Source organism: Dipodomys merriami, unplaced genomic scaffold (assembly GCF_024711535.1).
Source record: "Dipodomys merriami isolate MVZ:Mamm:240054 unplaced genomic scaffold, mDipMer1.0.p SCAF_267, whole genome shotgun sequence".
Lineage (NCBI taxonomy): Eukaryota > Metazoa > Chordata > Mammalia > Rodentia > Heteromyidae > Dipodomys > Dipodomys merriami.
This window is the reverse complement of record NW_027204126.1, coordinates 299,004-587,361: the sequence shown is the minus strand read 5'-3', so window position 1 is coordinate 587,361 and position 288,358 is coordinate 299,004. Positions and strand designations below refer to the sequence as shown.

Here is a 288,358-nt window from a genome sequence, read left to right as displayed (position 1 = left end):
GGCGGGGGGAGCAGTTGTGGATATTAGAGGTCAGGGATGGTAGGGGGAAAACAAAGGAGAAGGCAACAATGCTCAATAGGAAATGTACTCATTACCTTGTACATGTAACTGTAACTCTCAGTACAACATTTTTACAATTAAAAACGTGCAAAAAAAAAGAAACAATGTAATGATCAGAGAAGCATTTGGGGGGTAAGGGAAGGATGTCTAAATAGCTGTACAAAATTCTACACTGCTTTGCTTTTAATGCTCAGTATGAAACTGAATAAACATAACTGCTTCCATTAAAAAAATCAAGTCACTGTCTTGGAACTGGGCCAGTATTTCTGCCATTGCTAGGATTTGATTGCATCGCCCAGTAACTCTTTTGCAACAAGGGTGAAGGTGAAGCTCACTGAACTTGAGGAAAAGAAATTCAGGCTAGAGTTCCCAGGAACTAAATGAAGACCCTGCAATGGAAAAAATACTTCCATACATGTGTAATATATGATATATACTTACATATGTATGTTTATTACATATTATTATTTTTATTATTGATTTTGTATTTATTATTTGATTCATTTATTGTTTATTGTATTTAGTGTTATTATACACATATTTTTACATGTTGTACATGTATTATAAAAATATACAAAATAAATTAGGACATTGACTCATTTTTCATTAATACTACATTAAGTGTTGAAACATAATACATAATTAAATGAAGGTATTTGTCACAGTCTTAACATGTTTAGAATCTGTTCCCAGTATGAGCCTTGTCTTATTTATCTATGGCCATCTTCCTATACGGATTTCTTTACATGACTTATACTCAGAAGCCTTTTCTTGAGAATAGGCAAATTGAGGGATAAAATTGCAAGGGTGGGGTTAAAATATGGCTTAGTGATAAAGAGCTCACTCAGCATGCATGAATGCCAAGGTTTGAATTCTCAGAGCCACATACTCAGAAAAAGCCAGAAACTGTGGAGTGGCTCAAGTGGTATAGCGCTAGGCTTGAGAAAAAGAATCTCAGAGACAGTACCCAGGCCCTAATTTCAAGCCCCAGGACTGTCAAAAACAGTAGGCCAGATGCCAATGGCTCACTCCTGGAAACCTAGCTACTCAGGAGGCTGAGATTTGAACACCACAGTTCAAAGACAGCCTATGCAAGGAAAGCCTGTTAGACTCTTATCTCCAATGAACCACCAAAATACCTCACATGGCATTGTGGCTCAAGTGGTAGAGTGTTCACCTTGAACTGAAGTGCTCAGGGACAGTGCCCAGGCTTGATACAAGACACACAACTGGAAAAAAAGTGAGGATTAATTAAAGTACTTTTCCTACTTTCTAATTATGAGAACATTCTGTGGAAAATGAACACAGATGTACACTAGAATTGGAGTCAGAGCTCAAGGTTCAAGTGTCCACATCCATATACCCAGCCTCTCTGACTCTAGCATTATAACTTTGCATACTACAGGGTTCTGAAAGGTCCAATATTGAAGGGATTAATATGATCCCCAAGCCCTTTGTGATAAGCAGTTGACTTGTATTGTCAATTTCATTACAGTTCTGAAGCTAGCAGAGCACCAGTAGCTCACGCCCATCACCCTAGCATAGGAGGCTGAGGTCTCAGTATCACAGGCTGAAGCTAGCCAGAGCAGGAAAGTCTATGACACTCTGACTTCCTCTTCTGAAAGGTTAGATGTTCAAGAGCTTCCTCTGTTTCGCTTGGTGATGAGAAGTTACTCACACTCTAAATATTCTTAGAATTCTTGAGCTATAGAAGCAAGAAAGAAACATCATTGACCCATCCTGGGTTCAAATGAAGTTCTCAGGATCCAAGCCTTAGCCCTGTTGGCAGGAAGAACTCCAATGAAATGCTATATTTGAAGGACAGAAAACAGTTTTAAAAGCTGGACTAGGTGAAGAGTCCTAGGACTGCAGGATTAGGAGGCAGAATATACACACTCAACAGGGAAGTGAGCTGCAAAACGACTTCATTCATTCCAGGCACAGCCAGAAATGGGGGGAAACCTGAAATATTTGTAGACTTACACCAGGGTCAGGCTTTTCTCATCCTCTTCAAACAACAACTAATTAACCTTCCTCTCTCAGGTGAACCGAGCTTCAAGCTATCATTAAGTTCATAATAGTGAGCCAGTTTAGTGGGGGAGAGGGCAGGAACAGAGTAAAAAAAACATGCTCTCTGGTCTTAGGGAGTGAGTTTTTGACTCTCCAACTGTCAGATTTGAAGGCCCTTCTTCTACATCTTCCAGTCCATTCTCCTTCCTTCATTCTCCACATCATTAATTCAAATCCCTAGTCCAAGGAGAGGCAGGGCCCTTTCTCTACTGTCTCCAAGCACCTGAGTTAGAACCTGGCAGTGCCCGCTTGGCTCTGGGGCCTTCAGCTGCCTGAGAAGTGGGACAGAGACAGTCTTCTTGCTCTGTGGTTGTTTGAAGGTGATGCTGGTGTCCTGGCACACTGTAGAAGGCCTCACGACAGAATTGTTGCCTTCTTTCCTTCTAACGACCAAGACCAGCTTCATTTATCATCTATCTATCTATCTATCTATCTATCTATCTATCTATCTATCTATCTATCTATCTATCTATCTATCTATCTATCTATCTATCTATCTATCTATCTATCTATCTATCTATCTATCTATCTATCTATCATCAATCTCCATATCTACCTACCTACCTACCTAGCCAGCTAGGTATCTTTTTGCCAGTTCTTGGGTTGAACTCAAGGCCTGGGTACTGTCTATACCACTCTACTACTTGAGCCACAGCATCAATTCTGGCTTTTTCTGTGTATGTGCTGTTGAGAAATCAAACCCAGGGCTTCTTGCATGCTAGGCACTCTCTCACTAATCCACATTCCCAGTCCCCTCATCTTTTCTTAATGGTAGTTTTTACCTAAGCATGCTTCCATTTCACGTTTAATTTTACATTTAATTTTCTGAATGCCGGTTACTACTATGAAACCTGGTCTTCTATTTCCCTGCCTCATTTGTGGCCATTCATGCATTGGCCTCATAATAAAATGTAAATAAAGGCTGCTAAAAGCTTAAGTATGCATCATATAAAGACACAGGCCAGGAACCCTAGAAGAGAAAAGCGATAGGCCTGAAGTGAAGAGAATGATGTAGTATGCAAAATGAACATATCTGAAAAATAAATCAGTAAATAAAAGCAGAAGCATTACATGTGCTCTGTTTGCATTCAGGGAGGTAATTTACACACATAAGTAGGTAGGGCACTGATTCATAAACTTGGCCTCCTCTTTTTGAATTTTCTTTTTGGCCATCCCAGGGCTTAAACTCAGGGCCTGATGCGTTCCTGAGCTCTTTTGCTCAAGGCTGTGGCTCTACCTCCACCACAGCTCCAGGCATCTGGTTGTTAATTGGACATAAGCACCTCCCAGTCTTTCCTGCCTGGTCTGGACTGTATCTCCCACTCAGCTTGTTCTCTTAAAGCTCGAGCTCTACCCTTTGGGCCACTGCTCCACTTCTGGTTTTCTGGTGGTTTATTGGAGATAAGAGTCTCACAGACTTTCCTGGTCGGGCTGCCTTTGGATGGCGATCTCCTGAGCGGGTTTCCAGTGGCTTTTCTCAGGGATTCACCGAGGAGCCTCTCCATACAAACCCTTAATCTAAATCTCAGGAGGTACTAGAGAAAACAGAAACATGCAGTTGTTTCTAGTATGCTCCAGATACTTAAGGTTGGAGACACAAAACACTCATAATTATTAGATCATTTTATAGGCAAAAGGAGCAATGCAGACAGTATGAAGATCACTCCAGCTTTGGTCCTCTCATCAATTCAGCTCAATGCTAATTGATGGAAATGGCATGTCCTGTGGACATATGCTCCCAAATCCTGTGACACTCATTTCTCACTTTTGGCTTCAAATCTGTGACCAGAGAAGATGAGGAGAGAAAATCCTTCTCAGAGAAAGCAGCTATAAAGAATATTGGGGTAGTTTACTCATAAATTCAAACTATTGGAATGATACTGTTAAGAAGTCAGATTGTCCAGATTAAAAAAATGAAGAAGAAAAGTAAGGCAGTGTCTGTGTAATCCCAGCTTCTTAGGAGGCTGAGATGTAGAGAATATTAGTTTGAATCCAGCCATCATAGGAAAGGAAATGACACTTTTATTTCTAAGAGATCCCAGAAAAATCCAGAAGTGAGCTGTGACTCAAGATTAATGCACTACCCTTGAGCAAAAGGAGCTCAGGGACAATGTCTAGGCTCAATGTTCAACCCCTGGACCTACCTGCCCCCAATAGAGCCTATACCTCCATGTCTTTGTGTATGTCTGGATGTATTCCTATAGGCAAAGCTCCAGAGTAGATATGATGAATGGCACCAAGTTAGGAAATTTGTTTTCAATACAATGATTTCATAACACAGAGACTACTTTTATGACAATGTATGTTCCAGGGCTCCCTTCACTGTTCCCAGTGTAGCCTGAGGGTTTCTCTGCATCCCAGGCCTGCTGGAAGAAGTCTCTCTCATTGTCTGGACAGGCAGACAAAAGGCCTCAGTCCTGTACAGCTTTGTAACAACTCCACATCTGGGCCAATTAGTGAGGATGAGTGTGTGTGTGCTCTGAAGGCCAGGAGAAAAAGGCCTCTTTGTACTCCAAGCTATCTCTCTTCCCAGTGCTCTGTTTTGACAAGAAGCCTTCATTTGTGCCACCTCCCATGGCAGGCCAAGTTCCCTGCACTTATCCTGCCTTTGTGAGACTATATTCCAGTGCTCAGATACAGTGCTCAATATAATTCAGAAGTCCTTCTTGCAGACAACTAGGGCACTGAACTTAATGAAATGTTTCATTGCCAGCGATAATGGGCCTATGATACCTCTCCTTGGTTTTCCTGAAGCTTGAGAAATCCAAGAACATGTTGGATATCACAAAGCTTCCTGTCATCTAGGGCTGGTGAAGATCATCTGGTTCTGAAACCTTTGACCTGTATTAATTGGGCCTTGGATGGCTAGGTTTGGAGGTTGAACACAGGGCCTTGGTGCTGACCATAAGTTCAGTGGAGAAGTCCAGTGCTTTACCATTTTGTGTCACAACTTCACTTCTGGTCTATGTGTGTGTGTGTGTGTGTGTGTGTGTGTGTGTGTGTGTGTGTGTGTGTGTGTGTGTGTGTGCATCTGTGTGTCTGTGTGTGTATGTCCATGTGTGTGCGCGCATACAGTCGTGGAGCTTGAACTCAGCACTGTACCTAATTTCTGTTGTACAAGGATAGCCTTCTCTCACTTGAGCCACAGAACCACTTCATGCTTTTTCTAGTGATGTTGTCCTGAGTAATCAAGCCCAGGGTTTCATATATGCAAAGCATTCTACCCCTAAGGCACATTCCCAGCTCTGTACTTCAGATTTGTTAGATTGTTTCTGGTTTTGGGGTTTTTTTATGTTGTTGGTTGTAGGAGTTGAAGTCTGGGACTGGGTGCTGTCCCTGAGCTTTTCAGCTCAAGTCTTGTGCTCTATCTCTTGAGCCACAGCACCACTTCAGGTTTTCTGGTGGTCCATTGGAGCTAAGTGTCTCAAAGACATTCCTGCCCAGGCTAGCTTTGAACCATGATCCTTAGTTCTCATCCTCCTGAGAACCTAGGATGATAGTCATGAGCTGCAAGCATCAAGCTTCCACTTATTGTTTCTTAGTGGTGAATTGGAGATAATAGTCTCATGGGACTTTTTGTGTCTGGGATAATTTAGAACTCAGATCCTCAGATCACAGCTTGCTGAGAAGGCAGGATGACAAACCTCATCTATCGACCCCTAGGCCATGGTAGTCTGCTGCAAGGGGATCCTTGGCTCCATGTGGTGGAGTGCTAGCCTTGAGCCTAAGAGGTAAGGGTCAAAATCTAGGTCCTGAGATCAAGGTTCATGACTGAAAAGACAAACAAACAAAACAATGGTCTGCAGGAGACAACTCACTAGTCTTCAGTTATACTTAATTTTGTTCCTTCCATGGAGATATATCTGAGCCTCAATATTCTTATCTGCTTAAGCATCTCAGTTGTGGAGCTCTTACAAGGACCAGATGAAAGAATGCACCTTGTGAAGGACATAGCACATGACACAGTTTGAAGGACTCAATACACAGCATCATGTGAAAGACACAGCACCCAGAACCCAATTCAGGACTCAGCACACTGCAACCTGTGAAAGACTCAGCACATAGCACCCTGTGCAGTACTCAGCATAGAGCACCTTATGAAGGACTCAGCACATAGCTGTATTCCACAAGCTGTCATTAGAATCAACGTGTTTTCTTCAGTATCACCATTCTTTGAGGAACATTTCACAAACCACACAAGTTCACATCTAATGGTTTAGTGGAGTGTTTTTTTTCGGGGGAGGTTACCTATGGGGCTTGAACTGAAATGTAGGGATACTGTTCTAATAACATTTGTTCAAGGCTACAGCTCTACCACTTGGAAGAGTCTCACAGACTTCCTGCTAGGGCTGGATTTTAAAGCCGGTGAGCAGCTAGAATGACTGAGGTAAGCCATCAGCGTCTGGTTCGGTGGAGCTGGGTTGCAGTGATTTACATCTGGATAAGTCAGGTTAGGTGGCAGCTGTCAGCACCAGACTCCTAGCTTGCTCTGTGATGAAGTATTTGAAGTCTTGACCTTCTATAGTTGCAGTTAGAACAGTCTACCTTTTTTGGCAGCAGTTCTGGGCCTTTAGTAAGGGCTTAGCCACTCTCCCCAAGCGTTTGTGCTCCAGGCTAGCACACAATTGATTGAAAGAAAGCAGAAATTCTGGTTTTTCTTTTTATATGGTACTGAGGAATGGAAGCCAGGGCTTCCTGCTTACTAGGCGAGCACTCAACCACCGAGTCCCAGGAGTGCATGAGGTATAAATAGAGATTGCTGTATATAAATATTATATATACAAAAAGAAAGATGTGGGCTGGGAAGGTGGCTCAGTGATAGAGCGCTTCCCTTGCAAGCATGAGGACCTGAGTTCAATTCCTCAGCACCACATAAGCAGGAAAAAAAAGCCAGAAGTGCTGCTGTGGCTCAAGTGGTAGAGTGCTAGCCTTGAGCTGAAGAGCTGAGGGACAGAGCCCAGGCCCAGACTTCAGGCCCACGACTGGACCCCAAAAAAAAATAGAGAGAGAGATTTATGCATATTATTAAATTATAGCTAATAGTACTACCAATGTTAGGTATTAAATGATGTCTCCATTTAATTATATATCCCAGTTGAACAATTAATAAAACATTAATTATTACTCAATTTACTGTTATTGTTTATCATATATGTACACACATCCATACATATAATTACATATTTTATAGAATGAGACCTCTATTTATAATTAATTTATGCATCATGTGTTACTACCAATTATTAGGTATTTAACTATGTCTCCATTTACTTTTCATTCTGTTAATGCTTAATAATATATTAATTAAACTTAATCCATGTCCTATAATTATTTTGTCTAATATTATCCCAGAATGATTCGCTACTAATTCAATCCATTTTTCATTTATTGTAGTGACCATTTTTCCACCTATGACATTTTTACCTTTATGACATTCTATTACATAGTATATAGATTTGCATACGAATTATACATCCTACCTGACACAGAGCAATTTCATAGAAAAGGAAAATATGTGTCACGCTTGACTTCTTACTCCAAGATTGCATTTTTGGCAGGGCTTGGATCTAAACTCAGGGCCTAGAAGGCTCAGCTCATGAATGAGTGACTGTCAGCACAGCAGCCTGTAGCCAATTCAGCGGATGAGAATGAGCCCCGTATGTTGACCCCATATTGTGCTTAGTGAAGTTATGCATTTTATTTGTTGTTTTATTCATTTATTTACCATTTATTTTATTGACTGGTATTACACATGGAATATTTATTACATTTATTACATGGGATATAGATTTGCCTATGTATGAAACTTCATACCTGACACCCAGTCGCTCACAGAAAAGGAAAACATGTGTCACCAGTGCTTCTTACTCCATGATTCAATTTTTGTGAGTGCTGGCATCTGAACTCAAAGCCTACAAAGCCCAATTCATGAATGGGCGAGTGTCAGCATGGCCAACCTGGGCCATATGGAGCTGACAAGCAGTTACCAGCACCTGAGATCCAGCCCCAGGGGTTGACAAAATAAGACAGATTGACATGCGGATGGTAGTACACAAATAAATATAGATCTTTATAGAGTACCAGAGATGTTTATATATTCTTCAGTTATATAGACTACATTTTTAACAATTCTTGGGTATTTATTATGCTCCCATGTCATTAGTATTATTGTGTTCATTCTTAATGAATTATTAATTTAATCAACCACTGTCACAGAACTATTGCATCCATGTAATTAATAGTATTCTTTTAATGTGTCAAAATATTCATTAAAATCCATCAGCCTCCTAAAATCACTACTTTTATAGTAGTATCATTCAGGAACAACTAATTTAATATTGACATTCATAATCTTCTATCAGTATTCCTATGAATAGGAATGAGACTCTTAGGATCTCCCACCATTGTTAGGGGTCAGGACCGGGCCTCGACCACAGGGCCTACGTTGCCGTGTTGACCTATAGCTTGCCTGGTAGCCCACCAGCCTTCAGCAATGTCAGGTTACAAAACTTTTCATCAATGTCATTCAGACCTAAGATGGTCACCTTGCAAAAAAAAAAAAAACAAAAAACAAAAAAACAAATGTAAAACAGATAGCCATTTGCAAGTTGCCAGATTTTTATCTGTGTCATTTTATTTATCTTTTTCCTGTAAATCTTTGGGGCCCAGGAACCCAGGTTCAGCTGTGGGTCCAGTGGTTGCACCCCAGCCTAGAGCGATCAAAGCTGAGGCAGAGTTGCCCCAACCTGAGTTCAAGCTCTGTGCTTGACAAAATAAAAATAAATAAATAAATAAATTCATTAAAAATATTTATAAAATAATGAGGCTTCTTAGCTTGGAATTCACACCATTTTTTCTGCCAGGCCTGGGATTTGAATTCAGACTTTGGGAAAATCTGCAGCATTGTCGGGGAAGGGGAAGCTCACCATGCTGGAAGACAAGAAAGTCAGGCCTGTTCCCAGGGCCTGAATTCAAGTCTTAGCACTCAAAAAATAATATTCATATACATTTTAAATACATGATTTATATTTGCATACACATGTTTAGTTATATTGCAGTTAGTGTAGTTATTCATTTTATTTTATTTTTATGTATTTCTTATGTATTTTAGTGAGTATGATTACACATATAACATTTTTTACATCCTATTACATAGGACATAAATTTGCTTATGTATTATACATCATTCCTGAGACCCAGGAATTTTGACACCCATAAGGGAAACAAGTGGGACAATTGGCTTCTTCCACTAGGATTAAGTTTTTGGCAGTTCTGTGATTTGAACTCACAACCTAGCAGGCCAACTTCATGAATGGGTCAATGTTAGCACACCAGTCTGATGCAAATGAAGTTTTCAGGCAAATGTCAGGACCTGAGATGAAGCCCTAGGAGTGGCCAATATATAAAAAGATAGATATGTAGATTGCAGTGTGTGTATTTACATATGAATATGCATCTATAAATAAATGTATACAGAGAGAAACAGACATTTATGTAGAATCTAGTGGATAACTGTATATAAAGTGATGTCTACATCTTATTTTTATATATTCTATTACTACCAATTATATATTCTATTACTACCAATTATTTGGTCTAATATTATGCCTCCATTAATTAATCACGGTACAAGTTATTAATTGAATTAATCAATGATATATATTTATGCATACAATATTATACTAGAAAGACTAGATAAATAGTAATTCAATTTGTACATGTCAAATATTATATTAATGTTCCTATAGATAGGAACGAGATTCCTAGGATCTTCAGCTGTGTGTAGGTGGCAGTCCGAGGATAGAACTCACGGCATAGGTATCTGGGTGGGGCTTAGGCTTTACCAACAATCTGTGAGCCTTTGGCCATGCAAGGTCACATACAATTTTTAAGCTGAGTCATTGAGACCCATGGTGGTCACAGTGCAAAGGAAACAAAGGTAAAATGGTTGTGTAATACCTGCTGGTTTTTTCCTCATCTATATTTGTTGGTTTGATGTATTTTTGCCAGTGCTGGGAATTTAACTGGGGTCCTAGGATGACTAGATCATCTGTGGGTGTAAATGCTGCAAACCAGCGTAGGGTAATCATGGGTTAAGACACAATATGGTGCTTCCTTGAGAAAAAGGAACTCAGGGACAGTGCCTGGGGTCACAGTTCAAGCCTCAGGACCTGCCACAAAAATAGAGCCAGTAACTCTATGTGTCTGTGTATGTATGCATGTATTTCTATCAGTGACCATCTAGAGTTGCTGTGAAGAAAGGTTTGAATGGAATGATTTCACAGCACAGGGAGTGCTTTCAAGACAGTGCATGTTCGGGGGCTCCCTTCACTGTTCCCAGAGTAGCCTGAGGGCTTCTGTGTACCCCAGGCTGCTGGAGGAAGTCTGCCTCATTGTTGGAACAGGTAGACAAAAGGCCTCACTCTTGAACAGCTGTGTAACAAACAATTCATCCGGAACAATTACTGAGGATGAGCAATGAATGAGGATGAGGGCAGACTCTGAAGGCCAGGAGGAAAAGGCCTATTTGTACCCCAAGCTATCTCTCTCCCTAGTGCTTTGTTTTGACAGGAATCCTTCATTTGTGCTGCCTCTTGGGGCAGTCCAAGTTCCCTGCACTCTTCCTGTCTTTGTTAGACTATGTTCCAGTGTTGAAACAAACTGCTACAATTAATTTAAGGGTCCTTCTGGCAGAAAACAAGAGAGCTGAACCTAATGAAAAGATTCCTAATTGGCAAAGGTGCCTCCCTAGTTTTCCGGATGCTAACTCTAAGCATTTGTGCAAAATCACAGTGCTTCCTGTCATCTAGTGCTGGTGAAACTAATCAGGTTTTGAAACCTTTGCCCTCTCTTAGTTGCGCTCTGGGTGTTTATATTTTGGGGTTGAACACAGGGCCAGAGTGCTGACCATGAGCTCAGAGCAGAAGCTCTTTTCTTTACCATTTAGTGTCACAGCTTCACTTACGGTATCTTTGTGTGTGTGTGTGTGTGTGTGTGTGTGTGTGTGTGTGTGTGTGTGTGTGTGTGTGTGTGTGTGTGTGTGTGTGTGTGTGTAAACACCAGTCCTGGAGCTTGAACTCAGTACCTCAGCTCTGTACCTGAGTTTCTCCTGTATAAGGATAGTGCATTACAACTTGGGCCACAGAACCACTTCAGGCTTTTTTTTTCTAGGGATGTAGTACTGAGGATTCAAACCCAGGGTTTCATACATGCAAAGCACTCTACCTCTAAGAAACATTCCCAGCACTCCACTTCAGGTTTCTTTCTTTCTCTCCTTGTAGTTGGAGGAGTTGAAGTCTGGGACTGGGTCCTCAAGTCTAGCACTCTACCACTTGAGCTACAGTGCCCCTTCAGGCTTTCTGGTGGTTCACTGGAGATAAGTATCTCAAGGAATCTCCTGCCCAGGCTGGCTTTGGACTGTGATTCTCAGCTCTCAGGATCCTGAGTAGCTAGGATGACAGGCATGAGTCACCAATGCCCAGCTTCCACTTCAAGTTTCTAAGTGGTGAATAGGAGATAATATTATCATGGGACCTTTTGTTTCTGGGATTGTTTGGAACCCAGAACCTCAGCTTCCTGAGAAGGCAGGATGACAGACTTCAGCTAAAGACACACTTTGCTGCAAAGGTGTCCTTAGCTCACAGGTAGAGCACTAGCCATGAGCCCAAGAGGAAAGTCAGTACCTAGGCTCTAAGTTGAATGTTCATGATGGAGAAAACTAAACCAAACAATTGTCTGCAGGAGACAAGTCAGTAGAGTTCAGTATATACATAAATTTGGCCCTGCCTTGGGGACATATCTGAGCTTCAACTTTCTCATCAGCACAATCATCTTACTTGTGGAGCTCTAACAAGGACCAGATGAAAGAATACACCCCATGAAGGGCTCATAGCATAGCACCCTGTGAAGGACTCGGCATACAGCAACCCGTGAAGGACTCAGCACCCAGCATCCCAGGAAGGGCTCATCACATAGCTGTATCCCACAAGCTGTCATTAGAATTCGGGTGCTTTCATCAGTATCACCATTCTTTCAGAAACACGTCACAAACCACACAAGTTCACATCTAACAATACAGATGGGTGGTTAATGGGGGGGAGGGTCGTCCGCTTCGGGGATCTCACTCATAGGTTGGGGGTACTGTCCTAAGACCTTTTCCTCAAGGCTAGAGCTCTACCACTTTGAGCCACAGCTCAGAGTCTCACAGACTTCCTGCCAGGGCTGAGTTTTCAACCCACCAGTGTCAGATCTCATCCCCCAAGCAGCTAGGGGTGAGCCAGCAACGTCTGGCTAAATAGAGTTGGTTTGCAGCAGTTGACCTTTGGCTGTCAGGTTAGATGGCAGCCATGAGCTTCAGACCCTCAGCTTGCTCTGTTATGAGGAATTTGAAGTCCTAGCCTTCTATAGTTTCAGTCAGCACGTTCTAACTTGACTTTTTGGTGCTGGAGTGACAGCACCACTTCTGGCTTTTCTGTGCATGTGATAGTGTGGAAACAAACCCAGGGCTTCATACATACTAGGTGAGCACTCTACCACTGAACCCCAGGAGTGACAAGTGGAAACTTAGATATGTAGATTGTTTTATATATACATATATATGCATAAAACAAGAGGGAGATGTCTGTATATTATTAAATTATATATACTATATTACTATTAATTATCGATAAATTATTTCTTCCTTTATTTATCATGGTTAAATACATAATGAAATATTTATTGAAAATTAGTCAATGTACTATGATTATTGTGTATAATTTTAATATAATCATACACTAAATACTAATGAAATTGTTACTTTTACAATATTCCATTTATATGGATGACTATTGGAATGTGTTTCTTAGGATCTCCTGCCATTTGTAGGTAGCAGTCCCCGGATCCGAACCCCGGACCTAGGTTGCTTGTTTAGGCTGTGGCTTTCCTGATAGCCCACCAAACTTCAACAGTGCAAGGTCATGTACACTTTTCGGGTCCTGTCATTTAGACCCAGGTTGGTCACAATGCAAAGGAAAAAAACAATGTAAAACCGCCAGTATAAAACTTCCCAGTTTTATACTTCTCCTTTTTTCCCCATCTTCTTTTTTTTTTTTTTTGGTCTGTTGTGGGGCCAGAAGTCTGGGTCTGGGTGCTGTCCCTCAAATCTTCAGCTCAAGGCTATCGTTCTACCACTTGAGCCATAGCACCACTTCCGGCTTTTTTCTGCTTATATGGTGCTGAGGAATCCAACCCAAGGCCTTATGCATGCAAGGCAAGCACTCTACTATTGAGCCACCTTCCCAGCCCCTCACTTTTTTTTTTTGCCAGTCCCGAGATTTAAACTTGGGTCCTGGGATCTCAAGATGGGCTGTGGGTCCAGAGGTTGCACCCCAGCCTAGGATGATCAAAACTGAGGCAGAGTTGCTACTAGCTGAGTTCAAGCCCCGGGCCTGGCCAAAAAAAATAAGGCACTGGTTTGGAATTTACACCATTTTTTTGCAGGCCTGGGATTTGAACTCAGCGTCTGGGTATCTCTGTGGCACTCTGGGGGACAGGAAGCTCACCGTCATTGAAAACAAGAAATTCAGACCAATTTCCAGGACCAAATTCAAGCCACAGCACTGGAAAAAATAATATTCATGTATGAAATCTTTTTACATACATGGGTTTACCCCATATGACATTTATTATCCTTATCTATTTATTCTTTATTTTACTATTATCACATATATAATATTTATTTCATTAATTACATCTTTATCACATGGATATATTTGCACATGGATTTTACATCATACTGAGACCCAGGACTTTTACAGAAAAGGAAAAAAAATATGTCAAAATTCGCTTATTACTCCACCTATAAATTTTTGGCCATGCTGGGATATGAACTCACAACCCACAATGCCCAATTCATGAAAGTGTCAATTGTAGACAAAGCCTTTGGCAAATTGAGCTGCCAGTCAGTTCTGAGGACGTGTGATCAAGCCATCATAGTGGCCTAGATTTAGATATAGATATAGATAGATAGATAGATAGATAGATAGATAGATAGATAGATAGATAGATAGATAGATAGATAGATAGATAGATGTGTAGTTTGCTCTCTCTCTCTCTCTCTATATATATATATATGAGAGAGAGACAATATGAGGATATTGAATAATATATATTGTGAATTATTAGTTATTAAATTAAGCCTCCATTTAATGAAGTATCATGGTTTAATACTTATTAAAGCATTAATGTAAAAGTAGTCAGTATTCTTTAATTAAGAGAATCATACCATGGTGCTAGAATGAAAGACATAATCCAATACTTTTTGTGTGGCATTCTTTAGGAGAATCATGAACAACTGTGAAATTTAATTGTTACTTTTATGACAGTCCATTAAGCATTCCCATGAATAGGAATGATTTTTTCAAGATCTCCCTCCATTTGTAGGTATCAGTCCTGGCATTTGAACTCCAGGCCTCGGTAGTTTACTTCGAAATGCAAACCATTAGTATGACACTGTGAAGATTTCAGATTGTCATGATAAAACAAAGAACATCAAGAATAAAAGAAAGCCAGGTCTCAGAGGCTCATGCTTGTAATCCTAGCTCTTCAGGAGGCTGAGAGGTAGAGAATGGCAGCTTGAATTCAGTCGGGACAGGAAAGTTCAGGACACTCTTATTTCTAAGGGATCACAGGAATATAAACACCCATGAGTGGGACTGAAACTCAAGGGCAGAGCACCACCCTTGAACAAAAGGAGCTCTGGGAGAGTGACTAGGCTCATAGTACAAGCCCCGGACCTGCTAAAAAAGAAAAAGTAGTAAATCCATGTCTCCCCATGTATGTATGCATGTATTTCTATTGGTAAAGATCCAGAGTAGCTATGTTGAAAGGCACTCAGCTAGGAAATTTGCTTTGAATAGAATGATTTCATAGCACAGAGAGTGCTTTCAAAACAGTGCATGTTCCGGGGCTCCCGTCACTGTTCCCAGTGTAGCCTGAGGGTTTCTGTGCACTCCAGGCTGCTGGAGGAAGTCTGCCTCCAGGTCTGGACAGACAGACAAAAAGGCCCCCCTCCTGTACAGCTGTGTAACAAACAACTCCATCTGAGCCAATTAGTGAGGATGAGTGTAGGCAAAATTTGAAGGCCAGGAGAAAAAGGCTTCTTTGTACTCTAAGCTATCTCTCTCCCCAGGAAGCTTTCATTTGTGCCACCTCCTGTGGCAGGCCAAGTTCCCTGCACTTATCCTGTCTTTGTTAGATTATGTTCCAGTATTGAAATAACCTGCTCCAATTAATTCATGGGTCCTTCTGGCAGACAATAAGGGAGCTGAACCTAATGAAAAAATTCCTAATTGGCAATGGTGCCTCCCTAGGATTCCAGAAGCTTGCTAAATCTAAGCACTTCTGCAAAATCCCAAAGTTTCCTATCATCTAAGGATGGTGAAGTGCATCAGATTTTGAAACCTTTGACCTATCCTAGTTGAGCCCTGGATGGCTAGCTTTTGGGGTTGAACACAGGACCTGGGTGCTGACCATGAGCTCAGAACAGAAGCTCAGTGCTTTACCACCATTTGGTGTCACAGCTTCACTTCTGGTATCTGTGTGTGTGTGTGTGTGTGTGTGTATGTGTGTGTGTGTGTGTGTGTGTGTGTGTGTGTGTGCATACACTTGTCCTGGAACTTGACCTCAGGACCTGAGCATGGTTCCTGAGTTTCTCCTGTACAAGGGTAGCACTCTACCACTTGAGCCACAGGGCCACTTCAGGCTTTTTTCTAGTGATGTGGTACTGAGGATTCAATTCCAGGGATTCATACATGCAAAGCACTCTAACCACTCCTCTTTTGGTTTGTTTGTTTCTTTTCTTTTCTTGTAAGTTGGAAGAGTTGAAGTCTAGGCCTGGGTGCTGTCTATTCTAGAGCTTTTCAGCTAAAACCAAGCACTCTACCACTTGAGCTACAGCACCCCTTCAGGTTTTTGGTGGGTCACTTGAGAGAATTGTCCATCTCAAGGAATTTCCTGCCCAGGCTGGCTTTGGACCATGATCCTCAGCTCTCAGGCCCCTGAGTAGTTAGGATGACAGGCGTTAGTCACTGGTGCCCAGCTTCCATTTCAAGTTTCTAAGTGATGAATAGGAGATAATAGTCTCATGGGAACTTTTGTGTCTGGGATAGTTTAGAACCCAGATCCTCACATCTCAGTTTCTTGAGTAGGCAGGGTGACAGACCTCAGCTACAGACACCTAGATCATAACTCTCTGTTGCAAAGAGCCATGGGGAATGCACTGAAAATTTAGGGGTACTGTTCTAAGGTCTTTTGCTCAAGGCTAGAGCTCTACTACTGTGAACCACAGCTCAGAGTTTCACAGATCAGCCCCCGAGTATCTTGGATGACAGTGGTGAGTGAACCAGCAACTTCTGGTTCCGTGGAGCTGGGTTGCAGTGATTTATCTCTGGCTAAGTCAGGTAAGATGGCAGCTGCAAGCACCAGACTCCATGCTTGTTCTGTGATGAGGTATTTGCAGTACTATCCTTATATTGTTGCAGTCAGAACATTCTATTTTATTTTATTTTTTTTTGGTGCCAGTCCTGGGTCTTGAGAAAGGGTCTAGACACAGTCTCGAAGCTTTTATGCTCAAAGCGAGTGCTCCACTGCTTAAGCGACAGCACGACTTCTAGATTTTTCTGTGCACAAGGGAGTGAAGAATCGAACTCAGGGCTTTGTACATAGTAGGCGAGCAATCTACAAATGAGCCCGATGACTGACAAGTGTATGAACACATAAATATGTAGATTGATAGATAAATAGATGCATATATATATATATATATATATAGCAAGAGAGATATATACTAGGAAATTGCATATAAAATATTATTACAAATTATTGGCATTTAAATTATTCCTTCTTTTTTTAAGTAACATGATTGAATAAATAATAAAGTATTAATTGAAAATTAGCCAATGTAGTTTTATATAATCATACACTAACTACTATTTTAATTGGTACTTTTTTTCTTTTATTTTACATTGTGAAAATACTGTACAGAGGGGTTACAATTACATGGGCAAGATAATGAGTAAATTTCTTATCAAGCCTCTTCCTTTTTGTTTCCCCTTCCTATCTTTTCCCATTCTCTCCCCGCCCCTCACCCCCCCACGCAATCATCGTTCCAAGCACCCCCCCTGCCACAGTTGTAAAGATCATATTTTGACATAATGACTTGTACATTTCATTGTTGCAATGGGTCCACCTGTATCCCTATTTAAACAATTTGTTTTTTCCCTTCCCCTCCACAAATTATACCGACATCAAATACAGTGAAAGCAGGGATTATAAAGTGGGGAGGGACATAGAAAGCAACAAAAAAATAATCTTATAAATGTGTTAGAAACAATCACATGAAAGAAAAAACACATTTGAATACATATGTTAGGGTTCATTTCCGGGAAATCAATTTATTTGACCTTTTCTGCTTGACTCAGACATATACTAGATATTGCAAATGAGGGAAACCATGGGACCTATGTTTCTTTGGACATGGATTACTTCACTTAATATAATTTTTCCAAGTTTTTCCATTTCCTAACAAATGGGGAAATGTCATTCTTTCTGATGGAGGCATAGAATTCCATTGTGTATATATACCACATTTTCTTGATCCATTCATCTACTGAGTGGCATCTGAGCTGGTACCATATCTTAGCTATGGTAAAAAATTCTGCAATAAACATAGTAGTGCTGGTAGCTTTAGTGTGGACTTGTTTGTGAACATTTGGGTAAATGCCCAAAAGTGAAATTGCTGGGTCATAGGGGAGCTCTATGTGGAATCTTTCGAGGAACCTGCATACTCCTTTCCAAAGTCATTGAAGAAGTTTACACTCCCACCAACAATGCAGTAAGGTTCCCTTCTGTCCACATCCGCTCCAGCACCTGCTGTTATTATAGTTCTTGATTATAGCCTTTCTAACTGGGGTGAGGTGGTATCTCATGTTCTTTTGATTTGCATTTCTTTAATGGCTAGGAGGTTGAACATTTCTTCAGGTGTCTATTGGCCATCCTTCTTTCCTCTTCAGAGAAGTTTCTCTTAAAGTCTTTAGCCCACTTATTTATTGGGCAGTTGTTTCTTTAAAGATTTGTTTTTGGAGGATTTAATTTTTTGAGTTCTAGGTATACTTTAGATATGAGACGCTTGTCCACTGTATGACTAGTGAAGATTTTCTCCCAATCCGTGGGCTTTGATTGATCTTAATAGCTATGTCCTTTGCCATGCAGAAGCTCTGCAATTTCATGCCATCCCATTTGTCCAACCATTCTTTGATTTGTTGCTTTTCCGGCTCTTTATTATGAAAATTTCAGCCTGTGCCAAGGAGACCTAGGGTTTCTCCTATTACACCCTATAATGTTTTCAGAGTGTCTGCTTTGACTCTGAGGTTTTTTATCTTTTTGGAATTGATTCTGGTGCACGGTGATATATAGGGATCTAGCTTATTTTTCTAAAAGTAGTTAACCAATTTTGCCACCACCATTTACTGCAGAGGCTGTCTTTTTTTCATTCTATTTTTTTAGCTCCCTCATCGAAGATTAGATGGCTATAGGTCTGTAAGTTCATTTCTGCGTTTTCAATTCTATTGCATTGGTCCTGAGGTCTGTTCTTGTGCCAGTATCAAGCTGTTTAGATTACTATGGCTTTGTAGTAGAGTTTGAAATTTGGTATTTATATTCCTCCAGCACTGTTCTTTCTGTTGAGGATCATTTTTGCTATTTGGGATCGTTTGTTGTTCCATATAAATTTTTGGAGTGCGTCTTCTATTTCCTTGAAGACTGAGGTTGGAATATTGATAGGTATCTCATTGATAGACAGCCTTGGGAAGTATTGCCATTTTCATGAGGTTGCTCTTTCCAATCCATGAGCATGGGAGTTTTTGCCACTTTCTAAATTCTGTTTTGATTTCCTTTTTCAACTTTTTAAAGTTTTCATCATAGAGCTCCTTCACTTTTTTGGTTAATTCCTAGATATTTTATTTTTTTGTGGGGCTATTACGAATGGAGTTGATTTCCTAATTTCAGCCACACTTTTCTCATTGTTGGCATACAGAAAAGTCAATGATTTTTGAGGGTTAATTTTATATCTTGTTACTTTGCCAAAGTTTTGAATCAGCTTGAGTAATTTGGGAGTGGAGTCTGTGGGATTCTTTAAATACAAGATCATGTCATGTGCAAAGCGGGAGAGTTTTACTTCTTCTTTCCCTATTTGGATCCCATTTATGTTTACATCTTGTCTTATTCCTGTAGCTAGGTATTCTAATACTAGATTCAAAAGAAGTGGAGAGAGTGGACCTCTTTGTCTCGTTCCTGAGTTAAGAGGAAATGGCATTAATTTTTCACCATTAAGAATAATGCTGGCTGTAGGTTTGTCATATATTGCCTTTATTGTATTGAGGAATGTTCCATGGTTTCCTAATTTTTCCAACACCTTCATCATAAAGCGGTGTTAGATCTTGGCAATTGCTTTTTGTGCATCTATTGAGATAACCATGTGGTTTTTATCCTTGCTCCTGTTGATGTGATGAATTATATTAATTGATTTGCATATATTGAACCAGCTGTGCATCTCTGAAATGAATCTTGTTTGATCGTGGTATATGATTTTTTGGATGAATTGTTGAAGTTGATTGATCAAAATTTTGCAGAAATATGACATTTATTACCCTTATTTATTTAGCATTATTACATATATAACATTTCTTTTATTACATCATATCACATAGGATATATGTAGATATGGATTATACATCATACTGAGACCATGGACTTTCACAGAAAAGGAAAACAATGTGCTAATATTGGCTTCTTATTCCATGAATAAATTTTTGGCCATGCTGGGATTTCAGCTCACAGCCTAGAATGCCCAGTCCATAAATGGGGTCACAGTCTTAGCAGACCAGCCTCTGGCAAACTGAGCTGCCAGGAAGTTCTGAGGACCTGTGATCAAGCCACAGGAGTGCTTGATATTTAGATAGTTAGACAGATAAATAGATAGATAGATAGATAGATAGATAGATAGATAGATAGATAGATAGATAGATAGATAGATAGATAGATAGATATAGAGACATATGTAGATTGATATACATATATATATATATACAAAGAGAGGGACTGTGAGGTAATTAAATTATATATATTATTACCAATTATTACTTATTAAATTATGCCTCCATTTAATGAAATATTACTGTTGAATACTTATAAAAGTATTAATTAAAAATCATTCAATACCCTTAATCATACCATGGTGCTAGAATGGAAGACATAAATCCAATATTTTTTGAGTGGCATTCTAAAATAGAATCATGAATCAATGGCACATTTATCATTTTTATAACATTCCGTTAGCATCCACATGAACAGAAATGAGTTTTTCAGGATCTCCCTCCATTTGTGGGTGGTAGTCCTAGCATTTGAACTCCAGACCTCGGTAGTTTACTTCGAATGCAAACCATTGGAATGACACGGTGAAAATTTCAGACTGTTAAAATTGAAAAAAATAACAAGAAGAAAATAAAGTAAGGTGCCATTGGTTCCTGCCTATAACCCTAGCTCCTCAGGAGGCTGTGATGTAGAAAATGCCAATTTAAATTCAGATGGGATGGGAAAGTCTAGGACACTCTTCTTTCCAAGAGATTACCAGAAAAATAAACATGAATGGGGCTGTGACTCAATGGCAGAGCGCTACCCTTGAGCAAAAGGAGCTCAAGAGCAGGGCCTAGGATCATAGTGCAATAGAGTACCTGCCCTCCCCCAAAAAGGAGGCAATAACTACATGGATCTCTGTATGGATGATGGGCATTCAGCAGGTTGCCCGGTCCCCAGCCACCCCAACCTGGTCAAACTGGGACAAGCCCTCATAGAGTACTAAGTGTGAGCCAGCAGCTTGAACAAAGCACCCTCTGCCATTTAATAACTGAAGACCTGAAGGCTTTGCCTGGGCTAGTGTGTGCAACGGGTGCATAATGTTCTGTCTGAGGCATCCCATTGGGACACTTTTCAGCCAGCCACTGCTTCCAGAGAGTCCACAGTCCCTAGGTTGGAGGAGTTGTCCAAGGTTCTCTCTCATCGTCTCTATCCCTGTGTAGGATGTGAGCCTAGACCTCTGGGGCCTGGTGGCTATCACTCATCTATCATTCTTCATTGCCAAGTCAAAAGCTAGTCCCAAATCTTGGCATAGACATGAAATAATCAGCTATTTCTACGCCAAAAGGGGTAATTCAATAAATCCCACTCTCATAATTCCCATTAGAAGTGGGCTGCAAATGTGGCTTAGTGATAGAGTGCTTACATAGCACAAACGAAGCCCTGAGTTTCATTCTTTAGTACCACAGAAACAGAAAAAGCCAAAAGTGGCACTGTGGCTTAAGTGAGAGAGTGCTAGCCTTGAGCAAAAGAAGCTCAGGAACATACCCAGACCCTGAATTCAAGCCCTAAGACTGGCAAAAAGAAAAAAAAAGTGAGTCTGGTGAGACATATTCTTCTGGGACACAGAGGAGGGCCAAGGTTATAGGTAAGAGGTAAGGTAGAAGGCAGGTGCTGCTGGCTCACCCCTGTAATCTTAGTTACTCAGGAGGCTGAAATCTGAGGATCCCAATTACTAACAAAAAGTCTATATGAGACATTTTTCTTCAATTAAACACCCAAAAAGTGAGAAGTAGAGCAGTGATTCTAGTAGAAGAGTGCTAGCCTTGAGCACAAAAGCTCAGGGTTAGGACAACATCCAGACCATAAATTCAAACATTAGGACTGGCACACACACACACACACACACACACACACACACACACACACACACACACACACACGGGCATGCTCACGCGGGTGCACACATGCACATGCACATGCACACACAACACACAAAGATAGAGCATTTGCCAGTCACCCTGCACAAAGTTTTGTCTATAGCAACTCAATAATAAAAAAAAGAGAGAAGGGAAGGAAAAATTTGCTCCAGGAGGTGATATAACCAGTGCCAAAATTCCACAGGAGTTCTAATGTATGGAACCGGACAGAGAGCCTCAGGCAGAAGGTCCATCATGGGCAAAGGTCCTTATGTGTCATATGGAGCAAGTGGTGTAGGTGGAATGAAGGTTCTGTGGCTTCAGACATTCTGGCAGAACATTCAAGGCTGGATCAAGGTTTGTTGAGACACAGGTAGGGCAAATGGTGGGTTCCCAGAATGGGGCCCAGGGGGAAGATTAGTTTGGCTTTTCACCATGGACTCCAGCCATTTCCTGTGGCTGGAAGCCTATTTTTCACACCTCCTGACCCTCAGGCCTCCTTTGCATGGAGGATTCAAGGCAAACACAGGGAAGAATGCTTGCTTAAGAAAAGCTTCTAGCACAATGCCAGAAGTGGCTCAACCCCTGTAAATCCTAGCTACTCAGAAGACTGAGATCAGAGATCATGAGTCAAGCCAGCTCAGGTGAGAAAAGTTAGTGAGACTGTTCTTGCAGATTAACTACAAAAGCCAGAAATGGAGCTGCGGCTCAAGTGGTAGAGTGCCAGACTTGAGGGAAAAAGTTAAGAGACCAGAGTCCAGACCCTGAGTTCAAGCCCCAGCATTGGCACCTAAAAAAATAAAGAAAAGCTTTCAGGAGCTACTGAAAGGTCAGATCAGCCAGGTGCCAGTGACTCACACCTCTCCTCCTAGCTCCTCAGGAAGCTGAGATATGAGGATTACGGTTCAAAACCAACCCCAGGCAGGAATTCCAGGAGACGCTGATCTAAAAGGAACCTCCTGAATACTGGAATTGGCCCTGTGACACAAGTGGCAAGCTGAAGAGCTAGGGGACAGCATCCAAGCCCAGAGTTCAAGCCCCATGAACAACACCTGGCCTTCTTGGACCTCACTCTGTGACTCTAGGCAGAGTATTTTCCAGTGGGCCCCTGAGGATCTCCCAATGTCTTGGTCTTCTACAAGTCTTGAGTGCAGCCTCTTTTGAGGCCTGTTCCTATAGAGCAGGCCACGGTATCAGAGAAGAATCCAGCCCTGGGGTATGGAGGTCATTGGTCGGGTCATCAGAATGGCATCTGTCATGGGTGCAGTGTGCATCTGACCAGGCAATCGACGTCTCAGATCATAGTTCTGGGCCAGGAGGGGCAATGGCTGCAAAATGGCACAGCAGGTAACACCCACTCATACAAGTATCACAACAGTGTTAATCATCAGGCACACCTTGAGCAGGTGTTGAGTTGGGCTCATGATAGACTTGTAGGCTCAGGAATCTAAAGCCTGCTGGCTGCTGCTTGTAGCAGTTGCTATCTCTGGAGTCCCAGGGCTCAGAGCCCTGTTTTCCTCACCAGTGCGTGGGGGTATATGAAGGTCTGCAATTGTGGGCCGACTACAAAGGAGCATCCATAGTGTCCTTCCCTGGGTCCTGTGGCCCCATACACGGATGAAGGGGCAGGTTCCATGGTACTAACTGCCATGGCCCAGAACCCTCAGCCCATGAAGGACTTAGGGAGAAACTACTTGAACCGCCTTGAGAGTTTACTATGTCTATGCCACAGGACTGCCCCCAGTTCTAGCTCAGCTCATCATTACTACCTTCCTCTGTGTGTGTTTGTGTGTGTGTGTGTGTGTGTGTGTGTGTGTGTGTGTGTGTGTATGTGTGTGTGTGTAAAGAACACTGCTGGTGGAATATCAATACTAAATTTCAAACTCTACTATAAAGCCATAGTAATCAAAACAGCTTGGTACTGGCATAAGAACAGACCTCAGGACCAATGGAATAGAATTGAAAACCCAGAAATGAACCTACAGACCTATAGCCAACTAATCTTCGATAAGGGAGCGAAAATAATAGAATGGAAGACAGACAGCCTCTTCAGTATATGGTGCTGGCAAAATTGGTTAACTACTTGTAGAAAACTAAAACTAGATATTTATATATCACCCTGCACCAGAATCAACTCCAAATGGATCAAAGATCTCGGAGTCAAAGCAGACACTCTGAAAACATTACAGGATGGAATAGGAGAAACCCTAGGCCTCCTTGGCTCAGGCTGAAATTTTCTTAATAGAGACCCAGAAACACAACAAATCAAAGAAAGGTTGGAGAAATGGGATTGCATGAAGTTGCAGAGCTTCTGCATGGCAAAGGACATAGCTAGCAAGATCAATAGAAAGCCCACAGATTGGGAGAAAATCTTCACTAGCCATACAACGGACAAGGGTCTCATATCTAAAATATAGTTGGCATCCACATTCTTTGGCAAGACCAGCCCCAGGGCTCAGCCCCATAGCTCACCTGCCAGTGGGGTGCTTGGGGCGGTTTCTGCCATGGGGCTCTCTAGCAGGAGCACCTTGGGAGGCACCCGAATTAGGGCCCCATCCCATTGGTTTGCACATCAGTACCTGCACCTTGAGCAGGACTCGCCCTTTAGGTCTCCCTCCATCCCCTGGATTCAGGGAAGAACAGATGCAGGGGCCTGACTGGGCCCACCCACTTCCTTCTGCTCCCACCTGCATCACAGGGACAGACTCGCGACAAGGCCCTGCCCTTCCAGGCTTGCTGGCATCTGTTTCCTGAGCCTGGTCCCACCCCATTTTTCCTGCTGCTGCTTGGATCCCAGTGCCTTGTTCCCAGTAGGCCTTTTGCAGCCCCGGTACCCCAGGCAAGACCCTCAGGCTGAGGCCCCAGCAACTCTTCCTCTGCCCCGCATCAGCCCATGGGATCAGGACAGCTCCAGAAGTCATTTCCTGGAAAGCAGAGAGAGAATGGCCCTGGCCTGGAAGGGATGAGGTTGGAGCAAGCTCCAAAACTGGGAACTGACTCTTAATGGCCCATGGAGCCTTTGCCATTCTGAGAGGGCCAGGCTGCCAAGGAGGGGTGGGATAAGTGGAAGGGGCATGAAACTTAGGACAGGGGCAGGCCAGGAATGGAGGAGGTAGGGCTGATGGGGGAAATGGAGGAGCAAGGATGGAGCAGATGCAGATGGGGTCTCGGTGTTGTGCCTGCTGGGCCCCTAGGCCCCTATGGTTAGGAGAAGCAGGAGAGGGACTGGCGGGGCAGGAGAGGCAGGAACAGTCAGTGGGAAAGGGCCAGCCAAGCGGGGAAGAGGAAGGCAGGATTTCTGGGCTTCCTCAATGAGAACCAACCCGGACTGCCAGGGAGGGGCAGCAAATGGGGAGCAGGCCAACCCAGCAGTGTGGGTGGACTTAGTAGGCGGAGCCCTCAGAGACCAGTAGGGGAGAAGGGGTGGGCCTCCATCTGGGAAATCTTGAAGTTGGCCTTCAGGGAAGGGAGAAAGTAGGAAGGGGGAGAATTCGGGGCTGCTGCCATATGCCTGCAGGGGGGAGGGGGGCTAGGCCTCCCTTGGGCTTTGCTACAACACATCCGACCATACCAGTGGGGCCACGGGGCACCAGCACCTCCTCCCAGACTAATATCCTGGGATGAGGGAATGTAGGAGATAGGAAAGGCTGCCCTCAACCTGTGGGTCCCCTCTGGTTCCTGAGGCCTCTCTAATTCAGACCCACTGTGGCTGACATGGCCCAGTTGCCAACAGAGAGCCTTGGCTCTGTGTGTGGCTGTGGCATTGAGAGGTCATTTCCCAGGGAAATGGGTGAGCATGGGGGAGGGAACTCAAGACACATCCGGGAGCAGTGAAGGAGAGAGCTTCCCACAGGAATGCAGGCCAGCTTCTGGATTTCCCACACAGATCAGACTTGGTTGCATAGGGCTGGACAGCCAAGAGGGATCCAAGAAGGAGCTGGGGATGGGAGTGGGGTGAGGGGGTGGGGAATCAGCTGGTGACCTCTCCACGTGGGGTGAGAAAAGGCATCTCCAGAGGAAAGGGGTTGGGGGAGGCAGTGAGCACCTGCAGAGCCCACAGCAGAAATAGTCCAGGAAGGAAGAGGGGGAAACATGAGCCAGGTGCTTGGGCCTACTCCTGTCCCACCAGGGAGCCCATCTCTCCCAGTGAGTTGTCTCCCTCGAGTGGGGGGAGGGGTGGTATTGCGCCTTTGGCTCCCTAGGTGGGACAGGGGGCAGGGGCATGTCCCACAAACCTTATCCAGACATGGAGAGGTCCTTCCTGCAAGGGGAAGGTGGAGAGGGAAAGCACAGTGCAGAATCAAGTCCAGGAAGGAGCAATGGAGGATGCACGGTGTACAGGGAGCAGCCTCTGGCTCAGCAGTGGGTGGAGCAGTGAAGGGCTGGCAGGGGGGAGGGGGAGAGTGGGTGGTCGGTTCAGATGCGGCATCTGGTACTCTGTGTATGTGGGGGGGGGTTCTCCTAAAATCTATTCCCAACAGATGGAGAGACCCGCACTCAGGAAGTGAAGAAGCCTGAGAGATCTTGGTGGTCATGAGTGGCCAGGGATAGAACAAGGTAGGAGGGACGAGGAGGGAAGATGGCCCCCTTTGGGGTGGTGCAGGACCTACTCAGCAACTTGGGCTTCTGGGAGCATTCTGGTGCAGATCTGATCTGTTTGTGTGTGGGGGGGAACTTTGGCACGTGTGGTGGGCAGGGCTTCTAAAAGCTATTTCTGTTGGGAGGGTGGGTAGGAGGGGTTTCTAAGAGCAGGAAGATTTAAGAAGCAAAAATAAAGACATTAGACCATGAAAATTATGTAAAATTGGAAAGGGTGTGGAGGATTTGACAGGAGAGTGCTGGGGTGAAGAGGGGCTGCATATGGTCGAAATTAAGGAGATGTGGCTCCACCTGCTCAGCTAATCGGCAGCTCTGGCCCCATACAGCCCAGGGATGGGGGTCTCATCCAGAGGGACACTTCCAGTACACAGATCGGGGGAGAAAGAGGGGGAAGGAGGTTGAGTCAGATACCTTCTAAGAAGTCACCCAGACTTCCATTTTCCATTGGTCTCTGTAGGTTCCAAGGTAGAAGGTGGCTCTGAGGCTTTGTGTAGAATCACGGTCAGTATGTGAAGATCCACGTTCAGACCCCCTTGCAGAGACCAGGGACTCGGGAAGGAGCTGGACTCGGAGCCGCAGGTCTCGAGCAGAAGAGTGCCTGCCAAGTGGGAGAAAGACACGCCGGATTATACAGGCCTGTGGAACCAGAGTCTGGGCTCTGGTGTACACACACACACACACACACACACACACACACACACACACACACACACACACACACACACACACACACACACCGGCCTTGCCTAGAATACCTATCTATAGATAATGGTGAGAGAAAGATATCCTACACAGGGAATATACATATAAGGTGTCTTCAACCTAAGCCAACACGGCTTAGGGCCAGTGCAGACAGCATATCCAATTAGATGTAGGTGGGAGTTCATCAGTAGCATTTTTTTAAATTGCAAAAAATTTGGACACGGAACAAATATACACATTTTTCCACCATCATATTCCACATCCTTCTTCTTCCTTCCTAGGAAACACACCCAATCAACAAAAAGGCTTAGATATGGCTCTTGACCATGAAAGTGGAAGCAGAATATTTTGGATGTCTGAGCTGTTAATAGTGTTTTCAATAATAATGTCACATGCAACAAGCCCTATGAGTCCTGCAGGTCAACACTGTACTTCCTTAGTGATGTGATAGGAATGTAAACCTTACTGGACTTAGTATTGTTTTCCACTTCCTTTTCTACCACTTGGCCCAAATTATAATACAAAGTAATGGAAAGAAAAAGTAATGCCAACTTAAGAAAGTCATATAGGGTTCTGAGAATTTGGCTTCATGGTACAGTGATTGCTTAGCATGCATGAAACCCTAGGCTCAATTCCTCAGTACCACATGAACAGAAAAAGAAACACTGGAAGTGGTGCTGTGCCTCAAGTGGTAGAGTGCTAGCCTTGAGCAAAAAAAAAAAAAAACAAAAAAACAAAAAACAAAAAAAAACACCGAAAAGCTCAGGAACATTTCCTTGGCCCTGAGTTCAAGCCCCAGGACTGGCAAAAATGTCACTTAGCTAGTAAATGCCAAATAGAGAATCCATACTTGGAATATATAATTGCTCCTTCCAACTATTACCTAACAGTAGTCCTTAATTCATGTTTTTTTTTTAACCTATATTAGGATACTGTGTTTAAAAAAAAAAACCCTTTTGTTAACAGGTCACAGCAATTAGTGCCAGGAATGTGCTTAGATATCAGGTGAAGATTAATCCTGGAAATTCAAAGATTCCATGCTTTTGAGTTGTCACTTCTAATCACAATGAGAAGGGTAGTCTAATTGAGATTTGGAAATCTTTTTTGGTCAGTTATGGCACCAAAAAGGCAGAGGCTAATTAATAGTTTTAACAGAAGTGAAGGAATAACCCCAGCTCGAAGAAATAAATGATAATAATAACTAAATTATACCAGAAACTGTTCTAGGGAACTATTTTGGGTTATTGAAGAACTAGTTATCAACTAGGCTCATTCCACATTGCCTTTAGCATTCTAAATCACTTTGGCTAGTTCTTAATCTCTGTGTGATAAGTTGTATCTCCTTTTATGTTGTTCTTTCATTCTTGATATCCTTTGCTTTCTAAAAATCTGTCTTTCTCTATTTCTCTATGAACAATTCCTAATATTAAATAACACCTACACAGATGGCAGAGGATGCTAATGTAAGAGTCCCATAGTTCATGAGTCATTAGTATAACAACATAGAAAAATGAGGACATAGTTATTCCTACCTCAATTTTTCTGAAAAGCTGCAAGGTCATCATTTGATTCAAATTTCCATTCTTTGCATACATAGTGTCATTAAATGCAATAAATTCAAACATGAGCCAGGTGCTGGTGGCTCACGCCAGTAATCCTAGCTAAGCTACTCTGGAGGTTGAGACCAGAGGATTGTGGTTCAAAGCCAGACTGGTCAAGAAAGTCCATGAAACTTTTCTCTTCAATTAACCACCAGAAACCCGGAAGTGGTTCTGTAGCTACAGTGGTAGAGTGCTCAACTTGAGCTGAAGAGCTGAGGGACAGTGCCCAGGAGCAGAATTCAAGCCCCACGACAAACAAAACAAGTGCAAATATGACTTTCAGTTTCCCCAAAAGGAACTACGAAGTCAATATTAATCTTCCTATGCATAAAAAATAATTCCAAAATGATTCAGTGCACCTACTTTAGTTGAGTTATTTAAGTTATGGCTTCTTTGATGGATATATTCTCTTATTTTAAAAATTACCAAATATTAGCTTTATAAAAAACTTCTAATACTTCTTGTTTCAAAAGAGAAGTCCATACAGTTGATGTCACTTGGTTTTCTCAGTTCAAAGCCAACCCAGGCAGGGGAGTCTGTCACATTGTTATCTCTAATTAAACACCAAAAAAGCCAGATGTGGGGTTTTAGCTCAAGCAGTAGTGTACTAGATTTGAGGGCAGGTAGACAAGAAAGACAACTGTTCAGGGACAGGGTCCAGCCTCTGAGTTCCAGCCCCACATCCAGAAAAAACTAAACAAATGAAGAAGCAAACAAAAAACCCACATATTTCTTTGGGACCATCCTTACAGTACTGGTTTGAGAAGAGGCTCCTTTTGCTTATCATATTCACTGGAACCTGCTTTTTGGAATCCTCATTGCTATGGTGAACTCAGGACCAGATTAAAGGAATGGATAACTGACTTTTGCAACAAGAGAATCATCTCAGGAGTTAAATACCCATGCATAAGACATTTTAAAACCTCATGTCTTTGTTTCTTTGAAGTAGAATACTTTAAAACAAAGTTATTTTCTTTTTCTATGCTGGCCTTCAAATGGCAGATTGTTTCCTTTTGTAATACTCTCAATTTTAGAAGTTTACAGAAAAGTTTTATATGAGTAAAGAAGACACTGGAACAAGTCAGGGACAGATTTTCCTTCAAGCCTTGGATTATTTTCTTGTACAGTAAAAAGGACAGCACAAATTAACTTGAACTTGGTCATTTCCCTATGTTCAATTCCTCTCTTAGAATCAGTATCCACTTCCCATAACAGTTCCTTCCACTTACTTCCAGGAACAATCTATGGTGCTACTCCCGATAAAATGAATGTTTTCTGGCTTCATTGAAATAGCACAAGTACATCTTTGGACATAAGGTAACACGTGTTTCAGAGACAACTTAGTAACGAGAAAATATGGAATTATCATGGTTTATAAAACATTATCCATGTACATATGGACATATAAGATGATGTTAAGTAAAATGAACCTCAAGATAGGAACACAACTTGTTTTTTTTTTTGTTATTGTTTTTAATGTACTAAATGTACTATGTGATTTTTTGTTTCTCTTCTATTTTCTTCCTCCATGGTGTAACCCCTGTTTTCACTGTATTTGATGTCGTTAACCTGCACCTTACATATACATTTTTCTAATGTGGGGAGGGGAAGGGAAATAAAACGCTGAAACAAGGAAACAGTATGACCCATTGTAACAACAAGATGAACAAGACACTATGTTGAAAACGAACTTTAAAACTTGGGGATGGGAGGGGGGAGTTTGGATGGTGGAGAGAAAAAAAGATGACGGGGAAAAACAAAGAGGATGTAACAATGCTCATTAGATAATGCACTTATTAACTTACTTATGTAACTCTAACCCCTCTGTACATCATTTTCAAAATAAAAAAAACATGAAAGAAATTATCCTGGAGTACATTAAGTTGAAATTTCCTATGCTCTGTAAATTAAGACCAATTTTAAGTGGGAAGAAGATTCTCAGAAACATTTTTTAGTAAGTGTGTGTGTTGTTCATTAGTTCCCTAGTGTACGTAAGTTAACAGTAGGAGATACAATGAGAATAATAGGAGAAAAAGAAGTTCTGTGTTTAAATATAATGGTCCAATACACTATAGAAGACTCTGCAAAACACAACTTTGAAACAATAAAGCCAAAACCAGTATTTAGATCTATGGGAGTGATATAGAGAAAGCATTACTATTAATGAAACATGAAGGATAAGGCCACTCTCTTTCATCTACTAACTCTAAATCATGGTAGCTAATCATGCAAATTTGTAAAATGTAGAATGGAAGAATAATTCTGGTTCCAAGTAAGTCAGATATAAGAGCATGGACTTAATTGGAAAAAAAAGGCTATGTTGAGAAAACAGGAATTATATTAGCAATGAACTGGTGGCTAAGATCACATTTCTTTTCCATTTTTCTTTCTTTCTTTTTTTTTTTTTTGGATGGTTGTGGGCTTGAAGTCTGGGCCTCCACTCTTCAGTCCAAAGCTAGCGTTCTACCTCTTGAGACACAGTGCTACTTCCAGTTTTCTGCTGGTTAATTGGAGATAAGGGCCTCAGAAACTTTCCTACGCATGCTGGATTTGAACTGCAATCCTCAGATCTCAGCCTCGTGAGTAGCTAGCATTATACGCATGAGCCACCAGCATCCCTCTTAACATCACATTTCTAACAGTGTACACTCAGTATATGTAATGTGTATGTTTCTCTATCTTTATATGAACTCGAGTTAAAAATCTGGGCTACAGCTTTTGCACTCACAAAAATGTTTCTAGTTAAAAGTTGGTACTCCTGGAAAAATAGAAACTAAGAATGTAAAGGAGTCTGGGAAGTTCAGCTTGCATCCAGCCTGGGAGAACAGTCTTTGAGACACTATTTATAATTACCAGCCAAAAGCTGCACTGGAAGAATGGCTCATGTGATGGAATGCTAGTTATAAGCAAGATTGCTGAATAAGAGCTTGAGGTTATCATATATATATTATATATATAATATATATATATATATATATATATATATATATATATATATACCCACAAACATGCACATATACACAAAGGCACTTATATGTGCAAACACACATATAAAACAACTGTCAGAATGTGCAGAAATGTTAGAAAATAATAAAAAAATATGTCCCAAGACTAGAATCAAGTGATAATTTTTTAATTTTAGAAAGTCCTCAAGTGAAATTTCCCCCCAAAACGCTTGAGAATATTACATAGTTAGGGAACAGAGATAGTAAGAAAGTCAAGTAATCGTTATTGAAGGGGTTGGATCCATGGAGGAATGAATCAGAGACCCCTGCAGGTGCATCTGAAAACGTTCATATCCTGTGTCAAATGTTAGAAAATAGTACATAAACATTCTGAGCCATCAGTCTTTTGAAAAATATTATCGGAGAAGTTCAGAAATGCTAGTCTATATCAAGATTAAATAAACCAACAAAGTATGGTAGGACAATGAGATACAAGCCTGGAATTCTAGCACTCAGACTAAGACAGGAGATTAGAGAGTGGAATTACATAGTGGTACCTTCCCTGGACTAGGTAATATAATTTTGTCTCAATAAAACAAAACCAGAAAGGAATAAAAAAAACAAGAAAGGAATATACAGTTGCAAGTTTTGGCTAATTTTGTCATTATGTTTTAAGAAGTCAAGTTTCCTATTGAAATGCAACTCATATGTAAACCTCAGTTGTGTTTTAAATGCTGTCATCATTACAGAACATTCCTAGATGCTAAAGAGCTCAAGATTCCCAACCAAAAAATTGAAAAAGTAAGCATCATTCTGTTGGATTCCAAAGAAATGGTGAAGGATTACAAAAGCTTAAGCCTGGGGTCAGTATAATATGTGGAGGAGATGGGGACAAACAAGTCGTTTAAGGATTCAGGTGGACCTGTTGCAACAATGAGAAGTACAAAATGTCATGTCAAAACCAGCTTTAAAATGTCGGTGTGTGGGGGGGAGGGGGGTATGATTGGGTGGGGGGGAGGGGGGAGGCTGGGAAGGGAGGTGAAGGGTAAACAAAGGAGGAGGCTGCAATGCTTGGTAAGAAATATATGCATTATCCTGCCCATGTAATTGTAAACCCTCTGTACAGTATGTTCTCAAATAAAATTAAATTAAATTAAATTAAATTAAAAAAAAAAAAGCTTAAGCCTGGGGAAATAGCGAAGTTCATCTAATGTAGGACTTTGTAGACCTGTCCAAATTAGAATTTAGATTTAAAATAAATATTTTTGTTTGTATTTTTTGTAATTTCATATTCTATTTCATATTGTATTTCATATTCTATAGGATAGAAGATTTAATTCACAAATTCACAAATGATTCTGGCATTCTATTTGCCTAAAATATTCTGTCAAGTGAGGTATAATTAGAACTTAGTTAATAGATAATTGCAACAGTTCCTGTGTAACATGATAATGTGAATAATCTAGAAAAAGTTGCCAACAAATTTATGACATTAATTTATAAATTTAGAAAAAGAGGAATTTTTTGAGAGTTTGGTGCACCATGGTATGTATAGAGTAATTGTGTGACATCCTTTTTCTTCTACCTATATATAACACAGGAAGAAATTTCCTTAATTACATACCTCTGTATATGATGAGAAAAATGCTAGGTTTGGGGTTTGTTTTTATTTTGGTTTTGTTGTTTGCTTTATCCTTGGGTTTAAATTCTGGGCTTGGGTACTGTCCCTGAGCCTGTTTTTCCTCAAGGCTACTGCTCTTCAATTGAACAACAGTGCCACTTGTGTCTGGCTTTTCGTGAGCAGTTTATTGGAGATAAGAATCTAAGGAACCTTCCTGCCTGTGTGGGCTTTGAACCATAAGCTTCAGATCTTCATATTCAGGTATTCAGATCTCCTGAATATCTGTGATAGATAAAAATATAGCTATAAATAATATTTGCAAGTGTTTTGATCTCAAGAATACCACTGGGGGGAAAATGATGCAGCAAAGTTTAGTGTAATGTTCTTTCCCCAATAGGAAGAGCATCACATTAGCAGAAGTTTAGTATTTTTTCACAATAATGATAAGCTAGTCCTGATGTGAATTTAGGGAATTTCAAGGTCTACCTTACAAGTTGGAAACTGTTGGGCTAGGATGAATTTACAGCATAAAAACTTAGGATTGATGGTCATAGAAATAATAGCTTACTCTGATGAACGTATGTTTACACTTGAGGAATTTATTATAAATACTTCATAGTTTTATCTTCTACCAGAATGTGGCTATTTTTTTCTGTTGACTTTTAAATATGTACCCCCACACTGGAAACTGCATCAATTGCAGAATAAAATGTAAACAGGTACTCTTTTGAATGTCTCTGGTTCGGCATGTTCAGAATTTGAAAATGAGTAGTTAGTAGTTACAGAAATGTTGAAAAATACATATATTCTGTCCTCTTAACAATTAGTCAGTTTTAAAAGTTAGGAGTTTCCATAGAATTGAACTGTTTTCTGTTTTAGTATGACAATACTAAAATAATGTGTTTTTTCCAAAATAATGGCAAATATATTCTGAAAAATTTGTATAGTTTGATAACATTCAAGTTGATGACCATCTGATAAAGAAAGGGGTAATTAATACAAATTAGAAGACAAATAGCGTTCATTTTTTAAAAAGGTAATCCACATAGAATATTTACTATACCAATATAGTGAAATTATATTTTATGTAGCTTATTTTTTAATTTAATTTTATTGTCAAGGTGATATATAGAAGTGGTTGCAGTAATTGTAAGGTAGTAAATATATAGCATGTTGAACTTTTTACCTCCTCCCTCATTTTTCTCATACTTTTCCTTCACCCTAATACCCCTTACAAGTTGTAATGTAAATTTCCAACAAGTCTTGTGAGTATTGCTATTGCACTGGTTTGTCTTTTGCCCTTTGTCTCGCCATTTTGTTGTTCCTCTTCTCTTGCCAAATTAAGATATATGTATATACAATACACAGGATCCCAAAATCAAATATAGTAGGGGATAAACCATAGGGGTAAACACAAAGAAAAAGAAATTACATTGTACATCAAAAACAACAACCTCAAAGAAAAACCTGTTTCCATATCTAGGAGTTTATTTTGCTCAGCATTATCTTATATGGTCATATATACATAACTATTGAGACATTTGGCTCATCTGCTAGGACTATCCTAGACATTTCCTACTTATTACAAATGAGAGAAACCATGGAATTTCTTTGTGTCTTGCTTATTTTACTTAGTAGGATATTTCCAAGTCTTTCCATTTCCTTATGACTTAGAAGCATAGAATTCCACCGTGTGTGTTTGTGTGTGTGCGTGTGTGTGTGCGCGCGCGCGCACGCGCGTGTGTGTGTGTGTGTGTGTGTGTGTGTGTGTGTGTGTGTGTGTGTGTATACCACATTTTGTCAATTCGTTCATCAACTGAGTGGCATATTGGTTTAAAACATGATTGCATGTAAGTATCACTTAGGGTCATTCAAAAATGACAGATGCCACTTCCCCAGACATTCTAAAACCATGATTTCTAAGTCAGGATTTTATGGTGGCAGGTGTTGAGATATCTGAATTAGTCTATCTATATCTTGCACTGAATTAGGCAGGAAGATATCTAATATCATATAGGATAAAAATGGTAGTGATAAAATATTCCCTTGAGAAAGACATAGGAGGTTGCCAGAAGTATGAAGTAGTTGAGATAATTTTGAAGAATTTAGAAATGCAAGCTCAGGTATGTCTCTTTAAATAATAATTATGTAAGTGGAAGTGCAAAAGAAGGGGAAGAGAAGAAAAGAACTGACAGCAGATCATTGTCCCAAATTAGAGTATAAAAGACATAATCTATAACTTCCAAGTTAAAAAGAGACCAATATAATACGTCGCACTTAATTTAGGTACATGCAAAATGTTTACTTGGCTTTTTCCTACTCTAATGCTCCTAAATAAATGAAGACATAAGAAAAGGTATGTGATTGCCATTATTTCAACCTGAACACTAACTGTGATGAGCCCTCTTTTTCTCACTTTGCACTTGGAAAATAGTACCTAAGTTGATGATGTTGTGGCTGATTAGAGGTAGACTAAGGAGCTTCTAATTATACAATTATCCCAGAATAGTTTAAAGTAGTTTTTTCTCCCAAGATATCCAACTACATTTTCTGAAGTTGTGCTTTGAACACACCCTCACACATGAGCAGATTATTTGAAATTATACTTCAGCATTTCCTTGGCACATTCTACTTTGTGCCTTTGTCTTTTTCTGCACATTCCTTTTGAGTTCATGGTTGCTCTATTTCCATTTCATCTGTAAAAACTGCTAAGAACATTGTTCAACTACCACTTCTTGTTTGCACATGCCCAGTCTATGTATGAAGGTACTTTGTACATGCTAAGCAATAGGGTAGTACTCACTCTCTGAGGAGAATAGTTCCACATTATAACCTTATGCTCACATTAGAGGGCATAGAATTTAAAGCATTTTGAGACAAACAGTGATATTAGAATTGAAAGGCTCCTTAGGGACATTTTCTTGGAGCTCATTAGTTTACCCAGGAGAAATATAAATATCCACAAAACCTGGAGCTTATTAGTAAGTATCCGAATTAACACAAGATCTTAGATGCTGTGTTAATACAAGTCACCATTGTATTATTGTTACATCAGAATCCTTCCCTATTGCAAATATGGATGAGAAAATGAAAGAAAGGCATTAAAAAATGTCTTATCTTTTTAGGCATTTAATCCTAGTGGTGAGGGTAATGTCTGAACTCTCCCATTCAATAAACATTTAAAGTTTATAAGAGTACTTCCTACATATAAGAATTTGTGGCATGTTGATTGACAGGGTTATTTCAGCATGGAGATATCCCTAACAAGAACTACATTTAAATAGAATATATATCAGTTATGATGTGTCAATCAGGCATTTTCTATTCTAAAGAAGAATCAATTCAAGGACTGTTCAGTAACATCAGTAACATCAGTATTACTTGTGCTACATTTATAATGAATAGGCTGATAAAATATCCAAACATATCTAAAGATATTTCAATAAAATCCCAAACTGAATGGATACATGGGTCACTCATTGAAACTGTAGACAAATTAGTCTTATCTGTGCTGTAGATCAATCTATAATCACCTGGCTAAACAAACTCTTCAAAAATATTCACAGAATTCCTCTAAGTAAAGATCATGACAGTTATATCTGTATACTTCTTCTAAGGTCAGGATAAAAGAATTTGTTCTCAATATTTTAAATCAACAGGATCTGTTGAATTCATGGATCCAGCATTTTATGGTTTCACATTCATATCTCAAAATTTTATTAATATGACTTTCACCAAAACACTGTTCGTATTGAACTCCTCTATGTCCTTTTAGTTTTCAAATCCAAACAGCATTTTTCCTTCAGTATCTTCCTGACAATTTGTTCCCTCGTTTACCTCTCTAAACCTGTTTTTCGTCGTGGATATTTTAATGATGTCTAAAAAGACTTATCTATGCATCTGTTTAACATAAATTTTAGAACTATCAGAGAGTTTTTTCCTCTAAATCCATCATTTCCACCTGTAATCCTTATCACCAATAATATTACTAACATGGTTGCCAGCCAGAGATGTGGGAGCACTTTAGATTTCTTCTTACCCTTCTTACTTCCGTCTGTTAGATAAGATGAATGATCAAGATTTTTTGTTTCTGTCACTAATATAATTTCTATGTACTCCTTTTTATGCAACTGAAACTGGCCTGTTTCAAATACTCATCATTGGTCACTTTGTCCTAAAACAACTGCTTACATAGTATGCTTTTTCCCCATAGACTTTTCATATTGTTCTTCTCCATCACCAAATTACTGCTCCATGTAAGCACACAGAGTGAATATCTCAGACACAAATTCTAGTATCATTAATTACTCACTACATTGACTGTTGGCATTACATTTCTCATCTGTAAATGGATATAGTATACCAGAAATATTGAAGAATGAATTTGTTGAATTCTAGAGCAAGAGAAAAGAAAAGTGAAGAGTCCTTACCTTTTCCACCTTACCTTACAAATAAGAAAAGAGACAAATTAAATTTGTTGGTTTAAAATCGCAATTTTTTTCATGCAGAAATAAAAATAAGTCATCATCAGGCTACACTGTGGTCATCATCCTCACCAAAATTATTATTAGCATTATAAGTGCTAATTATTGAAAGCCTGGTATGTGTCTATGACGTTGCTATTATTTGTCTTTTGATTAATAATTTTAATGTTACCACTGTGCATGCATCCATATTAAAATTTTGAACAAATAGAGAAACTAAAAAAAACTAAACTATATCAGGTAGCTTGACTATGTGCTTTTAACAAATTATGGAATAGATTTTTGAAGCATTACAAATTCCTAACCAGTATGAATTAACTTCCTCTCTCTCTGTCACTACACACAAATATTTAAGAGTTTGAACAGAACTTTTTTCAAGTGATATACTCTAAATGTTACTACAATATCATGTGTATATCTAAAATTTCCTTTAAAGTAATAAACTCTACTTTCAAATCAAGTATTAGTTATTTTATTCTCAGGAACTTTTAGATAAAGACTGTATATCTTTGAAATGCAAAAGGTCAAAATAGTAGCATAAAAATTTTAGAGGGAGTCTGTCTTCAGAAATACATATACATATATATCTATATATACATTATGTGCAGAAAGATATAGATTTTTAGAGATTATTTGTCATCAGAAATATGTACATATATTTAAATTTCTGTGTAGAATGATGTACATTATAGTGAAAGATACATCTTAAAACATAATTAAAATTTAAAAAATACATCAAACCAAGTGCCAGTGACACGCTTATTATTCGAGCTATTCTGGGTGCTGAGATCGTAGAATTGTGTTCAAAACTAGCCCAGAGAGAAAAGTACTTGTTAGAGTCTTATCCCCAATTAATCACTAAAAACAGGAATTAGCTCTGTGCTTCCAGTTGTGGAGTGCTGTCCTTGAGCATAAAAACATTGGGGACAATGCCAAAGTCTTGCAAACAACAACAACAACAAAATGTATCACATTAATTTCACAAAACCAAATTTTAACTGCTGTGACCATTTCTTAGAAACATGAATACATTCCCCTGGAAAATGTTAAGTAAAAGTATAGAATATTTACGTCTATGTTAAAGACAAGACTATTTAGATTGTTTAAGATATTTAGGTGATGATTAGGAAGTAAGAATAATGATAGTTAGGTAATAGATTGGAATTGGACTTTAATTCTAGTTTACAGTAGTAATAAAATGATATTTGTAATGATTATATAAAATTATTCTTGCTTGGTATATGAATTATAATAAGTGATAAACATTTTAAAATTATTTCCAATGCAAAGGATTATCAATTCTTTTGTACTTTCAAAAAATTAAGAAATCTATTCCAAGGCTAGTTTGCTCTAAGACTATATTTGTTTTCTAAAATTAATTTAGGAATGAGTTAAGATTTAGATAACGATGCACGGCAGAAGAGAGTGAGAAGGGATAGAATGTTGGACCACATAGGAGCTGTATGTCATTGGTACTGTGTTTCAAAAAACAGAAAGACTTCAAAGAAGAGAAACAGGAATATAAGGTGTCCTGAATCAAGTTTCGTTTTAATCCACCTAATAGTTTTGACTGAGAATCAGAGAACATGGGAAAAATAGAAAATAAAGCATTGTGTAAACCTGTTACAATGTAAAGAAATTGTAATAGGAAGATGATAATTTCCAAAGAAATAAAAGAAAGGATAGGTAAACTCTAAAGGGAAAAAGAATGAAGAGAGAAAAGAAGGAAAATAAACCTTTATCAATAACAAACACAGGAGTTTGTGTAGGGAGCCGAGGCGAGACTCCGCCCACTCCCTTGCAGCTTTGAGGTAACCACCCCAGACGGTGCTTGGCGGGACGCCTGGGCTGTGCGCGTGCGCGAGCCAGGTAGAGTCCCCAGCCAATCCCATGACACCTGGTGATGGTAAAAGGCAGGCGACCAACAATAGAAAGACCCGTGTTCCAATTCCCTATATAAGTGGCCATGTTTCGGGTGCACGCTCTCTCGCGCTCAAGCTCTCCTACAACTAAAAGGCTCTCCAATAAAGCGTGATCTGAGAAGACTCCTGGTGTGGTGGTCGTTTTTTCTCGCTGGTCGAGTAGACGGTCGCTACAAGTTTGGAAGTGGAAAGCCAGTAGAAATATTGTAAATAACAATAAAATAACAATAAAAATTACTAACGTGGATAGAAGATGGATCATATTTTATCATATATGATTTTGAAGTAACAGGAAATGAAAATTAAAAAGTCATAATTTATAACACTATAGCCCAATGGTAAAACATTGCCATAGCATGTGTGAAGCAATGGTGTGATCGCCCAAACATTACAAAGTACACCCAAAGCACACACACACAAAAACCCACATTAACACACACACACACACACACACACACACACACAACATACACACATTTGGAATATTGATATTATCATATTAAACAGAGGTAATTATCACAAATAGTAAAAATATGTTAATATGAAATCATATTATTGCTCATACTATTTAAAAGTTTACTAGAAATAAAATACTCACAATATACTTAGATTCTTATAGATCAACTAAATTGAAAATTAAGAAATAGAAGACACGAGAACCTTTGCAAACAAGTTTTAAATAATAAACATTTTGAAACATGTATACTTTTATTTTGACAAAAGATTGATGTTACTGGTATTTTAACTCAAGATTTAGAATATGATAACCAGATGCTCTATATCTCGCTAGAGATGGCTATATTTCTAATCATTTCACTCTGGATACTTTTATAATAAAGGTCTCATCATTTCAAAGCCTCTCCCGAATCACAAACCCTGCTTATATTTCCCACCATAGCTAGAAAATGGAAGCCACAAATCACCATTCCCTGCTCAAACATTTTTTTAATTCAAGTACAAATATTTCCAAAAAGTGACCAGGTAATGAAGCCTTCTTAATAAAGTATGTGCTTCTTGGAAACACAGTAAGGACAAATATGTTTAGAACTATAAGAAATTAAAATTATTTAAATTCACCAACCATATAAAAATTAAGAAAATAATTTTTAAATATTCATGTTAAATATTTTAAAAGCAAAATATATGTGTCTAAATAATTTACATTGTAAAACTCATGCAAAATTAAATTAATCCTTCGACTCTGAAAAAAGAATTACTCTAAAGAAACAAAAGAAAATAATTAAGTTCAAAATTTGAAATTTAGAAAATGAAATGAATTGCATTTTTTAGTTGACTGAAGAAACTGTAAACCCTCTGTATATCAATTTTATAATAAAAAATGCATGAACAAAGAAAGCAAAAGTACCCATTGATCAATAGCACCAGCTAAAGTATCAGTATTTCTTTTTTTGAGTGTACAAGAAAATCGATGGAGGGGATAACAATGTTCCTTCCATTAAAAAATGTACTCATTACCTTACTTATGTTACTGTAACCACTTTGTACATTACCTTTACAATAAAATTAAATTGAAATTAAAAATAAACTAAATAATATACCAATTAAGAATTCTTAGAAGCCATTGGTTAAAAACTTTGTAAAAAACTGTCTTAGGAACCCAAGGAATATACTTTGATGATACTATTTAAATACTTAAACTTCAGCAGAGAAGCAAAAAGTTTATAAATGTTACAAGTAAAGTAATAAATCAGAATATATTACTATTAATAAAAATCATAAGATGAATTTATAGTGGTAGTCAAATATGTAACAAATGAGACGAATTGCCATTCGTTTGCACTTAATAAGTGAGAAAGAACTTTCTAGGTCTTTTAAAATATATATTAAGATAATGAAGAAACTATTCTGTCACATCATATGATAATCAGATAAAGATGATATTAAAACAAAGAACAGATTGTACTAAGTTGTGGGATGTTAATGTATTTACCTATTTTGGTTGTGGGTAACTGGGGATTTCAACTTGGAGTATTGTTCTTGCTAGGCTGGCATCATATCAGTGGTTAATTATAGGATAGGGGTTCCCTTTCCACAAGAACATGCACCTGATCTGTCCTTTTAGCCTTCCCATCATCAATAGCATCAGAGTTGCACACCAACTTGTCTAGCTGCCTACCTTGGCTGGCCTGGATTCTGCAGTCCTTCCAATCTTTGCCTCTAGATAGTGCAGGACCGTGGAAATGATCCAGTTCACCCAGCTATAGAATGAGAAGGAAGTCCACTAAACTTTAGGCTTGGGTTCTGTACTGAAGCTTCCTAAGTAGTTAAGAGTAAAGATGGGAGCCCCTGGTGCCAAGCAGTAGCAGTATTTTTAAAAAACTTGACATATATATGAGTTAGGCTTGTGATTACCTCAGGAAAAGAATAAAAGAGCAGTGAAGCATAAAGGATAGTCAGAACTTTAACTAGCTACTCAGAGGCTGAATCAGCTTAGCTAGCTACTCAGGGGGCTGAGATCTGAAGACCACTGTTCAAAGCCAGTCCAATCATGAAAATACATGTGATTATTTCCAAAAAATCAGAAGTGCAGCAGTGGCTCGAGTGGTAGACCACTATCCTTGGGCACAGAAGCTTAGGGATAGTGCCCAGGCACTAACAAGCTTCAGGAATGATGAATACATGCATGAGCTCCTGCAAATGTGCGTGTGCATACACACGTGTGCGTGAACACACAAACACACCAATGAGTATTTCAATACTACCTTCTTTAATTTTTTTTACCTTGTTGTACCCTATTGCCATGTATTGGTTCACAAATTAACAAAATCAGCTAAACAGCTATTTACATACAACTGATCATGTTTCTCTAAAGTCTATTCTCTTTTTGCAAGCCTGCTTTTATATGACCCAAAAGTAAATTGTTCAGGAGGGCAATTCATCTCCCTCAACTCTGTAGTATTAGATGATTTTTTAGGTTCTTCCTAGCTATATGATTTTGTGAAATTCTGCATCAAACAGTGTATTTCTTTCACAAGAAGGGAAGTCTTTGTCAAACAATTAATAATAGGATTTTCTCCTCCTGGCAAGCATGTATAGTTTTATTATCTTCATATATTTCATGATCTGTCTGTGTATGCCAAAGACTGCTGTGAAAATAAAAAGACCATTCTCAGCACTTAGCATTCGTATAACATTCATATGTATGAAGGTATTTAAATATTACTGAAATTGCTTTGGAATAAATAATGTTCACCTTGACTATTTTGAGAAAGAAGAATTGGTTTCTCAGCACTTAGGTAAGAACGTGAGTGAAAGAAACAAAAGGAAAGTTTGGAACAACTCAACACATACATTCAAATGAAACAAAACAACCCAAGAAAACACAAATTAATTCAGTACTTAAAAACCTGCAGGAAATCCTCCTGAGTAACCAGGATTCCAGGCATAAGCTGTCTATTTTTTAAATAGTTTAGTAAATCATGTAGTTACAGAAGTTATAAATTATCATTACAACCTGTGTAATAGATGTGTGTATGTATATATCAATGCATACAGACAGAAATATTTTATCGTATCTTTGTATCTACAGTAGATTTATGAAATATCAACCTTCGTTGTAAAATAAAATGGAAACAAAAGTTATTAAGGAGCAAAACAAAGGGAATTGTCACAAGTTTCTTGTTGAATGGAATATGAATTGCGAGAATCAGTTTGGGAAAACCATCTTAATTTAACATAATGGATAATGGGTATTAATTCCAATCTATATATTTGCCCATATTGTGCATCCTCACACATGAGTGTCAAAATCAAACCACAATTTTTGCTTTTGTATTTAACGCACCTGTTATAATTTAGGGGATTGATGAAGTACTCAAATAAAGATTAAAACAATAGTAAGTGAGGCTATGAGTTAGAGCTGAAAATGTTTTTAAATATTATAATAGCTAATTAAATTGAAATTTTCTTACTTTTACTCTATTGTCATGTCTCTCATTCCCACATTAGAAAAGTACATAGAAGGTTCTCAGTAAATTATGTGTATAATCATGAAAAAAAATGTATTGAAAGAATATGGGCCCAGTGTGGTTTTAGCTTATTGAGACCTGTAGGGGGTAGTGTGTTTTTGAGGCCTTGCAAAACGTTATGATGGAGATGAAAGGAGGGATGTACTTATTCTTGAAAAATTGTCTAGAGGATTGCTCCCAGAAAGATAGTGACGAATTCTTCCAAAAGATATAGCAAAATCACTTCCACAACCATGTTCACTGCTGCACTATTTACCGTAACCATGTTATGAAAACAGCCCAGATGTCTTATGGTAGAAGGATGGTTGGAGAAAGTGGGGCACATATACACAGTTGGATTGCACCCATCCATTATGAAGACTGTTACATAATTTGCAAAGAAATAGATAGATCTAAAAATATGTTAAGTAAACTAAGTCAGAGCCAGACACACAGAGGACCCATGTTCTGTCGTGTATTTGGAACATAGGACTTTATGCAAGTTTACACAACAGTATTAACCAAAGCATGCTCTTTGCAGACGAGTATTTAAAAGGTGTAATTTCTTATAAAATTGAACTTTTATTCCAACAAAATGAATACCAAGAAACTATCATTTGGAAGATATGAGCGGAAGTCAAAGGGAAGGAATAAAGAGAGTTATGGATGAAGAGAGGGAAGGTATAATATTCAATGCAGAAACTAGAAGAAATGAAAGTGGGGTGAGGTTTGGAAGGGTATTGGAAAGTTACGTAAAGATCCATTGTACTTATAAACTGATTTGTTGAATGGAAATTCCTTCATACAACTATTTAACAAAAATATAATTAAAAACAATGGAGACGGGGCTGGGAAGGTGGCTCAGTGGTAGAGAACTTGCCTTGCAGGCCTGAGGCCCTGGGTTCGATTCCTCAGCACCACATAAGCAAAAATAAAAAGCTGGAAGTGGCGCTGTGTTTCAAGTGGTAGAGAGCTAGCCTTGAGCTGAACAGCTGAGGGACATCACCCAGGCCCAGTGTTCAGGCCCCACGACCGGACCCCCCCCCAAAAAAAAACAATGGAGACATCTGAACCTTGAAGTGTGTTCTCTTAAATCATGAGTCAAAATAGTAGTTTCCTTCTCAGAAATTTTCTTTGCAGTTATTTTCCTCAAAATGACAGAAAAGTGACCAACAAAATGAATGTCAATACATCACATTGCATATCCTAAAGAGAAACAATATAAAAATCACAGTAAAAATGTTAGAATTCATCACATGATAAAATAACAGGTAGAAAGGATCAAATGCTGATTGTTTTTCCAAGTACGTTACCTATGGTATCTAATTTAATCCTCACAATAATCCCATAAAGTAGAACTACTTCTATTTCTAATTCTCAGATGATGATATTGAAGTCTTCATAGTTGGAATTACTAGTACAACATTTCACAAATGGTAAATCTTAGCCTGCGGCCCATTCCCACCGTATCAAATAACTTCATTCTATTTTGTGACTAAAATACCAGCACTTAGTTCACTAATTCTAGGAAAATTTCCCAGAATTATTGTTCACACTCTAATAATATTTCACTTTATCTTTGTTAGAAAATAGGAAACTAAGCGGGATGTCGGTGGCTATACCTGTAATTGTAGCTACTCAGGAGGCTGAGATCTGAGGAACGCGGTTCAAAGCCAGCGCAGTCAGGAAAGTCCGAGAGATTCTTATCTATAATAAACCGCTAATAAACCAGAAGTGGCACTGTAGCTCAAGCGGTACAGTGCTTGACTTGAGCGGAAGAGTGCAGGGACAGTACCCAAGCCCAGAGTTCAAGTGCCAAGACCAACTAAAAAAAAAAAAAAGGAAATAGGTAACTGCAATATGAAAACTCCAAGTTCATAATCAATTTATACCTCCCTGGTGAAAGGAACTGCTAAACTATAACATTTTTGATTTCTAGGTCAAAATTGTAGAAATTATATTCTCTCCCATGACAACACTGCATCGCAGTCATACTGAAAGAATAATCTCCCCAATTCCTGAAGGAAACAGATTGCAGGTCTTATAGACCAATCATTTCCACATTGTAGCTCACATAAGTTGTTTACCATTAGATGTATCTTGATTGCTTTTTATACCCAACATTTTGAGAGAAATGTATTGCTTTAAAATTTTATTAAAGCAAGACTGATATAAAAATCACCTTTGACCCCAGATAAATATTTACCTTTCATATACCCAAAAATGCAGTCTTACCTATCATTAATGTTAGGAACGAGAGGTTAAAAATCATGGAAACCAAGACCTAAGCATGAATTAAAGACTCTCCAACTTGTGAATACAATTGGTTTAAAAAGACATCAATACTACTGCATGTTTTTCAAAATTTCTTGTGATATTGAAGATTCAATGATAAAATATTAACACTTGAAAATAACTCATTTTCTTGGGAGTAGAGAAAACACAAGATTAATCCATCATTTTCAAATACCTTTATTTTTCTACAAATTCACTCTTATAATTATCAAGATTATAAAACTAACTGAAGTACAGAGCCACAAAGGAAATAATTTAACTGCATCATCTACATTCAAAAAACTGTTACTGGGGCTGGGAAGGTGGCTCAGTGGTAGAGTGCTTGCCTTGCATGCATGAGGCCCTGGGTTCAATTCCTCAGCACCACATAAGCAAACAGGAAAAAGGCGGAAGTGGCGCTGTGGCTCAAGCCGTAGAGCACTAGCCTTGAGCTGAAGAGCTGAGGGACAGTGCCCAGGCCCAGAGTTCAAGGCCCCACGACCGGACCCCAAAAAAAGAAAAAAAAACCTGTTACTAGAAAACAAAGTTATTCTAATAATTAGCTTACCAAATTCACTTATATCCTTTTATTCTATTTCATAATATTTCATAATATTCTATTGCATAAAAAGCCTATATACCCACTTACATCTTCAGATCTTAACATTTATTTCAGAAATGTCTATAGCTCTATAGTCAATGAACTGAAATAATACTAAAAATATTCAAAGGCTTTTCAGAAATTGCAGGATGCTCTCGGGGTTGTTATTTATATTGGAAAAGATATTCGAAAAGCCTTATTTGTTAAAGTTGTGATAGTTACTTTCACAAAGAGCCATTAGTGAGGATCCCATTGCATGTACAAAAGAACTTCAAATGCATCCACAATCTGGAGGTGACACATGCTTTTTGTTTGTTTGTTTTGAAAGGTATATCTAGCAAGCATATCCACAATACTGGTTTTCAGTCAATATGATGAGATATTCAAACCAAATAAATACAGGGTTGATTATCTTAGTGAGAATAGATATAATGTTACAAAGAAAGTTATTTTCAACAGAAATCCAGAAAGAGTTTATTCACCTTGTGTTTCACAGGAATAACCAGAGAGTAATACCTGTTTGGTCAAGTCAGTCAAACTCACTCCATGAGTATATCTTAAAAGTATAACCAATTTAAGAGGTCAAATACATATTTTGTACTGACAGTCATCTTACAGCAATAACTTACTACCTAATTATATCTGTATCTTCTTACCTAACATATAATAAGAGCTGAAAGTGGTCTCTTTTATCTAACTTAATGTTGTATATGCTTTGATTATGATGATGATATTATTTGACAAATAAAATGTACAGAAGGGTGGCTCCACAGAAATGACATGACAGAACACTGATAAATAAAAACATTGCAACACAGTTAGCTCTTTTGAGCCTCACCTTGTCCACATTGGCAAGCAACATTGCAACAGCACACGCACACATATACACATACACACGTGTGCACATGTACACACATATACTTGCATGCTAAATTCAGGGTTTAGTACAAAAAAGTACAAATAAAATTTTAGTGATTAGGACAAATGTTAATTTGCCTTATTACAAAATAATACACAATCCAGTCACCATGGGTGTCACATTTTACTTGCCTCGCCACATGTGACCACTTAATTTATTTTAATTAATTAATTAATTCATTTGTTTGGTGCTAATACTAGGCTTGAACTCATGGCCTGGCTCTGTCCCAGAATTTGTTGTTTTTTTGTTGTAGTTTTCTCAAGCCTAGAATTTTACTGCTTGTCCCACAGCTCCATTTCTAGCTTTTGCTGGTTACTTTCAAATCAGAATTTAATGGACTTTTTTTTGCTTGGTTTGGTTTCAAACCACAATCCTCAGATTTCATCTTTCTGATTAGCTAGGATAAACACATGAGCCACAAGTGTGGCTTCTAGTTTTTCCTCTATAGCTATCTAATACACATATTAGATAGTAATTTAAAACTTAGAGTATAGAAGCAAGTTGTACAGTGATGATATTGTCTTGTCAGAAATTTAAGCTAGTAAATTTCTTCTTAAAACCATAAACAAAAATACCATGGTATAATATAAGAGAACTCACTATTGAACATATGAGCTTTAAGAGCTTTCTAATAGATCCATTATTTGTTACCCAACATTAGAAAAAACTATATAATGCAGTAGTAAAATAGAAGTCCTTTGTAGGAATACTTAATTACCTTGTTTTAAAGATACTTGTTTTCATCCAAAAAAGTAGGCCTGTCTATTGTCTTCATGTGATTTTGATGATTGAAGGTGCTTAATGAGAAGTCAAAGTGTATTACTAATCCTTTGCTATCAATTAAATCTCACCTTTTCTTCTTGGAACTTATAATTATTAAAGAAATAGTTCAGAATCAGCAAGCAATAGTTCAGATTCACACTTCCAGTGCAAGTGGATCACCAGTACTTAATCCTTGATACCATTTTCCACAAAGTTTTGTCACAGATACAATCGGTCTGCCTTCTCTAGCTGCTTTCCTAGCCTGGACCTATTCCTTCACTCTACAGGAAAAGTGTGATTCAACTGATTTCAGTCAGATCTGTTACTAGAATTATCAAGGATTTAGATTTTTGTCTGTAATTTGGTCAAAGCTATGTCTCTTTATGTAGGCTAATAAAAATGTATTTACTAATTTCAAGAAAATTCATAAAATCCATTTCCACCTCTTTTAAAAAATAAAATTGTTTGCTCTATAAATTGATTAGAGGCATGGATTTTGTGGCTAGCTAGGTCATTGTACATCTGTCTCTCTCTTCCTCTCTCCCTTTCATGGCTCTCATAGATAATGTGACTGCTCCATAATTATCCTAATTTATTTTGCTTTTATATTTTTGGTTGCATCATTTCACTTTCTGCTCTGCCATTTCCCAAATCATTTACATAGAAGGCATTATTTCATATTTTCTCATTCCTATAATAAGCTGCACATGAAGACACCACTGGTCCCATTTTCAGTCTGTACCTTTGAATATGGAGGAAACCTTTCCTTTGCTCTCTATGAATTACCTACTCTCCAGTTAGAATAATTTCCAATAGTAAAATTGGAAAAAGAGAAAGAAAATCATGGTGAAATAACAGATGTAGAAAATTCACTGTATTTTTCTGACCAGTTCAACCAACGTGAACTATTCTGGAATACATGTGCACCCCATTCCCACTGGTACTCACTGTCTCTGGTTAGGCAATTCTGATGAAGACAAGGAACAAGATGAAAAAGTGAGGAATGATATCATTTGCAAAAAAATGGAGAAGTATTAAAACAAATTTTTGTTTGGGCTGCTGAAAATAATTGGCTTACTACAGTGCAGACACTGCTTTCCTAAAAGGCCACTCATGTGAATACTAGGGATGATGATGAGTATACCTCTCTTCATCGGGAAGCCTCCAGTGGGCACTTAGACATGGTCCATGAGTTGGTGGCTCAAGGCAGATATTCATGCAATTACTGTGAATGGCTAGACACCCCTGCACAGTGCTTATATGTTGAATAATACCAGAGTGGCTGCTTCCTTAGTTCACATTGAGGCAGATACCAATGCCCAAAGTAAAGTCCTCTTGACTCCCTTTCATCTTGCTGCTTGGAATAGAAATATCAAAGATATGCTGGATTGCCTTCTATTGAAGCATTATATCAAACCAGGTCTGAAGAACGACTTGGAAGAAACTGCATTTAATATTGCCAAAAGGATAAATATGTATCACTACCTCTTTTAAATTGTGGAAGGCTGTAAAAATTGTTCTCCTAACTCATAATGGTTTGGTTAAGATTCTTAAATTTCAAAAATGCAAATCCATCTTTGTGTCTGTACAAAATATTTTCACAAGACAAAGCAACAGCAATATCTTACTTTAAAAATTCATGGATTCCATAGTATTCTTCAAGTGAATTGCCTGACTTTGATGTCAAAATGTATTCAAGAGTTGTTTGTATACATCTATAATGATTTCTGCAGGGTTTGTCATTTTTAAATCAGAAATCACTTTAACTTATCTGTTGAAATGAGTAGTACAGAAACTAAAAATATTTCTGGTGTTTGTATGAAAAAAGTATATTTTAAAATACTCTGTATTTTGTTTGTATAATGTCCATAATCTATTTAATTCTCTCCTAGATATAATACTTTGAATTATACATTGTTTTATAATATATAGGTTCGTTAATAAATGTGTTATTTCAGATAGCATTCCATATAGAAAAAGTTTAAGATTCCTTTTTTTTCCTAGGTCCTTATAGTATTTTATTTCTTTGGGATAAAATGACAATGTTATCCAATTTCAAATGTTTTGTAAAGATTATGCTATGTAAAGGCCATTCTAAGGTGAGGATTTAACACACTGATGTCAAACTAACTTTCAGTTCAATGAATTACATATATTGTTACATTTGCCTTTTTAAATTTTTTATTGTGAAAATACTGTACAGAGGGGTTACAATTACATGGGCAAGATAATGAGTACATTTTTTATCAAGCATTGTAGCCTCCTCCTGTATTTACCCTTCCCATCCATTCCCATCCTTCCCCTGCTTCCCCACTCAATCCTCCCTGCTACCCCTCCACCAGCACAAAGTTGTAAAGTTCATTTTTCGACATAACGACTTGTATTTTTGTAATAAATTTTTTAATGACTGTTTTTCATTTCTTGCATCTCAAGAATGAAAAATATGGAATATTTCACAAATTTTCATATCATCCTTGTGCAAGTGCCATGATAATCTCTATATTGTAGTAATTTGGGTAAACGTCCTGCTGAAGCATGTAGTATCCTGTAAATTTAAGTAGTTATTGATGCAATCTTTATACAGGCATATATCCTTGGTTGACTGTTTGTAACTAGGAAACCTTATTGTTCCTAAAAATGTTATTGATCTTACTTCTCTAAAATTCTGTGTATATTGGGAAAAGCTAATATTGTTTGGTCGATTGCTCACATTTGCAATTTTTTTTTAATTGTATTTTATTTTATTTGAGAACATACTGTACAGAGGGGCTACAATTACATGGGCAGGATAATGCATACATTTCTTACCAAGCATTGCAGCCTCCTCCTTTGTTTACCCTTAACTTCCCTTCCCCGCCTCCCCCCTCCCCCCACCCAATTTTACCCCCTCCCCCCAACCAATTATACCCCCCTCCCCCCCCACACCGACATTGTAAAGCTGGTTTTGACATGACATTTTGTACTTCTCATTGTTGCAACAGGTCCACCTGAATCCTTAAATGACTTGTTTGTCCCCATCTCCTCCACATGTTATACTGACATCAAATATAGTGAAAGCGGGGGTTACACTGTGGGGGAGGGACATACAAAGCAACAAAGAAATAATCTTATAAATGCGTTAGAAACACATGCATGAAAGAAACGAAAACATTAAAATGCATATTTAAGGGTTCATTTTCCTAACATCACATTATCTGACCTTTTCCGCTTGACTCATACCTATACTAGATATTGCAAATAAGGGAAACCATGGGACCGATGCTTCCTTGGGCCTGGCTTACTTCACTTAATATAATTTTTTCCAAACCTTTCCATTTCCTAACAAATGGGGAAATGTCATTCTTTCTGATGGAGGCATAGAATTCCATTGTGTATATATACCACATTTTCTTGATCCATTCATCTACTGAGGGGCATCTGGGTTGGTTCCATATCTTAGCTATGGTAAATAATGCTGCAATAAACATAGTTGTGCTGGTAGCTTTAGTGTGGTCTTGTTTGTAAACATTTGGGTAAATGCCCAAAAGTGGGATTGCTGGATCATAGGGGAGATCTATGTGAAGTCTTTTGAGGAACCTCCATACTGCTTTCCAAAGTGGTTGAACAAGTTTACATTCCCACCAACAATGAAGTAAGGTTCCTTTCTGTCCACATCCCCTCCAGCATCTGTTGTTGTTAGAGTTCTTGGTTTTTAAATTTGATCATACTTTGAAGCCTTTATAGCTAGGTCAAAGGTGATTGTTTTTCAAGTACTTATTTATAAACTGAGTTAGCTTTGTGGAGCTAATGGATTCAAAGTAAGCCTTGCTTAAGAGCTACTTCTAAACTTCTGCAGCTTAAAAATTCCTAAATGATGTCTTACTGGTATAAATGTCTACCTGACCCTTTACTCTTCTTCCCTGTAGCAACAGACCAACCAGAATATCTTACCCTGACAGCATAGATTTTCTTATTGGAACAAAACTAATATTAGTTAAAAGGGATCATAGAGAGATAAACAGTTAAGACAGAATCATTTAGACTAGAAGGTATTTTATCAAAATATAATTGTTTTTTATACCTAACATTTCAATAGGAGCTAAAGCCAAGAAGGTGAAAAAAAAATTCACATGCATGATTACCAAATGTCCTGGCCAATCTACCATCCATCCAGGCAGGAATTTACACTACTGCCTTTCTTTCATCAAATATTTTCATAGTTACAAGAGAAGTCTATATGTTTCTCCTCGATATTAGGCCTTAAATTGGTAATGTTTTAATCACAGTGTTTCCTCTTGTCTCTAGGCTGTAAATCTCCAAATGGTAAAGTTTTAGGTCCAACTCTACCAAACACTGAGGTAGAAATAATGGAATAATATTTTAAAACACAGTTGCCTTTGATACCCTAACCACAACAGAACATTGCAAAACATGTGCCTTTTTTCTTATATTTTATAGTTATATATTTTATATTTATACGTGCTGATATTTTTTCACACAGTGAAACTTACTAGAATTAATTGATAATTTGACAAATAAATAGATATTTATTACAATAAATAGATTTGAATATAAATAATAAGGTTTAGAATGTACATTAGAATATAAAAAGTATCAATGCAATGTCTTTGGTATAAAGTTGTGATATGTTCTAAGTATTCTTGGTCTTTTGAATTCACATTGTAAAAAAAAAACAATTGTTTTCCTCTAATCTATAAGGGATTTTGCTCTGCTGCTCTGTTTATTGTTTTAACTCACTGGTTGCAAAATGTTTTTCTCTATATTTCTGAAGCATTTCTACTTATTGTACCCAAATTTTGCTGATATGATATCTAAAAGGTATTATTCTTCTGCAGGACCAATGGGTCCTAGGATCCCAGGTCTTAGTTATCCTCTTCATCTGATAACAAGGGGAAGATTTCTCACCGAGGCTCATGAAACTTGCCAACAGAAATTAATTGAAAATCCATCTCAATTCCTTATGACACCGGAATTAGTGGTAAGCAATTGTGTAATGCAATGCAACTTAAAATGAAAGATGAGATCACAAAATCTGAGAGAAAGTACAGTAATTCAAACTTTCAATTAACAAATGACCAGCCCATATGAGTGACCAAGATCACAAATGTCACAAAATTATTTTTAATACCCCTCTTCTAATGATTACTCCAAGATTTCAGTCCAGCATAAGTAGGCAAAAAAAATAGTTCCTAGAACGATAGATCCATAATTGGTCTACCAAGGCTAGGAAAACTTGACTTACAGGTCAAATATAATTCACAAAACCATTAATTGAGAAGATCGTTAATGCTTCAAAATACTGGTACTTCAGTAAAACTTGTTTCTGTAGAATAAAAATGTTATCAGTCTCAAACCAATGATAACCTACACTTAATCTCCTGAAAACATATTCCTTTTCAAATAATCTCTTAAAAATCACATTCACCAAAATAACATTTGACAAGTAGACAATATTGACATTACAAAATTTTTCAAGTTTAGGGTGCAAGTTACAATAGAGTTGTTTTATTTACCCAGCACTAACGCCAAACCGGTTCAACCATTCATTAAAGTTTAGAAATAGTACCACCCACCATTTGTGTTGTTCAGTAGGTGCCTTACAGAAATGTGTCAAATAGAAAAACCTCCCATAATTCAAACCCAAACACTAGCTAATAAAGTAAGTTTAATCACTTACTAAGGTACATTTTAAAAAGTCACAAATAGTTGCTTTATCATATGTTGTTTTATATTTTACCTATCAGTTTAACATAGTAAGAAATATGACTTAAAGTCATGAATATGGGTACTCATCAGAGATGTGACAAACATAAAATCTGTCTTCTATTTCTACCATATTCCTGTATAGTAGTAAATCGTAGTCTTCTTTTTCCAAAACTTATAGGTAGTAGAAAATATTATCCCATGTAAAATAAAATAATCACAAACCTTTTTCAAAGCCATTTATAAAATTTGGTAGTTAGGAATATATTCTAAGCCATTTTTAAACTTTCTTGTTGACTAAAGATTAATCTTACAAATGGATGAGAATAAAATCATGTCTAGGTGCTTCACGTCTCCAGTCTTGCAAATTGTTATTGCAGATTAATGAATTATGGAAATATAAGCTGACATCAGTTCAAGTGTACGAAGGATTGAAACTCCATGGATAGTATATAAACCTTTCAAAATATTAACAGTTTAACAGAATGACTATCAGGAAGTTGAAACCAGAGAGGAATAATAGTAAAGACAGAATGAATGAAAAATGGAACAAGGGGCAAGTACAGCTAGAATACTCAATGTACACATGTGATAAAGGAAGTGATAAATCTGAAATACATCTTGGAGAAGGGGTTGGTTGAGAATGATAGAAGGAGTCACTCTGATCCAGGAGCATTGGACAATTAGATGGACATATTTATTGTAATACACTTGCACAACCTTTTGAAATTTAATTAAAAAACACAACAAAAAACAAAAACACACAAAAATCATAACCAAACAGCAATCTCTAGAGAGGATGTATATGACCTCTCAAAATTTTAAATAGTTCATGAAGGGTAATCTTGGGAATAGCAAACAAAGCTGTTCAAAGAAGGCAGTTTGGGGTAGCAGAGAATTTTGAACAGATTTAAGTAGATTATCTAAGGTTGTGAATCACCTACATCTGCTGCAAATATTTTCTTCTGTGAGTTCTCTTTGTCTGCAATGGATACTCCAGTCCTCAGCCACACTTGATAGCTTGTGAAGATAGAATGGAAGAAACAAGATCAAGAATCCATTACTCCACTGTAGACAGAAGAGTCCTCTATGTTTTCTCTCATCTCTCTTCACTACTCTTTCTTCATACTTTTAAGTCAAGTGATTTTGAATTATATCTTTCATTCTTTGCTCTGGCAAAGTAATTAGCCAAACTAATTTCCTAAATATTATTTGCCATTTTTTTCTACCATGCTGTTTACTTGTCCAAGGGAGTCCATTAAGCTTCACCCTTGCATTTGGTTGCCACGAAAATCCAACATCTATGTTAATGAGGACAAACTCTAATGTAAAACTTTGTCTCCAAAAAACCGATCCAAGAAGCTGTGATCACAAATATTTAGCTATACTTTTTCTTTTACCTTGAAAGTCTTCTTGTGTCTAAAGTTCCACAAAAATAAGTACTCCACTACTTTTTGGTTCAATCATTTCTAACCTCAAAGATATATTTTGCTAACAAGATGCTTAGAGGAAACTGAAGTATACTCCACTTTTATGTTCTCTCTTAAGACTCTCCTTAGATACCATATCAGGATCAGTGAAGTTATTCTTTGCAAAATTATTTCAATAGATTATTTTTTCTTAGTCTTGCATTTGCTCAGCAAGATGTATGGAATAGAATAGAGTTAAATCATCCATACCTTGGGTAACAGTGTCTATTACAAAGGACAATGCTTCTATGTCCTAATTCTATGTCCTCCTCTTAGCTCTTCCCTGATTTCCAATTAAGCACAGCTTCTTGACTTCAAGTCCAGTGAAGCTGAAAGACTATAAGATCTCCTCCCCACCCCACCCCGCTACATCTTCATGGTTTCTCTTTTAAAACTCTTTTAAGTTGCCTCATTTGGACGTAGAATTTATTTTCCTGTCCTCATTCAAACTGTTCTACATTGTAGTGAGCCAAATAGGCTCTGTAAAATCACTTTAGGTAGCAAAAATATTAAGACAATCTATATCAAAATTTTTGGCCTCCCTCCACTGCTGAAGTCAGTATGCTTAGATAGGGCTTCTAAGAACATTGTTTTCTTACCCTTTCCATTTTCTCAATTCTTTTCTGATCCCAAACTTTTTGGCTTATGTAATAAGAGAAGTCTTCACTACCTCATGTTAATAAGGATATTATTTTTTGTGAGCTACTTAGAAATGTGTAATCATTGGCGTAACCAATCAGATTTTTTTCTGTGTTTCAGTGCTTCACATGCAAAGACATTGTGGAAAGGGTTACAAACAGAAAAGTGTGAACCCAATACCTTCTTTCATTTTGAAGGGCCCTTTCTCCCTAAATATTTTGACCCAAATTATCTTTTTCAAAGAATAATTTGGGTAATTAAAGGTCAATTCACAAAATTTGATGTCTTAGTTTTCTTAAGAACTTTGAATTTCACACAGTGAGAGTATATTTCCTGGGTAAGGACAATTCTCAAGGGAACCTACAGGATTTACAGTAAGGTTTCTGATACCTGTCATAATTTTTAAACTCTTTTGAAATTCCTTTATCAGAATCACGTTTTCCCTAATCCTAATTCAACCTTTTCCATCAAAAACAGTAACATGTTGTTGATATGATATAGTGTCCATGCAACTATTATTTTCCAGTGGCTTTATGTGTATATATGAACATATAAGCTGATGCTGAGCAAAATGAACTCCAAGGTATGGAAACAGAGATTTTTTTGCAGTTGTTTTTAATGTACTATGTGATTTCTATTTTCTTTGGGTTTTCCACCTATGGTTTGGCATCAGCTGTATTTGATTTTGTGCCCTGTGTATTGTGTATACATTTACCTTAATTAGGGAAGGGAAGAGGAACAACAAAATTGCAAGACAAAGGACAAAGGGCAAGCCAATGCAATAACAATACTCAAAAGACAATATGTTGGAAATGTATATTAAAACTTGTGAGGAGTATTGAGGTGAAAGAAAACTGTAAGAAAAATGAAAGAGGGGGTAAAAAGTTTGAAAAGTTATGTTTTCACTACCTTACAATTACTGTAACCCATTGTTCACCAATTTGACAATAAAATTAAATTAAAAAATAAGCTACATAAAAAATAATTTCACTGTATTGTTATAGTAAATATTATTTTATGTAGTAACTTTTTAAAAATCAATATTATTTGGCATCTAATTTGAATTGATTACTCCTTTTTTTATCAGAGAGTCATCAACTTGAATGTTATACAACTAGACAATATTTTCACAATAAACTTGACAATATTTTGAAAAAAGGGAAAATTTAGTACTTTCTCATACTAAAACTGAATGTTGTTTAATTCTATGGAAACCCATAACTTTTAAAAGTAAATGAGTTGTTAAGAGGACAGAATATATGTGTTCCTCAAAATACCTATGACTAATAACTACTCATTTTCAAATTCTGAACATTCCATACCTAAGCGATTCAAAACAGTACCTGTTTGCATGTTATGTAATTTTGCAATAGATGCAGTTTCCAATGGAGTGTTACAGATTGAGAAGTCAACAGAAAAATAGCCACATTCTGGTAGAGGATAAAATTATGAAGCATCTGTAATTAATTCTTCAAGAGTAAGCAAATTTTATCAGAGAAAGCTATAATTTCTATGAACCATCAATCCAAAGATTTATGCCATAAAGTCATCCTAGTCCAATAATTTCCAACTTGTAAAGTGCACCTTAATATTCCCTTAATTCACATCATGAATACCTTATCTCTATTGTGAAAAAAATACTACACCTCTGATAATGTGATTCTCTCCTTCTTCTGGAAAGAATACTACAATTAACTGGGTTGCATCACTTTTCCCCCAGTAAGATTCTTGAGATCAGAACACTTGCAAATGTTATTTATATTTATACTTTTTTAAACTATCACAGATATTTAGGATGCTAAGGTCAGAAGATTATGGTTCAAATATCCAATAAACTCAGAAAAATTCAGACACAAGTGGCACTGAGATTGAAGTGGTAGCACACGAGCCTTGAGCATAAACAGGCTCAGAGACAGTTCCCAGGCCCAGATTTCAAGCCCTAGGACAAACCAATAAAACAAAAACAAACCCCAAATGTAGCATTTTTCTCATTGTATACAGAGGCACGTAATTAAGGAAATTGTTTCCTGTGTTACATATAGGTAGAAGAAAGAAGATGTCACACAATTATTCTCTTCATACAATGTTATACAAAACCCTCAAAAATTGCAATTTTTCTATATTTATAAATTAATATCAATTTGTTGGCAACTCTGTCTAGATTATTTACATTATCATTTTATACATCAATTGTTGGAATTTTCTATTAACTAAGATCTAATTATAACTCTCTTGAAAGCATATTCTAGGCAAATAGAATGCCAGAATCATTTGTGAATTTGTTAATTAAACCCTCTACTCAAAAAGAATTTTGTAGTATCCTATAAAATATGAAATTAGAAGCAAAACTAAAATATTTATGTTAACTCTAAATTCTAATTTAGCATGATCTACAAAGTCCTGCTTTAGATGAACTTTGAAATTTCTCTAGGCTTAAGATTTTGTAATCCTTCCTCATTTCTTTGGAATCCAACAGAATGATGCTTACTTACTTTTTCAAATTTTGGGTGGGAATCATGAGCCATTTTGAATCTAGGAATGTTCTGGAATGAAGAGAGCATTTAAAACAAAACTGAAGATTATATACGAGTTGCATTTCAATAGGAAACTTGACTTCTCAAAATATAATAACAAAATTAGCCCAAACTTCCAACTGTGTATTCCTTTCTTGTTGTTTGGTTTGTTTTATTAGACAAAATTATACTACCTGGTCCAGGAAATGTATCACTATTTAATTCCACTCTCTAATCTCCTGCCTTAGTCTGAGTGCTAGAATTCCAGGTTTGTATCACATTGCCCTGCCATGTTTGTTGGTTTATTTAATCTAGACATAGACTAGCAATTCTGAACTTCTCCAATGATATTATCCACTAGACAGACTGCTCAGAGTGTTTATGTACTATTTTAGAAGATCTTCTAACATTTGACACAGGATATGATCATTTTCAGATGCACCTGCTGGGATCTCTGATTCATTCGATCCCTTTAATAGTAATTACTTGACTCTCTTACTATCTCTCGTCCCTACCTATGTAATAGTCTCAAACTTTTTTGAAGAAAGTTCATGAGGACTTTCTAATATTAAAATTCATCTCTTAATTCTTACTCAGGACATATTTTCTATTGCTATTTTTAAACTTTTCTACATATTCTAAGAGTTGTTTCATTTGTGTATTTGTGTGTACACATATAAGTGCCTCTGTGTGTATGTGTATGTTTGTATGTATGTATGCAAAAGCCTCAAGCTCTTATTCATCAATCTTGCTCATGCCTGGTATTCCATCACCTGAGACATTCTTCCGATTCAGGTTTTGGCTGGTAGTGTGGCAAAGACTGTTCTGCCCAGGCTGCATGCAAACTGAAATTCCCAGACTGCTTTACATTCTTAGGTTTTATATCTCCAGAAGTATCAACTTTTAAACTACGAACATTTTTGTGAGTGAAAAGTCTAAGCTGTAGCCCACATTTTTAACTCAAAAATTCATATAAAGATAGATGAACATGCACATTGCATATGCTGAGTGTACACTGTTAGAAATGTGATCTTAAGCTGCGTGGTGGAGAGATCTGGGGATTGGGGTTCAAAGCCAGCCCAGCTAGGAAAGTCCCAGAGACTTTTTTCTCCAATTAACTACAAGAAAACTGGAAGTGGCACTGTGGCTCAAGTGGTAGAGCAGTAGCCTTGAGCTGAATAGCAGTGGGACAGTGCCCAGGCCCAAAGATCAAGTGCCAAGACCAACAACAACAACAAAATGCAAGTAAAGGAAAGAAAAAGAAATGTGATCTTAGCCACTAGTTCATTGCCAGTATAATCCCTGCTCTCTCGAGATGGACTTGTTTTTCCAGTTAAGTCCATGCCCTTATATCTGACTTTCATTGGAACGAGAATTATTCTTCCATTCTATTTTTAAAAATTTGTGCGATTAGCAAACGTGATTGAGAAAGGGAAAGGCCTCATACTTCATATTCCACTTAGGAACACTCCCATAAATCTACATATTGGACTTGGCTTTATTGTTTCGATGTTGTCTTATTTGTAGTCTTCTATATTGTATTGAACCCTTATACTTAAACACAGAACTTCTCTTTCTCCTATTGTTGCAAATGTTTCTCTTACTGTTAATTCATGTGCACTAGGGAAATAACACACAGCAAATACACTCACAAAAAGAATGATCTGAGGACCTTCTTCCCATTTAAAATTTGGCTTAATTTGCAGAGCAATTATGAAGTTTGAACTAAATGTACTCATGGGTAACATATTTATAAGCAATATAAATTTTATATTTTCTCTTTTACTAAGTTTTCTCTGAAACACCTATTACCTCATGTCCAAAAGTGTCCTTGTGTTATTTCAATGAAGACAGAAAACATTCATTAGACCTCAAGAAGCACCAATGATTGTTACTGGACTTTGTGGAAACTGATCCCAGGAGAGGAATTGAACACAGAGAAATGATAAAGTTCAAATTAACTTGTGCTTTCCTTTTTACTGTACAAGAAAAGAATCCCAAGGGTTGAAGGAAACTCTGTCCCTTACTTTTTCCAGTGTGTTTTTTATTCATATAAACTTGTCTGTAAACTTCTAGTTGAGAGTATTACAAAAGATAATAATGTGCCATGTGAAGGCCAGCATAGAATAAAAGGAATTAACGTTGTTGTTTTTTTAGTTAGTTTGTATTTGTTTTTGCCAATTGTGGGGCCTAAAGTCTGGGCCTGGGCGCTCTCCCTCAGATCTTCATCTCAAGGATAGTGCTCTACCACTTGAACCACAGCACCATTTCTGACTTTTTCTGTTTATGTGGTACTGAGAAATCAGGGCCTCATGCATACAAGGCAAGCACTGTACCACTGAACCACATTCCCAGCCCCTAATAACATTGTTTTAAAGTTGTTCTACTGCAAAGAAACAAAGACATGGAGGTTTAAAAGTGTCTTATGTATGGATATTTCATCCCTGAGAAGATTCTCTTTTGGCAGGAGTCAGTTATCAATTCCTTTAGTCTGGTCCTGAGTTCTCCATAGCAATAAGGATTCCAAAAAAGCAGGATCTTGTGAATATGTTCAGCACAAGCAGCCTCTTCTCAGAGCAGTACTCCTTTAAGGACAGTCCCAAAGAAATATCTGGGGGTTGTTTTTGTTTGCTTGTTTGTTTAGTTTGTCCTGGTTCTGGGACATGAACCCAGGGGCTGGACCCTGTCCCTGAACAGTTGTCTTTCTTGCCCACCTATCCTCAAAGCTAGTACTCTACTGCTTGAGCCAAAACTCCACTTCCGGCTTTTTTTAGTGTTTATTTAGAGATAATAGTTTGACAGACTTTCCTGCCTGGATTAGCTTTGAAATAGGATAGTAAGAAAGCCAAGTGATATCGACAGTATGGACTTCTCTTTTGAAAAAAAAAAATATTAGATGAAGTTTATTATAAAGCTAATATTTGACAATTTTTAAAAGAAGAGAATATGCCCAGCAAAGAAGCCATAACTTAAATAACTCAGTGAAAGTAGGTGCACTGAATCATTTTGTAATTATTTTTTATGCTTGGAAAGATTACTATTGACCTTGTCATTCCTTTTGGGGAAACTGAAAGTCATATTTGCACTTTTTTGTGGGCGCTGTCCCTCACCTCTTCATCTCAAGTTGAGCACTCTACCACTTTAGCTACAGCACCAATTCCAGGTTTCCTGTGATTAATTGAAGATAAGTGTCTCATGGACTTTCCTGACAAGGCTTGCTTTGAACCACAATCCTCTGGTCTCATCCTTCTGAGTAGGTAGGATTACAGGCTTGAGCTACCAGCACCTGGCTCATATTTGCATTTATGTGTACTTAATGACACTATGTAGACAAAGAATGGAAATTTGAACCAAATGATGACATTGTAGCTTTTCAGAAAAATTGGGGTAGGAATAAATATGTCCTCATTTTTCCATGTTGTTATATTAATGACTCATGAGCTATGGGACTCTTACATTAGCATCCTCTGCCATCTATGTAGGTGTTATTTAGGACTAGGCAATATTCATAGAGTAATATAGAAAGACAGGTTTTTAGAAAGCAAAGGAGATCAGGTATGAAAGAACAGCATAGAAGGAGATACATTTATCACACAGAGATCAAAAACTAGCCTAAGAGATTTACAATGTTAAAGGCAATGAGGTATAAACCTAGTTGATAACTAGTTCTTCAATAACCAAAAATATTTCTCTAGAACAGTTTCTGGTATATGTTAGTTACTATCATTTATTCCTTCCATCTGGAGTTATTCCTTCTCTTCTATCACAACTGTTAATTAGTCTCTGCCTTTTTAGTGCCATGACTGACCAGAAAGATTTCCAAATCTCACTTAGACTAGCCTTCTCTGTGATTACCAGTGACCACTCAAAAGCCTGGAATCTTTTAATTTCCAGAATTCATCTTCCCTTGACATCTAAGTACATTCCTGGCATTAACTGCAGTGATCTAATGAACAAAACATTTTTTTTTCAACACAGTATCCTAATATAGGCAAAATGCATGAATTAGGGACTATTGTCAGGTATCAGTATGGAAGGAGCAATTATATATTCCAAGTATGTGTTCTTTATTTTGCATTTACTAACTGTTTTCTTTTGTTTTTGACAGTCCAGGGGGCTTAAACTCAGGACTAGGGAATTATTCCTGAGCTTGCTTTTTTTTCCCTCAAGGCTACCACTCTATCACTTGGGGCACAGCACCTCTTTCAGTGTTTTTCTGTGAGGAATTGAACCCAGGCATTCAAGCAGGCTAGGCAATCACCACACCATGAAGTCACATTTCCAGAGACCTAAATGACTTTCTTTTTTTTTTTTTTTTTTTTTTTTTTGTCGGTCGTGGGGCTTGAACTCTGGGCCTGGGCGCTGTCCCTCAGCTCTTCAGCTCAAGGCTAGCGCTCTACCACTTAAGCTACAGCGCCACTTCCGGTTTTCTGGTGGTTTATTGGAGATAGGAGTCTCACGGTCTTTCCTGCCCGGGCTGGCTTTGAACTGCGATCCTCAGATCTCAGCCTCCTGAGTAGCTAGGATTACAGGCGTGAGCCACCGGCGCCCGGCTCTAAATGACTTTCTTATGATGGCATTATATTTTCATTCCATAACTATGTATCATAATTTTGGCCAGGTGCTAGAAAATAACATACAAAAAATACTAAGTCCAGTAAGGCTGGATGGACAATGAATAACCGTTATAGTTTAGCCAGGACACAGAGGGGCTTACCTCATGGAGCTGGTTCAACAGGCTGAGCAAGACAGCTCCTAACCCACAGTCTACCTCCAGAATGAGAGGGCCACCTTGGGTTCCAACCACATGGGGACGCTGGGCCACTTCCTCCAGCACACATTCAACCAGTTCCTGTGAGAGAGAGAAAAAAAGTCAGAATTAAACTTAAGCCGGGTGCCCATGGCTCAGACCTCTAATCCTAACTACACAGGGGGCTGAGATATGAGGATCATGGTTCACAGCCAGCCCGGGCAGGAACGTCTGTGAGACTCTTATCTCCAAAGAAGCACCAAAAAACTGTAAGCAGCTCTGTGGCTTAAGTAGTAGAGTGCTAGCGTTGATCTGAGGAGCTCGGGGACAGTGCCCAGGACCAGAGTTCAAGCCCCACGACTGACAAGAATTGGACTTCTCACCACAAGAAGTGGACTGAATAGCACCCATTGTCCTAGGGAGTATGGCAGAGAAGTCAGGCAGAGCTTCCTGTGAACTGGAGGTCATGAGTATGTCACCTGGCTTCTCCTTGCCTCAGTATCCCCAGCTGCAAAACTGAACACAGTGAAGGATCCTCTTCCTCATGGGGACAAGGTAAGGATAAAAGAGAGACATGTTTTGTTTCATAATCCCTCACCTATTCCACGATTAATAACAAGCCCCATGTAAGCCTTTTCCAGCTATCTTCCTTTCATTTTCATAGAATTGCCAGGAACCTTATCTAATGGCCGCTCCCTCTGTGCCCTGTGCCAGAGATCCCTCTGTATAAATCCCTTGTTTCCTCACAACTGTTCCAAGAGGAGACTGAGGTCCAAGAGTTGAAGCCTAACCCAGGGCTTACCCTGTGGTCAAGAATTGACTGCTGTGCACTAAGAGTTTGAGATAATCCATCTAAACCGATGACTGAACATGGTGCTACATGTCTACTATCCCAACTACAGAGGACCAGGCCTGGTGGAGCATGCCTGTCACAGATAGGAGTACCATGATCCAGCCCAGCCTGACCATATATTTAGTCTCTATTTTGGAAATGCCCAAGACAGAAAGGTTTGGCTCACATGGTGGAATACCTGACTGGCAAGCCTAAGGCCTTGAGTTCAAACCCTAATATACCAAAAAGAATCAGAGGCCCAGTGCCAGAGGATCATGCCTGTAATCCCAGCTACTCAGGAGTCTGAGATCTGAAGATCATAGGTCAAGATTTAAAAGAGGGTTGGCCTCAACCATCAGACATCATGATGAGAAGACCCGGAGTCTGACTTATGCTGGTGCACTCCATACTCGCAGGGTGCATATCCTTACTAATTGCTGGCCACACACTCTGTCCCCCTGGGAAACCACCCCCTGTGAGACGCACCCCCAGGTCCTACCAAGCTGCCACTGCCACCAACCAGGCCCAAGGGAGTAGAGAGCTCCAGGGCACACAAATCCCTTGGTCTTGTAATTTAAAGGTGATCAGTCTCCTTCAAGCACCTTACCCTTCCAGGCCCCTGGACCTCAGCCATGAAGCCCATGCACCCCCCCCTCCCCTCGCGAAGATAGCAGGAAAAGTTACCAAAAGGTTCGACCATCTTTGTTGTAACCCACTTCTACACACACACAAATCCAGACTGGTGACAGAAGACTTATCCATGCAGCACCTGAAATTTGCCAATTGATCACTCACCTGAGCACTGTCAGGATGTACAAGTAGAAAGATGTCCAGAGCCCTGCAGGGAGTCTCTCTGCATGATAAGCTTGACTATCTCGCTGGAACATCTCTCGAGGTTATTTATAGAATCTGGTCTTTTCATCCTGCCCCAAACAAAGACCAGGTAGCTGCTATGGACCACCTTTTCACATTGCCCTAAGCAAACATCTTGCAGCTGCTACGGCCAATGAAAAAGCTTCCTTATTCTAAGCATATAAATACCCCTGTGTGAAAAATAAAATTTGGCAGCTTGATCAGAATCCTTGTCTTGCTGTCCTTCTTCGTGTCTCTTGTCCCTTCATTCCTTCTCGCTTAGGTTCATTGCCCTGGTTGAAGTCCTGCGGGTCGGGACAACTGGCGCCCAACGTGGGGCACGAGCCTCTGACTAAGGAAGGAACGCCATCCTCTGGGAAAACTTGGCTAAGTACAGTCTGAAATCATGAGATCGCCTCGACAGACCCCGCCGAGAGACAGATCCAGGAGGAGAGTGGGGACGGCACATGGTGAGTGACCCACTATGGGACAAGCAACATCGTCACATGATCTATTTCTGTCAGACCTCAAGGAGGCCCTCAAGACATGGGGAACGTGGGTTAAGAAAAAGGATTTAGAATTATTTTTCTCATTCATAGAGGACTTGTAGGAATCATAGATGCAAAAAGATGGCAAAGAGTAGGAGATTGTTTAAAAGATTATTATGAAACCTTTGGTCCGGAAAAGGTTCCTGCTACCGCCTTTTCCTATTGGAATTTGATTAATGAAGTTTTGAAATGTTCTCTATTTGATAGTGGAATTTTAAAACTTGTAAAAGCAGGAGAAGAGGTTCTCCAAAATGCCTCTCGGCCCCCCACGGCTTGCCCATCAGTTGTATTAGATATGACTGCTGGTCAATTTATTGAAAATCCCTCCCTTTTGTGACCTGGCCTTTCAAGGGCCCACTGCCCCTCCAGATCCAGATTTTTTTCTTCCCGCCCTTTACCTAACCTGGCACCTTTATCCGAGACTCTTCAACATAAGCGAGAACACCTTCAACTTTTAAAAGAACTGTGGTCCCTTGATTATGAACTCCGCATACTGGCCTTGGCCGATACGCCAAAAACGCCTGATAAAATTAAGGTTAGATCAGGCCATCAATCAGTTCTCGCCTTTCCAGTAACTTGGAGCCAGACAGATAAGACCTCAGAGGGTGGGGAGGATGAATCAGAAGAAGAGGAAAAGGAGGATGAGGAACAGGATACTGGGGATGAAGAGGAACAACCCACCCAGGGAAAAGGCCAACAAGAGTATAAGAGGCTTAGGCTTCGGTTTGTTGAAAAGCTTAAAAATGCATGTGCCCAATATGGCCTGACTGCCCCATATATGTTAGCCTTGTTAGAAAACCAAAGTGCGTGCTGGTTCACCCCCAATGATTGGAAGTTTCTGGCCCGCGCCACCCTTAGTGGGGGTGATTTTGTTTTATGGAATGTGGACTTTAAGGAACAATGTAGAGAGACCGCGCAAAAAAATTTGGCAAAAACATCTTCAAAAACCTGGACCTATACTAAACTTTTGGGTAATGTGCCCTTTGATACCAATGTTAAACAGGCGCGCTTTCCTGCCGGACTTTTGGCACAAATTCAAAATGCTGGCCTTTATGCTTGGAAGCGTCTCCCTCAAAAGGGATCGGCTACTACTTCCCTGGCAAAAGTTAGACACGGGCCAGATGAACCCTACAGTGACTTTGTCTCGCGGCTTAACTTGGCTGCAGAAAGGCTTCTTGGGCCTAGTGAAAGTGAAAGTGCCTTTGTTAAACATCTTGCCTTTGAAAATGCTAATCCGGCATGTCAAGATGTCCTCCGACCACATAAAAACAAGGGTGACCTCTCTGAGTTCGTCAGGCTTTGTGCTGGAGTAGGAACTGCCCACCCCATGGGACTCGCCATGGGTGCTGCCTTTACCAAGCCCTTTCAAGGTTCAGTCCCCAGCTCACATACTTGCTTTAATTGTAAACAACCTGGTCACTTTGCGCGTGAATGTCCCTTCAGCAAACAAAGCCAAGGGGAAATGTCCTCCCAAGCTACAGGTAGACCACTCCCTACCACTCTTTGTCTTGTAGATCAAGAACAAGTGGCCCCAAGGTGGCTGCCAGAATGCTTGATAAAACAGGTTAATGGCTTACCACAACCCAGGGGAAACCTTCCCCCGAGGATGATGCCTTTTCTCTTGCAGATGCAGCTAGAACTCCAGACATGGACCATCCTGTTTGAATTTATTAAATAACAGATTAATATCTTGGCTTCTAAGCCCATACAGGTTCATCACCATCGCCTTGATATGGCAGACTGCGGCATTGAGATCTAGGATTTACCCCAGGCTTTTAATTAGTGTTTTGCCATGAGCTCGTTCCAGTGGGAAACAGCCCCCCTTTCTTTTCTTATTTAGAAAATCCTTCTCCTTATTCATAACTCCTGACCATTCAACGGGCAAGACCTATTGCCATAAGGGATAGGTTCGCCCCTCCTCCTATAGGCCCCTGCGCTTGGGGGAGGATGCACCTATGGGAGGAAGAAAAAAATGCTCAAATCAAGGGTGCAGTTAAGACTGCAGGGGGATCGATCCACGAGATCCCAAAACCCAAGACCGCTGAGTGGCAAGCTCTGGTGCATGAAGGTTGGCATGCATATCCACAAGCCATCTCCTCAAAAAACATGCCAAGGCCTGTAAAACTCCCCACCCAGAGTGAGGATGCTTGCTCGGAGCAGAGAAAAACCCTGGGCCCTTAGAGGAACAGAGCCTCTGTCACCCCCTCAAAAAGAGCAGCCAACAATTGATGGTCAATTTTCTAAATAACAAAGGGGGAGATGTCGGGAGCCCTGCAGGGAGTCTCTCTGCATGATAAGCTTGACTATCTCGCTGGAACATCTCTCAAGGTTATTTACAGAATCTGGTCTTTTCATCCTGCCCCAAACAAAGACCAGGTAGCTGCTATGGACCACCTTTTCACATTGCCCTAAGCAAACATCTTGCAGCTGCTACGGCCAATGAAAAAGCTTCCTTATTCTAAGCATATAAATACCCCTGTGTGAAAAATAAAATTTGGCAGCTTGATCAGAATCCTTGTCTTGCTGTCCTTCTTCGTGTCTCTTGTCCCTTCATTCCTTCTCGCTTAGGTTCATTGCCCTGGTTGAAGTCCTGTGGGTCGGGACAGAAAGATGATCTCTCTCTCATTCTCTCTCTCTCTCTCTCTCTCTCTCCCCTCTCTCTCTCTCTCTCTCTCTCTCTCTCTCTCTCTCTCTCTCTCTCTCTCTCTCCCTCTTTGTCTCTGTTTCTCTAATGCACACACACACACACACACACACACACACACACGACTCAGAGCAGTGCCTCTGTTCATTCCTCATCTGGGACAATGTACAAGCTGGAGCATGGAGGTTCCCTTGAGACAACCAGGGGCTCCCACCCAAGGGGAGCACCACTCAAATGATGCAACACCACCCCGCCTCTCCGTTTCTCCAGGGTCAGATCCTTCCCCTTGGGAACAACCAGCCTTGACTCTACATTCACCAAAACCCTAGGCCAGGATGCTGCGTGAAGGAGTCCTGAGACAGGTGTCTCCTCAGAGCCTGGGGAAGAAAACTAGCAGAGGGTCATGTTGACCTCAGAAGGGTGTCTGACCAGGGGTGGGGCATTGTTGGTGAAATGGATGGAGTCCTGAGGCTACATACATCGATATACTCCTTCCTTCTGGCCTACATGCTTCTGGGCTAATTGGTGGATTCTTGGGGAGGACGAGGAGACCAAATGGACCAAGCATCAGAACATGCTGGCAGAGCTGGGAAAGGTGATGACCCTGTGAGAACTGTTGACAGCTGAGGGGTAGGGGAACAGGCCAGGTGTATGTATGTGTGTGGGGTTGGGGTTATTCCTCCCAGATATTCACCTTCTGCTTTGACCGCCAGCGCCCTTCACCTCCCTTCTGGGCTTTTCTGGGACCCTCTTCAGGTGAAAGGATGACCAAGCACAGAAGACAAGAGCTCACACAGCAAGGGGGGGGGTCTATCTTCTGTATCGAACAACCCCCATGCCCAGAAAAAAGGAAAAGACCTGAGAAGGCAGGTGTGGAGGTGCTGTTCCCCACCTTTGACTAAAGCCACAAGTTCCCACTAGGGAGAGAAAGGGTGCAGATGCATGGCTCTGTAGCTCCCACTGCTCCAGGCCAGGGACGATGTGGTGCTCCCTTTTCACCCATCACTGCATCTGCCCTTTTCCTGGGACATTGGTCACTAGGGATGGGAGTGGGATCCCCGGGTTAACACCCACCCCCTACCCTTGGGGCGCATTAGTGGCAGAACCCTGGCTGGACTGTGGGGTGTGAGGGAGGTGCAAGTCCGTGACCTATGGGGGTGTCACCAGGTACCGGTGTTGCAGGGTGCAGGCTCACTGGGCGACCACTCACCTGTGCTGCTGGGAGAAGTTGTTGGTGGATGCTCCTGGTGGGGTGAGCAGCAATGGAGGGGGCATTGCAGACACTCAGGTCCAGAGCAGAGGACTAGGGGCCGGGACCAGGTCAGGGCTGCAAGCCTGCCAGCAGCTTGCCACCAACCGAGGTTTGAAATACAGTGCCTTGGAGGAAGCAGGGGAGGGGGCTGGGAAGCAGGAGGGCACATCAATTTCCTACTCCAAAGTAGCTTCAAGACTCTTGTTCACTACTCAGCCATCTCTACCTTCTTCAACTGCTGGTAGTGGTGACAACCAACCTAGGGAATCCCAGGGGGTACGAGGCAGCATGGAATGTGGGCGTGGCCACCATTCTTGTATTCCATTGGTCAGAAAGAAACATGAAAGAATGGTGGTGTGGCCAGAATCATGTGATGCAGGCAGCATGGGCAGAGTCAAGATGACAGCAACTCCCCCAGCCACTTTCCCAGGGAACTATGTCCAATTCAGTTGGGGACAAGAGGGTAACCTGCTTTAACCAGATGGCTGCACAGATTCTTGTGTGTGCCTATTTGTTGCCAGTCCCAAACCTTGAAATCAGGATCTGAGCACAGTCCATGAGCTGCTTTTGCTCAAGGCTAGCCCTCTACCACAAGAGCTACACGGCTCTTCTTCTGGCTTTGTTGGCACTGAAGTTGGACAGGGGTCTCAAGGACTTTCCTACTTAGGATAACTTTGATCCTCCCATCACAGCCTTGTAAGTAACAAGGAGGATTGCTGAGAGCCACTGGGCCTGCCTAATCACTGGTCTTGTTTATGTTCTTGGACAGACTGATGAGTTCCCTATCCTCAGGTTGAAGTGGTGGGAGCTGGAGCCCACTATTCGAATCCAGGTCCTGCCACCTCTAAATGGTAGGAGATCCTAAGAAACTTGTTCCTATCCATATGATTACCAATGTAATGTGATGTAAGTCATGATTGAACAGTTCTTGAATAATTCTAGGATAAAATGATACACAATTATATTATAAGACACTGATTGATTTTAATTAAAACTTTATTAAGCATTTAAACGATCACATTCATAAAATGGAGGCATAATGAAATACCTAAGAAATGGACCTTATATACTATAAAGGTGCCATTTTTTCTGCCAAGACTGGGATTGGAACTCATGGTCTGGGTAACTCTCTTGCACTGTGTGGGAAGGGGAAGATTTCCTCCTTGAAGTCAAGAAAATCAAGTCTGTTCCTTAAGCCTGAAATTGATCCCCACCACTAGAAAATATCCTACTCATGTACAATTTACATATATGATTTATATTTATATACATATGTTGACTCCATATTGCATTCAGTGGAGTTATTCATTTTATTTTTTGTTTTAATCATGTATTGACCGTTTATTTTATTGACTATTATGACACATAGAACATTGATTACATTGATTACATAGGACATAGGTCTGCATATGTATTCCACTTCATACCTGACACCCAGAAGATTCACAGTAAAGGAAAACATGTCACCATCAGATTCTTACTCCATGATTCATTGTTTGGGAGTGCTGGCATCTGAACTCATGGCCTACAAGGCCAAATTCATGAATGGTTGAGTGTCCACATGCCATCCTGGGGCAAATTGAGCAGTTCCTACGACCTAAGATTGAGCCCCAGGGATTGACAAAATAAGAACAGATTGACATGCAGGTGGCAGTATACTAATAAATATATATCTTTATACCATTCCAGAGATGTCTGTCCATTATTCACTTATATAGACTACATTTGTACCAATTCTTGGATATTTATTATACCTCCATGTAATTATTGTTATTGCTTTCATCTTTAAACTATTAATGAACTCTGTGTCTTGAAATTATTGTGTTCCTGTAATAGTTTTCTTTTAATGCTTCATAATATTAAATAAAATCAATCAGCCTCCTGAAATTATGCTGTCTAATTTTATAGAAGCATCATTCACAATCAACTCATTCAACCGTGACATTGATAACATTCCATTGTTATTCCTATTGATGAGAATAAGTCTCTTAGTATCTCCTGCCATTGGTTGTGTCAGGACAGGGATTCGAAATCAGGGCCTACATTGCCACGTGGGCCTATGGTTTTCCCGGTATTCTGCCAGTCTTCAGCAATGCAAGGTGAAGTACCCTTTGCAACAGTGTCATTTAGACCCAGGAGGTCACCGTGCAAAGGAAGAAAACATAAAAAGCTGTCTCACAGCATTTTTCTGTGCATTTTTTCCCTGCAAGGCCTGGGGGTTTAGGATCCCAGGAGCAGCTATGGGTCCAGTGGCTCCATCCCAGCCTTGAGTGATCAAAGATGAGGCAGAGTTGCCACGACCTGAGTTCAAGTGCCGTGCTGAGCATAAAATAAAATAAAATAAAAAATAAATTAGCTCTCTGGCTTGCAATTTGCACTGTTTATTCTGCACAGTTTTCGATTTGAACTCAGGGTCTGGGTACACCTGCAGCACTGTGGATGAAGCGGAATCTTACCATACTTGAAGATAAGAAAGTCAGGCCTATTCATTAGGCATGAATTCAAGCCCCAGCCCTGGAAAACATACTATTTATATACATTGTAAAGATAGGATTTATACTTACCTATAGATGTTCAGTCCATACATGTTTGGTGTGGTTGTTCCTTGTATTTTTTTATTCATCTATTTACCATTGATTTTATTTACTACGATGACACCCACTCCATTTATTACATTGATGATATACTATCACATAGCATCTAGATTTGTAGACATGTTCTCCATCATGCTTAACACCCAGGACTCTCAGAGAAAAGAAAAATAATTTTCACACTCAGTTTCTTACTTCATGATCCACTTGGTAATGCTGGGATCTGTCTCAGGGCCTAGCAGGACCAATTGGTGAATAGGTCAAGGTGAACAAACCAGCCTGTGAGTAACTAAGGAGCTTGGCCATTCCCAGGATCTGACATTGATCCTCAGGGTGCCCCACTATAGTCATAAATTCATTATTTAAACATAGGATCTATATTTACATACATGTGTGGACAGCATTTTGCATTCAGTGTACTTCTTATTTTGTGACTAATTCATGGAGGTATTGTGTATTTTATTGAGTTTGGTGACAGGTATAACTGTGCTGACATGGATAACAACCTGTTCCTATGGTTATAGGGTTGCCTATGCATTCTCCATCCTTGTTTAGACCCCGCATTTCACAGGAGAGGAAAACATGTGCAACGATTGCTTTCTGACATAAGGATGAATTTTTGTCAGTGCTGGGATTTTAACACAAGTCTGGGTAGCTCTGTGGCACAGTGGGGGAAGGGGAAGCTCACCATCCTTAAAGACTAGAATGTCAGTCCCAGTCCAGAGCCTAATTTGAAGCCCCAGCACAGGACAAAATAATAAACCAATCTTTTTTAAACATAGGATCTCTCTTTACCTACAGGTGTCGTATGCATCTTGCATTCAGTGTAGATTTTTTTATTTTTTATTTATTCATGGATATATTGTGTATATTATTGAGTATGGTGACAGATATAACTGTGCTGACCTGGACAACCTATTTCTATGGCTATAGAGTTGCCTATATAGCATTCTCCATCCTCTCTGAGACCCAGGACTTTCACAGGAAAGGAAAACAGGTAGATCGATTGGATTCTCACATCAGGATGAAACTTTTGGCTGTGCTAAGATTTGAAGTCAAGGCCTAGCAGACCCAATTGGTGAAAGGGTCATCGTGAGCACACCAGCCTGTGAGCCACTAAGGCGCTAGGTCATTCCCTAGACCTGAGATCGAGCCCTGGTGGGGGACAATATAGTCATAAATTCATAATTAAACCAAGGATCTATATTTCCATACATGGGTGGGCAGCATCTTGCATTTGGTGTAGTCATTCTCTTTATTTTGTCTCTTATTCATTGATATATTGTGCATTTTTTTGAGTATAAGATGACAGATATAACTGTGGTGACCTGGATGACAACCTAGTCCCATGAGTATAGAGTTGCTTATACATTCTCCATTCTACTTGAGACCCAGAACTTGCACCTGTTTTCCTGTAAACAGGTGCAATGACTGGCTTCTCACATCAGGGTGAATTTTTGGCAGTGCTGGGATTCACACTCGGGGCCTAGGAGACCCAACTGCCCAATGAGTCTACGTGAGCACACCAGCCTGTGAACCACTAAGGCGCTGGTCTGTTCCCAGGAGCTGAGATCGAGCCCTAGGGAGGCCACAAGAGTCCTCAATTCATCATTGAAACATGGGATATATATTCACATCTGTGTTTGGACTGCATCGTGCCTTTAGTGTAGTTATTCTCTATTTTGTATGCTATTCATGGATATATTGTGTATTTTCTTGAGTATATGGTGACAGGTATAACTCGGCTGACGTGGATGACACCCTATTCCCATGGCCACAGGGTGGCCCATGCATTCTCCATCCTAGCTGAGACCCAGGACTTAAACAGGAAAGGAAAACAGGTGCAACGATTGGCTTCTGACATCAGTATGAATATTTTGGCAGGCTGGGATCTGAACTCGGGGCCTAGCAAGCCCAATTGGCAAATGGGTCCATATGAGCACAGCAGCCTGTGAACCACCAAGGAGCTAGGCCATTCCCAGGACCTGAGTTTGAGTCACTGGGGAGGGAGAAGGAGAGCACAATAGTCATCCATTCATAAGCTGAATTTAGTATGCAAATAAGTACATATTTGTATAGAGTAGGAGAGAAGGCGACCTGTGATGGAATCCAATCTACCGTGTGACTTCCGATTTTTGGATCTTTCCTGATGCCTTCATTTCATGACTGTGATGATTATTGTCATGCTTCATCAACTCTTCATTACAAATAATTGATATCTCATGAGTCTTGCCTATCATTTTCTACTCCCATCATGCACAAACTACTCATTCAAGGATGATAACAGTTGCATCCCATGGCTCTTTCTAGGTCCAGAAACGAGAATCCCAGGATATCCTGCCATTCCCTCCTCCTAGGGGGGCTGAATTCAAGCCTCAGTCCTGGAAATCATACTCCTTATATACCTTTTAAAGAAAGGATTTCTACTTCCATACAGATGTTCAGTCCATATCATGTATGGTGTAGTTATTTATTTTATTTCTTGTTTTATTCATTTATTTACCATTTGTTTTATTGACTCTGATGACACCTATAACATTTATTATATTGTTTACATCCTATCACATAGCATCTAGATTTGTAGATGTGTTCTCCATCATGCATGGTATTGCTAGGATCTGAACGCAGGACCTAGCAGGCCGAATTCATGAATGGGTGAGTGTGAGCATGGCATCCTCTAGCCAATGAAGCTGTCAGGTGGTTACTAGGCGCTAGTTTGTGCCCCAGGTTTGGCCAAAACAGCGATAAATCGATAGGCAGATGGTGGTATACAAATAAATAAACATTGGTAAACAGTGCCAGAGCCTTCTATGACTGAATGACACCTACTACTTTCCTACCAACTCTTAGGTATTTATTTTTCCACGATTAAAGGAATATTATTCTTTTCATGCTTAATAAACTATTAGGATCAATCAGCAACCTAGGATTATTGCATCCAATTTTAGACTCAATTTGTGCATGAACTACTCTTTCAATTGGCATTCATATGCAAAGGAACAAGTCCCTTGCATTCTTCTACCATTATTAGGTGTCAGGACTGGGTTTGAACCAAGAGCCTATGTTGACAGGTTGGCCTATGGTTTCCCTGATAGCCCGCCAGCTTTCAGCAATGGCAGGTCAGCTCCACTTTGCAACCAGGTAATTAAGACCCAGGATAGTCACCTTGCAAAGAAAAAAATCCTAAAACCCTCCAGCTCTCTGCAGCTCACCACTTTTTGTGCTTTCCAGCTTTTTTTTTTCTTCCTGGAATCCCTCTGGGCCTTGGATCCCCCAATCGAATATGGATCCAGATGCTGCACCCCAGCCTAGGGTGATCGAAGCTAAGGCAGACTTCCACGATATGAGTTCAAGCCCCATTGTTGGTCAAAAAAAAAAAACAAATAAAAATTAATTAATTAATTAATTAAATAAAAAAATAAAGCTCACTTGTTTGGAATTTCTGCCAGTTTTATTTCCTAGCCTGGGATTTGAACTCAGGGTCTTGGTAAATCTGTAGCAATGTGTGGGAAGGTGCAGTGTTGTCACTACTTGAATTCAAACCCTGTGCCAAGCCAAAAATAAAAAAATATAAGCCACTGACCGGGGCAGTGAGAGTAGTTGTGGAGATGGTAGATAAGGTATGGTAGGGGGAAAACAAAGGAAGAAGCAACAATGCTCAATAGGAAATGTACTCATTACCTTGCTCATGTAACTGTAACCCCTCTGTCCAACATTTATACAATAAAAATGTACAAAAAATGAAACAATATATTTCTCAGAGAAGCACTTTAGGGGTAAAGGAAGGATGTCTGAATAGCTGTACAAAATTCGCCACTGCATTTTTGTTTAATGCTCAGTATGAAACTGAATAAACATAACTGCTTCCATTAAAAAAAATTAAGTCTCAGTCTTGGAACTGGTGCCAGTATTTCTGCTATTGCTGGGATTTGATCTCACTGTCCAGGTAACTCTTTTGCACCATAGGTGAAGGCAAATCTCACTGTCCTTGAGGAAAAGAAATTCAGGCTAGAGTTCCCAGGGCCTGAATGAAGGCCCTGCAATGGAAACACTATTTCTATACATGTGTAATATATGATATATACTTGCATATGTATGTTTATTACATATTATGATACTATTGATTTTGTATTTTATTTTTATTTGATTCATTAATTTATTGTTTTATTATTATACACATAATATTTATTACATTTTGAACATACATTATAAAATTATACACAATAATTTAGGACATTAACTCATTTTTCATTAATATTTTATTAAGTGTTGAAACATGATACATAATTAAATGGAGGCATTTGTCACAGTCTTCACATGTTTAGAGTCTCACTCAAGTATGAGCTGTGTTTTACCTTTGCACACCTTACTATAGTGATCTCTTTAGATGATTTATAGTCAGAAGCCTTTTCTTGAGGATAGGCAAGTTGAGGGATAAAATTGTAAGGGTGGGGCAAGAAATGTGGCTTAGTGTTAAAGAGCTCACTCAGCTTGCATGAATGCCAGGGTTTTAATCCTCAGTGCCACATACTCAGAAAAAGCCAGAAGCTGTGGAGGGGCTCAAGTGGTAGAGCACTAGCCTTGAGGAAAAGAAGCCCCAAGACTGTCAAAAACAATAGGCCAGATGCCAGTGGCTCACACTTGGAACTCTAGCTTCTCTGGAGGCTGAGATCTGAAGACCACCGTTCAAAGTCAGCCTAGACAAGGAAAGCCTGTTAGACTGTTATCTCCAATGAACCACCAAAAAACCCACGTGGCACTGTGGATCAAGTGGTACAGTGTTCGCCTTGCTCAGGAAAAGTCCCTAGACTTGATTCAATTCACACAACTAGAAAAAAGTAAGGGTTAATCAAAGTACTTTTTCTATTTGCTAATTAGGAGAACATTCTCTGGAAAATGAACGCTGATATATAGCAGAATTGAAATCAGAGCTCAAGGTTCAAGTGTAGCAGATCCATAAACCCAGCCTCTCAGACTCTAGCATTATAACCTTGTGTCCTACAGGGTTCTGAAAGGTCAAATGAAAGGTCAAAGACATAATATGCTCCCCAAGCCCTTTGTGATGAGCAGTTGACTTGTATTGTCGATGTCATTACACTTCTGAACCCAGCAGAACAGCAGTGGCTCACACCCATCACCTAGCTCAGGAGGCTGAGATCTGAGGATCACAGGGTGAAGCCAGCTAGGGCAGAAAAGTCTAGGACAATCTAACTTCCACTTTGGAAAGTGAGAAGCGTGAGATATATATAACCAGATAGACCTGTATTTGCCATTTTGTATTAGACCAGTATTTACCATTTTGTACTTTCTTTAACTTGCCTTTCTGCTTCTGTACACATGCTTGCTAAACCTTGAAGAGTGCAGCTGCTATTCTAACCGCCCTTGAGCCCCTGACACTCCTGGATCTGGAGCTGAAATTAACGACCCTCTGGCAGGGAGTACCGCCAAAGTACCTGATACATTCGAGACCACTTTCTCTGGGCCTAGGATCAGAGATAGTTGCTGCCCGGCAGCCACTTCCCCTGGGTCAGTGTCAAAGATAGTGGCCATCTGGCAACTACTTCTCCTAAATTACCCTAAAAGTACTGTCTAATTAGTTTAGAGCACAATAGCTCACTAAGGCTGACCAATTATTAGCCCCAGCCCTTTTCCCGCTTTGTCCTGTGCCAATCATCCGCTAGAATTATGATTTAAATTTCCCGCATGGTGTATTGATTCGTTGCCAATACATACTGAGGCCTTACCCCTACCAAAGAACATATAAAAGACGCTGTAACCCTGTGCTGGGGGCCGCTCTCTGCACTCGGACATCAGTGCACAGAGGGGTCCATGCTCGAGCTCGTCAATAAACGACTCATTGCCGCTTGCATTGATCTTTGGTCTCTGGTGGTCTTTTTAGGTGCTTCAAGTCTCTGGGCATTACAAAAGGTCAGATGTTCAAGAGCTTCCTGTGTTTCTCTTGGTGATGAGAAGTTACTTGCACTCTAAATGTTCTTAGAATTCTTGAGCTATAGAAGCAGAAAAGAAACATTTTTGACCCATCCTGGGTTCAAATGAAGTTTTCAGGATCCAAGCCCTAGCCCTGTTAGCAGGAAGAACTCCTGTGTAACATTGTATTTGAAGGACCAAAAACAGTTTCAAAAGACATGCTAGGTGAAGAGACCTAGGCTTGCAGGATTAGGAGGCAGAATGTACATAATCAACAGGGAAGTCAGCTGCAAAAGCACTTCATGCATTCCAGGCACAGCCAGCAAAGGGGGGAACCCTGAAACATTTGTTAGAGTTACACCAGGGTCAGGCCTTTCTCAGCCTCAATGACTAATTAACCTTCCTCTCTCAGGTGAAGGGAGCCTCAGGCTATCTTTAGGTTAACAATAGAGCCAGTTTAGAGGGGGAGAGGGGAGGAACAGAGAAGAAAAACCCTGCTCTCTGCCTTAAGGAGTGGGATTTTTACTCTCCATCTGTCAGATTTAAAGACCATTCTTCTACCTCTGCCAGTCCATTCTCCTTCCTTCATTCTGCACATCATTAATGCAAATTCCCAGTCCAAGGAGAGGCAGGGCCCTTTCTCTTCTGTCTCTAAGCACCTGAGTTAAAACCTGGCTCTGCCCTCTTGGCTCTTGGGCCTTCCACTGCCTGAGAAGTGGGACAGAGACAGTCTTCCTGCTCTGTGGTTGTGTGAAGGCAATGTGGTGGCCTGGCTCCCTGCAGAAGGCCTCACACTGGGAAGTATTCCCTTCTTTCCTCCTGACGTCCAAGATCTATCTATCCACCTATCTACCTACCTTCCTTCCTACTTACCTATGTAGCTAGTGATCTCTTACCAGTTCTTGGGATGAACTCAAGGCCTGGGTACTGTTTCTAGCTCTCTGCTACTTGAGCCACAGCACCAATTCTGGCTTTTTTCTGTGTGCTACTGAGGAATCGAACCCAGGGCTCTTGGATGCTAGGCAAGCACTCTCTCACTAATCCAAATACCCAGCCCCCTCATCTTTTTCTTCATTGTAGTTTTTACATAAGTATGCTACCATTTTATGTCCCCAAGTTTAATTCTGAATACTGGTTATTTCTATGAACACTTTTCTTCCCCTGCCTGATTTGTCACTGTCCCTGCTTTGGCCTCATAATAAAATGTAAATAAAGGCTGTTGATAGCTTGAGTGTGCATCATATAAAGACACAGGCCTGCTACCCTGGAAGAGAAAAGCCATGGGCTTGAAATGAAAAGAATGATGCAGTATGTGCAACGAGTATATCTGAAAAATAAATCAGTAAATAAAGCAGAAGCATTGAATATGGTCTGTTTGCACTCAGGGTGGTAATATACACACATAAGTAGGTAGGGCACTGATACATAACTTGGTATTCTCTTCTTTAATTTATTTTGTGGCCATCCCAGGGCTTATTCTCAAAGCCCGATGCGTTCCTCAGCTGTTTTGCTCAAGGGTGAGGCTCTACCACCCTCACAGCTCCACTTCAAGCCATCTGGTCATTAATTGGACATAAGCACCTTCCAAATTTTCTTGCCTGGTCTGGCCTGTTTTTCCTGCTCGGCTTTCTGTCTCAAAGCTGGAGCTCTACCCTCTGGGCCACTGTTTCACTTTTGGTTTTCTGTTGGTTTTTGGAGATAAGAGTCTCAAAGACATTCCTGCTTGGCTGGCTTTGAACGGCAATCTCCTGAGGAGGCTTCAAGCGGCTTTCCTCAAGGATTCGCCAAAGAGGTGCTCCACAGAAATCCTTAGTCTAAATCTTGAGACCATGAGCTCAGAGCAGAAGCCCAGAGCTTTACCATTTTGTGCCACAGCTTCACTTCTAGTCTGTGTGTGTGTGTGTGCGCACGCACACACACATGCTTCTGCTGTGAGCCCATGGTCAGCACCTAGTCCCTGTGTTCAACCCCAAAACCTAGCCACCAGGGCCCAACTAAGAGAAGTGAAACATTTCAAAACCTGATGAGCTTCACCAGATTCATATGTCAGGAAGCATTGTGATACCAGACATGTGCTTGGATTTCCCAAGCTTCCAGAATCCTGGGAGAGGCATCATAGGTCCATCATTGCTGCAGGTCCTGGGGGTGAACTGTGAGCCTAGGCATACTCTCTGAGCTCCTTTTACTCAAGGGTATTGCATTAACCTTGAATCCATGCCTTACTTCTGGGTTTTTCTGTGATCTCTCAGAAATAACAATGTCAGGGACTTTCCTATGCTGGCTGGATTCAAACTAAGGTTCTCTACATCTCAGCCTCCTCAGGAGCTAGGATTACAGTCAGCAGCCCTTGGCACCTGCCTTTCTTTTCTTCATTTTTTAATCTGGACAATCTGACTTCTTAACAAGGTCATTCCAATGGTTTGAATTTATAAGTAAACTACCCCAATGTTCTTACAGCTGCTTTCTCTGAGAAGGATTTTCTCTCCTCATCTTCTCCTCTGGTCACAGGTTTGAAGCCAAAAGTGAGAAATGGGTGTCCCAGGATTTGGGAGCAAATGTCCACAGGACATGCCAGCTTTGTCACTTAGCATTGAGCTGCAGTGAATTTACTGTTTCAGGATGAGAGAACCGAAAGCTGGAGCAATCCTCATACTCTCTGCATTGCTTCTTTTCCCTATAAAATGACCTAATAATTATGAATGATTTTTTTTGTCTACACCCTTAAGTATCTAGAACACAATAGAAGCATATTCATGTTTCTGTTTTTCTCTAGCATACACACATGCACGTACAGCTTCACTTCTGGTCTGTGTGTGTGTATGTATGTGTGTGTGTGTGTGTGTGTGCGCGTGCACGCTCATGCACACACGTGCACATGTGTGCATACACCAGTCCTGGAGCTTGAACTCAGGACCTGAGCACTGTACCTAGTTTCTCTTATACAAGGATAGCCCTCTCCCACTTGAGCCACTGAGCCACTTCAGGCTTTTTTCTAGTGATGTGGTCCTGAGAAATCAAGCCCAGGGTTTCATATATGCCAAGTATTCTACCTCTAAGGCACATTCCCAGACCACTAAGTCAGGTTTGTTTGTTTGTTTCTGTTTTTTTTTATTGTTGTTGTTGTAGGTTGTAGGAGTTAAAGTCTGGGTCTGGTGCTGTCCCTGAGCTCTTCAGCTCAAGTTTGTGCTTTACCATTTGAGCCACAGAGCTACTTCAGGTTTTCTGGTGGTTAATTGGAGCTATATGTCTCAAGGACTTTCCTGCCCAGGTTAGTTTTGAACCATGATCCTCAGATCTCATCCTCCCGAGTAGCTAGGATAACAGACATGAGTCACAAGCACCCAGCTTCCACTTCAGTTGTCTTAGTGGTGAATTGAAGATAATAGTCTCATGGGACCTTTTGTGTCTGGGAAAGTTGGGAACCCATATCCACGGATCTCAGTTTCTTATAAGGCAAGGCAACAGACTTCAGCTATCAACTCCTAGGCCGTGGCATTCTGCTGCAAGGTGGTTAGTGGCTCCACATGGTGGAGTGTTAGCCATGAGCCCAAGAGATAGGCCCCGAGTTCAAGGTTCATGACTGAGAAAAATCAAAACAAAACAATTGTCCACAGGAGACAACTCACTAGTCTTCAGTAATACATAATTTTGTCTCTGCCATGGGGACATATCTGAGCCTCAATATTCTTGTCTGCATAATCATCTGAGTTGTGGAGGTCTTTGAGTACCAGGTGAAAGAGTGCATCCAATGAAGGACACAGCACATGTTACTCTCTGCAGGACTCAGCTGAGAGCACCCTATGAAGGACTCAGCACATAGCTCTATTCGATAAGCTGTCATTAGGATTGGGGTGCTTTCATCAGTATCACCATTCTTTGAGGAATATTTCCCAAACCAAACACGTTCACATCTAATGGTTTAATGGGATTTTTTTTTGGGGGGGGGAGTTAGCCAGGGTGCTGGAACTCAAAGCATGGGGATACTGTTCTAATAACATTTGCTCAAGGCTAAAATTGTACCACTTCAAGTGTCCCGCAGACTCCCTGCTAGGACTGGGTTTTAAAGCCCCCAAGCAGCCAGGATGATAGGGGTAAGCCAGCAGCGTCTGGTTCCTTGCAGCTGGGTTGCAGGGGTTTACATCTGGCTAAGACAGGTTAGGTGGAAGCTCTCAGCACCAGACTCCTAGCTTGCTTTGTGAATAGGTATTTGAAGTCCTGTCCTTCTACAGTTGCAGTTAGAACATTCTGCCTTTTTGGCAGCAGTCCTGGGGCTTGAGTAAGGGCTTCGATAGTGTCCCTAAGCATTTGTGCTCAAGGCTGGCACTCAATTGAGGAAAGGCAGCAGAACTTCCAGGTTTTCTGTTTATGTGGCACTAAGGAATCAAAACCAGAGATTCGTGAGAACTCAACCACTGAGACCCAGGAGTGAACAAGATATAAATAGATAGAGATTGCTGTATATAAATATTATATACACAAAAAGAGAGATGCCTGTATATTATTAAATTATAGATAAGATTACTACCAATTATTAGGTATTAAATTATGTCTCTGTTTAATGATGTGTCCCAGTTGAACCATTAATAAAGCATTAATTAATAATTACTCAATATCCTGTTATTATTTATCACATATGTATATACATCCATACATATAATTACATATTTTATAGAACAAGACAGATGTCTACATATAATTAAATTATGTATACATCATGTGTTACTACCAACTATTATGTATTTAATTATGTCTCCATGCAATTTTTATTCTGTTAGTGCTTAATAAAATATTCATCTTAATGCAGTCCTATAGTTCTTATATCTAATTTTATCCTACAATGATTCACTACTAATTCAATTTGTTTATCATTTACTGTAGTGATAATTTTTCCACCTATGACATTTATTACCTTTATGACATCCTCTTACATAGCATATAGATTTGCATACGAATTATACATCCTACCTGACACCGAGCACTTTCAAAGAAAAAGAAAACATGTGTCATGCTCAGCTTCTCACTCCACGATTACATTTTTGGCAGTGCTGGGATCTAAATTCAGGGCCTACAAGGTTTAATTCATGAATGGGTGTCTGTCAGCACAGCAGCCGCTAGCCAATTCATCTGCCAGGCAGTTCCCAGGCCCTGAGATCAAGCCCCATATGTTGACTCCATATTGCGTTTAGTGTATTCATTTTATTTTTTGTATTATTCATTTATCTACCATTTATTTTATTGACTGTTAATACACATGGAATATTTATTACATAGGGCATAGATTTGCCTGTGTATGAAACTTCACACCTGACACCCAGACCTTTCACAGAAAAGGAAACATGTGTCACTTTGGGCTTCTTAATCCGCAATTCAATTTTTGTGAGTGCTGGCATCTGAACTTACAGCCTAAAAGGTCCAACGCATAAGTGGGTGAGTGTCAGCATGTCAGCCTGGGGCATATGGAGCTGACAAGCAGATCCCAGCATCTGAGATCGAGCCCCCGGGGTTGACAAAATAAGAACAGATTGACATGCAGATGGTAGTACACAAATAAATATAGATCTTTATAGTGCCAGAGATGTTTATACATGATTCAGTTATATATGCTACATTCCTACCAATTTGTGGATATTCATTATGACTCCATGTAATTAATATTATTGTTTTCATCCTTAATGAATTATTAATTAAGTCAACCACTGTCCTGAAATTATTGTGTCCATGTAATTAATTGTATTCTTTTAAGGTGTCAAAAATATTAATTAAAATCCATCGGCCTCCTAAAATCACTCTAATTTTATAGTAGTATCATTCAGGAAGAACTAATTCAACCTGGACATTCAAAACCTTCCATTGGAATTCCTATGAATATGAACGAGACTCTTAGAATGTCCTGCCATTGGTAGGGGTCAGAACTGGGCTTCGAACTCAGGCCCTATGTTGCCATGTTAGCCTATGGCTTCTCTGGTAGCCAACCAGCTTTCAGTAAGCCACGTTAAGAGCATTTTTCAGCTGTGTCATTCAGGTCCAGGACGGTCACCTTGCAAAGAAAACAAATGTAAAACTGTCAGCCATCTGCAAGTTGAATGGTTTTATTCTGTGTTGATTTATTTACTTTTTTCCTGTCAGCCTTTGGGGCCTAGGAACCCAGCATTGGCTGTGGATCCAGTGGCTGCACCCCAGGCTAGAGTGATCAAAGCTGAGGCAGAGTTGCCACGACATGGGTTCAAGCCCTGTGGCAAAATAAAAATACATACATACATACACACATACACACATACATATGTACACTATAAATATTTTAAAAATTATGAGGCTCCTTGGCTTGGAATTTATGTCATTTTTATCTGGCAGGCCTGGGATTTGAACTCAGGATCTGGGTAAATCTACAGCACTATGGGGGAAGGGCAAGCTCACTGTGTTGGAAGACAAGAAAGTCAGGCCTGTTCCCAGGGCCTGAATTCAACCCTAGCATTAAAAAAAAATATTCGTATACATTTTAAATACATGACTTACATTTACTCTCAATTGTTTACTGCAGGGGCTGGGAAGGTGGCTCAGTGGTACAATGCTTTCCTTGAATGCCTGAAGCCCTGGGTTCGATTCCTCAGCACCACATAAGCAAAAAGAAAAAAGCCAGAAGTGGCACTGTGGCTCAAGTGGTAGAGTGCTAGCCTTGAGCTGAAGAGCTGAGAGACAGCACCCAGGCCCAGAGTTCAAGCTCCACAACCAGACCCAAAAACAAATGTTTACTGCATATTACAGTTAGTGTATTAATTGTTTTATTTTGTTTTTAATTATTTGTTATGTATTTTAGTGAGTATGATTACATGTATAACATTTTTTACATCCTATCACATAGGACATAGATTTGCATATATATTGTACATCATACTTGAGACTCAGGACTTTGACCGGTAAGGAAAACATGTGGGACAATTGGCTTCTTTCACCAGGATTAAGTTTTTGGCATTTCTGTGATTTGAACTCAGGGCCTAGAAGGCCCACTTCATGAATGGGTCAATGTTAGCATACCAGTCTGATGCAAGTGAAGTTGTCGGGCAAATTTGAGGACCCAAGTTCATGTCCTAGGAGTGGCCAATATATAAACAGATAGATGTATAGACTGAAGTGTGTGTGTGTGTGTATTTGTATATGTATATGCATCTAACAATAAATGTATACAGAGACAGACATTTATGTTGATTCTAGTGTATAACTATATATAAAGTGTGATATCTATATTGTATTTATATATATATATTCTATTACTACCAATTATTTGGTATAAAATTATGCCTCCATTAATTAATCACGGTAGAAGACTTAATAAAGTATTAATTAAATTAATCAATAATCTATATTTATTGTGTACAATCTTATACTAGAATGACTTGCTAATTAGTGATTCAATTAGTACATGTCAACATTCTATTAGTGTTCCTATAGATAGGAACTAGTTTCCTAGGATCTTCAGCCATGTGTAGGTGGCAGTCCTAGGATCGAACTAAGGGCCTCTGTGCATGGATTGGGCTCAGGCTTCATTGACAGCCCCCCAGCCTCAGCTATGCAAGGTCACATAAAATTTTCAAGCCTAGTCACTGTCACCCAGGATGGTTACAGTGCAAAGGAAACAAAGGTAATACTGTTATGTAAAACTTCTTGGTTTATTCATCCTCCGTTTTTGTTGGTTTGATGATTTTTTGCCAGTGAAGGGAGTTGAACTTGGTTCCTAGGATCCCTGGGTCATCTGTGGGTGTAAAAGCTGCACCCCAGCTTAGGGTAATCAAGGCTGAGGCAGAGTTAGAACAACCTAATTTCAAGACCCATGCCTGCCCCCCCAACAAAAAATGTTAAGGCATTGACTTGGAATTTAGGCCATTTTTTCTGCCATACCTGGGATTTGAACTCAGGGGCTGAGTAACTCTATTGTGATCTGGGTGACATAGGAGCTCACCGCCTTGAAGAAAAGAAATTCACGAACATTTCCCAAGGCATGAATTCCAGGCCCAGGACTGGCAAAAATAATCTTTATATACATTTATAATGTATATCATATATATGTATGTATTTGCATAGATATTACATATTGTACCTAGGACACAAGATTTTCACAGCAAGGAAAACAGTTCAAAATTGGATTCTTACTCCACCTATTAACTTTGGCACTGCTGGGATTTGAACTCAGGGCCTGGAATGCCCAATTCATAAAGTGGCCATTAAGCACAGCAGCCTCAAAAAAATGTACTGCCAGGCAGTTCTCAGGACCTGACTTCTAGCCCAAGGAGTCACCAATATATAAATAGATAGAAGTGTAAATTGCTGCAAATATATATATATATATATATATATATAGAGAGAGAGAGAGAGAGAGAGAGAGAGAGAGAGAGAGAGAGAGAGAGACAGAGAGAGAGAGAGGGGAGGGCTGGGGGAGAGAGAGATTTATAGGTTTATTTGATTGTATATTTAAATATTTAAAAATATTTATAGAATGCAAGATGTTTATATATTAAATTACATGTAATATATTACTAATAATTAATAGATATTGAATTATGCGTCCATTTAATGATGTATCATGTTTTAAGGCACAATAAAATGCTTCCTTGAGCAAAAGGAGCTCAGGGACAATGTCGAGGATCACAGTTCAAGACTCAGGACCTGCCGCAAAAAAAAGAGCCAGTAACTCCAAGTATCTGTGTATATATGCAAGTATTTCTATCAGTGAACATCCAGAGTCCCTAGGAACCCAGCTAGGAAATTTGCTTTGAATAGAATGATTTCATAGCACAGCTTTCAAGACAGTGCATGTTCCAGAGCTCTCCTCACTGTTCCCAGTGTAACTTGAGGGTTTCTCCACACCCCAGGCTGCTGGAGGACGTCTGCTTCATTGTTGGAACAGGCAAACAAAAAGCCTTACTCCTGTACAGCTGTGTAACAAACATTTCATCTGGGGCAATTAGTGAGGATGAGTGTGGGTGTGCTCTAAAGGCCAGGTGAAAAAGCCCTCCTTTTCCCCAAGCTATCTCTCTCCCCAGTGCTCTGTTTTGACAGGAAGTCTTCATTTGTGCCACCTCCTGTGGCAGGCCAAGTTCGCTGCACTCATCCTGTCTTTGCGAGACTATGTTCCAATGTTGAGACAAACTGCTACAATTAATTGAAGAGTCCTTCTGGCAGGCAACTAGGGCCCTGAATCTAATGAAATGATTCATTATTGGCAGTGTTGCCTCCCTAGGTTTCCGGAAGCTTGCTAAATCTAAGCACTTGTGCAAAATCACAATGCTTCCTGTCATCTAGGGCTGGTGAAGCACATCAAGATTTGAAACCTTTGACCTCTCCTAGTTGGGCCCTTGGTGGCTAGATTTTGGGGTTGAACACAGGATGAAGCTGCTGACCATGAGTTCAGAACAGAAGCTCAGTGTTTTCCCATTTGGTGTCACAGCTTCACTTCTGGTCTGTGTGTGTGTGTGTGTGTGTGTGTGTGTGTGTGTGTGTGTGTGTGTGTGTGTGTGTGTGTGTGTGTGTGTGTGTGTGTGTGAGTGTGTGTGTGTGCATACACCAGTCCTGAAGGACTCAAGAACTGACCACTGACCTGAGTTTCTCTTGTACAAGGACAGCACTCTACCACTTGAGCCACAGAGCACTTTAGATTTTTTTTTTTTCTAGTGAGGTGGCACTGAGGATTCAAGCCCAGGTTTCATGCATGCAAAGCACTCTACCCCTAAGACACATTCCTAGCACTCCACTTCAGTTTTCTTTTTTCTTATAAGTTCGAGGAGTTGAAGTCTGGGCCTGGGTGCTGTCTCTTCAGCTCAAGTCTAGAGCTCTACCACTTGTGCTAAAGAGCCCCTTCAGATTTCTGGTGGTTCATTGGAGATAACCATCTCAAGGAATTTCCTGCTCAGGCTGGCTTTGGACTGTGATCCTCAGCTCTTAGCCTCCTGAGTAGCTAGGATGACAGGCGCGAGTCACCAGTACGCAGCTTCCACTTCAAGTTTCTAAGTGGTGAATAGGAGATAATAGTCTCATGGGACCTTTTTGTGTCTGGGATAGTTTGGAACGCAGATCATCAGATTTCAGCTTCCTGAGTAGGCAGGATGACAGACCTCAGCTAAAGAATCCTAAGCTCTGACACTATACTGAAAAGAGTCGTTGGCTTCACGTGGTAGAGTGCTAGCCATGAGCCCAAGATGAAAGTCAGTGCCTCGGCTCTGAGTTCAAGGTACATGATGGAGAAAAGTAAACCAAAATAATTGTTTGCAGGAAACAACTCACTACATTCCAGTACATACATCATTTTGGCCCTGACATGGGGACATATCTGAGCCTCAACTTTCCCATCTGCACAATCATCTTACTTGTGGAGCTTTTACAAGGACCAAATGAAAGAATGAACCCCGTGAAGGACTAGGCATACAACAACTCATGAAGAACTCATCACATAGCTGTATCCCACATGCTGTCATTAGAATTAGGGTGCTTTAATCAGTATCACCATTCTTTTAGAAACACATCACAAACCTCACAAAGTTCACATCTAATGATTTAGAGGGGTGGTTTTTTTGGGGGGGGAGTCAGCCACATGGATTGCACTCAAAGGTTGAGGGTACTATCCTAAGATATTTAGCTCAAGCCTAGAGCTCTGCTACTTTGAGCCAGAGGTCAGAGTTTCGCAGACTTCATGCCAGGACTGAGTTCTAAACCCACCACTGTCAGATCTCAGCCCCAGAGTATCTTGCATGACAGGGGTGAGTGAGCCGGCAGCATCTGTTTTGGTGGACCTGGGTTGCAGTGGTTTACCTCTGGCTAAGTCGGGTTAGATGTCACCTGTCAACACCAGACTCCCAGCTTGCTCTGTGATGAGGTATTTGCTGCCTATCCTTATATCATTGCAGTCAGAACATTCTATCTTCTTTTTTTTGGTGCCACTACTAGGGTCTTGAATAAGGGTCTAGACACACCCCCTATGCTTTCATCCTCAAAGCTAGTACTCGACTACTTAAGCAAGACAGCACAACTTTTGGATTTTTCTGTGCATGTGGTAGTGAGGAATCGAACCCAGGGCTTTGTATGTCCTAGGAGAGCACACTACCACTGATCCCCAGGAGTGACAAGAGTACAAACAGATAAATGTGTAGATTGGTGTATAGATAGGTAAGTAGGTAGATAGATAGATAGACAGATAGATAGATAGATAGATAGAGAGGTATATGCTTAAAACAAGAAAGAGATGTCTGTACATTATGAAATAGCATATACAGTATTGCTACCGATTATTGGCAATTAAATTATCCCTTCCTTTTTTAAGTATCATGATTGAATACATGATAAAGTATGAATTGAAAATTAATGTAGTATAATTTTTGTATATAGTTTTATAATATAATCATACACTAGTAATTTATTTGTTACTTTTATAACATTTCATTTGTATGGTGTATATCAGAATGCGCCTTAGAATCTCCCACCATTCATTAGTGGCAGTATCAGGATTCAACCTCCAGGCCTAAGTTGCCTCTTTTGGCTATGGCTTCCCTAATAGCCCACCAAATATCAGCAATGCAAGGTCATGTACACTTTCTGGGCCTTGTCATTTAGACCCTGGATGGCCACAACGCAAAGGTGGAAGAAAAAGTAAAACCACCTACTTGAACTTCTGTTTTTTTTTTTTTTTTTGTGAGAATACCCTAAAGAGGAGTTACAATTACATGGGCAAAATAACCAGTACCCTTCTTATCAAGCATTGTTGCCTCCTCTTTGTTTCCCCTTCCCATCTCAATTTTATCCTTCTCTTTTGGTTTTTTTTACTAGCCTCAAAATTTGAACTCTGGTCCTAGGATCCCAGGGTTGGTTGTGGCAGAGATGCCAAGACCTGAGTTCAAGTCCCATGCTTTGGCCAAAAAAAAAAAAAATAAGGTCCTGGCTTGGAATTTGCACCATTTTTCTGGCAGGCTTTTGATTTGAACTCAGGGTCTGGGTAAATCTGTGACACTGTAGGTGAAGGGGGAGATCACCGTCCTTGAAAACAAGAAATTCAGACCAATTCCTAGAGCCTGAATTGAAGCCCCATCACTGGAAAAACTAACATTTATATATGAGATCTATTTATATTGCATGGGTTTACAGCTTATGACGTTTATTACACTTATTAATTTAGTATTATTACACATATAATGTTTCATTTCCTCATATCACCTAGGATATATTTGAATATGGATTATACATCATACTGAGACCAAGGACTGTCACAGAGAAGAAAAAAATGTGTCAAAATTAGCTTCTTACTCCACGAATAAATGTTTGGCCATGCTGGGATTTCAACTCACAATGCCCAATCCATAAATGGGGTCACAGTTTTAGCAGACCAGGGTCTGGCAAACTGAGCTGCCAGGAAGTCCTGAGGACCTGTGATCAAGCCACAGTAGTGTGCAATATATAGATAGATAGAAAGATAGATAGATAGATAGATAGATAGATAGATAGATAGATAGATAGATAGATAGATAGATAGATAGATAGATAGATAGATAAATAGATAGATAGATAGATAGATAGATAGATAGATAGATAGATAGATAGATAGATGTATATATATGTGAGTATGTGTATATATATATATGCATATATATTCAGTGAGGGAATGTTAAGATATTATATGTATAACCAATTATTAGTGATTACATTATGCCTCCATTTAATGAAGTATTATGGTTGAATACTTACAAAATCTGTAATTAAAAATTAGTCAAAACCCTTCCATTAGGTGCTAGAATGGAAGATATAAATCCAGTAATTTGTGTGTGGCACTCTAAAATAGAATCAAGAATTAACTGCAAATTATTACTTTTATGCATTCCATTAGCATTCACATGAATAGGAATGAGTTTGTCAGATTCTCCCTCCATTTGTGGGGGGCAGTCCTAGCATTCGAACTCCAGGCCTGGGTAGTTTTCTTCGAATGCAAACGATTAAAAAAAGAAGAAGAAAAAATGTCATGTCAAAACCAACTTTACAATGTCGGTGTGGGGGGGGAGGGGGGTATAATTGGGTGGGGGGAGGGGGGAGGCTGGGAAGGGAGGTGAAGGGTAAACAAAGGAGGAGGCTGCAATGCTTGGTAAGAAATGTATGCATTATCCTGCCCATGTAATTGTAGCCCCTCTGTACAGTATGTTCTCAAATAAAATAAAATAAAATTTAAAAAAAAAAAAAAAAGAAGAAGAAAAGAAAGCCAGGTTTCAGCAGCTTCTGCCTATAATCCTAGCTCCTCAGGAGGCTGAGATGTAGAGAATGCCAGTTTGAATTCAGCTGGGGCAGGAAATTTCCTGACACTCTTATTTCTAAAAGACCACAGGGAAAAAAATGCACACATGGGTGGGGCTGTGGCTCAAGGGCAGAGCACTACCCTTGAGCAAAAGGAGCTCAGGGACAGCGCCTAGGCTCATAGTTCAATCCCAGACCTGCCAAAAAAAAAAAAAAAGGAGGCAGTAATTCTATGTCTCTGTGTATGGATGGATGGTTTATGGATGATGGGCATTCAGCAGGTTGCCCATGCCCAGCCCCCAAACCTGGGCAAGCTGGGACCAGCACTGAGACAATACTAAGTCTGAGCCAGCAGCTTGAACAAAGCATCCTTCTCTGCCATTTAAGTACTGAAGCCCCAAAGACTTTGCCTGGGCTGGTGTGTGCAACAGGTGCATTAGGTTGTGGGTAAGGTGTCCCATCAGGACACCTAGAAGCCAGCCACTGCCTCCAGGGAGACCACACTTCCTAGGCTGTAGGATTTGTCCAAGTTTCTGGCTCCATATTCTATATCCCTCTGTAGGATGTGGGGCCTGGTGCCTATCACTCATTCATCATTCCTGACTGCCAAGTCTCAGGCTGGTCCCAAATCCTGGGAAAGATAGGACATAGCCAGTGATTTCTGTGCCGAAAGGGGTTAGCCAATAAATTCCACCCTCATAGCTCCTGTTAGAAGTGAGCCTTGGGCTGCGAATGTGGCTTAGTTGTAGAGTGCTTACCTAGATTGCATGAAGTCATGGGTTCTATTCCTCTGTACCACAGAAAAAGAAAAAGCCAAAAGTGGCACTGTGACTTAAGTGATAGAGCGCTAACCTTCAGAAAAGAAGCTCAGGAACATGCTCAGTCCTTGAGTTTAAGCCCCAAGACTGTCAAAAAAATAAAAAGGGACCCGGTTGAGACATATTCTTCTGGGACTCAGAGGAGGGCCGAGGTTAGAAGTAAGAGGTAGAGGTCAGGTACTGGTGGTTCACCCCTGTAATCTTAGCTACTCAAGAGGCTGGGATCTGAGGATCAAAATTACAAGCAGGAAAGACTATGAGACACTTTTCTCCAATTAAACACCCAAAAAGCCAGAAGTAGAGCTGTGGTTCAAGTATTGGTGTGTTAGCCTTGAACACAAAAGCTCAGGGATACTGTCAAGGTGATGAATTCAAACCCCCCAGTCTTGCAAAACACACACACCAGTCAGCCTTCACAAGTTCCATCTCTAGCAATTCCATATTTTTTTTAAAAAAGAGGGAAAAGTGAAGGAAAGAGTTGCTCCAGGAGGTGATACAACCTGTGCCAAAATTCCACAGGAGTTATAAGATGTGGAACAGGACAGAGAGCCTCAGGCAGAAGGTACAGCATGGGCAAAGGTCCTGAGGTATGGTGTAGAGCCGGTGGTGTGGGTGGAATGAAGGTTCTGTGGCTTCAGACAAGTCTGGCAGGACATTCAAGGCTGGGTCAAGGTTTGTACTTGAATCACAGGTAGGGCAGAGGGTGGGGACCCAGAATGGGGCCCAGGGGGAAGATTAGCTTGGCTTTTCACCATGTACCCCAGCCATTTTCAGTGGCTGGAAGCCTATTTTTCACAACTCCTGACCCTCAGAGGCCTCCTTTGCATGGAGGAGTCAGGGCAAATGCAGGGAAGAACTCTTTCTTAAGAAAAGTTTCTAGCCATCAGTGGCTCAACCCCTGTGAATCCTAGCTATCCAGGAGACTGAGATCAGATATAGCGGGTCAAATACAGCTCAGGAGAAGAAAGTTGGTGAGGCTCTTTTCTTGCCAATGAACTACCAAAAGACAGAAATGGAAATGTGGCTCAAGTGGTAAAGTGCCAGCTTGAGAAAAAGTTAAGAGACCAGGGCTCAAACTGAGTTCAAACCCCAGTACTGGCACAGAAAAAAAAATAAAGAAAAGCTTTAAGAAGCTCCTAGCCCACTGTGGTGAAAGGCCAGGTCAGCTAAGTGCATGTGGCTCTTACATGTCCTCCTAGATCCTCAGGAAGCTGAGATCAGAGGATCGTGGTTCAAATCCAGCCCTGGAAGAAAGTCCAGGAGACTCTGATCTCCAAGGAACCATCAGAAAACTGGAGAACATGCTGTGGCTCAAGTGGTAAGCTGAAGAGCTGAGCTACAGTGCCCAGGCCCAGAGTTTGAGCCCCATGACCAACACCTGCTTGTAGCTCACTCTGTGACTCTAGGCAGAGTACTTTCCAATGGGCCCCTGAGAGTCGGGTCTCCCAATGTCTAGGTGTCTTCAGAGCAGTCTCTTTGGCGGCCTTTGTGTATGGAACAGGCCACAGTATCAGAGAAGGGTCCCGCCTTGGGGCATGGAGGTCATCAGCCTGGTCATCAGAATGGCATCAGTCATGGGTACAGTGTGCATCTGAGCAGTAAACTGATGTCTCAGACCACGGTTCTGGGCCAGGAGGGCCAGGAGCTGCAAGATGGCACAGCAGGTAATGCCTACTCATGCGGGTATCACAAGTTTGCGACTCTGTCAGGCACACCTTGGGCAGGTGTTGAGTTGGGCTCATGAAAGACTTGTAGGCTCAGGTATCCACATCTGGCTGGCTGATGCTTGTAGCAGTCGCTATCCCAGGAGTCACAGGGCTCGGAGCCCTGCTTTCCTCTCCACTGCTTGGGGACAGATGAAGTCTTCAATCTTGGACTGACTACAAAGGAGCATCCATAGTGTCCTTCCCTTGGTCCTGTGGCCCCATGCACGGATGGAGGGCAGATTCCATGGAACTTCCTGCCATGGCCCAGACCCACTTGGCCCAAGAAGGACTTATGGAGAAACCACTTGATCTACTTTGAGAGTTTACTATGACTATGCCTCAGGAGTGCCCCCAGTTCTAGCTCAGCTCATCATTAACAACTTCCTGTGTGTGTGTGTGTGTGTGTGTGTGTGTGTGTGTGTGTGTGTGTGTGTGTGTGTGTCTGTGTGTGTGTGTGTATGTGTGTATGTGTGTGAGCATGTGCGTGTGTGCATGCATACCCATGCATCTTTGTGCTAGGGCTTGAACTCAGGGCCTGGGATCTGTCCCTCAGTTTTTCTGTTCAAGGCTACCACTCTACCAGTTGAACCACAGCTTTTCTTCCAGCTTTTGGGTGGTTATTTGCAGAAGGGACTCTCACACACTTTTCTAGCTGGACTGACTCTGAATGGTAATCCTCACATCTCAGCCTCCTGAGGAGCTAGGAATAGGACAGCATCAGCTAGTAGCATCTGGCCACACTTTCCTTCTTGGCTAAAACAGAGTACCTCTCTCCCAGCCAAGTACCCAGCTTCAGCTACCCCTCCTAACTCAGGCTTCAAAGGAAACATTCCCTCCCCTGAGGACAAAGAAATAGGATCAAGTTTGAGCTTTATGTTCTCCACACAGTCAGGGGCTGCTGGGAGCTGATGTGGAGGTCAGAGGATCTAGGCCAGGGCAAGTAGACAATGTGTTAGAACAGAAGAGAGTATGAGAAGACATCCTTGTACCTAGATGCCAGTGGCTCATGTCTGTAATCCTAGCTACTCAAGAGTGACACCTGAGGATCAATCAAGATTCAAAGCTAGCCTGGGCAGACTCTTCTCTCCAATGAATCACCAAAAACACTGGAAAGCAGAGCTACCCTAGTTCAAGTGGTACAGCACCAACCTTGTGCAAACAAGCTAATGGATACCACCGAGGCTCTGAGTTCAAGCCCTGGTAAACACACACACACACACACACACACACACACACACACACACACACACACACACACACTTACATGTGCACGTACACACACATACACACGGTAACATCTTTAGCAGTTGCCAGTGGCTCATACCATCAAACCCAGCTACTCAGAAGCTGAGCTCTTAAGATGGCAGCTTGAAGCCAGCCCAGGCAGGAAAGTCCACTAGACTCTTCTCTCCACTAAACTAGTAAAAAGGTTGAAAGGTGAGCTGTGGCTCAAGTGGTAGAGTGTTAGCTCAGGGACAGTGCCTAGGCCCTGAGTTCCAGTTCTGAGATATTTTTTTCTTAATAGACACCCTTTGCCATCCCCATACCCACAGGCCATACATCCATATTTTGGTATCCTAGATCTCACTTCCACTCCTGCCACTTCCACAGCACTGCCACAAGAGGCTGGTGTGTGGCCAGCACTGGATTAAGAAGTGAACATACACAAGGGGGACATAGCCAGATCAAGGCTAATGCTCCAGAACATTGAGGTATTGGCCATACCAGTCTCTCATCCCCCAGTTTCTTGGCTATGGAATCTAAAGTCTGTGCCTCTGTATTCTGGGCATCTGAAATTGTCTAGAAGGACCTAGAGAGGCCCAGCTGGGGCTGGAAGATACTTTCCTGTGGTAAGGTACATTGACATTTCCTAGACACTGACAGATACTTCCAAGCCACCATGGCTTCACCTCCCATGTAGCCCCAGAAGATCCTTGGTTGGGCGGCCTTCAGTCAGCTGTCATGCTTGAGTTGGCCAGAGCCACTGGCAACCGCCCTTCCCCCACTCCACTACCAGCCTACAGGAAGGGACATGCAGCCAGAAGCCCAACTGAGAAAAAGTACAGGACATCACATGACTGAGTCCTCGCCCCCCTCACCCTGTTGTCAGGGGAGAACCTATGCCCGCCTGACCTGCTAACGCAGAATCCCCTGAAGGTGGCCAAAGACATGGATAACCAGACTTGGGCCCCAAAGAAAAGCTGGAATATGCAGGTCTCTGGCAATTTAAGACTCATTGTAGACCCTGGTAGGGGGCTAAAGGCAAGGTTGCTGTGCAGGAAGGGCACCAACTGAAGTCAGAAAGAGGCAAAAAGGCACCAATGAAGGGGACAGAGAAAGATGAGGGAAAAATACACACACACACACACACACACACACACACACACACCATGGGTAGCCCAAGGCCTCAGCAGTCCCTGAGCACCTTAACTTCCCAACCCTTGAGAAGATGGCACTACCATCCTCAGACCAACTGTAGACAAAACTCAGAAACTCTCACATGTCTGGAATGGCTCATGACACAGCATGCCATTTCCTACTGTACACACCGCTATGTAGAATACTCAGCTACCTTATTTTTATTTGTTGGTCATGGGGTTTGAAGTTTGGGCTTGTGCGCAGTCCCTCAGCTCTTCAGTTGAAGGTGCACGCTCTACCACTGGAGCCACAGCACCACTTCCAGTTTTCTGGTGGTTCACTGGAGATAAAGTCTCACATATTTTCCTGCCCAAGCTAGCTTTGAAACTCTATCCTCAGATCTCAGCCTCCTGAGTAACTAGGATTACAGTTGTGAGCCACTGGCAACTCCTGGCTTCAGTCACCTTCTCACACCCAGGGTAAACCCACCTTGTCAGGTCACAAACCACATGCAACCCTTCCCTTCAGACTTTGACACCAGCATACAAAACCATTCTGCCATGGATGGGGAGAATATAATTGACACTACCCTCCCACCCCTATTCCCATTCGCCACTCCCTGCCTAAGAAAGGCCACGACCTCTGGAGTTCTTGGTAAGGCAAAGCCCACCATGCTGTAACTTCACCCTTGGGCAAAACTGGGCAGTTCTTAGAAATGTCTGTACTCTGAGGCCAGCACCTGGTCTCCCAAACCACAGCAAACCCACTCCTTCACCATCTCTTGCAGGCAAGGGCAAGGGGTGTCTTTCTTTCTTGTTTTTTTTTTTTTTTGTTTTGTTTTTTTTTTTTTGGTTGAGGGTCTTAAACTCAGGGCTTGGGTACTGTCCCTGATGATGATTTTTGCTCAAGGCCAGTGCTCTACCATTTGAGCCATGGTGCCACTTCTGGTTGGAGATTGGAGATGAGACTCTCCTGGGACATTCCTGACTGTGCTGGGGAAACAAGATACTCCCGAGTAACCAGGATGACAGCCATGAGCCATCAGCACATGGTTTACGGTGTCTCAGACTTTAGAATTTCCAACTAGTCCTCCTCTAGACACTCCCACCTAGTCACTCCTCTAGATCCCTTAGGGACAGCAAAGGGAGGCTCAGGATCTGGGTAGTGCCATAGGCACTAAAGTGCCCCTTCCATATCACTACTCCTCTCTAACCTCCCATCTGCCTCCTCTGGAAGGCATGGTCATCTGGGGCAGATCAGACCCACTAGGACTTCTGGGGCCTGCCCTGTATCCCCCTGCCCCACCCAACCGGTATCTGAGGATTTCTGGGGCCAGCTGTTCCATGTCGTGGTGGAAGATGTTGGGAGGGTTGCTGATAACTGGGTCCAGGGGATGCCAGGGCAGAAGGAGTGTCCAGCTCCCCTCTGTCAAAGAAGGAGACACATAAAAATGGATGGATCTACTAAGAGCTACAGGGCATAGCCATCCACCTGTCACCAAGGACTCTTGGAGTGCTGTTTTATGTTGACAGTCTAAGGGCTATACCTCGGGGTTTAGGTGCTATACACAAGCGTCTTTTGGTTGAGGCCAGTGCTCTTCCACCTGAGCCACGGTGCCACTTCCAGCTTTTTCTGTGTATGTGGGACCTAGGAATAGAACCCAGGGTTTCCTGTGTGCTAGTCGAGCCCACTACTGCTAAGACAGAATCCCAACCCTGGATAGCTGTTCTTCTGTAACCCCTCAGGCGTGTCTCAGGACAGTCTTGCACATCTGTACTGAGTTTCTCAGCAGCAGCTCTGGCTGAAAGTGAACATGCTCCTCTATGTTGTTCTTTATGTACAGCACCTTTGCTCTGTGTGCTTCCTGTCAGAAACTCCTTGTTAAGCAAGACCCCTTTTCAAGTGCTGCTTCTAAGAAGCCTGCTCCAATCACCCTGGCAGAGTGGGGTCTTCTCTCCTCTGCAGGATGTTGGCCTTGTCACGCTCTCCCTTCCTGCTGGTGTGGGTTGAAAGCAGATGAAGGGGAAGGTCTGGCTTTTACCACCCAATTTCTGAAGGCTCTGATACACTACCCAGGGACTGGTTCTGTATCACACTCCGTGAGAGGGCACCCGAGGCCCAGGCAGTCTGGGGGCAACAACATGGGTCCATTTCTTTGGTGGGCTTGAACTGAGGATCTGGGAGTTGCGTCTGTGAGTTTTTGTGCTCAAGGCTGGTGCTTTACCACGTGAGCCACAGCTCCACTTCTGACTTTTTGGTGGTTCCATGGAGAGAAGAGTCTCACCAGCTTTCCAGCTTATGGCTGGCTGCAATCTTTGATCCTGAGATGTCAGGATGTCAGGTGTGAACCTGAGACAGTGCCACGGACCGGCTCTGTCGGGACGACGGAGGACACCTGGTGGAGGTAACTGGAACAGGTGGGGAGATGGCAAACAGACAACTCACACACAAGAGGAGTGAATGCTGAGTGCGATTTATTGCAGAGGATAACAAGCTTTTATAGCAAAAGTCTCCATGAGAAAGGGCAAAAAGTTACACAATCTTGTTGCAAGGCTTCGTTCTTGGGTGGTCACCAGCTGGTCGCCTGATCTTGTTTTTTGGATGACGAACTATGACGATAGGCACTTGTTTTTGGCTTTACCTCTATTTTTAAGAAATACAATTGGTTTTGATGTTTATCACCTATTAACCATTAACCAGAGCATATGGGCAAAGTGCTGGACAGAAAGGCATGAACTCTAGTACTTTATTATTATTTTTGTTTAGTTTTGTACTTTATGTGTTTTAAATCTTTTCTAAGCAATTGTGCTTCTTTGCCATTCTTTAGAGGGTCCCCAATTTGTGGCCAAAAATCATGATATTCAGTATAATTAGTTAAATCTGGCCATATATCAAATTTAAGCTCATAGTGTCTTCTCTGTAACCCATTCACAAAATTTTTTACTCTTTTTCATAGAGGCCTTAACTGTCTCATAAGATCTTTCTTGTTTCTTTTTTTTTATAATAAGCACTAGATCTAGCGAGTCTCTCAGTAAATAGAGAGTAATAGGAAGTTCTTTCTCCTAAGTAGTTTACCCAATGGTTGCTATCCTTATCATACACACCTGTAAAAGGCTATGGATCTGGGGGAAGTCTTTGGGGTCCTCTAGATAATGGAGGATTCCACCGTTTTCTTCTGATAAGTCATTGCCACCTTCCATCTAACAACCTTTTAGGAATCTTATTTAGCTTTTGGCTAAATATCCCTCTACATCTTTCTTATCTACAGGATATCTATATGGGTCTATTGTATATGTTTCAGGATTAAAGGGAAGTCTCCAATAGCCATGCACTCTTTTTGTTTTAGCCGTGCCAACAGCTTCTTGTAAATCTCTTACAAACAATTCCTTCTGCTGAAGTGACGTCATGAAACCCCCAATACTTTTATATTTACTTATGACTTGTCTAATAGCCTCCATAAGAGGGGCTTTTAGGGTAGCACTTAACTCTGGTGAGTTAGTCATATTCTTAGGACACTCATCGGATGTTGGAGTCATCAACACTTCCAAGAAAGAGCCCTGAATAAGGGAACGTTGAGCATGAGTAAGTAGAACAAACAGCAGGAACAGTAAAAGATTAATAGGCACTCCTATACAGCGAAGAAAAGAAAAACAGGAACAGAAACATATCTTTACCAGGGGCTTGCCAGCCTTTCCAGGAGGTAGGCCTCTTTGATGCCCCATTTTCTGAGGTAGACTTCGGTGAAGTCCCATTCTCAGAGGTAGGCCTCTTTGAAGCCCCATTCTCTGAGGTAGACTTCGGTGAAGTCCATTCTCAGAGGTAGGCTTCTGTGAAGCCCCATTCTCAGGTCTTAAAGTAGGTGTTCCATGCTAAGCAGACACCGCCGGAGTAGGCGTGGCAGTGACGGGTACCAAAGCCTTTCTTTTGAGCTTCTTTTTATCTCATGTCAAGTAGCAAGCCCTAGTTAAAATAGTCATTTACAGGGGATCAAGTTCCTCTCCTAGGTCAGTTAATCCAAGGAGATGAAGTGTCTTTGGAAAAAGCTAGTCTGAATTGGCCTGGGTGAGTATGTGTGTGTGTGTGTGTGTGTGTGTGTGTGTGTGTGTGTGTGTGTGTGTGTGTGTGTGTGTGTGTGTGTGTAAGTTTTGGGGATACCTACTCTATCTCTCCGGTTCCTTATCCTCCCTGTGGTGAGTACAACCAGGCTCCCCACCCCAAGGAAGGCGGGCAGGGGAGGGTACACAAGGTCACATTGAGTGGAATGATCTGAATTCTATCCTTCAACTGAAGCCTGGAAAGATAATGGAGAGAAGGAGAAGTTTAGAGGAACATCAAGAGAAGCCCATTATCTTTGGATACAAGTACCAGAGAGAAGACTGAATCCATCCTTTTTGGTAGTAAGGTAACAGACGCCCATTCTTCATTTATTTCATTATTTTTTGTGAGTCCTAGGGCTTGGATTCAGGGCCTGATTGTCATCCCTGAGCTTCTTTTACTCAAGGATGAGGCTCTACCACTTGAGCCACAGCACCACATCTGGATTTGTGTGTGTGGTGGGGTGGTTGTTGCTTTATGGGAGATAAGAATCTCACAGACGCTCCTGTCCTGGCTGGCTTTGAGTCACGTCTATAAGACCTCAGCCTCCCCAATAGCCAGGATGATGTGCAGGAACCACCGACACCTGACCACCACCATCCACTTATAATCCCCTAGGGCAAGTGCTGGACCACCTGCACTGCACCCCCTTGTGAGTGGGAAGCAGACATGGGTGGGTTTGATACTTCAACAGCCTACATACCTTTGAGCATTGTTCCAGGTCAGTCTGATGGCGGCTTCCTCGTCATACACAGCAATGACTTGGCTCTGTCACAAGAACAAATGTCCCCCAGGAGGTGGCAGTTCTGGGGTCTTTCCTCTTCACACTGCCCCCACTCCTCGAAATGACACCCCAGCAAAGCGATATAGACATAGAGTGAATTCATTTTCTTATAACCAGGGTCTGGCCAGAAGGGTAACAGTGAGGAATCCCGATGCAGACCAGCCTGAGCATATATTGAGACTCTATCTCAGAAATGCCCAAGACAAAAAGTCTTGGCTCGCATGTTAGAAGACCTGACCGGCAAGTCTAAAGCCTTGAATTCAAACCCTAATATACCAAAAAGAATCAGAAGCCCTGGTGCCAGAGGCTCATGCCAATAATCCTAGCTACTCAGGAGGCTAAGATCTGAAGATCACAGCTCAACATTTAAAATAGGGTTGGCCTCACCCATCAGACATCATGATAAGACCCAAAGTCTGAAGCATGAAAGTGTGCTCCATATTAACAGGGCTCTCATCCTTACTAAGTGCTGGCCATGCTCTTTGTCCCCCTGGGGAGCCACCCCCTGTGGGCTCCACCCCCAGGTCCTCCTAAGCTCCTTCTGCCACCAACCAGGCCCAAGGAAGTAGACAGCTCCAGGACATACAAATCCCTTGGTCTTATAATTTAGCAGTGCTGAGTCCCCATCAAGCATCTCACCCTTTCAGGTCCCCAGACCTCAGCCACAAAGTACATGTACCCACCAAAGAAAGCACGCAGAAGTTACCAAAGGGTCCACTGCTCCTTGTTACAGCCCACTTCCACACTCACACACACACACACACACACACACACACACACACACACATACACACACACAACCTGCAGGGGTGGTTCATGTTTGTCTTCCATGCTACTCAGGAGGCTGATGTTTGAAGATCACAGTTCAAAGCCAGCCCATTCTGGAAAGACTGTGAGGCTCTTATCTACAGTGAAACACCAAAAATCTAGAGGTGGAGCTATGGCTCAAGTGTCAGAGCAAAAGCTTTGATCACAGAAGCTCAAGAACAGCACCTAGACCCTGAGTTCAAGGCCCAGATCTTCTAACTCCAAACACACACACACAGACATAGACACAGACACAGAAACACACACACATGCACACACACACACACATACACACACACACACACACACACACACACACGGACAGCCCAAGGCTTCGGCAGTCCCTGAGTACAGACCCATGAACTGTCTCAATTAGGATCACATCCTACCCTCAAGAAGGTGGCACTACCGACATCAGACCTACTATAGAAAAACCAGTAAGCCTCTCACATATCTGGAATGTATCATAGTCCAACATGGCAGTTCTTAATGTACATACTGCTATGCCGAAAACTTAGCCCCCTCTTTTTTTTGTAGTTGGTCATGGGGTTTGAACTCTGGACCAGGGTAGTGTCCCTCAGCCCTTCAGCTGAAGGTGAGCAATATCCCACTTGAGCCACAGCACCAAATCCTGTTCTCTGGTGGTCCATTGGACATCAAGTCTCACAGACTTTTCTGCCCAAGCTGGCTTGGAACCATGGTCTTCACATTTCAGCCTTCTGAGTAGCTAGGATGACAGTTGTGAGCCACCAGCGGCTTCCGGCTTCACCTCATCAGGCCACAATCTTCTTTCAACCCTTCACTTCAGACTTTGTCACCCAGCATCCAAATCCGTCCTTCAATGGAGAGAATACAGACACAATAATCCCACCCCTGCACCCATTTGCCCACTCCCTGCCTGCCACAGTCCAAGTCCTCTTGAAGCTCTGGCTTCAAACTGGGGTAAACGGGGAGTTCTTAAAAATGTCTGTACATTGAAGCCAGCAGATGGTCTCCCAAACAAAGCCTCTCCCACACACACACCTCCACCATTTTGCTTTCTTTTTTCAGTTGTGGGGCTTGAATTCTGGGCCTGGGTGCTGTCCTTGAGTTTTTCAGCTCAAGGCAAGCACTCTACTACTTGAGCCACAGCACCACTTCCAGTTTTCAAGTGGTCCGTTGGAGATAAGAATCTCAGGGTCTTTCCTGCACATGATAGCTTTGAACCATGATGCTCAGATCTCAGCTTCTAAGTACCTAGGATGGCAGCCATGAGCTACTGGCACCTGGCCAAAGATAATTTTCCATCCTTTTCATCCTATCCCCTCAGGAGACTGATATCTGAGGACTACAGTTGGATTCCACCCATGGCACAAAGTCCATTAGAACTTTTTTCTACAATTAAACACCCAAAAAAGTTGGAAGTGAAGCTTTGGCTCAAATGGTAGAGTGCTAGCTTTGATCATCAAAGACAAGGGATAAAACCCAGTCCTTAGTTTCAAGCTTTTTCTAGCAAAGACCCACCCAAAAAGGGAAGCAGGTTGGTACACGGGAGCTCAAAGTTCACACATAATACTCAGGACTCCCAGAACAGACCCCATCTGGCTCTGATTCTCTAGATTCTATGTCTTACATCATGGCAGTCTTAGATGGGACTGACCATGCACCAACTTAGGATGTTGAAGTACAATCTCATACTGAGGATCCCCTGACCTTATCAAAGACTCAGGATCTCTCATTCTCCTACCTTGACACTGGGCAGCAAGGTGAGTTGCAGTTATCCAACCACAGGATGTGAATATGAAAGGATTTCTCTGCCAGGGACTCCAACTGGAGGGGCTCTAGGTCCCTCTCTCTCTGGAAGAAAAGTGCTGGTCCGTCCCAGGAATGTTCCTAGGTTGTAAGTATCCTCAAAGAAACAACCCTGCTCAGAGCCCAGTGCCTCTTGTTTTCCCACCAGCCTCTATCCAAGCCTGCCCCACCTTCAGTCAGCCCTTTCTGAATCCCAGATATGCCATGTAGACTAAAGGTTGAGCCAGCAAAGAGACCCACCTCTGCCTCTGAGAATGGCAGTCACGTGGTCCTAGTGCCCTCTACAGGAAGTCTCGAAGTAACTCAGGTCTCCACTCCTTCCTCATTCCCTGACTGTCCTGTGCCAGTGACCCACTTACCTCTGTCTATGGTAGCGGAATAAACACCGGGAGTGTCATCTTCTGATTGAGCCAACGAAAGTCCCAGTCCCCAAGGATGTACTGCACAGGCATCCTGCAGTGGACAACAGCCAGGCAGTCAATGGTGAACCCAAGGTTCCAGGACTCTTAATAGAAGTGTGGCTGGGTCAAAGACTCTATAACTGGTGGTCTATAGTGTCAGGAAAGGTCATGGCTCCAATGTCCTGAAACACCTGATCTTGGATCTTCCTACCTCTTCCCTCATCCCAACACCTCCCTAGCCCTTAGACAATTTCTTATTATCTGTCCAGGAAATAAACTTGCTGGGGCTGGGATAATTGAAACCTGGTGAACCCCCTGAGCCCTAGGTCCTTCCTGAGGCTGCTTCCCCCTGCAGTTGGTGACCACACAGCTCCTGGATGTCATGAAGTTGCTGAAGGGTCAGTGGCTTAATCCTACATACTGGCTATAGGCTCTGAAATGTTACCCACAGAGATTGTGAGTGGTTGGCTTTCTTGATCCAGGGACTCCAAACCAAGGCTCGCATGCTCCCTTCTTCCTTCCTTTCCTCTTTTTTTCCCTTCGTCCTTCCTTCCTCTCTCTCTGTTTCCTTCCTTTGTCTCGCTCCTGGCCTTGAATTCAGAGCCCGGGTGCTGTCCCTGAGCCTTTTTACTCAAGGCGACCAGTCTACAGCTTGAGGTACACATCCATTTCTGGCATTTTCTTTTTGGTTGTTAGTTGGAGATAAGAGTCTTATAGTCTTTCCTGTATGGGCCTTAAGCCTTGATCCTCCCATCTCAGCCTCCTAAGTAGCTAGGATGACAGGCATGAATCCCCAGCATCCAGTTCAAACCAAGGTTTCTTCATGTGCTGTGGAACCAGCACCAGAACCTTTCATCATCTATGACCCCCACTCCCTTACTCCCTTGAGCATGGCGCATACTGTAACTCTTTGTTGGATTACTAAATGAGCATCTGTCTATGACAATATTATAGAAAAGTCCCATTCAATTCATGTAAGTATCCTGGGGGAGGGCGGGGGGAGGCAAAGCCTGATGTAGCTCTCCCACAGTTCTCCCTCGTCCCTCTTCCCACTCTCCTGATGCCACCACACTTAACTGTTTTGGCTCCCAGGATGTGAGCCACGATGTGCTCGTTGGATTCTGGGGCCATTGGGATTCCTATCTTCTCAAAGATCTCTGTCCAGTGGCGACCAACTCTGTGGCACTCCATGCCCCCTCAGGTGTGAATGAGGTTGCCGTGAGCTGAACCCCTGGCTCAAGTGGCCTCCTTTCCTCTCCGTGGGGCCAGACAGGATGGTCCACTATATCTGGCCCCAAGTTTCATGTTACAGAGAAAGGATTCTCGAGGCATCCCGGATCTCTAAATCTCCCACAGTCCATTGCAGGTGCTGAAAATCATCTCTGCTCACAGCTGGCAGGCTGGGGATGGTGAGGTCACTCTCTGCTCCCCATGACATCCTTGACTGTGGTGATCACCCTAGAGAGAGCTGTAGAAGAATCAGCAGCTGCCAGAGAAAGGCAGTCAAGGCACGACATTCATAGCAGACCATCTGGCTTGGGAACTCTGTGTGTTCCACTTTGAACTTCACTGTCTGACCGCTGAATTGGTTCATGTAATTTCACCCATGAACCCAGGCATTAGTGGAAATTGCCAGCTTCAAGAAAAAAAAAAAACCTGGAAAAGGTGGCATATCACTTGTCCCAATCAAACTTAAAGGGTTCCAAAGTCAGTGGTCCCCTTTTCCTTCCAGACAGCCTACAGCAGGTTACAGAAACTGGCATTCAGAGAGCTCTAGCTAACTGCCACGGTATGATACCGAACAGGCTCCAGGAGGGGAAACTTGCCTACCACTGTCCAGCTGGAAACGGCCCAGGTGGGACACGGATTGGAGACTACAGGACTCTAGGGAGGACTACACATGGATGCACTGCCCCAGGAGGGAATCCATGCCACCAGAGGGGGCCCAGAGCCCTCTGCCCAGATGTCCACAGACACCGTCAATGTCCTGGGTAAGGTTCTCCTCTCATCCTTGGTTGTGGTGAACCATCTGCCATGTTACACCGTTCATCACTCCCCAGACACTCCTAGCTTCACAGCCCTTGCCCTGTTTGGCAGGCACATTCCCAACCCTTGAATTAGCTCCAACTATACACATGAGAGCAGAGTGTCTGGCTGGAAAAGTGTGGCTGTGGTCACACTGGCCTCACGAGCCTTCTGGCTGAAGACAGGACAGGTGTCCACTCTGTTCTGTGGTTCACACAGGCCTCCTAGGGAGTCCAGGCAGGTCCAGCAGCTACTGTGGCTGCAAGAAAGTGGAAGAGGGAGGTGGAAAGAGGTGGAAAGGAACATATACTGAAACCTTCCCCAAAGGAGCCATGAAATGGTGAAGGAGAAAACAAAAATTGTGGCTGAGCTCATACTGGGCATTATGAAAAAAGAACAACAAATACACACATACACACAAATAAACTGCTTTTGCTCTTTTTAGACATGATGACTTAAATATACTTTCATTTTTCTCATCTCCTAATCTCCCAACACACACAAACACACACACACACACACACACACACACACACACACACACACACACACACACACACACACACACATCTAAACCGGTCACAAAAGACTCACCATGCAGCACCTGCAATTTGCCAACTGATCACTGATCTGAGCCCAGTCAGGCTGTACGAGGAGAAAGATGATCGAAATGTCCCTCCCTCCCTCCCTCTCTCTCTCTCTCTCTCTCTCTCTCTCTCTCTCTCTCTCTCTCTCTCTGTCTCTCTCTGTCTCTGTCTCTGTCTCTGTCTCTCTCTCATACACACAGAGAGAGAGAGAGAGAGAGAGAGAGAGAGAGAGAGAGAGAGAGAGAGAGAGAGAGAGAGAGAGAGAGAGAGAGAGAGAGAGAGAGAGAGAGAGAGAGAGAGAGAGATTCAGAGCAGTGCCTCTCCTGAGTTTTTTAGTTCCTCATCTGGGCAATGTACAAGCTCGAGCATGGCAGTTCCCTTGTCAGAACCAGGGGCTCCCACCCAAGGGGATCACTGCTCTAATAATGCAGAACCACCCTGCCTCTGGCTTTACCAAGGGCCAGACCCTTCCACTGGGAACAACCAGCCTTGACTCCCCATTCACAAAAACCCTAGGCCCGGACACTACGTGAAGGAATCCCGAGACAAGTGACTCCTCAGAGCCCGGACGAAAACAAATCAGGCAGTTCTGGTGCCTCCAGAGAGGTGTCTGACTTGGGGTGGGAGCGTTGTTAGGGAATTTGATGGAGTCTTAAAGGCTACATACATGGATGGATTGCCTACTTCCAGCCTAGATGCTTCTGGGCTAACTGGCGGATTCTTGGGGAGGACTAGGAGACCAGAAGGACCAGGAACACCAGCAGAAGCTCTCAATGCTGGGAAATGTGATCACCCTGTGAGTACTGGGGGGGGGGGCAGGATAGGTGTGTGTGTATCAGAGGGGGTGTGTTCCTCCCAGATAGTCACCCTCTGAACCCCTGTGCCCTCACCTCCCTAGTGGGTTCTTCTGGGACCCTCCTCAGGTGAAAGGGTGACCTAGCACAGAAGACAAGGGCTCACACAGCAAGGGGGGCCTATCCCCTGCATCCAACACCCCCCACCCCCAGCAAAAAGGAAAAGACCCGAGAAGGCAGGTGTGGAGGTGCTCCTCCCCACATCTGACTAAAGCCACTAGGTTCCCACCAGGGAGAGGAAGGGTGCAGATGTGGTTTCCACTGCTCTAGGCCAGGGTTTCTGTGGTGCTCTCTCCTCACCAATCCCTGTATCTGCCCTTTTCCTGGCACACTGGCTGCTAGGAATTGGGGTGGGATCCTTGGGTGACACCCACCCCCCTCTCCTGGGGCACATTTGTGGCAGAGCCAGGGTGGACTGTGGGGTGCAGAGGAGGTGCAGGCAGGATGGGAGAGAGTAGGCTGGAGGCGGGGGTCTGGGTCTGCGGGGGAGGGAGTGAGGAGGTTCGCTGGGTGTGGGAGTCACCAGGTGTGGTCCCATTGGGCGGCCACTCATGCGTGCTGCTGGGAGAAGCTGTAGGCAATGGTTCTGGGTGCATCCAGGCCCGGAGTGCAAGGACCAAGGGCAGGGACCAGGTCGGGCCTCATGCAAGGCAGGGACCCACCATCTCTGCTGGGAGATTGCTTAAGGGGCCGCCTATCAGAGCAGGCAGAGCCATATTTGAAACTCAGTGCTGCTGGGAGGGAGCGGGGGCACCTGCACGGGGCTGTGCTTTCTGCCACCCCTGCCTCAGATGCCATCACAACCACCACCACCTCTGCCTCAGCTGCCTGCTTCCGCTGCATCCACCACAGAAGCCACCACCGTGCTTCCCGAGCCAGGACCTCAGATTCAGGGCAGCCATGGCCGCCATGCCCTGTGGGGCTGCCCGCAGTGATGTGCCTGCCTTGCTGGCTCCAGGTGCTCTGTGCTCCTGTCCAGGACTGCACTTTGTTTGCAGCAGCCGCCAGCCGCTGGAACGGCTTCCCCTTGTGCTTGTGCTTGCTCTTCTCTCTGCTCTTTCTCTCTCTGCACCCCTCTCCACTCCTGGGCCACCACACAGGCGTGCCTACTCTCCCCCCATTGCTGCCATCACAGTGTACCCCAGGGCCCCACCCCCTCCTCCACTTGGCCATGCCCACTCCTCCCTTAAGCCATGCCCCCTACCCATAGATGCAATCACAGCCCTGACTGGGCTCTAAGGCTACCAGGCCATGGCAATTGCATTATCACCTCAGCTCAGCACGCTCCCCCAACCCCAGTACCTTCCCCAGGGATCGAATCTCCCCTCAGCTCAACCCCTGGAAGAGACTCTCCTCCATCCTCCTTCACTCCACACACTAAGAATGTGCATGGTGACCCTTGTGTGTGTGTGTGTGTGTGTGTGTGTGTGTGTGTGTGTGTGTGTGTGATTGTTGGGGATAATTACTTCTCAAGGACTCAGAACATAGCACTCTTTGGGATGACACACAGCACACTTCCAAAAACAGCACAAAGCACCCTGTGTAAAGGACTCAGCACACAGCTCCCTTTGAAGGACTCAGCATATAGTACCCTGTATAGAGTACTCAGCACACAGCACCCTTTGAAAGAGGGAGTCCATAGCTTGCAGTGTAAAGGACTCAGCACATTGCATGCTTTGAAAAACTCAGTACATAGCACAGTTTCCCAGGGGCTCATTACACAGCACCCTCTGTGTTAAGACTCCACACATAACCCTTTGAAAGGCTAAGTACAAAGCATCCTTTGTAAATCACTCATTGCATAGCACCCTTCGAAGAACTCAGCACATAGAAGAATTTTGAAGGTTTCAGCACATACCGCACTATGGCAGGACTCAGCACATACCACACTGTGGAAGCACTCTGCACACAGCACCATTTGAAAGACAATACTGAGCACCCTGTGTAAAGGACTCAGCACACAGCACTCAAAAAACTCACCTCATCCCTCTCTTCTCAAGAGCTCAGCACATAGCAGGACCCTTTCAGATGAATTAGCACACCACATCTTTTGAAGGACTCAGCATACAGTACGTTGTGTAATGGACTCAGCACACAGCACCCTTTGAAAAACTCAGCACTGCCCACACTTCTCAGGGATTCCACACATAGCACCCTATGTGATGTCTCAGCAAACAGCACCTTTTGGAGGACTCAGAACAAAACCCCCATGTGGGAAAGACCCAGCAAATAGCACCCTTTGAAGGACTCAGTACATAGCTGTATGTCACAGGTTCAGCTTTCATTAGAATTAGGGTGCTTTCTTCAGTATCCCCATTCTTCAGAAACACTTCACAAATCCTACTAGTTCACATTTAGCCAACCTGTGTTTTATGGGGGAGGGTTGGCTGGGGGTCTTGAACTCAAATTTTGGCGGCCCTGTCCCTGAGCTCTTTGGTTCAATGCTAGAGCTCTACCACGTGGAGGCACAGCTCCAATTTTGGTTTTTTGGGTTGTTCTTTGACAGGTCTTATGGTGATAAGGAAGACCAAGTTGGGGTGTCTGTGTGCAAAGGCTCTTAGCTCAACCTGGAGCTGACCTCTCTCTTTCTTGTGCCCCTGGGAAGCTAGGCCTCCTGGAGCTCTCTTGGCCTAGGGTGGAACAGACTTGCTCTGGCATCAGCACTCAGGGTGAACAAAAGTCAGCTTGGCCCTGTTCACTTCTTAAAATTGAACTTTAGAGGACAATGTCACGGGGCCGCATGTCCCGCAACTGGCCACCAGGGGGGAGGAGTGTCCCGCCATAGGGATTCTACCTGTGAGTTGTGTTACTTTTGCTTCCCTGGGGTCTCCATCATGCTTCCAAGTCACCCTGGACAGGAAAATCCTTGAGACACTTACCTACAATTAACAATCGAAAGGCAAGTGGGGCTGTGGCTCAAGTGGCAGAGCAGTAGCCTTGAGCAAGAAAACTCAGAGATAGAGATAGAGCCTAGGCCCTGAGTTTACACACACACACACACACACACACACACACACACACACACACACACACACACACACTACATGCATGGAAAATCAGAGATTTCTACACCGCAATCTTTGGGTATTCTCTACTTTTCCCCCACTAAGCCTGGTGGCTGCTGGCCTAGGTGTCTGATGCATACACTGCTACCTGGCATCTTTAATTTTGGGAACAGAATGGGTAGAAGGTCATGCTTCTCCGATCCCAGCTCCTTGATTGGGTCATGTTCTATCCAGGCCCTTTGGGCCTCCTTTACAAAATTGCCAAGATGCCTTCAAAAGTCATCACATACTGGACACTGGTGGCTCATGCCTGGCATCCTAGCTACTCAGGAAGCTGAGATTTGGAGGATCACAGTGCCAAGACAGCCTGGGCAGAAAGTGTGTGACACTCTTATCCTCGATGAACTGTCAGAAAACAAAAGTGGTCCTGTGGCTCAAATGGTAGAGTGCCAGCCTTGAGAATAATAGCTCAGGTACAGTGTTCATGGCCAACAACAAGGAAAGGCTTTGCATGTTGGCTTTGGGATTGGCATTGGCCAAATATAATTGGAATTTTCAAGTGTTCCACGAGAAAGCAGTGCCTCCTTTAGTCCTGTGCTGGTCCATCTTGTCTCACCCCCTGGTGTTGTCCATGTTTTGGGTCAGCATGGCTCTGGATGGAAGGGAGGGCTCCAAGGAGGAAGATCCCAGAGCAATCACCGCATCTCCTTCTGCCATGCTCATCCTGCTGCTTCTGCTCTTTGCCACAGACCTTCTTCCTGGAATCCATCCATGAGGTCATCACCGCCAACATAGTGGTGAGTGGTGGGTTTGGCCTAACTCAGGGCAGTCAGAGGTGGAAGTAGGTCTGGGATTAGGAGCTTCCACCCTGAGTGTGGGCTGAGCCCAGGGTTGACCTTTATTTCATCCTGAGCCTTGCAGTGGTGGGAAGACAGTGTAGACTCCACATTGAGTCAGGTAAATTGGAATCTGGAGGACCCCTTGTGTGGGGGAGGATGTGGGGCTCAGGGGGCCACTATTAATAGTCCTCTCTTGGTACTCCCCTCTCCCTCCCTCATCCCTCAATGGTACAAGAGAAACTTCAAGTAAGGGTTTGGGAATAGGGGGCGGAGAAGTATTTTGGTGTGAACCAGAAGTGCTTCATATTAATCCTAGCCCCTACTTCTTATTTATCTGAGGAATGGCCATATGGGTTTGGGAGGGATGAATCATCCTAGCTGAGAATGTGGCTCAGTGATAGAGTGGTCACCTAGCATGACTGAAGCCCTCGGCTTGATTCCACACAGAAAAAGTTGGAAGGGGAAGTGGGGCTCAACTGGTTGAGCACCAGCCTTGATCAAAAAGAGCTCAGGGACAGTGGCCAGGCCCTTAGTTCAAGCCCCAGTACTGGAAGAAAAAAATCTTTGTTGGAGGCTTTTTTCCCCTCTGAAAACAATTTATTCTTTGTGATAAGCATAACATGGGTCCCTTCCCTCGCCACCAATGGGCCATTAGATGTCCCTTGAACTTGGGCCACCTCCAGGGAGCCTCTACCCTACCCGACCCCCAGTTTAACCTTCCCATCACCCAGCAGATGGAGGCCTGAGAGAAGGCCACCTGACCACCTAATTCCGGTGGCTGCCAAGGCTTTTGAGAGTCAGTATGTCATATGGAGAGTCATTATCTGCATCAGTCTACAGAAGAAAGAGAGGGAGTGCTCCTCACCTGAGCTGTGGGCAGATCTGTATCTGGGGCATCTGCAGCAAGATATGCTCCTTGGGGGAGTCCTCTATGGTGATGAGAACCCTGACCTATCCTCTGGCAGTTTCCACGCTGTCTTCAAGTTGCAATTCTTCAAAACCTTTCTGCTCCTCCCTTAATTTACCCACCACAGGCCCTGATGCATCTGAAGCAGCTTTGGTGGTGTGGCTCAGCCTGTGTTGCATCTGGAGCCTGCTGTCCATGCCTTCCTCTGTGAGGATCAACAGCAGCTCCTGTAGCACTCTCCTCTTCTCCATCTTCTCCTGGAACAGCCAGCACACACACTTGGCTTTCTCCCAAAACAGCTCATTCAGGACCAACATCTGCTCTTTACACACCACGAGGGACTCCTCAATTGTTTGGATGTGTGCTGACAGCTGGCTGCATCAATGGTGGAGCTCACCTGCTGGATTCTGGAAGTCCACCTCATCAGGCAGGTTGTGGATGAATCAGATGTTCTTCTTGGACGCCCATGTGTCGTGCTTCCCATCCCCATGATTGCTGTGGTGGCAGCTCATGGGGCAGGGGGCTGTAGCTCCAGCTCAGTCTGGCACTGAGCTGCCAGTAGGGCCAGGTGCCTACAGCTGGCCCACCGCTCCTGTGGTATGATTTCCCCCCTGTTGATCTCAGCCTCAGTGTGTTAACAGAGCCTCATCCATCTACCAGGCAACATGGAATGTGGGCGTAGCCACAATTCTTGTATCTCACTGGTCAGAAAGAAACATGAAATAATGGCGGTGTGGCCAGAATCCTGTGATGCAGGCAGAATGGGCAGAGTTAAGATGATAGTGGCTCCCCCAGCCCCTTTCCCAGGGAACTCTGTCCAATTCAGTTGGGGACAAGAGGGTGACCTGCTCGAGCCGGATGTCTGCACAGATTATTGTGTATGTCCATTTGTTTCTAGTTTTGGACCTTGAACTCAGGATCTGGCACAGTCCCTGAGCTGCTTTTGCTCAAGGCTAGCCCTCTACCACTGGAGCCACACAGCTCTACTTCTGGCTTTGTTGGCATTGAAGTTGGACAGGGGTTTCAAGGACTTTCTGGCTTAGAGTGACCATGATCCTCCTATCACAGCCTTGTAAGTATCAAGGAGGAGCCACTGGTGCCTGCCTCATTATTGGTTTTGCTGATGTTCTTGGACACACCCTTGAGTTCCCTATCCTCAGGTTTAAGTGGTGGGAGCTGGAGCCCACAGTTGGAATCCTGTTCCTGCCACTTCCAAATGCAGGAGATCCTAAGAAACTCATTCCTATCCATATGAATACCAATGGAATGTGATGTATGTTGTGATTGAATGGGCAGTTCTTGCATGATTCTAGGATAAAATTATACACGATTGTATTCTAGCATACTGATCAATTTTATTAATACTTTATGAAGCATTTAAACAATCACATTTATTAAATGGAGGCAGAATGAAATACCGAAGAATTGGGCATCACATAGTATAGAGATGCCATTTTTTCTGCCCAGACTTTCTTTACTTAATTGCTATATAACATTTTCTGAATGTACTTTGGTATATGCAAGTAGGATATATTATACTTGATCTGGAAATCAATTATTCAAACTGTTTTTTTTTAATCAAAAATGCTTATAGCATAATAAAGAGTTAAATCCAAATTATGTATATTTGAAGACAATGCTTGGTTAGTCCTCTTCTCACATTACCCATTCCCTTCTTGAGAATAATACACATGGTAAGGAAATGCTTAGAATGTTATGGAGAAATAGGTTGACTTTAAACCAGAGTTACTCTATGTTGCATTTTGTTTACTTTATATCTAGTAAAGCTAAATTCTTACCTTATCATTTTCCTTAGGCTTTATATTCAGGTTTAATCTCTGATGGGCAACAGATAAAGATATAAACATTTTTTAACAGTTGTTAAATTTAGGCTGAGGAATCTAGGTACAATTATGCTCATGCAGATAGGCCTCATCAGTCATGAGACCATGATACCAAAATGTTAACCAATGCTTATTGGTGTCATGCTTATGACATTTTGTGTATTATAAACAGTGGTTATTACTATTTATTTTGTAATCAACATCATTTCATGGGTTAGGAATTGATGTGAGACATTATACTCAGAACTATATTGAAGGAGGAATCCAAAATTAGTTACCAAGATATAGACTTAACGCAATGTTTTTAAAATGCAAGTGAAAGAAATAATTTATGAAAAAGTCAACATTTACAATAAATACAGAATCAGTATAATTGATATTTTCTTTTATCCCAGTTGCAATATGCCTTGCATGATGACTTTTCTGGTTATATGTTTAGTTAGGCCTTGATATTTAGTTGAAGTTCTGTTTTTTCATATATTCATTTGTCAGATCAAAGAGGAAATTAATTCCATGCCAGAGTCAACATCCATAATAATGTTACAGTTGTATCCTGCTACTTTGCCAAAGTTTCAAATGAGCATGAGTATCTTGGGTCTTTTTTGGATCTAACTAAATATGTATGCAATTTTGTCAGTAGTAGAAAGATTTTTTGACCACCATTTATTAAACTATTATTTTCCAGAAACAACTACTCTCTTTTCATGAGAGTAGTTGTTTTCAGGTCGTGGGGCCTGAACTCTGAGCCTGAGCACTGTCTCTCAGCTCTTCAGCTCAAGGCTAGTGCTCTACCACTTGGGCCACAGCACCACTTCCGGCTTCTTTATTTTTGCTTATGTGGTGCTGAGGAATCGAAACCAGGGCCTCATGCATGCAAGGCAAGCACTCTACCACTGAGCCACCATACCAGCCCTTTTCATGAGATTTTTAATATCATTTATTTCATGGGTTGATATTTTCCTTTAAATAACCCACATTCTGTCTGCTACAAAGTGTAATTTGGAGTAGTTTTAAATTTTGTACACTCAGGTACAATGCTCAGATTCTATTATTTACATATTTTGTTCTTGTTAAATCAGTAGGATTTAGGTCTCAATATGGATACTATTAGACTTATTCATTGCATTTCTGAATTTTTTAAGATGTCATGATTTTGGTTATTTTATTCTCTTAAATATATTCAGATCTCAATCCACTTACAGTCACATTTATTTTAAACAGTTTGATCCATTCAAGGGATTTGCTATATTAGGTTCATCTACATGAATTTAATTACAAATGAACACAACTGTATTTCTGAGACACAGTTATCTTTATGGTTCTAGTCAAGGGTAACATGTATTTGAGGTTTTTGTGCTTAAAAATAACTGGGCCCAACATATTTTAGTTCCTGAGGGCGTTCTAATTTGTTGGTTGTTTTTCCAGCTGTGGTGACTTCAACATATGTGTGCATTTTATTTCAATTGTTTTGTGTCTATATTTTGTTTCATATAACAGAAAGTACAAAAAGAATAAGTGATTTAGAACTTTTCGAAATAGAGTTCTAAGGGAGATACTTGAAGTTTTGTGACATCTGGGACTGGATAGGTCTTGTTAGTGGAGGGGGTAGTAGAATAACAGAGACATTGACATGATTTGAATCTTCCTCTTATTGCCTCACTATTTCATATAGTAATACTTCAAAGTCTTTAGTGGAAAGAAAATAATTTTGTTTGTATGAACTCAGAATTTTTGCTTTAATTGGGACACACTACACATTTATAATTGATTTTAACTCTAAAACCTTCTTCCCTTCTTTTAAAATTACAGATGTGAATTTATAATGCTAAAATAGCATCTACTAATTTATATGAAATAATCCAAAATATTTTCGCTTCACACTATATGTAATATAGACTGTAATAATCGTGAGTAATATAGTACGTAATAACTGACTTTGGGGAAAGTCAATTACAGTGGATTTTGTGAGATACTGAGTAATAGTAAAAATTATATTTGATTCTATTGAAAAGTTCACAGTTACATCTAAAAATAACTCATAGTTATAAACTAATGCTAAAAAGTAAGATTGCTTATTGGGAAAACCAGAAGTTTCAATAAGCTTGCTTTTTAAACATTGACTTGGATCTGGGCGTTGGTGGCTCATGCTTATAATCCTAATTACTCAGGAGTCTGAGATTGAGGATAGTGGTTCAAAGCCAGCCTCAGCAGAAAAGTTGTGAGACTCTTATCTCCAATAACCCACTTGAAAACTAGAAATGGCACTGTGGGTCAAATGATACAGTGGTATCGATGAGCTGAAGAACTCATTGAAATCTGCAACCAGGCCCATAGTTCAAGCCCCACGACCACCAAAAAAAATTGACATGGATTTTTACTTTATTATTTCATGATTTTTTATTGTGAAAATACATATAGAGGGCTTAAAATTACATGAGCAAAGTAATGATTACATTTCTTATCAAACATTGTTTCCCCCTCCTTTGTTTCCCCTTACCATTCCTTCCCATCTTCCCCGCAAAGCAACACAGGCACCAAAGTTCTAAAGTTCATTTTCCGACATAACTTGTTGTATATCTGATTGTTGCATTGGACCACCTGTATCCCTATTTAAACAACTTGTTTTTCCCTTCCCCTCCACAAATTATAACAACATCAAATACAATGAAAACAAGGGTTATGTCATGGGGGAGGGACATACAAAGCAACAAAGAAATCATCTTATAAATATCCTAAAAAAAACAATAGCAAGAGAAAAAACATTTGAGTCCTTATCTTTGGGTTCATTTCGCCCAACATAAACTTATCTGATCATTTCTGCTTGTCCAAGATAATGAGTACATTTATTTTCAAGAATTGTAGCCTCCTCCTTTGTTTCCCCTTCCCATCCCACCCTCCCCACGCCCCCCCAAACAGCTCTCCCACCCCACCAAAGTTGTAAAGTTCATTTTCGACATAACGATTTATTCATCTCATTGTTGCAATAGGTCCACCTGAATACCTATTTAAACGATTTGTTTTTCCCTTCCCCTCCACAAATTATAACAACATCAAATACAGTGAAAGCAGAGGTTATACCATGGGGAGGGACATACAAAGCAACAAAGAAATAATCTTATAAATGTGTTAGAAACACATGCATGAAAGAAAAAAAAACATTTGAATACATATCTTAGGGTTCATTTCCCTAACATCAACTTATCTGACCTTTTCTGCTTGACTCAGACATATACTACTTATTGCAAATAAGGGAAATCATGGGACCTAAGTTTCATTGGGCCTGGCTTACTTCACTTAATATAATTTTTTCCAAGACTTTCCGTTCCCTAACAAATGGGGAAATGCCATTCTTTCTGATGGAGGCATAGAATTCCATTGTGTATATATACCACATTTTCTTGATCCATTCATCTACTGAGGGGCATCTGGGTTGGTTCCATATCTTAGCTAGGGTAAAGGTAATTAAGGCTACAATAAACATACTTGTGCTGGTAGCTTTAGTGTGGTCTTGTTTGTGAACATTTGGGAAAATGCCCAAAAGTGGGATTCCTGTGTCATAAGGGAGCTCTATGTGGAGTCTTTTGAGGAACCTCTTTACTACTTTCCAAAGTGGTTGAACAAGTTTACACTCCCACCAACAATTCAGTAAGGTTCCCTTCTGTCCACATCCGCTCCAGCATCTGTTGTTATTAAAGTTCTTGATTATAGCCATTCTAACTGGGGTGAGGTGGTATCTCAATGTGGTTTTGATTTGCATTACTTTTATGGCTAGAGAAGTTGAGCATATCTTCATGTGTCTAATGACAATCCTTCTTTCCTCTTCAGAGAAATTTCTCTGTAAGTCTTTAGCCCACTTATTTATTGGGCAGTTGTTTCTTTGAAAATTTGTTTTTGGGGAATTTAATTTTTTGAGTTCCAGTTATATTTTGGATATGAGACCCTTATCTGTTGTATGGCTAGTGAAGACCTTCTCCCAATCTGTGGGCTTTCTATTGATCTTGCTAGCCATGTCCTTTGCCATGCAGAAGCTCTGCAATTTCATGCAATCCCATTTGTCCAACCTTTCTTTTATGTGTTGTGTTTCTGGGTCTCTATTAAGAAAATTTTGGCCTGTGCCAAGAGACCTAGGGTTTCTCCTATTCCATCCTGTAAAGTTTTCAGAATGTCTGTTTGACTCCGAGGACTTTGATCCATTTGGAGTTGATTCTGGTGCAGGGTGATATATAAGGATCTAGCTTTAGTTTTCTACAAGTAGTTAACCAATTTAGCCAACATCATTTACTGAAGAGCCTGTCATCAAGTTTGTAATATAACAACGACATATACAATTTCAATTTCTTCTAATTCACTATGAGGATACTGTAATAGCCAGTGGAGCCAGAATTATCTGTGGGAGCCATTAATCTTTGTAAATTCTTGGCCTGGCCCACCGGAAAGTGTGGGGAATGCCACCAAAGGTGAAGGTGTCAAGCCTCACTTGGTGAGCTGTCAAGAAGTGATTGAACATTGGGCAGTTTGGAAAGTGATAGTTGAAAACAGGCAGAAGACCCGTTGGAGTGAGGAGAGGTCCAACCTATATATAAGTTGCATTTTTAGAGCATTGGAATGGGATATAAAAATGAGAGCTACCTGGATGGAAGAAAGTGGTAAGGCAGCAGGAAGGGAAAAGCCTGAGAAGAGAGGAAGCAGAAAAGTGGTCATTAGGGCAGAGTAGTGTAGGCCTGTGGAGACTGGAGAGGCCTGAAGAGAAGAAGGAAATGGTGGAAGGGAAAAAGAGAAAGACCAGAAAGGAATGACAGGTCTGTACTGAAGGAGGGAGTAATGGAAAAGTTAAAAGCCTTGCCCATTGAGGTTTGGAGCTTTGGAGATCATAATTTTTTGGCTGGTGGTTTGCAGACCAATTAAGATAGGGCAGGGCTGCCCATTGGAGGTCTCAGGTTTGGAGGTCAAGGCTGATCTTGGACCTGGTTATCCAGTCCAGGATAAGGTAATCACAGTCTCCTTTCTAGTGTAAATTGGATTATTATATTAAATTTGACTCAATGGTTTGTCTCCTTGCCTTAGAGGTAATAAGTACGCAAGTTCACAGAAAGAGCTTCAAGTCTCAAAGGCCATGAATTTTTTAAGATGTGTTGTGGCCATAATAGGTTTGTAAAAACACAATGGGACAGTGAAATAACAATGCCAATACCACAATATCATCTCAAAATAATGCTTTGATACCACAATTAGTTGTTGATACCATTCTCATGATGAGGTCACAATAAGTGTGTGATGTCACAATAGGTTCATGATGTCAGAGTGGCATGGGATATCTCAAATGTCATTAATTGATAATGAATATATGAGCATAAAAAGGGACTGTAATGTCTCCAAAGACATGTGTTGTCACAAATGTGATGCTGTTCTAACAGCTTTGTGATGTCACAATGTGACACAATGGTCATGACATCTGGCAGTATGATGTCATAAGGGATTTCTGATATCACATGTCATACCAGAAATATGTGATTGAAAACAGATTATGAGCTCACAAAGGCCCTACTATATGACAATGGCAGCATGTCACAAAACTTACAAGGACAGGACTGGTTGTGAAGGCACAGCAGGTTAATAATATCACAATGGCAATGTGATGTCACAAAGGATTGTGATATCACATTGGTTATATGGTCAAAATGGGTTTCTGAAACAGAATGAATTCACAGAATCGGCCTTCACACTGTTAAGTCATAACAATGTCAGTGTGATTTATAATGCTATGATGCCATTGTTGTTTAGTGATGTCACAATGAACTGATGGTGTCATAATGACAATTTGATGTCACTGCTGATTTATGAAGTTACAATGGTTATGAGGTCACATTATGTTTCTGATATCAACACACATGTCAAATTTGAAATAGAATGAAAAAGCCGGGCGCAGGTGCCTATAAACCTAGCTACTCAGGAGGCTGAGATCTGAGGATCGCAGTTCAAAGCCAGCTCAGGCAGGAAAGTCTATGAGACTCTTATCTCCAATGAAAACCACTAGAAAACCAGAAGTGGCTCTGTGGCTCAAGCGATAGTTTGCTCACCTTGAGCTGAAGAACAGGGACAGCACCCAAGCCTAGAGTTCAAGCCCCAGGACCGAAAAAAAAATTAAAAACAGGCATTCATAATCTTATTATAACATCACAATGTTAGTGTGATCTCATAATGCTATCTTGTCATTGTAGATTTGTGATGTCAAAAGTAGTTGATGCTGCCATAATGACAATATTATGTCACACTTGTGATGTCACAAAGGGTTTGTGATGTTACAATGGCATGTTTGATATCAATTGTCAGTTCACAATGAGGTTATAGTTACACAAAGGGACTGTGATGTCACAAAGGCCATGTGTTTTTTCAAAGATGCTAAGAAGTCCTAATAGGTTTGGGATGTCACAATGTGATAGTGATTGTCAAATGGCAATGAAAGCTCACAATGGGTTTGTGATGTCACATTGGTGATGAAATCAAATAATTTTGTGAAGTCACATCTCATAATCACATGTCGAATTTCAGTTGCTACTATTTCACAATGAGGATATGAGTTCACAGAAGAAGACTGAAGTATTAAAGGCTATGAATTTTCTAAAACGCTGTGAAGACACAGGTTTTTGAAAACACAGTGGAACAGTGACATCACAATGGCAATGTGATGTTGCAATATGATGACTTCGTAATGTTTTGATATCACAATTGGTGATGCAACACTGGTGATGAGTTTACAAGAGGTGTATCACAATGTCACAATGGGTTGGTGATATCAAAATGACACATGTGATCTCAATTGTCATTAACCCACAATAAGTATATGAGCTCACAAAGGGACTGTGATGTCTCCAAAAGCATGTGTTGTCACAAAAGTGATGAAGTCCTAACAGGTGTGTGTTGTCAGAATATGACAAAATGCTCATAACATCTATCAGTGTGATGTCACCATAATCAAGATGTCACACTGGATTCGGGTATCACATTTCATACCTGGATTGGGTATGAGAGAATTGGAATTTCACATTGCGTTAGTGATATCACTATCAAAATATGGGGTCATGCAGGGATTGTGCTACCACAATGGCTATTAGATCACAATGTGTTTCTACTATAATACGTTTGTGCTGTCACAATTGGTTGGAAACGTCACAATCGCATGCCGGGTCTCAAATGTCATTAATTCGCAATGAAAATATGAGTTCACAAAGGGACTGTGTTGTCTCCAAAGTCATGTTGTTGGCACAAATGTGATGAAGCCCTAACAAATTTGTGAGTTCACAATGTGACACCATGTTCTTGATGTCTATCAATGTGATGTCACAATGTTCATGTCAGAGTCAATTTCTGATATCATATGTCATACCTGAAATATTATGAGTTTGAAAACAGATTATAAGCTTACTAAAGGCCTAAAATATCCTAATGGCAGCATATCGCAAAAGTTATGACTAAAAACTCATGGTCTTTGGAGCTTTTCTTTCTTTGAAATTGTTTCCTCATTGTGAACTAGTAGAAATTGAAATTGCACATGTCATTGTGATATTACAAACTCATAATGACATCACAAACTCATTGTGACCTTATCACCACTGTGACATCACAAAACCATTGTGACATCACATTGCTGTTGTGCCTTCACAATCACATTGTGACATCACAAAGCTATTGTGAACTCTTGAGATGTACAAGTCATGTCAAAAATGAACTTTACAACTTTCATTGGGAGGGGGGAGGGGGAGCGGGGAGGATTGGGTGGGGGGGCAGGGGGAGGATGGGAAGGGATGGGAAGGGGAAACAAAGGAGGAGGCTACAATGTTTGATAAGAAATGTACTCATTATCTTGCCCATGTAATTGTAACCCCTCTGTACGGTATTTTCACACACAAAAAAAAACATGAAAAAAAAAACAACACATGACCTCTGTGGCATCACAGACCCTTTGTGTACTCATATCTTCATAGTGAACTAATGAAAATTGTTATCACACATAGCATTTTATCATCACAAATACTTTGTGCAATAATTATGACTGTGAAATCACATTGTCATCATGACACCACCATTTATTGTGACATCACCAAACCCCAATGACACCATGCCATATTTTTCTTTTTTTAATTCTGTGAGTTTTTTTTATTGTAAATACAGTGTACAGAGGATTACAGTTACACGAGCAAGGTAATGAGTACATATACTATCATCATTGCTGCCTTGACATCACATTGTCATTTTCATGTCATAGACCCATTTTGAATGCCTATCTTTGATTTCACTCTATCTGAAACGTGCCATTTGCATTGATATCAGGAAACCATAGTGAACTCATAACCTTTGTGACATCTAAATCTCTTTGTCACAGCACATTGCCTTTGTTATATCACTAACCCAATGTGACATCAAATACCTCTCCTGTTCTCATAATTTTGTGACATGCCATTGTGATATCTTAGGTCCTTTGTGAGTTGAAAATCTGTGTTTGACCTCGTATTTCAGATATGACATGAGATATCTATAATCCTGTGTAACATCATGATATCACATCGCTGGACACCATAACCAATACGTCACTTTGTGACATCTCAGAACTGTTAGTTCTTCACCTTTTTGACTACATATGCTTTGCTGACATCAGAATCCCTTCCCAAACTTATATACTCATGGTGTGTTAATGACAATTGAGATCCCACATGCCATTGTGCCATCACCAACCCCTTGGGACATCTCAAATCTATTGCAACCTCCTCATCAGTATTGCATCACCAATTGTGACATCAAAACATTCTTATAACAGGATGGTGAGATATCACATTGTCATTGTGAAATCACTGTCCCATTGGGTTTTCACATAGTATGACCTCATAATATGGAGCTTTTTCTATCACCTCGTATCCTCATATTGAATTATGAGTCATTGAAATTTGATATATCATTCCATTCTGATATTACAAACAAACTGTGACATCACAAAATCATTGCGACCTGATCACCACTGTGACATGAAAAACCCAATGGGATATCTCATTTCCATTGTGACATTATGGATCACATTGGGCCATCCCAAACTTATTATGACCTCTTACCACCTTTGAAAACACACATGGCCTCTGTGACATCACAGAACCTTTTTGTATCCATATCCTCATGAGGAACTAATGAAAACTGATATCAGATATACCATTGAAACATAACAAATCCTTTCTGACATAATCATAATTGTGACAATATGTTGCTATTATGACACCATCAGCTCATTTTGACATGTAAAACTACAATGACATCATAGCATTATAACATCACATTGTCATTCTGATGTCATAGACATGTTGTTTTTGCCTATTATGTTATTTGATTCTATTTCTAATGTGGCATGTTGGTTGATACCAGAAATCCATTGTGAGTTCATGACCATTGTAATATCACGGTGCCTTACTAGCATCACATTGCCAGTGTGATGTCACATTGCCAAATGGATGTCAAAAAGGGATTTTGATGTGACAATGGTTATGACATCACAATGAGTTTCTGAAATCAACCCACATGCCACATTTCAAATATAATGAAATCACAGATTTGGCATTCATAATGTGACAATGATGTCACAATGACAATGGCAAATGCTATACTGTCATTATCATTTTGTGATGTCACCATAAGCTAAAGATGTCATAACAACAATATAATGTCACACTGGTTATGATGTCACACAGGGTTTATTATCTTACAATGGTTATGAGGTCACAATGTGTTTCTGATATTAACTGATATGCCACATTTGAAATAGAATGAAATCACAAGGTATACATTCACAATGTGTCTATGACAGCAAAATGTCAATGCGATGTCATAATGCTATGATGTCACTGTAGCTTGGTGATGTCACAAGGAGCTGATGGTGTCATAATGATAGTCTGATGTCACACTGGTGATGATGTCACAAAGGGTTTATGATGTCACAATGGCATGTCAGATCTTAATTTCCATTAGTTTATAGTGAGGATATGAGAATGAAGTCACAATGACATATACAAATGAACTGTGATGAAACAAAGGCCATGTTTTTTGTCAAAAGTGCTAGGGTTCTTAACAGGTTCTGGTTGTCAAAGTGTTAATGATATAAAAATGGGTTAGTGATGTCAAATCTAGTTTGCAATATCACATCTAATTTCTATTTTCAATTGCTACAAGTTCACAATGATACAAGTTCACGGAAGGAGCTTGATGTCTCAAAGGCCATAATTTTCTAAGATGTGATGAGATCATAATAGGTTTGTGAAAGCATGAGGGTTCAGTAATATCACAATTGCAATATGATGTCAAATTATAATGTCATAAGAGTGTTGTTATGTCACAATTAGTTGGTGATGCCATAATAGTGATGAGTTCAAAATAGTTTTGTGATGTCGCAGTAGTTTGGTGATGTGACAATGGCATTCCAGACCTCAATTTTCATTAACTCATAATGAGTATATGAGTTTGAATGGGATTGTGAGGATTCCAAAGTCATTTGTTGGCACAAATGTGATGAAGTCAGAACAGATTTGTGATGTGACAATGTGACACAATGGTCATTACATCTAGCATTGTGATGTCACAATATTCATAATATCACAGTATATTTCTAATATTTAATGTCATACCTGAAATAATATGAGATCGAAAATAGATTGAGCTCTCAATGGGCCTAACACAGTGGCAACATGTCACAAAACTTACGAGGACAGAATATGTTTGAGTTGTCACAGTTGTTTAAAGATATCACAATGGCAATGTTATATCACAAAGGTATTGTCATGTCACAATGGTTATGAAGTCAAAATGTGTTTTTGATATGAACCCACATTTGAAATACAACGAAATTACATAATAGGCCTTCATAATGTATATATGTTGTCACAATGACAATGTGGTGTCATAGTGGTATGATGTCATTACAGATTTGTGATGTCACAATGACCTGATACTGTCAAAAAGACAATGTGATGTCACACCAATGATTATATTGTAAATGCTTTGTTATATTACAATGACATATCTGATCTCAATTGATATTTCACAATGAGGATACGGATACACAGAGGGACTGTGATGTCACAAAGGCCATGTGTTTTTTCAAAGATGCGAAAGATGTCATAATGGGTTTGGGAGGTATCAAGGTGATTGTAATGTCACAACAGCAATGTGATATCACAATGGCTTTGTGATGTCACATTGGTGATGAGCTCACAATGGACAAGACAGGTTTGTGATGTCAGAACAGGCTAATGATATCACATTGGCACTGTGATGTCACAAAGGGATTTTCATGTCACAATGGCTTTGAGGTCACAATAGATTTCTGATATCCACCAATATTGTTAGCTTGTAATAGAATGAAATCACAGAATAGGAATTCACATATGTCTCTAATGTCACTATGACATATAATGCCATAATATTATGATATTTAAGTTTAGTGATGTCAAAATGGCATGTCTAATATTATTGGTAATTAAATTACCATGAGGATCCCAAAAGTTGCTATATGCTGAGTCCTTCAAAAGGCACATTGTGCTAAATCCATTACACAGAGTTCTTAGTGCTTTTTTTTAAAGTGTGCTATGTGTTGTCATCCCAAAAGATTCAATGTTCTGAGTCCTCGAGAGGACAATCACACAACACCCACCCACCCACCCCCCCCACACACACATACACACACAAACTCGGAGCATTATCTTGCACCTGTTTGGTGTGTGGTGTGGATGGAGAAGAGTCTCCCCAAGTGATTGGGCTGAGGGTATCTTCAATTCCCCCAGGCAGCTGCTGGGGTTAGGGGGAAGCCCTGAGCTGAGGTGAGGCTGCTTCTGCCATGGCCTGGTAGTCTTAGGGCAGAGTCAGGGCAGCACAAAGCCAGGGGCGGGGGCATGGCCAAGGTGGGGAGGGAGTGTGACTGAGGGGAGGACAGGGTGTGGCTGAAGGGGCACATAGTTGCTGCAGCCAGGGGCACACGGGAGCTGGCATACTTGTGCAGCAGGGGCTGGGCAGCCTGCATGAAAAGTGGGGGCAGAGAGTGAGCAGAGAGCAGGCACATGCACCAGGGGTGTCAGCAACCATGACTGGCCTCCGCTGCTGTAGGAGCACAGGTCTGGGCCAGGAGCACAGAGGACACAAAGCCAGCACAGCAGGCATATCCCTCTCAGCTCCAGGGAGGCTCAGAGGCCAGGTAGGCTCTGAGTCCAAGGCCCCTGCACCAGGAGCTCAGCTGTGGAGGGGGTGAGCTCAGCCCTGCCACCTGCCCACCGTTGCCCCGGCCCCTTCTCCTGCCCTCCCCGTGGCACCTCGTTTGAAACAGGTTGCTGCCAGCTTGGACCCGTGGTGCCTCTTGGAGTCATCCAGAGATGGTGCATCCCTGGCCTTCTTGCGGCCCTGACCCGGTCCTGGTCCCCAGTGGAAGCCCCTCGGGTCTGCACCTCATGACCTCCCCCTACCCTACACCCCCCCCCATGGACCCGGACCCAGACCCGTGACTCCTGCCTCCCCTCTTGTGTCCCAAACATGCCTCCCTAGCACCAGGCAGGCCAGCCCTGACTGCCACAAATGCGCCCCAGGAGTGGGGGGTGGGGGAGTGGATGTTGATCCGGGGATCCCACCCCCATCCCTAGTGGCCAGTGTCCCAGGAAAAAGGCAGATGCAGGGATGGGTGAGATCCTGGCCTAGAGCAGTGGGAGCCACAGAGCCATGCATCTTCACCCTTTCTCTCCCTGGGGGAACTCGGTGGCTTTAGTCAGAGGTGGGGAGCAGCACCTCCACACCTTCCTTCTTGGGAGTTTTCCTTTTTTCTGGTGGTGGGGTGGTGTTGGATGCAGAAGATAGCCCCCCCTTCTCTATGAGCCCTTGTCTTTTGTGCCTGGTCACCCTTTCCCCTGAGGAGGGTCCCAGAAGAGCCCACTAGGGAGATGAGGGCACTGGGGGTTAGATACAAGGTGAATGTCTGGGAAGAACATGCCCCTCCAACACACATACACCCTGCTGGTCCCCCCCACTCCAGCTGTCAACAACACTCACAGGGTGATCACATTTCCCAGCTCTGCCACCATCTGCTGGTGCTCCAGGCCCATCTGGTTTCCTCATCCTCCCCAAGAATCCACCAAGTCACCCAGAAGCATCTAGGCTGGAGTAGGAAGTTCATCCATGTATGTAGCCTTTAGGACCTCATCCATTTCCCCAACACTGCCCCCACCCTGGGTCAGACACTTCTCTGGGGGCACTATGACTTCCTGCTTGTTTTCAGTCCAGGTTCTGAAGAGCCACCTGTCTCAGTACTCCTTCACCCAGAGTCCTGGCCTACGGTTTTGGTGAATGGGGAGTCAAGGCTGGTTATTCCCAAGGGAAAGTGTCTGGTCCTGGAGAAAGGAAGAGGCAGGGTGGTTCAGCATTATTAGAGCAGTGCTTCCTTGGGTCGAGCCCCTGGTTCTGACAAGGGAACTCCCATGCTCCAGCTTGTAGATTGTCCCAGATGAGGAACCAACAAACTCAGGGCACTACTCTGAGTCTCTGTGTGTGTGTGTGTGTGTGTGTGTGTGTGTGTGTGTGTGTGTGTGTGTGTGTGTGTGTGTGCATGCGTGCATGAAAGAGAGAGAGAGAGAGAGAGAGAGAGAGAGAGAGAGAGAGAGAGAGAGAGAGAGAGAGAGCAACTGACTGTGCTCAGGTGAGTGATCAGTTGGCAAATTGTAGGTGCTGCATGGATGAGTCTACAGTCACTGTTCTTGATGTGTGTGTGTGTGTGTGTGTGTGTGTGTGTGTGTGTGTGTGTGTGTATTTGTTGTTCTTTTTTCAGCAATGCCAAGTACAATTTTTGTTTTCACCTTCACTGTTTCATGGCTCCTTTGGGGAAGATTTCAGTAGACATTCCTTTCCACCTCTCTCTTCCCCCTTTCCCATAGCCCACAGTAGCTGCTGGGCCTGTGTGGGTCTCGCCTAGGAGGCCTGTGTGAACCACAGACCAAAGTGGACACCTTCTGTCTTAAGCCTGAAGGCTTGTGAGACGAGTGTGACCACAGCCACACTCTTCCAGCCAGACTGTCTGTTCTCATTTGTATAGTTGGAGCTAATTCAAGGGTTGGGAATGTGTCTGCCAAATGTAATTAGGGAACAAGATGGAGGGGGGAGAGTAGGGCAGGGGCTGTGAAGCTCGGAGGGTCTGGGAAGTGGTGAACAGTGTGACATTGCAGATGGTTCACCACTACCAAGGATGAGAGGGCAACCTTACCCAGGGCATTGATGGTGTCCATGGGCATCTGGGCAGGGGGCTCTGGGCTCCCACTGGTGGCATGGATTCCCTCCCGGGGGAGTGCTCTGGTGGGATGTCCTCCCTGGAATCCTGCAGACTCTAATCTATGTCCTGCCTGTGCTGTTTCCTGCTGGGCAGTGGTAGGCAAGTGCATTCCCGCTGTTGGAGCCTGCTCGGTATCAGGCCATGGCAGTTAGCTAGGGCTTGCTGAATGCCAGTTTCTGTAACCTGCTGTAGCCTGTCTGGAAAGAAAAGGGGACCGCTAACTTTGGAACCCTTTAAGTTTGATTGGGACAACTGAAATGACACCTTTTCCAGGGTATTTTCTTGAAGCTGGCAATTTCCACTAATGCCTGGGATTATGGCTCAAATTAGATGAACCATTTCAGCCAACAATCAATGACATTCAAAGTATCACAAGCAGAATTTCCAAGCCAGATGGTCTCCTGCTATGAACGTCGTGCCTTGATTGCTTTTATGGGGCAGCTGTTGATTCTCCTCTGACTCTCTAGTGTGACCACCACAGTTGAGTGAAGGGTTAAAGTACTTGAGGCAGTGCCCACTTGTTGCTTGTTTCAGAGCAGAGCAACACATGGTGCTAAACCACCTGGTTGTGTGCCTTCATAAGACCTGTAAATCCTTAGCTCGGGGCTCTCCTCCTGGGCTCTGCTGTGTCAGAGTGTAGGACGAGGCCCAAGCTGCAGCCCGTTTAAATAAAACAGCTCTAGAGTCTGATTCTTGGTGGTCTTCTTGGTGGGGTCCTGAGACATAGACATAACATTGAGGATGTCATGGGGAGCAGAGATTGTGACCTCACCATCCCTAGCCTGCCAGCTATGAGTAGAGAGGATTCTCAGCACCTGCACTGGACTCTGGGAGATTCATATACCCAAGATGCCTTGAGGATCCTTTCTCTGCAACATGAAACTTGGGGGCCAGATGTGGTGGTCCATCCTGGCTGGCCCTAGGGGTAGGAGAGTAGGCCCCTTGAGCCTGGCCTTCAGCTCATGGCAACCTCATACACTCCTGAGTGGGGAATTGAGTACCACAGAGCGGTCAGCTGCTGGCCAGAGATCTTTGAGAAGATAGGCATCCCAGAGGCCCCAGAATCCAGTGAGCACACCGTGGATCATGTCTGCAGAGCCAAAACAATTAAGTTCAGTGGCACAAGGAGGGTGGGAAGAAGGAGAAGGGAGAACTGTGGGAGAGCTACATCAGGCTTTGCCCCACCCAACAAGATGCTTACCTGAACGGGATGGGACTTTTCTGTAGTATTTTTGTAGACAGATGCTCATTTATTTATCCACAAAGAGTTACAGTGTGTGCCAGGCTCTGGAGGGGTCATAGACAATGAGAGTTTCCAGTGCTGGTTCCACAGCACATGAAGAAACCTTGGTTTGAGCTGGATGCCAGTGCTTCATGCCTGTCATTCTGGCTACATAGGAGGCTGTGATGGGAGGATGGATGCTTGAGGCCCAAGCAGGAAAGCCTGTAAAACTCTTATCTCCAACTAACTACCAAAAAGAAAACACCAGAAGTGGATGTGTGGCTCAAGCCATAGTCTGTTGGCCTTGAGTAAAATGGCTCAGGGACAGCACCTAGGCTCTGAGTTCAAGGTCCAAGAGTGAGAGAAAGGAAGGAAAGAGAGAAAGAGGAGGGAAGTCCAGATGGAGAAAAAGAGGAAAGGAAGGAAGAAGGGAGAACATGTGAGACTTGGTTTGGAGTCCCTGGAACAAGGGAGCCAACTATTCACAATCTATGTGGGGACAATTTCAGAGCCTAAAGCCAGTATGTAGGACAAAGCTACTGACACCTCAGCAACTTTCTGATATCCAGGAGCTGTGTGGTAGCCGACTGCAGAGGGAAGCAGCCTCAGGTAGACACTAGGACTCAGGGCGGGTCACCAGGTTTCAATCATCCCTGATGCCAATGAGTTTATTTTCTGGTCAGATTAGAACAAGCTGTCCAAGGGCAAGGGAGGTATTGTTGTGAGGGAGTGTCGGGGGGGGGGGTGTGTGTGCAAGGAATAAGCAGGAAGATGAAGAGGGAAGAGAGTGTCAGGACATTGTAGCCATGACTTCACCTGGCAACTTATACCAAAAGTGATACAGCCTTTGACCTAGCCACACTGCTATTAAGAGTCCTGGCACATTGGGTCACCATTGACCACCTGGCTATAGTCCACTGCAGAATGCCTGTGCAGTACATCCTTGGGGACTGGGACTTTCCAGGTCTCAATCTGAAGTTGACACCTCCCCCCCACACACACGTTCTTTCCTCCACCAGAGACAGAAGTAAGCTGGCCACTAGCACAGGACAGCCAGGGAATGAGGATGGGAGTAAGGACCCTTGTTGCCCCAGACTTCCTCTAGGGGGCGCGAGGACCCCATGATTGCCATTCTCAGAGGCAGAGATGGTTCTCTTTGCAGGCTCAGCCTTTAGTCTAGATGCAGATCTGGGATTCAGAGAGGGCAGACTGAAGGTGGGGCAGGTTTGGATAGAGGCTGGTGGGAAAACCAGAGGCACTGGTCTCTGAGCAAGGTTGTTTCTTTGAGGATACTCACAACCCAGGAATATTCCTGGGATAGATCAGCCCTTTTCTCCTTCCTGAGAGAGAGGGACCTGGAGCCCTTGAGTCTGTGTCCCTTGACCGAAAAATCCTTTCATTCCCACATCCTGTGGTTAGATAACTAGACCTCACCTCCCTACCCAGTGTAGAGGCAGGACAGTGAGAGATCTTGAGTCTTTGATAAGGTCAGGGGATCCTGAATATGTGATTATACTTGAACATCCTGACAGTGCATGGTAAGTTCCATCTAAGTTTACCATGATGTAGGACATAGAATCTAGAGAATCAGATCAGGATGGGGTCTGTTCTGGGAGTCTTGAGTATTATGTGTGAGCTTTCAGCTCCCGTATGCCCACCTGCTTCCCTTTCTTGGGTGGGTCTTTGCTAGAAAAAGCTTGAAACTAGGGACTGGGTCCTATCCCTTGTCATTTATACTCAAAGCTAGCAGTCTACCATTTGAGCCACAACTCCACTTCCAACTTGTTTAGGTGTTTATAATTGGAGATAAAGAGTTCTCATGGACTTTGTTGCCAAGGATGGCATCCAACTGCAGTCCTCAGATCTCAGTCTCCTGAGGGGATAGGATGACAGGCATGGAAAAGTATCTTTGGCCAGGTGGCACTAGCTCATGACTCTCATCCTAGGTACTCAGCAGGTGAGATCTGAGGATCAGGGGTCAAAGCCAGCCTGGGCAGGAAAAACCCTGAAGCTCTTATCTCCAACCAACTGCCAGAAAAGCAGAAGTGGTGTTGTGTTGTGGCTTAAGTAGTAGAGTGCTTGCCTTGAGCTGAAATGCTCAGGGACAGCACCCAGGCCTACGGTTCAAGCCCCACAACTGAAAAAAGAAAGAAAGTAAAACATATTTGCCTGCAAAGGATGGTCCAGGTGTGCAAGGGATGAAAAGGGGGGTGCTGTGGTTTGGAGACCAGGTGCTCACCCCACTGTACAGACATTTCTAAGAACTCCCCAAGTTTACCCCAGCTTGAAGCCACAGCTTCAAGAGGATATGGCTTGTGTCAGGCAGTGAGTGGGTGAATGGGTGCAGGGCTGGGATTGCTGTGTCTGTTTTTTCTCCAGTAAAGGATGGATTTGGATTCTTGGTGACAAAGTCTGAAGTGAAGGGTTGCAAGGAGTTTGTGGCCTTATGAGATGGTTTTCCTCTGGGTATGTAAGGTGGCTGAAACTGGAAGTCATCAGTGGCTCACAACTGTCATCCTAGCTACTCAGAAGACCATGGTTCAGAGCCAGCTTGGGCAGAAAAGTCTGTGAGACTTGATATCCAATGGACCACCAGAGAACAGGAAGTGGTGCTGTGGCTTAAGTGGGAGAGTGCTCACCTTCAGCTGAAAAGCTGAGGGACAGTGACCTGGCCCAGAGTTCAAACCCCATGAGCAACAACAAAAAAAGAGGTGGCTAAGTTTTCTGCACAGCAGTGTGTATGGTATGAAATGCCATGCTGGTCTATGAGACATTCCAGATGTGTGAGAGGCTCAATGTTTTGTCTACAGTGGGTCTGATGTCGGTAGTGCCACATTCTTGTGGGTGGGATGTTATCCTAATGGAATGAGTTCATGGTTCTGTTCTCAGGGACTGCTGAAGCATTGAGCTGTCCCTGTGTGTGTGTGTGTGTGTGTGTGTGTGTGTGTGTGTGTGTGTGTGTGTGTGTGTGTGTGTGTGTGTGTGAGTCTGTGTGTCTATGTCTGTGTCTGTGTGTCTGTGTGGGTCTGTGTCTGTGTCTGTGTCTGTGTTTGTTTGGAGGTAGAAGAACTGGGCCTTGAACTCAGGGCATAGGTATTGTTCCTGACCTTCTGAGCTCAAAGCTAGTGCTCTGACACTTAAGCCACAGGTCCATCTCTATCTATTTGGTAGTTCACTGAGGATAAGAGCCTCAGAGCCTTTCCTGCATCGGCTGGCTTTGAACTGTGATCCTCAGACCACAGCCTCCTGAGTAGGTAGGATGACAGACATGAACCACCTGTGCCAGATTTGTGTGTGTGTGTGTGTGTGTGTGTGTGTGTGTGTGTGTAGAAGTGGAGATTTGTGTGTGTGTGTGTGTGTGTGTGTGTGTGTGTGTGTGTGTGTGTGTGTGTGTGTGTGTGTGTGTGTGTGTGTGTGTAGAAGTGGGTTGTAACAAGGAGCGCTAGACCCTTTGGTAACTTCTAACTGCTATCTTTGGGTGGGTGCATGGATATTGTGTCTGAGGTTTGGGGGCCTGGAAGGGTGAAAAGCTTAAATTATAAGACCAAGGGATCTGTGTTCCCTGGAGCTGTCTACTTCCTTGTCCCTGGATGGTGGCAGAGGGAGCTTGGGAGGACCTGGGGGTGGGGCCTGCAGGAGGTGGCTCCCCAGAGGGACAGAGAGCATGGCCAGCACTTAGTCTGGATGCCAGCTCTGTTATTATGGAGCATACTGGATGGGTCAAACTCTGGGTCTTCTCATCATGAGGTCTGATTGGTGAGGCCAACCCTATTTTAAATCTTGAGCTATGATCTTCAGATCTCAGCCTGCTGAGTAGCTAGGATTATAGGCATGAACCTCTGGCACCTGGCCTCTGATTCTTTTTGGTATATTAAGGTTTGAACTCAAGGCCTTAGGCTTGCCAGTCAGGTATTCTACCATGAAAGCCAAGCCTTTCTGTCTTGGGCATTTCCAAGATAAAGACTAAATATATGCTCAGGCTGGGCTGGTTCATGATCCTCCTGTGACAGGTGTTGGCCACCATGACTGGTTCTCTGTATCGGGATGCTAGACAGGTAGCACCACGTTTAGTTATCAGTTTAGATGGATTGTCACAAACTCTTAGTCCACAGCAGCTGATTCTTGACCACAGTTGAAGCTCTGGGCCTTATCATCGGACCTCAGTATCCTCCTGGGACAGTTGTGAGGAAACAAGGGATCAATATAGGGGGATCACTGGGGCAGGGCCAGGCATAGAATGAGCGGATGCCAGATATGGTTCTTGGAAATTCTGTGAGCATATGAGAGGAAGGTACCCTGCAATGGCTCAGATGGGGCCTGTTATTTATCATGCAACAGGTATGGGATTATGAAACAAACATGGCTCTCTTTCATCCTTACCCTATCCCCATGTGGAAGGGGATCCTTCACTGTGTTCAGTTTTGCAGCTGGGGAAAATGAGGCACAAAGAAGCTGGGTGACCTATTCATGAACCCCAGTTTACAGGAAGCTCAGCCTGACTTCTCTGCCATGCTCCCTATGACAAGGGCTGCTATTCAGTCCACTTATTGTGGTGGATAGTCCACTTCTTGTCAGTCCTGAGGCTTGAACTCTGGGCCTGGGTGCTGCCCCCAAGCTCCTCAGTTCAAGGCAGGTGCTCTACCACTTGAGCCCTCAGCACCACTTCTGGATTTCTGGTAGTTCTTTGGAGATAAGAGTCTCACATAACATTTCTGCCTGCGTTGGCTAAAATCCATGATCCTCATATGTCAGCTTCCTGTATAGCATTATGCCTGTGCCACTGGCATCAGGCATAAGTCCAATTTTGATTTTCTTTCTTTCTTTCTTTCTTTTTTTCTTTCTTTCTTTCTTTCTTTCTTTCTTTCTTTCTTTCTTTCTTTCTTTCTTTCTTTCTTTCTTTCTTTCTTCCTTCCTTCCTTTCTTTCTTTCTTTCTTTCTTCCTTTCTTCCTTTCTTTCTTTCTTTCTTTCTTTCTTTCTTTCTTTCTTTCTTTCTTTCTTTCTTTCTTTCTTTCTTTCTTTCTTCCTTTCTTTCTTCCTTCCTTTCTTTCTTTCTTCCTTTCTTTCTTTCTTTCTTTCTTTCTTTCTTTCTTTCTTTCTTTTTTTTTTCTTTCTTTCTTTCTTTCTCTTTCTTTCTTTCTTTCTTTCTTTCTTTCTTTCTTTCTTTCTTTCTTTCTTTCTTTCTTTCTTTCTTTCTTTCTTTCTTTCTTTCTTTTCTCTTTCTCTCTCCCTCTCCGTCTCTGTCTCTGTCTCTGTCTCTGTCTCTGTCTGTCTCTGTCTATCTGTCTGTCTGTCTGTCTGTCTGTCTCTCTCTCTCTCCCCCCCTCTCTCTTTCAGAAACTGGTTGAATGTGTCCTGGAGCAGGTGGCTCAGCGTCTCCATGTGGCTGGGACCCATGGTAACCCTCTCATTCTGGAGGTGGGCTCTGGGTCAGGAGCTGTCTTGCTCAGCCTGTTGAAATAGCTCCCTGAGGTCAGCCACTCTGTGCCCGGGCTAGAACGTGATGGTTATTCATTGTCCATCCATCCTCTGAATACTTCCCCACTACCCTCTGCTAAGTCAGTTAAAGGAAAGTGGATGAGGAGGCATTGTGTTGTCCAACAGCCTTGCATGATCCTGGGCCTCTGATCCTCACTGTCATCTATCTGGCCAGACCCCGGTTATAAGAAAATGAATTCACTCTATGGCTACTTCGCTTTGCTGGGGTGTGTCATTTCAGGTAGGGGGGCGGGGTACAGAGGAAAGACTCCAGACCTGGCAGCTCTTGTGGTACCTTTGTTCTTGTGATAGAGCCGCCAAGTTATTGCTGTGGATAAGGAAGTAGCTGCCATCAAACTGATCAGATACAATGCTCAAAGGTAAGTAGGCAGGCTGTTGAAGTATCAAACCCACTCATGATTACTTCCCACTCACAATAGGGGGGGGTGCAGTGCAGGTGTCCGGCACTGGCCCTAGAGGAATATAAATGGATGGTGGCGTTCAGGTGCTGGTGGCTCCCATCCATCATCCTGGCTATTTGGGAGGCTGAGGTCTGATGGTCATGACTAAGAGGCAGCACAGGCAGCAAAGTCTGTGATATTCTTATCTCCCCAAAACCACTTCCCCCCACCAGAAAAAAAGCCAGATGTGGTGCTGTGGCTCAAGTGGTAGTGCCTCAGCCTTGAATGAAAGAAGCTCAGGGACGACACCGAGGCCCTGAATCCAAGTCCTAGGGCTCAGAAAAAAATGATAAAATAAATGAATAGTAGGCACCTGTTATCTTACTACTAAAAAAAATGGATTCAGTCTTCTCTTTGGTACTTGTAGCCAAAAGTAAGGGGCTTCTTTGATGCTCCTCTAAACCTCCCTTTCTCTCCATTAGCTCTCTAGGCTTCAGTTTCAGGATAGAATTCAGATCATCCCACTCAATGTGACCTTATATACCCTCTCCTACCCACTTTCCTTGGGGTGGGGATTCTGGATGTACTCACCACTGGGAAGATGAGGCACTGCAGAGATGGGGGTAGGTATCCCCGAAACTCACACACACATGCACACACACACACACATACACACACACACACACACACACACACACACACACACACACACACACACACTCACCTAGGCCAACTCAGACTAGCCTTTTCCAAAGGCAAATTATCTCCTTGTATTAACTGACCTAACAGAGGAACTTGATCCCTCGTAAATGACTATTTTAACTACGGCTTGCTTGTTGGCATGAAATAAACAAAGAAAGGGTCTGGGGCCCATTACCTCTGGCTCAGGTACACGTCTGACACCCTGGCTACTTAGGAGGCAAATATCTGAGGATCAAAGATCAAAGCTAGCCATAAGCTGGAAAGCTGGTGAGAATCTACTCTCCATGGAACCACCAAAAAGTTAGAAGTGGAGCTGTGGCTCAATTTGTGGAGCACTGCTTTGAGCATGAAAACTCAGAGAGACCACTCCCAGAACATGAGTTCAAGTCCACACACAAAAATGGCCCCATCTTTTTGCCCACAGACTGCCTGGGCCTTGAGTGCCTTCTCACAGAGTGTGATACAACACTGGTCCTAGGTAGTGTATCAGAGCCTTCAGAAATTGGGTGGTGGAAGCCAGGCCTACTCCTTCATGTGCTCTAAACCCACACCAGCTGGAAGGCAGAGCGTGACAAGGCAGGCAGCCTGCAGAGCAAAGAAGATCTTGCTCTGTCAGGGCGATTGGAGCAGGCTTTTTAGAGGCAGCACTTGAAAGGGGGTTTTTCTTAACAAAGAGGATCTGACAGGAAGCACAGAGAGCAAAGATGCTGTAGATAAATTACAACATAGTTAAGCATGTTTATTTACAGCCAGGGCTGCTGGTGAGAAACTCAGTATTGATGTGAAAGACTATCCCGAGACAGGCCCGAGGGTTCACAGAGGAACAGCTATCCAGGGTTGGGATTGTGTCTTAGCAGTAGTGGGCTTGCCTAGCACATAGGAAACCCTGGGTTCAATTCCTAGGTCCTGCATACACAGAAAAAGCCAGAAGCGGCACAATGCCTCAGGTGGAAGAGTGCTTGCCTCAGAAGAAGCTCCTAGACAGTGCCCAGGCCCTGAGGTCAAGCCCCAGGACTGTGAAAATAAAATAGCACTCAGATGGACCTTGGTGACAGGTGGTTGGCTATGCCCTGTAGCTCTTAGTAAATCCATCCATGCTTAGTGTCTCCTTCTTTGACAGAGGAGAGCTGGATATTCCTTCTGCCCTGGACACCTCTAGAGGTAGTTATCAGCAACCCTCCCAACATCTTCCACCGGGGAAATGGCCCCAGAAATCCTCAGGTACAAGTTGGATGGGGTTGGGGGGATACAGGGCAAACCCCAGAAGTCCTAGTGGGTCTGACCTGTCCCAGAGGACCAGTCCATCCAGAGAAGGCAGATGGGAGCTTAGAGAAGGGTAGAGATGTGGAGGGAGCTCTTTAATGCCCATGGCCCTAACCAAATTCCAAGCCTTTCTTTGCTTTCTGTGGGGGAGATAGAGGAGTGTCTAGGTGGTAGTGTATAGAGGAGGACTACATGGAAATTCTAAAGACTGAGACACAGTAAGCCTTGTGCTGGTGGCTCACACCAGTTATCCTGGCTACTTGGGAGGCTGAGATTCAGAGGATCTCATTTCCCAGCCCAGGCAGGAAAGTGCCAAGGACTGGCTCTGTCGGGATGATGGAGGACACCTAGTGGAGGAACTGGAATAGGTGGGGAGATGGCAAACAGACAACTCATACACAAGAGGAATGGATGATGAGTGCGATTTAATGCAGAGGATAACAAACTTTTATAGCAAAAGTCTCCAGGAGAAAGGGCAAAAGGTTACACAATCTTGCTGCAGGGCTTCATTCTTGGGTGGTTACCAGCTGGTCGCCTGATAGGCACTTCTTTCTGGCTTATCTCTATTTTTAAGAAATACAATGGGTTTCCATGTTTATCACCAATTAACCATTACCTTTTTCTATAGAGGCCTTAACTGTCCCATAAGATCTTTCCTGTTCCTTCTTTAATAGTAAGCACCAAGGAGGCCTAGATCTAGCAAGTCTCTTAGTAAATGAAAGAGAGTAACAGGAAATTCTTTCTCCTAAGTAGTTCTCCCAGCAATTGCCATACATTCTTTCTGTTCTAGCCGGCCTACAGCTTCTTGTAAATCTCTTACAAACAATTCCTTCTGCTGTCGTGAAACCCCCAATACTTTTATATTTACTTATGACTTGTCTACTAGCGTCCATAAGAGGGGCTTTCTGGTGAGTTAGTCATATTTTTAAGACACTCATCAGATGTTGGAGTCGTCAACACTCTTAAGAAAGAGCTTTAAATAAGGGAACATTGAGCATGAGTAAGTACAATGAGCAGCAGAAACAGTAAAAGATTAATAGGCACTCTTATACAGTGAAGAAAAGAAAAGCAGGGACAGAAACACATCTTTCCCAGGGGCTTGCCAGCCTTTCCAGGAGGTAGGCCTCTTTGAAGCCCCATTCTCTGAGGTAGATTTCGGTGAAGTCCCATTCTCAGAGATAGGTCTCTGTGAAGCCCCATTCTCAGGTCTGAAAGCAGGTTCCCATGCTAAGCAGACTCCACCGGAGTAGGCGTGGCAGGAAAGTCCCATGAGAGTGTCATCCCCAATCTCCAAACAGAAATGGCACCATGGCTCAAAAGATACAGAACTGGCCTTGAGCAAAAATCATCATCAGGGACAGTTCCCAAGCCCTGAGTTCAAGCCCTTCAACAACAACAACAACAACAACAACAACAACAAAAACAGAAATACACTCTTGCTTGCAAGTGTTGGTGAAGCAATGGGGTTCCTGTCATTGGGAGACCAGATGCTAGCCTAAGTGTACAGAAATTTCTAAAAACTCTCCAGGTTTGCCCCAGTGTGAAGTCACAGCAGGGTGGGCGTTGCTTACCAACAACTCCAGAAGTCGTGGCCTGTCTTAGGCAGAGAGTGGGCTAATGGGAGCAGGGATGGGAGGGTAGTGTCAATTATATTCCCTCCATCCATGGAAATATAGTTTTGGATGCTGGTGTCAAAGTCTGAAGTGAAGGGTTGCATGTGGTTTGTAGCCTGACAAGTTGGGTTTCATCTGGCTATAAGAAGGTAACTGAAGCCGGGTGCTGCCAGTGTCTCACAACTGTCATCCTAGCTACTCAGGAGGCTGAGATTTGAGGCTTGCAGTACAAAGCCAGCTTGGGCAGGAAAGTCTGTAAGATTTTTATCTCCAATGAACCACCAGAAAACCAGAGGTAGTGCTGTGGCTCCAGTGGTAGAGCACACACTTTCAGCTGAAGAGCTGAGGGACTGCGTGCAGGCCCATAGTTCAAACCCCATGACCGACAACCAAAAATAAGGTGAATGAGTTTTCTGCATAGAGTTATGTACAGTAGGAAATGCCATTCTGTGTTATGAGCCATTCCAGACGTGTGAGAGGCTGAGATTTGTCTACAGTTGGTCTGAGGACGGTAGTGCCATCTACTCGGGGTTTGGCATGTTCGGGTGCTCAGGGACTGATGAGGCCTTGGGCTACCCCTGTGTGTGTGTGTGTGTGTGTGTGTGTGTGTGTGTGTGTGTGTGTGTGTGTGTGTGTTTCCTCATCTTTCTCTGTCCCCTTCCTGGGTTCCTGTCTTCCTCTTCCTGACCAGGGATGTTGCCCCTCTTCCATTACAACCTTGCCTTTTGCCCCGTGAGGGTCTACAATGAGTCTTAAATTGCCAGAGACCTGCATAGTTCAGGTTTTCATTGGGGCCCAAGTCTGGCTGTCCATATCTTTGGCCACTTCCAGGGGATTCTGTGTCCGCAGGGCTAGCTGGCATAGGTTCTCCCTTACCTCTGGAGGGGTGGGGTTCAGTCATGGGATGTCTTGTCCTTTTCCTCAGCTGGGCCTCTGGCTGCGTGTCCCTCCCAGCAGGCTGGCAGTGGAGTGGGGGAAGGGTGGTTGCCAGTGGCTCTGACCAACTTGAGCTTGATAGCTGACTGAAGGCTGCCCAAGCAAGAAGGATCTTGGGCTGCATAGAGGTGAGGCCCAGGTGGCTTGGAAGTATCTGTTGTTGTCTAGGAAATGTCAATGAACATTATTGCAGCCAAGTCTATCTCCCAGCCCCAGCTTGGCCTCTCAGGTCCTTCTAGACAATTCTGGATACCCAGAATACAGAGGCACAGACTTAAGATTCCAGGACCAGGGAACTGGGGGATGAGAGACTGGTATGGCCAGTAGCGCAGTGTTCTGGGGCATTAGCCTTCACCTGGTTATGCCTTCCTTGCGTAAGTTCACTTCTTAACCCGTGGCTGGCCACACACCGGCCATTTGTGGCAGTGATATGGAAGTGGCAGTAGCAAAAGTGAGATCTAGTACGACCAAAATCTGGATTTATGGTCTGTGGGGGTGGGGAAGGCAAAGGGTGTATATTAAAAAAAAAATCTCAGAGCTGGAACTCAGGGCCTAGGCACTGTCCCTGAGCTAACACTCTACCACTTGAATCATAGATCACTTTTCACCTTTTTTAGTAGTTAGTGGAGAGATGAGTCTCACAGACTTTCCTGCTTGGGCTGGCTTCAAGCTGCCATTCTAAGAGCTCAGCCTCTTGAGTCGCTGGAATTGCTGGTATGAACAATTGGCTCCAGTTAAGGATGATAGTGGATGCATGTGCTTGCATGCCTGTTTGTGTGCATGCATGCATGCGTGTGTGCATGAGTGTGTATGTGTGTGTGTGTGTGTGTGTGTGTGTGTATTTACCAGGACTTGAACTCAGAGCCTAGGTGTTATCCTTTAGCTTGTTTGCACAAGGTTGGTGCTGTACCACTTGAACTAAGGTATCTCTGCTTCCCAGCTTTTGGTGATTCATTGGAGAGAAGAGTCTGCTCTGGCTAGCTTTGAATCTTGATTGATCCTCAGGTGTCAGCCTTGAGTAGCTAGGATTATAGGCATGAGCCACTGGCACCCAGTTGCAAGAATGTCTTTTCATACGCTCTTCTGTTCTAACAGCTGTCTACTTCCCCTGGCCTAGATCTCTGACCTCCACTTCAGCTCCCAGCATCCCGGGACTGTGTGGAGAACATAAACCTCTAACCTGATCCCATTTCTTTGTACTCATGGGAGGGTATGTTTCTTCTGTAGCCTGGGGAAGGAGGGTAGCTGTAGATGGGCGCTGGGCTGGGGGATAGGTAGTCTGTTTCAGCCAAGAAGGAAAGTGTGGCCAGATGCTAATAGCTCATGCCCTCCTAGTCCAAGCTCCTCAGGAGTCTGAGATCTGAGGATTGCCATTCAGAGGCAGCCCAGCTTGAAAAGTCGGTGAGACTCTCCTCTGCAACTAGCCACTGAAAAGCTGGAAGAAAAGCTGTGGCTCAAGTGGTAGAGTGCTAGCCCTGAATGAAAAAGGTGAGGCACAGAGTCCAGGCCCTGAGTTCAAGCCCTAGTACCAAGATGTGTGCAAGTGTGTGCAGGCATACATACACACACAGACACACACACACACAGAAGAAGGTGGTAATGATGAGCTCAGCTAGAAAACTGGGGGCACTCCTGAGGCATAGTCATAGTAAACTCTCAAAGCAGATCAAGTGGTTTTTCCCTAAGTCATTCTTGGGCTGAGGGGTCTGGGTCATGCCAGTAAGTTCCATAGAACCTGCCTTTCTATCCATGCACGGGGCCACAGGACCAAGGGAAGGCATTATGGATGCTCATTTGTAGTCGGCCCACAATTGCCCCGAGCACTGGTAAGCAAAGTAAGGGTCCGAACCCTGTGACTCCTGGGATAGAGACTGCTACCAGCAGCAGCCTGCTGGCTGTGGATACCTGAGACTACAAGTCTTTCCTGAGCCCAACTCAACACCCGCCCAATGTGTGCCTGACAGATTCACACTCTTGTGATACTCGAGTGAGTGGGCATTACCTGCTGTGCCATCTTGCAGCTCCTGCCCCTGCTGGCCCAGAACCTTGGTCAGCCATGACAGATGCCATTCTGATGAACAGATTAATGACCTCCATGCTCAAGGCTCCAACCTTCTCTGATACTGTGGCCTGCTCTGTAGGCAAAGGCCTGCAAAGAGGCTGCTCTCAAGACTTGTAGCACACCTAGTCATTGGGAGACCCTCAGTGGCCCACTTGAAATTACTCTGCCTAGATCCACAGAGTGAGGTCCAAGCAGGCCAGGTGTTGGTCATGGGACTTGAACTCTGGGCCTGGGGCCTGTCCCCAAGCTGTTTGGCTTGCCACTTGAGGCACAACACCAATTCTGGTTTTCTGGAGGTTCCTTGGAGATCAGAGTCTCCCAGACTTTCCTGCCTAGGCTGGCTTTGAACCGTGATCCTCACATCTCAGCCTCCTGAGGAGCTAGGAGGACAGGTGTGAGCCACCGGTGCCCGGCTGATCTGGCCTTTCACCACAGTAGACTAGGAGCTTCTGAAAGCCTTTCTTTATTTTTTTAGGTGCAAGTACTGGGGCTTGAACTCAGGGGTTAGGCTCTGGTCCCTTAATTTTTTCCCTCGAAGTTAGCACTCTGCCACTTGAGCCAAAGCTCCATTTCTGGCTTTTGGTAGTTCATCGGCAAGAAGAGTCTCACTTGCTTTCCTCCCCTGAGCTGGCTTGACCCACGATCTCTATCTCAGTCTCCTGAGTAGCTAGGATTTACAGGGGTTGAGCCACTGGTGGCATTGGGATAGAAGCTTTTCTTAAGCAAGTGTTCTGCCCTGAGTTTGCCCTAACTCCTCCATACAAAGGAGGTCTGAGGGTCAGGAGCTCTGAAAAATTAGCTTCCAGCCACAGGAAATGGCTGGGGTCTCTGGTAAAAAGCCAACTAATCTTCCTCCTGGGCCCCATTCTGGGACTCCAGCCTCTGTCCTACCTGTGACTCACATATAAACCTTGACCCAGCCTTGAATGTCCTACCAGACTTGTCTGAAGCCACAGAACCTTCATTCCACCCATAACATCTGCTCTAAAGCACACCTCAGGACCTTTGCCCATGCTGTACCTTCTGCCTGAGGCCCTCTGTCCTGAATCCACATCTTGGAACTCCTGTGGAATTTTGGCATTGGTTATATCACCTAGTAGAGCAAGTCTTTCCTTCCCTTCTCCCTCCTTTTTTTTTTTTTTTTTAATATTGAGTTTCTAGAGATGGAACTTGTGCAGGCTGACTGGCAAATGCTCTATCTTGGTTTGTGTGTGTGTGTGTGTGTGTGTGTGTGTGTGTGTGTGTGTGTGTGTGTGTGTGTGTGTGTGTGTGTGCATGTGTGTGCCAGTCCTGGGGTTTGAATTCATGGCCTGGATGCTATCATATCCCTGAGCTTTTGTGCTCAAGGCTAGCACTCTACTCTACTACTTGAACCACAGCTCTATGTCTGGCTTTTTGGGTGTTTAATTAGAGAAAAGTGTCTCATATAGACTTTATTGCTTGCAATTGGTATCATCAGATCTCAGCCTTCTGAGTAGCTAAGATTACAGGGGTGAGCCACCAGCACCTGTCCTCTACTCTACCTCATATCTATAACTTCAGCCCTCGTCTGAGTTCCAGAGCAAAATATCACACCAGGATGAATTTTTTCTTTTTGACAGTCTTGGGGATTGACCTCAGAGTCTCGGCATAACCCTGAGCTTCATTTGCTCATGGCTATCTTTCTATCACTTAAGCCACAGTACCACTTTTGGCTTTTTCTGTTTCTGTGGTACTGAGCAATCAAACCCAGGGTTTGTGCATGCGGGCTAGGTAAGCACTCTAGCACTAAGCCACAATCTCATCCCAAAGCTCCCTTCTAAAGGGAGTTATGAGGGTGGGGTTTATTGGCTTACCCCCTTTGGTGTAGAAATCTCTATTTCATATCTTTGCCATGATTTGGGACCAGCTTGTGACTCGGCAATGAGGCATGATAAATGAGTGATAGCCACAGGCCCCAGAAGTCTAGCCTGTCATCCTACAGAAGGATAAAGAATATGGAGCCAGAACCTTTGACAACTCCTAGAGCCTAGGAACTGTGCTTTCCCTGGAGGCAGTGGCTGGCTTCATGGTGTCCCGATGGGACACCTCGGCCAGAACATAAGGCTTCAGTTCTTAAATGGCAGAGAAGGATTCTTTGTTCATGTTGCCTGCTCAGACTTTGTACTCTCTGAGGGCTTGTCCCAGCTTGCCCAGGTTGGGGGGCTGGGCATGGGCAACCTGCTGAATGCCCATTGTCCATACACAGATACATGGAGTTATTGCCTCGTTTTTTTTTATTTTTTATTTTTGGCAGGTCCAGGGTTGTACTATGAGCCTAGGCTCTGTCCCTGAGCACCTTTTGCTCGAGAGTAGTGCTCTGCCCTTGAGCCACAGCCCCATGTATGGTTTTGTTTCCCCTGTGATCTCTTAGAAAGAAGAATGTCATGGACTTTCCCATCTTGGATGAATTCAAATTGGCATTCTCTACATCTTGGCCTCCTGAGGAGCTAGGATTACAGGCAAGAGCCACTGGCACCTTGCTTACTTTTCTTCTTTTTTCTTTTTTTTTAATGGCAACAATCTGAAGTCTTCACGGTGTCACTCCAATGGTTTGCATTATAATTAAATGACCCAGGCCTGGAGTTTGAATGCTAGGACTGCAACCCACAAAAGGAAGGAGAGCCTGACAAACTTATTCCTGTTCATGTGAATGCTTATAGAGTGTTGTTAATGTAACAATAAATGTGCTTTAGATTCATAACCCCATTTTAGAATGCCACACAAAAATTATTGGGTTTATGTTTTCCATTCTAACACCATGGTATAATTAAGGATATTGATTAATTTTTAATTAATACTTTTATAAGTATTCAACCTGGATACTTCATTAAATGGAGGCAAAATTTATTAACTAATAATTGGTAATAACATATATAATTTAATATCCTCACATTCCCACTCTCTGTATATGTATATATTTGTATATGTTTATGTCTATCTCTCTATCTACTTCAATCTACATATTTATCAACGTATACATACATATATAAGTATATATATATATGTATAAATATAAATATGGTGCAAATTCCAAACCAGTGCCTTATTACTATTATTATTACTATTATTATCATGAAGATGATGATGATTATTTTGCCTAAGCACGGGGCTTGAACTCGGGTCTTGGCATTTCTGCCACAGTTGGTGGTGGCATCCTAGGACCCGAGTTCAAATCTCGGGGTGGAAAAAGAAATAAAAAACTGTAAAGGAGAAGCCTAAAACTGAGAAGTTCAAGGAGGTAGTTTTCCTTTTTATTCCCTTTGTATTGTGACCATCCTGTGTCTAAATGACAAGGCCCAGAAAGCATACATTATCTTGCATTGCTGATGTTTGGTGGGGTATTAAGGAAGCCATAGCCAAAACCAGCAACTTAGGCCTGGAGGTCGAATCCCAGGACTGCCACTAATGAATGGAGATTCTCAGAAACCTATTCCCATATATATCCATATGAATGGAATGTTATAAAATTAACAAATTAGTAGTTAGTATACGATATTATAAAATTATACACAATTATACAATATTGACTAGTTTTCAATTAATACTTCATTATGTATTCATTCATGATAGTTAAAAATGGAAGGAATAATTTAATTGCCAATAATCGGTATTAATATTGTTTATGCAATTTCATAATATACAGACATCTCTCTCTTGTTTTATACATATACATCTATTTGTCTATCTACCAATCTATACATTTATCTGTTCATACAATTGTCACTCCTGGGGTTTAATGATAGAATGTTTGCCTAATAAGTACAAAGCTCTGCATTCGATTCCTCACTACTGTGTACACAAAATTCCAGAAGTCATGCTGTTACCCAAGCAGTCAAGCACTAGCTTTGAGCATAAAAATTTAGGGACTGTGTCTAGACCCTTACTCAAGAGCCAGGACTGGCACCAAAAAAAAAAAAAAAAAGATAGAATGTTCTGACAGCAACAATGTAAGTATAGTACTACAAATACCTCATTACAAGTATGGGACTACAAATACCTCATCACAGAGCAAGTAGGGAGTCTGGTGCTGACAGCTGCCATCTAACTTGACAAAATGTCCCATGATACTATTATCATATATTCACCACTTAGAAACTTGAAGAGGAAGCTGGGCATCGGTGGCTCATGCCTGTCATCCTAGCTAATCAGGAGGCTGAGACATGAGGATCATGGTGCAAATCCAGCCTGGGCAGGAGATTCCTTGAGATGATTATCTCCAATGAACCACCAGAAAGCCTGAAGGGGCGCTGTAGCTCAACTGGTAGAGCTAGACTTGAGCTGAAGAGCTCAGAGACAGCACTGAGGCCCAGACTTGAACTCCTCCAACTTACAAAAAAGAAGGAAACCTAAAGTGGAGTGCTGGGAACTTGTGTTAGGGGTAGAGTGCTTTGCATGTATGAAACCCTGGGTTTGAATCCTAAGTACCACATCCCTAGAAAAAAACTCTGAAGTGGATCTCTGGCTCAAGCACAAGTGGTATACTTGAACAGGTGAAACAGATACAATGTTCATGTCCTGAGTTCAAGCTCCAGGACTAGGGTATACACACACATACACACACACACACACACACACACACACACACACACACACACACACACACACACACACACACAAACACAGAGCATAAGTAAAGTTGTGACACAAAATGGTAAAGCACCTGGATTCTCCTCTGACCTCATTCTCATCACCCTGGCCCTGTGTTCAACCCCAAAACCTAGCCACCCAAGGCCTGACTAGGAGAGGACAAAGGTTTCAAAACCTGATAAGCTTCACCAGATCTAGATGACAGGAAGCATTGTGATTTTGCACAAGTGCTTAGATTTAGCAAACTTCCAGAATCTTAGGGAGGCACCACCATTGCCAATTAGGAATCTTTTCATTAGGTTCAGCTCCCTAGTTGTCTGCCAGAAGGACTCGAATTAATTGAAGCAGTTTGTTTCAACATTGGAACATAATCTCACAAAGACAGGACAAGTCCAGGGAACTTGGCCTGCCACAGGAGGTGGCACAATTGAAGGCTTCCTGTCAAAACAGAGCACTGGGGAGAGAGTTAGCTTGGGGTACAAAGAGGCCTTTTTCTCCTGGCCTTCAGAGCCCATCCACACTCATCCTCACTAATTGCCCCCGATAAATTGTTTGTTACACAGCTGTACAGGAGTGAAACTTTTTGTCTGCCTGTTCCAACAGTGAGGCAGACTTCCTCCAGCAGCCTGGGGTGTGCAGAAACCCTCAGGATACCCTGGGAACAGTGAGGGGAGCCCCGAAATAGGCACTGTCTTGAAAACACCGTTTGTGCTATGAAATCATTCTATTCAAAGCAAATTTCCTAGCTGTGTGCCTTTCTTCATAGCGACCTTGGATGTTCACTGATAGAAATACGTACATACACACACAGACACATGGAGTTAATGGCTCTTTTTTGTGGCTTTTTAATGGCTTTTTGTAATGGCTTTTTTTTGAGGCTTGAACTGTGAGCCTAGACATTGTCCCTGTGCTCCTTTTGCTGAAGGAAGCACTTTATTGTCTTAAACCATGTTTACCCTAGGCTGGGGTACAGCATTTACACCCACAGATGATCCGGGGATCCTAGGACCCGAGTTCAACTCACAGCACTGGCAAAAATACATCAAACCAAAAAAAAAAAAGAAACGGAGGAAGAAAAATCCAAGAAGTTTTACACAACCATTTTACCTCTTTTTCTTGGCACTGTGACCATCCTGGGTCTCAATGACTCTGCTGGAAAATTGTATGTCACCTTGCATGGCCTAAGGCTTCTGGGCTGTCAGTGAAGCCTGAGCCCAACAGAGACACCTAGGACCTGAGTTCCATGATCCTGGGACTGCCACCTACTCACAGCTGAAGATCCTAGGAGATTCGTTCCTATCTATAGGAACACTAATAGAATGTTTGACATATACTAATTTAATTACTAATTAGCTAGTCTATTATAAGATTGTATGCAATAAATATAAGTCATTGATTAATTTAATTAGTACCTTATTAAGTCTTCTACCATGAGTAATTAATGGAGGCATAGTTTTAGAACTAATAATTGGTAGTAATAGAATATATAAAAATAAGATATAGACAGACATCACATTATATAGAGTTATACACTAGAATCTACATACATGTCTGTCTCTCTATATATACATTTATTTATAGATGAATATACATATGTAAATACACACACACAGCGATCTACACATATATCTGTTTATGTATTGGCCACTCCTAGGCCTTGATCTCAGGTCCTGAAATTTGCTCACCAACTTCACTTGCATCAGACTGTTGTGCTAACATTAACCCATTCGTGAAGTGGGCCTTCTAGGCCTGGAGTTCAAATTACAGAACTGCCAAAAACTTAATCCTGGTGGCAGAAGCCAATTGTCTCACTTGTTTTCCTTATCGGCCAAAGTCCTGGGTTTCAGGAATGATGTATAATACATTGACAAATCTATGTCCTATGTAATAGGATGTAAAAAATGTTATATGTGTAATCATACTCATTAAATAGATTAAAATAAATAAAACACAAAATAAAATGAATAACTACACTAACCACAATATGCAGTAAACGTGCATGTAAATATAAATCATGTATTTAAAATGTATACGAATATTATTTTTTTTCAAGTGCTAGGACTTGAATTCAGGCCCTGAGAACAGGCTTGACTTTCTTGTCCTCCAGCACGGTGAGCTTCCCGTTCCCCCACAATGCTGCAGATTTACCCAGACCCTGAGTTCAAATCCCAGGCCTGGCAGAAAAAATGGCATGAATTCCAAGCCAAGGAGCCTCACAATTTTTAAAATATTTTAATATATTTATTCATTTATTTATTTATTTATTTATTTATTATTTATTTATTTATTTATTTATTTATTTATTTATTTATTTATTTATTTTTGTTTTGTCAAGCACAGGTCTTGAATTCAGGTAGTGGCAACTCTGCCTCCGCTTTTATCAGTCTAGGCTGGGGTGCAGTCACTGTACCCACAGCTGAACCTGAGTTCCTGGGCCCCAAAGACTGACAGGAAAAAAAAAATGAAAAGACAGATAAAAATCCGGCAACTTGCAGATGGCTCCGGTTTTACATTTACTTTCTTTGCAAGGTAACCATTCTGGATTTGTATGATGGCTGAAAATTGTTTGTAACCTGGCATTTCTGAAGGTTGGCGGGCTACCAGGGAAGCCATAGGCCAACTCGGCAACATAAGCCCTGTGTTAGAAGCCCATTCCTGTCTCCTACCAATGGAGGGAAATCCTAAGAGTCTCATCCCTATTCATAGGAATACTGATGGAAGGTTATGAATGTCAAGGTTGAATTAGTTGTTCCTGAAAGATACCACTATAAAATTAAACAGAGTGATTTTAGGAGGCCAATGGATTTTAATGAATATTTTCTGACACATTAAAAGAATAATTTTAATTCCATGGATGTAATAGTTTCCGGACAGTGGTTGATTCAATTAAAAATTCATTAAGGATGGAAACAGTCATATTAATTACATTTAGGCATAATAAATACCCAAGTGTTGGTAAGAATGTAGTCTATATAACTGAAGAATGTATGGAAACCTCTGGCACTCTATAAAGATCTATATTTATTTGGTTTTTTTTTCAGGGCTTTTTTTTTTTTTTTTGTGAGAATACCGTACAGAGAAGTTACAATTAGATGGTCAAGATAAGGAGTACATTTCGTATCAAGCATTGTTGCCTCCTCTTTTTTTCCCTTCCCATCCCTTCCCATACTACTCCCTTCCCTCCACCAGGTCCTCCCGCCCTCCCCACCAAAGTTGTAAATTTCATTTTTCGACATAACAAATTGTACATCTCATTGTTGCAATGGGTCCACCTGTATCCCTTCCCCTCCAAAAATTATACCAACATCAAATAAAGTGAAAACAGGGGTTATACCGTGGGGAAGGGACAAAAAATGCAATATAGAAATCATCTTATAAATATGTTAGAAACAATTGCATGAAAGGCAAAAAAAAACAAAAAAATTTCATACTTATCTTGGGGTTCATTCCCCTAACATCAACTTATCTGACCTTTTCTGCTTGACTCAGACATATACCAGTTATTGCATATACAGGAAACCATGGTACCTATGTTTCTTTGGGCGTGGCTTACTTCACTTAATATATTTTTTTCCAAGTCTTTCCATTTCCTAACAAATGGGGCAATGTCATTCTTTCTGATGGAGGCATAGAATTCCATTGTGTATATATACCACATTTTCTTGATCCATTCATCTACTGAGGGGCATCTAGGTTGATTCCATATCTTAGCTATGGTAAATAATGATGCAATAAACATAGTTGTGCTGGTAGCTTCAGTATGGTCTTGTTTGTGACCATTTGGGTAAATGCCCGAAAGTAGGATTGCTGGGTCATAGGGGAGTTTTATGTGGAGTATTTTGAGGAACCTCCATACTGCTTCGTGTACTACCATCTGCATGTCAATCTGTTCTTATTTTGTCAACCCCTGGGGCTCAATCTCAGTGCTGGGAACTGCTTGTCAGCTCCATCTGCCCCATGCTGGCCGAGCTGACACTCATCCATTCATAAATTGGGCCTTGTAGGCTGTGAGTTCAGATGCCAGCACCCACAAAAATTGAAGCAGGGGGTAAGAAGCCCAGGGTAACACATGTTTTCCTTTTCTGTGAACGTCCTGGGTGTCAATTGTGAAGTTTCATACATAGGCAAATCTATATCCTATGTAATAAATGTAGTAAATATTCCATGTGCAATAAGTCAATAAAATAAATGGTAACTAAATGAATAAAACAAAAAATTAAATGAATAACTACAATAAGTGGAATATTGAGTCAACATACAGGGCTCAATCTCAGGGCCTGGCAACTGCCTGGCAGATGAATTGGCTAGAGGCTGCTATGCTGACAGCCACCCATTCATGAACTGAGCCTTCTAGGCTCTGAGTCAAGATCCTAGCAATGCCAAAAATATAATCTTGGAGTAAGAAGCTGAGCGGGACCCATGTTTTCCTTTTCTTTGAAAATGCTCAGATAGGATGTATAATTCGGGTGCAAATCTATGTACTATGTAATAGGATGTCATAAAGGTAAGAAATGTCATAGGTGGAATAATTGTCACTAAAATGAATGAAAAACAGATTGAATTAGTAGTAAATCATTCTGGGATAAAATTAGATGAAACAATTTAGGAGGTGCATTAAGTTTAATTAATATTTTATTAAGCATTAACAGAATAAAAATTACATGGAGATATAATTAAATACCTAATAATTGAAAGTAACACATGATACATAATTTAACTATATATAGACATCTATCTCATTCTATAAAATATGTAATTTTATGTATGGATGTATGTACATATGATAAACAACAACAGGACATTGAGTAATTATTGATTAATGATTTATTAATTGTTCAACTGGAACATTATCATTAAATGGAGACATAATTTAATACCTACAATTGTTAGTAATATTATCTATAATTAAGTAATATACAGACATCTCTCTGTGTATATAATATTTATATACAGCAATCTCTAAGTATACCTTGTTCACTCCTGGTTTCAGTTGTTGAGTGTTCACCTAGCAAGCACCAAGCCTTTGGTTCGATTCTTCAGTGCCACATGAACAGAATACCTGGAAGTTCTGAGGTCTTTCAATCAATTGAGTGCTAGCCTGGAGTACAAATGCTTAGGTACAGTGTCTAAGCCCTTACTCAAGCCATAGGACTGCTTCCACAAAAAGGTAGATTGTTCTAACTGCAACTATACAAAGACAACTGCAACGATACCTCATCACAGAGCAAGCTAGGAGTCTGGTGCTGACAGCTGCCACCTAACCTGACTTAGCCAGATGTAAACACTGCAACCTAGCTCCATGGAACCAGACACAACTGACTTACCCAGATCATCCTAGCTGCTCAGGGGCTTTAAAACCCAGTCCTAGCAGGAATTCTGTGAGACTCTTTAAAATGTGGCTCCAAGTGGTAGAGCTCTAGCCTTGAGCAAATGTTATTAGAGTATAATCTCCATGTTTTGAGTTCAAGCCATATGCCTACCCCCCAAAAAAAAAACCACCACAATAAACCATTAGATGTGAACTTGTGTGGTTTGTGAAATGTTCCTCAAAGAATGGTGATAGTGATGAAAGCACCCTAATTCAAATAACAGCTTGTGGAATAGAGCTATGTGCTGAGTCCTTCATAAGGTGCTCTGTGCTAAGTCCTGCACATGATGCTATGTACTGAATCCTTCACAGGGTGCAGTGTGCTGAGTCCTGCATTGGGTGCTGTGTGCTGGGTCTTTCACAGGATGCTGTGTGTTGAGTCATGCAAAGAGTGCCATGTGCTGTGTCTTTCACAGGTGCATTCTTTCATCAGGTCCTTGTAAGAGCTCCACAACTGAGATGATTATGCAGACAAGAATATTGAGGCTCAGATACATCCCCATGTCAGGGACAAAATTATGTATTATGTAAGACTAGTGAGTTGTCTCCTGCAGAAAATTGTTTTTTTTTTTCTTTCTTTTTTTTTCACAGTCATGAACCTTGAACTTGGGGCCTAGCCACTGACCCTTACCTCTTGGGTACATGGCTAGCACTCCAACCCGTGGAGCCGAGGACCCCCTTGCAGGAGAGTGCCACCTAGGGGTCGATAGCTGAGGACTGTCACCCCGCCTTCTCAAGAAGTTGAGATCTGAGGATCTGGGTTTCAAACTATCCCAGAAACAAAAGGTCCCATGAGACTACTATCTCCAATTCACCACTAAGAAACCTGAAGTTGAAGCTGGGTGCTGGTCGCTCATACCTGTCATACTAGCTTCTCAGGAGGATAAGATCTGAGTATCATGGTTCAAAGCTAGCCTGGGGAGGAAAGTCTTTAAGACACTTAGCCCCAATGGACCACCAGAAAACATGAAGTGGTGCTTTGGCTCAAGTGGTAGGGCACAAGACTTGAGCTGAAGAGCTCAGGGACAGCACCCAGGCCCAGACTTCAACTCCTACAACCAACAACAACAAAAAAGGCAGAAACAAACTAACAAACCTGAAGTAAAGGGGTGGGAATGTGCCTTAGGGGTGGAGTGATTTGCAATTATGAAACCCTGAACTTTATTTCTCAGGACCAGAACACTAGAAAAAGGCTGCAGTGGCTCTGTGGCTCAATCGGGAGAGGGCTATCCTTGTACAAGAGAAACTAGGTACAGTGCTGAGTTCCAGCTCCAGGACTGGTGTATGCGCACTCACACAGACACACAGACACACACACACACACACACACAGAGACACACACACACACACACACACACGATCACACACACACACAGACCAGAAGTGAAGTTGTGACACAAAATGGTAAAGCCTTGGGCTTCTGCACCGAGCTCTTGGTAGCACCCAGGCCCTGTGTTCAACCCCCAAACCTAGCCACCCAGGGCCTAACTAGGAGAGGTCAAAAGTTTCAATATCTGATGAGCTTCACCAGCCCTAGATGACAGGAAGCTTTGAGATTTCTGACATATGCTTGGATTTCCTAAGCTTCAAGAAACCTAGGAGAGGAATCATAGGCCCATCATCTCCAACAATGAAATATTTCATTAGGTTCAGTGCCCTAGTTGTCTGCCAGAAGGTCTCCTGAATTATATTGAGCACTGTATCTGAACACCGGAATATAGTCTAACAAAGGCAGGATGAGTGCACAGGACTTGGCCTGCCATGGGAAGTGGCACAAATGAAGGCTTCCTGTCAAAACAGGGCACTGGGGAGAGAGATCGCTTGGGACACAAAGAGGCCTTTTTCTCCTGGCCTTCAAAGCCTGCCCACACTCATCATCACTAACTGATGCAGATGGAGTTGTTTGTTAAACAGCTGAACAGGACTTAGGCCATTTGTCTGCATATCCAGATAATGAGAGAGACTTCTTCCAGCGGGCCTGGGATGCAGAGAAACAATGAGAGAGACTTCTTCCAGGAGGCCTGGGATGCAGAAAAACCCTCAGGTTACACTGGGAACAGTGAGGTGAGTCCCAGAACATGCACTGTCATGAAAGCACTCTCTGTGTTATGAAATCATTGAATTGAAAACAAATTTTCTAGATTGGTGCAATTCATAATAGCTACTCTGGAGATTCACCTATAGGAATACGTCCATATACACAGAGACATGGAGGTACAGGTTCTTTTCGAGGGGGCAGGACCTGGGGTTGAACTATGAACCTAAGCATTATCCCTGAGCTCCTTTTACTCAAGGGTATTGCATTAACCTTGAATCACAGCCCCACTTCTGGGTTTTTCTGTGATGTCTTAGAAATAAAAGTGTCATGGATTTTCCTATGCTGGCTGGATTTAAACTCAGATTCTATACATCTCAGCTTCCTGAGGAGCTGGGATTATAGTCAGCCTCCACTGGCTCTTGCCTTTCTTTTCTTCTTCATTTTTTAATCTGTACAATCTGACTTCTTAACAGGGTCCTTCCAGTGGTTTGAATTTATAAGTAAGCAATTCCAATGTCATTTATAGCTGCTTTCTCTGAGAAGTATTTTCTCTCCTCATCTTCTCTTCTGGTCACAGGTTTGAAGCCAAAAGTGAGAAATGAGTATCACAGGATTTGGCAGCTAATGTCCACATTACATGCCAGTTCTGGCACTTAGCATTGAGCTGCAGTGAATTTACTGTCTAAGGATGAGAGAACCGAAAGCTGGAGCAATCCTCATACTGTCTGCATTGCTCCTTTTTCCTATAAAATGATCTAATAATTATGAATGTTGTGTGTCTCCAGTATTAATTATCTAGAACACATTAGAAGCATCTGCATGTTTCTGTTTTTCTCTAGTACATCCTGAGATTTAGACTAAGGTTTTGTGTGGAGGGGTTTCTCAGTGTATCCCTGAGAAAGCTGCTTGCATTCTCCTGGGGAGATCACAATTCAAAGTCATCCTGAGCAAGAAAGTCTGTGAGATTCTTATCACCAATAAACCACCAGAAAACCAGAAGTGGAACAGTGTCCCAGAGGGTAAAGCTACAGCTTTCAGAGAGAAAGCCGAGCAGGAGACACAGGCCAGACCAGGCAAGAAAGCCTGGGAGGTACTTATGTCCAATTAACAACCAGATGGCTGGAAGTGGAGCTGTGGTGGTGGTAAAGCCTCAGCCTTGTACGAAACAGCTGAGGAATGCATTGGGCCCTGTGTTTAAGCACTGGGATGGCTTCTCTTTTCAAAAAGAGAAGGCAAGGATTATGTATCAGTGCACTAACTACTTATGTGTGTATAGTACCTCCCTGAGTGCAAACAGACCATATGCAATGCTTCTCCTTTTATTTACTGGTTCATTTTTCAGATGTGCCCGTTGCACATACTGCACCATTCTCTTCATTTCAGGCCCATGGCTTTTCTCTTCCAGGGTTCCAAGCCTGTGTCCTTATATGATACACACTTAAGCTCTCAGCAGTTTTTATTTACATTTTATTATGAGGCCCATGCAGGAACAGACACAAATCAGGCAGGGGAACAGAAGAAAAGGTTTTTTAGAAATAACTAGTATTCAGAAAATTAAATTTGGGGATGTAAAATGGTAGTATACTTATGTAAAATCTACCATGAAGAAAAAGATGGGGCTGTGGACTTGGATTACTGAAAGAGTGCTTGCCAAGCATGCAAGAACCACTGGGTATGATTACTCAGTATCACATACACAGAAAAAGCCAGAATTGGTGCTGTGGCTAGACCTGGCAAACAGAAACCTACGTAGGTAGGTAGCTAGCTAACTAGGTAGGTAGGTAGGTAGATAGATAGATAGATAGATAGATAGATAGATAGATAGATAGATAGATAGATAGATAGATAGAGAGAGAGAGAGAGAGAGAGAGAGAGAGAAAGATAGATAGATAGATAGATACATACATACATACATACATACATACATACATAATACATAGAAAATAGATAGATAGAAAAAAGATAGATAAATAGAAAGAAAAATAGATAGATAAATAGATAGATAGAAAGAAACATGATATATTAACCTGGTCTTGGATGTCAGGAGGAATGAAGGGAACAATTCCCAATCATGATGCCTTCTGCAGTGTTCCGGTCACCAACTTCACCTTCACACAACCACAGAGCAGGAATACTGTCTCTTTCCCACTTCTCAGGCAGCCAAATGCCCCAGAGCCAAGAGGGCAGAGCCAGGTTTTAACTCAGGTGCTTGGAGACAGAAGAGAAAGGACCCTGCTTCTCCTTGGACTGGGAATTTGCATTAATGATGTTCAGAATGAAGGAAGGAGAATGGACTGGCGGAGGTAGAAGAATGGTCTTTAAATATGACAGATGGAGAGTCAAAACCCCACTCCTTAAGACCAGAGAGCAGGGTTTTTCTTCTCTGTTCCTCCCCTCTCCCCCACTAAACTGGCTCTCTATTGTTACCCTAGAGATAGCCTGAGGCTGCCTTCACCTGAGAGAGGAAGGTTAATTAGTCATTGTTTGAAGAGGGTGAGAAAAGTCTGACCCTGCTGTAACTCTAACAAATGTTTCAGGGTTCCCCCCATTGCTGGCTTTTGCAGCTGACTTCCCTGTTGAGTGTGTACATTCTGCTTCCTAATCCTGCAGGCCTAGGTCTCTGCACCTAGCCTGGCTTTTGCAACCATTTTCTGTCCTTCAATTACCGTGTTACACTGGAGTTTTTCTGCAAAGAGTGCTAGGGCTTGGATACTGAGAACTTCATTTGAACCCAGGATGGTTCAATAATGTTTCTTTCCTGCTTCTATAGCTCGAGAACTCTAAGAACATTAGAGTGCAACTAACTTCTCATCACCAAGGGAAACACAGGAAGCTCTTGAACATCTGACCTTTCAGAAGTGGAAGTCAGAGTGTCATAGACCTTTCTGCCCTGGCTGGCTTTACCCTGTGATCCTGAGACCTCAGCCTCATGATCTAGGGTGTTGGGCATGAGCTACTGGTGCTCTGCTAGGTTCAGAAATGTAATGACATTGACAATACAAGTCAACTGCTTATCACATAAGGCTCGGGAAGCATATTAAGCCTTTCAACAATGGACCTTTAAGAACCATGTAGGACACAAGGTTCAATGCTAGAGTCTAAGAGGCTGGGAATATAAATCTGCTACATTTGAACCTAGAGCTCTGACTCCAATTCTGGTGTACATCAGTGTTCATTTTCCAGAGAATGTTCTCCTAATTAGCAAATAGGAAAGTACTTAGATTAACCCTCATTTTTTTTTCCAGTTGTGTGTCTTGAACTCAAACCTTGGCACTCTCCCTGAGCCCTTCAATTCAAGGTGAACACTCTACCACTAGAGCCGCAGTGCCAGGTGGGGTCTTTTGGTGGTTCACTGGAGCTTTCCTTGCCTAGGCTCTCTTTGAACTGTAGTCTTCAGCTCTCAGCCTCCTGAGAAGCTAGCGTTCCAGGTGTGAGCACTGGCATCTGGCCTATTGTTTTTGTCAGTCCTGGGGCTTGATCTTAGGGCCTTGGTACTATCTCTGTGCTTTTTTTTCTCAAGGTTAGCCACTTGAACCACTCTACAGCTTCTGGCTTTTCATGAGTATGTGTCACTGAGGATTCAAATCCTGGCATTCATGCATGCTGAGGGAGCGAGCTCTTTACCACTAAGCCACATTTCTAGCTCCACCCTTAAAATTTTATCCCTCAATTTGCCTATCCTCAGGAAAAGGCTTCTGAGTATAAATCATCTAAAGGAATCTCTATAGGAAGATGTCCAAAGATAAGCAAAAACTCAGGGAGGATGGGAAGGGATGGGAAGGGGAAACAAAGGAGGAGGCTATAATGCTTGATAAGATATATACTCATTATCTTGCCCATGTAATTGTAACCCTTCTCTACAGTATTTTCACAATAAAAAGAAAAAGAAAAAAAAGAAAAAAGAAAAAAAAGAAAAAGCTCATACTTGGGAGAGACTCTAAACATGTGAAAACTGTGACAAATGGCTCCATTTAATTATGTATTATGTTTCAACACTTAATAAAATATTAAGGAAAATTAGTCAATGTCCTAAGTTATTGTGTATAATTTTATAATAGATGTGCAAAATACAATACATATTATATGTATAATAATATTAAATACAATAATCAATAAATAAATGAATCAAATAAAAATAAAATACAAAATCAATAATAAAAATCATAATATGAAATTAACATAGATATGTAAGTATATATCATACATTCAGTACACATGTACAGAAATATTTTTTTCCATTGCAGGGCCTTCATTCAGGCCCTGGGAACTCTAGCCTGAATTATTTTCCTCAAGGACAGTGGGCTTCACCTTCACCCATGTTGCAAAAGAGTTACCTTGATGGTGAGCTCAAATCCTAGCAATTGCAGAAATACTGGCCCCAGTTCCATGAAAGTGACTTAATTTTTTTAATAGAAGCAGTTATTTTTATTCAGTTCCATACTGAACATTAAAATTAGGCAGCGTAGGGCTGGGAAGTTGGCTCAGTGGTAGAGCTTGCCTTGCATGCCTGAGGCCCTGGGTTCGATTCCTCAGCACCACATAAGCAAAAAGAAAAAAAAACAGAAGTGGCGCTGTGGCTCAAGTGGTAGGGCACTAGCCTTGAGCTGAAGAGCTGAGGGACAGTGCTCAGGCCCAGAGTTCAGGCCCCACAACTGGACCAAAAAAAAAAAAAATAGGCAGCGTAGAATTTTGTACAGCTATTCAGATTTCCTTCCCTTACCCCCAAAGTGCTTTTCTGAAAACTAATATGTTTCTTTTTTTTTGTATGTTTTTTATTGTAAAAATGTTGTACAGAGGGTTCACAGTTACATGAGCAAGGTAATGAGTACATTTCCTATTGAGCATTGTTGCCTCCTCCTTTGTATTCCCGTTACCATCTCTTCCCTCCCATCTTGAAAACTATCTCTGCCTGCCTAGGTCAGTGACTTTTTTCAATTTTGGTTGGCATGGGTTTTGAACTCAAGTAGTGGCAACTCTTCCTTCACATTGCTACAAATTTACCAAGAACCCGAGTTCAAATCCCAGGCGAGGAAAGAAAACTGGCAGAAATTCCAAACCAAGGAACTTTATTTTTTTTATTTTTGTTGAATGCTTTCTTTCTTTCTTTCTTTCTTTCTTTCTTTCTTTCTTTCTTTCTTTCTTTCTTTCTTTCTTTCTTTCTTTCTTTCTTTCTTTCTTCCTTCCTTCCTTCCTTCCTTCCTTTCTTTCTTTCTTTCTTTCTTTCTTTCTTTCTTTCTTTCTTTCTTTCTTCCTTTCTTCCTTTCTTCCTTTCTTTCTTTCTTTCTTTCTTTCTTTCTTTCTTTCTTTCTTTCTTTCTTTCTTTCTTTCTTTCTTTCTTCATTTATTTATTTTTTGGCCAACCATGGGGCTTGAAATCAGGTCGTGGAAACTGCCTCCGCTTGGATCTCCCTAGGCTGGGATTCAGTCTCTGGATCCATAGCCGATCCTGAGATCCTAGGCCCAGGGGGCTGTCAGGAAGAAAAGAAAAAGCTGGAAAACACAAAAAGTGGCGAGCTGCAGAGGCCTGGGTTTTTATGATTTTTTTTCTTTACACAGTGACCATCCTGGGTCTGAATGACACGGCTATAAAGTGGACCTGACCTGCTATTGCTGTTGGCTGGTGGGCTCTCAGTGAAGCCATTGGCCAACCTGTCAACAGACCCTAACTTCAAATCTCAGTCCTGATACCAATGACAGAAAATCACAAGAGACTCATTCCTATGCATAGGAATACTGGTTGAAAGAGTAGCTCATGCCTTGGTCTAGTCTAAAATTGGATGCAATAATCCTAGAATGCTGATTGATCTTAATTAATAGTTTTTTAAGCATGAAACAAATAATATTCATTCACCGGCAGTATAATATATACCTACGAGTTGGTAGGAACGTATTTGTCATTCAATCATAGATAGATGGCTCTGTCACTCTTTACTAATATATATTTATTTGTATACCACCATCTGCCTATCTATGTATCGCTGTTTTGGCCAAACATGGGGGTCAATCTCAGCATGTGGGAACCCCCTCACATCTTCATTGGCAAGAAGCTGCCATGCTCAAACTCACCCATTCATGAATTGGGTCTGCTAGGCCCTGATTTCCAACTCTAGCATTACCAGGCATGATGGAGAACACATCTAAAATCTAGATGCTATATGATAGGATGTAAACAATTTAATAAATGGTATAGGTGTCATCAGAGTCAATAAAATAAATGGTAAATAAATGAATAAAACAAGAAATAAAATGAATAACCACGCCAAACACAATTTTGACTGAACATCTATATGGAAGTATAAATCCTACTTTTAAAATGTATATTAGGTGTATCTTTTCCAGGCCTGAATCTTGAATTCAGCCCCCACTACGAGGAGGGAATGGCGGGAGATCATGAGCTACTCTGTTCTGGACCTAGGAAGAGTCATGGTATGCTATCGATCTCATCCTTGAATGAGTAGTTCGTACATGATGTGAGTAGGAAATGATATGCAAGACTCATGGAGTATCAATTAATTGTAAAGAAGAGTTGATGAAGCTGGCAATAATCATCACATTCATGAAATGGAGGCATCAGGAAAGATCCAAGAATCGGTAGTTCCATGGTAGATTGGATTCCATCACAGGACACAATTTCTCCTACCCTATACAAATATGTACTTATTTGCATTCTACTTCAGCTTATGAATGGATGACTATTGTTCTCCCCACTCGCCCCCTCCCCACGGGGGGGCTTTCAATCTCAGGTCGTGGGAATGGCCTAGCTCCTTCATGGCTCACAGGCTGGTGTGCTCATGTGGACCAAATTTCCAATTGGGACTGCTAGGCCCTGAGTTCAGATCCCAGCCCTGCCAAAAGATTCATCTTGATGTCAGAAGCCAATCATTGCACTTGTTGTCCTTTCCTGTGCAAGTCGTGGGCCTCAGCTCGGATGGAGAATTCATGGGTCACCCTGTTGCCATGGGAATAAGTTATTACCCATGTCAACCCAGTTATACCTCTCATCATATACTCAAGAAAATACACAATACATCCATGAATAGCATACAGAAGAAAGAGAGTAACTACACTCAATGCACGATGCAGTCCACATACAGATTTGAATATATATCTCATGATTCAATGATGCATTTGTAGACTATTTTGGCCTCCCTGGGGCTCAATCTCAGTTCCAGCTCCTTAGTGGCTCACAGGCTGGTGTGCTCACCTGGACCCATTGTGCAGTTGGGCCTCCTAGGCCCTGAGTTCAAATTCCAGCTCTACCAAAAATTCACCTTGATGTGAGAAGTCAGTTGTTGCACCTGTTTTGATGTGTTGTGCAAGTTCTGGGTCTCAGCTAGGATGGAGAATGCATAGACAACTCTATACTCATTGGAATAGGTTGTAATCCAGTTCACCACAGTTATATCTGTCTTCCTATACTCAAGAAAATACAAAATACATCAATGCATGAGACACAAAATAAAGAGAGTGATTACACCAAATGCAAGATGAGGCCACCAATGTTTGGAAATATAGATACTCTGTTTAATTATGAATTTATGACTATATTGCTCCCCATCAGGGCTCTATCTCAGTTCCCTGGAATGACCTAGCTCCTTAGTGGCTCACAGGCTGGTGTGTTCATCATGACCCATACACCAAGTGGGTCTGCTAAGCCTTGAGTTCAAATTCCAGCACTGCCAAAAGTTTCATTCTGATGTAAGACGCCAATGGTTACACATGTTTTCCTGTCCTGTGAATGTCCTAGGTCCCATTGAGGATGGAGAATGCTATATAGACAACTCTATAGCCATGGCAATAGGTTGTCATCCACATCAGCAGTTATATCTGTCACCATACTCAATAAAATATACAATACATCCTTGAATAAGACACAAAATGAAAAGAATAACTACACTGAATGCAAGATGCATACCACACCTGTAGGTAAAGAAAGATCTTATGTTTAAAAAAGGTGGGCTTGCTGTGCTGGGACTTCCAATCAGGCCTTGGACCAGGCCTGAAATTCTATTCCTCAAGGATGGTGAGCTTCCCCTTCTCACCCAGTGCACCAGAGCTGCCCAGACCAGCGTTCCAATCCCAGCACTGACAAAACATTCATGCTGATATCAGAAGCCAGTTGTTGCACATGTTTTCCTCTGCTGTGAATGTCCTGGGTCTCAACTAGGATGTAGAATGTATAGGCAACCCTATAACCATGGGAACAGGTTGTCATCCATTTTAGAACAGTTATACCTTTCACCATACTTAGTAAAATATGTAATACCTCCAAGAATTAGAGACAAAATAAGAAGAAGTGCACCAAACACAAGATAGTGTCCACACATGTATGTCAATATAGATTCTATGTTTAAGTAATGAATTTATGACTATAGTGGACCACTCTGGGGATCATTGTCAGAACCTGAGAATGTCCGAGCTCCTTAGTTGCTCACAGGTTGGTGTGTTCACCTTGACTTATTCTCCAATTGGTCCTGCTAGGCCCTGAGTTCAGACCCCAGCACTACCAACAAGTGGATCATGGAGTAAGAAGCCGAGTGTGAAATTTGTTTATCTTTTCTCTGAGAATCCTGGGTGTCAGGCATGATGGAGAACGTTTCTACAAATCTAGATTCTCTGTGATAGGATGCCATCAATGTAATAAACAGAATGGGTTTCATCATAGTACAATTGATGTTAAATAAATGAATAAAACAAAAAATACAAGGAACAACCACATCAAACATGTATGGACTGAACATCTATAGGTAAGTATAAATCCTATCTTTACAATGACTATAAATAGTATGTTTTCCAGGATTGGGGTTTGAATTCAGGCCTAGTGAACAGACCTGACTTTCTTAACTTCAAATACGGTAATCTTCCCCTTCATCCACATTGCTGCAGATTTACCCAGATCCTGTGTTCAAATCCAAAGCCTGGAAGAATGAATAGCGGGAATTGCAAACCAAGTAGCTAATTTTTTAATTTTTAATTTTTAATTTTTTTTCTCAGCACAGTGCTTGAACTCAGGTCGTGGTAACTCTGCCTCAGCTCTGATAACCCTAGGCTGGGGTGCACCCCCTGGCCCCATAGCTGCTCCTGGCATCCTAAACTCCCAGGCCTTACCTGGAAAAAATGCACAGAAAAAAATGTGGCATTTTTATATTTTCTTACTTTGCATGGTGACCCTCCTGGGTCTGAATGACTCTGTTGCAAAGGGTACTTCACCTTGCATTGCTGAAGGCTGCCAGACTATTGGGGAAGCCATAGGGCTACCCGGCAACATAGGCCCTGATTTTGAATCCCCATTCTGACACCAACCAATGGCAGGAGATATTAAGAAACTGATTCCCATCAATAGGAATAACAATGGAATGGTGTCAATGTCATGGTTGAATATGTTGATCATGAATGATGCTCCTATAAAATTAGACAGCATCATTTCAGGAGGTTGATTAATTTTATTTAATATTTATGAAGCATTAAAAGAATATAATTACTTACAGGAATGCAATAAGTTCAGGACACTAATTGATTTCATTAACATTTTAAGGATGAAAACAGTAACATTAATTATATGGATCCATAATAAATACCCAGGAATTGGTAGGAATGTAATCTGTATAACTGAAAAATGTATAGATGTATCTGGCACTCTATAAAAATATATATTTATTAGCATAATGCCATCTGCATGTCAATCTGTTCTTATTTTGTTAACACCTTGGGCTCGAACTCAGATCCTGGAAACAGCCTGTCAGCTCAATTTGCCCCAGGATAGCGTGATAACATTTACCCATTCATGAGTTTGGCCTTGTAGGCCATGAGTTCAGATGCCAGCACTCTCAAACAATGAATCGTGGAGTAAGACGCTGATGGTGACACATGTTTTCCTTTTCTGTGAATATCCTCGGTGTCAGGTATGAAGTAGAATACATATATAGAACTATATCCTATTTAATCAATGTAATCAATGTTCTATGTGCCATAATAGCCAATGACATAAACGGTCAATACATGAATAAAACAACACAATATGGAGTCAACATATGTATGTAAATAAAAATCATATATGTAAGTTGTACATGGATAGGATGTTTTCTATTGGTGGTGATCTATTTCAGGCCTAATGATCAGACTTGAATTTCTTTTTTTTTTTTTTTTTTTTTTTAAATTGTATTTTATTTTATTTGAGAACATACTGTACAAAGGGGCTACAATTACATGGGCAGGATAATGGATACATTTCTTACCAAGCATTGCAGCCTCCTCCTTTGTTTACCCTTCACTTCCCTTCCCGGCCTCCCCCCTCCCCCCACCCAATTTTACCCCCCTCCCCCCACCCAATTATACCCCCCTCCCCCCCCACACCGGCATTGTAAAGCTGGTTTTGACATGACATTTTGTACTTCTCATTGTTGCAACAGGTCCACCTGAATCCTTAAACGACTTGTTTGTCCCCATCTACTCCACATGTTATACTGACATCAAATATAGTGAAAACGGGGGTTACACTGTGGGGGAGGGACATACAAAGCAACAAAGAAATAATCTTATAAATGCATTAGAAATACATGCATGAAAGAAACGAAAACATTAAAATACATATTTAAGGGTTCATTTTCCTAGCATCACATTATCTGACCTTTTCCGCTTGACTCATACCTATACTAGATATTGCAAATAAGGGAAACCATGGGACCTATGCTTCTTTGGGCCTGGCTTACTTCACTTAATATAATTTTTTCCAAACCTTTCCATTTCCTAACAAATGGGGAAATATCATTCTTTCTGATGGAGGCATAGAATTCCATTGTGTATATATACCACATTTTCTTGATCCATTCATCTACTGAGGGGCATCTGGGTTGGTTCCATATCTTAGCTATGGTAAATAATGCTGCAATAAACATAGTTGTGCTGGTAGCTTTAGTGTGGTCTTGTTTGTAAACATTTGGGTAAATGCCCAAAAGTGGGATTGCTGGATCATAGGGGAGATCTATGTGAAGTCTTTTGAGGAACCTCCATACTGCTTTCCAAAGTGGTTGAACAAGTTTACATTCCCACCAACAATGAAGTAGGGTTCCTTTCTGTCCACATCCCCTCCAGCATCTGTTGTTATTGGAGTTCTTGATTTTTGCTGTTCTAACTGGAGTGAGGTGATATCTCAATGTTGTTTTGATTTGCATTTCTTTTATGGCTAGGGATGTTGAACATTTCTTCATGTGTCTATTGGCCATCCTTCTTTCTTCTTCAGAGAAGCTTCTCTTTAAGTCTTTCGCCCACTTATTTATTGGGCAGTTGTTTCTTTGAGGATTTGTTGTTGGGTGGTTTAATTTTTTGAGTTCCAAGTATATTTTAGATATGAGACCCTTGTCCGTTGTATGGCTAGTAAAGATCTTCTCCCAATCGGTGGGTTTTCTATTGATCTTGCCAGCTATGTCATTTGCCCTGCAGAAGCTCTGCAATCTTATGCAATCCCATTTGTCCAACCTTTCTTTGATTTGTTGTGCTTCCGGGTCTCTATTCAGAAAATTTCGGCCTGAGCCAAGGAGACCTAGGGTTTCTCCTATTCCATCCTGTAATGTTTTCAGAGTGTCTGCTTTGAGTTCAAGGTCTTTGATCCATTTGGAGTTGATTCTGGTGCAGGGTGATATATAAGGATCTAGCTTTAGTTTTCTACATGTAGTTAACCAATTTTGCCAGCACCATTTACTGAAGAGGCTGTCTTTCTTCCATTCTATTGTTTTAGCTTCCTTATCGAAGATTAGGTGGCTATAGGTCTGTAGGTTCATTTCTGGGTTTTCAATTCTATTCCATTGGTCCTGAGGTCTGTTCTTATGCCAATACCAAGCTGTTTTGATTACTATGGCTTTATAGTAGAGTTTGAAATTTGGTATTGATATTCCTCCAGCAGTGTTCTTTCCGTTGAGGAGCGTTTTTGCTATTCGGGGTCTTTTATTGTTCCATATGAATTTTTGGATTGCCTCCTCTATTTCCTTGAAGAATGAGGGTGGAATTTTGATAGGTATCGCGTTGAATTTGTAGATAGCCTTGGGAAGTATTGCCATTTTCACGATGTTAATCTTGCCAATCCAGGAGCATGGGAGGTTTTGCCATTTTTTAAGTTCTGTGTTGATTTCCTTTTTCAAGATTTTAAAGTTTTCATCATAGAGGTCCTTCACTTCTTTGGTTAAGTTAATTCCTAGGTATTTTATTTTTTGTGGGGCTATTACAAATGGAGTTGCTTTCCTAATTTCAGCCACACTTTTCTCATTGTTGGCATATAGAAAAGCCGTTGATTTTTGGGGGTTAATTTTATAACCTGCTACTTTGCCAAAGTTTTGAATCAGCTTGAGTAATTTGGGAGTGGAGTCTATGGGATTCTTTAAATACAAGATCATGTCATCTGCAAAGAGGGAGAGTTTTATTTCTTCTTTCCCTATTTGGATCCCCTTTATGTCTGCATCTTGTCTTATTGCTGTAGCTAGGCATTCTAATACTAGATTGAAGAGAAGTGGAGAGAGTGGGCATCCTTGTCTTGTTCCTGAGTTAAGAGGAAATGGCTTTAGTTTTTCACCATTGAGTATAATGCTGGCTGTAGGTTTGTCATATACAGCCTTTATTATATTGAGGAATGTTCCATGGATTCCTAATTTTTCCAGAACCTTCATCATAAAGGGGTGTTGGATCTTGTCAAATGCTTTTTCTGCATCTATTGAGATAACCATGTGGTTCTTATTCTTGCTCCTGTTGATGTGATGAATAATATTAATTGATTTGCGTATATTGAACCAGCTTTGCATCCCTGAAATGAATCCTGTTTGATCATGGTGTATGATTTTTTGGATGAATTGTTGAAGTCGATTGGCCAAAATTTTGTTGAGAAGTTTTGCATCAATGTTCATCAAAGAAATGGGTCTATAGTTCTCTTTCTTTGATGAGTCCCTGCCTGGTTTTGGGATGAGGGTTATGATGGCTTCATAGAATGTGTTCGGTAGTGAGCTTTCTCTTTCAATTTCATTGAAGAGTTGGAGGAGTATTGGTGTGAGCTCTGCTTTGAAGGCCTTGTAAAATTCCGCTGTAAAACCATCTGGTCCTGGACTTTTCTTAGCTGGGAGGTCTCTTATTGCTGTTTCTATTTCGATGCTTGATATGGGCCTGTTAAGCTGGTTTAACTCATCTTGGTTTAGTTTTGGCATGTCAATATTTGCTAGGAAAAGGTCCATTTCTGTCAAGTTCTCAAACTTATTAGCATAAAGTTTTGAGAAGTATTCCCTTATAATGTTCTGAATCTTGGTTGTTTCCGTGGTGATGTTTCCATTCTCATCTCTGAGTTTATTAATTTGGGTGTGTTCTCTCCTTTTTCTGATAAGGTTTGCTAAGGGTCTGTCAATTTTGTTAAGTTTTTCGAAGAACCAACTCTTTGTTTTGTTGATTCTTTCTATAGTTTTTTTGGATTCTAATTCATTTAATTCTGATTTAATTTTGATTATTTCTTTCCGTCTACTGGATTGGGGTTTATCTTGCTGCTCTTTTTCAAGGAGATTTAGATGTGTCATTAAATTATTAGTTTCCGATCTCTCCAATTTGTTGATGTAGGAGCTCAGAGCTATAAACTTGCCTCTGAGTACTGCCTTTGCTGTGTCCCAGAGGAGCTGGTAATTTGTGTGTTCATTTTTGTTGAATAGCATGAACATTTGAATTTCCTTTCTAATCTCTTCCATGACCCACTCATGATTCAGCAGTGTGTTGTTCAGCCTCCATGTGATACCGGACTTTCTTTGGTGGCTTTTGGTGTTGAGTTCTAATTTTATTCCCTTGTGGTCAGAGAGAATGCAAGGTATAACTTCAATGTTTCTGAATTTAGACAAGTTTGCTTTGTGGCCTAAAATGTGGTCTATTTTAGAAAACGTCCCATGTGCTGCTGAGAAGAACGTGTATTCTGATGCTGCTGGGTGAAATGTTCGGTAAATGTCTGTTAAGTCTAGTTGATCTATGCAGCTGTTTAGATCTGCGGTTTCTCTGTTGAGTTTTTGCCGAGTTGATCTATCTAGTGGGGAGAGTGGTGTGTTAAAATCCCCAACGATTAATGTCTTTGGATCTATCTGGGATTTGAGGGAAAGTAGTGTTTCTTTGATAAATTTGGGTGCTCCATTGTTTGGCGAATAGATATTTAGAATTGTAATATCCTCCTGAAGGAGAGATCCTTTAATTAGTATGTAGCGACCTTCTTTATCTCTTCTTACGAATTTTAATTTGAAGTCTATTTTATCTGATATTAGGATTGCAACTCCCGCCTGTTTATGAGGGCCGTTTGCTTGGTAGATTTTGTTCCAGCCTTTAACCTTGAAAATATGTTTGTTTTTACGGGCAAGATGTAACTCCTGCAGGCAGCAGATAGAAGGGTCTTGTTTTTTAATCCAACTAGACAGTCTATGTCGCTTAATTGGAGAGTTCAGTCCGTTAACATTAAGAGATAGGACTGAGAGGTATTTGGGAGTTCCTGCCATGTTATCCACCTTCTTGGGGGCTGTGAAAACTGGGTTCTTCCTAAGGTTCTTGGATTCTCAGTTTGGGTGCAGTTTCTTGGCCTTTGTTGCGTTCTTGTTGGTTTTCTATGTGTAGGACATCTTTAAGAATCTTTTGCAGGGCTGGTTTGGTGGAGATGTATTGTTTCAATTTTTCTTTGCTATGGAAGGTTTTTATTTGGCCTTCAGTTATGAAGGAGAGTTTAGCTGGGTACAGTATTCTTGGTTGATAGTTGTTTGTTTTTAGGGCATGGCATACATCATTCCAGGCTCTTCTTGCTTTGATTGTCTCTGGTGAGAAATCTGAGGTAATTCTAATTTGTTTCCCTTTATAGGTGATTAACCTTTTCTCCTTGACAGCTTTAAGGATCTTTTCCTTGGTCTGGGTTGATCCTGTGTGGATTATAATGTGACGGTGGGATGTCCTATTCTGGTCTGGTCTATTTGGGGTTCTAAAAGCTTCTTGTATCTGAATAGGCCTATCTTTTTGTATGTTTGGGAAGTTCTCTGCTTGATCCTGTTAAACAAATTTCCTAGACCATTAACTTCTGTTTCTAGGTGCTCCTCTACACCCATTATCCTTAGATTGGGCCTTCTGATGGTGTCTTCCAGGTGTTGGATAGACCTATCATATTTCTTGGACTTGTCTTGGATGGTTGTATGTTCTTTCTCTATAATATCTAGGCTGTCTTCAATCCCTGAGATTCGATCTTCTGCATGGTCTAACCTGCTGTCAAGACTCTCTACTTTGTTTTTTATCTCTTTTCCTTCTAATTGGTCAGCTTTGATGGCTTCAAGTTCTTTGTTGAATCTCTGTTTTAGGTCTTGTATGAATTTCTTTACTTCCTTAATTTGGTGTTCAGTGTTTGTTCTCAAATCACTTAGTTGATTGGTTATGGTTTCTTTGGACTCCCATTCCTTCTGTTGGGTTCCATTCAGCCTTCCCTTTGTGGTCTCCCTGACTTCCTTCAGCTCTTTGTTAATGGATTCCATGAATGTCTTTAGTGATCTTTGTGTATTCTCTACCTGGTCTCTTAATTCGTGAATTACTCTTTGATTAGTTTCCTCCCTTCTGTGGGATTCCTGCAGTTCTCTTTGAGTGTTCTCTGCCTGCTCACGCCATTCCTCCCTTTCTCTTTGAGTATTCTCAAGTTGTTCACGCAAATCCTGTATCAGTTTTTGAGAAGCTTCCTCACGCTTATGATGTTCCTGTATAAACTTCTGGGATGCCTCCTCTCTCTCCCTATCACGCTCATACAGAGTCCTTTGTACATTGTCAAACTTCTCATTTATCATGTTTGCTATTAGTGTTTGTAGAGCTATTTGGGAACTCTCCTCTGGATTATTCTTTATCTGTTCTAATCCCTGATTATCAAGGTTGGGAATTGAGATACCGAATTTGCCATTTTTCTTGTGTTTTTCCGGCTTACTCGGCCCATTTGAGATACAGATTGCACCAGTTTTGTGCTAGAACACTATCTTAAGGCAACCATCAACCAAAGTTTGCATTTGTACAGTCAATAGTCTACAGATACAATCTAGTTCAACAGATACATCTATTCAACATCAAATGACTATATGTTAAAGGACTTCGAACCGCAGAAAAGAATTTGGAAAACCAGAAATTATTAGGATTAGGGAGAGATGTGGGTAAAAAATAGGAATAGATTGGTGTGGGGAGGCACAGGGAGAGTTAACTATGTCCTAATCACAGTGCAGGAAATGGGTTGGGTAGGATGCAAGTAGAGAGAGAGAGAAAAAGAAGAGACGGAAAGGGGAATAAAGAGAGACCAGAAAAAGAATAGAAACGTAAAAATTAATGTTATTATAGAGGTTAAAAGACCGTCTATTTAGAAAGGAATGTGAATATGTTCAGAGAAGGGGAGGGACATAGAGGAGATGTGGACAGCTTTAAGGATGGGAAAGGGAGAATAAAAGATCAGAAGTTCAGTAGAGCTAGATAAAAAACAAAAAGATAATTAAGAATGAAAGAAAAAGAGAAAGAAGACAAGAAAAGAAAGGAAAACTCTCATTCACGTATTCCTAAAATAAAAATTATAAGATGAGAAAAAAAAATTACTGGAAAACAATTATTTTTTCAGAAGAGGCAAAAATTAAAGATTAATAAAAGTTTTAGAAGGGAAAAAATTTATATATATATATATATATATATATATATATACAAGGTAACAAAAAACAAAAAACAAGCAAAAAAAAGAAAAGAAGAAGAAGAAAAAAAAAAAAAAGTCTTTTGATTTTTTTTTTTTTTTGGGGGGGGAGGAGTGGGAGGAATCCTGTATCTCCCTTTTGTCTGCGACCAGTCTCTTGTTGTAGTCTCTGGTCAGCTTGAGGTCCTGTGGCTTGATTGGTTTCTTAAGTCGGTTGGTTGGAAGAGGCAGAAAAAAATATCTGCTTTACCCAAGATTTTGAGATCCCCCTCCCAGGTTAGTTTTCTGGGAGGGTGGTCTGCTTTGAGAGTCACAAAAGAGGGGGATGTGGTTATGAGGCTAGGTTCTGGGTAGGGTTGAGGCCTTTCAACAAACAGTAGCTTTTCCCTGGGGCTATTTTGTGATAGAGCTCACAGCGCCCAGCCTGGAGCCATTCTCAGGGTTTCTGTTTTTCAATTGATTGTGGTGGCTGCTAGAGGGAGGGGCAGCCTCTGGCTCTGGTTACCCAGTGACGCTAGGCACTCCGATGGCTGGCGCCTGAGCTGGGTGACTTTTCCCTGGATGGAGCTGAGTCTGGCAGGTCACTTCGGCCAGCTTTCCTTTCCCACACAGTGCAACAGAGTTACCCAGACCATGAGTTCAAATCCCAGTCCTGTCAGAAAAATGGAACCATTATAGTATGTACTGCTCAATTCTTAAGAATTTCATTATGCCTCCATTATATGTATATGATTGTTTAAATGCTTAATAAATTATTAACTAAAATTGATCAGTGTCCTACAATATAATTGTGAATAATTTTATGCTAGAATCATTCAAGATCTGCTCATGCAATCATGACATATATCACATTCCATTGGTAATCATATGGATAGGAACAAGTTTCTTAGGATCTCCTGCCATTTGGAGGTGGCAGGACCAGGATTCAAACTGTGGGCTACAGCTGCCACGACTTCAACCCATGGATAGGGAACTCACCAGTCTGTACAAGAACATCAGCAAGACCAATGATGAGGCAGGCACCTGTGGCTCTCAGCAGTCCTCCTAGATACTTACCAGGCTGTGACAGGAGAATCATAGTCACCCTAGGTAAGAAGGTCCTTGAGACCCCTGTCCAGCTTCATTGCCAACAAAGCCAGAAGCCTTGTGGCTCCAGTGTGGAGGGCCAGCCTTGAGCAAAAGGAGATGACAGACTGTCCAATCCTGAGTTCAAGGTCTGGGACTGTAAACAGACAGACATACACAACAATCTGTGCAGCTGGCTATCTGGCTAAAGCAGGTCACCCTCTTATACCCAGCTGAATTGGACAGAGTTCTCTGGGAAAAGGGCTGGGGGAGCCGCTGTCATCTTTACTCCACCCATGCTGCTTGCATTACAGAATTCCGGCCACACCCACATTCTTTCATGTTTCTTTCTGAACAATGGGATACAAGAATGGTGGCCATGCCCACATTCTATGCTGCCAGGTAGCACAGGGATTCATTCTGTTGGTTGACACCACTACCAGCAGTTGAGGAAGGCAGAGGTCGCTGAGTGCTCAAGAGAATTTGAGTACAGTAGGATATTGATACACCAGCCCATGCCCTGGCTCCCTCCCCTGCTTTCCCGCAGTGCTGGGTTTCATACCTCAGGCAATGGCTTGCTGCCAGCTAGCCTAAGGCCCCCACCTGGTCCCTGCCCCAGGTCCTCTGCTCTGTGCCCATGTGTCTGCAATGCTGCTGCCATTGCTGCTACCCCACCTGGAGCAGCCACCAACAGCTTCTCCCAGCAGCACAGGTGTATGGCCACCCCAACACCAACCCTAACCCGGTTCAGACACCCATCTAGGGGCACTATGATCCCCTGCTTGTTTCCTCTCCCCAGCTCTGAGGAGCCACCTTTCTGTCTTGGGAATTTCTGAGATAGAGACTCAATATACTCAGGCTGGGCTGAATCATGGTACTCCTATCTGTGACAGGTATGCTCCACCAGGCCTGGTCCTCTGTAGTTAGGATGGTAAGGCATGTAGTGCCATGCTCAGTCATCAGTTTAGATGGATTACCCCATACTCTTACTCCACAGCAGCCAATTTTTGACCACAGGTGAATCTCTGTGTAGGGCCTCAACAATAGGACCTCAGTCTCCTCACAGAATAGTTGTGACAAAATAAGGGATTTATTCAGAGGGATCTCGAGCATGGCTAGGCACAGAGGGAGTGGCCTTCAGACAAGGTTCTTGACAATTCTGGGAGTATATGACAGGAAGATACCAGCAAAGGGCTAAGGTGGGGCCTGTTATTATTCATGCAACAGGTCTGGGATTATGAAACAAAACATGGCTTTCTTTCATCATTACCCTATCCTCATGATGAAAGAGATCCTTCACTGTGTTGAGTTTTGCAGCTGGGGAAAGGAAGGCATAGAGAAGCCAGGTGACCTACTTATGACCTCAAGTTCACAGGAAGCTCAGCCTGACTTCTCTGCCATGCTCTCTAGGACAATGGGTGCTATTCAGCCCACTTCTTGTGGTCGAAAGTCCACTTCTTGTCCATCGTGGTGCTTGAACTCTAGGCCTAAGAGCTGTTCTCAAGCTCCTCAGCTCAAGGCTAGCACTCTACCACTTGAACCCACAACGTCACTTCCAGTTTTCTCGTGTTTCTTTGGAGATAAGAGCCTCACAGTCTTTCCTGCCAGGGATGGCTATGAACCATGATTCTCAACTCTCAGCCTCCTGTCTAGTTAGTATTAGAGTTCTGAGCCACCAGCACAGACTTAAGTGTAATTCTGACTTGCTTTCTCTCCTTCACACACAGGAACTGGTTGAATGGGTGCTGGAGGAGGTGGCCCAGCATCCCCATGTGGCTGGAACCCAAGGTGGCCCTTTCATTCTTGTGGTGGGCTTTGGGTCAGGAGCTGTCTCACTCAGCCTGATGAAACAGTTCCATGAGGTAAGCCTCTCTCTGCCCTGGTTAGACCGTGATCTTTATTCATTTTTCATCCAGCCTTACTGGACTTAGTATTGTTTTCAGCATCATTTTGTAGCACCTGGCCAAAATTATGATACATAGTTATGGAATGAAAATGTAATGCCATATTAAGACAGTCATTTAGGGCACTGGGAATGTGGTTTCATGGTACGGTGATTACCTAGCATTCATGAAACCCTGGGTTCAATTTCTCAGTACCCCATAAAAAGAAAAAAACTGGAAGTGGTGCTGTGCCTCAAGTGGTAGAGTACTTACCTTGAGAAAAAAAAGAAGCTGGGGAATATTTCCCTATCCTTGAGTTTAATCCCCTGGATTGGCAAAAACAAAACAAAACAAAACAAAAAACATTTAGTTAGTACATTCAAAATGAAGAACCCACACTTGGAATATATAATTGCTCCTTCCATACTGACACCTGAAAATAGGCCCTAATTCATGTGCAATACTCATATTAGGATACTGTGTTGAAATAAAAAGTTTTGTTTATTAGGTCACAGCAATTAATGCCAGGAATGTGCTTAGATGTCAGGTGAAGATTAATTCTGGAAAGTCAATGATTCCAGGCTTTGTGTGGTCATTGCTAATCACAAAGAGAACGGTAGTCAAAGTGTGATTTGGAAATCTTTTTGGTCAGTCATGGCACCAAAAAGGCAGAGGCTAATTAACAGTTGTGACAGAAGAGAAGGAATAACTCCAGATGGAAGGAATAAAATGATAGCTAAGGTATAACAGAAGCTGTTCTAGGGAACCATTTTTGATTATTGAAGAATTAGTTATCAATTAGGATTGTTCCTCATTGCCTATAGCATTCCAAATCTCTTACGCTAGCTCTTAAGCTCTGTGTGATAAATGTATATCCTTCTATGCTGTTCTTTCATACCTGATCTCCTTTGCTTTCTAAAAATCTCAGTCTTTCTGTATTTCTCTATGAACATTTCCTGATACTACACATATACAGATGGCATAAGATACTAATGGAAGGGTTCCATAGCTCATTAGTCATTAATGTAACAACATGGAAAAGGAGGACATATTTATTGTTAACTCAAATTTTCTGAAAAGCTGGAATGTCATCATTTGGTTCAAATTTCCATTCTTTGTCTGCATATTTGCACATAAATGCAAATGTGAGATGGGTGCTAGTGGTTCACACCTGTAATCCTAGCTATTCAAGAGGTTGATACCCGAGGATTGTTTTTCAAAGCCAGCCTGGTCAGGAAAATCCATAAGACTCTTCAATTAACCACCAGAAACCCAGAAGTTGTGCTAAAGTGGTAGAGCACTCAACTTGAACTGAACTGCTGAGGGACAGTGCCCAGAATCAGAGTTTAAGCCCCAAGACCAACAAAAAAAGTGAAATATGACTTTAAGTTTCCTCAAAAGGAATGACAAGGTCATAATCTTCCCAAGCAGAAGAAATAATTCCAAAATGATTCAGTGTACCTACTTTTGCTGAGTTAAAATTTAAGTTATGTCTTCTTTGATGGACATATACTCTTCTTTTAAAAATTGTCAAATATGGGTTGGGAAGGTGGCTCAGGACCCACAACCGGACCCAAAAAAAATAGTAAAATATTAGTTTGACAATAAATTACAACTAATTTTTTTTCTTTTTTGGGGGGGGTCCAGTTGTGGGTCCTGAACTCTGGGCCTGGGCGCTGTCCCTCAGCTCTTCAGCTCAAGCTAGCACTCTACCACTTGAGCCACAGTGCCACTTCCGGCTTTTTTTTCCTTTCTTTTTGCTTATGTGGTGCTGAGGAATCGAACCCAGGGCCTCATGCATGCAAGGCAAACACTCTACCACTGAGCCACCTTTCCAGCCCTCAAGTAATATTTCTTTTTTCAAAAGATAAGTCCATACAGTTGATGTCACTTAGCTTTCTTACTATCTTAGTTCAAAGCCAACCCAGGCAGGGGAGTCTGTCAAACTCTTATCTGTAATTAAACACCAAAAATCCGTAGGTGCAGTTTGGCTCAAGCAGTAGAGTACTAGCTTTGGAGGCAGGTGGGCAGGAAAGACAACTGTTCAGAGACGGAGTATAGCCTCTGGATTCAAGCCCCAGAACCAACACAAACTAAACAAACAAACAAGGAAACAAAAATAACCCCACATATTTCTTTGGGACCATCCTTAATGGAGTACTGGTCTGAGAAGAGGCTCCTTTTGCTGATCCTACTCACTGGATCCTGCTTTTTCAGAATCCTTATTGCTCTGGAGAACTCAGGACCAGACTAAAGGAATTGATAACTGTCCCATCCTGCAACAAGAGAATCATCTCAGGGGTGAAATATCCATCCATAAGACACTTTACAACCTCCATGTCTTTGTTTCTTTTCTGTAGAACACTTTTAAAGCAATGTTATTTCCTTTTGTTCTATGCTGGCCTTCAAATGGTACATTATTTCTTTTTGTAATACTCTCAACTAGAAGTTTTCAGAAAAATTTTATATGAGTATAGAACACACTCGAAAAAGTCAGGAACAGAGTTTCCTTCAAACCTTGGGATTCTTTCTTGTACAGTAAAAAGGAAAGCACAAGTTAACATGAACTTTGTCATTCCTCTATGTTCATTTCTTCTCCTGGGAGTTTCCACATCCAGTAGCAGTTATTTCCAGTAACAATCGATGGTGCTGCCTGAGGTATGATGAAAGTTTTCTGGGTTCACTGAAATAACACAAGGACACCGTTGGACCTGAGGTAACACGTGTTTCAGAGACAACTTAGTAAAGAGAAAATATGAAATTTATGTTGCTTATAAATACATTATCAATGAGTACCTTGAGTTCAAACTTTGTAAGTTCTCTGTAAATTAAGGCAAATTTTTAATGGGAAGAAGTTTCTCAGGTCCTTCTTTTTGTGAGTGTATGTGCTGCACATTATTTCTCAAGTGTACAGGAGTTAGTGAGAGAAACAATAGCAATAATAGGAGAAAGAAAAGTTCTGTTTTTAAGTATAAGGGTTCAATACAGTATAGAAGACTCTACACATAAGACAACAATGAAACAATAAAGCCAAGTTCAGTATGTAGATTTATGGGAGTGATATACAGAAAACATTACTCCTATGTGGAACACGAAGTATGAGGCCATTCCCTTTCTAAATCACATTTGCTAATCATGCAAATTTATTAAAAGTAGAATGGAAGAATAATTCTTTTTCCAATGCAAGTCAGCTATAAGAGCATGTACTTAACTGGGGAAAAAGTCCATCTTGAGAGAGCAGGCATTATACTAGCAATGAACTGTTGGCTAAGATTACATTTCTTTTTCTTTACGTATATATATTTTTTGTTGGTGGTGGTGGTCTTGAACTCTGGGCCTGGGCACTTTCCCTCTGTTATTCAGCTCAAGGCTAATGCTCTACCACTTGAACCACAGTGCCACTTCCAGTTTTCTAGTAGTTAACTGGAGAAAAGCATCTCCTGGACTTTCCTACCTGGGCTGGCTTTGAAACCCAATCCTCAGATCTAATCGCCTCCTGGTTTAAGATCACATTTCTAACAGTGTACACTCAGAATATGCAATTTGTATGTTCATCTATCTTTATATGAATTCTTGAATAAAAAATCTGATATACAGCTTAGACTTTACACTCACAAAAATGTTTGTAGTTTAAAAGTTGGTACTACTGGATAAATATAACCTAAGAATGTAAAGGAGTCTGGGAAGTTCAGTTTGCATCCAGCCTGGGCAGAACACTCTTTGTGACACTACCTATAATTAACCAGCCAAAAGCTGGATTGGAAGAATGGCTCAGGTGATGGTATACTAGTCATGAGCAAGACTGATGGATAAGAGCTTGGGGCTTTTGCATACATACATACAAAGATACACATACGCACAGAGATACTTACATGTGCACACATGAATACACAAATGAAACAACTCTCACAATATGTAGAAAAGTTAGAAAACAGTAGAAAATATGTCCTGCGTAATACTAGAATAAAGTGATAATTTTTAAAATTAGAAAGTCCTCAAGTGAATTACCTTCAAAAATTTGAGACTATTACATAGGTAGGTACCAGAGATAGTAAGAGAATCAAGTAATCATTATTAAAGGGATCAGATCTATGGAGGAATGAATCAGAGACCCCTGCAGGTGCATCTGAAAATGTTCATATCTTGTGTGGAATGTTAGAACATCTTTGAAAATAGTAGATAAACAGTCTGAACAGTCATTCTAGTGGATAATATCACTGGAGTAGTTCAGAATTGCTAGTCTGTATGTAGATTAAATAAACCAAGAAACTATGGCAGGGCAATGTGATACAAGGCTAGAATTCTAGCACTCAGACTAAGACAGGAGATTAGAGAGTGCAATTACATAGTGATAGCTTCCCTGGACCAGGTAGTATAATTTTGTCTTAATAAAAGAAACCATTCAAGAAAGGAATACACAGTTGGAAGATTGGGCTAATTTTGTTATTATGTTTTGAGAAGTCAAGTTTCCTATTGCAATGCAACTCATATATAATCCCCAGTTGAGTTTTAAATGCTCTCTTCATTACCGAACATTCCTAGATGCAAAATGGCTCATGATTCCCATCCAAAATTTGAAAAACTAAATAATCATCATTCTGTTGGATTCCAAAGAAATGATGAAGGATTACAAAAGGTTAAACCTGGAGAAATAGCAAATTTTGTCTGTAAGACTTTGAAGATATTGCTAAATTAGAATTTAGATTTAAAATAAATATTTTGGTTTTGTTTGTAATTTCATATTCTATAGGATAGTACAAAATTGTTTTTATGTAGATGGTTTAATTGACAAATTCACAAATGATTTTGGCATTCTATTTGCCCAGAATATTCTTTCAAGAGTTATAATTAGAAATTAGTTAATATATAATTCCAATAGTTCATGTATAAAATGATAATGTGAATACTCTAGATTGAGTTGCAAACAAATGGATGGTATTAATTCATAAATTTAGAAAAAGAGCAATTTTTTGAGGCTTTGGTTTAACATGGTATGAAGAGAATGATTCTGTGAGATCTTCTTTCTTCTACCTATATGTAACACAAGAAGCAATTTCCTTAATTACATGCCTCTGTATGCAATGAGAAAAATGTTAGGTTTGGGGTTTGTTTTTATTTTTGTTTTGTTTTATTGGTTTGTCCTAGGGCTTGAACTTTGAGCCTGGAAACTGTCTGTGAGCCTGTTTTTGCTAAAGGCTCATGGCCTACCACTTCAACCTCAGTGCCACTTGTGTCTGGCTTTTTCTGAGAAGTTTATTGGAGATAAGACTCTAAGGAACCTTCCTGCCTGGGTGGGTTTTGAACTATAATCTTCTAATCTTAGCATCCTGAATATCTATGATAGTTAAAAAAGTATAAATATAAGCAATATTTGCAAGTATTCTGATCTCAAGAATACCAGTGGGGGGAAAATTCATGCAACCCAGTTTATTGTGGTGTTCGTTCCAGAAAAAGGAGGGCATCACATTAGCAGCGGTTTAGTATTTTTTTCAAAATAGAGATAAGCTATATTTTATGCAACTTATTTTTTAAGTTTAATTTTATTGTCGAAGTGATGTACAGTGGGGTCTCAGTAATTGTAAATTAGTGAATAAATAACTTTTCAAACTTGTTACCCCCTCCCTCATTTTTCTCACAGTTTTTCTTCACCCTAATAACCTCACAAGTTGTAATGTACATTTCCAACATATTGTCTGGTGAGTATTGCTATTGCATTGGTTTGCTCTTTGTCCTTTGTCTCGTCAATTTGTTGTTCCCTTTCCCTTCCCCAATTTAGGTAAATGTATACACAATAAACAGGGTACCAAATTCAAATACAGCACGGGATAAACCATAGGGGAAAAGCCCAAAGAAAACAGAAATCACATAGTACATGAAAAAACAACGATCACAAATAAAAATCTCTGTTTCCATATCTTGGAGTTCATTTTGCTCAGCATCAGCTTATATGGTCATATGTATGCATAAGAAAGTCATTGGAAAATAATAGTTTCGTGGACACAATATCATGAAAACAACATGTTAACTGTTTTTGATGGTAAAGGTGGAATTAGTATTGCTGAATTTGCGATTCTGATAAAGAAATTTCAAAAGAGTTTAAAAATTATGACAGGTTGTAAACTTGTTCAACCACTTTGGAAAGTAGTATGGAAGTTCCTCAAAAGACTCCACACAGAGCTCCCTTATGATCCAGCAATCCCACTCTTGGTCATTTACCAAATGTTTACAAACAAGACCACACTAAAGCTACTAGCACGACTATGTTTATTGCAGCACTATTTACTATAGCTAAGATATGGAACCAACCCTGATGCCCCCATTAGATGAATGGATCAAGAAAATGTTGTATATATACACAATGGCATTCTTTGCCTCCATCAGGAAGAATGACATTGCCCCATTGGTTAGGAAATGGAAAGACTTGGAAAAAATTATATTAAGTGAAGTAAGCCAGGCCCAAAGAAACATAGCTCCCATGGTTTCCCTTATTTGCAATATCTAGTATAAGTCTGAGTCAAGCAGAAAAGGTCCCATAAGGTGATGTTAGGGAAATGAACCCTAAGATATGTATTCAAATGCTTTTTGTTCTTTCATGCGATTGTTTTTAACACATTTATGAGATTATTTCTTTGTTGCTTTTTATGTCCTTCCCCAACAGGATAACCCCTGCTTTCACTGTATTTGATGTCGGTATAATTTGTGGAGGGGAACGGAAAAAACAAATCATTTAAATAGGGATACAGCTGGAGCCATTGCAAAAATGAGATGTACAAGTCGTTATGTCGAAAAGGAACTTTACAACTTTGGTGTGGCGGGAGGGGGAGCGGGGAGGATTTGCTGAGGGGGGCAGGGGAAGGATAGGAAGGGATGGGAAGGGGAAACAAAGGAGGAGGCTACAATGCTTGATAAGAAATGTATTCATTATCTTGCTCAAGTAATTGTAACCCCTCTGTACAGTATTTTCGAAAGAAAAAAGAAGAAAAAAATTATGACAGGTAAAGTGTAATTGTTCAAACTTTTTAATAGCTTAGCCTATTAAGAAAATTTAAAATTGCCTGGGAAAATAGGCTTTCATGCAAAGAAATCCATGGAGACTTAGCTGAGAGGGAGCAATGTGGGTGAAGATGGCTCATTTTCACTCTAAACAAACAAACCTCAAAAACCTTGCTATAAATACTGTAGGTTCCCTTGAGAATTGTCCTTACCCAGGAAATATACTCTCACTGTTTCAAACAAGTTTCTAGTGGAATTTAAATGCAAAGTTCTTTAAAAAAAAAGACATCAAAATTTGTGAATTGACCTTTGATTACCAAATAGTAATTCTCTGAAAAAGATAATTTGGGTCAAAATATTTAGGGAGAAAATGCCCTCCACAATGAAAGAAGTTATTGGGTTTACACTTTTCTGTTTGCAATACTTTCCACAATGTCTTTACACGTGAAGCAGTGAAACACAGAAAAACATCAGATTGGATACTTCAAACCAATGATTTCACATATCTAAGTAGCTCACAAAATATAATATCCTTCGGGCTGGGAAGGTCGCTCAGTGGTAGAGCGCTTGCCTTGCATGCCTGAGGCCCTGGGTTCGATTCCTCAGCACCACATAAGCAAAAAGAAAAAAGCCAGAAGTGGCGCTGTGGCTCAAGTGGTAGAGCGCTAGCCTTGAGCTGAAGAGCTGAGGGACAGCGCCCAGGCCCAGAGTTCAGGCCCCCCCAAATATATATATATATATAATATCCTTATTAACATGATATAGTGAAGACTTCCCTTATTACATAAGCCAAAAAGTTTTGGGATCAGAAGAAGAATTGAACAGGGCTGGGAAGGTGACTCAGTGTTAGAGTGCTTGCCTTGCATGCATGAGGCCCTGGGTTCGATTCCTCAGCACCACATAAGCAAAAAGAAAAAAAGCTGGAAGTGGTGCTGTGGCTAGAATGCTAGCCTTGAGCTGAAGAGCTGAGGGACTGTGCCCAGGCCCAGAGTTCAGGCCCTACGACTAGACCCCACTCCCAAAAGAAAAGAAAATAATTGAGCAAATTGAAAAGGTAAAAAAAGGCGTTCTTAGAAGCCCAAGTTAAGCAGTGGAGGGAGGCCAAAACTTTTTGATATAGACTGTGTTAACATTTTTGGTACCTAAAGTGATTTTACAGAACCCATTTGGCTCACTACAATTCAGAAAATACTGAATGAAGACATGAAAATGAATTCCACATCCAAATAAAAGAGTTTAAAAAGAGAAACCATGAAGATGTAGCAGTGGGGTAGGCCTTATAGTCTTTCAGCTTCACCAGACTTGAAGTCAAGAAGCTGTGATTAATTGGAAATCAGGCAAGAGCTAAGAGGAGGACATCGAAGTAGGACAAAGAAGTATTGTCCGTTGTAAGAGACACTGTCATTCAAGGTATGGGTGATTTAAGTCTGGTCTTCATGCACCTTGTTGAGCAAATGCAAGACCAAGAGAAAAATAATCAATTGAAATAATTTTACAAAGAATAACTTCACTGTTTCTGATATTGTATCTAAGGAGAGTATTAAGGGAGAAGATAAACGTGGAGTATCCTTCGGTTTCCTCTAAGCATCTTGTTAGCAAAATATATCTTTGAGTTTAGAAGAGATTGAACAAAAAATTGGTGGAGTACTTATTTTTGTGGGCACTTTAGACACAGGAAGACTTTAAAGGTAAAAGAAAAAAGAAAAATGAATAGCTAAATATTTGTGATCATAGCCTCTTGGACTGGGTTTTCGGAGACAAAGTTTTACATTAAAGTTTGTCCTCATTAACCTAGATGTTGGGTTTTTGTGGCAACCAAACACAAGGTTGAAGTTTAATGGACTTGCTTGGACACGTAAACAGCATGATAGAAAACAAAATGGCAAATAATATTTAGTGAATTACTTTGACCAATTATTTGCCAGAAAAAAGGAGAGATATAATTCAAAATCACTTGATTTAAAAGTATGAAAAAAGAGTAGTGCAGAGAGATGAGAGAAAACATAGAGAACTCTTTTGTCTCCAGTGGGGTAATGGGTTCTTGATCTTGTTTCTTGCATTCTATCTTCACAAGCTATCAATTGTGTCTCAGGTCTGGAGTATCCAGTTCAGACAAAGAAAACACAGAAGAAAATACTTGCAGCAGATATAGGTGATTTTTAACCTTAGAAAATCTATTTAAATCTGATCAAAATTCTCCCCAAACCCCAAACTGCCTTTTGAACAGCTTTGTCTTTCCCACTACTGCCCTTCATTAACTATTTAAAATTTTGAGAGATCATATTCATACTCTCTAGAGATTGCTGTTTGGTTGTGATTTTTGTGTGTTTTGTTTGTTGTGTTTTTTTTTTTTTACTGAATTTCAGAAGTTTGTGCAAGTGTGTTACAATTAAATATGTCCATCTAATTGTCCAATGCTCCTGGATCAGAATAATTCCTTCGATCATTCTCAACCAACTCCTTCTCCAAGATTTATTTCAGATTTACTACATCCTTTATTATATGTGTACATTGAGTATTCTAGCTTGACTTGCCTCTTGTTCCATTTTTCATTTAGTCTATATCTTTGCAATTATTCCTCCCTGGTTTCAACTTCCTGATAGTCATTCTGTTAAAGTGTCTGTTAATATTTTGAAAGGTTTATATACATTCCATGAAGTTTCAATCCTGCATATACTTGAACTGATGTCCACTTATATTTTCATAATTCATTCATCTGCAATAACAATTTGCAAGACTGGAGACGTGAAGCACCTAGACATGATTTTATTCTCATCCATTTGGAAGATTAATCTTTAGTCAAAAAGAAAGTTTAAAAATGGCTTAGAATGTATTCTTTTTTTTTAATTTAATTTTATTTTATTTGAGAACATACTGTACAGAGGGGCTACAATTACATGGGCAGGATAATGCATACATTTCTTACCAAGCATTGCAGCCTCCTCCTTTGTTTACCCTTCACCTCCCTTCCCCGCCTTCCCCCTCCCCCCACCCAATTATACCCCCCTCCCCCCCCACACCGACATTGTAAAGCTGGTTTTGACATGACATTTTGTACTTCTCATTGTTGCAACAGGTCCACCTGAATCCTTAAACGACTTGTTTGTCCCCATCTCCTCCACATGTTATACTGACATCAAATATAGTGAAAGCGGGGGTTACACTGTGGGGGAGGGACATACAAAGCAACAAAGAAATAATCTTATAAATGCGTTAGAAACACATGCATGAAAGAAACGAAAACATTAAAATACATATTTAAGGGTTCATTTTCCTAACATCACATTATCTGACCTTTTCCGCTTGACTCATACCTATACTAGATATTGCAAATAAGGGAAACCATGGGACCTATGCTTTTTTGGGCCTGGCTTACTTCACTTAATATAATTTTTTCCAAACCTTTCCATTTCCTAACAAATGGGGCAATGTCATTCTTTCTGATGGAGGCATAGAATTCCATTGTGTATATATACCACATTTTCTTGATCCATTCATCTACTGAGGGGCATCTGGGTTGGTTCCATATCTTAGCTATGGTAAATAATGCTGCAATAAACATAGTTGTGCTGATAGCTTTAGTGTGGTCTTGTTTGTAAACATTTGGGTAAATGCCCAAAAGTGGGATTGCTGGATCATAGGGGAGATCTATGTGAAGTCTTTTGAGGAACCTCCATACTGCTTTCCAAAGTGGTTGAACAAGTTTACATTCCCACCAACAATGAAGTAAGGTTCCTTTCTGTCCACATCCCCTCTTTGGAAAGCAGTATGGAGGTTCCTCAAAAGACTTCACATAGAATGTATTCTTAACTACCAGGTTTTTTAAAATGGCTTTGTACAATGGTTTGCGATTATTTAATTTTACATGGGATAATATTTTCTACTACCTACAGGTTTTGCAAAAAGAAGAAAACTATAATTTACTACTATAGAGGAATATGATGGAAATAGAAGACAGATTTTATGTTCGTCACATCTCTGATGAGTACCCATCTTCAAGACTGAAAAAATCACATTTCTTAGATAGGCAAACATATGTTAGACAGATAGGGAAACATAAAAAACAATGTATGATAAGGCAACTATTTTTGACTTTTTGAAATGTACCTTACGTGATGACATTTATTTTATTAACTAATGTTTGGTTTGAAATATGAGTGGCTGCTCTATTTAACACATTTCTGGAAGGCATCTACTGAACAAGACAAATGGTGGGGGGTATTATTTCTACACTTCAATGAACAGTTGAACCTGTTTGGCATTTGTGCTGGGTAAATAAATCAACTCTATTGTAATTTGCTCCCTACACATTAAAAACTTGTAATGTCATTAAGTATCACTTACTTGTCAAATGTTATTTTGGTGAATGATTTTAAAATGTTTATTTGAAAAGTAATATACTTTCAGGAGATTAAATGTAGGTTATCATTGGTTTGAGAATGACAACATTTTTATACTACAGAACCAAGTTTTACTGAAGTACCAATGTTTTGAAGCACTAATGATCTTCTCAATTAATGTTTTACTGAATTGTATTTGACTTCTAAGTCGTTTATCTAGCTTTGGTAGACCAATTATGAATCTATCGTTCCAGGAAATATTTTTTGGCCTACTTTGTACTGAAATTTTTCATTAATCATTAGGGGAGGGATATTAAAAATACTCTTGTGACATTTGTAATCTTGTTCACTCATATGGGCTGGTCATTTGTAAATTGAAATTTTGAATTACTGTTCATTTTCTCAGATTTTGTGATATCATCTTTCATTTTAACATGCCTTGCACTTCACAATTGCTTACCGCTACTTTCTGTGTCTTAAGGAATTGGGGCCCTGAAATATTATAGGAAATGAGAAATTGAGATGAGTTTTCAATTACTTTTTGTTGGCATGTTGCATGGGCTTAGGTGAGAAGTCTTGCCCTTGTTATCTGATGATGCGGATAACTGGGACCTGGGATCCTAAGACCTGTGGGTCCTGCAGAAGAATAATACCTTTTAGACATCATATCAGCAAAATTAGGGTATAATCAGTAGGAATGCTTCAGAAATATGGAGAGAAACAGTTTGAGACCAGCGAGTTAAAACAGTAAAGATAGCAACAGAGTAAAATCCCTTATAGATTAGAGGAAAACAACACATTTTTTTACCATGTGAATTCAAAAGACCAAGTACACGTAGAACGTATCACAAGTTTATACCGAAGACATTGAATTGATACTTTTTATATCCTAATATATATTCTAAACCTATTTATTTATATTCCAATCTATTTATTGGCATAAATATCAATTTATTTGTCAAATTATCAATTAATTTTAGTAAGATTCACTGTGTGAAATATACAATATAAAATATATATATTTATAAATATAAATTTAAAATATATAACTATATATAATATGAGAAAATGTTTTGCATTGTTCTGTTATGGTTAGGGTATCAAAAGCAACTCTGTTTTAAAGTATTATTTCATTATCTCTACCTCAGTGTTTGGTAGAGTTAGACCTAATGCTTTACCCTTTGTAGTTGTACAGCCTAGAGGCAAGAGGAAACACTGTGATGAAACATTACCAATTTAAGGCCTAATATCGAGGAGAAACATATGGACTTCTCCTGGAGCAATGGAAATATTTGGTGATAGAAAGTCAGTAGTGTGAGTTACTGCCTGGTTGGATGGTAGACAGGCCAGGACACTAGGTAATCATGCATATGAACAATTTTTTCATCTTCTTGACTTTAGCTACTTTGAAATAGTAGGTATAATAAACAATTAGATTTTGATAAAATACCTTCTAGTCTGAACAGTTCTGTCTTAACTGTTCATCTCTCTATGATCCCTTGTAACATTTTAGTTTTGTTCCAGTAAGACAATCTATGCTGTCAGGGTAAGATATTCTGGTTGGTCTGTTCATACATGGAAGAAGGGTAAAGGGTCAGGTAGACATTTGTGACAATAAGACCTCATTTGGGAAATTTTAAACTGCAAAAATTTAGAAGTAGCTCTTAAGCAAGGCTTATATTGAATCCATTAGCTCCACAAAGGTAACTCAGTTGATATATAAGTACTTGAAAAGCCATCACCTTTTTTGGGGGGGTGGGGGGTAAAGTCGTGGGGCTTGAACTGTGGGCCTGGGCACTGTCCCTCAGCTCTTCAGCTCAAGGTTTGCGCTCTACCACTTGAGCCACAGTGCCACATGCCCCCAGCCCTAAATTATCCTGATTAATTTTCAGATAGAATCTGGTTTCCTACTTGTGTATGATCTTAGGCGCTATCCATTTGATGTTATTCTTCCTGGAAATTAGAATAACTGGTACCTGGGATAGTGTATAGATCTTTCTGTCCAGTCTGGGCTTTATCTACTAGCCTCACAACAGTAGACTCCCATATAGTCAGGATTTTTATAAGCTTACCATACCTGATTTTTAAAAAATCGTTGCATTTCCTGCAGGTTCTTGAATGCTGAATTAATTTGTGTTTTCTTGGGTTCTTTTGTTTCATTTGAATATATGTGTTGACTTATTCCTCACTTTTCCTTTTCTTTCACTCACGTTCTTAAGTAAAGTGCTGAGAAACCAATTCTTCTTTCTCAAGATAGTCAAGGTGAACATTATTTAGTCCAAAGCAATTTAAGTAATATTTAAACAGCTTCATATCTATGAATGGTATATGAATGCTAAGCGCTGACAAGGGTCTTTTTATTTTCTCAGCCATCTTTGGCATACACAGACAGATCATGAATTATATGAAGATAATAAAGCTACAGATGCTTGCCAGGAGGAGAAAAAACTATTACTAATTATTTGATAGAGAATTCCTTCTCGTGAAAGAAATATGCTGCTTGATGCAGGATTTCACAAAATCATATTGCTAGGAAGAACCTAAACCATCTCCTAACACTACCGATTTGAGGGAGATGAACTGACCTCCTGCATAATTTACTTTTGAGTCAAATAAATTCAGGCTTCCAAAAAGAGAGTAGACTTTAGAGAAACACCATGTAAATAGGTGCTTAGCTGTTTTTGTCAATTGGTGAAATAATACAGGAAAACTACAGCAAGGTAAAAATATAAAGAACTTTGCATTGAAATACTCATTTGTATATATGTGTGTGTGTGTACACGTGCCTGTACACACACGTGCATGTGCATGTGCTCCTGCATGCATTCATCATTCCTGAGGCTTGATAGTGCCTGGGCACTATCCCTAAGCTTCTGTGCCAAAGGATAGTGGTCTACCACTTTGAACAGAGGTGTCTTCAGATCTCAGCCTCCTGAGTAGTTAGCTAAGCTGATTCAGCCTCTGAGTAGCTAGTTAAATTCTTCTTGTCCTCTATGATTCATTGCTCTTTTATTCTTTCCTGAGGTAATCACAAGCCAAAGTCATAATATGTCTAATTGCTTTAAAAATACTATTACTGCTTGGCAGAAGGGACTCCAATCTATACTCTTAACTACTTAGGAGGCTTGAGAACAGAAACCAGGCCAAATTTTAGTGGACTTCCTTCTCAATCTATAGCTGGGTGTATTGGATCATTTCCACCATCCTGCACTATCTAGAGACTAAGATTGGAAGGACTGCAGGATCAAGGCCAGCCATGGTCGGAAGCTAGAAAGTTGGTGTGCAACTCTGATGCCATTGATGATGGGAAGGCTAAAAGGACAGATCAGGTGCATATTCTTGTGGAAAGGGAACCCCTATCCCAAAATTAACCACTGATATGACGCCAGCCTTGCAAGAACCATACCCCAAGTTGAAATCCCCATAATTGCCCACAACCAAAATAGATATATACATTAACATCCAAAAACATAGTACAATCTGTTCTTTGCTGTAATATAATCTTTATCCGATTATCATATGATGTGACAGAGTAGTTTCTTCACTTACTTATGATATATTTAAAAAGACCTAGAAAATTCTTTCTCACGTATTAAGTGAAAACAAATGGCAAATTGCCTCATTCCTTACATATTTGACTACCACGAAAAATTCATCTAATGATTATTATAGTAATATATTCTGATTTATTACTTTACTTTGTAACAGTTTTTAAACTTTTTGCTTCTCTGCTGAAGTTTAAGTATTCAAATAGTATCATCAAAGTATATTCCTAGGTACTTGGGGAAGTTTTGTACAAGGTTTTTAACCGATGGCTTCTAAGAATTCTTAATTGGTATATTATTTGATTTATTTTTAATTTCAATTTAATTTCATTGTAAAGGTTATGTACAGAGGGGTTACAGTTACATAAGTGAGGTAATGAGCACATTTTTTATGGAAAGAACATTGTTATCCACTCCATCGATTTTTTTTTTTTGTACACTCAAACAACTACTGATGATTTTGCTGTTGCTATTGATCAATGGGTACTTTTGCTTTCTTTGTTCATGCATTTTTTTATTACAAAATTGATATACGCTGGTTTTACAGTTACTTAATTTAACTAAAGAGTACACTTCATTTTATTTTCTAAATTTCAAATTTTGAACTTAATTATTTTCTTTTGTTTTTTGAGGTAATTTTTTCAGAGTTGTAGGATTAGTTAATTTAATTTTTCATGATTTTTACACATGTAAATTATTCAGATATATATTTTGCTTTAAAAATGTTTAACACGTGAATTTCTAAGATTATTTTCTTAATTTTTATATGGTTGGTAAATTTAAATAAATTTATTTTCTTAAGGTACTAAACATATTTTCCAGTTAACAAATACTGTATTTTCAAGAAAGACAAACTTTATTAAGAAGGGCTTTATTACCTGGTCACTTTTTTGTAAATATTTGTACTTGAATTAAAAAAAAAAAAAACGTTTAATCTGGGCATGGTGATTTGTGGCTTCCATTTTCTAGCTATGGTAGGAACTGCAAGTAGGGTTTATAAATAGGGAGAGCCTGAGAAAATATGAGACCTTAGTACAAAAATATCCAGAGTGGGGCTGGGAAGGTGGCTCAGTTGTAGAGTGCTTGCCTTGCATGAAGCCCTGGGATCGATTCCTCAACACCACATAAGCAAAAAGAAAGAAGCTGGAAATGGTGCTGTGGCTCAAGTGGTAGAACACTAGCCTTGAGCTGAAGAGCTGAGGGACAGCACGAAGGCCCTGAGTTCAGGTCCCACAACAGGACCCACAAAAAAATATCCAGAGTGAATTAAAAAAAATATCCAGAGTGAAATGAATAGAGATATAGCCATCCCTAGCGCAATATAGAGCACCTGGTTTTCATATTCTAAATCTTGAGTTAAAACTCCAATAACATCAATCTTTTGTAAAAATAAAAGGATACATGTTTCAAAATGTTTATTGTTTAAAACTCTTTGCAAAGGTTCTCATGTCTTCTATTTCTTAATTTTCAATTTACTTAATCTATAAGAATCCAAGTATATCGTGACTATTTTATTTCTACTAAATTTTAAATAGTACAAACAATACTATGATTCAATATATTAACCTACTTTTACTATTTGCGATAATTTACTCTGTTAATATGATAATATCAATATTCCAAAGGTGTGTATGTGTTGTGTGTGTGTGAGTGTTTATGTGGTTTGTGTGTGTGTGTGCTTTGTATGTACTTTGTAATGCTTGGGTGATCACTCTATTGTTTCACATATGCTGGGCCAAGTTTTTACCACTGAACTATACTGTCTAGTTATAATGTAAGTATTGTTTTAAATTATGACTTTTAAATTTTCATTCCTAGTATGTTTTTTTCAAAATTATATATGATAAAATGTGATCCATATTCTATCCACGATAACAATTTTTATTCTTATTTTATTGTTTTTTAGAATATTTCCACTGCTTTTCTACTTCCAAACTCTTGTGTTTGTTATTGATAAAGGTTTTACTTTGCTACTTTTCTCTCTCCATTCTTTTTGCCTTTAGAGTTTATCTACTCTTTCTTTTATTTCTTTGGAAATTAGTGATCATATTCCTATTACAATTTCTTTACATTGTAACAGGTCTATACAATGCTTTATTTTCTATTTTATTTTTTTCCCAACTTCTTTGACTCTTAGTCCACACTATTAGGTAGAATGAAAAGAAACTTGATTTAGAATACTTTGATTATTTTCCTCCTTCTCTTCTCTGAAGTATTTCTCTACTTAGAAACACAATAGCAATTACATATATCTCCTATGTAGTTCATCATTCTATTCTATCCCCTCTGACTCTACTCTGTAGTACAGTTCAAGTTGTTATCATTCAACTTTATTATGCTATAGTGTTCACTAAATCTTAACTCATTCCTAAATTTATTTTAGATGCTTTAAACATTCTCTAAAGACATTTTTCTCTATATAATATCTGGGGTCTTGTGTTTTCACAAGGTGCAAAATGTGAGTGACTATCAAACATCTAGATATCTCTGTAGAATATTGGTCCACCTGTTCAATAAACTCGTATGCAAATTCAAGGAATACAGGTCAGTCAGAACAATTTTGTAAAATGGTGTAGCTTGAGCCATCATACTAGTTTTGAACCTTATTACCATGTGTAGTAGTGAAAGAACAGACACATAGAAGAATGGAACAGATTTATCAAAAATAAATTCTTAGTTTTATGGTCAATAGATTTTGAAGAGGATGCCACGACTTCATGAAATAAAAATAGAATCTTAAATGGGTGTATTGGCACCATTGCTTCTCTAGATTTAAAATGATCTTAGACTACTACCTCAAACCTTATACAAAAATTTAAAATAAAAAATGACTATCAAACTAAATGTGAGATGTTAAAACCTATAAAACATAAATATACAAATTCATGACATTGGCTCAGTAAAGGTTTCTAAAAATTTGACATGTAAAGCATTAGAGGCTAAAGATAATAAAAAATTAACTGGTTAGTATCAAATGATAACCTTTCATAATTCTATGAAAGTAATGAAAACATATCCAACAGATAGAGCACACATATTTGTTAATGCTACAATGTTAATGTTACAATGATCCTGAGTCTTAAGTAAATTCATATCTTCTAATTCTATATAAAATTTTTCCTGAACAGGAGACTTCTTAAAGAACATATGTAAATTAGTAGTTAATAGGAGGAGCATATGAAATAATTTAGTATCTAAGAAAAAAGAAAAAAGAAAAATTCACTAGTATGACCATAATATAAAAAGATGACACAAAATATAATAATGCATTTGTGGAGAAATTGATACATTCCACATAGCACAATGATTTGTATAATACCGCAATCATTTTAGCAAGCAAGTTTTCCAGTCTTCATAAGGTTAAAGAGAATTGTATATTATTCAGCCATTACACTTCTATGTATGTATTAAAGAGAAGTAAAAAAAAATGTTTGGACAGAGAATGTAGTTCATTTACAGTGCACTTGAATAGTATGTGTGAGACCCTGGAAATAATCCCTGAAAACAAATTTGAAAAGACACACTATAGAGGATATATGCTGGACAAATTCCTGTAACTGAATTTTATATCTATTTTAATGTCTGTTCTAAAATTTACAGCATTTCTATTTGAAGAAATGTAAGTTTGTGAAACTTAGGCTTGGAAAACCTATGATTGTACAATTCACTTACAAAGCACTAAAATGTATACAATAAACGGAGATAATATATTGCATGTGAATTTCATGTCAGCAAAAAAAACATTGTTAAAAATACTTCACACAAATTGCAGAATACCTGAAAATATGTTTTCGGTGTTAGCTAAAAATTCTTTGTAAACTACAGCTTTTACAATGAAGATGTGATTTCTGTTTATTTTGAGTTTTTTTTGGTCCACTTTTTTGAGTTTATGCAGAGATAACTCAATCAAAAAGTGCATGTGATAACTGGAATATCTAGGAATTATGCATCACTTATAAGTAATTGATAACCTTTTCTGGAAGGAACTTTTAGCAAATGACAAAATACACAAATCTATGTATTTGCATTTTATGAAACCTATATGCTACTTGCTCAATCCAAATGCTTTTCTCTACTTTGCTAGGAAAAAAGTATTCTCAAGATAAGAGCCAACAGCAGTGAAAAGAAACAAAATACACAATCATGTTGATTTATTTGTGAAAATAACAAATGAAATAAAACAATTCCAGTTAAGCAACTCCAATGTTAGTATGTATGAAGATGTTCCTGAATGCCAACAGACATTGATTTTTTTTTTGAGTTTTAATTTCTACTAACATATGAAAACTAGAACACGAAAACAAATATAGTCTTAAAGCAAACCAGCCTTGGAATAATTTTCTTAATTGTTTTGAAATCACAAAAGAATTGATACCATTGAGGAAATGATCATTTCCTATAGAAATCATTTAAAATGTTTATCACTTATTATAATTCAAAAACCAAACAAGAGTAATTTTATATAATCATTACAAATATCATTTTATTACTATTATAAAATAGAATAAAATGCCAGTCCAAATATATTCTTCTTCTTCTTAATTTTTAATCATTACCTAGATATCTCAATCTAAATAGTCATGTCTTTAACATAGATGTAAATATTCTATATTTTTTACTTAACATTTTTCCGGGGCATGTATTCATGTTTCTAAGAAATGTTCACAACAGTTAAAAGATGCTTTTGTGAAATTAATGTGAAATTAATGTGATATATATTGTTGTTGTTTGCAAGGCCTGACCATTGTCTCTAAGCCTTTTTATGATCAAAGCTAGCACTATACAACTTGAGGAACAGAGCTAATTCCTGTTTTTAGTGGTTAATTGGAGATAAAAATCTAACAAGTACTTTTCTGTGTGGACTAGTTTTGAACACAATTCTAAGATCTAATTACACAGAATAGCTCGAATTATAGGCTTGAGTCACTGGAACTTGTTTTGATGTATTTATTTAATTTTAATTATGTCTTAAGATTTTTTCACTATAATGTACATCGTTCTACACAAAAATTTGGATATATGTATATATTTCTGATGACAATCTCCAAAAATGTATGTCTTTCTACATATTTTATATATATATATATATATATATATATATATATATATATATATATATATATATATATATATATATATTTCGGAAGACAGACTCCCTATAAAACTTTATGCTACTATTTTTGATCTTTTTTAATTTCAAAGATATGCAGTCTATTTTTCCTAAAGTTTCCTAGAATAAAATAACTAATATTTAAATAGAATGTAGAGTTTATTATTTTTAAGGGAATTTTCAATATTCCCATGATATTGTAGTAGCATTTACAGTTTATTACTTGAAATAATTCTGTTCAAACTCTTAAATATTTTTGTGTAGTTGGTAGGGAGAGAGGAAGTTAATTCATACTGGTTAGGAATTTGCAATACTTCAAAAATCTATTCTACAATTTGTTATAAGCATATAGTCAAGCTACCTGTTATGGTTTAGTTTTTTATTTCTTTTTTTGTTCTAAATTTTAATATGGATGCATCACAGTGGTAACATGAAAATTATTAATCAACAGACAAATAATTGCAAAATCACAAATACATATCAGACTTTCAATACTTAGCACTTATGATGCTAGTAATAATTTTGGTGAAGATGATGATGACAACAGTGTACCCTGATAATTACAATATTGTGATTGAAAAGGAAAAGACTTTACACATTTTTGAAGCTAGAGTTCCCACATTGAATACATGGTAATAAACAGCGTTCGATTACATACAGTATGAATAACAAGAGGAGAGTTTCAATATCAAAAAATAGAACCATATTAAACAGGTAGAGACAGTAAAACCCTAATGTTATTCCCGCAGTCTCTCTAATTTATACTCATTTTTCCTGGTGGTATTATTTTCTTATAAATAAAATCGTTAATTTGCACATTTTGATGGACTAAGATGTAGTTTTCAACTTAGTGTGATTAGTTCAAATAACATTCTCATATAGACACTATTCTATAACCCTGTTTTCCAATGATATATTAAGAGTATGTTCTTCAATACAGCTGTAAACATATGACACAATTTACATAATACCACTTACATATCTGTAGTTACCTTAAAAAGGCATACACTCTAGAGACATGAGGTGAAATTTATTTTTATTTCTGCAGGAAACAATTTGTGACTTTATACCAACAAACTGAATTTGACTCTTTCTTTATTTGTAAGGTAAGGTGGAAAATGTAAGGACTCTGGAGTTCAAGCCCCATGACCAAGAAAAGTAAAAAGGGAAAAAAAGGCGGTAAAGCAACATTTTAAAGCAAAAATTGTCTAGAAATAAAATTATAACAGCCCCTGAACTGGCAAAAAAAAAAAGATTAAAATGAAATTGCCTTCAACCATTCATTTAAACAATCTATACTGAGGGCATGCTATTGGAGCTCACATCACTAACTAGAATTTGAGAAGATCACAGTTCAGAACCAGTGTGCAAAGAACGTAATAAGATTCTCATATCATACTAAGCCTGGCATTCTGCAATGCATTTGTGATCGAGTTACTTGGCAGACAGAGGCGAGGAACTTAGCCTCTGTTCAGCCCTCAGCAAAACTGGTAAGTCTATGAGCAAATAACTAAATTGAAAAAAGATTGTTCTAATGGTAGAATACTTGTTCAGCCAACAAAATATCTAAATTCATACTCACTTCCTAAAAGAGGAAAAAGGGGAAGAAAGAGGAAAGAAAGAGAAAGAAAAGAGAGTAGAGAAGGAGGAGGAGAGAAGGGAAGGAAGGAAGCAAGGAAGGTAGGAAGATAGGAAGGAGGGAAGGAAGGAAGGAAGGAAGGAAGCAAGCAAGCAAGCAAGGAAGGAAGGAAGGAAGGAAGCAAGGAAAAGAAAAGAAAAGAAAGAAATGTTGGAATAAAGAATGGGAGGGAGAATGAGAGGTATAAATAAAAACCTCAGCATGTGTTAGATGTTAATAATGACACCAAATCATTTTAGTTATAAATGCCATCATTTAATTCCCTGGGAAGAAACATTTTGTATCAAGCCCTATTGTATGGACTTGGAATCCCTGAAAGGCCACCAGAGACCATGACCATTGCAAACAGCAAAAGAGTCATATATTTGCAAGCTTAAGCTTGATTCTTTGCACATCGCGTAACCGGTGACACTAAGAGTCCCCGAGCACAAAATCAGCACAGCTTTTATAGTATTGAACAAACAAGTTTAGGAAACTTCCACACAAGCACTTACATGATTGTTTTGAGTCCACGGTAAACACATTGCCCTTTTTCTGAACTATTGGTATGTTCTGTTCCTGGAACACTTGGGCAACTGTTCTGCTTTCTTAAGTTTGGGCAGGGTTGGTGGCAACCTGTGGTTTTTTTCTCTCTCTTGGGGTTACTCTGAGGGCAGCCTAGCACAAGTTGGTGGGGGTAATCTCAAATTGGAGTTATTGTGGCTCTTCATTCTCTCCTCTTCTAGAACATCAGGGACCAATCATGGTCCCTTAATTGGCACAGTCTTCTATATTTACAGTTTGGTATTGGGATCTCAGAAATAATAGATGGACTGTGCTGATCTACAGGGTCTACAAGGTCCAATTGTGAGTAACAAAAATTAACAGTACCAAGGACCTTACATTTTCTTCCAGCAATGTGACTCCGTATACCACAGCTAACTTACCTTTATACCAGCTGAACTCGTAAGCTCCAATTTTAAGACATACTCATACAATTTGCTACATACTTAAACTTTCTGAGGTTTGTCTTCTTTACAAACATTTTAAGACAATCCTTATTTTTAAATCTTTCTTATCTAAAGGATACCAATTTTTCCCCAATTCCTTCCTAAGACTTTCTTTACTACACTCCTATTCTTTACAGTTCCTTGAGCTCTTTTGTGACTAGAGTTTAAACCCGTAAATTTTTCCTTTGATTTGTGGAACCAAGTTATCTTAGAAAGCCTTAAAGTACCAGTGGGATGAAAATCTTGCGAGACTTTAAGGCTAAGATTAGGGCTGGGTCTCATTCCTCCTCTTACCACCATATATTTAAAAAAAAATTCTCTCCTCTATCTTTCAAACACATCCAGGCGGAAGCAAATAATTACCATACCAGAGCCAAAATAGGTTGTGACCCTGAAGTGCCTAAGGCAAGGCAGTGATATCCTTGTCCCAAATATCCACTGTGGGAGTAGAGAGGTTACTGGATATCACCAAAAGAATGTCCCACATGATATTAGTTTTAGCAGCTTTCAACCAGGAAGCATTCTCAGGTGATGGAATCAGGCAGGAGTTCAGTCTACTTTTACCAGAGTGGAGATGGTCTGGGTGATGATGTAGATTTCTTCCAGGTGACTGTCAAGCTGTCGTTGAAATTTACTCATTAGTGTGTGCAGCAGCAGCAGCAGCAGCAGGGACTCTCTGTGGCTTCAAGGGACTGTCACACCTGGTTCTGGGCTGCAAATTCCTACAAATACTGGTTAATGATTCATTGCATAGGCTTGGCAGGCTATGACTCAACTAATTTTTTAAGACTATTTACACAGTAGCCCAAGACAATTTACCAAGATGGCAATTTTTTAAACTAGATTGTAATTTTAATAAGATTAGGATTTTCTAGGCAGATATAGAGGGCTCAGGCCTGTACTATTATTTCCCATGCCTTTTCCTTCTATCTATTCAGTCTATTTTGTCACATTTTTGAAAAAGATACTCTGGTCCCTTGTTCTTAAATGGGGATGATGGGCAAAGATTCATCTTCTGTCACTTCTTCAAGCTGACTCAGGGGTGCTGATCCTACCTAACCAGGAACCTATAATCTTAGCCTATTTTACAAAGAGGTTACCAAAGTTAGATGTCATTAAGAACAACATTTTAACTTTTGACAAATGCACAGACCTTTTTTTCTGGCTATAGCAGTGCTGCTTATTTAGCCTTCTGCTTTGCAAAAAGATCTTTCAGGATGGCTTAGGAATGTGATCTCTTGTAATCCTAACAATGTCTGAGTTACCTATGCAGGCATTCAGACATATATCAATAGAAAAAACTCTCCGGGATACAAACTTTTCCTGAGCAGATGAATTTCATGAAGCTCGTGTCAGCTCAAAAGTTACTGCCAATTAGAGCTTTTGGCAGTAACAGGGGTTGGGATCTAAACTATCCTCCACATTTTACAACCTTAGCCTTTTAGTACTATCACAGATGACTGACAAGTTCCTGTCACTTACAAGGTAGATAGTCATAGACATTATGCATGCTTACAACCTATCTTCCCATGACCTCCTGACTCTGACCAATTTTTGAAGGTCCACACACAAATGATTCTAGGATCTGACATTATTTCTGCCATCCCAGCAGATGCTCCTGAATTGCTTTCATCCAAGTAGTGTCTTCTACACACTGGGAAAAATGCCTCATTGGCATTTCTCTTAGTTGGTTGCTGGACTTGAACTCGGAGCCTGAGTGCTGTCCCTCAGCTCTACAGATCAAGGCTAGCACTCTGTCACATTGAATCCTAAAGTAGGTCTGCTTGCTCTTTCAGCCTTCTGGTGGCTGAGTAGAGGTGACAGTCTCACACGGACTTTTTCTGCCCGGGCTGGATTCAAACCAGTTACACATCAATGAGTCTCATAAAAGGCCACTTTACTCCAATTAAAAGCAACAGGGGTGGGGGGGGGGCATCAACATAGAAGTAGTTTTAAGTATATTCTTACCTGAAACATATTAAGAGCCAAAGTTACGTCTGACAAACTGACAAAAATCCTCACTCCTTTTTTTGGGCCTGATGAGAACTGTTACAAAAAAACCATGAGATCAAACTGAAATAGGAATTAAGCAATTATTTTGGTAATCCTAATTTTTCCTTTCTGCACTTTGAGGAAATGTTTAGAACTATTATACATTTAAACTTTATATACAGAAACCCATTCCTAATTTATAAGCCTCCTATTAATCTCTGTTTTAATATTCTATACTTTAGTTTTTAGTTACATTTTGAAAAATCCTTTGAACTTTCAAGGCTAAGTGTGTCACTAATTTCCTCTTGGCTGCTTGTTTTAAAACAGATACACATGAAAACTTTTAAACTCAAATAATATTTTTTCTTAATGCAAAAATTACAATCACCATCACTGTACCAAGGAGCTAGACTTAACACCTTTATGTCTTTAAAAAAACATACACAATGGCAGAATGTTATTGAGAGCAAATCACATTATACAAATAAAATTTTAACCATCTTTTTAAGGCCTTCTCAATTTTAATTTTAACACATCCAAGGGGCAGTTTTAGCAATGCTAATCAGATCTTTACATCACTCATTTTTACCATCATGTTTCCGGTGTCTATGTGAAGGGAAAAGGGACAGAATAAAGAGGGGCCACTTGGCCCTTCCTGTGGAATGTGCACACACACAATCCGACTCTTTAGGGTTAGATGAACTGCTATTGAGCCAGGTTGCCCTCTTTCACCATGGGTGGACTTCCCATGGCCTGTTCCACCATGCATGACCAGCTGAACTGCACTTCTGCCTGTTCACTGTTCACTCCTAAAGATAGGTTTTTTGTTAGCTTCTAAGTTTCTCCTTTTTGTTAAGCCAGATATCTGGATTACAGTATAAACAGCCTTATGCATTCTGAAATACCAGATTTTCTAATTTTAAAGTTAAAATATCCTTAAAAAGCTATTTAAAACCATGTGAAAATGCTTTAAAAATGTTTCAGTAATGGCCAAACCTCATAACCTTTTGAATTTTAAACTTAATCTCACCCAATTGTTACATCATGCTGACAATTTCTATCATGAATATGTTCACAAACACATACAAAACACACTCAGATCTTTAAGCACCCAAAAATCAAAATCAGTTTTACATATATTTTCTAAAGTTTTCTAACAAAAATTTAAGACAATATTTCTTTTAAACTAAGTAATTTTGTAGAGCTTCATTTTCTCAGGGCCTGATTGTTTAGTGAGTCATTTCACCAATTGATCTTTGACTCACTTCTGTTGGAGGAAGTCTCGGGGGGTGGAGCGGTCACCTGAAACTAAACTGTTTTCTTTTTTATCCAATTTTATTTTTATTTATTTATTTTTCTTCTTAATGTGCTTTTTTTAATTGAGAAAGTACTGTACAGAGGAGTTAAAATGGGCAAGATAATGAGTACATTTCTTATCAAGCATTGTAGGTTCCTCCTTGGATTCGCCTTCCCATCCCTTCCCATCCTCTCTCCACCCCCCAACCCAATCCTCCTCCCCCTCTCCCCCTCACCACCAAAGTTGTAAAGTGCATTTTTGACATAACAACTTATATATCTCATTATTCAAATAGGTCCACCTGTATCCCTATTTAAACGATTTGTTTTTCTCCCTTGCCCTCCACAAATAATACTGACATCAAATACAGTGAAAGCAGGGGTTATACCGTGGGGGAGGGACATACAAAGCAATGAAGAAATAATCTTATAAATGTGTTAGAAACAATCCCATGAAAGAAAAAAAAATATTTGAATATGTATTCAAATTATCTGACTTTTTCTGCTTGACACAGACATATACTTGTTAGTGCAAATAAGTGAAACCATTGGACTTATGTTTCTTTGGGCCTGGCTTACTTCACTTTACAAAATTTTTTCCAAGTCTTTCCTATTCCTAACAAATGGGGCAATGTCATTCTTTCTAATGGAGGCTTAGCATTCCATTGTGTGTATATACTACATTTTCTTGATCCATTCATCTACTGGTGGGCATCTGGGTTGGTTCCATATCTTAGCTATGGTAAATTATGCTGCAGTAAACGTAGTTATGCTGGTAGCTTTAGTGTGGTCTTGTTTGTGAACATTTGGGTAAATGTCCAAAAGTGGGATTGCTGGGTCATAGGGGAGCTCAAGCTGGTTCAAAACTTTGGCGAAGTAGCAGGGTATAAAATTAACGCTCAAAAATCAATGGCTTTTCTGTATTCCAACAATGAGAAAAGTGTGGCTGAAATTAGGAAAGAAACTCCATTCAGAATAGCTCCACAAAAAATAAGATACCTAGGAATTAACTAAACCAAAAAAGTGAAGGACCTCTGTGATGAAAACTTTAAAACCTGAAAAAGGAATTTAAAACAGAACTAAGAAAGTGGCAAAAACTCCCATGTTCTTGGATTGGACAGATCAACCTCGTGAAAATGTCAATACTTCCCAAGGCTATCTACAAATTCAATGCGATAACTATCAACATTCCAACCTCATTCTTCAAGGAAATAGAAGAGGCAATCAAAAAATTCATATGGAACAATAAAAGACCCTCAATACCTAAAACAATTCTCAACAGAAAGAACAGTGCTGGAGGAATATCAATACCAAGTTCCAAACTCTACTACAAAGCCATAGTAATTAACACAGCTTGGTATTGGCACAAGAACAGACCTCAGGACCAATGGAATTGAACCAAAAACCCAGAAATGAACCCACAGACCGTTAGCCATCTAATCTTCAATAAGGGAGCTAAAAAAATAGATGGAAGAAAGAGCCTTTTCAGTAAATGGTGGTGCCAAAATTGGTTAAATACTTGTAGAATCAACTCCAAATGGATCAAAGACCTCGGAGTCAAAGCAGACACTCTGAAATCATTATAGGATTATGTAGGAAAAACCCTAGGTCTCCTTGGTACAGGAGGAAATTTTCTTAATAGAGATCTAGAAACACAACAAATCAAAGAAAGGTTGGACAAACGGGATTGCATAAAATTTCTGAGCTTCTGTATGGCAAAGGACATAGCTAGCAAGATCAACAGAAAGCCCATGTATTGGGAGAAGATCTTCACTAGCCTTAAAACAGACAAGGGTTTCATATCTAAAATATACCTGGAACTCAAAAGATTAAATTCCCCAACAACAAACCTTCAAAGAAACAACTGCCCAATAAATAATTCTGCTAAAGACTTAAAGAGAAACTTCTTTGAAGAGGAAAGAAGGATGCCCAAAAGACACATGAAGAAATGCTCAAACTCCCTAGCCATAAAAGAAATGCAAATCAAAACAACATTGAGATAGCGCCTCACCCCAGTAAGAATGGCTGTAATCAAGAACTCTAATAACAACAGCTGCTGGAGTGGATGTGAACAGAAGGGAACCTTACTGCATTGTTGGTGGGTGTGTAAACTTGTTCATCCACTTTTCAGGACTAGCTGAAAAATCAAAACAGGCACACATCTTTCTATGTGACTGAGCTCAGCTGGAGGCTGGAATTTTATTTCCCCAGAGATTTTCAAATAAATAACAAAAACACTAAAACCAAAAACCCACATTTAAAACTGGTACAAATTCTAAAACAGAACTAGAGAAGACAATAACCAAAGGCTGAGTTTATCCCTACCAGAACTCTGTGTCATTCTCACTCAGCAACCTGAATCCAGAGTCTGCTGAGTGAGCCTACCACTCTCAACCAGAACTTCCCTATCTCCAGAAACATACAACAGAAAACAATAAGGTCTCAGTGAATGGGGTGACATCTCATCAACCTTTGTTGACCCAGGGGCCTTCCAAGGGGGAAGAGAAGTCCAAGTCACTTTGGGGCTAGGGAAATCAGTCCCTAGAGGCCATCCCCTCGGACTTGCAGATTCTCCCCTATACTCCAACCTCCCTGGGCCAAGGCCTAAGGCTAAGATAAACCTCAAATGACAAACAGAGCACTCAACACAAAGGCACAACTTACAAAGGCACACTGCAGCTTTGTAAATTGCCAACCAAAAAGTGCCAGTCTACAGACTTATGGTTTCCCAAAAATGTCCGTCCTAAACAGCAATCTACCCAGAGGGGTCTGGGGACGTCTACTCACAGACCCCATTGGCAGTCTTATACTGTGTCTACCAAGCCACCTTGCCAACCAGTGTATAGACCCCTCGGGAAACCAGAACTACAGATACAGAACTTGCTGGCAACCAAATATACAGAACAGCAATGCCTTGACTTAAGAGCTGGGTTTTTTGGGATTCTTTGGTGGGCCGTCTAGAGGGTCCTATGAGGCAGGTTCCAGATGAGCCCCCAGAAATGTTGTATGGACTTGGGACCCCCAAAAACCACTGGAGACCATTACCAATGCGAACAGCAAAAGAGTCGTTTATTTGCAAGCTTTAGCTTGGTCCCCCACACACCAGGAAACCGGTGATTCTAAGAGTCCCCGAGCACAAAATCAGCACAGCTTTTATAGTATTAAACAAACAAGTTTAAGGAATTTCCACACAAATAGTTACATGATTATTGTGAGTCCACAATAACCACTCTGCCCTTTTTCGGAACTATTAGTATGTTTTGTTCATCGAACACTTGGGCAACTGCTCTGCTTTCTTAAGGGTGGGCAGGGCTGGTGGCAGCCTATGTTTTTTGTCTCTCTCTTGGGGTTACTCTGAGGGCAGCCTAGCAAAAGATAGTGGGGTTAATCTCAAATTGGAGTTACTTTAGCTCTTCAGCCTGAATAAACCATACCATACCATATACAAAGCTCGGTAAAACACAGGTCTGGTTTACACTGTTGGACCAATAGGAGGGTATGTCTAGTGCTGTTGCAGGTGTGTCTTAAGGTTTGTGGAGTTTTTCATCCTGATGATCTTGAAATGATGAAATAGACTAACTACAGAATTACCTGGACAGATACCTGCTGAGACCTATATTAAATCACAGCTTAACAAAGAACAATAGTTACAATGAAATACATTGAACAACAAGACACCGCAACCAAAATTATTTTTTTCCTGAATCACTGTATTTTTTACACTATATATCTCATGTACAAGTTCCTCATTCCCTTCTGTCTCATTATGTTATCTTTGTTTTGGTTTTGTTTTCAGAACCATGATATAACAGGCCATTTCTTATATTTTTGTCTTCTAGTCTTCAGAAAGTCTGCAGTTAAATAGGGTTACGTTCCTTTTGTTAGAAAATAAAAAAGCATATTGGGAGAGGTCTTCATCATAATTTTGTTATGATCTCAAATACGTTTTTATTTCAGGCATTTTCACCTGTATAATCTCACTTTAAACTTTTCCAAAGGGCACTTTAGTCGAAGGAGGAAATTTAAAGTGGATTCTGGTAGAGAATTTGTTACTAAAATCTCTGGTACATAGTAAGGTAAGAAACTCCAAAATCATTCATTAGAGAGATGAGTTATAACTCATCTTTTTACACACTAATACTCTTTCCTCAACAAAACCAGAGGATTTAAAATAACTAATATTTTTTAGAGTTAATGGGCACAAATGTGCACGAATTTTCTAGAAATAAAATGATCACTCATGAAACCTTACTGATATTTCAAATAATGCTTTCCAATAAGGGGAATCACCTTCACATATTTTCACACAATATGTATCTGCCGGGTAACAGAACCCCAAACTAGACTAAGGCATCTAAGAGCTATCCAATTGTTGTTGCCTTTTTGCAATACTGCTTTCCTATCATATTGATTAGTATGAATTGTATGGCCAGTATAAAATCACATTTGTAATAAAAGTTACTAGATTGGACCTTCATGGATGAAAGAGGAGTGGGGTTTCTGGTGGAGCCCTGCCAGGTGGACTGATTTTCAGTGGAAGAAGGACTGGTCACTGGGGAGGAGGCTGTTTGGGGCAGAGCTTTGAGAAGAAAGAACAAGGCTACAAATGAGGAGGTTAGTTAGAGGAGGGGTGCAGGTAGAGCACTGTGAGCCCTTGTGGGATATGTAGGGTGAGGTTTCCCATCAGACAGGGCAGGAAATGGAGGCAAGAGGCTGACAGGAATGTGGAAAAATGAGGGTGAGGCTTTTCAGGGTCTGGCTTTGAGAGGGCATGGTAATACTAGGAAGAAGTGGGCTAGTAAGGGGTGGAGTTTCTGGTGGAGAATGGCAGGCCTTTGGGAAATGTATTAGGGTGGAGGTGGGGTTTCTGGTAGAGCAGAATATAGTCCCAATGTATGGAGGTGTTTTTCAGAACCAGGGCTTTGTGAGAGCAGTGATAGGATCCAGTGCAGTAGACTACTTGGGATGCGGTTCCTGTTGTAGCCAGTCACCACTTCGCAAAGAGGAGTAAGGTTGGGTGGGAATTTTAGTCTTGCAAGGCAGGACATGGACTTTGGACAGGGTTTCAGGTATGGCAAAGCAACCTTCCAAAAAGGACTATGGAGGGACAAGGATTTACAGTTGAGCCTGGTGAGGCTTCCAGAAGGAGGTCAACTGGTGCCGTGGTTTCCAGTGGAGCAATGTGGGTGTCGAGAGATGGGATAATGTGGTGGGGGTTTTCTAGGCTTCCAGAAGGAGGTCAACTGGAGCAGTGGTTTCTAGTGGAGCAATGTGGGTGTCCAGAAATGGCATAGTGTGCTGGGGGTTTTCTAGTGGGGTTTTTCAGGTGCAGGGTAGTGTTTAGAGCCATGGGGCTAGTTGGAGGAGGGGCTTTGAGAAGGAGTGGAAGGGCTGCAATGGTGTAGAATAATTATGGGACGGGAACCTGGTGTAGGAGGGTGTGGATCTGAGGGAGGAGCCAATAGGGGATGGGTTTATCTGTGGAGCAAGGCAGGGCATTGAGAGAGTAGATGTGGGAGGTAGAGAGCTTGAGTTGGAGCAGGATTGGCTTTCCAGGCAGGAGATGGACTGTACAAGAAGCTCTGGCCAGGTGAGGCGGGGCTTCAAGGGCAGTTATAGGGGAGGTGAAGGGTTTTTGGTATAGCAGGATAGGCTTTGTGGGAAGAGGTAGGTACAGGGCTGTGTTTGAGAGGTTAGGCCACTTAGAAGTAGGCTAGTTATTGGTGGAGTTTCTGATGAAACCAGGAGGGGCTTGAGGGAGAATGCTGGTTGGGGTTGGGGTATGAAAGGGATGGGAGGAGCTTGGAGGTACTAGAATAGGGGAGCAATGGGACTATGAGGAACTAGAATAGTTAGGGGCGGGGTATCTGGTGGATGAGGTGGGGATTTCAGGGAGGACCCTGATGTAGGCTGGGTTCTTGGTGCAATAAGTCGGGACATGGAAGGAGATATGGATGTGGCCTTGTTTCTGGTGGTGCAGAGCAGGGATTCCAGGAAAGGGTGGAGTGGAAGAGGGAATTCTCTATAACAGAGGAGGGCTTTCAGGAAGGAGTCTGGTTGCAGTCAGGCCTTTGAAAATTTATAGCAGGTCTACCCGGAGGTACATTAGTTACGGTTAGGCATTTTAAGAGGAAGCTGCCTGGAAGTGGGTTTCCAGTGGTTCTAGTCAAGTTTTATGGGAAAGGGGAATAGGAAAGGGACAATAATTAGTGAAGAGTGGGGCTACAAAAAATAAACAGTTACCACTAATAAATACCATATAAGAACACTATTTTCTGTCAGTGTAGACTTATATAACTTTTATGTATGCGAGAGATACTGGATAAAGTAACCAAGTAATAATTCCTTCCTAGTGAAATTTTTCTTTATTCCAGTTGAGTGAAAATAAAACCACAGGTCAAATCAGGCTCATAGGCACAAAGTAGACTAAGCAAATGAAGAACTAGAATTGATTCCCAAGTACCAACATTAAGGACCACAAATAAAAGTTTAAAATGTCTCACTTGGTCATAATTGATAACATTGTCTTAAAGTTATGAATGAATAGAACTTTTACTCTGACCACTTTTGAAATCCTAAAACTAAGTAAATAGTAATGTTTTAACTTTATACAATGTTGGAAAGTATACTAAAATAATTAGTAAAATTTAAAATTGTACACAGAATGCTTGTTCTCCAGTATCAATTCTAATCTAAAAGAATTAAAAACCAGAAAATTGTCATATAATGAGTTTGCAGCATGGTTTCCTTTCCGTCATCAAAATGGTGACTTAAGCAATGTGTCTTTAGCACTGGATGCATCGATGTTAAAACATATCTAAGAATGTGAAACACTATTATACAGACCCTGAAAATACTCAGAAGGATCTATGAAATGTTGTTGGAATAAAATTAATGACTAATTACAGTAGGAATTGCTCTTCACTAGCTAGGCCTATAAATACTTTCCAGAAGAAAAGGCTACAATGAAACATAAACAGTGAAAAGGAAGCAGGCAAGCAGACCATGAAGTAAATTTTATCCAATGAACAACATCTATTGAAGCTTGATTGCAATCTTCTTTTACCTAAGTTAGTTACTCACCTATGTTCTTCTCTAATGCCAAATAACAAAGTCATGAAAATGCAGTAATCATTTTCATGACATTAGACTTTACAGAAAGAATTCAATGAATGTACTGCTAGAAAGTAAAGATAGATGTCTGAGCAAAAGAGTGAAAAAAATATCCCCAATCTCTGGCCCTCCGCTGTGAGAAGGGTACAAGATGAAGCACAAGGAGAATGGACAGAAGTACAGTAGTGCATAACAGTAGTTCCCAAGATGCAAAGATGAATGTAACAGAGAGAAAATCAAGATCATCACAGGACTTAGCATGGAAGAGTAGAGACAAGAACAGTGAAAATGCAAGGAGAATTACAAAGAATGCCCTTGCATATTTGGCAGAAGAGTGCATGGCATTGAGGTCTAAACTATGTGGAGGTATTATAGGAAGCTACCTGTACTCATATGGTGCCACAAGAAGCAAAGAACTTATATTTACAAGTCATTGAATAATCCTAAAGGTCTTGCTTCAGTAGTGCAGAGTTAAACCTTGATAAATTCTGTTTTGAAACACCTAACAATCTATAAAACCAAGACAAGAAGATTCATATTGTATATAAGTGACTTGACTGTTTGCAACAATAGAGTTCAAAAAATCAAATCACATAATGTGAATGCAAAAGCATAACATTATTAAGGTAATCTTTGAACAACACACATTTTATGGCAATAGTCCTGATTATAAATGATTTGTTTTCCTTACAGATTTTGGACGTACAAATCAACAAAAAACAAAAACAAAACAAAGCAAAATACAATAGAGGATACCAGTGCCTCATCACTATTCCTAGTTAGTCAAGAGCATGAGATTGGAAGATCATGTTTCACAGATGGCTAGAGTAGCAATCAATGAGACATTTATGTTCAATTATTCAATCAAAGCAGAGTGAAACCTTGGTTCAAATAGTACAGACTCAGTCAGTCATGAGTGAAAAAAACAAGCAACAGTTTGAGGCTCCGAGTCAAGTTTAATTACTGTGTGTGCATGCATGCACGCTCACACATGCACACACACACACACACACACACACACACACACACACACACACACACAAATGGAATGAGAGAGGAAGAGGGAGAGAAAAAAAAGGAATATTAAGAGTTTAAGGACTATCCTAAGCATATATTAATTAATAAAATGAGGGAAATCATGGAACCTATGCTTCTTGGAGTTTGGCTTCCTTCACATAATATGATAGTTTTCCAAATCTTTCCATTATTTTGTGAAAGGTGTTTTGTCATTCTTTCTGATAGAAGCATAAAATTCCATTGTTTATATACAGCATATTTACTTGATCTATTCATCTATGGAGGGGCATTTTGATGGTTCTAAAAATGTTGCCAGAAACATAGTTGTAGATTTAGTGTATTTTACCTTGAGATCATATCGACAAATGCCCAGGAGTGGGATTGCTGGTTCCAGAGCTATGTACATTTGACCTTCCAAAATTATGCTAATTGAAATGAACTCCAAGACATAGAAAAAAATTCTTTTTCTTTTTTCAGATATCAACCTTGATGTTCGTAAAGTAGAGCATCTAGATCTTATTTTATTTCATTTGTCTTTTGCCGTTGGTTTATCCCTGGCAATCTCTGTCTTGATTCTGGTACCTTCAACTTTGTATATACATTTATCTGATTTGGAGAAGGAAAGAGAAAAATTATAGTGATGAAAAAAGTACAAAGAGTGACCCATTGCAACAATGATATTCAAAAGATACTATATCGGAAGTGAACTTTACAACTTTGGGGTGGGTTGGAGGTGTGGGGGCTGGGAAGTGATAGGAGAACAACAATGGAGTGGGTAACAATATTCAATAAGGAATGTACCTTACTCACTTAACTGTAACCACTCTGTACAGTATTTTTGAAATAAAATAAAATTTTAAAATTGAACCTATCCTAGAAAAAATAGTTTTCAAAGTAATACATCTGTCACAGTACTTGTGAGGGATTCTGAAGTCAAGCTGTTAGACTTGGAAAAGGATAGATTGGGAAGCCATCGCAAACAACAATCAAAAGGCTGAAAACTGTGCTCTGGAAAGGTCAAACAGTCAAGGGAATACAGGGGTATGAGTTATCTCAAGAGTATTTAAGTTCGAACTGTTTGACATTAAAATATTAAGATTTGGAGACAAGATCGATGTCTGTGTTATGGTTCTAATGACTATTACTCCCTTCTGATCTCTAACAATAAGGGATTCAATTATCACTATGTTTACAAACAATACCTCATGTTAATAGTTGTAACCACAAGCTAGATTGATGCCTTAGTTTGTGGACATGCCTATAGCCACTGACCACCCCCCTTGCAAGTGCCTGCCTTTTTTCTTGAAATTCTTCACCCACTGGTGGTCTCATTTCTCATCGCCTGTTTGGGTGGGATTTAAGACTCCTTCCTCTCCTCACTCAGCCACTCCGAGGCCCCAGGGGCCAAACTCGGCACCTCACAGGCACTCTCCAGAACCCAGCTGCATTTGGGGATGCTGCTTCCTGAGCCATTGACCTACTGCCTCCTTCCTCCCTTCACCATCCTCTGCCAGGGCCTCCCGTACTCTCCCTACTACCCCCATCCTCAACCCCAGCTCGGCCTCCCCCGAGGCCTCCCCTCCTCTCCAAAAAGCCCCCAGTGCCAACCTCAGAGGGGCTACTGCTCTGGGGAAGACAACTGTGGACCTGGCCCAGCAGAATCAAAGGTTCCACAATGTGCAGCCGGCTTAGAAATGGAGGCAGCATAGGTCTCTGATCAGTGTCTTTCACTTCACTTACACAAGTATTAATTGTATTAATTTGATATTTAATTTTGGATTTTGTAACTTCTTATTAAGCCTTTGAAGAATAGCTGGTAGAAATATAGTCCCAAAATTCAAATTGTCTCTTGTTTAATTCTTTCAAGATTCAGAGATGTTTAAGTAGTTATAACCATCATGAACTCTCATTTCCATAGCAGAGTCTATTCAGAAAATACTTGCTTGTGCATCTGTTATCAATTATTTACAAGACTTGAAACTTTTAAAGTTTCAAATATTACAGGAAGATCTTTGATTCATGTTGAATACATGTGAGTAGGTTGAGCTGTTGCATACATTCTTTTGTGTGTGTGTGTGTGTGTGTTGTGTGTGTGTGTGTGTGTGTGTGTGTGTGTGTGTGTGTGTAGAGGGGTGTATGTGTATGTGTATCATTGAAATCAAGGATAAGAATGTCTGGTCTGAACTTGTCTCCTTTTTCTGAGATATAATTATGGTGTTTTTTGGTTCATTGTATGATCTGATTGCTTGCCTTTGCCTGATGTGCACAATCAAGCTCAATTTTTCAATTAAAACTTCTTATTTATTATTGAGCATAAGGGCTCTGATATTGCTTTGTCTTTAGTCTGCCATCTAGTATCTTTGTTTCCTCTTCAAAAATTAACATGAAAGATAACTTTTAACTCCTGACTGACTTTCCCTTTAATTTGCAATTTGAAATAAGTACTATAAGACCTTTGATGTCTGTGTTCATGAAGAAAAATCATTTTGAATTCTCTGTTTAATGTAATAACATCTGGACAGATTTGTTTGCACCAAGATCTTAAAATTTATTTTGTAGTTTTAGTTTAAAATACCTCCTCCATGTTTATAGCGTGGGGAGACAAACAATTCCTAGTAACAATGATAACTGTTTTATTCGTTAAAATATCTGATAATTCATAATTTTGAATATGTCTAGTTTCAAATGAATGCATTTGTTCAATAGCTTTGCTTGATAGACACATGCACAAAAATACCAGTCGTAGGGGCTGAGGAGGTGGATCAGTGGTAGACAGCTTATCTTGAATGCACAAGACCCTAGGATTGATTCCACAGCACCACCTAAGCAGAAAAAGCTAGATGTGGAACTGTGGCTCAAGTGGTAGAGCACTAGTCTTGAGCTGAAATGCTGAAGGACAGTGACCAGGCCCAGAGTTCACCACCACCAACAAATTAAATAAATAAATGAAAGTCATACTCAAGTACATTAATTTCAAAGGTTAATTACCATTTTGGGTAGGGGCAGGGTGCCAAGATACAGCACCTGAAAAATAGTAAAAACAGAAAGTAAAACATCAGCTCTGCCAACAACATGTAGAATTGCCACTCAAAGAGAAACTGGTACTAAGAATGAAATACTTTTTATAACATTTCTTAAGAAATTATGGCTTTATGATAATTATCAAATAAATTGACCTTCAAAAACTCCATTGGGGGGCCTGAGTCTTAAGGGAACCTACAAAAACTGGAGGAGAAAAATCATCATCCTGTTTTTTAAAATTGTTATTGTTAAGAGAGTGTACATACAGATAAACATATTGTAAGTCAGGTAATGAGTTCATTTCTTATTTGACAATCCCATCCCTCCTGTCCCTGTCCACAGTGGTATAGCTCATTGTGAATACAGTATCTACAGAGTACAAGTGCTGCCTTTGTTTCCCTGTTCTCCTTGAATATCTCTGACTCCCTCAATTCCCATAAATGGATAAACTAGAACAGAAAAATTCCTCTTGTTTCCAATTCCTGGAATACATTTCAATATAAACATCAGTAATTTTCTCTGTACACATATCCCAAACTCGTATACTTCCTGCACCCAGTCATAACTCTCACCCAATTCTATGGTCCACAAAGTCATTCTTTTCACTTTCCACACAGGAAGAAGCCGAGATTCAGAAAGATTAAGTAACCTATTGGAAATACAAGGCTGAGCACAGTGGATCGCTTTTATAACTTACCTAATCCAGAGAGTAAGATCTGAATATCATAGTTTGAAACCAACCCAGGTTGACATATTCATTACATGTTTATCTCCAGTTAAACAGAAGAAAGCGAGAATTGTGTTTCATGTGGTAGAGCTAAAACGCCACCAGACTTGAATGGGAAACGTAAAAGATAGTGTCAATATGATGATTTTCAAGAACCAATGCTGTTCCATACATAATCTCAGACACCAAACACACACACACACACACACACACACACAAACACACACACACACACACACACACACACCACAATCACATCCCTTAAAGCAGATGTTAGTACTGAAATCCAAATAGTTATTTTTAATTATATAAGCTTTATTTTTTAGCTTGAGTGAGGTTTGACTTGATAGTTTCAACTGATGAGCCACTACTTAGAACTTTGTTATAAATATACCCCTGTCTGTATTAAGAAAAACATTCTCCTAGTTAAGTCTTCCTCCTTTTCCAGCAATGATAAGTTTTCTCTTCTTGGTCTAGTTTCTTCTTTTGGGACTCAATCTCTTAGACTTTTCCTTCTTGCATTGTCTGTACGTTCATCGATCCAGTAGATCTCAGTCATCCTAATAACCTGGACAGAACCTGCCTTGAGAAAAGTGTTCTAAGCTCACCATTCAGTGGAGATTGTTAGTACTCACCCATAATCACATTCTCTTCAGAATTGGGAACTTGTTAGGTCCAAGAATTTAGGGAAAGCACTCACTGTGTGCTATTTCATACTTTTTGATTTAATGACAACTTCCATCTATTGTCTACTTTAAGCATTGTGTGAAGAGAAGGATTGCCCCTAAGAGACAGAAGTACTGCACTAACTGTTGCTGTAAAAACATAGAAAGAGGGAAAGAAGCTCTGAAGGAACCGTAGAGCCTAGAAACTGATTTCGTAAAACCCAAACTGCCTTTTATCTTACCGTCAAAATAGAAAGTCAGAGACTGCAGTTACTTGTAAGCTTCATTTATATTCTTGAGCATGGGGCTCCCTTCCTCTTTGTCCTTCTGACCATTTACATCAGGGGCAGGTGGGAAGATGTAACAAGAACACTTAGAGTTGGGACCTGGGATTAAAAACTCCTTTTTGTGATCATAATCATTCCACCACTTCCTGAATTGTACCTGAGGTGCAGAAGGAAATAAGGTTAGTAATTCAGAAACTTATAATTACTTCTAAGTTTGCTACTAATTTTGCTATCTAAACTCATCCATATCCACCCCCAGAATACTATTTCCCAACTGTGTAGACACCCTTACACTCTGTTCTCCCGGAGCATTTGAGTGTAGGGCATCTTCTGTTTCTTATGTGTACTGCTTTATAAATGGAGATTTTCTCCAAAGCTCAAAATTATTTCATTGATTGGGACATTGTGCAATATGCCAAAGAAAGAGTTACCTGGAAGGAAGGTCCTAGAAGGCAAAGCATCTGCTAGGACAATGGATACCCATGGTTTGGCATGCTTAATGTTTTAACTTGTGCACTGAACTAACAGGAGAAAATGACACACTAGGAAATCTGCCAATTATGCCAAATAAAGAGATATGGTGAAGGTCAGAGAAAGGACATTGATTTCATCATAGTTATGACAAGACAAAACCTTAGCACACTATCAGAATACTAATCTATACTCACCTACTTTCTTATTTACCCATATCATTAGGTCTGAGTTGTATGGAAGAGTCCTCAGGAACAGGAAGATCTCGGGGACAGCCTAACATTGTTCTGCCATTTTGGACATAAAATAACTAGTTTGATGAAAGCCATTAGTAATATCCACAAATATGTACATTTATCCTACTACACTTGATAAGTATACCCTCAGTATATTATCTTTGGTTTGGTCACTTGCTGACATAGCAGCTGTCTGGTAGCTCCATTTTGACTTCACTTTATTCACCAGAAATGGAGAAGGAAAGAATAACTACAACACATTTGCATTTTTCTCAATGAGCAGTGAGTGAGTGGCAGGGGAGTATTCAAGAAGCTCCCCATGTTCTCAGTTAGCTAGTACCACCTAGATTCCAGCTCAAATCTTGATAAACAGATACAGAACATACATGTAACTTATTGTGCCAGATTCCCAGCTAGAGAGGTAGATGAGAAAGTGGAAGGGCTTGGTGTGAAAGCCACAGGTTGATATAAAGCAGAATTCAAAGAATGTGAAGATGAAGCAAGCTACCTGGGAGGGAAAGGAGAGGCAGCTAAAGCAGAAGAGCACCTAGACAGAGAAGATAGAGCACATTTGAGGCCACCTGGACATCAAGGTAACCCATCTGAGATACAACAGTCTGGTTGTGCAAAGCCACAGAGAGAGGTTGGAGGAACATCAGCAAGTGCTCTTGCCCATTTCTAGGGAGCTCTCAGAATGACAGGGTAAGAATTGGTAGCTACAAAGAGCACTGCTGCTGAGCACATCTCAGATCCCTTGCTACCATGATAATTGACATTGGAGAGGAGCAGCAAGAATTGTATGAGGTGATTGCAACTCACTATGTGGAGGCTGTTCTGCAGCATTGTGGAGTGTGGTCTCAGGATGCTTAGAGCAAAGATCTTATAGCTGGTATCAAAGAATGCAGTCTACTTGGAGTAGACATTTATAGATGGCACGTGTCTGAACACAACAAGCCCATAATGAGATGCTAGAGGTAGTTTCCCTAAAGATCTAACAGCCAAAACTGGAGAGGCAAACCCAGAGCTCTGCACACATCAGGCCACCATGCCAATTGCTTCTACCATAGTACTAGCTACCCAGTTTGCACACCCATGACTTTTTACCCTGATTGTGCCCCACAATCCCTCACAACTTTTACTCTTTCACTTTGTCTATGTTTCCTTTTCCCTGCTAAACACTTCTGGATGCCTGTATTAGCTACCGCAACCCGTGCAAAACTGTTGTTTCTAATCAATTTCCTGACTCTGTAACTCAAATTACAGTCACAGTTACCATTTACCTGGTATCCTAGTCTCTATACACTTTTTTGTTACCCATAATTCATAACACATGGTTCCAACCATCTGAACACTGACACCCTTGTCTCTGATACCCCATTCCCAAACAAAGCAAGGGAATAATGAGCACAGACAGTCGAGTTTGATACTCCTTTTGCAGGCGTATTGGGACAAGTTATTCCTCAGGTATTTAACACGAGGGACTAACTAGTGGTGGAAAGAAAAGAGCTTACTCAAAGGTGACTAAAATCCAAGGACATGACTTACAACTTATTGCTAGGAAAAGAAGGTCTTGCAGTGAAAGTTAATGAGAAAGAAAATTTTAGAAAAAATATTGGGGATGATGCAAAATTTGAGCTTAGTCTCTTCTACTAGTGGTCTGAATTATTTTATGACATAGATATGTAAAATTATATGAAGATGCACATTTATGCGGTACTTATATTAATTGATGGAATAGTTGCATAGTATCACGCTAATTATTTTCAATAGTTTATGCTCTATGATATGCTCATGAGTCTGCCTTTGGCAATATGAATTGAGCTCTCTAACAACAAACGGAATTTCATTGTCAAATACTACAAGGAGATTACAGATGATAGTACCAAAATGAAATCTGGAACAGTAAAACTGAATAAAGCTACAAGTTTGCAGTGAGGGTGTCAGTGGTAAGGGCTATGATAAAAGAAAAATTCTTCACCATGGAATCTTGGAAAAATAGAAGGTGTTTTCTTGAATTACTAGCTTTTAAAATATTCTTAGAAATCAAAACATTGTTTTTTATTCTTGCTATTTGGAACCTCTTTAATGAATGGTTTAACAAAAAATTATCAAAACGACTTTGAAAATTCAATGATGTGAATTATCACATTAACATTATACTCAAAGTTGCCTTGAGATGCAGGAAGGCTGTATTCCTTTTCTATTAAATTAATGGAATAAGCTTCCTGTTGAATGATTGGACAGTCCATGACACTTGTTCCAAAACAAAAAATATACTGGAGAGAAAAAAAAGAGGAGTAGTTCTGGGAAAATGGCGGAGAAAAGCTGGAGGCTAAACAAGCTCTCGCATAGAAAGAAGTTTTATTGTTCCAGTGAACAGTCTTAGGCTGGAGAATTACACCAAGTGTGCCATCACAGTACAGAGAGTTAGCCAGAGAGGGAAAATCCAGGCAAGGAGACAGATCTGAGCACTTGCTGGTAGCTGCGGCTGTGGTGGTGAGCCGCCACCTCCATACCTAAACACAGAGAATCCTGGGCAAAGTTGCCAGACACAGCAAGCTAGTAGATTCTACTCAACACCAGTAAGAACTGACAAGGAGCAGATATCTTCATCCTACAGAATGCAGACCAGAGACTTCAAAGGAACCAAGACTCCTTCCACGGAGGAGAAGTCACTCAGCCCAGGCAGTGAAAACTCTGCCCCCAAAGGAGTGTCTTTCTTCACTGGGTACACAGAGCCAGATGCTACCCCTCCCTAAAGCAGCGTAGATAATCAATTAAAATTCAGTAAACATAAACCTTGAGAATGGTTCTAGGCTGGGCTCTGTGAATGTCTCAGAAGCTAGCCCCTCAAGGAAAAGATACTGTTTGCTGAAAGGCCTCAACTCTACCCAGAACCTAGCCTCATCACAGCATCTCCAAACTAGAGGAAACAACCATCTTCCTCTTTGTGACACTCAAAACAGATCTCCCTCCCACTGAACTAGCCTGGGAGGAGGATTACAAAATTCTGGGTAAAGTAGAGCATTTTTCTGCTTGCCCAAACAAATTGATTTAAGAAACCAATCAAACCACAGGAAAACCAAACACCACAAGCAGAACAGAGACTCCACAAATGGATTGGTTATGGACAAAAGGGAGATACAGGATCTTGCCGTTCCCCCCCCCCGAAAAAATCAAAGAACCCTACTTTTATACCTATTTTTATACCTATTTTATTAATAATTAAAAAATTGTATTCTATTAATCTTTTTTCCTCTTATAATTTTTATTTTAGGTGAATATGCATGTGTATATTCTTTTAAATTTTTATTTTATTTCTACTGAACTTTTGGTCCTTTTTCTTTCTTTCTCATTCTTTTTATTTTTTCTTCTCTTTCATTCTTTTTTTGAGTGACTAAATTGCTGTTCTGCTCATCTTCAGATATACCTGTCATCGATTATTAGACCTTATCCCTCGTTGTGTACACACATAATCCAGAAATTTATTACTTAATTCAAAATCTCTTAGGCTTAAATTCCGTAATAACAATATTATTTCTTTATATGTATATAATATTTTAAGTATTTTTATTTTTAGTTTTTCATATCTCCTTTCTACTCCTCCCCTCCTCTCATCCTATCCACGTTTTTCTCTCAATATTACTTTAATAATCTTGCATAATTTTTGTGTTTCATTTTTAAATTTAAATTTTTGTTTTTCCATTTTTTCTTGTCTCTTTTTTACTCTTCTATTTCTCCTATCCTTTTGTCCAATCCATTTCCCTCTTTAATTTTAGGAATTAGTTAATTTTACTCTCTTTTTACCTTTCCACATCTCTCGGATCTTATTTTTCCCCACATTTTCCCCTAAACCTAGTAGTTTCTGGATTGCCAAATTCTATTTTGCTGTTCTTAGCCCATTAATACATAGTTGTTTGACATTCAATAGATTGTATCTGTTGAAATATATTGTATCTGCAGAGTTTTGGCTGTACAACTACAGGACTTTGGTTGATACTTGCCTTAAAATAGTGTTCTAGCACAAAGCTGGTATTACTGTCATACTAAATAGAGGCATTCATGGAATCCATTAAAAGCCAGCTGAAAGAAGTCAGGGAGACCAGAAAGGGAATACTGTATGGAACCCAGCAGAAGGAATTAGAGTCCAAGGAAACCATAACCAATCAACTAAGTGATTTGAGAATAAACACTGAACACCAAATTAAGGAAGTAAAGAAACTCATACAAGGTCTAAAACAAAACTCCAACAAAGAATTTGAAGCCATCAAATCCAAGCAATTAGAAGTAAAAGAACTAAAAAAAAACAAAATAGAAATTCTTGACAGTAGGTTAAACCATGCAGAAGATCAAAATTCGGGGATTGGAGACAGCTTAGATATTATAGAGAAAGAACGTACAACTATCTAAGACAAATCCAAGAAATATGACAGACCTATTCAACATTTGGAAGACACCATCAGAAGGCCTAATCTGAAGATAACAGGTGTAGAGGAGCACCTAGAAACAGAAGTTAATGGTCTAGGAAAATTGTTTCATGGGATCCTAACAGAAAACTTCCGAAACATGCAAAATGATAGGTCTATTCAAATACAAGAAGCTTTTAGAACCCCAAATAGACCAGACTAGAACAGGACATCGTATCACCACCTTATAATTCCCACAGGATCAATTCACACCAAGAAAAAGATCCTCAAAGTTGTCAAGGAGAAAAGATCAATCACCTATAAGGGAAACCAATTAGAATCACCTCAGATTTCTCAACTGAGACAATTAAAGCAAGAAAACCTTGGATTGATGTAGGCCATGCCCTAAAGACAAACAACTATTAACCAAGCATACTGTACCCAGCTATACTCTGCTTCATAACTGAAGGTCAAATAAAAACCTTCCATACAAAAGAAAAAGTGAAACAATATATCTCTACCAAACCAGCCTTACAAAAGATACTTAAAGATGTCCTACACAGAGAAAACCAACAGGACCACAATAAAGGCCAAGAAACCACACCCAAACTGAGAATCCAAGAACCATAGGAAGAACCCATTTGGCGCAGCCCTTGAGAAAGTGGATTAAAAAGAAAGATCCTTCCATCTGCTCCCTTCAGGACTCACACCTGGACCATAAAAACAAACCCATTTTGAAAGTGAAAGGCTGGAACAAAATCTACCAAGCAAACAACCCGCGAAAAGAGGCAGGAGTTGCAATCCTAATATCAGATAAAATAGATTTCAAATTAAAATTAGTGAGAAGAGATAAAGAAAGTCACTACATACTAATAAAGGGATCTCTCCTTCAGGAGGATATTAAAATTCTAAATCTCTATTCACAAAACATTGGAGTACCCAAATTTATGCAAGAAACACTACTTTTTCTCAAATCTCACATAGATCCAAAGACATTAATTGTTGGGGACTTTAACACACCATTTCCCCCAATAGATAGATGAACTCGGCAAAAACTCAACAGAGAAACTCAGATATAAACAACTGCATAGATCACCTAGATTTAATATTATGCCCAGCAGTATCAGAATACACGTTTTTCTCAGCAGCATTTGGAACTTTTTCCAAAATAGACCACATTTTTAGGTCAAAAAGCACACTTGTCCAAATTCAAAAACATTGAAGTTATACCTTGCATTCTTTCAGACCACAAGGGAATAAAATTAGAACTGAACACCAAAACCACCAAAGAAAGTCCTGTAACACATGGAGGCTGAAGAACACATCGTTGAATCATCAGTGGGTCATGGAAGAGATCAGAAAGAAAATTCAAATTTTCATAATATTCAACAAAAATGAACACAGAAATTACCAGCTCCTCTGGGACACAGGGAAGACAGTACTCAGAGGCAAGTTTATAGCTCTGAATACCTACATCAACAAATTGGGGAGATCTGAAACCAACAATTTAATGAGACATCTGAGCCTCCTTGAAAAAGAGCCGCAGGATAAACCCCAATCCATTAGATGGAAAGAAATAATTAAATTAAATCAAAATTAAATGAATTAGTATCCATAAAAACATAGAAAGAATCAACAAAACAGAAGTGGTTCTTCAAAAATTAACAAATTGACAGATCCTTAGCAAATCCTGTTAGAAAGAGAAAAGAGGTGCAGGGAGGAGGCTCAATGGTAGAGGGCTTTCCTTGCATGCATGAGGCCCTTGGATCAATTCCTCAGCACCACATAAGCAAAAAGAAAAACACCAGAAGTGGCACTGTGGTTCAAGTTGTAGAGAACTAGCCTTGAGCTAAAGAGCTGAGGGACAGCACCGAATCTAGTATTAGAATGCCCAGCTACAGTAATAAGAAAAGATGCAGATATAAAAGGGATCCAATTACGTAAAGAAGAAGTAAAACTCTCCCTCTTTGCAGATGACATGTTCTTATAATTAAAGAATCCCACAGACTCTACTCCCAAATTACTCAAGCTGATTCAAAACTTTGGCAAAGTAGCAGGGTATGAAATCAACCATCAAAAATCAATGGCTTTCTGAATGCCAACAGTGAGAAAAACATGACTGAAATAAGGAAAGGAACACCATTAATAATAGCCCTACAAAAAATAAAATACCTAGGAATTAACTTAACCAAAAAAGTGAAGGACCTCGATGATGAAAATTTTAAAAACATGAAAAGGGAAATCAAAAGAGAACTTAAAAAGTGGCAAAAACTCCCATACACCTGGATTGGAAAGATCAAAATCCTGAAAATGGCAATAATTCCCAAGGCTATCTACAAGTTCAATCCAATACCTACCAATATTCCATCCTCATTCTTCAAGGAAATAGAAGAGGCTATCCTAAAATTCATATGGAACAATAAAAGACCATGAATAGCTAAAATGATCCTCAACAGAAAGGACAGTGCTGGAGGAATATTAATACCAAATTTCTAACTCTACTACAAAGCCACAATAATCAAAACAAGTTGGTACTGGCACAAGAATAGTCCTCAGGACCAATGGAATAGAATTGAAAACCCAGAAATGAACCTACAAACCTATAGCCATCTAATCTTCGATAAGGGAGCTAAAACAATAGAATGGAAGAAAGACAGTCTCTTCAGTAAATGGTGCTGGCAAAATTGGTTAACTACTTGCAGAAAATTAAGCTAGATCCTTATGTATCACCCTGCACCCGAACCAACTCCAAATGGATCAAAGACCTCGGAGTCAAACCAGACACCCTGAAAATTTACAGGATGGAATCGGAGAAACCCTAGGCCTCCTTGGCACAGGCCGACATTTTCTTAATAGAGACCCAGAAACACAAGAAATCAAAGAAAGTTTGGACAAATGGGATTGCATGAAACTGCAGAGCTTCTGTATGGCAAAGGACATACCTAGGAAGATCGATTGAAAGCCCACAGATTGGGAGAAGATCTGCACTAGGCATATAACAGACAAGGGTCTTCTATCTAAAATATACCTGGAACTCAAAATTAAATCCCCAACAACAAATCCTCAAAGCAACAAATAAGTGACCTAAAAACTTAAAGAGAAACTTCTCTGAAGAGGAAAGAAGGATGGCCAATACACACATGAAGAAATGTTCAACCTCTCTAGCCTTAAAAGTAGTGCAAATCATACCAGCATTGAGATACCACCTCATCCCAGTGACAATGGCTATAATCAAGAACTCTAAAAACAACAGATGAGGCTGGGAAGGGAGGTGAAGGGTAAACAAAGGAGGAGGCTGCAATGCTTGGTAAGAAATGTATGCTTATCCTGCCCATGTAATTGTAACCCCTCTGTACAGTATGTTCACAAATAAAATAAAATTAAATTAAAAAAAAAAGAACAACAGATGATGGAGGGGATGTTAGCAGAAGGGAAGTTTACTGCATTGTTGGTGGGCATGTAAAGTTGTTCAACCACTTTGGAAAGTTATATGGAGGTTCCTCAGAAAACTCCACATAGAGCTCCCCTATAACCCAGGAATCCCACTTTTGGGCATTTACCCAAATGATCACAAACAGGACCACACTAAAGCTACCAGCACAACTCTGTTTATTGCAGCATTATTTACCATAGCTAAGATATGGAACCAACCCAGATGCCTCTCAGTAGATGAATGGATCAAGAAAATGTGGTATATATACACAATGGAATTCTATGCCTCCATCATAAAAAAATGACATTGCCCCATTTGTTAGGAAATGGAAAGACCTGGAAAAACATTATATAAAGTGAAGTAAGCCATTATATATTCTTGATGTGAACCACTTATCAAATATATACATGCAATAACTTTATCCCATTCTGTGTTGCTTTTTTGGACACTGTTGATTGCAACCTTTGGTGCATTCTGATTTATGTTTTCCTATAATGAATGACCCTTCATTGATGTCAGTTTCCAGTATGTCTTCTGGTCCTGTAACTACGAACCATCATATTGATTTGCACTCCTGCTATAGTAACAGTGAAGTAAAGCTACATAATTATGCTCTGGTCACCTACCTACTGCCACTTTTGTATCTCTCTCCATTAGCTTTTTGTAAACGCCTTAGGGCATATCCACAACTTATTTGGTCCTTAAAAACCTGTAGAATTACAGGCCTTAAATTTAGTTTTAATGGAAATATGTGACGTCCAATTTCTTTTTTTTTCCTTTTTGTACATTTTTGGTTGTAAGAATACTGTACAAAGGGGTTACAGTTACGTGACAAGGTAATGAGTACATTTCCTATCAAGCATTTTTGCCTCCTCCGGGCAAATAAGATGAAAATTGAGACCTTCATAATATAGAAGCACACCAAAACTCTAGGTATATATTTTTCTTCATATGAGTATTTAGAATTTTGTGATGCTAGAGATTTAACCTACTTGCAAGTTAATAATGAACTTGTCACACTTTAACGGATGCTAGACGATTTATGATGCTCTTGGGTCAGAGACAAAAAGGACTTAATTTTTACAGTAATAGTGAAAGCCAGTGAGATATGTGTGTATGTGTATATTTATATATTACAAGTGTAGCTCCCATCCCTCAGTGCCACTGAGTGAAGTAAAGATAGCCATGTGAAGCCTATACAAACAATGGGTTCTGAGTTTGAGCAAATTCGATCTTTCTAATGAGCAATAGGCATGCATGAACTTTACTCTGGATAATGCCAATAGCTTAGAAAAAGCTTGCAAATATACTATGGAATATAGAGCAGCTAGTGTTCACTTGAAGATATGCAAACACTTGAGTCTGCCGTGGAATTGTTTTTTTTTCTTTTGTTTCTTGAATGTTCCTAGCTACTAAGACCAATATATATTTCTCCTAATAAACGTTTAGATCCCCTTAAAAGGGAGGCATGACAATTTGTTGAGAATACTTATTATTTTTTTAGCCCTAAGCCCTCAGTCCTATCTAGAATACAATTCAACAAAATAAATAGATGGAATTCAAATTTAACACATCTAGAAGCTTTTTTCTTAGAGGCATTTCTTAATGTAGGTGTGGAAGAAATTAAGGAAAAAATAGGCCCACAAATATATATTATGAAGATATTCTATGTATTTTAACAGTAATAAAAGATTACATTTCTGTTTTTTAGTGTGTGAATATTTACAGAGTATGTACAGAGTGCCAACGTTTATGCCAGGGCCTATCATGGAATAGAATGTAGCAAATTTTCTCTATATTGTTTGTATATTTATAGAATTCACCTGTCTGACTTCTCTCCCATTTTGATAAAAAAAGAGAACCTGTTTGATTGAAATACAATCATTATTTTTCTACCTTCAGGATTCCACACACTTTGCTGTCTACTAAATATAGAAAAGATTCATGCATAACCCTCATCTTCAAGGAGCAATTTTCAGTATCCCAAGTAGCTTGTGTTTATCTCCCACCCCTTTCCTCCCAGCTGTCAATCTAGGTGAGCGATGGCTGAATTCTATAAGACAGGAAAACTCAGATAATTCACAGGCATTCAGTTAGTATCTAATGGAAAATTCTTCACTTGGATTATATTATATCATCATCTTTGTGAGAACTCAGCTTCCTTATTTGGAAACTGAGCTGTTCAGTTAAAAGTGAGTAGATGAATCTTATTATTTAAAATTTCATTTAACTGAAATTGGAAGAATTAATTTTTCAGACACTATTCACATTTAAGATTCATTAGCCACATATAGCCAGTGGCTAGTCTGTTAAACAATGCATATATAGAATATTTCCATTATCACAGATGTTTCTGTTGGAACTGTTTTAGAGCATGTTTTAGTTTGTTAAGGCATGGTCCATGTTCATAAACTATATATGCTCCATACGTGGTACTCAGACTGAAGATCCAACCAGAAAGGCTAGACACCCATGAAGTTAAGATATAGGTATAAATTGTTCTACATAGGCACACTTATTTGTGAGGAGGAAGAGGATCAAACAGCCAACATCAGCAGAATCAACCCTCTCAACTCCAGGAAAGAATAGGTAAAAATTTTAGCAGTTCATTGTAGCTTTGCTTCTGTGATTGTAATTGACTGTGTTATTCTCAATGGTGATTTTGTTGGAAAATATAAATGTGTAATTATCACATTAGCTCAGTGAAGAATTTGAGTTTTTGCTTTGTAAATGTAATTTGATATTTATATGTGACATTTCAATTTCTCCTGGTATCAATACACCACAAATATCTTTATATGTTTTCTGAGGTGTTTCTTTCGTTAATTTTGTTGTTCTTACAGCAGACATTTTAGAAATTAGTGGAAACGTTAAGACTTTCTTGTGTTTTGCAATCCCATTATTTCTCCGTAAGCTTAACAAAAAATGAGAATCTAAGAACTATGTGAAGAAATTGTATCTCCATTCACCTGTTCACTTTCATTAATTACTGGACCAAAGGGAACTGGCTCCCCAGAATCTCACCTTCAGAATTCAAGAATGAGGTGGGAATAAGGCAAGGAAAGAGAGACACAGTAATTTGCACTGAAGTTACTTTGCTGTCACAATGAACACTTGTTCTCATGCAATCTTTTTGAATCCCACAGTTAGCTTTTTTGTGGTTTTTATTAGTATGACAAAGATGACTGACTTTCCCAGATTTACGGTTGGAAGTGTGGGGGACACATTCCTTTATCTATGGAATCTTCCTTAAAATTGTGCATCATTCACTCTGGGTCTCAGTGCCTTTTCCATCCTTGTCACAAGTATGTATTTCTACAAATGGAAACGTTGGTTCATCATTTGTCTTTAAATGATTAAATTATGTGGATTTGCTATAGAAGGAAGGTATTATGGGTAGGACCCTTTGGTCCATGTGGACATTTCTTTATGGAATTCTTTTACGGTCCTTACTCATGGACTCATGTGTAAGTAATTCTCCCCATATTCCAGTATACTCCAGTAGAGTGGGGCAATGCATTAGAAATTTAAAACATGCCTATAACTCTTATAAAGTATACTTTTAAATATAATGATATAAATAAAAGCTTTTGTTTTGTTTTTATTTTTAATTTTAATATTATTGTCAAGGTGATGTACAGAGGGGTTACAGTTACATAAGTAAGGTAGTGATAACCTTTCTTATCTAACTTGTTACCCTCTCCCTCATTTTTCTTCCTCTTTCCTTCATTCTCTCAATCCCTCCAAAGTTGTACAGATCATTTCCAACATATTGTTACATTTGATTTCCTTTAATTAAATGTTTGTGATGTTCCCATCCTGGAACTCCACAATGTAAACACTGGAACACCACGGTTAGACCCATCTGCCATGCATGTATGCATATGCATATTTTCCTAAAATTTGGGGTCATATATTTGTTTGATTATTCATTTGTTTATTGCCCAAACTGGAGCTTGAATCCAGGGCCTACACACTGTTCTCTGCTTTTTTTTTTCCCACAGCACTAGCCACAGGCCCATTTCTGTCATTTTGGTGGTTAAATGGATATTCCTCGGGGGGCTGGCTTTGAACCGTAATACTCAAATCTCACCCTTGTGAGTAGGTAAGATACAGGTGTGATCCTACTTTATAAGTTGACTTTTCATCTCATAATATCATTCATATATTTCCTATCCTTAGAAATTTCATACTGTTCTAAGCACATCACTTAGAATGATTGCATGGGAGTCCAGTGCTTATAAATTCCATAATTAATTAAACTTTCCCTAACACTAAAAATTTTGTTGTCTCCAAAATATTAAATGCATCATTAAAGTTCATTTGGATTTTTCATTCTACTATTTATTTTTTATAAATAGATAAGTATCTGCTAGTTGTTAGAAAGAACCAAATACAAAATTTCTTGTTACATAATGATCTATCTTAACTTGGCTCATCTAAAACAGTACGTTACTCCTCCCCATAAAGTTTATATTTTTCCCAGCATGCAGTTCCAGTTTTGTAACTTTTACACACCTTACCCATTATAATGCTTTTGTCGAAAATCCCTCTTACTATCAACTAGTTTTTGTAAAAACATTTTCCATGTTATATCATTAATAGGAAAGCATATTTAACTAATACCAACTCAACGTCATCATTTCCACGTGTATCAGCATTTTAGCTTGGATCAGAACTTGATTTTAACAATATTTTATTTTAATGGAAGAATCAGAGTATCAAACGGAAGGCTGAGGGTTCCCTTATGAACAAATTTTATCATTCACTGCTTATTTTTTTTTTTTTGAATTTGAAAGTTAAAGATTACTAGCACACATATCCTCTGTTGTCACTTCATTTGATTCCAGTTCTGTACATCATGTATATACATTTTTCTAATTTGGGAAGGGGAAGGGAAACAACAAAATGCTGAAACAAGGATACATGTTGACCAATTGTAACAATGAGAAGTACAATAAACTATGTTGAAAACTAACTTCACAACTTCAGGGTAGGGGGAAGGAGGAGTTGGGAAAGTAAGGAGGGAAGGGAATGTAGGAGGAAAACAGAGGATGGGGTAAAAATGCTCGACAGGAAATGTACTCATTAACATGCTGTAACTGAACCCTGTAACCCCTCTACAATTTCTTTACAATAAAAATATTTTTAAAAAGATTACCAGCTAATATTTCCATGGTTAACTTGCTATGCACCTTAAATGCTTCATATAGCTGAAAATGGGAAACCAAAAAGAAAACAACTTTATATATATATATATATCTGTAACACTGAGATGCCAAATCCAGTGCCAAGTGAACAAGAACCCAGAGTACAGTCATTAATCTCTAGAATTCTGAGTTGTTTTCTTTTTTCTTTTTTTTTAATTTAATTTAATTTTATTTGTGAACATATTGTACAGAGGGGTTACAATTACATGGGCAGGATAATGCGTACATTTCTTATCAAGAATTGCACCCTCCTCCTTTGGTTTACCCTTCACATATATTAGCAGCCTCCCCCCTCCCCCCCAATCCCAATCCTTCTCCTTCCCCCCCTCCCCCCCCCCACACGGACATTGTAAAGCTCGTTTTGGACAAGACAAATTGTACTTCTCATTGTTGCAACAGGTCCACCTGTATCCTTAAACAACTGGTTTTTCCCCATCTCCTCCACAAGTTATACTGACATCAAATATAGTGAAAGCAGGAGTTATACTGTGGGGGAGGGACATACAAAGCAACAAAGAGATAATCTTATAAATGCGTTAGAAACACATGCATGAAAGAAAAAAAATATGAAAATACATGTCTAAGGGTTCATTTTCCTGACCTCACATTATCTGACCTATTCCGCTTGACTCATACATATACTAGATATTGCAAATATGGGAAACCATGGGACCTATGTTTCTTTGGGCCTGGCTTACTTCGCTTAATGTAATTTTTTCCAAGTTTTTCCATTTCCTAACAAATGGGGCAATGTCATTCTTTCTGATGGAGGAATAGAATTCCATTGTGTATATATACCACAGTTTCTTGATCCATTCATCTGCTGAGGGACATCTGGGTTGGTTCCATATCTTAGCTATGGTAAATAATGCTGCAATAAACATTGTTGTGCTGGTAGCTTTAGTGTGGTCTTGTTTCTAAACATTTGGGTAAATGCCCAAAAGTGGGATTCCTAGGTCATAGGGGAGATCTATGTGAAGTCTTTTGAGGAACCTCCATACTGCTTTCCAAAGTGGTTGAACAAGTTTACATTCCCACCAACAATAAAGTGAGGTTCCTTTCTGTCCACATCCCCTCCAGCATCTATTGTTGTTAGAGTTCTTGATTTTGGCCATTCTAACTGGAGTGAGGTGATATCTCAATGTTGTTTTGATTTGCATATCTTTATGGCTAGGGATGTTGAACATTTCTTCATGTATCTATTGGCCATCCTTCTTTCTTTTTCAGAGAAGCTTCTCTTTAAGTCTTTCGCCCAGTTATTAATTAGGCAGTTGTTTCTTTGAGGATTTGTTGTTGGGTGGTTTAATTTTTTGAGTTCCAAGGATATTTTAGATATGAGACCCTTGTCCGTTGTACGGCTAGTAAAGATCTTCTCCCAATCGGTGGGCTTTCTATTGATCTTGCTAGCTATGTCACTTGCCTTGAAGAAGCTCTGCAACCTTATGCAATCCCATTTGTCCAAGCTTTCTTTGATTTGTTGTGCTTCTGGGTCTCTATTCAGAAAATTTCGGCCTGAGCCAAGGAGACCTAGGGTTTCATCTATTCCATCCTGTAATGTTTTCAGAGTGTCTGCTTTGAGTTCAAGGTCTTTGATCCATTTGGAGTTGATTCTGGTGCAGGGTGATATATAAGGATCTAGCTTTAGTTTTCTACATGTAGTTAACCAATTTTGCCAGCACCATTTACTGAAGAGGCTGTCTTTCTTCCATTCTATTGTTTTAGCTTCCTTATCGAAGATTAGATGGCTATAGGTCTGTAGGTTCATTTCTGGGTTTTCAATTCTATTCCATTGGTCCTGAGGTCTGTTCTTATGCCAATACCAAGCTGTTTTGATTACTATGGCTTTAGAGTAGAGTTTGAAATTTGGTATTGATATTCCTCCAGCAGTGTTCTTTCCGTTGAGGAGCATTTTTGCTATTCGGGGTCTTTTACTGTTCCATATGAATTTTTGGATTGCCTCTTCTATTTCCTTGAAGAATGAGGTGGAATTTTGATAGGTATCGCGTTGAATTTGTAGATAGCCTTGGGAAGTATTGCCATTTTCAGGATGATAATATTGCCAATCGAGGACCTTGGGAGGTTTTGCCATTTTTTTAGTTCCGTGTTGATTTCCTTTTTCAAGATTTTAAAGTTTTCATCATAGAGGTCCTTCACTTCTTTAATTAAGTTAATTCCTAGGTATTTTATTTTTTGTGGGGCTATTACAAATGGAGTTGCTTTCCTAATTTCAGCCACACTTTTCTCATTGTTGGCATACAGAAAAGCCATTCATTTTTGGGGGTTAATTTTGTAACCTGCTACTTTGCCAAAGTTTTGAATCAGCTTGAGTAAATTGTGAGTGGAGTCTATGGGATTCTTTAAATACAAGATCATGTCATCTGCAAAGAGGGAGAGTTTTATTTCTTCTTTCCCTATTTGGATCCCCTTTATGTCTGCATCTCGTCTTATTGCTGTATCTAGGCATTCTAATACTAGATTGAAGAGAAGTGGAGAGAGTGGGCATCCTTGTCTTCTTCCTGAGTTAAGAGGAAATGGCTTTAGTTTTTCACCATTGAGTATAATTCTGGCTGTAGGTTTGTCATATACAGCCTTTATTGTATTGAGGAATGTTCCATGGATTCCTAATTTTTACAAAACCTTCATCATAAAGGGGTGTTGGATCTTGTCGAATGCTTTTTCTGCATCTATTGAGATAACCATGTGGTTCTTACTCTTGCTCCTGTTGATGTGATGAATAATATTAATTGATTTGCGTATATTGAACCAGCTTTGCATCCCTGAAATGAATCCTGTTTGATCATGGTGTATGATTTTTTGGATGAATTGTTGAAGTCGATTGTCCAAAATTTTGTTGAGAAGTTTTGCATCAATGTTCATCAAAGAAATGGGTCTATAGTTCTCTTTCTTTGATGAGCCACTGCCTGGTTTTGGGATGAGGGTTATGATGGCTTCATAGAATGTGTTCAGTAGTGAGCTTTCTCTTTCAATTTCATTGAAGAGTTGGAGGAGTATTGGTGTGAGCTCTGCTTTGAAGGCCTTGTAAAATTCCGCTGTAAAACCATCTGGTCCTGGACTTTTCTTAGCTGGGAGGTCGCTTATTGCTGTTTTTATTTCAATGCTTGATATGGGCCTGTTAAGCTGGTTTAACTCATCTTGGTTTAATTTTGGCATGTCAATATTTGCTAGGAAAAGGTCCATTTCTGTCAAGTTCTCAAACTTATTACCATAAAGTTTTGAGAAGTATTCCCTTATAATGTTCTGAATCTTGGTTGTTTCCGTTGTGATGTTTCCATTCTCATCTCTGAGTTTATTAATTTGGGTGTGTTCTCTCCTTTTTCTGATAAGGTTTGCTGAGGGTCTGTCAATTTTGTTAAGTTTTTCGAAGAACCAACTCTATGTTTTGCTGATTCTTTCTATAGTTTTTTTGGATTCTAATTCATTTAATTCTGATTTAATTTTGATTATTTCTTCCCGCCTACTGGATTGGGGTTTATCTTGCTGCTCTTTTTCAAGGAGGTTTGGAGGTGTCATTAATTTGTTAGTTTCAGATCTCTCCAATTTGTTGATGTAGGAGCTCAGAGCTATAAACTTGCCTCTGAGTACTGCCTTTGCTGTGTCCCAGAGGAGCTGGTAATTTGTGTGTTCATTTTCGTTGAATAGCATGAACATTTGAATTTCCTTTCTAATCTCTTCCATGACCCACTCATGATTCAGCAGTGTGTTGTTCAGCCTCCATGTGATGCCGGATTTCTTTGGTGGCTTTTGTTGTTGAGTTCTAATTTTATTCCCTTCTCTTCAGAGAGAATGCAAGGTATAACCTCAATGTTTCTGAATTTAGACAAGTTTGCTTTGTTGCCTAACATGTGGTCTATTTTAGACAACGTTCCATGTGCTGCTGAGAAGAACGTGTATTCTAATGCTGCTGGGTGAAATGTTCGGTAAATGTCTGTTAAGTCTAGCTGATCTATGCAGCTGTTTAGATCTGCGGTTTCTCTGTTGAGTTTTTGCCGAGTTGATCTATCTAGTGGGGAGAGTGGTGTGTTAAAATCCCCAACAATTGATGTCTTTGGATCTATATGGGATTTGAGGGAACATAGTGTTTCTTTGATAAATTTGGGTGCTCCATTATTTGGCGAATAGATATTTAGAATTTTAATATCCTCCTGAAGGAGAGATCTTTTAATTAGTATGTAGCGACCTTCTTTATCTCTTCTCACGAATTTTAATTTGAAGTCTATTTTATCTGATAGTAGGATTGCAACTCCCGCCTGTTTCTTGGGGACGTTTGCTTGGTAGATTTTGTTCCAGCCTTTCACATTGAAAATGTTTTTGTTTTTACGGGCAAGATGTGACTCCTGCAGGCAGCAGATAGAAGGGTCTTGTTTTTTAATCCAACTAGACAGTCTATGTCGCTTAATTGGAGAGTTCAGTCCGTTAACGTTAAGAGATAGGACTGAGAGGTATTTGGGAGTTCCTGCCATGTTATCCACCTTCTTGGGGGCTGCAAAAACTGGGTTCTTCCTAAGGTTCTTGGATTCTCAGTTTGGGTGCAGTTTCTTGGCCTTTGTTGCGGTGTGGTGGTGTTCTATATGTAGGACATCTTTAAGAATCTTTTGTAGCGCTGGTTTGGTGGAGATGTATTGTTTCAATTTTTCTTTGCTATGGAAGGTTTTTATTTTGCCTTCAGTTATGAAGGAGAATTTAGCTGGGTACAGTATTCTTGGTTGATAGTTGTTTGTTTTTAGGGCATGGCATACATCATTCCAGGCTCTTCTTGCTTTGATTGTCTCTGCTGAGAAATCTGAGGTAATTCTAATTTGTTTCCCTTTATAGGTGATTAACCTTTTCTCCTTGACAGCTTTAAGGATCTTTTCCTTGGTCTGGGTTGATCCTGTGTGGATTATAATGTGACGGTGGGATGTCCTATTCTGGTCTGGTCTATTTGGGGTTCTAAAAGCTTCTTGTATCTGAATAGGCCTATATTTTTTATGACCTATATTTCCTAGACCATTAACTTCTGTTTCTAGGTGCTCCTCTACACCCATTATCCTTAGATTGGGCCTTCTCATGGTGTCTTCCAGGTGTTGGATAGACATATCATATTTCTTGGACTTTTCTTGGATGGTTGTATGTTCTTTCTGTATAATATCTAGGCTGTCTTCAATCCCTGAGATTCGATCTTCTGCATGGTCTTACCTGCAGTCAAGACTCTACTTTTTTTTTATCTCTTTTCCTTCTAATTGGTCAGCTTTGATGGCTTCAAGTTCTTTGTTGAAGCTCTGTTTTAGGTCTTGTATGAATTTCTTTACTTCCTTAATTTGGTGTTCAGTGTTTGTTCTCAAATCACTTAGTTGATTGGTTATGGTTTCTTTGGACTCCCATTCCATCTGTTGGGTTCCATTCAGCATTCCCTTTGTGGTCTCCCTGACTTCCTTCAGCTCTTTGTTAATGGATTCCATGAATGCCTTTAGTGATCTTTGTGTATTCTCTACCTGGTCTCTCCATTCCTGAATTACTCTTTGATTAGCTTCCTCCCATCTGTGGGATTCCTGCAGTTCTCTTTCCTCCCGTTCATGGGATTCCTGCAGTTCTCTTTGAGTGTTCTCAGCCTGCTCACGTCATTCCTCCCTTTCTCTTTGAGTATTCTCAAGTTGTTCACGCAAATCCTGTATCAGTTTTTGAGTAGCTTCCTCATGCTTATGATATTCCTGTATAAACTTCTGGGATGCCTCCTCTCTCTGCCTATCACGCTCATACAGAGTCCTTTGTACATTGTCAAACTTCTCATTTATCATGTTTGCTAGTAGTGTTTGTAGAGCTATTTGGGAACTCTCCTCTGGGTTATTCTTTATCTGTTCTAATCCCTGATTATCCAGATTGGGAATTGAGATACCCGAATTTGCCATTTTTCTTGTGTTTTTCCGGCTTACTCGGCCCATTTGAGATACAGATTGCACCAGTTTTGTGCTAGAACACTATCTTAAGGCAACCATCAACCAAAGTTTGCGTTTGTACAGTCAATAGTCTACAGATACAATCTATTTCAACATATACATCTATTCAACATCAAACAACTATATGTTAAAGGACTTCGAACTGCCGAAAAGAATTTGGAAAACCAGAAATTATTAGGATTAGGGAGAGATGTGGGTAAAAAATAGGAATAGATTGGTGTGGGGAGGCACAGGGAGAGTTAACTATGTCCTAATCACAATGCAGGAAATGGGTTGGGTAGGATGCAAGTAGAGAGAGAAAGAAAAAGAAGAGACGGGAAGGGGAATGAAAAGAGAGCAGAAAAAAAATAGAAACGTAAAAATTAATGTTATTATAGAGATAAAAGATCGTCTATTTAGAGAGGAATGTGAATATGTTGCGAGAAATGGAGGGACATAGAGGAGATGTGAAAAACTTTAAGGATGGGAAAGGGAGAAGTAAAGATCAGAAGTTCAGTAGGGCTAGACAAAAAACAAAAAGATAATTAAGAAAGAAAGAAAAAGAGAAAGAAGACAAGAAAAGAAAGGAAAACGCTCATTCACATATTCCTAAAATAAAAATTATAAGAGGAGAAAAAAAAAGTTACTGGTAAACAATTATTTTTTCAGAAGAGGCAAAAGTTAAAGATTAATAAGAGTTTTAGAAGAGAAAAAAATTTATATATATATATATATATATATATATATATATATATATATATATATAAGGTAACAAAAAACAGAAAACAAAAAAAAGAAAAGAAGAAAAAAATGAAACAAAAAAGAAAAAAAAAGTCTTTTGATTTTTTTTGGGGGGGGAGGGGTGGGAAGAATCCTGTATCTCCCTATTGTCTGTAACCAGTCTCTTGTTGGAGTCTCTGTTCAGCTTGAGGTCCTATAGCTTGATTGGTTTCTTAAGTCGGTTTGTTGGAAGAGGCAGAAAAATGCTCTGCTTTACCCAAGGTTTTGAGATCCCCCTCCCAGGTTAGTTTTCTGGGAGGGTGATCTGCTTTTGGAATCACAAAAGAGGGGGATGCGGTGATGAGGCTAGGTTCTGGGTAGAGTTGAAGCCTTTCAACAAACTGTAGCTTTTCCCTGGGGCTATTTTGTGATAAGGCTCACAGCGCCCAGCCTGGAGCCATTCTCTGGGTTTCTGTTTTTCAATTGATTGTGGTGGCTGCTAGAGGGAGGGGCAGCCTCTGGCTCTGGTTACCCAGTGAGGTAAGCCACTCCAATGGCTGGGACCTGAGCTGGGTGACTTTTCCCTGGATGAAGCTGAGTCTGGCAGGTCGCTTCGCCGTTAAGTTCTTGTGAACTGCTAAATGACTCTTTTTATTCCAAGGCCTGAGCTGGAGCTAGCAGCTCCTCTGAGCTTTGTCGGTATCCAAGATGGAGATCACTGGTGCTGGGGGGGGAGGGTGGCCTTCCCTCTTCTGCTCCCTGAGAAGGAATGAGGACGTCGGGCTTGTACTCACGCCGAGTCTTGGATCCTGGGTGGTCTCTGGTCTGCAAAGTGCAGGATGAAGATGTCCACTCCTTGTCGGTTCTTGTTTGTGTTGAGTAGAATCCGCTCATCAGCTGCATCTGGCTCCTTCGTGGTCCTGGACTTTTCTTAGCTGGGAGGTCTCTTATTGCTGTTTCTATTTCAGTGCTGGATATGGGCCTGTTAAGATAGTTTAACTCATCTTGGTTTAATTTTGGCATGTCAATATTTGCTAGGAAAAGGGCCATTTCTGTCAAGTTCTCAAACTTATTACCATAAAGTTTTGAGAAGTATTCCCTTATAATGTTCTGAATCTTGGTTGTTTCCGTTGTGATGTTTACATTCTCATCTCTGAGTTTAATAATTTGGGTGTGTTCTTTTTTTTCTGATAAGATTTGCTAAGGGTCTGTCAATTTTGTTAAGTTTTTCGAAGAACCATCTCTTTGTTTTGCTGATTCTTTCTATAGTTTTTTTGGATTCTAATTCATTTAATTCTGATATAATTTTGATTATTTCGTTCCATCTAGTGGATTGGGGTTTAACTTTCTGCTCTTTTTCAAGGAGGTTTAGATGTGTCATTAAATTGTTAGTTTCAGATCTCTCCTATTTGTTGATGTAGGAGCTCAGAGCTACAAACTTGCCTCTGAGTACTGCCTTTGCTGTGTCCCAGAGGAGCTGGTAATTTGTGTGTTCAATTTTCTTGAATAGCATGAACATTTTAATTTCCTTTCTAATCTCTTCCATGACCCACTCATGATTCAGCAGTGTGTTGTAGAGCCTCCATGTGATGCCGGACTTTCTTTGAAGGCTTTTGGTGTTGAGTTCTAATTTTATTCCCTTGTGGTCAGAGAGAATGCAAGGTATAACTTCAATGTTTCTGAATTTAGACAAGTTTGCTTTCTGGCCTAAAATGTGGTCTATTTTAGAAAACGTTCCATGTGCTGATGAGAAGAACGTGTATTCTGATGCTCCTGGGTGAAATGTTCGGTAGATGTCTGTTAAATCTAGTTGATCTATGCAGCTGTTCAGATCTGCGGTTTCTCTGTTGAGTTTTTCCCAAGTTGATGTATCTAGTGGGGAGAGTGGTGTGTTAAAATCCCCAACAATTAATGTCTTTGGATCTATATGAGATTTGAGGGAAAGTAGTGTTTCTTGGATAAATTTGAGTGCTCCATTGTTTGGCGAATAGATATTTAGAATTGTAATATCCTCCTGAAGGAGAGATCCTTTAATTAGTATGTAGCAACCTTCTTTATCTCTTCTCATGAATTTTAATTTGAAGTCTATTTTATCTGATATTAGGATTGCAACTCCCGTCTGTTTATGGGGGCCGTTTGCTTGGTAGATTTTGTTCCAGCCTTTCACATTGAAAATGTGTTTGTTTTTACGGGCAAGATGTGACTCCTGCAGGCAGCAGATAGAAGGGTCTTGTTTTTTAATCCAACTAGACTGTCTATGTCGCTTAATTGGAGAGTTCAGTCGGTTAACGTTAAGAGATAGGACTGAGAGGTATTTGGGAGTTCCTGCCATGTTATCCACCTTCTTGGGGGCTGCAAAAACTGGGTTTTTCCTATGGTTCTTGGATTCTCATTTTGGGTGCAGTTCCTAGGCCTTTATTGTGGTCTTGTTGGTTTTGTATGTGTAGGACATCTTAAAGAATCTTTTGTAGGGATGGTGTGGTGGAGATGTATTGTTTCAATTTTTCTTTGCTATGGAAGGTTTTTATTTTGCCTTCAGTTATGAAGGAGAATTTAGCTGGGTACAGTATTCTTGGTTGATAGTTGTTTGTTTTTAGGGCATGGCATACATCATTCCAGGCTCTTCTTGCTTTGATTGTCTCTGCTGAGAAATCTGAGGTGATTTTAATTGGTTTCCCTTTATAGGTGATTACCCTTTTCTCCTTGACAGCTTTGAAGATATTTTCCTTGGTCTGAGTTGATCCTGTGTGGATTATAATTTGACGGTGGAATGTCCTATTCTTGTCTGGTCTATTTGGGGTTCTAAAATCTTCTTGTATTTGAATAGGCCTATCTTTTTGTATGTTTGGGAAGTTCTCTGCTAGGATCCTCTTAAACAAGTTTCCTAGACCATTAACTTCTGTTTCTAGGTGCTCCTTTACACCCATTATCCTTAGATTAGGCCTTCTGATGGTGTCTTCCAGGTGTTGGATAGATCTATCATATTTCTTGTACTTGTCTTGGATGGTTGTATGTTCTTTCTGTATAATATCTAGGCTGTCTTCAATCCCTGAGATTCGATCTTCTGCATGGTCTTACCTGCTGTCAAGACTCTCTACTTTGTTTTTTATCTCTTTTCCTTCTAATTGGTCAGCTTTGATGGCTTCAAGTTCTTTGTTGAAGCTCTGTTTTAGGTCTTGTATGAATTTCTTTACTTCCTTAATTTGGTGTTCAGTGTTTGTTCTCAAATCACTTAGTTGATTGGTTATGGTTTCTTTGGACTCCCATTCCTTCTGTTGGGTTCCATTCAGCATTCCCTTTGTGGTCTCCCTGACTTCCTTCAGCTCTTTGTTAATGGATTCCATGAATGCCTTTAGTGATCTTTGTGTATTCTCTACCTGGTCTCCCAATTCCTGAATTACTCTTTGATTAGCTTCCTCCCGTCTGTGGGATTCCTGCAGTTCTCTTTCCTCCCGTTCATGGGATTCCTGCAGTTCTTTTTGAGTGTTCTCAGCCTGTTCACGCCATTCCTCCCTTTCTCTTTGAGTATTCTCAAGTTGTTCACGCAAATCCTGTATCAGTTTTTGAGTAGCTTCCTCATGCTTATGATATTCCTGTATAAACTTCTGGGATGCCTCCTCTCTCTGCCTATCACGCTCATACAGAGTCCTTTGTACATTGTCAAACTTCTCATTCATCATGTTTGCTAGTAGTGTTTGTAGAGCTATTTGGGAACTCTCCTCTGGGTTATTCTTTATCTGTTCTAATCCCTGATTATCAAGATTGGAAATTGAGATACCCGAATTTGCCATTTTTCTTGTGTTTTTCCAGCTTACTCTGCCCATTTGAGATGAAGATAGCACCAGTTTTGTGCTAGAACACTATCTTAAGGCAACCATCAACCAAAGTTTGCGTTTGTACAGTCAATAGTCTACAGATACAATCTAGTTCAACATATACATCTATTCAACATCAAACAACTATATGTTAAAGGACTTCGAACCGCAGAAAAGAATTTGGAAAACCAGAAATGATTAGGATTAGGGAGAGATGTGGGTAAAAAATAGGAATAGATTGGTGTGGGGAGGCACAGGGAGAGTTAACTATGTCCTAATCACAATGCAGGAAATGGGTTGGGTAGGATGCAAGTAGAGAGAGAGAGAAAAAGAAGAAAGGGAAAGGGAAATGAAAAGAGACCAGAAAAAAATAGAAACGTAAAAATTAATATTATTATGGAGATTAAAAGACCATCTATTTAGAGAGGAATGTGCGTAAAGAGAAGGGAAGGGACGTAGAGGAGAAGTGAAAACCTTAAAAAAATGCTTAAAATATTATATAGCTATAAAGAGGTAGTACTGCTATTAAGGAATTTAAGTCTCGGAGGTTTTGAATTGAGTAATAAATTTGTGGATTAAGTGTGTACACAATGGGAGATAGGGTATACTAGTTAACTACAGTTTATCTGAGGATGTGCAGGACAAGAGTTAAGTCACGTAAAGATGATCAAAAGAGAGGATAAGGTGCAAAGGATAAGAAAGGGAGAAAAAAGATCAGAAGTTCAGTAGAGCTGGATAAAAAAACAAAAAACAAAAAGATAGTTAAGAAAGAAAGAAAAAGAGAAAGAAGACAAGAAAAGAAAGGAAAACGCACATTCACGTATTCCTAAAATAAAAATTATAAGAGGAAAAAAAAGTTACTGGAAAACAATTATTTTTTCAAAAAAGGCAAAAATTAAAGATTAATAAAATTTTTAGAAAAGGAAAAAAAATTTATATATATATAAGGTACCAAAAAAAAGAACAAAAAGAAAAAAAAAAGAAAGAAAAGAAGAAGAGAAAAAAAAATTCTTTGATTTTTTTTATTTTTTTGGGAGGGGTGGAAAGAATCCTCTATCTCCCTTTTGTCTGTAACCAGCCTCTTCTTGAAGTCTCTGGTCAGCTTGAGGTCCTGTGGCTTGATTGGTTTCTTAGGTCAGTTTGTTTGAACAGGCAGAAAAATGCTCTCCTTTACCCAAGATTTTGAGATCCCCCTCCCAGATTAGTTTAATGGAGGGTGATCTGCTTTGAGAGTCACAAAAGAGGGGGATGCAGTAGTGAGGCCTTTCAACAATCAGTAGCTTTTCCCTGGGGCTATTTTGTGAAAAAAAAGACAGAGCTCAGCCTGGAGCCATTCTCAGGGTTTCTGTTTTTCAATTGATTGTTGAGGCTGCTAGAGGGAGGGGCAGCCTCTGGCTCTGGTTACCCAGTGAGGAAAGCCACTCTAATGTCTGGCGCCTGAGCTGGGTGACTTTTCCCTGGATGAAGTTGAGTCTGGCAGGTCAGTTCGCCGTTAAGTTCTTGTGACCTGCTAAATGACTCTTTTTATTCCAATGCCTGAGTTGGAGCTGGCAGCTCCTCCAAGCTTTGTCGGTACCCAAGATGGAGATCACCGGTGCTGGGGGGGTAGGGGTGGCCTTCCCTCCTCTGCTCCCTGAGAAGGAGTGAGGACGTTGGGCTTGTACTCACACTGAGTCTTGGATCCTGGGTCGTCTCTGGACTGCAAACTGCAGGATGAAGATGTCCGCTCCTTGTCGGTTCTTGCTGGTGTTGAGTAGAATCCGCTCGCCTGCTGTGTCTGGCTCCTTCGTCCTGGACTTTCTGTGTGAGCACTCAGGTATGTCTCCCCCAGAGGTGGGCACCGCGACCTTTCCGCCGCTGCCGCAGCGGGTACTGGCAAGTGCTCAGATGTGTCTCCTTTCCTTGGCTTCCCCTCTCTTGTCTAACTCTCTGTCCTGTGATGGCACACTTGGTGTGATTCTCTGGCTTAGGACTGTTCACTGGAAATCTAAAACTGGTTTCTATACGAGAGCTTGTTCAGATTCCAGCTTCTCCTCCGCCATCTTCCCGGAACTCCCCCTGAGTTGTTTTCTTTGGCTGGAAATCTCTTTAGTGTTTTATGCACAATATGCAGAAATGTCCTGAAAAAATATTCATGGATAAAAACAATTCTACACGATCAGGAAAATTTGCACCATGTGAAAAAGTGGAAAATAAGATGAGAAAAATTCTATTCCTGTTTATATAAAAGCTAGGATTGGACATGGATCTACCAGTAGACTGAAGAAGAGAAACAATTATTTAAGTGAGTTGTTATTATAAATGTAATAATATAATGATATATATGGTAAAATAAAACCTGATGATGAGCCATGAACTCTGCCTGGGGAGTTCAAGAAAATCCTTATTGCTCAGTATCTTGATACATAGGAAGGGTGAAACAAATATTCTGTAAAATGAAGAAAATCTTATGAAGTTCAGTAATCTATAAATATTATGATCAAGGAACGTAATGTATCAGGAACAAGGTACCAGTTAATTGAAGAGTGAAATTGGAGCAATTGAAATGACCATATTGCTTGGAATTATGGAACTTCCTTAATATGCACAGGGGCCTGGGTTCAATCCCCAGCACTAAAAAGCAAGAAAGGAAAGAAACCAAGAAAGTTTTGCAAGTTGGGGTCTATAGTTCTCTTTCTTTGGTGTGTCCCTGCCTGGTTTTGGGATGAGGGTTATGATGGCTTCATAGAATGAGTTCGGTTGTGAACTTTCTCGTTCAATTTCATTGAAGAGTTGGAGGAGTATTTGTGTGAACTGTGCTTTGAATGCCTTGTAGAATTCTGCTGTAAAACCATCTGGTCCTGGGCTTTTCTTAGATGGGAGGACTCTAATTGCTGTTTCTATGACAATACTTGATATGGGCCTGTTAAAATGATTTAACTCATCTTGGTTTAGTTTCAGCATGTCAATATTGGCCAGGAAAAGGTCCATTTCTGCCAAGTTCTCAAATTTATTAGTATAAAGTTTTGAGAAGTATTCCCTTATAATGTTCTGAATCTTGGTTGTTTCTCCGGTGATGTTTCTATTCTAATCTCTGAGTTTATTTTTTTGGGTTGTTCTCTTCTTTTTCTGATAAGGTTTGCTAAGGGTCTGTCAATTTTTTTAATTTTTTTTTAGAAGAACCAACTCTTTTATTGTTGATACTTTCTATGGTCTTTTTGTGGATTCTAATTCATTTAATTCTGATTTAATTTTAATTATTTCTTTCCTTCTACTGGATTGGGGTTTATCTTGCTGCTCTTATTTAAGGAGAGTCAGGTACCTTATTAAACTGTTGGTTTCAGATCTTTCCGTTTTGTTGATGTAGGAACTCAGAGCTATAAACTTGCCTCTGAGTACTGCCTTTGCTGTGTCCCAGAGGAGCTGGTAATTTGTGTGTTCATTTTTGGTGAATATCATGAACATTTGAATTTCCTTTCTAATATCTTCCATGACCCACTCGTGATTCAGCAGTGTGTTGTTCAGCCTCCATGTGTTACAGGACTTTCTTTGGTGGCTTTTGTTGGTGAGTTCTAATTTTATTCCCTTGTAGTCTGAGAGGTATAAGTTCAATGCTTTTGAATTTGGACAAGTTTGCTTTGTGGCCTAAAATGTGGACTATTTTGAAAAATGTTCCATGTGTTGCTGAGAAAAACCTGTATTCTTATGCTGCTGGGTGAAATATTCAGTAGATGTCTGTTAAAACTGGTTGATCTATGCAGTTGATTAGATCTGCGATTTCTCGAATTGATCTCTCTAGTGGGGAAATTGGTGTGTTAAAGTCCCCAACAATTAATGTCTTTGGATCTATGTGGGATATGAGGAAAAGTAGTGTTTCTTGGATAAATTTGGGTGCTCCTTTGTTTGGTGAATAGGTAATTACAATTGTAATATTCTCATGGAGGAGAGATTCCTTAATTATTAGTATGTAGTGACCTTCTTTATCACTTCTTACTAATTTTAATTTCAAGTCTATTTTACCTGATATTAGGATTGCAACTGCCGCCTGTTTATGTGGGCTGTTTGCTTTGGTTCCAGCCTTTCATGTTGAAAATGTTGTTTTTATGGGCAACATGTGACTCCTGAAGGGAATAGATAGAAGGATCTTGCTTTTTAATCCATCTGGGCAGTCTATGTTGCTTAATTGGAGAGTTAAGTCCATTAATGTTGACAGATAGGACTGAGAGGTATTTGGGAGTTTCTGCATTTTTGTGCACCTTCTTGGGGGCTGCAGCAACTGGGTTCCTCCTATGGTTCTTAGATGCTCAGTTTGGGTGTGATTTCTTGGCCTTTATTGCGGTCTTGTTGGTTTTCTCTGTATAGAAAATCATTAAGAATCTTTTGTAGGGCTGGTTTCGTGGATATATATTGTTTCAGTTGTTCTTTGGTATGGAAGGTTTTTAGTTTACCTTCGGTTATGAAGGAGAGTAAGCTGGGTACAGTATTCTTGGTTGATAGTTGTTTGTCTGTAGTGCATGGCATACATCATTCCAGGTTCTTCTTGCTTTGATTGTCTTTGATGAGAAATTTGAGGTTATTCTAATTGGTTTCCCCTTATAGGTGATTCATCTTTTCTCCTTGACAGCTTTAAAGATCTTTTCATTGGTCTGAATTGATCCATTGTGGATTATAATGTGACAGTGGGATGTCCTATTCTGGTCTGGTCTATTTGGAGTCCTAAAACTTATTGTATCTGAATAGGTCTATCTTTTTTCATGTTTGGGAAGTTCTCTGCTAGGATCCTGTTAAACAAATTTCCTAGACCATTAACTTGTTTTTAAGTGCTCCTCTACACCCATTATCCTCAGATTAGGCCTTCTGATGGTGTCTTCCAAATGTTGAATAGATCTATAATATTTCTTGGATTTGTCTTGGATGTTTATATGTTTTTTCTCTATAATATCCATGCTGTCTTCAATCCTGGAGATTCAGTCTTCTGCAAGTTCTAACCCACTATCAAGACTTTCTACTTTGTTTTTTTTTTCTTTTATTTCTAATTGGTCAGCTTTGATGGCTTCAAATTCTTTGTTGAAGCTTTGTTTTAGATCTTTTATGGACTTCTTTACTTCCTTAATTCGGTGTTCAGTGTTTATTCTCAAATCACTTAGTTGATTGGTTATGGTTTCCTTGGACTCCCATTCCTTCTTCTGGGTTAGATTCAGTATTCCCTTTGTGGACTCCTTGAGTTCTTTTATTTCACCACTTATGGATTCCATGAATGCCTTAATTATCTTTGTGTATTCTCATTCTGGTCTCTCAATTCCTGGTCTCTTTGATTAGCTTCCTCCCATTCATGTGATTCCTGTAGCTCTCTTTGACTGATCTCAGCCTGCTCACACCATTCCTTTATTTCTGTTTGAGTGCTCTCAAGCTGCTCACGCAATTCTGTATCAATCTTTGAGTAGCTTCCTCATGCTCATGATATTCCTGTATTGGCCTTTTTTTGCCTCCTCTTTCTCCCTATCATGCTCATACTGAGTCCTTTGCAGGTTTTCAATCTTTCCATTTACCATGTTTACCAGTGGTGTTTGTAGAGCTTTTTGGGAACTCTCCTCTGGATTATTATCTGTTCTGTCTACGGATTATCATGAGTCGGAGTTGAGATACCCAGACTTGCCATTTTTCTTGTGTTTTTCCTGCTTGCTCTGCCCATTTGGGATGAAAGTAACACCTGTTTTGTGCTAGATCACTATCTTAAGGTAAGCATCAACCAACGTTTGTAGTTGCTCAGTCAAAGTCTGCAGATACACTCTAGTTCAACGGATATATCTATTCAACATCAAACAACTATGTATTAATGGGTTATGAACCACAAAGAAGATTTTGGCAAACCAGAAATTATTAGGTTTGGAGAGATGTGGGTAAAAATAGGGATAGAAGGATATGGAAAGGCAGAGGGTGAGTTAACTTAACTAATTGTTAATCTCAAAGTGGGAACTAGGTTGGATAGAATGATAGTAGAGAGAGAGAGAAAAGAAAAGAAGATAAAGATATAAAAAGAGACAAAAATAGAAGAACAAATATTAAAAATTAAAAAGTGAAACACTTAAAAACTTAAAAATTATTCAAATTTAAAGATGTAATATTCAGAGAAGAATGTGGATAGGATAAGATAAGGGTAGGGATGAAAAGGAGATGTGGTATACTAAAAATGCTTAAAATATTATATAGATATAAAGAGGTAGTACTATTATTAAGTAATTTAAGTCTAAAAGGTATTAAATTGAGTAATACATTTCTGGATTAAATGTGTACACAATGGGGGATAAGATCTAATAATCAACTACACGTATATCTGAGGATGAGCAGAAGAGCAATTAAGTCATGCAAAGAATAAAAGAGAAGAAAAGGTTCAAAGAATGAGAAGGAAAGAAAAAAGATCCAAAGGTCAATAGTGCTAAATGAAAAAGAAAAAAAAAGAAAAAAAGCACACACTTATACCCTTAAAATAAAAGTTATAAGAGGAAGAAAAAAGTTAATAGAAAACAATTTTAAAAAAAAAAGTTCAATATTAAAAATTTTTAAAAAGTTTTAGAAAAAATTTTTTAATAAAAGGTACAAAAAAGTTCTTTGATTTTTTTTGGGGGGGGATGGGAAGATCCTATATCTTCCTTGTGTCCTTAACCTGTCTCTAGTTGGAGTCTCTGGTCTGCTTGTGGTATTTGAATTTGCTGTGGCTTGGTTGTTTTTTTTTTTTAAGTCGGTTATTATGAGCAGGCAGAAAAATGCTCTGCTTATCAGGATTTTTTGATCCTTCTCCCAGAGGGAGATCTGCTTTGAGTATCACAAAAGAGGGAGATGGCTGTTTCCTCTACTTTAAAGATACTGTGTTGAGGCTAGGTTCTGGGTAGAGTTGAGGCTTTTCAGCAAATAGTAGTTTTTCCCTGAGGGGCTAGCTTCTGAGTCACTCACAGAGCCCAGCCGGGAGCCTTTTTCAGGATTTATGTTTACTGTATTTCAATTGATTTTCAAGGCTGCTGTAGAGAAGGACAGCCTCTGTCTCTGTGTAATCAGTGAAGAAATCCACTCCTGGGGCTTGCGCCCTGTTCTGGATGACTTTTCCCTGGGTGGAGCTGAGCCTAGCAGGTCAGATTAGGTTCCTGTGAGCTACTAAATTACTCTTGTTTCCTTCCAATGCCTGAGTTAGAGCTAGCTGCTCAGCCAGGCCTTTGCCAGTATCAAAGATGGAGATCTCTGGTAGTGGCGAGGGGAGGGGTGGTCTTCCTTCCTCTGAACCCTGAGAAGGAGTGAGGATGTCAGGCTTCTTCTCACGCCGGAATCTTGGTTCCTGTGCTGTTTCTGGTCGGCGAGCAAACTGCAGGATGAAGATGTCTGTTCCTTGTCAGTTCTTGCTGGTGTTGAGTAGAATCTGCTCACCTGCCGCCTCTAGGGCCTTTGTCCGGGACTCTCTATTTTGCCAGTATGGTGGCTACATCTGCCACTGCTGCCGCCTCAGCAGCTGCCACCTCAGCTACAGCAGCTGGCAAGTGCTCAGATCTGTCTCCTTGCCTGGATTTTCCCTCTCTGGCCTAACTCTCTGTCCTGTGATGGCACACTTGGTGTGATTATCTGGCTTAGGACTATTCACTGGAACAAAAACTGCTTTCTATGTGAGAGCTTGTTTAGCCTCCAGCTTCTTCTCCGCCATTATCCCAGAACTCCCTCTGAAACCGTTATTCAACTATTTTTTTTATTTCAAAGATAGGCTGTCTATTTTTCGAAAAGTTTCCTAGCATAAAATAACTAATATTTCAATAGAAAGTACAGTTTATTAATTTCAAGGGAATTTTAGATATACGCATGATATTGTGGTAACGTTTCTAGTATATTACTTGAAAAAATTCTGTTCAAACTCTTAAATATTCGTGTGTAATGACAGGGAGAGAGGAAGATAATTCATACTGGTTAGGAATTTGCAATGCCTCAAAAATCTATTGAATAATTTGTTATAAGCACATAGTCAAGCTACCTGATATGGCTTAGGTTTTTTTTTTTGTTTCTTTATTTATTCAAAATTTTAACATGTATGCATGCACAGTGGTAACATTAAAATTATTAATCATAATACAAATATTGCAAAATCATAGACAGGTATCATACATTCAATAGTTAGCACTTATGATTGTAATAATAATTTTTATGAAGATGATGATGACCACAGTGTAGCCTGATAATGACAAGGTAGTGAATCAAAAGGAAAAATTTTTAGACATCTTTTAAGCCAGATTTCCCACATTGAATACATAGTACTAAAAAGCATTGGATTAATACAATAAGAATAATAAAAGGAGAGTCTCAATATGAAGAAATACAATCACATAAACAGGTGAGACAGTAAAAACCCTAATGTTATTCTTTCAGTCTCTCTAAATATACTCACATTTCTTGGTACTATTGTTTTCTTATAAATAAAATCGCTTATTTGCACATGTTGATTATCCCACATAGATAAAATATAATAAGCTGAGTGCTTTCTGTTACAAATCATCTTGTTTGTTCTAGCCTTAGGATTTTAGGAGAAAGCCTTTAACTACCCACATAGCCATTGGCTTAGTTATATATCCCTAGAAGTTAACAACACATGCCTCAAGAAGCATACTTCACTCATTAGGCAGAAATCCATGATCAGTTTTAGTTTCCATCCAGTTAACTGGGGAAAATCTATGTATAAATTTATTAAGAACTCTTGGCAACAAATAAAGCAATAAGAAAAATTTTGATGGACTAAGATGTAGTTTTCAACTCAGTGTGATTAGTTCAAATACCATTCTCATTAAGACACTATTCAATAACCAATGTTTTCCAATGACATATTCTTCAATAGAGCTGTAAACACATGACACAATTACATAATACCACTTAAATATCTGGAGTTACATTAAAAGGACACGGTCCTTAGAGCCAGGAGGAAAATTTATTTTTATTTCTGCATGAAAAAATTTGTGACTTTATACCAACAAACTGAATTTGACACTTTCCTTATTTGTAAGCTAAGGGGGAAAATGTAAGGACTCTTCACTTTTCTTTTTTTTTTGCTCTATAAGCCAACAAATATATTCTTCAATATCTCTGGTAGAATACATCCATTTACAGATGAGAAATGTAAGGCCAGTAGTCAATGTAATGAGTAAATAATGATACTAGAATTTGTGTCTGAGCCCTTCACTCTGTGTGCTTACAAGCAGAAGTAATTTGGTGATGGAAAGGGCCAATAAGAAAAGACTATGGGGAAAAACATACTTTGTAAAATGTTGCTTAAATCTAGGTGACCAGTGATGATTACATGAAACAGGCTGGTGTCAGGGGCATAAAAAGGAGTACATAGAAATCATATTAGTGACAGAAACTCAGAAAATCTTGATCCTTCATCTTAACTAATGGGTGATAGCAGAAGGTTAAGAAGAAATCTAGTGTTCTACATCTCTGGCCAGGCAACTGTGTTAGTGATATTCTTGGTGATAGGGAATGCAAGTGGAAATGATGGATTTAGGGAGAAAAAAACTCTGATAGTTGTAAAGTTTATATGAAAAAGAATAATAAAATTGGGGGCATTATTAAAGGGAAGAGTTAAGGGAAAGTTCTGACACAGTTCTGAACAATGTGAGTACTATTGTGGACAAGATTGGAAGAATGAGATAAATAAGGAAACAAGAAAGTAATAAACTCAGATTTACAGAAGTAAATAAAGGAAAGAATTTGCAGGAAGAAAAGGTCAAAACTGTTACAGAGATATTGAAGGAAATATGCTATTTGGATTTGAAAACTAAAAAGGTATAGACACGTTCAATAAGAACAGTGTTTTGGTGATATCTCCATGATGAAATAACCCTGTCATTCAAACTGCCACAAATTCTTATATGTAGGAAGTGCTCTGATAAACTTCAAGCTTTTATTGAATGGAAGATTTCAGACATTACCCTCATCACTAGGATTAAATTTCTAAAAAGATAAGGCATTATGCTTTAATGCCTTTCTTTCATTTTCTCTTACACATTGGCAAGTAGGGGAGGATTCTTATGTAACAATAATACAATGTTGACTTGTAATCACACAACATCTAGGATATAGTGTTAATTCAGATGTTTACTAATTAGCTCTAAAATTTATGGATATTTATATTTCTCCTGGGTAAACTAATGAGCTCCAAGATAATTGTACACCCTCTAATGTGGGCATAGGGTTATACTGTGGAACTTTCCCGTTCAGATAGGGAGTACTACCCTATTGTTTAACATGGAGAACGTACCCTCATAGACTGTGTGTGTGCAAACCAGAAGTGGTACTTGAACAAGGGAAAACATGGGACCTATGTTTCTTTGGGGCTGGATTACTTCACTTAATATAATTTTTTCTAAGTCTTTCCATTTCCTAACAAATGGAGCATTGTTATTCTTTCTGATGGAGGCAAAGAATTCCTTTGTGTATATATACCACATTTTCTTGATCCATTCATCTACTCAATGGCATCTGGATAGGTTCCATATCTTAGCTCTGGTAAATAATGCTGTAATAAACATAGTTGTGCTGGAAGATTTAGTATGGCCTTGTTTGTGATCATTTGGGTAAATGCCCCAAAGTGGGATTGCTGGGTCATAGGAGAGCTCTAGGAGTTTTTTGAGGAACATCCATACAACTTTCCAAAGTGGTTGAACAAGTTTACACTCCCAATAACAATAAAGTAAGGTTCCCATCTGGCCACATCCACTCTAGCATCTGTTATTCTTGTTCTTGCCTATGGCCATTCTAACTGGGGTGAGGTGGTATCTCCATGTGGTTTTGATTTGCATTTCTCTTATGGCTGTTGAGGTCAGGCATTTCTTCATGTGTCTATTGGCAATCCTTCTTTCCTCTTCACAGAATTTTCTCCGTAAGTCTTTAGCCCTCTTATTTTTATTTATTTATTTATTTTTATTTTGAAAATATTGTACAGAGGAGTTAAAATTACATGGGCAAGATAAAGAGTACATTTCTTATCAAGAATTTTAGCCTCCTCCTTTGTTTACCCTTCCCATCCCTTCCCATCCTCCCCTCGACCCCCAATCCTCATCGAACCCCCCATGAAAGTTGTAAAGTTCATTTTCCACATAACGACTTGTACATCTCAATGTTGGAATGTAACCCACTTATTTATTGGGCAGTTGTTTCTTTGAGGATTTGTTGTTGGGGGATTTAATGTTTTGAGTTCCAGGTATAGTTCACATATGAGAACCTTGTCCATTGTATGGCTAGTGAATATCTTCTCCCAATAAGTAGGCTTTCTATTGATCTTGCTAGCTATATCCTTTGCCATGCAGAAGCTCTGCAACTTAATGCAATCCCATTTTTCCAAATTTTCTTTGATTTGTTGTGTTTCTGTAATGATTTCAGACCTGCAATGTTTTCAGAGTGTCTGCTTTGACTCCGAGGTCCTTGATCCATTTGGATTTGATTCTGGTGCAGGATGACATTATGGATCTATTTTTGATTTTCTACAAGTGATTAACCAATTTTGCCAGCACCATTTACTGAAGAGGCTGTCTTTCTTCCATTCTATTTTTTTAGTTCCCTTATCAAATATTAGATGACTATAGGTCTGTGGGTTTACTTCTGGGTTTTCAATTCTATTCCATTGGTCCTGAGGTCTGTTCTTGTGCCAGTGCCAAGCTGTTTTGATTACAATGGTTTTGTAGTAGTGTTTGAAATTTGGTATTGATATTCCTCCAGCACTGTTCTTTCTGTTAAGGATCGTTTTTGCTATTCGGGATCTTTTATTGTTCCATATGAATTTTTGGATTGCCTTTTCTATTTCCTTGAACAATGATGTTGGGATATTGATAGGTATCACGTTGAATTTTAGATAGCCTTGGGAAGTTTTGCCATTTTCACGATGTTGATCCTTCCAATACAGGAGAATGGGAGTTTTTTTTGCCACTTTCTAAGTTCTGTTTTGATTTCCTTTTTCAAGTTTTTAAAGTTTTCATCATAGAGATCCTCCACTTCTTTGGGTATATTAATTTCTAGGTATTTTATTTTTTGTGGGGCTATGACAAATAGAGTTGTTTTCTGGTTTTCAGCATGCTTTTCTCATTGTTGGCATACAGAAAAGCCATTGTTTTTTGAGGATTAAATTTATACCCTGCTACTTTACCAATATTTTGAATCAGCTTGAGTAATTTGAGAGTGGAGTCCGTGGGATTCTTTAAATACAAGATCATGTCATCTGCAAAGAGGGAGAGTTTTACTTCTTCTTTCCCTATTTGGATCCCTCTAATGTTTGCATCTGGTTTTATGGATTAACTAGGCATTTAATTCTAAATTGAAGAGAAGTGGAGACATTGGACATCCTTGTCTCGTTCCTGAGTTAAGAGGATATGGCTTTAGTTTTTCACCATTAAGTATAATGTTGGCTGTAGGTTTGTCATATAGAGCCTTTGTTGTACTGAGGAATGTTCCCTGGATTCCTAATCTTTGCAGAAGTGGTGTTGGATCTTGTCAAATCCTTTTTCTGAATCTATTGAGATAACCAGGTGGTTCTTGTCCTTGCTCTTTCTGATGTGATGAATTATATTAATTGATTTGTGTATATTGAACCAACTTTGCATGAAATGAATCCTGAAATGAATCCTGTTTGATCGAGTTGCATGATTTTTTGGATGAATTGTTGAAGTCGATTGGCCGAAAGTCTGTTGAGAATTCCTGCATTAATGATCATCCAAGAAATGGGTCTATTGTTCTCTTTCTTTGAAGACTCCCTGCCTGGTTTTGGGATGAGGATTATGATGTCTTCATAGAATGAGTTCGGTAGTGAACTTTCTCTTTCTATTTCATTGAAGATTTGGAGGAGTTTTGGTGTGAGCTCTTTTTTGAAGGCCTTGTAGAATTCCTCTGTAAATCCATCGGGATCTGGGCTTTCGTTAGATGGGAAGACTCTTACTGCTGTTTCTATTTCATTGTTGGATATGGGCCTGTTAAGATGGTTTAACTCATCTGGGTTTAGTTTCTGCATGTCAATATTTGCTAGGAAAAGCTCCATTTCTGCCAAGTTCTCAAACTTATTAGCATAAAGTTTTGAGAAGTATTCCCTTATAATGTTCTGAATCTTGGTTGTTTCTGTGGTGATGTGTCCATTCTCATCTCTGAGTTTATTTATTTGGGTTGTTCTCTTCTTTTTCTGGTAAGATTTGCTAAAGTTCTGTCAATTTTGTTAATTTTATCGATGAATCAACTCTTTCTTTTGTTGATTCTTTCTATGGTATTTTTGGATTCTAATTCTTAATTCTGATTTAATATAAATCATTTCTTTCCATCTACTGGATTATTCAAGGAGGCTCTCAGATGTCTCATTAAATTGTTGGTTTCAGATATCTACAAGTTGTTTGTGTTGGAACTCAGGGCTATAAACTTGTCTCTAAGTACTGCCTTTGCTGTGTCCCAGAGTAGGTGGTAATTTGTGTGTTCATCTTTGCTGAATATCATGAATATTTGAATTTCTTTGTAATGTCTTTCATGACCCACTGGTCATTCCACAGTGTGTTTATCAGCCTCCATGTGTTACAGGACTTTCTTCGGTGACTTTTGGTGGTGAGTTCTAATTTTATTCCCTTGTTGTGTGAGAGAATGCAAGGTATAAATTCTATGTTTCTGAATTTGGAAAAGTTTGTTTTGTGACCTAAAGTATGGTCTATGTAGGGAAATGTGCCATGAGCTGCTGAGAAAAACGTGTATTCTGATGCTGCTGGTGAAATATTCCGTAGATGTCTGTTAAATTTAGTTGATCTATGCAGGTGTTTAGATATGCAGTTTCTGTGTTGAGTTTTTGCCGAGTTGATCTATCTAGTGGGGAAAGTGGTGTGTTAAAGTCCCAAACAATTAATGTCTTTGGATCTATGTCAGATTTGAGGGAAAGTAGTGTTTCTTGAAGAAATTTGGGTGCTTGGTAGTTTGGCGAATAGATATTTCAAATTGTAATATTCTCCTGAAGGAGAGATCCCTTAATTAGTATGTAGCAACCTTCCTTATCTCTTCTCACTATTTTTAATTTGAAGTCTATTTTATTTGTTATTAGGATTGCAACTTCCACCTGTTTATGTGGGCCATTTGCTTGGTAGATTTTGTTCCAGCCTTTCACTTTGAAAATGTGTTTGTTTTTATGGGCAAGATGAGACTCCTGAAGGCAGCAGATAGAAGGATCTTGCTTCTTAATCCAACTTGACAGTCTATGTCGCTTAATTGGAGAGTCAATCCCTTAAAGTTAAGAGTTAGAATTGAGAGCTGTTTGGGAGTTCCTGCCATTTTATGCCCCTTCTTGGGGGCTGCAGCAACTGGGTTCTTCCTATGGTTCTTGGATTCTAGTTTGAGTGCGGTTTCTTTGCCTTTATTGTGGTCTTGTTGATTTTCTATGTGTAATACATCGTTAAGTGTCATTTATAAGGCTGGTTTGGTGTATATATATTGTTTCAGTTGTTCTTTGGTATGGAAGGTTTTTATTTGGCCTTCGGTTATGAAGGAGAGTATAGCTGGGTACAGTATAATTGGATGATAATTGTTTGTCTTTAGGGCATGGCAGCTCTTCTTGCTGTAATTTTCTCCACTGAGATATCTGAGGTTATTCTAATTGGTTTCCTTTTGTAAGTGGTTGATCTTTACTCCTTGACTGCTTTAAGGATTTTTTCCTTGGAATTGATGCTGTGGGGATTATAATGTCAAGGTGGGATATCCTGTCATGGTCTGGTCTATTTGGGGTTCTAAAAGCTTCTTGAATCTGAATAGGTCTATCTCTTTGCATTTTTGAGAATTCTCTGCTTGGAAAATGTTAACCAAATTTCCTAGACCATTAACTTCTGACTCTAGGTGCTCCTCTACACCTATTATCCTCATATTAGACCTTCTGAGGGTGTCTTCCAAATGTTGAATAGCTCTAGCATATTTCTTGGATTTGTCTTGGATAGTTGTATGTTCTTTCTGTATAATAACCTCGCTGTCTTCAATCCCTCATATTCGATCTTCTACATGGTCTTCCATGCTCTCAAGACTTTCCACTTTGTTTTTTTTTTCCATCTATTTGGTCAGCTTTGATGACTTCAAATTCTTTGTTGGAGCTTTGTTTTAGATCTTATATGAACTTCATTACTTCCTTAATTTGGTGTTGTGTTTATTCTCAAATCACTTAGTTGATCGGTTATGGTTTCCTTGGACTCCCATTCCTTCTGTTAGGCTCCATTCAACATTCCCTTTCCGGTCTCCCTGACTTCTTTCAGCTGTCTTTTATTGGATTCCATGAATCGATTTTTGTGCTAGACACTATTTTAAGGCAAGCATAAACCAAAGTCCTGTAGTTGCACAGTCAAAAGTCTGGGCATTTTGTCAGTATCAATTTCTGGGCCTTTGTCAGTATCAAAGATGGAGCTCTCTGGTGGTGGGAGAGGGGCCACCTTCCCTCCTCTGCTTTCTGAGAAGGAGTGAGGATGTCAGGGTTCTATTCATGCCAGAAGCTTGGTGACTGGGCCCACTATGGTCTGTGATATGCAGCATGAATATATCTGTTCCTTGTCAGTTCTTCCTGGTGTTGAGTAGAATACGCACACTGTGTCTGGCATCTTTTTGACTGGACTCTCTCTGTAGGCATGGTGACTCTGGCCACTGATTCTCAGATCTGTTTCCTTGCCTGGATATTCCATCTCTGGCCAAACACTCTGTACTGTGATGGCACACGGGGTGTGATTCTCTATCCTAGGACTGTTGACTGGAACACTAAAACTGTTGTCTATATGAAAGCTTGTTTAGCCTAGACCTTCTGCCATCTTCATCTGAATTCTAGATTATGACTTTTTATACTCTAACTTGGGACAATGATCTGCTGTCAGTTACTTTCCTCTCTTCTCCTTCTTTTGCCCTTCCACTTACATAATTTTTATTTAAAGAAACATATTTGAGCTTGTATTTCTAAATTCTTTAAAATTATCTGAATTTCTTCATACTTCTTGCAGACTCCTATATCTTTCTCAAGGGAATATTTTGTCACTACCATTTTTATCCTATATGATATTAGATATCTTCCTGCCTAATTCAGTGCAAGATATAAATTACACTCATTTAGATATTGCAACACTTGTACCACCATAAAATCCTTTCTTACAAAGAAATAATGATTTTAGTATTTCTGGGGAGGTGTCATCTGTCATTTTTGAATGACCCTAAATGATACTTACATGCAAACATTTTCAAACCAATATGCCATTCAGTAGATGAACGAATCAACAAAATGTGATATATATATGTATATATATATGTATATATATGTATATATACATATATGTATATATATCACATTTTGTTTATATATATATATATATATATATATATATATATATATATATATGGTTGAATTCTATGCTTCCAATTCAAAAGGAAATGGAAAGATTTTTTAAAATCCTGCTAAATAAAATAAGCCAGACCCAAAGACACAGATTCCATAGTTTCCCTCATTTGTAATAATAGGATATGTATAGAATAACACTAGCAGATGAGCAGAATGGCTCAAAAGCTTTGCATATAGGACCATACAAGATCATGTTGAGCAAAATAAACATCTAGATATGGAAATAGAGGTTTTTCTTTGTGGGTGTTTTTTTTTAATGTACTATGTGATTTCTTTTTTCTTTTGTGTTTTCCCCTATAGTTTATCCCCTGCTGTATTTGATTTCAGTACTGTGTGTATTGCACATGCATTTATCTTAATTTGAGAAGGCAAGATGAACAACAAATTGGGGAGACAAAGTTCAAAGGGCAAACCAATGCAATAGCAATACTCACAAGACAACATGTTGGAAATTTACATTACAACTTGTGAGGGGTTTGGGGGGAAAGGAAAAGTGTGAGAAAAATGAGGTAGTGGGTAAAATTTCGACATGTTATGTATTCACTACCTTACAATTAATGCAACCCCTGTATATATCACCTTAAAAATAAAATTAAACAAAAATAAGTTAAATAAAGTATAATTTCACTGTATTGCTATAGTAAATATTATCCTATGTGCATTACCTTTTAAAAAATGAACACTATTTGGCATCTAATTTGAATTAATTACACCTTTCTTTATCAGAGGTTCATCAACTTGAATGTAATCTAAATATACAATATTTTCACAATATATCTGTCATAATTTTCAAAAAAAATTATAAGTTAATATTGTCCCATAGTAAAACAGAAAACAGTTTAATTCTCTGGAAACTCCTAACTTTTAAAACTGAATAATTGTAAAAGGACAGAATATATGTGTTCTTCAAAGTTCTTACAAATACTAACTACTCATTTTCAAATTCTGAACATTCCATATCAGAGATATTCAAAACAGTACCTGTTTGTATGATATTTAATTCTGCAATAACTGCAGTTTCTAATGGGGTGCTACATAGTGAGAAATCAACAGAAAAAAAAATAGCCACATTCTGGTGGATGATATAACTACGAAGTATGTGTAATAATTAATTCCTCAAGAGTAAACATTTGTTCATCAGAGTAAGCTATTATTTCTGTGATCATCAATCCCAAGCTTTTATGCCATAAAGTCTTCGTAGCCCAACAGTTTCCAATTTGTATGGTGCACCTTAAAATTCCCTTAATTCACATCATGAATAGCTTATCACTATTGTGAAAAAATACTACACTTGTGCTAATATGATGCCTTTCCTATTGTGGAAAGTACACTACACTAAACTTTGCTGCAACATTTTTCTGAGTTCTAGAAATCAGAGCACTTGCAAATATTACTTATATTTTTATCTATCATAGATATTCAGGAGGCTAAGATCAGAAGATTGTGGTTCAAAGCCCACCCAGTCAGGAAGATTCCTTAGATTCTTATCTCCAATAAACTTCTCAGGAAAAGCCAGATTCAAGTGGCACTGAGGTTGAAGTTGTAGTGCATGAGCCTTCAGCAAAAACTGGCTCAAAGAGAGTGGCCAGGCCCAGAGTTCAAACCTGAGGACAAACCAAAAAATAAAACCAACTCCAACCTCGCATTTTTCTCATTGTATACAGAGGCATGTAATTAAGGAAATTTCTTCCTGTATTACAAATAGATAGAAGAACCAAGACCTCACACAATTATTGTCTTCATACCATGTTACACCAAAGCCTCAAAAAATTGCTTGTTCTAAATTAATAAATTAATATCATCCATTTGTTGGCAACTCTGTGCAGATTATTCACACTATCTCATTTTATACATGAACTGTTGGAATTATCAATTAACTAAGTTCTAATTATACCTCGTTTGAAAGAATATTTTAAGCAAATAAAATGCCTGATTCATGTGTGAATTTGTCAATTAAAACCTCTACTTAAAAAGAATTTTGTAGTATCCTATAGAATATGAAATTAGAAACAAAACCAAAATATTTATTTTAAATATAAATTCTAATTTAGCAAGGTCTACAAAGTCCTACATTAGATGAACTTTGTATTTTTCCAGGCTTAAACTTTTGTAATCCTTCATTATTTCTTTTAAATCCAACAGAATGATGCTTATTTTTTCAAATTTTTGATTGGGAATCATGAGCCATTTTGCATCTAGGAATGTTGTGTAATGCAGAGAGCATTTAAAACACAACTGAGGATTATATATGAGTTGCATTTCAATAGGAAACTTGCCTTCTCAAAACATAGTGACAAAATTAGCCCAAACTTCCAACTGTGTATTCCTTTCTTGTTTTTTGGTGTGTTTCATTGAGACAAAATTATGCTACCTGGTCCAGGGAAGGTATCACTATGTAATCCCACTCTCTAATCTCCTGTCTTACCTTGAGTGCCAGAATTCCAGGCTTGTATCAAATTGCCCTTCCATAGTTTGGTGGTTTATTTAATCTAGATACAGACTAGAAATTCTGAACTTCTCCTATGATCTTATTCATTAGACTGACTGTTCAAGTTGTTTATGTACTACTTTCAAAGATGTTCTATCATTTCACACAGGATATGAACATTTTCAGATGCACCTGCAGGGGTCTCTGATTCCTTCTTCCAGGGATCCAATCCCTTTAATAATGATTACTTGACTTTCTTTTTATCTCTGGTCCCTAGGTATGTAATATTATCAAACTTTGAATAAATTTCACTTGAGGACTTTCTAATATTAAAAATTATCACTTGATCTAGTCTTACTCAGGATATATTTTCTATTGTTTTCTAACATTTCTCCATATTCTGAGAGTTGTTTTATTTGTGCAGGTGTGTTTGCACATATATGTGCCTCTGTGTGTATGTGTATGTTTGTATGTGTGTATGCAAAAGCCTCAGCAACCTCATTCAGCAATCTTGCTCATGACTAGTATTCCATCACTTGAGTTCACGCCTATAATTCTAGGTATTCAGGAGGCTGACATCTGAGGATTGCAGTTCAAATCCTGTATGAGTAGGAAAGAAATGTTCTGAGGCACTTATCTCCAATTAACCACCAGAAAACTGGAAGTGGCGCTGTGGCTCAAGAGGTAGAACACTAGTCTTGAGGTGAAGAGTGGAGAGATATTTCCCAGGCTGAGTTCAAACCCTGTCTCAACCATCAAAAAGAAAGAAAAAAAGAAAGAAAGAATAAAGATAAAAGAAAGAAAAAGAAATGAGATCTTGGCCACCAGTTCATTGCCAGTATAATTCCTGCTTTCTCACCATGGACTTTTTTTCCAGTTAAGTCCATGCTCTTATATCTAACTTGCTTTGGAACCAGAATTATTCTTCAATTGTACATTTTACAAATTTGCGTGATTAGCAACCATGATTTAGAGATAGAAGTTGAAAGAGAGTGGCCTCATCGTTCATGTTCCTCTTAGTATTAATTATTTCTCTATGTCACTCCCATAGATGTACATAATGGCCTTGGCTTTATTGGTTCAATGTTGTCTTATTTGCAGAGTCTTCTATAGTATATTGAACCATTATACTTAAACACAGAACTTTTCTTTCTCTTATTATTCCTATTGTTTCTTCTACTGTTAACTTGTGTACACTTGGGAAATAATTCACAACACACACACAAATAAACTTTTCTGAGAATCTTCTTCAAGTTAAGTTTAATTTAAGAGCACTTACGGAATTTGAAGTTAATGTACTCATGGATAATGGTTTCTTTTATGTTTTTATAGTAAAAAATAATGTACAGAGGGCTTAGAGTTACATAAGTAAGGTAATGAGTACATTTCTTATTGTTACATCCTCTTTTGTTTTTCCTGTGTTATCCATTCCCTCCCCATCTGCCCAATTCCCCCTCCCCTCCACAAGTTGTAAAATTCGTTTTCTACATAGTGTCTTGTTCATATCATTGTTACAATAGTTCATCCTGAATCTTTGTTTCAGCATTTTGTTGTTTCAATTCCCCTTCCCAAACTAGAAAAATGTATATGCAAGATGCAGGGCACCAACATCATATCCAGTGAAAACAGGAGTTATATCATGCGGGAAGAACATGGAGGAGAAACGAAAAAATCACATAGTACATTTTAGATACATTAAAAACAATTTCAATAAAGAATAAAACAAGTTGTGTCCCTATCTTAGGTTTCATTTTTCTTAACATTATCTTATATGGCCATATGTACATGAATAATGTTTTTAAATTTTATATTTTGTATTTACTAAGTTGTCTCTGAAAGGCGTGTTACCTCATGTCCAAAGATGTCTTTGTGCTAGTTCTATGAAGCCTGAAAACATTCATTTTACCTGAAGAGGGTACCTTTCTTCAATTTTTTTAGCTCCCTTGTCAAAGATTAGATGGCTATAGGTTTGTAGGTTCATTTCTGGGTTTTCAATTCTATTCCAGTGGTCCTGAGGTCGATCCTTGGAGATTCCTCAAAAGACTCCACATAGAGCTCCCCTAAGACCCAGCAATCCCACTTTGGGGCATTAACCCAAATGTTCACAAACAAGGCCACATTAGAGGTACCAGCACGACTATGTTTATTGCAGCCTTATTTACCATAGCTAAGGTATGGAACCAACCCAGATGCCCCTCAGTAGATGAATGGATCAAGAAAATGTGGTATATATACACAATGGAATCCTATGCCTCCATCAGAAAGAATGACATTGCCACATTTGTTAGGAACTGGAAAGACTTGGAAAAATTATATTAATTGAAGTAAGCCACGCCCAAAGAAACATAGGTCCCATGGTTTTCCTATTTCCAATAACTAGTATATGTCTGAGTCAAACAGAAAAGGTCAGATAAGTTGATGTTAGGGAAATGAACCCTAAGATATGTATTCGAATGTTTTTTGTTCTTTCATGTGACTTTTTCTAACACATTTATAAGATGATTTCCTTGTTGCTTTTTATGTCCCTTCCCCACGGGATAACAATAACCCCTGATTTCACTGTATTTGATGTCGGTATAATTTCTGGAGGGGAACGGAAAAAAAAACAAATCATTTAAATAGGGATACAGGTGGAACCATTGCAGCAATGAGATGTACAACTCGTTATTTCAAAAACGAACTTTACAACTTTGTTGTTGGGGGGAGGAGGATTGGATGGAGGGGGGAGGGGAGGATGGGAAGGGGAAACCAAGGAGTAGGCTACATTGCTTGATAAAAAATATACTCATTCCAGATCTTAGCTATGGTAAATAATGCTGCAATAAACATAGTTGTGTTCGTAGCTTTAGTGTGGTCTTGTTTGTAAACATTTGGGTAAATGCCCAAAAGTGGCACTCCACATCCCCTCCAGCATCTGTTGTTATTAGAGTTCTTGATTATACCCATTCTAACTGGGGTGAGGTGATATCTCAATGTTGTTTTGATTTGCATTTCTTTTATGTCTAGGGATTGGAAGGGGAAACCAAAGAGTAGGCTACAATGCTTGATAAAAACTGTACTCATTATCTTGCACATGTGATTGTAACCACTCTGTTCAGTATTTTCACTGTAAGAAATATATATTCATTGTTAGAAAAAAAAAGAATCCAAGCTTGAAGAAACTGTCCCTGTCTTTTTTCGAGTGTGTTCTTTATTCATATAAAAACTTCTTCTTTAAAGTATTTCAAAAGGAAACAATGTGCCATTTGAAGGCCAGCATAGAACAAAAGGAAATAAACATTGTTTTAAAAGTTTTCTTTTGCAAGGAAACAAAGATTTGGAGGTTTTAATTTGTCTTTTGCATGGATATTTCACTATTGAGATGATTCTGTTGTTGCAGGAGTCACTTATTAATTCCTTTAGTCTTGTCCTGAATTCTCCAGCACAATTAGTATTAGAAAAAAGCAGGATCCAGTGAGTATGATCAGCAAAAGGAGCCTGTTCTCAAACCAGTGCTTTATGGATGGTCCCAAAGAAATATGTGCGTTTTTTTCTTGTTCGTTTGTTTAGTTTGTCCTGGTTCTGGAGCTTGAACTCAGAGGCTGGACCATGTCTCTGAACAAATGTCTTCCCTGGCCAACTTCCCTCAAAGCTAGGACTCTACTACTTGAGCCAAAGTCCACTTTTGGCGTTTTTGGTGTTTGGTTACAGATAAGAATGTGACAGACTTTCCTGCCTAGGTTGGCTTTGAACTGAGAAAGTAAGAAAGCCAAGTGACATCAACTGTATCAAGATTTCTGTTTTGAACCAAGAAATACTAGACAAAGTTTATTATAAAGCTAATATTTGACAATTTTTAAAAGAAAAGAATATGTCTAACAAAGAATCCATAACTTAAATAACTCCACAAATGTAGGTGCACTGAATCATTTTGGACGCATTTTTTTCATCTGCTTGGGAAGATAACTATTGACTTCATAGATTCCTTTTGGGGAAACTTAGTCATATTTGCCTGTTGTCACTGGCTTTGTACACATGCATGCTGTACATGCTTCTAAGGGCCCTACATAAAGAAGTCTTGAAATTCTCAACAGTATTTAAATAAGATGCTCCAGCCTAAGGTTAAGATTTTAGGTGTGGACATTTATCAGCACTCCTGATTCAGACTCTACTTGATATAATTTTTAATCAATATTTTGTTTTTAGTTTTGTTCTTTGTAAATTCACATGCACCTATGAAAAATTGTGTGGACATCCCAATGATATTCTCAAAGTACCTCTTAATCATGACTCACAAAAAGTTGTATTATATTACGACAAGGAAAAATGCTATAAATAAAGAAAACAATAATTAAATATTAATGATTACTAAAATAAAAAACAAAACAATTACCAGGGTTTTCAGTATTTGAAGTGTACATAGTAGAGTTTACTATTTTCTCATATTCCTGTACATTTAAAACTGGATAAAGCTATAAGTAGCATTTAAATTTACTCACTAAGATTACTATTTATAGTTCATCTCATCATTTGTATGTGGATTATATCATTATTTGTTCATCACTAACATATAACGTAAAGGAGCCCTGAAGATTTAACAGAAACTGTGTACTTAAAATCTTAACTTAAAATCTTAACTGCTTCTTTACACAGTCTTTGCAACTTCTCATTAGTAAAGTGTCTATAAAATCTGAAATGTACATACTTACTAGTACATGCTACCAGAAATATTATATACTTTATCAAAAATTTTTATGACCTGCCAAACAGTCTTAATTTTGCCATATATAAGCAAATCCCAAAATTAAACATATTTAAAACATTAAAACTTTTAACAAACCTTAACATTTGCTGCAATGATCATTATGACAAGTGCCTTTTGTAGAATAATTGAATTCTTCCTCCTACAAATCTCATGAACAACAAATATCTGGAATTATTTTGTTTTTGATATGTCAATCTTGACTTTATTCTTAAATGTGTGCTTATGTAAGAAACACATGGTTCTAAAATTTCACAATTCTTTTGAACTTATTTTTGTTGAATTGTCTAGTTTAAGAAAATCAATTACTCTTTATAAAAATGTTTTGTGCTCAATTTGGCTGCACACACACTAAAATTGGAACATACAGAGAAGATTAGCATGGTCCCTGCACAAGGATGATACACAAATTAGTGAATCGTTCCATATTTTTACAACAACAGATGCTGGAAGGGATATGGCCAGAAGTGAGCCTACTGCATTCTTGGTGGGAGTGTAAACTTGTTCATCCACTTTGGAAAGCAGTTTGGAGGTTCCTCAAAAGCCTCCACATAGAGCTCCCTATTATACAGCAATCCCACTTTTGGGCATTCTCCCAAATGATCACAAAACAGTCCATACTAAAACTACCACCACAACAATGTTTATTGTAGCATTATTTTCTATAGCTAAGATATGGAACCAACCCTGATGCTGCTCAGTAGAAGAATGGATCAATAAAATGCTCTCTCTCTCTCTCTCTCTCTCTCTCTCTCTCTCTGTGTGTGTGTGTGTGTGAATGTACACTTACACAACCACATTGGAAAGCAGTCTGGTGAGTCCTCAGAAAGATAAATATTGACCTTCCTTATGGCCCACTCATACCACTTCTAGGCCTCTATCCTGAACAACAGGTACCAATATTCAAGGACAAATGCACTTCCATGTTTATTGCAGCACTGTTCACAATAGCCAGGATATGAAAACAACCCATATGTCCCACCAGAGATGAATGGATCAAAAAACTGTGGTAACTATACACAACGGAATATTTTCCAGCCATTAGAAAAGACAAATTAATGGCATTAGTAGGGAAATCAATCAAGCTACAGGAAATCATGTTGAGCGAGGTGAGCCAAAATCAAAGAGACAAATGGCACATGGTCTCCGTGATAAGCGGATGTTAAATCCAAAATGTAAGGTGATATGACAAAATTAACAACACTTAAGAAACCAAGAACTTCCACTCATCTGGTCGAATCACTACTAAATAACCCCATTCTGCTGATCATATGTGCACACTGAAGGGAAACCAGGAGGACGACACAGAACTAGAGGGAATCAGGGAAAAACATACAACAGTGGGATCCATCAGCTGCACTGGACATTGACCAAAATGAACTAAGCAACTCAATGTCACTGGAGGGAGGGAGGGAACAAGTGGGAAAGATGGAACAGCTGACGCTTATGCAATACAAAAGAAATATACATATTTCAAAACAAAAGTTTACATATGGAAGAAATAACTCTATTGCAAAGCTCATAGAATTCATAAATGTTGTAGACCATAATAGACAATTTGCTCCATCGAAGTTTGAATGTGTTTGTGACTTAAACTAAGCATCACTATCCCACAATATTGTGAAATTTGGGAAAGTATGTAACCACTTAATCACAATAAAAACATTTGAAAAAATGATGAAGGTGGAAAACTAAGTTGCTCTAAAAAACAAAAAAGGAAAATGTTCTGTGTGTATTTGTGTGTACACACACACGCACACACATATACTATATATATATATATATATATATATATATATATATATATATATATGAATTCTATGCCTCCATCAGAAAGAATGACAACGCTCAATTTGTTAGGAAATGGAAAGATTTGGAAAAAAATTATATTAACTGATGTAAGCCAAGTCCAAAGAAACATAGGTCCCATTGAATCCCTTATTTGTAATAACTAGTATATGTCTGGGATAAGCAGAAAAGTTGAAAGCTTATGTGTATATGACTAGATAAGTTGATGTTAACCTAAATAACCCCCAAGATAGAGACACAAGTGTTTTTTTTTCTTTATTGCTGTTGTTTCTCACGTATTTATAATGTACGATGTGATTGTTTTTCTTTTTTATACGTTCCTCCCCAACAATATAACCCTGTTTTCACTTTATTTGATGTTGGTGCACCTGCATCTTGAATGTACACTTCTCTAATTTGGGAAGGGAAAGGGAAAAAACAACATGCTTAAATAGGAATACAGTTTGACCCATTGTATAACAATAGATGCACAAGACATTATTTTGAAAAAGGAACTTTACAATTTAGGCTAGGGACATTTGGTGGGGCTTTGGGGTATGAGGAGTGTACTTGTGGAGGTGTAAGGGAAGGAATGGTGGGGGAAAAACAAAGGAGGAGGTAACAATGCTTGATAGGAAATGTACTTATTACTTTGCTCATATAACTATAACCCCTCTGTACAGTATTTTTACAACAAAAATGTATAAAAATGTTTTGAGATGGAAGAGTTTATGAAGCCCATTTTACCCTTATAATATCGTTAACAAAGAAATTAATGCAAAACACTGATATGAAGATATTTTGAAAAAGTGAGTGTGTGTGCATTCCTGCGTGTTGGCATGCTCAGAGTTTGAAATCAGGGCTTCAATATCTTGCTACGTCTTTCTCTCTAGATTGGTGAGTTACTATATGAGCTACATCTCCATTCCTGACCCTTTGCTATTTCGTTAAAATTTTGAAAAATAATCTCATGAATTTATTTTGTCCTGTTGACTTCCAAATATTATCCACAGATCTCAGGCTCCTTAATAGGTATCCCGAGTAGTTAAGATTATAGGTGTGACAAACCAGTACCAGGCTTTCAGAATAATTTTAAAAGTAGAAGAAAATTTACTTCACAGAGGCCTGTTTTATCATCTCCTTGTCTTAAAGCATTTTGCAGTGATTATATGTGAATTTTTCATTCTTGAATTATTAAAATACAGTAAGTGATGATATTTAAAACATTTAGTACTTTTTAAAAATGATACTGAAACTATGGGACAGAAGAAATTTGCCTCTCTTTGGACCATAATTTATAAGCTCAGCTCTGTGCATGATAACCCAATGTCACCAACACAGTCTGTGTTGAAGACAAAATGTAAAAATGGGCAATAATTGCTATGCTATTATTTCTTGGACAGTATGAATATTGAATTGAGAGTATCAGAGAATGGAGAGAATTTATCTACCTTTTGTGTATTGCTGGAAGACTTTTGGAAAATTTGACTCATTTTCTTCCTCACTGTGTGTCTTGGGCCATGCACTTAGTGCCTTTAATTACAATTTTTCCCAACACTAAAATGGTAATAACATTAGCATTATAGCAAATGTTATCTTAAGAATTAAGGGTCCTTAGAATGATGAACTCTTTTCTCATTCTTGTAGAGGCATTATCAGATGAGAGGAACTGTATTTTTTTGTTTGCTTACTTCCATTTATTCATGAATTTGAAATCTGAACTTCTTAAGACTGAAAGAAACCAAAATTAGACACGCAGGCTTTGGAAAGAGCAATCAATGTAAAATAAATAAAATACATATAGATATGTAAAAGATCTGACTAAATTGTTATATAGTCTCAAGCATAAACAGAAAATGATTTAAGCAATATCATGTTATTGAAAATTGAAAAATGTTAGGAGTTGCTTAATTTTTTCCTTTTTACTACCTTGAATTAATTATTTTTGTATAGAGAGATTAAAGATGAGATTAACAATAAACTTGATTAAAAATGGACAAAAGTTCCAATAGACATGTTTTCCATAAACCCCTCTATATCACCAGTGGGTTTACACAGTTGTTTTTAATACAACTTCTGTGCTGGCTTAATGCTGTGAGAAGTCATTAGAGAAATGTAATTCAAAATTACTATGATACTACTTTATAACTATTATAACTCTTATCAAAAAAAATCAAAGGAACAAGGTGTGATGGTTAAAGGTTTTAATTCCAAGAATTTAGGAGGTTGGATTTCGGTCTTAAGCCAGTCTAGAGTACTGAAGATAGTAAAAACTTGCCCTTTATTACCTTTTGAATAAAATGTAATCATGTTGGTAAGAGTGTGAAGAAAAGGAAATTTTCTACACTCTTGGTCAAAATCCAGGTTAGTATTTTCCTTGTAGAAAGTAGTATGCAGTTTTCTAAAGAAATCATACTTGAAATATCATCTGACCCACCAATCATGTGATTATTTCTCTCTGGGTAATTCATAAATATATCTGTAGTTCATTGTTATTCACATTATTCACAACAACAGCCAAGATGTAAATCGAAGTTCAGTGTTCAACGACACTAATAAAGCAACTGTGGTACATACACAAATATCTTTTTCTGTTTCATCCTTAAAATAACAAGAGACTGCTCCCATTACCCACAACTTACAATGACCTGTAAGATGTATTCGAAATGAAGAAAAATGTTATGTTCTGATCTTTGTAAACACACACACACACACACACACACACACACACACACACACACACACACACACACAAAACCATCCTCAAACATTGACAGAATATTTTTGTAAAGTAAAGCATTTAGTTCGGGCATTTAGTTCACAATGCATAAGATACTAGATATACATTATGACCAGGTATAGAGTTGTAATGTACAACATGAGGATACAGGGGACAACATTGGCCTTATATAAGAATTAAGCTAAGTAAGTAGGAGTTGTTCTTCCTAGTAGTGGTTACTCTTTTAGTTGTTCTTCCTTCAATAATGGATAAGATGAATGTAATTCTTTAAGTATACCTGCCTATTTGCAGAAATAATAACAAAAAATATAGCAATAATGTTGCATGCTCAACGTAGAACAAAATGTCAAATTAAAATACATGAGATTATCATTCATGTAAACTAATTCTTACAAATGAAACCATGGGACTTATGTGTCTTTAAGTCTGGCTTACTGCACTAATATGATTTTTTTCCAAGATCTTCCATTTCCTTACAAATGAGGTGGTCACATTCTTTGTGATTGAAGCATAGTTTTCCATGTGCGTTTATCTGTGTGTGTGTGTGTGTGTGTGTGTGTGTGTGTGTGTGTGTGTGGGAGTGTGTGTGTCATTTTTGGTAAATATTACTGTGATACACAGTAGTAGCTTTACTGTGGCCTTGTTTGTGATCACCTGGTTATATGCCCAGAAGTGGGATTACTGGGTAATAGGGGAGCATTATTGTGTACATCAAGGATAATCTTAGTAGATGAGCAGAATAGTTCAATAGCTATGTACATATGATTGTATAAGGTGATTCTAAGTGAAATGAACTCCAAGACATGTTCTTTGTTGTTGTTGTTCTTAATGTACTGTGATTTCCTTTTATGTTTTTGTGTTTTCCCCACCTATGGTTTATCCCCTGTAGTCACTGTATTTGATTTTGATACCCTGGGTATTTTAAATATGTTGATCTGAACTAGGTAAGGAAAAGAAAAAAAAAAAAACAAAATGGTGAGACAAAGGACAAAGGGAGAACCTATGCAACAGTGGTATTCACAAGTCAATATGTTGTAAATAATCTTGGGGTGGGCGTTGGGAGTGAAGAGAGAGAAAAATAGGGGAAAGGTGTCGCTACCACCTCGACCAGCAAGGAAGACGCGACACCGGACTCTTCTCTCTGCAGTTTATTCAGGACCTTTTTGTAATCTTGTGACCCCAACCCCGGGGAGAATTCCCCACAGCCTTAAGTACCCGCTGGGTAGCCAACCCTGATACGCCACGTGGGAACCACCAATAGGTTCAGGTGCGCGGAAGCCAGCCAGATTCTTTGCCTTAGCCATATCAGGAGTTGTTTACCACAGAGACCACTCGCCATCGGGAAGGCGGAGGGCGGAAACCGGCACCATCTTCCAGGTGCGGCCTCTCGCAGCTCTCTACAGTTCCCCCTTTTTTGTTTAAAGAACACAGATGAGAACAGAGGTCTGATCCCTGTTGTGCAATTGCAAGGACTGCATACAAGCCTTCTCCCAGAGGGTACCTTCTCTAGGGATGACTCAGCCTGTCCATTGATTCGTTTTTCACAAGGACGGGAAAAGGCGAATCGAACCCGTGTGCAACCAAACATGCTCTCCTCGAGGGCAAAACTCATGCCTCTCGACTGCAGTACTTTGGCTTTGCAATCTGTGTTCATTGTTTTAGGGTGGCAAGCCACGCTTAGGGGGACTGACCTGCTCCAATGACTGTAAAGGCTTGGATAATCATGGCTGCACTGCGACGCTGAGAACCTCTAATTTGGCAAATGCACCACAGACATACCAAGGAGGCTAACACCAGGAGGCCTATCAGGGCTCCCAAACCCGCCCCCTCCTTGAGATGAATCATAGCAGTGGAGATCCATGAAGATAACCCCTCCGCCAATCCGGTATCCACTCAGGTCGAGTTCACCATGACGATGACAACCCTGAGCTGTTCCATCAGGCTGTCGAACTCCCCAGTTCAATTACCTAAAAGATAACTAGACAATTGTTTAGACAAATTTGCAGCGTTTTTTGAATAGGTTTTTTCCTGGGCCTGAACTCTGGGCCTGGGCGCTGTCCCTCAGCTCTTCAGCTCAAGGCCAGCACTCTACCACTTCAGTCACAGCGTCACTTCCGGCTTTTTTCATTTTGGTTATGTGGTGCTGAGGAATCGAACCCAGGGCCTCATGCATGCAAGGCAAGTGCTCTACCACTGAGCCACCTTCCCAGCCCCATTCTTCTGGGTTAATTGCACCACAGCAGCAGCTAATCCAGCTCTCTGCAAACTTTCATCCATGCTTCTAGTCCCCTATTCTTATATGGGGTTATGGTGGCTCTGCATTCCTTAGTGCACTGCTCGTAAACAAGCTGTTTAATTAATGGCATGGCTGCATCTGGGTCACCAAAAATTCTGCCAGTAGCCTCGACCATACGGGCAACAAAGTCCAAAAACAGCTCCGTAGAGCCCTGCAGGATTTTGGTGAGATTGCCATTCACCTCGCCTTTATTTGGTAAGGCCTTCCATGCCTTTATGCCAATTTTATTGATTTGTTCATAAACTTGAACCGGGTAGCCTATCTGCTGATTGGCGAATCTCCCCTGTCCAAGCAGCCTATCTCTGTCCCAAGCTGGGTTTCCCCCAGCCTGATTGGCTGCAGCCTCTTCACTAGCAAATTCAATCAAAAAGGCCTTCCAATCTAAATACTGACCTGGGCTCAAACAAGCTCGTGCGAGCCCACTCCAATCACTGGGTGTCATGCAATGTCTAGGGCCTCCACCTGGGCTACAGTAAAGGAGGCTGTGATTCCGTATGTCCGCACAGACTCCGCTAAAATTTTATAACCTTAAAATCTAAGGGTTCATGAAACCGCTGTCCCTGTGGATCCTGAAATATTGGACAGGCTAGATGTAACTCGGTTCTGACCGCTTTCCACACGCCTGGGCTGAAAGAACAGCCAGGGCTGCCACTTCCAGGGTCCTCCGCATAGAGCGGAGGGGCCGAAGGTGTGGGGCGGTGCACAGAGGGCATGCATTCGTCTTTATCTGGGTCCTCTCTCTCCTTCCCTTTCCTCCTCTTTCTTATCTTTGTTTTTTCTATTTGTTCTATGAGTGATTGTAGTTCCTCTGAGTCTGTAGACTCAGAGGTCTCTAGTTCGGCAAAATCAGGGTATGACCCCCCCCTGCTCTCCTCCTTTTCGCTGTCTGCCCTTTCTGATCTTTCTTCCTGCAGCATTTCTAAGGCGGCCTGACCATTCTCTACTGCCTCACTGCAACGCTGGTCCTCGAGACAGCCTCTTATCAGTTTCCATATTGGTCTCACTCCGCTCTTAAGCGTTCCTTGTTCAGAGGCAAAACCTTGGTCCCTCCCTAGTTTCTCCCAAGAGGCCACCGTGAGGCTTCCAGAGACAGCGAACCATGGGGCAACGGTGTCACATTCATTCAAAAATCTCTCTAAAGTACTCTTTTTTATTTTTAACTTTTTTGAGTGCAGTAGCTCATTGAGAGCCAAAAACATTGGGTGTGAAAAAGAAGCGCCCATGTTTTAAACATTTAAAGCTGGTAAACAAACTTTTACTTTCACTTTTGGCTACTCTATTGACTAGCCCCGGGTTCTCAATCTCTCTTTATCTACCGAGAAGAGCAAAAATCCCGCCGCTCTTGTGGCGGATTCCCCTTTTACCTGGGAATTTACTCCCCGCTCTTGTGGCGGATTCCCCTTTTACCTGGGAACTTACTCCCCACTCTTGTGGCGGATTCCCCTTTTACCTGGGAACTTACTCCCCGCTCTTGTGGCGGATTCCCCTTTTACCTGTGGACTTACCCCCGCTTTTGTCGCGGATTCCCCTTTTACCTGGGGACTTACCCCCGCTTTTGTCACGGATTCCCCTTTTACCTGGGGACTTACCAGTGCACCACCCTGACCGCAGAGAGTTCTGAGTCCTCGTTGGGGTTATGGCTGAGTTCCCCGTACGGGCCACCACGTGTCGCTACCGCCTCGACCAGCAAGGAAGACGCGACACCGGACTCTTCTCTCTGCCCTTTATTCAGGACCTTTTAGTAATCTTGTGACCCCAACCCCGGGGAGAATTCCCCACAGCCTTAAGTACCCGCTGGGTAGCCAACCCTGATACGCCACGTGGGAACCACCAATAGGTTCAGGTGCACGGAAGCAAGCCAGATTCTTTGCCTTAGCCATATCAGGAGTTGTTTACCACAGAGACCACTCGCCATCGGGAAGGCGGAGGGCGGAAACCGGCACCATCTTCCAGGTGCGGCCTCTCGCAGCTCTCTACAGAAAGGTTAACAAGTTAGAAAAGAAATAAATTAATTACGTTACTTATGTAACTATATCCCATCTGTACATTACCTTGACAATAAAATTTAAATAAAAAATAAAATATATGAGACCAGCATACAGGAGATGGGAGTGGGGGAAATACTGTAGTATCATAGAGTAGAACAGCTGGGGAGAGCAGTAATTTGACTTTAATGTAGGAAGTAATAAACTAGCATACAGATTTTCAGCCTCATGTCGGTCATTAAAAAGGGAAAACAAAATGCACAATCAGCAAACCAATTGAGATAAAATAGAAAACTAAACAATTAAGATAAAGGGATGACTTGGACCAAGAATAACAAATGACACAATTAGGAAATAAATAACAAGCTGCTGGGCTGGGAAGGTGGCTTAGTGCTAGAATGCTTGCCTTGTATGCCTGAGGCCCTGGGTTCGATTCCTCAGCACCACATAAGCAAAAAGAAAAAAGTTGGAAGTGGTGCTGGGTCTCAAGTTGTAGAGCGCTAGCCTTGAGCTGAAATGCTGAGGTACAGCACCCAGGCTCAGAGATCAGGCCCCACGATTGGACCCAAAAAATAAAATTAAAAAAAATAACAAGCTGCTAAGTTTAAAAATGATCACCCTTAATTCTATTGACTTGTTTACATCACAATTTGTTAGAAGTATAATTCAAATCACAGTTTAATAGTATATTGTTTTAATAATAGTTTACTTATTATTGATTTCTTAACATTGAATGGTTAATATATAATTTTAATTTCATCAGCTATAGAAAAGAAGAAAGTGAAAATAATTTTAATAATATATTTAATGAATTGTAAAATTGAGAAGGATTAAATTTGAACAAATAACAAATCATTGCTTCATTTCTGTGAGTTAATGTAATAATTCAAAGTGTATTCTACACTTAGCAATCATCTTCACATCAAATAATAAATTATTACACATGACCCTTGGTATTATTTGGAAGAGTTCAGCACTGTGGTAAAATTCACACCACATAGTACACGAGGGTATGATCCCTCTCATATAGCTTAAATTGTGGAAATTTGATTTTTACATGCATGTTAAGTTCTTGTCTAGGTCACATCTATAAAATTATTTAAAATTATATACACGAGGACTATTTCAGATGATAATTCAAAGTGATATTCATTAATTAAATTTTTATTATTTCATACCAAATAAATATTTACAGAGAGACTGAATTTTTCTGTAGATGTTGGTTTATGTGTGCCAGATTATACGTATTAAAGCTTATTTTATATTCCTGACATTGTTTCTAGAGTTGAATTTATTTGTCCATTACGGGTTAAGTGTATTATATTGGATATATGAAAGTAAACTGAATGTTTATTCCATTAATCCTTTGTCTAATCCCAATATGAATTATCCATGTGTTTGAAGTAATGAAAATAACAACAGATAAAAGCAAGATAAATCAGTCTGTAGTAGACAAGTATTTACCCCATATTTACAGAATATTCTTTTTTTTGGGGGGGGGGGAGTCCGGTCGTGGGGCCTGAACTCTGGGCCTGGGCACTGTCCCTCAACTCTTCAGCTCAAGTCTAGTGCTCTACCACTTGAACCACAGCGCCACCTCTGGCTTTTTTCTTTTTGCTTATGTTGTGCTGAGGAATCGAATCCAGGGCCTCAGGCATGCAAGGCAAGCACTCTACCACTGAGCCATCTTCCCAGCCCTACAGAATATTCTTGGGAATATGTGCTCCAGGCTGGCCACAACTGAAGAATATTATGGTTTGAACTATCATAAGAGACGGATGGAAGGCGAACCTTCCTTCCAAAAGTCTGATCCCAGGAATGTGATCTGCTTTATGGTGCCTACTTAGGAATGAATATTTTTCACAGTCAACTTTGAAAAGCCATCTTGATAGACGACTTCTGTAAGTGGTTACAAAGCATTATTGATGGATTTGCAAGGATGCCTGATTGCCTCATTTTGAGACAATTAACAGGAATTTAGTCAGTTGTTCTTTGTATCGTATGGAGTATTACTCATTGACTCTAGGCCAGGGGATCACAGGGGCCCAGAGAAACTACTACCTTGAATAGTAATCCTAGATATCTAAAACAAAATACACACACACACACACACACACACACACACACACACACACACACTCCAGTAAGCACATCCAGGCAGGATTGTTATCACAGCCTAAAAGAAGTCAGGCAAAAAACAGAAGCTGAGAATCATTTAGCTGATAACTAATATCTTTTTTATGAGGCATACTCAAATGAGACTCAAGAGAGAGGATCAGAAAGACTGATCAGACTAAAATTGGTCACACAAAGATTGGAAAGTAGAATTCCTTGTAGTAAAAATAAATCATTGAAAGCTTGTGCATGTAAGAACATGACAGAAGAACAAATTCCAGAAATGCACATTTTCTTAGAAGTCAGCTAAATCAATTTTCAGTGCAAATCTTTGAATTCTTAAATATTTGACCACATGTGGGAGAAGGTTGAAAATAAAGAAAATTTCATCACTCTATTAGGAAGTCCAATATCACATTAGGGAATAATCAAGCATAGATTTGTAATAAAAAGAGAAAACAATTATTCCAAGTAAGGGTTTCATTTCTTCTGATGTAAAAGTTCTTAAATTAGGTGCTAGCAATTACCATACAATTGATCCAGTCCCCCAGCTGAGTTGATATTGACTGCAGTATTCCCACATGAAGGAAAAGAGAAAATTTACAAATGTCTGATGAAATGAGGTGAAGGTGAAGTGTTCTAATAGTAATATCTGAGGTTTAGACACAGGTGAAGAGGTGGATTTTCATTTCTAAAAATCCCCCATTTTTACCTGGTGCTAGTAGCTCACAGCTGTAATCCTAGCTACTCAGGAAGCTGAGATCTGAGGACTACAGTTCAAAACCAGCCTGGGCAGGATAGACCCTGAGACCCTTATTTCCATTTAACAATCAGAAAACCAGAAGTGGCACTGTCACTCAAGTGGTAGAGCACTCACCTTGAGTTGAAGAGTTCAGGGACAGTGTCCAAGTCCAGACTTCAAGCACCTCGAACAACAACAAAATCTCCCTTTCATGGACTACCTACATCTCTTCCTAACATTCAACCAAGGAGCCATTTTATCACCCACTAACATTTAAGTCCTAATCTAGCTACTGCAAATAGATTGATTTGGTATCTTATATAAAACGGTTCATATTTACGGAAACAAATACCAGCAGTGGTAACATTTTTCCAGTCCTTGAACTCTGGGCCTGAGCCCTGAACACGGTTATGCTGGTAGCTTTCATGTGAGCTTGTTTGTTATTTATTGGATTACTGCCCATGAGGGGAATTACTGAGTCTTAAGGGAGATCTATATTTACTCTTTTCAGGAAACTCCGTACTGCCTTCCGCAGTGGTTGAAGGAGATTCAAAGAAATAGAAAGTATTTCCCACCAACAGTGTAATAGAGTTCCAAATTGGCTACATCCATGCCAGAATTTGCTATAGTTAATTTTCTTAGTAATGGCCATTCTAATGGACGAGGTAGAATCTGTCTTGTTTACTTATAGATTTGTAAGCATCTTCTAGCTATCATAAATGAATGAATCCATGAAACCTATATTGCTCTGAGTCTGCATTCCTTTCTCTTTTCTCTCAATATAATTTTCCCAAACCTTTCATTTTCCTTACTACTGGTGAAAAGTCATCTTTCTGATGGGTGAATATAATTCCATTGTGTGTGTGTGAGTGTGTGTGTGTGTGTGTGTGTGTGTGTGTGTGTGTGTGTGTGCGTGTGTGAGCGTTTGTGTTGGTAAAATGACTATAGGCCCATGTATTCATTTCTAAGCATTCTGTTTCATCTGTAATTTTGTAATTCCATATTATAGTTGCATTGCTTCTCTTCTACTTTGAAGAATATTGTTGGGATATTAATGAGTATTGCATTGCCAATTGTTTAGAGGAAGTATTGCAGTTTTCAAAATGTTAATTCTTCCAACCAGGAACATTGAAATACTTTCTATTTCTTTGAATCTCCTTCAATTTCCCTTTTTATATTTTTAAAGTTTTCACATATAGGGCCTTCACAATTTTAGTTAAATTAATTAATTCCTAGTTTTGTTGTTGTTGTATTGTTTTGTTTAGATTTGATTTTGAGGCTAGTACATATGAGGTGGTTTTTTGGATTTCAGAGTGGATCTTCCCATTGTTGGTAACAGAAAAACTACTGATTCTTGTGGTTTTTATACCCTGCTGCATTGCTGAAGGTTAGCATCACCTTTACTAAATAGAGGGAGGAACCCACAGGGTCCTTTAAATAAAGGATCATTTCAATTGTAAAATGGGATAGTTTTACTCCTTCCCTATTTGGATCTGCTTTATGTTTTTCTCTTGTCTATTGCTCTTGGAAGAAAGTCCACTACCATATTGAAGAATAGTAGAGAGTGGACATCCTTTTCTCATTCCTCATGTTAATGTCTTCATGCTTCCACCCTTAGGTAAATGCTAATTATCTGTGTCATATACATACTCAGTTTAATATTGAGGAATGTTCCATGCATTCCTAGGTTCCCAGACCTTTTAATCATAAAGGGGTATTGGAGCTTGTTAAAAGCTATTTCTATATCCCTATTGACGATCATGTGTTTCTTGTCCCTGCTTTTGCGGATGGTTTGTATTATGTTTATTGACAAGAATGTTGACTCAAATCGTATCCAAGATGATTCCTACTTGATCATACCATATGATTTTTTGTTAGTTGCTGAAATTGGTTAGTGAGAATTTTATTAAGAAGTTCTGCATTAATGCTTATCAAAGAGTTTGGTTCATAGTTCTCTTTCTTTGGTGAGTCCCTATGTGATTTGGGGAGGAGACTAATTCTAGCTTCATAGAATGCGTTTGATAATGTGTCTCTCATAGATACTAAATGGATGCATCTTGGTTTTTGATACAACTATCTAATCTATGTCTTCTATTTGGAAATTTATGTCCATTGATATTGAGAGTTAAGACAGAAATATCTGATAAGTCCTGCTATGTTATACACCTGTTATATAGGAGCTGTGCCTCATCTACTCTTAATATATTTACCTTGTTCTCTGGTAGGGAGCATTTTATATGACCAGTTCCTCTTCTTCTTGATCTTCTCTATGTAGGATATATTTGATCATATTCTATTCTGATAATTTGGTGGACATACTTTGTTTCAAGTTTTCTTTGTCATGAAATATGTTTATATATCCTTTAAATGTAAAGGAGAGTTTGGCTTGGGACTGTATTCATGGTTGGTAGTTGTTTACCTTTAATGTTTGTCATATATAATGCCAGGCTCTCCTTTTTACCATATAAGTTAAGAAATCTGTATTTATTCTGACTGTATATTCTTTATAAATAATCAATCTTTTCTCTATGGCATCTTTAAGAATCCTTTCCTTGATCTTTAATAATCCTCTAATGGATTATGATGTGGTGGTGGATTCTTCAGTTCTAGAAGTCTGATTGGTTTCTAAAGGCTTCTCTTCTTTGAATGAGCCTATCTCGTTGGATTTTTGGCCTGTTCTCTGCTAGAATTCTGTAATATGCTTCCCATCCATTTAATATCTTGCTCTTCTCCTTCTTGATACCTATCTCCCCGAAATTTGATCTTCTAACTGAGACTTGAAGTTCTGGCAAGATCATTTCTTATTTCTTGGATTTGTTCTAAATGATTATTTCCTCGTTCCTATTAGATCTATTCTGTCTTTGACCCTGACATTATCTTCTATGTCATCTATTTGCTGTGGAGATTTCTACTTTGTTTTTTATTTCCCTGTCTTCTAATTGGTCATTTTTTAGGGGTTCTGTGTCTTTATTAAAGCTTTGTTTTAGGTCTTGTATGGACTTTCTGGACATTTTTTCTTCGGTTGGGGGAGATGTAAGGATTGTTTTCTTAACTGTGTCTTATGTCATATCTTTTAACTAGGCATGCATTTTTTCTTGGACTCCCTTGTCTTCTCAGAATTTATTTATCTTTCTGTTTGAAGTCTCCATGAATTATTTTGCTAATGACTGGTTGGTCTCATCTTGTTTACAAATTTCCTTGTAGAAGTTTTCTATCTTTCCATTAATCACATTTTCCAGCAGTATCTGTAATACATTTTGATAACTATCTTCTACGTCCTTGATTGTCTATTCTAATGTCTGGTTATTTACTGTATGAATAATACTACTTTGACATTACTTTTTTGTATTTTTTTGATTTTTTTTGTCCATTTGGAGGTTTTCTTTTGGGGGATCTATGATATTAATAGGTGACTCTCTATGTTCTTAGTTAATTTGCAGGGTCTTGGTTTGGCTTCCAGTTGTAATGTGTTTTTCTGGAATTGCATTTTTGTTGAGTCCATTAAGTGTAGGAATAGAAATCTGTTGTGGTGAGATGTTGTGATGTTAATATTTGTGGTTCCAGTGACCATTTGGACTGTCCAGTGGTATGGCAAATTGTCTATGTATATGGATGTGGCTTTCTCTGATGTACACTTCTGTTCCTGTTTTTTTTTTTTTCCATGTTGCCTTTCATTTCCACACTGCACATGTGCTTTTGAATGTGTTGCCCAATGTGTTCCTGGGTGGCACCTTTTCATAGATTTCTCTTTTCTTGTGAATACAGTATAAAACCTTCTTATGAATTGTATGTCTATAATTATATATATATTTATAGCTGCATATCTATAATTATAGCTGATTTCATGTGACCCTCTAGCTGTGGAGTACCTGCTACGACTCTAAATTTCTGCTATATTAGAGATAGCTAGGATAATGTTCTGTTGTTATTCTGTCATTGTTTTTCCTCTTCCTCAGATTTATTTTTTATATTGTGGATTTTTTCACATAATTTAGGATTTTTGATTGTTGTATCAGGTTATTTTGTTTTCCTGCTTATGCTACTTTGAAATAGTGATTTCAGGCTTTTAAGAAGAAATAGAAACATATGTTATTAAATTGAGAGAAAGAGAAGACTTTTAAACCTATTTACTACAAGTAAATTAATATTAAGCAAAGCTAATGAAAATAATTACTTATTTACTCTTCAGAGGATGACTATAGTACTCTTGGATATCTCGGAGGAAAAGACTTTAGACTCGTTACAATTGTTGACTTACATTGAAATTACTGGCTAAACGTTCTTCAGAAAGGGAAAAGCTCCATTACTTCCATATTAGTATTATAAAATCATAATAGCTGCATGTTGAATTGTTTTCCCTTTGCTATTTTCAATTCCATTATTCATCCATTATGTATCTAGGGCTTTGAATGACCACTTCCTTAAAATACCTATATTGCTTATATTGTGATGCAAATCTCAGTAATATAAATTTGAATTTATCTGTGAGTCTCATCTTTAGTTACATTCATATGAAATTTATGCAGTCTCAAGTAAGAAACCTGACTTTTTTACTCTATTCTATGCTTTAATCAATAAATCCAGTCTCTTTAGAAATGCGTTCTCAGCTTTTAAATTGCTTCAGTAAACATCATGTGTTTCTAGACTTTTACTGAAGTAAATATAAAGTTTGGAACATGAGGACAACTCCGCTATTATCACTTCAAAGTAAACCCTTGGGAATTATTTTATATATAAAAATAAATAAGTGCAATGCAATGTTTATACATGAATAATATAATGGTTAAGTCAATTAGACACAAGAACTACCATGCAATTCTCAATTAACTTAAAGGCATCAAAATATTGTGTTCATGAATATCACTCATTTTTAAAAAATGATTAGTCAATACAACGTTTACATTCTATTTGAAATTTACAAAATGAAAATTACACTCAAATTTGCTGTCAATATCCTGTTTCCAGGAATACATTTATTTAGCAAACAAGGAAACAAAAAATAAGGGTTTGTCACATAGAATGAAAAATGTAGAAGCAGACTGTCTTTCCTTAAGATGTTAAGTACCTGCAAATCGTTTGATTTATTCAAAGATACTATACACACTCATAAGAGAATTTGTGATCAGAAGTGATAGGTAAGCAAAGTAACTGGAAAACTGTATGCTTAAATTGAGCTTTCAATAAAGGATGACAAGTTTTCAATAAATGAGCCTATTATTCTGTATCTCTAACACACATACAGCATTCTACATTTTCCCACATACTCCCATTCTGTTAGCTCAGTTCCTGATCGATATTCTTCTATTTCATGATTTCAATTCCTTCTAAAACAACAAAGTGGGCGTTTTTTTGTCTCGAGATCCAATACATTCTAGTATCTTGGAACAGTAGTATGAATTCACAGAGTTTGACTTGAATGTCAAGTATGAAGATGTTGTATTCAAGGTACTCTTAATTGGCCTGAAGCATACAAAGATATACAGTATACTTAGAACAAAAGACTTGATCTCAGGGAAACATACAAATCCAGGCAAGATCCTGAAGCAAAGAAAAGCAAGGGAGCACAAACATCAGTCAACTATAATTACAAAGGAATGGAACTGATCTCTGATGTGTCTGGGTGGCAACTCTATGTGTTTGTGTGTGGGTGTTTGTGTGTGTGTGTGTGTGTGTGTGTGTGTGTGTGTGTGTGTGTGTGTGTGTGTGTGTGTGTGAGTAGAGAGAGAGAAAGAGAGACAGACAGAGAGAGAATTTAGTGTGGCTTCCATATTTACAGTTCATAGAGCATTACTTGTTAGGGAAGAGGTGCTCATATTAGAGCTGTGATACTACTGTCATCACTTTACTGCAAACAAACACTTGCTTAATCTCTAATTAAATAGGGAAAATAAACTAACATCTTACATGATTGTTTTGACAATTAATTAGTATATTGAAGGCCAAAGGGAGGAATTGCAGATCAATATAATCTTTTTTTTTCCTCTCTTCTAAATATTACACTGCAATAGATGTGATTTCAGGAGTCTCCTGCCATGTACTTCCAGTTGAATTACTAATATGCTTAATAATATGAAACATGTGATAGAGAAATAGATCAGCCAACAAGCACAAAGAATTTGTGATAAGATTGAGCTTCCAGCAGGGTTGCCACAACTTTTAGGAATGTAATTCCTTCATATGAACTTCAAATTTTGTGGCTTTCCCTGTGTGATTAAATGGCAAGAAGGTCTGTAGAAACAAGAATTCTTGTTCAGCCAAGTAGAAAGTGCTCATGTTCCCATCCTCAGGTTGCAAATTTCCATTCCATATAGACTTTCTGTTAGAGTGCTTTCATTTAATATACTTCAGCAACTCATCCTTCCCTGTGGGAGACAAGAAAAAAGATAATTTTGTTTGTATATTAAATTATGTAAATTAGTATGTACAGGCATGATTTGTATAATTACAGAAGTTTGTAATAAATATAAGGAGGGATCATTTCACAATAAAAGTATAATTAAAATCACATAATATGACTAGAAGTCACAGAATTATGTGCATGAAAACATGCATTAGATTAGTTGCAGAATTTCTATTTTGAGATAAACTTTATATTGAAGCATAATGCACTTTACCTAAGGATTGAAACATTTTATTGAAAAATATATTTCCTGGAGATATTTTTGCTTCATAATTTTAGGGATACCGTTGGACCCATTTTAATAATGAGATGTACAAGACGTTATGTCGAAGACGAACTTTACAACTTTGGCTGGTGAGGGTGTGGAGATGGGTAAGGATGGGAAGGGGAAACAAAGGAAAAGGAAACTGCTTGATAAGAAATGTACTCATTACTTTGCCCATATAATTGTAACCCCTCTGTACAATATTTTCACAATAAAAAAATTAAGAAGAAAATGATCCCAAAGTAATCATTTTTGTATTATTTTCTTATTTCCATGTGATTTACCTCTAATTTAGAAATCTAGATATATAATTTAATTTAATTTTACCAAAAATATTATTGAGTATAAGATTCTTATACTCTCTACATTCTTCACACTGAGATCATCAAATATGGTGAGTTTGAAATGATTAGTCTCTGTTTGACCCACGTGAATATTATTTACAATGTGAGTGAAATGTTTAAAAAGTAGTATTTATTTTAGTTGCTCTGAAGAGACAATAACTGATAAAATCAAAGGCTAAAAATGATTAGATTTAAAATTTAGAATTCAGGAAATATTTTTGACAACACTGGTTACTGGAGCCTTCACAAAAACCTCATGAGATAATTTATATTGATGAAGCAAACATCCCACACTGGTTACTGGAGCTTTCACAAAAACCTCATGAGACAATTTATATTGATGAAGGAAAAATCCCAGAGTTTAGATATTTACGAATAAAAAAATCATGTCATTCTGAATATGTAGAGCTACATAACAAACATAGAAAATTTAGCTTTTAAATATCTGAATATACGAATACATTTAATTGCAGGGTAAGTACTTGTTCTGAAAGGAGTTAAAATTGCATTTATTTTGAAAAGTAAACCTAAGTATTCATTTGAATAAAAGACAATGTTTAAAATATCACTAATCGAAGACACAAGATGTACAGTTCATTGTTTTTTATGCCTATTATGTTCTCTAAACTTACTACAAATATTAGATTAGTAAACCTAAATCATTGCTTTGTAGGGAAATAGAAAGATTCTTAAAACTCATGACTATAACTTTTTCTCATACAATTACTAGGTAACTGTTTTATTTTTTTGTCAGGGAATCTTATTTTTATTCATTAAGTTAAATAATTGGCCAATAACAATATAAATTATGCATGAACAAAGTTTAGAACAAGTATTTCTTTCACAAAACATATCATAGTTCTCTTCACGAACAGTGGAAGGCAGTGTGTTATTTATTTATTTATTTTTAGTTATTTTATTAATGGTTATTAATTTTCAGAAGTGGCAGTTTCGTTATTCTCTTTCCATAATATATTTAAAACATTTTATTACACTCACTCTATTTCCTTTTTGTTACTCCTTCCTCCAAAGATCTTGTTTTTTACATAAAATTATATCTTTATATATGCACATATAAACTCTTTTGGAAGATTTAAGCTAAACTGCAACTTAATTTTGAAGTAGGCCCTGAGAGGAGACTCGAGCTAGTACAGTTTCTTTACAGACTTTGTTTTAGTTTTAGGGATTTTAGGAAAAAAAACCAAAAACCTCTAAACAAGGTTAACTGGACCTTGGCTCCAACCAGCCCAGTTCTTAGAATGAGAAGAATGCCCCTAGGTTCCCCTCCCCTTATTCTGTTAAGGACTGACCTTTTAAACAGATAGCCAGTAATCAGGCTCATGCTGGCAACATCCTGAGTTTACCATAAAGTCCGCCTTTTTCACATGCTTGTGTTAAACTCCACTAAACTCCTTGTATATGCTTACTTTAAGCTCCACTTTACCATTGAGAGTCATTTAAACCAAAAGTGATAGGCTGGTTTAAACAGCCATTATGTGACAAAGTGTAACCTCATTGGCCACCTGTGTGTGGTCTGGTATGACTGTGCAATCTTTTCGGTGTGTGACAATCTCATTGGTTGCCTACATGACCAGGCTGTGAGTTTTGCCTTTAAAAACCTAAGTACGTGGGCCGCTGGGGGTCGCAGTATCAGCTCCTGAGCCTGTGCTGCAGCCCTGGCCAGTCAGTGTAGGAACCTTCTCAATAAAGTTGCTTCTTTAATAACAACTTTGTTGTGGTGGGCTCTGTCACTCCAGACAACTAGGTGGGCTTGCCTGCCTGAGTAGGGGGTCTTCCTACTACAAATTTAAGATGTACAGAGGATTAACAGGATGAACAAAAATGAGTATTTTTTTGTTAACTTCTAATTGAACTATCATTATTATTATGGTTAGGGTTAGGATACCAGACAGAATTAGAATTAGGGTTAGAGAAATAGCAAATTTAGGTTCAACTCAGGATGACCTATTGCAACAATAATACTCACAGCACACTGTACTGAAATGAACTTTACACCATGGAGAGAGAAGAGTGATGGAGATGGGAGAGGGAAGGGATAGTTGGACAACAACAAAGAAGGGAGTAACAATGGACAACAACAAAGAAGGGAGTAACAAGAAATGTACTCATTACCTTATGCATTTAACTTTAATCCCCCTGTCAGCCTCATTACCTACTCAGGAAGCTGATTTCTGAGGACCGCAGTTCAAAGCCAGCCCAGGCAGGAAAGTGTGTGAGAATTTTATCTCCAATTAACTACCAGTAAACCAGAAAGTGGTGCTGTGCCTCAAGTGGTACAAGCGCACACGTTGAGCTAAAGAACTCAGGGATTGTGCTCAGGTCCAGAGTTCAAGCTCCAGGACTGACAAAAAGAAAAAAAAGAAAAAGAAATGTGTTAAATGTTAAGTAAAACTGAACTTTTTTAGATTTTAGGAATTCAGGAAAATCTGGGATAATGGAAGTACAATATATTTCATAATATCAGGATTTGAGATCAATGGGTATAATGATTCCTCTTATGGAACAAGATAGGTTCAGAGATAAGAGTGAGAAAATCTGTAGGGCTTAGGAAAACCTGCAATTTATTTCAAGGATTACAGTGGAATTTCAGGATTGCAAAAAATGAGCATTTTTCATAAATTTTAGAATTGGGATACCTTTAGAGTTAAGGTTATGGTTAGGATTCCAGCCATGGTTAGGGTTAGGTTGAAAGAGAAAAAAAAATGAGGGTCAAATTGAAGGTAAATTTTAATATAAGCCTGGCAAGAATTAGAATGACTGTGAATTAGAGTATTGCTATTAATATTAGAATCAACTTGCAATTAGGCTTATATTTATTCTCAATATTCCAGTTAAGATTAAGTTTAGGGTTCGAAAATGACTAAGATATTGGAAAAAAATTGAAACTTATGTTTGGAAGGCTTATTTGAATCAAGTTAGGATGAATGAAAACTAGTGAAATACTAATTAGTGTTAGTATTGATATATAATTTGGATTAAAATCAGGGTCAGTATTTTGTTCTGATTATGATTAGCGTTATGAATAGGAAAGTTTTACTATAAAATTGAGATTTCACTAACAGGTAGAAGCAAAAATGTGAGCCTTAATAGTAACTAGAGCATTATCATTATATTTATTTCTCATTGATCATTCTTGTAATGATTAATCAGAGTTTTACAGCCAGTTTTAGGGTGAGAGTTAGCATTAAGTAAAGGACTAGGTGATATATAAATCTGAAATTGTTTTAGGATACAGTGGTGCAGGAAAAGGTAGGATTAATGGAAACTACAGTATTTTTCCTGGTAAGAGAATTTGAGGACAAGTAATATAATGGTTCATGTTAGGAAACAAGATAACTTCACAGGCAGAATTAGGAAATTTGTTGGAATTAGGGCAAATTGAAACTCATTTCCAGAGTGCAAACTGGAATATTCATTAAAATGAATAAATCTAGAGTATTTATTATTATTAATTTTGGACTATTATTAGTTTGAAAATTAGGTTTCAGTTCCAGCTGGACAGTGTTAGCATTAGGAAAATGGAAAATTTAGGGTCAAATTGAAAATAAAACTTTGAATAACAAGTCAAGATCGAATTAGGATGAATAGGAAATAGGAAACTGCTAATAATATTAGGATTAGGGTATGATTAGTGTGAGGGAACCTGAATGTTGTGTTAGAAAAATGGCAAGATATTAAGTAGAAACAATTTTAAGAAAGATGAGTTGAATCAAAGACAGGATGTACAAATTTAATGTACTTTAGTGGCTTTTAGAATCCAAAGGCCATTCGTTCTAGGGTTAGGGATACTTTTTCTAATTTATGAACTAATGAATTAAAGGCACAATTCTTTCATTCTTACAAACCAAGACAGTCACGATTTGGGGAAAAAACAATTTCCTACATGAAAATGTGTCTTAAAATATTTTCCAACCAGGATTAAATAATAGTGAACAGGTTGTCATTTATTAAAATTGGGTAAGTTGATGATAAAACTTTCAAAAAATATCCAAACACATAAAATTGGAACTCAGATATGTTAATGGGAATACAGATACTTGCTCTAGCTGGGAAATTGTGTGTGTGTGTGTGTGTGTGTGTGTGTGTGTGTGTGTGTTTGTGTGCGTATGCACCCACCACATGTCTTCAAATCAGGCCTGGGCCCTGTCGTCAGCTTATTCTGTGGAAGTATGGTACTAAACCACGTAGCCACAGGCTTTCTTCTGGCTTTTTAGTAGTTATTTTGAGATAAATATCTCATGGATTTTCCTGTCTAGACTTAATCTTCTGATCCCCAGCAATCCTTGGGTTAGTGTTACTGTGGGTGCTACCACAAAATGACAGTTCATTAAACTGGGAGCAATATGGAAGTACTCTTGCAAGATATGAAGTAACCAGTTCATTAATGTGGGAGTAACAGGATCACATTAGATTGCCTTCAAACACATTATTTCTGATGAGTTTAACTGAAGCCCAAAGCATAATCCAAACCTATTTGCCACACTGTATGAAGTAGCACATACTCATGGTGTAGAATATGAACAATGAATTAAATCATAAAGACTTCGTTGGGTTTGCACCAAAGAAATAGAGTGTCATTGAAATGAAGTCCAGACTGGAGGCCTGTAGCAAGCAGGAGAGCATCTGCTGAGTGTGTGTCCAACCCCCAGGACCATAAAGAATTAGAAGAGAAAGTGTAAGAGAAAGAGGAAAGGAAAGGAGGAAGAAGGGGTAAGAGAGGAGGAAGGGCATAGCAGGAGGGAGAAGAGGAGGGGACAGGGAGAAAGTAGAGTTAGGAGAGAAGGAAGAGGGAAACAGGACTCTGGAGAAGAGGAGCAGGTGAGGAGGCAGGAAGAGGAAGATAAATGCAATATATCAACAAGAATTGTTGGGAAACATTTTGCATAAGCGATCTGCATGTTCAATGGCAGGATTATTTTCTAATCAGAGACACATCTAGCACAGTGACAATATGGGTGATACCTGTTACTCAATCATTTTATTCCCTTCCTTCAGTGAGGAGTTCAGAAGAAATGCTTAGTTCGGTGTTTTACAGATATACTTCAGGATTTCTTTTTCATGAATCAAACAATGGAAAGAACTAAATGCAACTTCCCTTAATTAAAAAAGAATAGAAGCTATATTTATTTGTATTACTATGCATGAAGAAATCCTGGAGATTTCTGGTTAATTCAGAGGGCCCATGCAAAAATACAGGACATGAGGAAAGTAAAATTGTTTTTAAAGTATAATAGGTTATCATTGCTGAAAAGTTTTACTGGACGTCTTTCGTTTTTTGTTTTGTTTTGTTTTGTTTTGTTTTTGTTTTTGCCAGTTGTTCATTGCTCCAAAGCTGTGCCCTGGAGCCCTTTCCAAGTCACCACATGAAACTCCATTTCTGTAGCCCCTGTGGGTGTGGGTGCCTACTCAGGTCACCCGTTGAGATGTGTGGCCAACTCCTTTATCGTGGATGTGCAGTGAGTGGAGTATGTGCATGCTCCCCAGCATTTCCAGATGAGCCCAGCCCACCCTTCCCACCTAACTTCCCAGTCTCAGTTGCTCCATTTCACCCAGGAGCTGGCAGCTATGGGTATGGATTTGAGGCCACTGTTGCCCTCTCCTCCTCCAGCTGTGTTGGTTGGTACTGGTCTTCTGTGCTCCTGAGTGCGTGGCCCATCCTAGGGAGACTCTGTTCTGGGGTCACTGTCTGCCCCCATGAGTGCGGGGTGAGGGACACCCTGTTTGTACACTGTACAGTCCATTGGTAAAGGAAGGCTGGGCATGCAGTCTGCCCCCTTGGGGCCAGGCAGCCCAGCCTTGGTTCACCTCATCTGTTTTTAAGGGGGTCTGGGTACTGGAGCCATGTGTTGGCCCTTCTGCCAGCTGGCTTGTGACAGATGGAGCAGCTCAGCAACCTGGAGCCCCTTCAGCAACTCTGTGGACCTCCATTTTCTGGTCCTTGTGGACTCGGTTACAGGGCCAACCCTACATATTCCAATCAGCACACCAGCTGCAGCACCGAGGGAATGAAGTTCCTCTTGCTTTGCTGTGTAGCCTCCTCCGTCGCCTTTCTGGCCCACATGGGCCCAGCTCTGGGTGCCATTCCAGGGATACTCCATTTAGAGGCAATGGGCTCACCCCCTACCCTTGTTGTTCTCCAAAGCAGGGGAAAGGGCCTGGCCTTGGCAGTTTAGGCTGCACAGATGGAAGGCAGGACTTGCCTTGCCTTCCCCCCGGCTTTGGCACCTGAGTCTGGGTTGCTTGGTTTGGTCATTAATGGAACCTTGTTGGCTACAGCCCACCGCAAAGGTCCTGCACCTGCTGCAGCAACAATGCAAGGTCCTGGACCCCCTTAGGGTCACCACATGGACCCCTGATGGGCCTACTTGGGCTGGGTGTGGGTTTCATCTCAGGAATCCCATTAGGAAGTGCCACTCTCCTTCGTGGTACTGCAAGCAAGAGGTGCCACATATAATATCTACTTTCTAACATTTTCCTTCACTGAGATAAACAGAACTTGGAGATATAAATAAGTTTTATAAAAACAATATATAAACTATATCACTTCAACCTTTTAAACCACTGTAATAATTTTATCCAGTAGGAATTCTGTCTGTAATTACCTATTTTACATTTGAATGTAACAAATGTAATGTATTTTGTATGTATTTTACTTTTCTAGTATAATTTCATTTGCACTACTTACAATTTTTTTCAAATTCTGTGATTTAATCACGTGTTTATGGATAGGAGTTTTGTTGTACTTTTATTTCAGTTTTCCATTATGGCCTTATGAATACAAACAATAAAATCCATTCTTGTTGGTATAAAGTTCAATGATTTTGGACTAGAGACTCAAGGATATAGCATAGCATTACATAACATACAGTAATGTGTATCACTTTGTTTAATACTGCTCCAAAAAATAATTGATAATTCAGGTGGCAGCCACTTCATCTGGCATGCTGGTCTGTCTGGTGAAGTAGGATCTTAGTGGCAGCCTGCCCATATCAGGCCATTGCAGGCACCTTGCCTGGGACTGTGGGAGAGGATCAGGGTGCATCTGCTGTTCAGCTAGGGCAGCAACTCGGCAGCTGCTGTGTGAATGACACAGTGTCACTGACTCACATCTAACACATGCCTGCCCCGTGGGCTTGGGCCCTGAGGATCAGCCCCTCCCTCAGACAGCAGAGTTATTCTGGGTTTTGTAAAACGTTCTGCATCTGAGCATTCCCAAGTTTGGTTTTTGTATTGTTTCTTGTAAATGCTTTGTGAAATTTGTGTTTTATGTGTTGAGGTGCGAGAGAAGGAGCCAGATTATGAACACAGTTTCCTACCAGTCTTTCATTTAAAAATGAAAGCAGATTATCTATAAAAATGCCTATCAGGAAATAAATTTGAGAGGGGAAAAAAAGGCTGCTTTCTCATAAGATCAAAATGTGCTAGCTTTATATGCATGTTTTATGCGCTCAAAATACAATTAAGTAACTCACTGTCTAGGAACAATTGTCCAGAGCTCAGAGTTAAGTGTCTGGGACCTAGAGGCATAGTGTTTGTGAGGTTTATCCAAAGGGAGGGAAGAAAGTTAAAATTCATAAATGACTTTGTAGAATCAAGGTGGCAATACAAAATGAGAATCACAATAAACTTCTTTGCTATTCGGGGTATTTTATTATTCCATATGAATTTTTGGATTGCTTCTTCTATTTCGTTGAAGAGTGACATTGGGATATTGGTAGGTATCTCATTGAATTTGGATATAGCCTTTGGCAGTATTGCCATTTTCATTATGTTAATCCTCCCAATCCAGGAGAATGGGAAGTTTCCCTCTTCCATAGCTCTGCTTTAATTTTCTTTTTCAGGTTTTTAAAGTTCCCATCATAGAGGTCCTTCACCTCTTAAATTAACTCCTAGGTATTTTATTTTTTGTGTGGCTAGTAAAAAGGGGTTGCTTTCCTAATTTCAGCTGCACTCTTATCGTTATTGGAATACAGGAAAGCCTTTATTTTCTGAGGGTTAATTTTATAATCTGGTAGTTTACCAAAGTTTCTGATCAGCTCAAGTAACTTGGGAATGGAGTCCATGGGTTTCATTAAATACAAGACCATGTCATCTGCAAAGAGGGAGAGTTTTACTTCGTCTTTTAGTATTTGGATCCCTTTAAGATTGCATCTTATCTTATTGCCCAAGATAGCATTCTAATATTAAGTTGAAAAGGAATGGAGAGAGCAGACATCCTTATCTTATTCCTGAATTTATAAGTAATGGGTTTAACTTCTCACCATTAAGTATAACGCTGGCTGTAGGTTTGTCAGTTCTTAGCAGAAAGAACAGCACTAGCTGCCGGGCACTGGTGGCTCACGCCTGTAATCCTAGCTACTCAGGAGGCTAAGATCTGAGGATCGCGGTTCAAAGCCAGCCCGGGCAAGAAAGACCATGAGACTCCTATCTCCAATAAACCACCAGAAAACCGGAAGTGGCGCTGTAGCTCAAGTGGTAGAGCGCTCGCCTTGAGCTGAAGAGCTGAGGGACAGCGCCCAGGCCCAGAGTTCAAGCCCCACGACCAACAAAAAAAAAAAAAAAAAAAAAAAAAAAGAACAGCACTAGAGCAATATCAGTTCCAAATTTCAAGTGCTACTAAAAAGCCATAGTAATAAGAACAGCTTGTTTCTGGCACAAGAACAGACCTGAGGACCAATGGAGTAGGACTGAAGACTCAGAAATGAACCCCCTGACCGATAGCCACCTAATCTTTGACAAGGGAGCTAAAAAAGAGAATGGAAGAAAGACAGACTTTTGAGTAAATGGTGTGGGAAAAATTGGTTAAACACCTGTTAAACTAAAGCTGGATCGGTATATATTATCCTGCACAAGAATCAACTCCAAATGGATCAAAGACCTCAAAATAAAAGAGGACACCATGAAAACATTACATGAAGGAATAGGATAAACTCTAGGGCTTTTTAGCACATACCGAAATTTTCTTAATAGAAAGCCAGAAACAAAGAGTAAAGAAAAATAAGTTAAGAAATTCATTCCTTAATTCATCTCTTTATGAAACAAGTAATTTACTATTACAAGATGAGATGAAATTATAAATTCCAAATGCTGATGCAGTCTGTATGTAATAAACATATTACAATAGTCAGAAAAAGAAATCAAAGAAACGTTGGACAAATGGGATTGCATGAAACATGAGAGCTTCTGCAAGGTAAAGGTCATAGATAGCAATATCAATAGAAAACACACGTTCTGGGAGATCTTCATGAGGTATATAATGGACAAGGTCTTATATCTAAAATGTACTTAGGACTCAAAAAATTAAATCCCCCAACAGCAGATCCTCAAAGAAACAACTGCTCGATAATTAAGTGGGCTAAAACTTAAAGAGAG

General features: G+C 39.8%; 1 non-coding gene and 1 pseudogene across 1 annotated transcript; one reads left to right on the top strand and one right to left on the bottom strand.

The window, feature by feature from the left end:
- Positions 1-50,776: 50,776 nt before the first annotated feature.
- LOC138837241 (U6 spliceosomal RNA) lies at positions 50,777-50,876 on the bottom strand (annotated as a pseudogene).
- A 209,741-nt stretch (positions 50,877-260,617) lies between these two features.
- LOC138837236 (U6 spliceosomal RNA) lies at positions 260,618-260,723 on the top strand. Its single transcript, XR_011375271.1, has one exon. It is a non-coding gene; the product is annotated as a U6 spliceosomal RNA (small nuclear RNA).
- Positions 260,724-288,358: the final 27,635 nt, after the last annotated feature.